The sequence below is a fragment of the Cupressus sempervirens genome, chromosome 11 (assembly GCF_028749045.1).
Source record: "Cupressus sempervirens isolate cs-2001-9-10 chromosome 11, ASM2874904v1, whole genome shotgun sequence".
In the NCBI taxonomy this organism is placed as follows: domain Eukaryota; kingdom Viridiplantae; phylum Streptophyta; class Pinopsida; order Cupressales; family Cupressaceae; genus Cupressus; species Cupressus sempervirens.
Genome location: NC_143128.1, coordinates 348926299 through 349214656, shown reverse-complemented (window position 1 = coordinate 349214656; position 288358 = coordinate 348926299). Strand labels below are relative to the sequence as shown.

The 288358-nt window shown below is 35.8% G+C and overlaps 1 protein-coding gene across 4 annotated transcripts; it reads left to right on the top strand.

The window, feature by feature from the left end:
- The first annotated feature begins 70518 nt into the window (after positions 1-70518).
- On the top strand, positions 70519-273230 carry LOC149529520 (cytochrome C oxidase subunit). Of its 4 annotated transcripts, none has more exons than XR_016358473.1 (8): positions 70620-71069; positions 75866-76344; positions 132067-132219; positions 156430-156522; positions 184894-184936; positions 269669-269738; positions 272332-272429; positions 272633-273230. XR_016358473.1 is itself a non-coding variant. In XM_089808775.1 (8 exons), exons 1-8 carry the CDS (start codon positions 70805-70807, stop codon positions 272846-272848), a joined length of 1413 nt encoding a protein of 470 aa, XP_089664901.1. In that variant the 5' UTR covers positions 70620-70804; the 3' UTR covers positions 272849-273230. The 4 variants fall into 4 exon arrangements, 3 of the variants coding, with proteins under 3 accessions (XP_089664902.1, XP_089664903.1, XP_089664901.1); XM_089808775.1 differs by having other exon boundaries at positions 272336-272429; XM_089808776.1 differs by lacking the exon at positions 184894-184936 and having other exon boundaries at positions 70519-71069.
- The last annotated feature ends 15128 nt before the right edge of the window (positions 273231-288358 follow it).

Genomic DNA, 288358 nt, shown 5'->3' with positions numbered 1-288358 from the left:
GACACTCACTTGTCAAAACCAATATGAGATCAAAAATCTCCCCCTTTGATATGAGTGTCAAAAACACTTGAATATACAATATTATCCTTAATCTTCACAAGCACTACATATCCATGACTCGGCTTATATACAAAATTTTGCATAACTTTGTATACCTCAAAATTTTATAACTCCCCTTGAGTTAATGTGTCTGATATATATTCAAAATATGTGCTCCCTTTGAATTCAATACATTGTATCTAATACTCTCTCATCTGATATGCTCTCCCTTAGCTAATATTTGTCCCTATTTGTTGTTTTTTCTCCAAAAATGTATATCTCCCCCAAAAAAATATTTCTTCTCTGTTGTGTTATCTCTACTCTATTGTGTTTTCCTTGTTGCTATGCTCTCCCTTTCTTATTTCTCCCTTTGTGTTCATACTCCTCCATATGATATTTCTCCCCCAAAAATATATCTTCCCCTATAGTACATTTGTCCCCCTTTTTGACACTTATGTCAAATGGGTTATACACTTATGGTGTGTTTTTCCAAAAAAGATTTATGGACCTCCATGATTATCCTTAAAGCTACATCCTAGTTGTCACATGCAACATTCAATGACTTAATTTGAATTACAAGCTTGGTAGCAAGGTGTACTAGGCCATCTAAGGTAGAAAGATTGTGGTCTTTCTTCAATAGAGTTTCAACATATCCTAGCTCCTTGTGCATTAACTCCATGTAGGGGGGTGAGGGTAGCCTGAATACTTGTCAGTTTGGCTCTAATATTAGCCTCATCTATTTTTAAGATAGCTAACTAACTTTAAGCCTGAAGCAATGTTCTAAAGTTCTTCTCACTCTAAGCTATATTTGTAGGTAGGCTTGCACCTGATGCAAATATTTTGCTTTCCAAGCTCAGAATATGACTCCTAGTCTCTTGGGTGAAGAGTGTAGGATTACATAGTTTGGTTTAAAATGAGAATATATTCTCAAGTGCCTTCTTCACATTCTCAACCTTTGTTGCCAAAGCAACTTGTTGTAGTGTTATTTCACTAGATATTTTTACCTTGCCTTGAAACTTCTTTTCAGACCATTCTAAAAGTTTTGCATTTGTATCAAGGTCTTCAATAGTGACCTTTTCTTCTATATCAGTCAATTATTCTATGAGTGGCTTGGTCTCTTCAGGAGTTGGCAGGCTAAATGCATCTAAAAAGATGTCCTTGATATCTTGAAGTGCTTGCTTCTACCTGTGTTCTCTCCTAAGCATTTCTTGATGATTTTTCCTTTGTAAGGCTTGTTGCAAAATGCCTATTTACTCCAATGTCATAGTATCATAGTCATACTTTGGAATAACAATTTCTTCATTAATGAAATGTCCCTTTTCTGATTTTTCATGATATTTCCAACCTCTAATCAGATCTTTAAAATCAAACAATTGCTATCACAAAGATCCACCAAATTCCTTAAGAAACCCCAAATCGGGTATGTTGAAAATAGTGCTAAAAGCTTCACAACTTCACAAATTATTAATGAATCTGAAAATGGAAATTTTTACAGAACTTTCAGCAGCATAAAAGCCTACAAATTGATATTTCCAGATCCGTATAGCCTTTACACAACAGCTCGAAAATGTAAGACCAAAACTATGCTCATCGGGCTCCCGAAATAGCACAAAATATGCTCGGAAACACCACAAGAACACTAATAATCTATCTCATAAGTTTAATCACGTCCCAATATATATATTCAGCTCTATTTTAACAGCTTAAAGTATAAAATACAGCAGCAACCAAAACTGATATGAAATACTCAACCGGAAACACCAAACTCTTACAAAAATACACCCGGAAACTCACAAATCTGCACTGTTCAGCACAAAGGCAAACTCTGTATGAGCATGCACATGGAATGGCTTCAAACTCCCGTCCTTAGCCTTCCTAGAAACCTGAAAACTCCCGTTCTTGGGTCTCCCTGGAAACCTGCAAACTCCCGTTCTTGGGTCTCCTTCTCCACAGGTTTGGCAGCCTCTGAAGAATAACAAAGAATGAGTGAAAATCAAGTCTGGAATCCCCCCAAAATGCCTCCAAACCTCTTTAAAAAGGGCATAACTGTAACTCACGTCCAAGAGAGGTTAATGAAACATATTTTAATAATAATTATCATTTATTAGTCCAACGGTTTCCAAAGATTAACTCCCTTTTTCCGAAACTTCACTTTCTTGGGCCTGCCTGTCTTAGCAAAGATTATTATTTTTTAATTATTTGAAAAGGGGACATGACAAGTCCTCCCCTCCCAAACATTGCTTGTCCTCAAGCAATGGCTGAACAATAAACCAATCAATCCTCCTGGATCCCAAATGTAGTCATGAACTATACTACTACCAATTAACACAGACTCCTGCAAGATCCTCTGCAATATGACCAAGAGGAATCCATAATCAAACTGGCAATTATAGCTCAACCAAACTCCAAAATCACCATTACCACAGTCAAAAATCCATGAGACACAAACTCTTAGAATATCAAAACCCAAGTAAAGTGGACTACCAACATAGTAAATACCATCAATGCATTCCACTGGCCTATATGGAATGTACAATCCAACTCTGCAACAATGGTGAATGCTCTCAAATGAAACTATACCAAGTATGGAGAATCCACACACTATACAACTCCTGCAGTCAACACAACTCTGTAGATCATTGGCCACTGTCTCATAACCATAACTCCCATGCACCCCTGATGGTGAAAAGCCATCACAAGATAAACAACAAGAAATGGAACCCAAACCAAATTTTCTTGCCATCAACTCCTCAGCATAAGGATCAATTGTTAACTGATGTACATACCTTGCAATATAATGTTGATTAAAAAAACCAACCTCAGTCAACAACTCACCATGAACAAGTGATACAACCCACTGTGACTGATCACTAGCTAAGTCAGGAGATGTCATAGCCAAAGGAGTAGAATCAATAACAACACTTGCTGAAGCATCACTCCAAAACTCCTGCTCTAAGTCATGTATTATCAAGCTATCAACTACAAAACCTGTCGCCATGTCGTGCCCATCACAACTCTCATCTCGAGGCATCAAACTATTCCATAATTGATGATAAACACTAGGAACCAAAGTACATCTCTGTATCATAATCTCATCAACATGGTCATCAAAGGTAAATTGATGAGCGTACCTCACAGTGTAATGCCGATAGAATGCGCCAATCTCAGTCAGTGGCTCAGACTGTAATCCAGATGAAACTAACTGCAATTGATCATCAACCATGTTGGAACTGACTACTACCTCCAAAGATATCACCAAGGGAGTAGTATTACTATCAGGAACCATGCCAACTGTCGACTCACCAACATCACACATGACCTTTGATACATCTCTAGTCTCTGTGCCTTCAGTACTAGAGGCCACCACCCTGTCAGGCATACAATAATCTGCTACAATACCCAACTCAACTAAACCTGACTCTAGTGGGAATGAACCTGATATGCCAATGTTAGTATCAAGGATGGATGCATCCCCATCTCCATTGTCTCTGACAATCTCAGTCATGGACATCCTCGAATCACCAAACACCATAGCTTGTGACTGTATAGAATCAGATAAAGACTGTAGTCGCTCTAACTCCATGGTCACCTTAGCCAAATGAAACTGTGACTCCTTGAAAGCCAACTGTGTACTCTCAAGAATCTCAAAAGTCACCTCAAGCTGCTCAGTAAGCTCACTCACCTCATCTTCCTTGGCCAACAATGCATCATATGTTGTACTACCCCACTCCATAAGATAATCTCTATCAGCTACCAACTGCATATAATTCTGTCTCAAAATCTGAATAGCCTCCCATAAAGAGTGGATCTCTGTCAAGGAAAGATAACTTCCTTCCTGCTCATCACTAGTAGGAGAACCCCATCCATAAACTGCTAATAATTGACGAGCAGCATCAAAATGTTGGCAAGTGATAGCAATGTCTCGGTCACTAACTCTCAACTGATTAGACACATGATGGCATTGGCTTGATTGTCTCCTACAAACCTCCTTTGATGCACTGTCTAAAGGAGTATCCTCAAAGTTACTAGTCTCTAGAGTATTACCATCCATGTCTTGTGAATCAACTCTAAAGCTCATATCAACATACAGAGTATCAAAATTTGTAGCACTGCTGTCCAACTCCTCTGTACCCAAAGAAACTAAGTCTTCAAAATTGCCCACTACATCCTCCTGGATGTCATCGATGCCAATATGATCCTGGGACTCATCTGTACACACTGCCAAATATGAAAGATCATCAACACATTCCAGCAAGTATGGTCGACTGGATATATGAACAAAGCCCAACACCGGTGTATAAAAACTAATACCAACATCAGACAAGATACTGGCACAAGAAAAGACAACACCGTGTAATCCGCTAATCAAATCCATGATAGCACCCAAACAAACACTGCGACCAAAAAGTGTTAAAGATCTCCAGTCAACTGAATCCCAAACACCAATATAACAATCTCGTGTCCATATCCGTAAACTAGAATCAACTGGTAACTCAAGCAAACTCCTCACCTGAGTAATATGACCAATACCAACTAACTCCACATACCTGTCATGATAAGGTAATGAAGTCACAATACTATCTTCACTCACCTTCAGCTGGCGGGATAAATCATGTGAAGTACTACCTGCCTCAACCTCATGTGATGAAGCATCTAACTGCGCCTGGTACTCTTTCTCAGCAAATTCATGAATGCTCAATGTCTGCTCATCTCTACTAGGTATCTCACCATCCTGCACAACAACATCCTCATAATCATCATCTGAACCCACTACACTGTAGTCACTGCCTGTTGTAACTATACCATCCTGAATACCTGTGGCATCACCCTTTGACAACCTGTAAACAATTGTCTCAATTTGAGTATCAAGTTGACTGTTACTATCAATCTGTGTAATATCCTTTCCCACCACCTCCTGTGGCAAAGTAGAATCTGAGACCACTACCTGGCTATCAGCTAGTTTCTCAAACTCCTCATGCAAGTTCTTGGGAATTGTGTCATCTGTCCTGTGAGAAAATCTGCCAAATAGAAATCCAGTCAACTTATCCACCTTAGCTGGGTCAGATAACATGTCATTTATACGGTGGTGCTCAACCAACTGTTTAGACATGTCATGGCTTATTTTCATAAGTTTATCTCGAATGTCTAAATAACCATCCTTTCTACTATTTTGACTCTGGCTATCAATTGTCCAAGATCGTTCCCTCTGAGACTCTGTACTATACCTGTCCATTCTGGATAAAGTAGAGTGTAACCCCAATAGGATATAACTTCTTCAAGCACCAAGAACTAACATGCAAATGATTAGAAGTAGCATGCAACCATAGATTTGGACATGCAACTGATTAGAAGCAACATGCAACCACCAAATTATGACATGCAAGATCTGGGTAGTTGTCAAAACTGACATGCAAACTTCTACAACCGCCAAATTCACCAAGAACTAATAGGAAAATGATTAGAAGTAGCATGAAACCATAGATTTGGACATGCAACTGATTAGAAGCAACATGCAACCACCAAATTATGACATGCAAGATCTGGGTAGTTGTCAAAACTGACATGGAAGATCTGGGTACTTGTCAAAACTGAAATGCAAACTTCTACAACCACCAAATTCACCAAGAACTAACATGAAAATGATTAGAAGTAGCATGCAACCATAAATTTTTACATGCAGCTGATTAGAAGCAACATGCAATCATAAATTATGACATGCAAGATTTGGGTAGTTCTCAAAACTGGAATGCAATATCTGGGTAGTTGTCAAAACTGACCTGCAACTTCTACAAACCCTCAGGCTGGCAAGATCATGGCTCTGATACCACTAAAATGTCCCTTTTCTGATTTTTCATGATATTTCCAACCTCTAATCAGATCTTTAAAATCAAACAATTGCTATCACAAAGATCCACCAAATTCCTTAAGAAACCCCAAATCGGGTATGTTGAAAATAGTGCTAAAAGCTTCACAACTTCACAAATTATTAATGAATCTGAAAATGGAAATTTTTACAGAACTTTCAGCAGCATAACAGCCTACAAATTGATATTTCCAGATCCGTATAGCCTTTACACAACAGCTCGAAAATGTAGGACCAAAACTATGCTCATCGGGCTCCCGAAATAGCACAAAATATGCTCGGAAACACCACAAGAACACTAATAATCTATCTCAGAAGTTTAATCACGTCCCAATATATATATTCAGCTCTATTTTAACAGCTTAAAGTATAAAATACAGCAGCAACCAAAACTGATATGAAATACTCAACCGGAAACACCAAACTCTTACAAAAATACACCCGGAAACTCACAAATCTGCACTGTTCAGCACAAAGGCAAACTCTGTATGAGCATGCACATGGAATGGCTTCAAACTCCCGTCCTTAGCCTTCCTAGAAACCTGCAAACTCCCATTCTTGGGTCTCCCTGGAAACCTGCAAACTCCCGTTCTTGGGTCTCCTTCTCCACAGGTTTGGCAGCCTCTGAAGAATAACAAAGAATGAGTGAAAATCAAGTCTGGAATCCCCCCAAAATGCCTCCAAACCTCTTTAAAAAGGGCATAACTGTAACTCACGTCCAAGAGAGGTTAATGAAACATATTTTAATAATAATTATCATTTATTAGTCCAACGGTTTCCAAAGATTAACTCCCTTTTTCCGAAACTTCACTTTCTTGGGCCTGCCTGTCTTAGCAAAGATTATTATTTTTTAATTATTTGAAAAGGGGACATGAAAATTAAGGCTTATGTCTCCATAATGAATTACCTTTTATACCTTTGATGATTTGGGGCTTGGCACTAAGATTTGCAATGGAATGGCTTCTATGCTTAGCCTTTGAAGATTTTGAGTAGAAGGAGTGGCAGATGTTGGTAAGGCTACTAGTGCTTGGATGGCCACTTGTTCCTTCACCTTTGGTGTTTGCTCACTCTCTTTAGGCTTGCCTTGGTCTATCACTATGACCTAGGTAGCAAATTTTTCCTATGTTGTAGGTACAAATGAAGCTATCTATCCTATGTTGACCTGTAGTTGTGTCTTCCTCTCCTACCTTCTTCTTAATTGTATCAATTTTAACACTCGTATCAACCTTGGTGGATGTGTCTGCTACTATTTGAATTAAAGGTTGTATATTGGTAACTAATGGGATTATTGAAGGTGGTTCTTGTAGATTCACCTTATCCCTTGTGATTTCAATCACTGCCTTTTGCAATTCTTCTACACTAACCAAAAATGGATTTTCACAAAGTTTAGCTTGAAGTGTAGACTAATCCAATATCTTCTTTAGATCTTCTACAATAAGTGGATTGATGTTCTAAGCTAATGCATCAAAAAAATCCTTAATAATTATAATTTCAATGGTTTTGTTTGTGTCATGGGGAGGACTAATGCTCGGCACTTATGTGTCTTGTATACTCTATTCATCTTGATGTTGCTCAGCGATTGCCTTATCATCCTTTTGGTTCTTTGTCTCTTCCCCAACTATATTATCTTTATCATCATCTTCCTTGTCATCATCCTTATCATCATGTTTACCCTCTGAAGGTTCAAATTCTCCTTGCTTCACTGTGGTTAAACCATAGATAAGTTTCCATATTTGAGTTGATTTCTTGACCACATCTTTAATGTTGTTTTGAAGAATGTTGAAGGTTCTATATTTAGGTGTGAACCTAACTTCATATTTCTTCACTAACTTAGCAATCTATCCCTTTGTCAACTCTGGCATTACTTGGGCTAAAGTTGTCTCCCTAATTTGTCTTTCCATATTTAGACAATAATGCCATTTTTTTCTCAACTAAGTCATATAGACTGTCAGGTATAGAGTTGGCAAATTCTAGTGGAGTATTCTTGAACTTTGACATCATGGCATATAATGCCTCTTCCACTTGGTGTTTCTCTTCCTTACTCAGCTTATCAAAATCAATATGTCTAAAACCTAATAAATCAACATTATTCTTGACATTTTCACACAAATTCTCAAGATCAGAGAGAGGCTTATGACTTACAACCTTGAATTATTCTTCATCTAATTCTATCTTTTCTTCATTTGAATTTGGTTGAGCCACATATTTCCTTCTCTATCTTTTCTACTCTTGTCCACCTTGCTCTATTTTCTTTGACTTTTCCTTGGCCTTTTGAGTAGTTTCTCATGTAGTGGCCCTTGTAGTAAGTATAGTAGGTTTTGGGTAGCTTGGTTTCACAATCTTCTTTGACTTTGCCACTGGTTGTGCCTTTCTCTTCCTTTTCTTTGACTCAGCAATAGTAGGTGCTTCCTCGGCTTCTTCTCCCTTGGCACCTACAGTCTCCTCTTCTTCCTTATCTTCTCCCATGCCTTGAGTTAGAGCTAGAGTTTCTTGAGCTTGTCTCTTTTCCTCCTCTTCATCCTCTTCTTCTTCTTCCTCTTCCTCCTTAGAAGCATCTCCAAGTTTTTCTTTTAACTTCTTAACCATCTTATCCTTTTTCTTGATTGTGGAGGTAGTTTCTAGTTCCATGGCAATCTTTGATTTCACCATCTCATAAGATCCAAAAATGTTTGTAGTCTTATCTACTTCTTTTGCAAGTAGGGTTGTTATGGTTGTTGAGGCTTCATCTACATTTACCTCATAACCTAAGGGTCTCAACCATCTTACCTATGGTGTGGAAACTTGCACAAATGTGTAGTCAATATCAACAAGAAAAAATACATCATTATAATGTTTCTCCACTAAGGAAACTAGAATCTTGAGTCTCTGCTTCATTGACTTCTTGAAATCTTCAAAGTAACTAGTCATTATAGTTTCAAATTTTTCCCTTAGTCATTCAATATACTCACTAATCTACACTACAATTGATCTATTTGTCTTCCATTCTATAGTATCAAATGAGGGGAATGTATTCTGTACATAAAAGAATATACAAACCAGCATATAACCAAACTTGCATTGTGCACTCTTGGTTTTCCTTATAGCTCCAAGGTTCTCCATAAGATGTTGTATTTGAAGTTCTGCTAGATCATATGTATGATCTTTCTTGAAAATTTTGTAACCAACATCCACAGCTATGTAGGTACACTATTCAATCTACTAGATTGATAGAATTTATGTGACATTACCCTCATAGCAAAGTTCAGCAATGGATCAGTGATGGTATCTATAGTCATACCTCTCTTATTCTAGACTGCTCCAGTATTCTTCTCGATTACTTCCTTGGAATCACTCCTTATTGTCTTTGGCTGATCTAGGGTTGGGTAGCCAGTAACCCTATGAATTATTCTCTTGGTTATTTTGATTGGTCCTCCTTCTAGCCACAAGGAACCATCATGAATTTGGTTTAGCATAAGATGTATCCACTCTATCTTAAATACATTCAAAAAATCTAGGGCCTCGTGTCAAACCCTTTTTCTCTATAATTTTGTATTCTTCCTTCAAAACACCATTTTCATACAATCTACTATATGCACCTCTTATCTCCATGTCTCCAATGCTTCCTATCTTACAATTGTAGCATTTCCTCACATCTTGCACCATTATCACATTTGGTGGGATCATTGACAATGTGCTAGAAGGGTCTTGTTTATAGGCAATGTTAGGAATGACTTTAAATACAAGTTGTTTAACCTCATTACTAACTAGCTGAACATTTAAAACTTCTTTCCCTTCAACATTTTCTAAACTAGATGCCATCTTGTCAAACTAGGGTTTATGAAAATTGAAACTGCATAGCTCAGCTTCTAATAATTACCTTATGAAATCTGATGCACTATCATAAAATTGTTGTTAAAATCTCTATAAGTGCTTTGAATGGGTTTCTAAATTGCCTTCTGCTCTACTCACTCTTTCTCAAATTTTAAATGTGAAAAAAATGAGCTCAAATCAATCATATACCCTTTGAAAATCTTGCATTAAATGCTAAGTGCTTACACAATTGTAAGCTTGGCAATAACCAATTTTGGGTTCACTAGGCATCCATTGATGTTTCCATTCATTGGTAGCTACTACAAGCTTGATGTCAACTAGGTAGTCTGGCAACTCAACATCAACTAACATTCCACTAGGCATACATAGGAAATGTTTCATATTCAGCAACAACATGAAAAAATTTAAAGATTTTTCTTGAACTTCTAATAACATCTTGCATCTTTATTCATGCTAATGTATTCTTTTTTAGTACTATCTCCTTTTTGGAATTGATGTATGATATAAACTTTAAATATCAGTCCCACATACCTCTTGTTGCCTAGTTTGATGAGGTGTGATCAACCTGACCCATTGGGTGAAGTGATCCCTTCTCCATTTGAAGTATTGTAAACATCTTTCTTTCTCCATGTCTTGTGCATCTCATCTCTAATGTGTTCAGCATCTACCTTGCCTTTACCTTTATCAAATTCACAACTTGGTGCCTTTGACCTAAGTGGACAATATTTACTGATGTGACCAGTCTTCAAACAGTTAAAATATGTAGTTTGACTCAACCACCTTTTGTAATTGCAACTAAAGTGTGTTCTAATAAAATTCTTAGGGATATGTCCATATTCTTGACAATAATGATAGCTATATCTTGTATTATAATCCCAATTGTAAGAGTTCCCATTGTTTCTCACCTTTGCCAACTTTTTTGATGACCACATGGATTTGGATCTACATTCAAAAGCTCTATGTCCATACTTCTAACAATTGTAGTAATATCCTTAAAATCTTTGAGTGTTCATGGTTCTGGTTTTGCATTCATGTGCCTGATGACCTTGCTTATTGCACTTATGACAATGATTCATGTTCTTAGGCTTGACACTTTGATTTGTAGTTTTTCTCCTGCACACATTAGCAATATTTTCTTACCAAAATTATAACAAGTAGGTTTGGAGTTCTTGTCTTTGATGTTCCTTTCTTCTACAACTTTGGATGATTCTCCTTCTTCAATGCTTGTGTAGCCCAATCCTGATGTATCATCGTTAGATCTAGAGGATCTTAATAATTACTCAAATTATTTGATGGCTTCATTTGGCTTGTTGAAACTTTCAGAAAATTCCTTTTCTCTCTTTAGTTCACTCTATAATTGTTCATTCTGCAACTTCAATGTAGTTATCTCAATGTCCTTGACATTTAGTTCATAATCGGCATTCATTATTTGACTTAGGGTATCCAATTGCATGTTGGAAATCTCGGTTAGCTTAGTTGACTTCTCTTCCAATCTGTTGGCTAGAATTATTTTGTCTTCTTCACTCATAGCTTTTTCTTCCATAACTTTCTTTTTTTGTTTCATCACTTCACATAGTAGTATAGCTTGCAATTCTTGTTCTAACTTGAGATTTCTGATTTCCTCAACTCAAACTCTATTCTTTTCCATTAGATCTTCAATTGCTACATCAAATTCATTGGAATTTCCATCTATAAATAGCTTGGTAATTTCTATCTCTTTGTATAACGTATCATTCTCTACAATAGAAAACTCTTTCCTTATCTTCAAGGATTTCTTTAGTTCCTCTCTTGCCTCATTCAGTTGATGTAGTATGAGATGTATTTCAATTTCTTGGTTCTCAATAGTTTTTCCCAACTTTTAGACTTCCATTTCAAGATCTTTCCTCAAAGTTGCAAAGCTTCTTTTTTAGAGAACAAAGCTCTAATACCAATTGTTGGAATTACAAGGGGAAAGAGTAAACTTTTGGAGGGGGGGGTGTGAATTAGTAGTTTACATTAGGACCCATAAAACTTTCAGCATTCATTCATCATATGCATTCAATAAGTAAACTAAAATAATCATGTAAAGCATATGCATCTAAGCCACATAACTATGTAATCATTTACACACATAACACCATATATGATTACCCAAAAACCCTCCAAGTGAGAAGGTAAAATTTGGGGTGGGGATGACACCCAAAAATCTTCACTACTGCAGTAATAAAGTGTATCCAATGAAGGTTACAATGATTTGACCATGAAACATTATCTACCCTATGAAAGGTCTACCCTATTAAAGGTTTACAAAGACTGTTAGGTCTCACCTTGTTAGAGAATTTCAACACCCTGTTAGAAGTGTGCTTGGTTACAAGACTTCAACTTACAACTAAGTAAGCACATTGTTAAAGGATTTCATACAGCCTATTAGGACTACTCTGTTAGGAAATTTAACTGAAATCACCTATTAAAATGTCTTAGCATAGATCCTATAATTGTCAATTGCTTTCCTGATAATAGATCACCTCTACATAATGTCTTCTTGATCCTTACTGATCAGATGTATCAATGTTGTATTTTTTTTTTATCCTTTGTTCAGCTCTAACTGATTCTGCAATTTGCTCTTTCCTCTAAGTCACCTTGAATGCTTTGCATCAAACTATCTTGTTCACTCCTTCAATTCCTTCATCCAACATTTACCCATCATCATCCATTAAGAGTTTAGGGCTTTTTCCTCCTTAAGAAGACTTAGGTGGCTTAGGGTTAGGTATGAATCTACAACTGAGATTCATCCATTTTGCCACTTAAACCTTCTCATTTTTTGATTGATTGCATGTAATTGCATAGGGAATCCAAATAGAGATTCATCGTTGTCTCCATAATATCAAAATATAATCTTAATTCAACTCAAAAATGGTTTACATAGTTGTTTGTGTCATTACAAACAAATATGTCAAAACTATGTCACTCGACATATGAAGTTTTTGATGCTCGGCATGAACTGATCTTTATACTATGACTTAGCATTTGCATTACTCAGAATCCACTATTTAATTGGCTCTTAAATCACTCAACATGGTCTATCTGCTTGGCACCTAAGTGACTCAGCACCTGAGTGACTCAACACTCATTGCAACTTGCCTTAGTCTAATATTTACATGTTGTGCTCAACACATATTACTAATTTGGCATGAACTAAGTAAATGAATTAAGTGGGTTGACACTCACTTGTCAAAACCAATCTAAGATCAATAGTCTCACCAATAAGGTTTGACATCAATGACAACATAACAATTGTTCCAATTGTAGTTTCCAACAATTGTATGAGGATTGTAATTACATGAGTTGGGAAAATGTTTACCAAATCAATCACAATGAACTTGGGTTATGCTTAGGAACATTAATGACAAGATACAACAAAGGTTTAAAGAGTATTTAATATTGAGGAAACTAATTCTTAACATGTAGAGAATGTGTAGATATTAAGTTGATTGATGATTATTTACAAACAGAGTAAGTTTCTAAATTGTGACCATAACTAATGAGTTTTATAGTGGATGAGTAAGTTTCCTAAGTTTCCAATAGAATTTCCTTAACACTTTACCTTCAATCTTATAAAATTCACTTAGAACAATCTTTTACTTATAGCTAACCCCAATTGTATCCTTAACCTATTGTTTCTTTCTTTTTATGATAAATGCATTCCTGTTTTTTGAGATAGTCACTATTTTGGTGGTAGTTTTCTTTTGAGTTTGAATGGCCTACCAATCTAAAATTAAATTTTGGTTTTGGTTGAGGATTAACCTTGCATAAAAATGGTATTGGCTAACTAGAGACCTCTCAATTCATTTTGGATTATCAATCAATCAATCACACAAATGGCTTCAAATAACTATAGGCCACCATAGACTTAATATTGTATTAAAATATACCAGGTTAGTTCAAGTTGGACATGCATATGTTTTGAGATTAAAAAGGAGCTAATTTTAGTTAAAGGCTTTTCATCTTAGTAGATGTCAAGACAAAATTCATTATTCATTTTCAAGGTTTTCTCTCTAATGTTAATGTGTATGTTGAAATGGTTATTAATGATAGATATAGAAAATACAACCAATTAAATAAAGATACAAGCATAGTATATTCCTATGAAGAAGGAGCATTCTAGATAATATGAGTGAACTAGATCAAAATAGGGATGTAGTTGCTAAATTGTGGTCTAACTTTCAAAGAGAAGGCAATGGAAAATGTTATTATCCCTGCAAATGTTATAAGGGATTAAACACTAGAAGACTCATAATTAAAATAACAAAGACATAGTGTAGGGATAGTGTTCACATTGAAGGGGAGTTTGATTACCATGCATTTGTCAGTTCTTTGTTATATTATTTTAATAATTAATATACATATGAGATCACTTGTTGATGAGATCATGATCATGGCTTGTTTATGTTTATCATTTTTGTATAGGTTAATCTCCCTAGGGAATAATGTGATATGAACCACCACATCCTAGGGAATATGGTTTTGGAAGTGGAGGAACATGGAGGTGTGAATATTGAAGCTAAAGATCATGACTCCAGAGAATTTGATGATCACACACCAAAAACACATTTGAAGATGATGGTACGAATACTTTCATCCATTACAGATTTGGTACTAACACAATTGATGATCATGATCATGATGATGTTAATATTGTCCATCACATGCCTCTTCTTGAGATGATCAACATGACCATTTACAAAGGATCCCAAACAACTCTTCTCTTAGTTGTATTGTTGTTGGTTAATTTGAATGTTATGAATGGTTTATCCAACATAACAATGTCATGTATGCTAAGGTTTTCATATATGTCATTATTGTCGATAAAGATAGAAACATATATCATTACTATTGTTTCTATTAAGTACTTATTCTTTTGTTGTAGATTGATAGGAAAGTTTTGTTGGAAATATAAGAGGAGTGAATTAGTCAGCACTAAAATAAATCCCAAATCCCTTAGATGTCAATACATAACATAAAATTCACTGAAAATATTGGTGCTTGGTAAATACATAGGCACTCGATTTATACTAGTAAATGTTGTAACTTGGCAAACACTAAAATAGCAACTGTAACTCAGAAAATGCTTAACATGTAAATCTTAAGATATTATCTATGATTAACCTTACTTAACTTAGTTTCATACACATAAAATAAATAGCATGAACACAAGTGACACCAAGATTTAATGTGGAAACCCAATTTGGAAAAAACCACCAATTGCAACTTTCACTCTTCTGAAGTGAACCCTGTTAAGAGCCAACCTTGTTAAAGATTACAAAACACACTATTAGGTGTAACCCTATTAGAGGATTTAATCACCATGTTAGGAGTAGCCTTGTTAGAGGTTTTTATACACTTCAATCTAGAAATGCCACCTTGTTAGAGGATTTACAAATAGTTGTTAAGTCAACTCTGTTAAGAGGTCTAGATCACTGCTACAATGGTTAGAGAGTAATAATGAGATGACCTGATTTCTAATGCAACTGAATTGCTGATTATAGATCTCGGTTTTGGCTTGTATACTTAATCCTTTCTAATTGAATGTATCTTTGTATCTCAATAAGGATAATCTTCTTATCCTTCTAATTCACTTCCTCTAAGCATCTTCAAATCTTATATTGCTTGCACACATTCAATCCTCAACTTGATTTAATATTTATATCTTACACATTGTCAAGTCAGCTTGAATACAACTTAGAATACTTAATATTCATCTCCTCCATTAGCTAGAACCAACAAACAAATCAATTGAACTCAATATGCCAAAACAAGAAAATCCTTCGTTAGTTGACCCTGCTTGGTAGACACTAACTCAGAAACAATTTTCATGTGTTAACCAAGTGAACTCAATTAACACTACATATTCACAAAGTTCCTTTGGTAACTAAGTGAGCTCAGTTAACATTGGTTCCATCCAACATTTCCTTCATTAACTAAGTGATCTTGGTTAACACTCAATCTTTTGTGAACTTCTCTTTGTCACCCGAGTGAACTCAATAGACACTGTCTTCTAAACTAGACAAACTCCAGAATGCTTGATAGACATAAGAAACTATCTTCAATGCCTGAGTGAGCTTGGCATATACTGAATAGTAAAGATATGACATTTTGTGTAACATCAAAGACAATACACAATTAACCAATTTTTTTCAATAAATTTGTGTTACCACCATCAAATATTCTACCTCGCTTGTACTGAGTATTATGTGCCACTATGAAAGATATTGGAATGAAGTATCAAGCAATATATGCTTTTCCCAATAATTATATTATTTACGATAAAGGATTGCCAAAAAAATCCCTAAATGTGATACGAGTAGATATCAACCAAATCAAATAACAAAAAAAGTGTCTCACAAGGTTCTTTGTTACATCCCCATTATTCCAAGTTTGCAATGATTATTCAAGTGTAATAGCTTGGCACAATTTATGGATTACCATTCATGCAATAGAAGCCAAGATGACATTATTCTAATGCCTATAGATGGTTTATAATTAAAGGACATGGAGAAAAAGTGACCACATTTTAAAGAAGAATTTTGAAATCTCAAGGTTTATTGGCGGTGGATGGTGTCAATCCATTTGGAGAGCTGAGATCTATTTAATTGGTGTGGCATTTTTAGTTATCAACAATAACCTTCCTCCATAGATGTCAATAAAGAGGGAGAACATTATGTTGACCATGATTTTTCTAGGTATTCTATCATTTAATAGTTATATACATGTAATTATAAGTATCATAGCAAAATGATCTCAATAATTCTACAATGTTGTTGTTGTTCTTTAACTAGGTAAGTACTAAGTTAAAGATATAAATGTATATATTGATCCTCTTATCAATGAGTTTGTAGGGTTATGGAATGGTGTCAATATGTATAACATCTCTAGAGTAATAGGATAAAGACAATTTCAATATCATGTAATGTGTGAATAGACAATACATGATGCCCTAGGGCTAACAATTTTTTGTAGTATGTTATGGTGAATTCAAGTTGCACATGATAATTCTAATTATTAAAATTAATATATTTAATCTATTTGTATCATTATCTTGTAGTTCTTCAAACAAAGGAAAAAATTGTATGTCCATTTATGGTCCAAAGATGAAAATCTTGTCATTCAAAAAAGTTTAGGAAAATGGTTGTTTGATGAGAACAGGCAATTCCTCCACATAAATCATAAGTATCAAACTACCAAAAAAAAATATTTTCAATTGGAAAGAAGAGATTACACAAAATCCATGAATAATGACACCTCACCTATAGAAGTTAGATTATAATAGAATTACTCATCAAAGTATTGTCGTTCCATGTAATTGTTTGTGTTTGAAATTTTTATATTTCTATTGTGTTTTTTTGCTAATTATGTAATTAATGATCATGAAGGTCATCAAGACATTACTGAACACCTTCCAAAGGGACTAAAATGTTATCCTAGATAATTTAGCATGCTTCCCTACAACAAACACTTACAAATTGTGCACTTGTTTGATACTATGCATATTGGAAAGAAAACAATAGAAACATTGTAGAAAATATTTGATGGAAGGTCTGACAAAGAAAAAAATATCAAAATTTGCAGTGACATTCATAAATCCAATAATGCACTAAAAAATTTCATTGAATCAAATAGAAATGATGATCAAATCAAAATGAGTTCCCTTCTTTGGTTATTAATGGAGCAACAAAGAGATTCCATAAAAGAAGTCATATGAAAAAATCAATTTCTGATAGGATTTATTGCAAACATAAATCTCATATCAAAGAAAGGTGAATTTGGGTTAGGGTTGAAAATTCATAATTGGCATACGTTCATCAAGGTAAGTCATGTTTTCTCTATTTACAATATATTTGTAAAATTGTGTGTACTTTTCATTATATTATATTCGAAAATAATGAAATCATCAATTTATGATTGTTGCAATACCTACTACCCCTATCTCTCCCTAAGAAATTTGATACTAACATTACAAAAAGTGATATGACCTTGGAGAATATATGAGGTAAGAAGTGATATCTATTCAATTTATTGTATATATTTATTATATTTACGATTTATTTAATTTTTTATGTAATATATCTCGTTGTCTCGTATTTATATTAATTTGTGTCTTGAATCTCTTATAGGTGGTTTTCATCTAAGGAAATCCATTAAAAATAAATTTAAAAATTGGAAGAGACTAATTCCTCGACTGGTTTGTGAAATGAAAAAGTGTCTACCTTCAACCTTTTTAATGCATAAGAACATTATCTCATACACCAAGTTGAGGAGATTGAATTGCATGGACCTATATAGACTAGGTCAATGTAGATGGTTGAGAGGCACTTGGAAATTTTGAAGGTTGTGTTTTGACAAGGAGAATGTCATGAGGGTTCTATGGTGGAGGGATATATGGTGTACTAGACTATGGTGTATGCTATTCAATATCTTCCTAATCTTGCAGCAAAGACCCATATAGATCGCATTTGGAATCCTAACCCCACTAAAAAAATTCAAGGGGAGTACTTGGTAAGGAAAGTTAGATTGAGGAAAGTGAGAGGTAATAAATTATACAATGTAATTGTAGCTAATTATTTCTTAATCTTCTAAAAAAATTACTTGTAAGTCATCTGCTTGTTTTTTTATACATTTTCTCAAGAGTGGGATGCATTATATTTGTATATTGCAAACAATCAAGACTAGATGATGGTATGGATTGAATGATGTCAACATTTTGGTCACACATTAACATGGGAAGGTGTGTCTTCATTGGTTAAAGAAGCTCACCGTAATGGAGATTCCAATGTTACACAAAGGAAAATAGATTTAGCAAATGATTTAAGAGATTTTTAGGTACATATAAACTTGTAAATCACCCACTTGTTTATCAAATCATGATGCAATAATTTTTAGATGTTTGACATATTAATGTAGGTGAAACACCACAAGGCTATGTTATTTTATGGTTATAAATCTCACATCAAAAATTTTGATAACACAAAGTAGACTTGTGATTCTAGGATAAGTTTAGGCTATCAAGTGGCTAATATTTCATCTAAAAATGACTTACATCCTCGAGAGTCTCAAAATTGATATTATGGCGTCGTGGATGATATAATTGATTTTGACTTTAACTCCTTCAAATTAGTTCTCTTTTTTGTCAAATGGTACAGGTTACAACTTAATCAAAATGATCGTAATAGAACTGCTATTGAACATGACAATGGATTTCCAATGATTAATACAAATTTGTTTGAACTAGTTAGGGATGAGCCCTATGTTCTTCCAAGTCAATGTGAGTAGGTATTTTACTTAGAGGTTCCACATAAATTGAGTTGGTCATTTATTATTAGAAATGATCAAAGAGGAAGGTTAAAAAAGTATAATTTGATAGAAGAATAAAATGATGTAGATGATGGTCAAGATTGAGAGGAAGTTGATCATGATGTTCTTAACACAATTTTTTTTGAAGAAGAAGATGAAGAGCTAGATGATGTGAATAATGTTGCACCTCCTAATCATGATGATGATGATGATGATGATGATGATGGTGATAGTGATGATGATGATGAAAATAATGATGATCATGATCATGATCATGAGTGTTGGAAACAATTCTTCAATTGTATGTTATCATTAATGTTACACAAATGTCAGTATTAATCGAGCAATAAAGAGTTTTCTAGTATTAGCCTTGCATATTTTAGTATTGACTAAGAAGTCAAGTAATGAAGAACTTTCAGTATTAACCAAGTAGTTAGTTAATGAAGGGTATCCTACTTGCAAGTATTAACTGAGTGGTTAGGCATCAAAGAATTCATAGTATTAACCAAGTGACATCATAATGTAATTGTCTAATAATTAATTGATACATAAGAAAGGTCAAGTTGTGAGGATTATATGTAGAAGTGGAAGATGAAATAAGATGGATATGTGAGCGAAGGAAAAGACAAAGCAAGATAGTGCAGAAGATAAACTACAAAGAACATCGAATCAGTAAGGATTCAGAGATCAAGCCAAAATAGAGATCTAAATGTGCAAAGGTAGTTTCTTCTTCAATTAAATCAAATTGTTGTTACCTTCTAACCATTGTAGTAATAAAGAAATCTCTACACATATTTGACTTAATAGTTATATTGTAAATCCTCTAACAAGGTGACATTTCAAGATTGAAGTGTTTGAAGACCTATAACCAAGTTACTCCTAATAGGGTGATCTAAATCCTCTAACAAGTTCATACTTAACACTATGTTTTGTAACCTTTAACAAGGTTGGCTCCTAATAGGGATCACTTTAGAAGAGTGAAAAATATTGTAACTAATTACAAGGTGGTTATCCCAAATTTGGTTTCCACATTAAATCTTGGTGTCATATATGGTCATGTTGTTTTCTTTATGCTTTATGTTTCTACAACTAAGTTACTAAAGGTTATAACAGATTAATAATCATAAGATTGCTTTGTTAACTGAGTGACAGTAATATTCTAGTGTAAACTTACTTGGACAATATTGAATGATTAGCGGAAAGTTTGATATGACATATAGGGATAGGAAATGGTTTTTTTTTTAACTAATTCAACCCTCCCCTCTCAGTTACACTCTTCAGTTCCAAAAACTAGTATCAATGCATTTGGTGCTTGTAGGAAAGGTTTGAAGGACCTAAGTTAAAGATCAAGATGTCATATAGAAGGGAGATTTTGAAACTTAACAAAGACAACTTTTCAACATGGCAGGAGTTGACGAAGCTACAACTATCAAGCATTGGAGATGTTGATCTATTCTACTTGGAAAAAAAAATGTGCCACCACCTAAGCCTATGAATCTGGAGTAGATGAAGAGGCAAAGGATCACAATATAATGATGATTGGCATAGCTTCTTCTCTCAATTATTCTAAATTTGATTGAATAAAAATGAAAGAAAGTGAGAAAATTATCCAATATAGTGAAAGAATCAAAGAAAATGTAAGTACAATGAAAGCTACAGGAGGATAAATAAATGATGAAATAGTGGTTAGTAAGGTACTAAGAACTCTTCTTCCTATTCATGAAATTATATTTTTAGCAATTCAATTGATGAGATACAATCCTAAAAATAAGATAGCCTTGGATGTACTTGTGGGAAGATTAACTACTTTTGAGTTGGATAAATTTGATAACTATGCTCCTACTTCTTGCAATCTTGAATCTGCATTCAAAGCCAAACTAACTCTTGGTAGAAAAGGAGGAAACTCAAAAATAAAACAAGTTGATAGTGATGAAGAAGATGATTAAAGACCTTGAAGTTATTGAAGCCCTACTTACAATAAGAGTATCAAAAGGGAAAGCAAAATTTTGAGGCAAAATCTCATTGATCTATTTCTTATGTGAAGAGGTTGGTCATATTGTTGCAAGATGTCCAAACAAAGAAGATAAAGATGAGAAAAGGAATAACAAGTTCAAAGGCAAAAAAGACTTCAAAAGTTACAAGGACTACAAAGACAAAGGTAAGAAATCTTGTTGCATTGCTAAAGATTTTGATAGTGATGATAATGAAGAAGACATAGTCTACATTGCTATTAAGGATGAATATGATAATGAGGAAAATGAAAAGATGACACTTATCTCTCATGTTAGAAAAAATGGTACATGGATCATAGATAGTGTTTGTTCCAATTACATGACTAGTGACAAAACTACGTTTGAACATTTAGAACACTATGATGGTGGAAGTGTTAGATTTGGAAACAATGAACCTTGTTATGTAAAAGGAAAATGAATCATAGCATTAACTATAGGAATCAAATGTGAAAATGACTATTGGGTTGAAGGATTAAGACATAATCTACTTAGTGTAGCACAACTGAACAATATAGGATATTAGGTAGAATTCATGAATGGAAAAGATAAAGTATTGGATGGAAGAGGAAACTTGGTTAGGACTGGCAATCAAAAAAAAGGTAATTTATTTTACTTGGATCTCACTAGAAGTACATTTTTGCTAGCTTACATAGATGAAAGTTGGCTATGACATAAAAGGATGTGTCATGCTAACTTTGATAACCTAGTTACCATAAGCAAGAATAAAAGAGTTAGAGGCATACCTTATTTGAAGAAACCTAAGATGAGCATGTGCAAACAATGTCAAATTGGAAAGATGAGTAAAAATGAATTTAAAAGTAAGTCCTACAATTATGAAGAAGTTTTGTTCATACATATCTTTGTGGGCCAATATGTATAGAAAGCTACTATGGAGACATATATTTCATTATGTTTGTTGATGATTATTCTAGAATGATGATTCTAATGTTTTTGAAAGATAAATCTAATACTTTTCAAAAGTTCAAATGATATTTGGCTAGAGTTGAGAAAGAAACAGGGAAGAAACTAAAATTCCTGAGATCACATAGAGGAGGAGAATTCATTTCAAATGAATTCAATGAGTTCTACAATGAAAGAGGAATCAAAAGACAAGCATTGAAACCTAGAACTCTAGAGAAAAATGGTATAGGACAAAGAAGGAAAAAATCCATCATGGAATGTGCAAGGACACTAATGATTGAGAAGAATGTTGCACAAAAATATTGGAGAGAAGCAATCAATACAATAGTTCATACACAAAACTGAGTTCAACTGAAGAAAGGTACAAACAAAACACTTTATGAATTATGGTATAATTTTTTTTTTTATCTTAGAGTATTTGGAAGCAAATTCTATATCTTGAAAGATCCAAGGAAAGGAAAGCTAGATGCAAAAAGTGATGAAGGCATATTCCTAGGTTACTCCAATAAAAGCAAGGCATACAAATGTTTGAATCTTACTACTCATAAAGTCATAGAAAGTGCACATGTAAAGATTAAAGAGTTTGTAGAAAGAATTGAAGAGAAGAGAAACAAGGAGCCTGAAGAATATTTTTAAAAAATTACTATGAGGAGGAATCTAAGACTTTACCTCAAATAGTTGAAGCCAATTAGTAGTAAATTGAACCTAAAAATTTACTCGTAGTACAACCTGAGTCACAAATAGTTCAACTTGAGTTGCAGCCATAGGTAGTACAACCTGAGTCATAAGAAGTACAACATGAGTCATAGTTAGAGGAACGTGAGTTACAACCAAATCAGCCAGAGGAGCTCGAGCAAAAGATAGAAGATCATGGAGAACCAAGTGTATGAAGCTTAGAGTTAAGAAAGAAAGACTCAAGACTTAAAAAATATGTCAGAAGACATCATGCACATGAACAAATAATTGGAGGAGAGATAGAAGGCATACTGAAAAGGAAAAAATTAAAAGGTACATGTTGGTTAGTGATTTTGAGCCTAGATCTATAAAAAGATGCATTAGAAAATGAAGGTTGGATAGAGGTAATGAATGAAGAAATTTAGCAAGTAGAAAATAATAAAACTAGATCTCTTATACCTAGACCTAAGGATAAGAATGTGAGTGGTACAAAAAGGATATTCAGAAATAAGTTGAATGAGAAAGGAGAAGCAAGAAGGAACAAGGCAAGGCGGGTATGAAAAGGTTATACTCAAGAAGAAGGTATTGACTATGTTTATGAAAAGGTTATACTCAAGAAGAAGGTATTGAGTATGGGGAAACATTTTCCCTTGTTGCAAGACTTGAAGGAGTCAGAATACTTCTAGCATATGCAGTACAAAAGGGATTCAAAGTATATTAGATGGATGTTAAATCAGCTTTCTTGAATGAAGTCCTAGAAGAAGAAGTCTACATTGAACATCTTGAAGGTTTCATTGATCCAAGCAAAAGAGGCATTGTATGTAAACTTCACAAAGCTTTATATGTACTGAAGCAACCTCCTAGAGTATGGTATAAAAGACTACATGGATATCTATTAAGCATTGGTTTTGAAAAGATAAATGATAATAGTAATTTTGTATATTAAGGAAGGACCACATGACAAGATATTTCTTGCAAAAATATTTGTAGATGATATCATATTTGGAGGACATGAGATGTTATCCAAATCATTTGTTGAAGAAATGAGGAAAGAATTTGAAATGTCTATGTTTGAAGAGACAAAACTCTTTGTTGGTCTTCAAGTTCATCAAATTAAGGATGACATATTCACCACTCAGTCAAAATACATCAAGGAAACATTGAAAGTATTTGGACTGGAAATTTCCAAACCACTTGGAATGCCTATGTCTATTTGACATAGACTCTCAAAGAATGATGATTCAAAGGAGGTAAACTAGATTAATATAGATTAATGATTGGGAAACTTTAGCATGTGGTACACACTAGACCTAATATTACATTGGAAGTTGGCATAGTTGCAATATTTTCCACTAATCCTAAAGAAAATCACATGATGGAAGTAAAAATAATTCTGAGGTATCTAAAAGGAATTAAAGAATATGGTTTATGGTATAAGAAAGGAGGAAATCTTGATTTGAGAGATTTTACTAATGTAGATTGGGAAGGAAGAATTAATGATAGAAAAAGCACTAGTGGAGGAGAATTCTTTCTTGGAAAGAGGTTATTATCTTGGACAAGCAAGAAGTAGAATTGTATTTCTCAATCTACAATAGAAGCAAAGTATGTTGTTGCAATAATCAATTATTCTAACATAATATGGATCAAGCAATTATTATCAGGAATGAAGGAAGAAATCAATGAACTAGTGCTTATCTATTTTGATAACACAAGTTCAATTAATATATCTAAAAACCTTGTGATGCACACAAAGACAAAACACTTTACAGTTAAATACCATTTCTTAAGGTAATTGGTTCAAGACAAAGAGGTGAGATTGTAATATGTGACACCAAGGATTAGATAGAAGATATATTTACTAAGGATATACCTAAGGAAACATTTATGTATCTAAGAAGTAAGTTAGGGGTTATTCCCCTATCTGATGCTCACCAAACAAAAATATAGTGAGGCATCAACCAAGTTCCATTGTAGATCTATCAAGTTCATGTAGATTATCACAATTCAGGTGTGAAATGCAGAGCATATTGCATATGAATCAGTACAATGGTACATAGTAACTTCAAAGTTTGTATCCTTTGTCATTTGATGTCAAAGAGGGAGAGTTTAGTGTCAAAGCCAAAGAGAGAGATTTTTGTATATTAGAAGAAAGATATTCAAATGAGAGAATGTCCAACAAAGAGGGAGAAAATTATAGAAGTTCACAATAGAGTGTTGACAATAGAAGAAACTAAGACAAATCCAAGTAGAATCTAAGAGGGAGTTGGTATGGATGAGAATCCAAATAAAACTAAGCATATTATTCAATTTCTCATACTTTTATTAGTTTATGTTGACATGTTGTATTGTCATCAATGCCAAAGAGGGAGTTATGATGATGACGATAATGATGATGATGATGACGATGATGATCATGAGGATGAGATGGATGAAGAAGATCAATGCCATGAATGAAATATATAGTTATGTGATCAATGCTTATGTTATTTAATATTGATTTCTTTATAGAAATGTACAATTATGTGATCAATTTTTAATCTGATTATGATGTGATGTACCTTTTAATGTTTTTAATGCATATGTGATGCTTATGGTGGATAAAATAAATCCCTACTTATTGTTGGTTTTGATTTAATGTTTATGTTTCGTATGATGTTGCCACCCTTGGTGGAAATAAGTAATGGACTATAGACATCATCAACCTAGCTTCTATTGGGATTCCTTTACAGAAAACATAAAGTAAGGGTAAGGAATACAAAATATATATAATGATTATAATGACCACACATTGTTCATGTTGTCTACTATGTAATTTTGAGTATATGTATCATGAAATTTCTAGTTAACTTAACATAATTGAATGACATATATAGGAACTCAAACCCCTTTCATGGGCATCCCACATAGTCTCATGAATCACCATGCATAACTCAATATACCCTATAGAGATTAATGTCTTTATCATTTGCAAAATATCTCTCATTTCTAGCTATCTCTCATTGCTAGCTATCTCTCTCATTTAATTGAGTGTAGGTACTAGTAAATAGGTATTTGTCAGGTGTGTCTTCCTTGACTGATGGAAATATAGGAACAAAAGAAGAAAGTGAGATATTTAGTAGATCTACATTAAGGAGATCAACTAGAGGTCAAAAGATTAGAAAGAAATTTAATAAATGCATGAAATACTTCCTTGCTCAAGGGGGCTCATGTTCTTATGACAATGAGAGAAAAGGTGACTCTGAGGTATCCTTTAGGTACCAACATCTACATAAGCAATGCGTCCCCAAGGTACTTCCTCTAATAAAAACTAAATTTTATGTCAGAGAGAGGATATATCACATTGCATCAGCGTTATTACGTGTTTTGGGCATATTTTCCATTGATGGCATAAAAGTATCTTACAAAAAAATTGTAGAATTGATGGAGTATTTTAGACCTCATTAAAATTATAGGAGTTGGATGTAGATTGTTAGATATAAAATGTGTAGGTATGCACTCCTAGTAAATTTATAATATAAAGACAATGAACAAAGTAAAATAGTAGCTATATACATTTATAGAAAGCCAAAAGCACCAAGTAATATTATACCTTTTTTATAAATAGTATTCACCTTTGTCAACTATTAAGCAACCAAATTACATATATGAGGCATGCTTGTATGTGCAATAAAATCAATACATGCAAGGGAAGAGTAACTTATCAATTAAAATTTGAATTGCATGGATACAAAAAAAGATACTATCATGGTCAAGGTGCTACATATTATGCATCATTTATATCATCCTCCAATCAATCACTCCAACACACCATTAAATTATTAATCCTTTTTGCTAACATTTCTACTAATAAATGTCACTCTCTTCCTAGTTGAAAACTATTAGTAATATTCAAGATAGTTTAGCATAATTAGCACTTATTTTTTTCATAGATAATTGGATTTTTTTATAGACTCATATTTTGGTATTAAATAGTAAAAAGAACTTGTTCATGATTTAAAATCTTTTAAAAATTAAAAATGAGTGATACAGAATTGTTGTATCATCTAATTATCTCTTCTTTTAATTGAAGCTCTCTAATAATTGTTTATTATTCAACATAATTTAGAATAACAACACATGTTTTAATATGTCTTACTAAATCTTTGTTGAAATAAATGTCAAAATTATGGATCAACAACATAGACGTGATAATGATGATTCTCATGACACTTCTTCTTCTTGAAAAGTAAAACTCATTGTAATTTTACAAATCAAATACAAGGAAAGTGTTGAACAGTGTTTTTTATAATGTTTTTTCTTCACCACTTTTTTGGAGTGATTTTAAATATAGCACTAATAATATTGTTGTCACAAACAAGTGTTGATTAGAGAAAGGGAAAGGAACATGTAGTCCCTGAGGAGAAGTCCTATGAGGAGGACCCATTCTCTATTGATTTCACTTCAGCCACTAATCTTATGGTTGTCCTTCAAAAGGTCATCCATAACATTTCAAAACAAATGAATTGATTAGTATGTATACACAATCCAACTCCCGAGTCACAAAGGAGAGGGATTGAATTGATGCACCTAGATAATAATTATATAGTAAGTATTAATGTAATTTTTAATTATAAAAAAAGTTCAATAATAGTTTTTATATTATACTCTTTTATTTATGCCATTAACTAAAAGACAAACATGATGTTTTTATAGGGTTTTATGACTAGTTATGTACCGTATGCTCCAGATGAGGGTGCTTCAGGTAGTTCAAGTACATCACATGTTCTATCCTCCATTTTTGTTTTGCTCAAAAATCTTTTATATTATGCTCTAACAATCTTATCCTTCAACACCTATTAATGATCCTATCGTGGCACCACTTGCGATGAGGAATAGAACACTAGATGTATTATCAACTGCAATGTTAGAAACACATAGCATGACCACAAATGATATTACTTCACCTATTACTATGTATATCCCTCTTTCTCTCTCTAATTTTTCATGTGCTTATTTCCCTTGAACTATTCTTTCTTGGGGGTATTTTGTAATATTGGATTCATTTTATGAAGCACGATATGCCACACATGATGTTAAGGAATTTCCTAGTGTTGGCTACAATTGTTCAATTATGTGTTTTCTTTGATGTTACACAAATGTCATATCAATTATCAGTTAGAGTCTACCGACCTCAGTTGGTCAGCAAGGTAAAGGACAGAGTCTACTAAGCTGAGAAGGTTAGCAAAGAAGGTTTACAGTATCTACCGAGCATTCTTAGACTTTACCTTGTGTAGACAATTGTTACCGAGCTTTCAAGGTTAGCAAAGGAAATTTAGTGTCTACCGAGCTTACTTGGTCATCAAAGGAAAATGTGGCACAGAATAGTCCTTACTGAACACTCATGGTTAGCGAAGGAAATTTAGTTATTACCGAGTTCACTTGGTAGCTAAAGGATTTCGCAGAATTTGCAGTGTTAACCAAGTTGAGATGGTTAACTCAAGAAATTTTTTATGAAGCAATGTTTACCAAGCAAGGTTGTCCAATGAAGGATTTCATTATTTTGAGAAATAAAGTTTATTTTTTTAGTATAATATTTGTATCCAACTAATGTATGGTTTATTGGTAAATGTAACTTGTGAATGTGCCCACTTGATAATCTAAATGGTATATATAAGAGGTCAAGTTGCAAATTGTAAGTGTGATGGATTTGATGTGATATGAATGTGAAGGAGGATTGATTATTGTGAGAGGTGAATCTTGAAGGATGATCAGAGATCATTGAGGAGTAGCAAAGCTATATTTGATCAAGGAGGATCTAATGGTGTAGAATAGAGATCTATAATTAGCAAATTCAATTGCATCTTATTTAGGTCAATTCATTGTTACTTTCTAACCATTGTAGCAGTGATTCCAAAATCTCTTAATAGAGTTGGTTTAGTAACCATTTTGTAAATCCTCTAACAAGGTGACAGTTCAGTTGAATTTTTCTAAAGACCTCTAGCAAGGCCACTCTTAACAGGGTGATTAAACTCTCTAATAGGGTCACACCTAACAGTGTGTTTTGTAACCTTTAATAGGGTTCGCTCCTAATAGGGCTCACTTTAGAAGAGTGAAAATTGGTAGCTAGTTACTTGGTGGTTTTTTCCATTTTGGATTTCCACATTAAATCTGGTGTCTCTTGTGTTCATGTTATTTACTTTTATATGCATGTTAATAATTGTAAATGCTTAAAGATCAGTAACAGGTTAATCTATCGAGTTAGAACATTTTTGGGTATGTTTACCAAGTGACAGTAGAAAGTAACTTGTTAACATCTAAGGGATATGTGAATTGTTTTTGTGGTAATTGATTCATCCCCCCTCTCAGCTACTCCATCTATAATTCCAACAATTGGTATTAGAGCTTTTGGTGCTTGCAGAAAATATTTCAAGGATCTAAGCTAAAGATCAGGATGTCTTACAAGAGGGAAATTCCAAGACTTAACAGGGACAACTTCTCAGCATGGCAAGTTTTGATGAGACTTCATCTAGCTTCTATTGGTGACACAAGGCTGAAGTACCTTGATGAAAAATATGTAGAATCTACTGGCACATTATCTATTAATGATATTGTTGAAAGACGACTCACAACAACATGATGATAGATATTGCTTCTACCCTAAGTTATGAAGAGTTTGATGATATCAAGGATTGCAAAACTACCTTTGAAATGTGGAACAAGCTAAAAGAGATCTATCGAGGTGATGATAATGTGAGAAGAGCCAAAGCAGAAAGTTTGAGAGGTCAATTTGATCAAATGAGGATGAGAGACGATGAAAACATTGCAAAATATGTTGAAAGAGTTAAAGCAAGTGTTAGTGCAATCAAAGCATCTGGAGGAGATATCAAGGAGGAAATAGTTATGAGTAAAGTTCTTACAACACTACTTCCCATTTATGCAATCAAAGTTTTTGCAATTCAAGAAAGAATATGTGAAGCAAATCATAAGATAAATTTAGAGGCCATAGTTGGAAGATTGACTGCATTCGAGCTAGATAACTATGATAATTATGTTCCAGCTACCAAGAATGTTGAATCAGCATTTGAAGCCAAGCTTTCACTCAAGGAGAAAGGCAAGAAGATAAAGGATTCTCAGTCAGGCAGTGATGAAGAACTAGAACAGAGTTCATACAGTGATCTTGAGGTGGTTAAAGCTCTGCTAGCAAGGAAATATTCAAGAGGCAAAGGGAAATACAAAGGTAAGGTTCCTCTAATCTATTTTTCTTGTGAACAAATTGGACATATTGCTACTAGGTGCCCAAATAAGCAGAACAAGGATGAGAAGAAATTTCACAAGTGCAATGGCAAGAAAGACTTCAAATCATTCAAGGACAAAGGTAAGAAAACATGTTTCATGGCTAAAAATTCTAATGATGCTAATGATGAAGAAGAAGATGAAATTGTTTACATTGTTGTAAAGGATGAGTCTGATAATGATGAGGAAATGGCACTTATTTCTCATGTGAGCAAAAATGATAAATGGACTATAGATAGTGGTTGTTCTCATCACATGACTGGTGATAAAAATAAGTTTGAATATTTTGAAGACTATAATGGTGGTAGTGTGAGGTTTGGTAACAATGAACCCTGTTGCATAAGAGGAAAACAAAGAATCTCACTAACCAAAGAACTTGTATGTGATAATGCATATTGGGTAGAAGGACTAAAACACAATCTATTAAGTGTGGCACAACTACTCAATAATGGATTCAAAGTGGAATCATGCATGGAAAAGCAAGACTGCTAGATGGCAAAGGAAAGCTAATTGGATCAGGCACTCAAACAAAAGGTAACTTGTTTTCTCTTGAACTTGGTGAATGTTCATGTTTTATTGCTCAAGTTGAAGAAAGTTGGTTATGACATAGGAGGTTGTGTCATGTGAACTTTGATAACTTGGTGAAAATAAGTAAATTGAGGAAAGTAAGAGGCATTCCTAACATAAAGAAACCTGAGGTTGGTCTATGCAAGAATTGTCAAATTGGCAAGATGGGAAAGACTAGTTTTAAAAGTAAAAACTATCAATCTGAAGAAGTTTTAGAAATTGTGCATACTAATTTATGTGGCCTATTGGAATTGAAAGTTATACTGGTGAAAATTTCTTCATTCTTTTTCTTGATGATTACTCAAGAATGATGATTGTCATGTACCTAAGAGAGAAATCATAAGCATTTGAGAAGTTCAAATGGTATTTGGCTAGAGTAGAGAAGGAAATAGGAAAAAGACTAAAATGCTTGAGGTCAGATAGAGGTGGTGAATTCATTTCACATGAGTTCAATAACTTTTGCATTGAAAGGGGAATCAAAAGGCGGGTTTCAGCACCTGGAACTCCAAAACAAAATGGTATAGTTGAAAGAAGGAAAAGATCTGTCATGGATTGTGCAAGAACCTTAATGATTGAAAAGAGCATTGCTATCAAATAATGGAAGGAAGCTATCAGCACTATAGTTCATACCTTGAACCGAGTATAGCTGAAGAAGGACTAATTCAAAATCCCCTATGAGTTATGGTATGGCTACAAACCAAATGTAAGTTACCTAAAAGTATTTGGAAGCAAATGTTACATTTTGAAAGAACCTAGAAAAGGTAAATTTGATGTGAAGGGTGATGAAGGAATATTTTTGGGATATTCTTGCAAAAGTAAAGCATATAGATGTTTGAATTTGTCTATTCACAAAGTCATAGAAAGTGCACATGTGAAAGTTGATGAGTTTGCAGAAAGAACTGAAGAAGAAAGCAAAAGGGAACCAGAAGACTACAATGGATTTATTTTTATTGAACTTGATACAGTGCCAGATACACCTGTCAATCAAGAATCTTCAACTCCCAATTCTTTAGTAACTGAGTTGCAAGAAGTTCAAACTGAGCTAATACCTACCGAGCTGCAAGGACCCAAGTTGCAAACAGAAGCTATTGAATCAACTGCTACCGAGCTCGAGCAACTAGAACTAGAAGTTGAAACACAAGAGGATGAAAATGCAAAGCATTCAAAAGGCAAGGAGCCTGTGCTAGCCAAGTATGTCAGGAGGCATCATGCACCACATCAGATCATTGGAGATAAATTTGAAGGAACTATGACAAGAAGTAAGTTGAAAGGCACTTGTTTACTTGCTGATTTTGAACCTAGAAATGTCAAAGATGCATTAGAAAATAAAAGTTGGATTGAAGCTATGAATGAAGAGATAGAGCAGATAGAGAGAAACAGAACCTGGACTCTTGTACCCAGGCCTAAAGACAAAAATGTGATTGGAACTAAGTGGGTATTTAGAAACAAGTTAAATGAAGATGGTAAGGTGTCAAGGAATAAAGCTAGACTAGAATGCAAAGGATACTCTCAAGAAGGAGGTGTAAACTATGGAGAGAATTTTGCTCCTATTGCAAGATTGGAAGGTGTTAGAACCTTACTTGCATATGCTACATACAAAGGATTCAAATTTTATCAGATGGATGTCAAGTCAACATTTCTCAATGATATACTAGATGAAGAGGTTTATATTGAACAATCTAAAGGTTTTGTCGATCCAAAGAAGAAGGATATGGTCTTCAAATTACATAAAGCATTGTATGGTCTAAAGCAAGCCCCTGGAGCATGGTATGAGAGACTACATAACTATCTTATTCAAATTGGTTTTCAAAGAACTAATGATAATAGTAACTTGTATATCAAGGAAGGACCAGATAATAAGATTGTTTTGGCAGAAATATTTTTAGACGATACTTTGTTCACAGGAAATGATGATCTTTGCAAAGAATTTTTAGAACAAATGAACAAGGAATTTGAAATGTCAATGTTTGGTGAGATCAAATTCTTTGTTGGTCTTCAAATTTAGCAGAATAAGAATGGCATCTACTTCACTCAATCTAAATACATCAAGGAGATACTAAAAAATTTTGGTATGGAAGACTACAAACTAGTGGGGACTCCTATGTGTACTGGATTGAAACTTACCAAGGATGTTGAATCAAAGGAAGTGGATCAGACATTGTATAGATCTATGATTGGAAAGTTGCAGTATGTAGTGCATACAAGACTAGACATTGCTCTTACAGTTGGTATTGTAGCAAGATTTTCAGCAAAACCAAAAGAAAATCACATGATGGCAATCAAAAGGATCATGAGATATTTGAAAGGAACTAAAGATTATGGATTATGGTATAAACTTGGAGAAAATCTGGATTTAAAAGTGTTCACTGACGTAGATTGGGTAGGAAACATTGATGATAGAAAGAGTACAAGTGGAGGAGCTTTCTATCTTGTAAAGAAGTTGGTTTCTTGGACAAGTAAAAAGAAAAATTGTACATCCTAGTCCACAGCAGAGGCAAAATATGTTGCAGCAGCAGTAAACTGTTCAAACATTGTTTGGTTCAAACAGTTATTGGAAGGTATGAAGGAAGAAATCAAAGAACTTGTTGTTATGTTTTGTGACAATACAAGTGCAATTAACATATCCAAGAACCTAGTGATGCATTCAAAAACCAAGCATATTGCTATAAAGTATCACTTTGTCAAAGAATTGGTGTAGGATAAGGAGATCAGATTGGAATATGTCCATACAAAGGAACAAATTGCTGACATATTCACAAAGCCTTTACCTAAGGCTGCATTCTTGTATCTAAGAGGTAAGTTAGGGGTCATTCCCCTATATGAAGCTCACTAAAATATAGTTTTAATGATGCATCAACAAGAACAAAATTGAAGATCTATCAGTTGATGTAGCAAAGTAATGAAGACATTGCATATGAATCAATACTTGAGGTACATTGAATTTCATTTGAGTTGTGTTTTCTTTGGCATGTGTTGTCAAAGAGGGAGAGTTTACTATCATATCTTCCTAAAATTTGCAAAAAAAAAAAGAGTTTATGCAAGAGGGAGAGATTACTATGAAAGAGGGAGATTACTGTATTTGAGGAGTTTTGTGGAATGAAATGTAAGAAGGTGAAGCATTCTGTCAGAGCAGACTTGTTTTCAAATTTCATTCTACTATGACATGTTGTGTTGCCATCAATGCCAAAGAGGGAGATTGTTAGATACAATTGTTGAATTGTGTATTGTCTTTGATGTTACACAAATGTCATATTAGTTATCAGTCAGAGTCTACTGAGCTCAGTTGGTCAGCAAGGCAAAGGACAAAGTCTACCTAGCTTAGAAGGTTAGCAAAGAAGGTTTACAGTATCTATTGAGCATTCTCAGACTTTACCTTGTGCAAATAGTTGTTACCGAGCTTTCAAGGTTAGCAAAGAAAATTCAATGTCTACCAAGCTTACTCGATCACCAAAGGAAAATATGGCAAAGAACAACCCTTACCGAGCACTCATGGTTAGCGCAAGAAATTTAGTTCTTACCGAGTTCACTCAGTAGCCAAAGGATTTCATAGAATTTGCAGTGTTAACCGAGTTGTGATGGTTAACTCAAGAAATTATTTTTGGAGCAGTGTTTACCGAGCAGGGTCGGCCAATGAAGGATTTCATTGTTTTGAGAAATAAACTTTATTTGTTTAGTATAATATTTGTAGCCAACTGATGTATGGTTTATTGGTAAATGTAACTTGTGAATGTGCCAACTTGATAATCTGAATGGTATATATAAGAGGTCAAGTTGTGAATTCTAAGTGTGATGGATTTGATGTGATATGAATGCGAAGGAGGATGGATTATTATGAGAAGTGAATTTTGAAGGATGATCAGAGATCATTGAGGAGCAGCAAAGCTATATTTGATCAAGAAGGATCTAATGGTGTAAAATAGAGATCTATAATCAGCAAATTAAATTGAATCTTATTCAATTCAATTCATTGTTACTTTCTAATCATTGTAGCAGTGATTCCAAAATCTCTTAATAGAGTTGGTTTAGCAACCATTTTGTAAATCCTCTAACAAGGTGACAGTTTAGTTGAATTGTTCTAAAGACCTTTAGCAAGGCCACTCTTAACAAGGTGATTAAATCCTCTAACAGGGTCACACCTAATGGTGTGTTTTGTAACCTTTAACAAGGTTGGCTCCTAGCAGGGCTCACTTTAGAAGAGTGAAAATTGGTAGCTAGTTACTTGGTGGTTTTTCCCATATTGGGTTTCCACATTAAATCTGGTGTCTCTTTTGTTCATGTTATTTACTTTTATATATATGTTAATAATTATGAATGTTTAAAGATCAGTAACAAGTTAATCTACCGAGTTACAGCATTTTTGTGTATGTTTACCGAGTGACAGCAGAAAGTAACTTGTTGACATCTAAGGGATTTGTGAATTTTTTTTGTAGTAACTGATTCACCCCCCTCTCAATTATTCCATCTATAATTCCAACACCTAGATGTACCCATATTTGATGTACAAAAATGATTGAGAGTTGTGTCTTTCTCATAAGCAATGAAGATGGACTTCCCTTGAGAGTTTCCTAACTTCTAAGTACTTTAAAGATTGGTCCTTTATTTCACTATGCAGTCTTATGATCATAATCTAATACAATAACCCCCTATGCAATCTCTTGCAATAACTAATGATCACATGATTATTTTGTAGGGAACAATGTTTTCGATGCAACACTTAGCGATGAGTTCTTGCATATATTTGGACCCACCATTTGTATAGGGTAGAACATTATATTTGATCTAAAACCCTAATCCACTATTTTGATTTCATGCCATCTCTAGAATAGTTTTTCTTTGATACATTTATGAATCCAACATTGTTTTTCCTTGTTAAAAGGTGGAATTCCCAATGTCCAAAGTTAAAAGAGGCTCTCATTGAGATTATGAAAAACTATTTTGGACCTCATGCATTTCAAAAATATAGGCTCCTTGAAAAAACAAGTCTATGTTTGAGGTATATTAGAAACCACTACAAAGCTACATTAGAAAAAACAAACCCTAATTGTGAGTGTCCCCCTTGCATTCTTGATTTAGAGTGGCAAAATCTTAAGTTGGATGGGGTGAAGAGAAGTCAAAGACTTAAAGGACATGAACCACCAGTTGGTGAAAGAAGGTATATAGTTAAGAATGTAATTATACATGTACTAATTACTCTTTGTATTTATATGATCTAACATATTTCAAACTTTTCATAGATTGTCAGACACATCAAAGACAACAAAGGCAAGAAAACAAAAGCATTGGAAACACAAGCTTGACTCTGGACATTACTCAAAATCTGTTGCATGAGTTGTAAGTATTAGTAAATGAAAAACCATATGAAAATATCTATAAATTGTAATCAATTTGGTTTTGATGAAAAAATACCAAAAAAATATGAATAAGTAAATAGTAAATGAAAAACCATATGCAAATATTTATAAATTGCAATCAATTTGGTTTTGATGAAAAAATGCAACAAAAATTCACAATGCCAAACACAAATGTAGGGTGTAGATTTCAAAAGAAAGCTCTTGGAAGAGGACAAGAAAATAGCCTTCAAACATGGCTATTGAGCCATGGCTAAAAGGTTACAAGCAATGAGTGGGCAAGTTTCTACTAATGGATCTATTGTGATAAATAAGCCAAATGATGTTTATTTAAAATTGAATACTTTAACAATTAGTGTATTTGATGTTAAGTTTCAACATAAAGCAAAACTATTTATTTTAAGTTAGCAAACAATGATAACAATGTGTGTGATATTGGAATGAAGCCTACCAATTTTGGTACACCACCTGAGCATGATGAAGTTGTTAGTTTGGATGTGCATCATAGTACTTGAGGTATACATTTTCTATTTGATTTTTTATATAATTATTACTAAAGTAAATGTCTTAAATTGAAATTGGTGTATGAATACAAATTTAATTATTTTGGGTGTTTGGACTAATGTAACATTATGTATTGCAGTTGCAGAGGATGTACATGTCGATGTTCATGATGACATACAGGTCGTGGTTCATAATGAGCACATTGAGGTTGAGGCTACTAGGCAAGATGATGTGTCTGGATCAAGTAATGAGCAACATGATTATGTTCTTTAAAGTACTGAAATACTTGTAATGATTATAATATTTTTTTAAAAAATCTAACCCTTTTATTTTCTATTATAGAGGACCCCCTTTTGCATCATGAGGAAAGGAATATGCATGCACAATTGAGATCACAAGCTAAGACGGAAAGAAGAATTATTGAGGTGGAAAGTGATAATATTTATGACATGGATGTTCCTCTTCAAGAATTTGGGAATTCCAAAAAATCAAAGAAAACAAAGAAATGATTCTCATTTATGACACTTAATTGATAATGACTAATTTTATGTCTTAATGAATTTCATTATATGCTAATAAATGTTCATGAATTATATAATGTGTTAATGAATATTGATGATTGTTGCATATTAATGAATCTTATGTTTTTTGGTTAAGTAAAAATAGGTTTTGAAGGACTCGGAACCTTTTACAGAGTATCAAATAGAAAAGCTAAGAAAGCCCACGAGGAACTATGTATCAACACCAAAGAATAATACAAACTATGACCAGTAACCTTAATATATCAAACAGGAAAAATAGAAAAATGAAAGCACTAGGACATCTATAAGGTCTTCAGTAAATTAGCAGCCTGATTTGTAAGGATATTCATGTTCATAATAGAGGCCTTCAGCTCATCAATTTCTTTGTCATCCATAACCTCTGTCTTCTTTGAGTTAGCCCTTATACATTTATTGGCACCTTGATCCTCTTTCATGTCCTTAAAACCTTGAATTCTCCCTTGTTCTAGTTTTTTGATGAGAATCTTAATGTTATCTGTTACAATCTTCAAAATGGAACAACTCTGGTCTGCAAGTTTTTTTACCACATCCTTAGTATTTTCAAGTATGTTTCCCATAACATCCATCTTTTTTTGCATATCCTTCATCATTTGTTCCATAGCTCTATTCTTTGATTCTAGAGGTGGGACTCTCTTCATTAAATTCTTGACTTCTTTCACATTTCAAGTAACATTTGAGAGTCTATCCAAATGCTAACCAAGACTCCTCTCACCTCTAGTAGTCCTACTTAGTTGATCAAAATCCCTTCTGATATCCTGCATTTGTTCCTTCATACTACTAATGTCTCTTTTCATCACACCCAGGTTTCTAAGGATTCCCTTAATATACCCCTGTTCATCTTGGGCCTTGCTTTGATTCAGGTTTTCCTCATCCATATCCATGGTATCTCTTTTAGTATCTACCTCCTTGATGCCTTTGTCCTTAGCCTTCCCTTGAGATAGTACTTTCTTACCTCTCAGCTCATCATTTATTAGAGGCTCATCATCTGAGGGAATATTCAAAACTCTATCAGTCTTCTTCACATTGGTTCTAGTAAAAATACTAGTTTTACCTTTGGTTTTCTTCCCTTTATCCTCCTCAAGATCCTCATCATATTCCCTCTCCATCTCATAATCCACCTCCTTACTCTTTCTTTTCTTAGAAAATGAACTCCTAGGTGAAAGGTTTTTCCTCTTCTTGTCAACCATATCATCTTCTTCCTCCTCTATTTGCTCTTCATAAACCTCATCCTAATCACTCCCCTCTGTATCACATTCCAAGGTTTTTCCACTTTTTAAGTTGTAAGAAGATTGATAATCAACACCATCAAACCATTATGGCAAGCATGTGTTGAAAACAATTGGTTAATTGTGTATTGTCTTTGATGTTATACAAAATGTCATATCTTTGCTACCTAGTGTATGTCTAGCTCACTCAGGTATTGAAGACGATTTCATGTGTCTGCTGAGCATTCCAGAGTTTGCTAAGTTCAGAAGGCAACATCTACTGAGTTCACTCAGGTGACAAAGAAATGTTCATAGAAGTTGAGTGTTAACTGAGCTTACTTGATTAATGAAGGAAATGTTGGATAAAACTAGTGCTAAACAAGCTCACTTGGTTACCAAAGGAACTTTGTGAAAATGAAATGTTAACTGAGTTCGCTTGGTTAACATAGGAAAATAGTTTCTAAGTTAGTATCTACTGAGTAGGGTTGGCTAATGAAGGATTTTCTTATTTTGGCATGTTGAGTTCAATATTTTTATTTATTGGTTCTAACTAACTAAGGAGATGAATATTAAGTATTCTAAAGTTGTATATTTGAAGATACTTAGAGGAAGCAAATTAGAAGGATAAGCAGAATATCCTTGTGGAGCTACAAAGATACATTCAATTAGAAAGGATCAAGTATATAAGCCAGAATTGAGATCTATAATCAGAAATTTAGTTGCATCAAAAATTATGTCATCTCATTATTATTCTCTAACCATTGTAGTAGTGATCTAAATCTCTTATCAGAGTTGGCTTAACAACTATTTGTAAATCCTCTAATAAGGTGGCATTTCTAGATTGAAGTGTTTAAAGACCTCTAACAAGGCCACTCCTAATAGGTTGATTAAATCCTCTAACAAGGTCACACCTAACAGTATGTTTTGTAACCTTTAATAGGGTTGGCTCCTAATAGGGCTCACTTCAAAAGAGTGAAAATCAGTAACTAATTGCAATTGGTGGTTTTTCCCAAACTGGGTTTCCACATTAAATATTGGTGTCACTTGTGCTCATGCTATTTATTTTATGTGTATGCAACTAATTTAAGTAAGGTTAATTATAGATAATATCTTAGGATTTGCATGTTAAGAATTTGTTGAGTTACAATTGCTATTTCAGTGCTTACCAAGTTACAATATTTACTAGTGTAAATCGAGTGCCTATGTGTTTATTGAGCATCAATATTTTTAGTGAAGTTTTGTGTTCTATGTTGACATCTAAGGGATTTGAGATTTATTTTAGTTGTAACTAATTCACCCCTCCCCTCTTTATTACTCCTCTTATATTTCCAACAATTGGTATCAGAGCTATTTGGTGCTTGCAGAGAAAGATTTCAAGGACCTAAGCTGAATATTAGGATGTCTTACAGGAGAGAGATTCCCAAGCTAAACAAATATAACTTCCAGGCATGGCAAGAACTTATGAAGCTACACTTGGAAACCATCAATGATTCAAGTTTGAAATACTTGTAAAATGCTTACAAGGCTCCTATTGGAACATTGACTTTGGAGGAGATTGCTAAAAAGAAAAATTGTAATATCATAATGATTGACATTGCATCAACTCTTAACTATGTTGAGTTTGATGAGGTCAAAGGATGTGCTACTTATCATGACATGTGGACCAAATTGAAGGATGTCTATGGAGGTGATGATAACATAAAAAGAGCCAAGGTAGAAATATTAAGAGGTTATTTTGATCAGATGAAAATGAGAGAGGATGAAAACATTACAGAATATGTTGAGAGAATCAAAGCCAGTGTTAGTGCTATCAAAGCCTCTTGAGGAACAATTGAAGACGTGATAGTGGTAAGAAAGGTACTCAGAACCCTTCTTCCTATCTATCCAATCAGAGTCTCTGCTATTCAAGAGATGAGTTGTGATCCAAATAATAAGATAACTTTGGATGCCCTAGTTGGAAGATTGACTGCATTTGAACTAGATAACTATGATAATTATACTCCTAGTTCTAGCAATCTTGAGTTTGCATTTGAAGCCAAGGTATCACTCAAGAAGAAACCTAAAAGGTCTAAAGGCAAAAAATCTGAAAGTGAAGAGGAAGATAGTTCTGACAATGATCTTGAAGCCATTGAAGCATTTCTTGCAAGAAGGTATCCAAAAGACAAAGGAAAGTATAAAGGTAAAATTCCTTTGATATGTTTCTCCTATGAAGAAGTTCGACACATTGTTGCAAGATGTCCAAATAGAGAAGGAAAAGATGAAAAGAACTATAACAAGTACAATGGCAAGAAGGATTTCAAGAATTTCAAGGACTACAAAGATAAAGGTAAGAAATCTTTGTTAGATTGTGGTGATTGATCAAGAAAGTACTGTACATACTTCATAAATTCTTTGGGAAAAAAATTTTGGGCCCCATTTTATCAAGATTTTGGGCTAACATGTAACTATTAATTATAACCCTAAAGTGGTAAAAATACTTGTATAAAAGAGCTTAGGGTTAGGGATTCTTTCATAAGTTGTGATATGAAATTGGTTCTTGCAGTGGTATTGAGCTATAAGGGATTACAGATTGTAATTAGGTGATAATCACTAGATCGTAATAATATCAGACTTGTTGTTTCGTGGGCGTAGCCCAAGGATTGGGTGAACCATGTTAAATCTTGGTGTCTTGTGTTCTTTTCTGTGTGATCTATTATTTTCTATTATTGGTTATATTTGCATGTAATTGTTATTTCTGTCTGTGGTTTAATCCTAACAAGTGGTGTCAGAGCCAGGTTATTTTTTTAGTTATCCTCTGTAGGAAAGTCTCATGGTTGAGTGAGAGCAATGGCAGATGAGGTTAAGCTGAGGGTTCATAGGTTTAATGGGAAAAACTTCTAGTTATGGAAGATGCAAATGGAAGACTATCTTTATCAGAAAGATTTATGGAAGCCATTAGAAGGAAAAGCCAATAATTAGGGATCTATGTCAAATGATGAATGAAATATTTTAGGATAGAAAAGCCCTCCACTTCAAACAAGGTATTTCTCATGAAGTGTTTATTTAATATGAAAATGGAAGAAGGTAGATCTATTGCAGATCATTTAAATGAGTTTAATACTATTACTAGTCAGTTATCTTCTGTGGGTATCAATTTTGAAGAAGAAATTAAGGCTCTCTTGATTTTGTGTTATTTGCCTGAAAGCTGGAATGGCTTGGTAATGGCTATGAGTAATTTTGTTCCTAGATTTAGTACCCTAAAATATAATGATGTGATCGTTGTTATTTTGAGTGAGGAAACTCATAGGAAATCCTCAGGTGGATCTACATCAAGAAGTGCTTTGAATGCACAAAGCAGGGGCAAAATGACTAAGAGAGGAAATATTCTAGAAATCATGGGAAATCAAGAGGAAAGTCAAAGGGGAGGAGGTCTCAATTAAGAGGACCGAACGATTGCTGGTACTATGGGAAGCTAGGGCACAAAAAAAAAGATTGTTGGAATCGAAAGAAAAATGAAGGAGATAAATTAGATGGAGATAAGGAGGCAAATGTGGTAAATAACAAATCTGAAGAGGATGCTTTTCTTTTATCTGTAAAAAGTGTTGATGATTCACGGGTTTTAGATTCTGGTGCTTCATTTCATGCTACACCTCATAGAGGTTATTTCATTGATTATGTCCAAGAGGATTTTGGGCTTGTTTATTTGGTGGATAATGAACCCTGTCAGATTGTTGGAAACGAAAAAATTAAGATTTAGTTGTAGAATGGGAATCATTGGCTACTACATGAGGTAAGACATTTTCCAAGGCTGAGTAGGAATTTAATTTCAGCATGGCAACTCGGTGATGAGGGTTGTGTAGTTACTATTAATGATAAAAATTGAAAGGTTTCAAAAGGTTCCCTTGTAGTAGCAAAAGCTGTGAAAGTAGGCACCTTATATCATTTTATAGGTCATATTATTCCTTCTACTTTAATTGTTTTAGAGAAAAATGAATGTTCAGGAACAATTGTTGTAGTTCAGCAGGAAGAACAAATAGTTGATGTAGATTCTAATATAGTGATGTGGCACAATAGACTTGGGCACATGAGTGAGAAAGGTATGAAAGTACTTCATTCAAAGAAAGTTTTACTAAGTCTAAAATGTGTTAATATGAATTTCTGTGAAAGTTGCGTGTATGAAAAACAAAAGAGAGTGAGTTTTGTAAAGACTGGGAAGGAAAACAAAAAGGAGAAATTAGAGCTTGTGCATAAAGATGTATGGGGACTGGCTCAAGTATCTTCCCTTGGAGACTCTCATTATTATGTTACATTTATTGATGATGCAACTAGAAAATTATGGGGTTATTTTCTTAGATAGAAATTTGATGTATTTCAAACTTTTAAGAAATGGAAATGCTTGGTTGAAAATGAGACTGGTAAGAAACTAAAATGTCTCAGATCTGATAATGGTGGTGAGTATTACAGTCATGAATTTGAAGATTATTGCTCCACTAATGGTATGTGTACATAGAAAATTATTTCAAGGACTCCACAAGAAAATGGAGTGGCTAAACGTATGAACAGAACTATAATGGAGCGCGCAAGGAGCATGAGGTTGCATGTTGGGTTGCCCTTACACATGTGGGCAGAGGCTATCAATATTGTTGTATATTTGATTAATAGAGGTCCCTCTGCTCCTTTTGGTTTTGGTATTCCAGAGGAAGCATGGGCTGGTAAGAAAGTGAGTTATTCTTTTCTCAAGACTTTTGGTTGTGAAGCTTTTGCTCACATAGATTCTGAAAATAGAACCAAGCTGGAAGTTAAGTCAAATAAATGTGTATTTTTTGGATATGGCATTAATAAATTTTGTTATAGGCTTTGGGATTTTGAAAATCATAAAATTGTAATAAGTAGGGATGTCATATTCAATGAGAAAGTGTTGTACAAAGATATGTTGTAGCAACATGAGAAGAAAGAAGATGATTATGTAGTGCTGAATGATACTCCAACAGTTGATGTTCTAGCCATTCCTCATGATATGCAACAATAGCAACAACAAATACCACACACACCAGTGAATGTTAGATGGCCAACAAGGCAAATTAGACCTCCACAAAGATTTTATCCCTCTTTGTATTCTATTTTACTTACTGATGCTGGTGAACCTGAAAGTTATGATGAAGTTGTATAGGTGGATACTAAGATTCAGTGGGAGTCTGCAATGAAAGATGAAATGGACTCTTTGCTAAAGAATAAGACATGGGATTTATGTAAGTTGCCTACAGGTAAAGAGGCTTTATAGAATAAGTAGGTTTACAGGTTGAAAGAAAAGGAAAGAGGTAAGAAAAGATTTAAAGCCAGGTTAGTTGTGAAAGGATTTGCACAGAAAAAAAGAATTGATTTTGATGAGATATTTTCTCCTGTTGTTAAGATGACTTCTATCCATACTATTTTAAGTCTTGTAGCTACTGAAGATTTGCATTTAGAGCAGCTTGATGTTAAAACAACCTTCCTTCATGGTGATTTGGATGAAGAGATGTATATGGCTTAGCCACGGGGATTTGAGGTCAAAGGTAAGGAGAACTTAGTGTGCAAATTGAAGAAAAGTTTATATGTCTTAAAGCAAGCACCTCAAAAATGGTATCTAAAATTTGACAATTTTATGCATGAGCATGGCTATAATAGGTGTCATTCAGATTATTATGTTTATTTTAATAGGTTGGATGATGATAGCTACATCATTTTATGTTTATATGTTGATGATATGCTTGTAGCTGGGTCTAACATGGATCATATTAAGGTGTTGAAATGCTAGTTAGCACATGCATTTGCTATGAAGGATTTGTGGGTAGCAAAACAAATCCTTGGTATGAAGATTTGCAGAGATAGGAAGAATAGAACATTGACACTATCTCAGGTTGATTATGTTGAGAAGGTGTTGCAATGTTTCTCTATGGAGAATGCTAAAGCTATCAGTACACCTTTACCTGGTCATTTGAAGTTGACTAAGGAGATGTTTCCTAAGACACAAGAAGAGGAGGATGAGATGTCCAAGGTACCCTATGCTTCAATTGTAGGAAGCTTGATGTATGCCATGGTATGCACTAGGCCAGATATTGCACATGTAGTGGGAGTTGTTAGCAGGTATATGAGTCATCTAGGAATTGAGCATTGGAATGCAGTCAAATGGATTCTCAAATATTTGAGAGGAACATCCAATAAGTGTCTACACTTTGGGAGCTCTACTACTAATTTACAGGGCTATGTTGACTCAGATTTGGTAGGGGATATTGATACCAGGCAGAGTACTATAGGTTATGTCTTTACTGTTGGTGGGGCAGCTATGAGTTGGGTTTCTAGGTTACAAAAAATTAATGCTCTATCCATTATAGAGGCAGAGTATGTTGTTGCTACAGAGGCAACCAAGGAGATGATATGGCTTTAGTTCTTCTTAGAAGAATTGGGACATCCTCAGAAGGATAATTATTTGTTTATAGAGAGGCAAAGTGTCATTCATCTTGCAAAGAATTCAACTCTGCATTCAAAGACCAAACACATATAATTGTGGTACCATTTCATTTAGTTAGTTTTGGAGGATGGACAATTAAAGCTAGAGAAGATACATACAAATGACAATCCAATGGATATGTTGACAAAGGTAGTAACGAGGGAGAAGCTGAACTCCTCTTCAGCTTCAATTGATCTTCTAGACTAAACATGAATAAAAAAACAACAGAGTCTAGGGTAGTTTGATCTAGTGGGAGCCTCATGGAGTAACAACATAGCTACAAATTAGTCTCCAAGTGGGATATTTTTGTTTAGTGTGGAGCCTAATCAGTCCCCAAGTGGGAGATTGTTAGATTGTGGTGACTGATCAGGAAAGTGTTGTACATACTTCATAAATTCTTTGGGGCAAAAAATAATTTCGGCCCTATTTTATTAGGATTTTGGGCTGACATGTAATTATTAATTATAACCCTAAAGTGGTAAAAATACTTGTCTAGAAGAGCTTAGGGTTAGGGATTGTTTCATAATTTGTGATGCAAAATTGGTTCTTGCAGCAGTATTGAGCTGTAAGGGATTATGGATTGTAATCAAGTCATAATCACTAGATCGTAATAATATCAGACCTGCTATTTGGTGGACGTAGCCCAGAGATTGGGTGAACCACGTTAAATCTTGGTGTCTTGTGTTCTTTTCTGTGTGATCTATTATTTTTTGTTATTGGTTATATTTGCATGTAATTATTATTTCTGTCTGTGGTTTAATCCTAACAATCTTGTTTTATGGCTAAAGATTTAGATAGTAGTGAAGATGATGAAATGGTTTATATTGTTGTAAAAGATAAATTTGATAATGAAGGAGATAAAATGGTACTTATCTCTCATGTTAGAAAAAATAATATAGAGATTATTGATAGTGGCTACTCACATCATATGATTGGTGACAAAACAAAGTTTGAACATATCAAACATTATAATGGTGGAAGTGTGAGATTTGGAAACAATGAACCATGTTGCATAAAGGAAAAAGGTTGTATCTAAGTAACCAATAAACTTAAATGTGATAATGCTTATTGGGTTGAAGGACTAAAGCATAATCTATTGAGTGTGGTATAGTTGAATAACATTAGATTCAAGGTAGAATTCATGAATGGTAAGGCCAGGCTATTGGATGGAAAAGGAAACCTGGTTGGGTTCATAAACCAAAAAAAGGTAACCTATTCTACCTAGATCTTAGTGAAAGTTCATATCTCATTGCTCAAGTAGAAGAAAGCTAGTTATGGCATCAAAGGCTATGTCATGTAAACTTTGATAATCTAATCAAGATAACAAAGAGCAAAAGAGTGAGGTATTCCTAGCTTGAGGAAACCTGATATAGGCCAATGCAAAAATTGTCAAATTGGTGAAATGGGCAAGACAAGTTTCAAAGAAAAAACTATCATTTTGAACAAGTCTTCCAGAGTTGGTTCATATAGACTTATGTGGACCTATTGGAATAGAGAGCTATAGTAGAGATAAGTATTTTATTCTTTTTATTGATGATTATTCTAGAATGATGACTATGATGTATCTAAAAGATAAGTCTGAAGCATTTCAAAAGTTTAAGTGGTACTTGGCAAAAGTAGAGAAAGAAACTAGAAAGAAGCCAAAGCATTTGAGGTTAGACAGAGGTGGTGAAGTCATTTCCAATAAATTCAATAAATTCTACATTGAAAGAGGAATTAAGAGACAAGTATCAACCCCTAGTACACCACAGCAAAATGGTATAGCTAAAAGAAGGAACATATTCATCATGGATTGTGCAAGAACTTTGATGACAGAAAAGAGTGTTGCAATCAAATACTGGAAGGAAGAAATCAGTACTATAGTGCATACATTGAATAGAGTACAACTAAAGAAAGACTTAAATCAAACTACTTATGTAGTATGGTATGGCTACAAACCTAATGTAAGTTACTTGAAAGTATTTGGTTAAAATGTTATATTCTAAATGCGTCTAAGAAAGGTAAATTTGATGTCAAAGGTGATGAAGGCATATTCCTAGGATACTCCTATAGAATTAAAGCATATAAATGTTTAAACTTATTAACTCATAAGATTATAGAAAGTGCACATGTAAAATTGATGAGTTTGCAGAAAAAAGTGAAGAAGAGAGCAGCAAAGAACTTGAGGATTATAGAAAGTTTGTCTACTATTAACTTAATACATTGCCAAATCCAATTGGAAGTTAGAAAACTTAACCTATTGAGTCCCCAAAATCTCCAAAAGCTATCGAGTTGCAACCAGTGCAACCCAAGTCATAGTCTGAAGGACTTGAGTCACGGTCAGAAGCTATCGAGTTGTTGTTAGAGAAAATCGAGTCTGATGGACCCAAGTCATAGATAATGGGACTTGAGCTTGATACAGAAGATCATGGAGAGGCTAGCGGAACAAGTTCTAAATCCAAAATACCTATGTTAGCAAGATATGTCAGAAGGCACCATGCACCTGATTAGATCATTGGAGACAAGTCAGATGGAACAATGACAAGAAACAAATTGCAAGATACATGTTTGCTTACTGAATTTGAACCTAAATTAGTGAAAGATGCTTTGGATAATGAAATTTGGATTGAAGCTATGAATGAAGAGATAGAAAAAATAAAGAGTAATAAGACTTGGACTCTTGTTCCTAGACCCAAGGATAAAAATGTAATTGGCACAAACTGGGTTTTCAAAAATAAGCTGAATGAAGATGGAGAAGTTTCCAGAAACAAAGCAAGGTTGGTATGCAAAGGTTATTCTCAAGAAGAAGGTATTGATTATGGTGAAATTTTTTCTCCTGTTGCAGGATTAGAAGGTGTTAGAACTTTACTTTCTTATGTTGCACATAAAGGATTTAAAGTTTATCAAATGGATGTGAAATCTGCATCTTTGAATGGAATTCTTGAAGAGGAAGTTTACATAAAATAACTAGAAGGTTTTATAGATCCTAGCAAAAGGGATATGATTTGTAAATTGCACGAAGCATTGTATGGTCTCAAGCAAGCTCCCAGAGCTTGGTATGAAAGGCTTCATAACTACTTGATAAGGATTGGTTTTCAAAGAATAAATGATAACAACAGCCTATATATCAAAGAAGGACCAGACAAGAAGATTGTATTGGTAGAAATATTTCTAGACGACACATTATTTACTAGAAATGATGACTTATGCAAAGTATTTTTAGAAGAAATGAGTAAAGAATTTGAGATGTCTATGTTTGGAGAAATAAAATTCTTTGTTGGATTATAGATTCAACAAAAGATGGTATCTACATTACTCAATCCAAATATATCAAGGAGTTACTAAAGAAGTTTGAAATGGAGGATTCAAGACCAATTGGAACACTTATGTCTACTAGACATAAGCTTTCCAAAAATGATTATTCCAAGGAGGTATATCAGACCACATATAGATCAATGATTGGAAAATTGCAATATGTAATGCATACAAGCCTTGATATTGCATTAGCAATTGGTATGGTGGCAAGATTCTCAGAAAATCCTAAAGAAAACCATATGATGGCAATCAAGAGAATCATTAGGTATCTAAAAGCTATTGAAGACTATGGATTATGGTACAAAAAAGGAGGCAATTTGGATTTGAAAGCATTCATAGATGCTGATTGGGTAAAAAATGTTGATGATAGGAAGAGCATCAATGATGGAGAAATCTTTCTTGATAAAAGACTAGTATCTTGGACAAGAAAGAATAAGAATTGTATTTCTCAATCTACAACAAAAGCAAAGTATGTGGCAGCAGTAATTAATTGCTCTAATGTTGTTTGGTTCAAACAACTGTCAGTAGTTATAAAGGTAGAGATCAAGGATCTAGTGGCTATCTTCTTTGATAACACCAGTGCAATAAATATATCAAAGAATCTTGTGATGCATACCAAAACTAGGCACATTGCTGTAAAATATCATTTTTTGAGAGAATTGATGCAAGATAAAGAGGTAAGATTGGAATATGTGAATACTAAAGAACAAATTACAGACATATTCACTAAGCCATTACCTGAAGATGCATTTTTGTATCTAAGAGGTAAGTTAGGGGTCATTCCCATATATAAAGCTCACTAAATAAAGATTAGGGATGCATCAGCCAGAGAATGTTGAAGATCAATAAAGTTGATGCAGTATTGAAAAGGGCATATTGCATATGAATTAGTACATGAGGTACACTGATATTCACTGAATATTGTTTTTGGCATGAAATGTCAAAGAGGGAGAGTTTGTTGTCATATGTCATATCGCATAAATTTCCTAAAGAGGGAGAGTATACATTTCACAAAAATTTTGTTTGAAGGTGATAGAGAAAGAAGATGAACTTGGTCTGATATCAAAAGAGAGTTTTCTATTAGAAGAAGATGTTGAAGGCATATTTTGTTGACAGAGCGAGAAACTAAAGGTAGAGAGAGTTCACACTGATAGAGGGAGTTCTCATAGATGAGAATCCAAATGAAATTAAGAATATGTTCCTTTATTCTTTCTCTAAAAATTTCATTGTATTATGACATGTTGTGTTGCCATTAATCCCAAAGAGGGAGATTATTGAAAAATTTTGGTTAATTGTGTATTGCCTTTGATGTTACACAAAATGTCATATCTTTACTAGTCAATGTATGTCAAGCTCACTCGGGCATTGAAGATAGTTTCATGTGTCTGCTAAGCCTTCCAAAGTTTTCCAAATTTGGAAGGCAGTATCTACCAAATTCACTTGGGTGACAAAGAGAAGTTCACAGAAGTTGATTGTTAACCGAGCTCACTTGGTTAATGAAGGAAAAGTTGGATGGAACTAGTGTTAACCAAGCTCACTTGGTTACCAAAAGAACTTTGTGAAAATGCAATATTAACTAAGTTCACTTGGTTAACATGGGAAAATTGCTTCTGAGTTAGTGTCTACCAAGAAGGGTCAGCTAACGAAGGATTTTCTTATTTTGGCATATTGAGCTCAATAATTTTGTTTGTTGGTTCTAGTCAACTAAGGAGATGAATATTAAGTATTCTAAAGTTTTATTCAAGCTGACTTGATAATGTGTATGATATAAATATAAGGTCAAATTGAGGATTGAATGTATGCAAGGCAATAAAAGATTTGAAGATGCTTAGAGGAAGAAAATTAGAAGGATAAGCAAAATATCCTTGTGGAGCTACAAAGATACATTTGATTAAAAAGGATCAAGTATACAAGCAAGAATTGAGATTTGTAATTAGTAATTCAGTTGCATAAAAAATCAGGTCATCTCATTGTTACTCTCTAACCATTGTAGCAGTGATCTAAATCTCTTAACAAAGTTGGCTTAACAACTATTTGTAAATCCTCTAACAAGGTGGCATTTCTAGATTGAAGTATCTAAAGACCTCTAACAAGGCCACTCCTAACAGGGTGATTAAATCCTCTAATAGGGTCATACCTAATAGTATATTTTGTAACCTTTAATAGGCTTGGCTCCTAATAGGGCTCACTTTAGAAGAGTGAAAATCAATAACTAGTTGCAATTGGTAGTTTTTCCCAAATTGAGTTTCCATGTTAAATCTTGGTGTCACTTTTGTTCATGCTATTTCTTTTATGTGTGTGAAACTAAGTTAAGTAAGGTTAATCATAGATGATATCTTAAGTTTTTTATGTTAAGCATTTATCGAGTTACAATTGCTATTTCACTACTTACCGAGTTACAACATTTACTAGTGTAAACCAAGTGCTTGTATGTTTACCGAGAATCAGTATTTTTAGTGAAGTTTTGTGTTTTGTGTTGACATCTAAGGGATTTGAGATTTATTTTAGTGGTAATTGATTCACCCCTCCCTCTCGTTTACTCCTTAGGGTCATTTTGGATAGCTAAAATGGTATTATCCACCAACTGCCATAGGTAGAAAGGGAAATTAATTCTAACCCTATGCCTAAATGATTTACTAGCATAAAGTGGTGCCCAAAAATATTTTTAAAATGACCATCAAGGGTTAGGTATTCAATCACAAAAAACATAATAAATCTCCATGGTCTCAAAATGGAATGAAGGCTAAAATAGGAATTGCCAATTTTGACCAACCTATTTCTTTCCTTGGTTGTCTCCACAAACTCATCAATAACACAATCAGACACCTTCTTATCTCTATAGATGTTGATCCCATCCATATCAAGACCGGTGACTTCAACTATAATGTCCTCTATGGTGTCCATTCTCTAGTTTTGCACCAAGATGCTTCCATTCTTCCATGTCTTGATAAACTGGTAGGTTATGGATGGATTATTGCCCTTTAACTTCTCCATGAAGCCCGTAAATTGAACCTATTCTAAATTATCCAAAAAAATTGTCTTCTTCTCCCATTCCTTGTAACTTGTGGGCTCAACCCTCTTTCTCTTACCACTTATATTCCTCAAACTGCAACAAATCCTAACTGTCTTAACAAGCCTAGATGAAGTGGAAATCTCTATGTTGAAATAACAACAAAGTTTTCTCTTATGCAAAAATACCCACAATCCATGTGGTAATGAATGAGTTCTCTCATCAAAGATAATCATAACCCACAACTCTCCATTCCTACACAAATCATAATTGTTCCTAAATGTTGTTTCCATCATTATTAAAAATATTTTCCATACTTCCAATCTTGTCATACTCTATCAAAGATAGCCCGTCAGTAGGGATGTTGTCACCATAATTCCATATTATCTTTGTATGGCTTTTGCATGCCACGTTCACAGCCAAGTCAGCCATTTTGTTGGTTTCTCTATAGTTATGAGCGATAACACATTCCACAAAGGAATTAATCAAATTAATAGCCTTGAAAATAATATTATGGATGATCCAAGAGGGGTTATTAACTTTATTAAGACAATTAATAATATTAAGGGAATCCCCTTCTAGTCAAATTTTCTCCAAATTCATGCTCTTGGAAAATAAAAGACCATAGAGAGCCACGCTAACTTCTGCAACATGATTGGTTTGATCTCCAATAAGAATAGCCATAACACTCAAACTATCCCCATTTTCATTTCAAATAACAATTTCATAACCTACTATCTCTGGGTTTCCCTTTGAGGCCCCATCAAAATTAATCTTATACCATCCCTATGGTGGACAATTCCACCTAGCCAAATTTCTAAGGTTACTATCACTTTGAGAATAGCTTATCCCTTCCAACTTTGAATCACTTTGGCTTCCAATTAGTCATCTTGAGGCTCTTGATCTTTCTCGGTTATCCTAATATCCTTAATCACCATATGCTTTACCTTATGAAAAATATGATTAGAAGAAGTCTCCTTACCCCTAAAAACCCTATCATTCCTTTCCTTCCAGACACCCCAACATAGATATGGAAGAATGAAATCCCATAAATTAATAATTTAAGTATAACAAGAAGGACACTTCCAGGCTAATAATAAGTCTTGAATATTAAGGGGGAGAACACATTCCACATCCAGAAGTCTATAGATCCTCTCCCATAACCTTATAATGTAAGACCATTTAATGGTCAAATGATTAACTGACTCTTTCTCTTCCTTGCAAAGATAACATCTGCTAACAAGACACATACCTTTCTTCATTAAATTATTAGTAGTAAGGATTTTATCCTACAATAAGATCCAAAAAAAAATGGTAACTTTGTGTGTCAGACTTTTGAACTAGGCTTTAGCCCAGCAAGGCACATGACAATCTTCAAAATTATTGCCATACAAAGATGAGACATAAAATGATCCATTAGGATTGAATTTCCATATTAAAGCATCCTCCTCATGAACTAAAAAGACAACATTCAAAATTTTGTTAAGGTCATTAAGAGCCTCATCCACTCTGGTAAGGTTCACCCATTTATTTTCTTCCCAATAATCAACAACACATCCCAAAATAGTCTTGCATTGATCCATATACCCATTCCACTTATGATCAGAACTCAAAGCATGATCAAGAATCCATATGTCATCCCAAAATTGAATAGTCCTACCATTTCCAACCTTCCATCTTACCCCTTTATTGATAATTTACTTATTTTTTAGTGCTTGCTTCCAAATCACAAAACCCCCTTGAGTATCCTCACTACCAAGGAAAAGATTGAAGCTTTGGTTCTCGCTGTTATATTTATCATTCCATATGTCTTTCCATTCTCCATCTTCATTATATAATCTCTAGATAAACTTAGCAAGTAAAAAAACATTCATGCTATTAATCTTTCTTAGACCCAACTCTCTTTTTTTTATGGGAATACAAACTTTATGCCAAGCAATCAAAGCTATTATTTTCTTCTTTTCCATACCAATCCATAAAAAAAATTATGAATTTTTTCAATGGCGAAAGCATACTTTCTAGGTATCTTAAAAACACTCAAATCATACATGGCCATGCTCTATAAAGTGGACTTTAGAACAATTATCTTACCAGCCTAGTTAAGGAGGGATCGTTTCCAACCAACAAACTTTGAGCAGATTTTATCAACCAAAGAACTCCACAAGGACTCAAGAGGGTCAAGACAAACAAGTGAACAAAGATATGACCCTGGAAGGCTACCAACCTCACATCCCATACTTCTTTTAATTTTGTTTTATTTATTCACATTAACATTAATGAAATAGATCAAGCTTTTGATCCAATTAATAATCTATCCTATAGCTTGCCCATAATCCTCAAGAGCCTTTTTAATATTCCTCACATTTTTTACTGAAGCTTATCCCATCACAATCAAATCATCCACAAATTGCTGATAAGAACAGGTTAAATCCTTAGAAGAAGGTATTAAACCTACAAATTCCCACATTTGAACCATTTTTTCCACAAATCTACCCCAACACTAAACCATGAGGATGAATAAAATAAGACATAACAGATCCCCTTGTCTTAAACCACAAGAGGCTCGGAAGAAAGGAGTCAAAGATCCATTAACAAGAAGAAAAAAGGTGGCAGAGGAAACCAACATATGCACCAACTCCAAAAATCTTTTATTGAACCTAAAAGCTTCTCGTCCACACTTTAAAAATTCCTAGTCCACCCTATCATATGCCTTGGATAAATCCAACTTTAATCAGAACCCTAATTTGTTGGATTTGGTGAGGGAGTGAATATTTTCATGCACTAAGATAATAGAATCCAATATCTTCCTACCTAGAACAAACCCATTCTACTGTCTTGAAATTAGATTAGGTAATAAAGACAAAATCCTGAGAGTAAGAACTTTAGAGACAATGTTATAAAAAGAATTGCAAAGACTGATTGGTCTAAATTGGTCCATACTACCAGTCCCCAACTTTTTGGGTATCAGAGCCAAAAAAGTACCATTCAACTCTTTAAGAAGTTTTCTAGAACCAAAGAACTCTGTAACTCCATTAAAAATGTCCTCTTGAATGATATGCCAATAGGTTTGAAAAAAGAGGAAAGGGAAACCATCTGGTCTAGGAGCCTTGTCTCCCTTAAAGAAAAAAAAAAACCTTAGTTATTTCATCATTAGAAGGGATGGAAGTGAGGTTTTTGTTTTGATCTTCTGATATGCTTTTTGGAATACACTTCAAAAACTCCTATTTTTCCTTATCTAGATTGTGTTCTCTCTCCAGCAAACCATGAACAAATCTCATGGCTTCCCTTTTGATATCCTCATCCTCATTAGTAACAAGACCATAAACTTTTAATTTAGAAATTTTATTAGTCATTTTATGCTTCAAAGTGGTCATATGGAAAAATTTAGTATTCTTATCCCCTTCTTTAATAAAAACTTTCCTAGACTACTACCTCTAGTATATCTCCTCCTTGGTAATAATATCATGCAACTTAATCAATTTCAAATCCTTACCCTTCCTAGAAACATTCGCATAACCCTCATACTGAATGCTATGCTAAATCTCTTTTAATTCCTCAAGAATCCTACTTTTGTTGTCAAAGATATTCCCAAAAGTTTCCCTGTTCCATCTTTTGATATTATCTTTAACATTTCTCAGTGTTTTAGCAACTTTGAACATAGTTTTTCCCTCAACTTGAATCCCCCACCAATCCTTAATAAGGTTTTCTAGCCCAGGATGTATAGTCCACATTTTTTCAAAGCAAAAAGGATAGTGCTTTTTAATGGTGACGGGGTCAACTAGAAGAAAAATGGGGTAATGATCGAAACCCACTCTCACATGAGCTAATAAGGAAAATTTATAACTTTGAAACCTATCATTACTAATAAGGGCTCTATCAAGCCTAACTTAAATGATATCCTTATCTGACCTTCTATTCATCCAAGTATAGTCAACACCTTGCAAATCCATGTCATGTAATAAATGACTATCAATAAATTCCATCAAATCCATTCTGCTATCCAAATTGGTCTAACTACCCCCCATCTTCTCATTCTCTCTCAGAGGTGTATTGAAAATGTTAGATTATGGTGACTGATCAGGAAAGTACTGTACATACTTCATAATTAGTGGGGTTCGGGGCATCGGCCCAATTTTTTTTTTTTGGTACTATTCGTAGATTCGCCATTCGTAGATTCACCACTAAAGTTATGGCTAATTTATGGCCGACATGTTATAACCCTAAAGCAATTTGATATTTTTATAAAAGGGCTTAGGGTTAGGGATTGTAATACAGTGTGATACGAAATTGCTTCTTGCGGCGGTATTGAGCTGTAAGGGATTACAGATTGTAATCAGGTTGTAATTACTGGATTGTAATAAGATCGAACTTGCTGTTTGGTGGACGTAGCCCAGGGATTGGGTGAACCACGTTAAATCTTGGTGCCTTGTGCTCATTTCTGTGTGATCTATTATTTTTTCGTTATTGGTTATATTTGCATGTAGTTTTTTATTTCTTCCTGTAGTTTTATCCTAACAAGTGGTGTAAGAGCCTAGTTATTTTTCAGTTATCCTCTGCAAGAAAGTTTCACAGTTGAGTGAGAGTATTACAGTTGAGTGGGAGCAATGGCAGATGAGGGTAAGCTGAGGGTTGATAGGTTTAATGGGCAGAACTTCCAGTTATGGAAGATGCAAATGGAAGACTATCTTTATCAGAAGGATTTATGGAAGTCGTTGGAAGGCAAAGCCAAGAATCAAGGAACTATGTCAGATGTTGAATGGGATCTTTTGGACAGAAAGGCACTTGGAAGCATTTGGTTATGTCTGGCACCATCGGTGGCATTTAATATTACAAAAGCAAAGATGATAGAAGACTTGATGAAAACCCTAGCGACACTGTATGAAAAGCCCTCCACTTCAAACAAGGTATTTCTCATGAAGCGTTTATTTAATATGAAAATGGCAGAAGGTGGATCTGTTGCAGATCATTTAAATGAGTTTAATACTATTAATAGCCAGTTATCTTCTGTGGGTATCAATTTTGATGAAGAAATTAGGGCTCTCTTGATTTTATGTTCTTTGCCTGAAAGCTGGAATGGCTTGGTAATGGCTGTGAGTAATTTTGTTCCTGGATCTAGTACCCTAAAATATGATGATGTGATCGGTGTTGTTTTGAGTGAGGAAACTCGTAGGAAATCTTTAGGTGGATCTACATCAGGAAGTGCTTTGAATGCACAAAGTAGGGGCAGAACGACTGAGAGAGGAAGTAACTCTGGAAATCATGGGAAATCAAGAGGAAAGTCAAAGGGGAAGAGGTCTCAATCAAGAGGACCAAACGACTGTTGGTACTGTGGCAAACCAGGTCATAAAAAGAAAGATTGCTAGAATCGAAAGAAAAATGAAGGAGATAAATCAGATGGAGACAAGGAGGCAAATGTGGTAAGTAACAAATCTGAAGAGGATGCTTTGCTTCTATCTTTAGAAAGTGTTGATGATTCATGGGTTTTAGATTCTGGTGCTTCATTTCATGCTACATCTCATAGAGGTTATTTCGTTGATTATGTCCAAGGGAATTTTGGGCTTGTTTATTTGGGGGATAATGAACCCTGTCAGATTGTTGGAAAGGAAAAAATTAAGATTAAGTTGTAGAATGGGAATCATTGGCTACTACATGAGGTAAGACATGTTCCAAGGCTGAGTAGGAATTTAATTTCAGCAGGGCAACTCGGTGATGAGGGTTGTGTAGTTACTTTTAATGATAAAAATTGGAAAGTTTCAAAAGGTTCCCTCGTAGTAGCAAAAGGTGTGAAAGTAGGCACCTTATATCTTTGTATAGGTCATATTGTTCCTTCTACTTTGATTGTTTCAGAGAAAAATGAATGTTCAGGAACAATTGCTGCAGTTGAGCAGGGAAAACAAATAGCTGCTGTAGATTCTGATACAGCACTGTGGCACAACAGACTTAGGCACATGAGTGAGAAAGGTATGAAAGTACTTCATTCAAAGAAAGTTTTACCAGGTCTAAAATGTGTTAATATCGATTTCTATGAAAGTTATGTGTATGGAAAACAAAAGAGAGTGAGTTTTGTAAAGACTAGGAAGGAAAACAAAAAGGAGAAATTAGAGCTTGTGCATACAGATGTATGGGGACCGACTCAGGTATCTTCCCTTTGTGGCTCTCATTATTATGTTACATTTATTGATGATGCAACTAGAAAAGTATGGGTTTATTTCCTTAGACAGAAATCTGATGTATTTCAAACTTTTAAGAAATGGAAATGCTTGGTTGAAAATGAGACTGGTAAGAAATTAAAATGTCTCAGATTTGATAATGGTGGTGAATATTGTAGTCATGAATTTGAAGATTATTGCTCCACTAATGGTATTCGTAGCAGAAAATTGTTCGAAGGACTCCATAGGAAAATGGAGTGGTTGAACACATGAACAAGACTATAATGGAGCACGCAAGGAGCATGAGGTTGCATGTTGGGTTGCCCTTACACATGTGGGTAGAGGCTATCAATACTACAGTATATTTGATTAATAGAGGTCCTTCTACTCCTTTGGGCTGTGGTATTCCAGAGGAGGCATGGACTGGTAAGAAGGTGAGTTATTCTTTTCTCAAGACCTTTGGTTGTGAAGCTTTTTCTCATATAGACTCTGAAAATAGAACCAAGCTAGAAGCTAGACCAAAGAAATGTGTCTTTGTTGGATATGGCATTAATGAATTTGGTTATAGGCTTTGGGATTTTGAAAATCATAAAATTGTAAGAAGTAGGGATGTCATATTCAATGAGAAAGTGTTGTACAAAGATCTATTGCAGCAACACAAGAAGAAAGAAGATGATTATGTAGTGTTGAATGATACTCCAAAAGCTAACATTCCAGCCATTCCTCATGATGTGCAACATCCACAACAACAAATACCACACACACCAGTGAATGTTAGATGGTCAACAAGGAAAATTAGACCTCCACAAAGATTTTCTCCCTCTTTGTATTCTATTTTACTTACTAATGCTGGTGAACCTGAAAGTTATGATGAAGTTGTGCAGGTGGATACTAAGATTCAGTGGGAGTCTGCAATGAAAGATGAAATGGACTCTTTTCTGAAGAATAAGACATGGGATTTGGGCAAATTGCCTGCAGGTAAAAAGGCTTTACAAAATAAGTGGGTTTACAAGTTGAAAGAAGAGGAAGGAGGTAAGAAAAGATTTAAAGCTAGGTTAGTTGTAAAAGGATTTGCACAGAAAAAGGGAATTGATTTTGATGATATATTTTCTCATGTTGTTAAAATGACTTCTATTTGTACTATTTTAAGTCTTGTGGCTACTAAAGATTTGCATTTAGAGCAGCTGGATGTTAAAACAGCCTTCCTTCATGGTGATTTGGATGAAGAAATATATATGGCTCAGCCACGGGGATTTGAGGTCAAAGGTAAGGAGAACTTAGTGTGCAAATTGAAGAAAAGTTTATATGGCTTGAAGCAAGCACCTCGACAATGGTATCTAAAATTTGACAAGTTTATGCATGAGCATGGCTATAATAGGTGTCATTTAGATTATTGTGTTTATTTTAAGAGGTTGTATGATGATAGCTACATTATTTTATATTTATATGTTGATGATATGCTTGTAGTTGGGTCTAACATGGATCATATTAAGGGGCTAAAATGCCAGTTAGCACATGCATTTGCTATGAAGGATTTGTGGGCAGCAAAACAAATCCTTGGTATGAAGATTTGTAGAGATAGGAAGAACATAACATTGCTGCTATCTCAGGCTGATTATGTTGAGAAGGCGTTGCAACGTTTCTCTATGGAGAATGCTAAAGTTGTCAGCACACCTTTACTTAGTCATTTGAAGTTGACTAAGGAGATGTGTCCTAAGACACAGGAAGAGGAGGATAAGATGTCCAAGGTACCCTATGCTTCAGCTATAGGAAGCTTGATGTATGCCATGGTATGCACTAGGCCAGATATTGCACATGCAATGGGAGTCGTTAGCAGGTATATGAGTCATCCAGGATTTGAGCATTGGAATGCAATCAAATGGATTCTCAGATATTTGAGAGGCACATCCAATAAGTGTTTACACTTTGGGGGCTCTACTACTGATTTACAGGGCTATGTTGACTCAGATTTGGCAGGGGATATTGATACCAGGCAGAGTACTACAGGTTATATCTTTACTATTGGTGGGGCAGCCGTGAGCTAGGTTTCTAGGTTATAGAAGATTAATGCTCTATCCACTATAGACGCAAAGTATGTTGTTGCTACAGAGGCAGCCAAGGAGATGATATGGCTTCAATTCTTCTTGTAAGAATTGGGACATCCTTAGAAGGATAATTATTTGTTCACAAATAGTCAGAGTGTCATTTATCTTGCCAAGAATTCAGCTCTGCATTCTAAGACCAAACACATACAGTTGCGGTACCATTTCATTCGGTCAGTTTTGGAGGATGGACAGTTAAAGCTAGAGAAGATACATACAAATGAAAATCCAACAGATATGTTGACAAAGGTTGTAACAAGGGAGAAGTTGAACTGCTCTTCAGCTTCAGTTGGTCTTTTAGACTGAACATGAATAAAAGAACATCAAAGTCCAGGGTGGTTTGATCCAGTTGGAGCCCCATGTGGTAGTGTATTGCTACAGGATCAGTCTCCAAGTGGGAGATTGTTGTATGTTGAGATAATGGGTGTTGCACACATTGCATAATATTATTATATTTTATTATTTTATTTTATCATGTAATGTTCCACCTAGATGGATGTGCAACATGTAAAGATTCCCATGGAATATTCTTGATGAGTTGTATTGTAACATTGTGATAATATTTCATGTAATTATTTAATATTGGGGAAAAGAATTAAATGCCCAATATTAAATGTGGGGTCAGTGTGTTAGGTAGCACATGGTTTTAGCACATGGTTTATGTAATACCACTTAGTGGTTTTGTGGGACTTGCTACTATATAAGTAGCCACAAGGGTAGTTGTTGTAGATTAAGAGTGACAAGAAGGGAAAAAAGGCAAGAGTCGAGCGGGACAAGGCTTGACAGTTTAGCCAAGGGAGCATTTGTGAAGGTTGGAAGCATGGCATGGGATGTGTGGATTCATGCTTGTTCTCATAGTTTGCTCGGTATAGCAATGGTATTTATGTTGAATAATACATGGTGATGGATGCTTTTGGAGGCTGGGTTTTTCCCTCAATGAGGGTTTCCCAGGGTATATCTTGTGTCACAATTTTGTGGGTATGTTGTCTATTCTCTTGCATGTGAATTTTAATTTCGTATTTATTTCAGATCTATTATGGGTTATGTGGAAATGGTTATATTCTTTCTTTATATCCAAGTTTCCTTACAAGGGAATTGTAATATAGTGTGATGCGAAATTGCTTCTTGCGGCAACATTGAGCTGTAAGGGATTACAGATTGTAATCAGGTTGTAATTACTGGATTGTAATAAGATCAGACTTGTTGTTTGGTGGGTGTAGCCCAGGGATTGGGTGAACCACGTTAAATCTTGGTGCCTTGTGTTCATTTCTGTGTGATCTATTATTTTTCTATTATTGGTTATATTTGCATGTAGTTTTTTATTTCTGTCCGTGGTTTTATCCTAACAGAAAACACCAATACTAACCAATTCTCATCCACAAAGCTCTTTCTCTAATTAGAAAGTTTAATCCAAAGAGCTTTCCTACCCTGTTTTGTATTAGGTGTATAAACATTAGTTTGCACCCATGAGGTGCCATCCTTAGCATTAGAAAATCTAATACTGATCATATTCCTATTCTATGATAAAAGTTCCCTGTGAATAATTTTATCATTCCATAAAATTGCTATACCCCCAAAGTCCCCATCACATTACCCCCTAAGATCTTGCCACTTTTGAACAAAAATAGACTTTCAACTTTATCCTTTAGAATCTTAGTTTCCTGTAGAAGAACTATATCTAGTTTATTATCTCTAATCATGACCCTAACCATATATTGCTTATGAGGATTATTTAATCCTCTAATATTCCATGAACTAATCTTCACTTCTTATGGAATGATTTTGAATCTAAGATAGTCCTTTGACTACTATTTTATATACTTTTGGTGGTCTCCAAAATTCTTTTTTGTTGATTTGTGGGTCTCCCTAATGAGAGACAAGTTTGACCAACATCCCCTGTTTTGATTCACTTCCCTGCTAAAGTAAGGGAATGACTAACATCCCCAAATTTGTTACTCCTTAGTTTCCTTGATTTATTACTCTTTCCTATTGGAGTAAGGGAATGGATAACATCCCTTGACTTGTTACTCCTTGTTTTCTTGTTAATCAAGAAATTTCTTTGTTCTTTTTAAAGTTGATCTCCTCCTTTTTCTTAGATCTAAATTTCTTCTTAGACTCCACATCTATCTAGTCTGCTCCAATAAATTCTTCCTCTTTCATCAAAGCTCTAGAAATATCTTTTGCATCCCTCCACTTAGGTGAGCTATCCTTATTGGTCCTTCCTTATGAGGTGAGCTCCTATTATCCTTGGTATTCTACTAAGAGCATTTAGAAAAACCTAGCCCTAGAATAATACATTCCTGTGCTTCTTGATAACCTGAATCTTTACTGTTAGCAATATTCTTGCTACAGTCACCCAATATTTCCACTTCTAAAATATCCTTAGCCTCTACCATTGCCATCTTTCTACTCTGACCATCATCATCAAAGTTATCCTTACTCTTTAAATTTTTAATGGAAATTTCTGCATCCTTTTCCAAGTTCTCATTCTCATTAATTTTACACAACTAAATAGTCTCCACCTAAGAATGGATATTATCCTCTTTAGTCCCCTTCACAACTTGGTTTTTTTCCATGACCTCAACATCCTTAGAGCCTTTTCAAACCCATTCTTTCTTTAAAAAAATCAAAATGTTGACCTTTGTAGGGCATTTCTTCACCCAATGGCCTAATTTTTTATAGTGGAAGCATGCAAAAGGGATGATTTTATGTTCAATCTTTTGATGCTAGACTCCTAATTTAGACTGGAGAGTAATAGCTTCCAGCATATCAACCCCTTGATTGACAACCACACAAATTCTTGCATAAATTAATATCCTTCTTAAAATTGCCATTGGGTCCATAAATAAGAGTTCTCTAAAGGTATTAGCAATTCCTTGGAAGATATCTTCAACCCAGAACTCAAGTGGCATTCCTAGAAGTTTGATCCAGACAAGGGCTTGCACCACTGATTAATCCTAAGAGTTTAGGTTAGGGGACCATTTTTGTAAAATCATTGTATGCTTACCCACAACCCATAGTCCACTACATAAAATGTCTCTTATATCTTCATAACAAGAGAAACAAAAGGATAAGCATCCTTTTGACAGTGCAACAATGTCAACCTATCCCTTCAAAGCCCATTTCCTCTTAACAAAGGCCCTAACAATCTCAATATTTGGTCTGACTCCCAAGAACCTCCCCACAAGGGTATGATCCATTCTAGAGCTATTCATATTTATGATTTAGTCCAAAATCTCCAAGATAAATGAACGTTGCTCAAAAAAAGAAACATTCTTGACCAGAGAAAAGGAAGATTTACCAACTGACTTGATGCCAAACAAGCTTGACCATTTTTTGGTAGGAATCTTCACTGCAAACATAGACCTGGGTCCTCCCCAGGGGCCCCACCTCCATCAGGTTCCTTCCTAATCTAACCTACATCCATAGTATTCTTCCCTTGACCTCCCTCTCCTGATGGGCCTGCACCAGTCCTGGTCCCATTTGAATTTTGAATTCCACCTTTCCTACTCACCACTCTAGAATCGCTCACTCTAGCTCCCATTGTAATCTCCTACATTTTGTATCTTCCTTCTTAATGAATCTTATGTGTTTATTTTTTATAACATTCATTAATCTTATGTGTTAATGAATGTTATCATGTGATAATTAATGAATGTTACATTTTATTAATGGATGAATGAATGAATGAATGATGTTAGATGTTTAAGGGGAATTTAGAGTGATGTTGAGGGGGGTGGAATGAGCTTCCACCTTCACATGGTTGGCCCTTTTTATTAGATAATATTAAATTATTCTCGAAACAAAGTAGAGCTCAATAAGGTTGTTCATTAGCTATTATCTCAAATGTACCTAAAATGTTGGCAATCTCATTATAAGAGGAAGAAATTTCGGTTTTATTTTGGTCATTCCATTCTTGAGTGTATTTATGATTTATTTGTTGGCTATACAAGAGGTCTTGTGTGAAATGCAACTGAGGGAAGACCACAAATTATGTTGTTTACAAAAAGGTGTAACCTCCTTTGTCATGTATGGCACAACTTTTTTGTTACTCTGTTAATATAAGCTTATGCATATAAAAAAAACTAAGTCCCTCCTAATACTATCCATAGACTATACTATGATCATAAATAATAACTAAGTCGAGGCTTGTTCATGCCCATCATGATCATGCAACATGCATTCCAAATAATCCTTTATCAATCTTACCCACAACCCCACAAACTCCTTTTCGTTCCCCTGTGATGTAATTTTGCATGCACGTGTTGTCAATAATGGTATAAAGTAAGTGAATGCAAAATTAGGTCACAAGGGAATAAAATGGAGTTTGTGGGGTTGTAGGTAAGACTGATAAAGTTTTTTCTTTTATTTTCTATTGCATGATCATATGATGAGCATGGACAAGTCTAGGCCTATTCATTGATAAATGTGATCCATCACAAATTTCAAAACATGATCCAATTATGCAAACAAATATGTCATTTCCACTACACTCAAATTAAAAGAAAGCTTAGGAGGAACAAAAATATTTAGAGCCTCAATTTCACCATCCCTAAGAGCTAATAGGGCTTTAATAATAGGAGAATCACATGAAAAATAGCTTTGAAGTACCACATAGGATGATGATGAGCTTTAACAATGAAGATATTAGGAACACTTGATAAAGTGTAGTGTTGCGGTTCTCATCTCAATACTACTTATATGTTTAGTGTTATTGATATTTTCCATTGTTGGAAAGTGTTGCCAAGATGATTGTTTAAGGGTTACTAGTTTTTAAGTAGAGAACATTGTATGAAATGAATTATTGGTATGGAAATAGAGAACATAAAAATCCTCTAGAGAGGGTTTGGATGTAATAATGGTGACTAATTGTATTGAGATTTGATTGAATTAAATTGGTTCTAGAACTCTTTGGTCTCTAAAGATTTGAGGAAGTGTGAATTTGTAGAGGATTTTATTACAAATTATATGAAATATTGGTTCACATTCCTCTACTATGGATAATTTGGTTTTGTGGATTGGAGGAAATTGTGTATGATCTATGTGCTTTGCATTACTATCTTTTCACATCCCTAATATTGAAACGAATATGGTTTGGGTTTACAACTGACTGATAGTTTTTTTCCTATCGAATATGGTCTAGGAAATGCTCCATATTTCTCCATTTTTATGTTTAATATGCTACAGTTTGTTTGAAGGACATGTTTGTTTAGTTTTTATTGTGTCTCAATTCAATTAATTAAAAGTTGATGTTGTTTTCAAGTTGTGATAGTGATGATGTATGAATATTTGGGTCTTCAAAATGAAGTGATTCAATTAGATATGTTGTGTTGATTTGATCCTAAAGTAAGAGGAAGAAGAAAGGATTTTGAGAGGCCCTTGGATGTTCAAGGAATGTCTTGATATGTATTGCATGTAGCTAGTTGATCTATTTGTTGACACATTGTGTATAGAATGTGCCTATCAAGGTAACTACTTTGGTCTAGATGATAGAAGCTGTTCTTCAACTTTTAATAGATGCATGGTTATCTTTTCATATCTTTAAGGTTGTGTTACATTATTTTTCGGGTCCTGGATTGGACCACCTTTGCCACAATTATGTTTTGGTGGCTAACTTGATAGGACTTAAAAATTCCCTTTACTTTGACTAGCCTAGTTGACATCTGCAATAAAGATGTTGGTACATATAAATAATCAAATTGATTATGAAAAGGTATATTAGAGTGTGTAGACCAAATAAAATAGTGAAATGTATAGAGTTATAGATTTATGTGACAAAAAATGGGTTTTGATGGCATTGTGGAGTTGGTCACTTAAGGTATAGATTCAAGGACAACTTTATATATAAAGATTTGTTGGAGGTTGTATGTTGAAGGCTTGTTCAACTTTAATCATATACTCATTTCCTTGCTCAGAGATGGTATCCTTCTTGAAATTTTTGTATCTTTTCAAGAGGCAATCTTTCTTAGTCTATAAGTCAATTTGTATCTTTCCCTAGGGAAATATGCCTTGGCCTATAAGTTTACATAGAAATGTACAACTTCCTTGACAATGGGCCTTTAACATTGTAATACTTGTTTCATATATAGTGAAATAACTCTCATAATTTGATTATTCCCTTCTTGTACAATGTTGATCATTCATCCATTGTTGTTGCTTTATAGTTTTGTACTTTCCATTCTACTATTGCATTTGTTCAACCTTTTATATATGATTTTCCCCAGACTTAGGATTTAGTAGAGCTAGAAAATCATTCCTATAGGATATGGAGATGGAAGAAGGTATGTTCATGACATATAGGAGTTTTTAATTAGATTTTTCTAGTGAAGATATCTATTTGTAATGCTAAATGTAATCTCTATGTACATTAATCAACATGTTGGAGTCTTTTTTACATGGTCAAGTGTACATTTAGCCTATACTTGTTTGTATGGTCCTCCACCATAATTCATCTTGTTGTATGGTTGTTGGTGAGTATATTCTATGTACGAAACATTGCAATCTCAATGTGAAGCTGATTCATATTTATATGCTTACTTTTCTACTTCTAGTTCACAGTGGTATAAGGTAGGCAAGAAGTAAAAAACTAGAAGTTCTTTTGCATTGGACACTTCAAAGGCATCAAGAAATGTATTGATAAGGGAGAAACTAGATAGTGTATATGAACATAAATGAATGCCCTAAAGTAAATGAAAGATAATGTGCAAGGTAGATGTTGTGATGATTTGTATGAGGATATGTTTGACATTAAGGTAATAAGAGAGACACATATAAACAAAAAATGTATCAATCAATGTAAATTAAAAACATGGAAGAGGTGTCAAACAAAAATATTTTAACTTGTTGAGAAATTGTGGATACACTGATCTCGTGTTTGACTAGAGTTCCACATCATAAGATTTCATGACTTTTGTTGAATCTTTGGAAAGGAAGAGGTAGCTTAATAATATAGGTAGTCACTTTTATGTATGCCCTTGACTATGGGCTAAATAAATCCTCAACTTCATGTGTTTAGGTCATGTATTGTTGCATTAAATAGACAAGATACTTATTTTCCTTTTCTAACAAAGGGATTCAAAAGATACATGTAGGATCACTATAATTTGCAAGGGACAAATGATTAAGTGATAAATTTTATTAATTTGACCTTAAGAATTAAGGTATAGGATAAGGTACCAATCATTAATTCAAAACTCAAAAAATGTTGACTTTGTCGATTAGCCTTTCTTGAGTGCTAAAAGGGAATTATGCTTCACCATTAATGACTAATGATGCTAGCTAGAGGGGGATCTTGGAGGGGCAACAAGATGAAGTTCAAAAATTAGATTATGTTACGAGATGAAATGCATGAAATTTCCATAGTCCTTGATAAATTATCTTGGTAGTTTCTAGATATAATTGTGTGATCAATATTTTTTATTAACGTTATGGATCATGATCCATGATCCATCATTAAGATGAGTAAGCTTGACAAGATAAAATGACATCTCATGGATCATGATGATGAAACTTTCTCTCTTTTCAAACTTAGTCATATTGATGATGGATCATGGAGCATGATCCAAAATGTTGATAGAAAAATTGATGTTACTATAATGGTATTAGGTTGTTGTCTTTTTGGGTATAAGAATATTGGAAAATGATTCATCTTTAGATGAAATGCCTTATGTTTATAAGCTTTACTTCCACATTCCATCTACAAGGGAACGTAATGGAGTTTGTGGGGGGTTGTAGGTAAGATCAATAAAGGATTATTTTGATTGCCTGCCGCATGATCATATGATGGGCATGAATAGGTCTAAGCTTAGTTATTATTTATGATCATAGTATAGTTTGCCTCTACACACTATATAGTAGTAATAGTACTAAATATACCATATTGTAGTGTACAGAGACTATATTATGATCATAAACAATAACTACACCTAGGTTTGTTCATGCCCATCATGGTCATGTAGCAGACAATCCAAATTGAATGCTATTTAAAAAAATCAAACCTAGCCATCACAATATTGACAACACATAAAAAATTTGAATGACATTTTCAACTATGATGTTATATGATCAACGACACCTTTGATGATTGGCTATTAGAAATTTCCAATGGCCAGTTGTTGGTCATACAACATTGTCGTAAAAAATGATGTTGCAAATTTAACTAGAGTGACAATGGGTGCCAAGAAATATGCTCGACTATTGTGATGCCTAGCCATTGCAAGATCGATGGATGATCAAATTTTGCAATGTTCTATTTGTCACACATTTTTGGCATCATTCCTATGTACAGTGATGACATTTGTCATCAAAAGTTCGATGACAAGACCAACCATTGAAATTTTTCTACGAAATGGATTTGACACCTCTCTGTGTTGGATGTGTGATGGCTAGGTGTCACAACATCGATAGATAGCCATCAGAAAGAGCCTCAAATGTACTAGTGTGACTTGGTTGTAATTATTCCAAAATGGTTCATGTGAGGTCACTGTGTACCTAGGCCATGTAATAAAGTCAAACCAAGATTTCTAGAAAGCTCTCAGAAAGTTATTTTCATATTTGTGATGGCAATTTTTCTATTTTTCTCTTGCACATAGAAGTAAAGGCTTTTATTAGTTTGTGGATGAGGGCTTGCCTTGGTCAAACCCTAGATTGAGGAATCAACCTTAAATTGAGAAGTGTAAATGTAAATGAATGAAACATGATAAATATAAATATTCTCACCTTGCTTGTAAAAACCCTTGTTAGTAAGGATTTTTCCTTGTTGTATGCTGTAGATGTTGAATCAGTATGTAAATGTAGACTACCTCCACAAGTTACAATGGATCTACCATAACCACATGATGGAGCCATGTACATAAGTGTGCATCAATAAAGAAGATGATGAATGCCTCAATGTAGATCTCCTCCCTTGATGGCCAAAAATATACTAGATCTTGAAGAGGAAATGGTCACAAAGAATCCTTCAATGCTTGATGAAATCTCTCTTGCTTGAATGGTTGAATGCCTTGAATAGTAGAACTCCTTGAATGAAAAGTTTGGATAAAGCTATCAAGGAAGTGTTAGGTCTCATGAAATAATATAGGTGTAAAATGAAGCCTCCAAGTCTTCTTATATACTAGTTTTGGGCGAGAAAATAATACAGGCTGACTGGAGAGCAAGAGTTAAAATATTGAAACCCTGAGGCTTTTTAGGCTCTGAGCCTTGCAATGCCTAGAGAAGAGGTCGACTTGGGTTGACCTCTCTAGACCAGGTCAATTTGGATCAACCTGTTCCTAGAGAAGGAGAAGGTGAGCCACACACAACGTAAAAGAAATGTAGAAAGTTTCGAGAATAAAGGGGAGAAAACAAGGGAACATGAGCACTAAGAGCAGATCCATCCATGGTCCAAGAAGTCATTATGAGATAGGTGCTAAAAGGTCTTAAAAGAAAAGTGCATCTATTTTAAGATGATACATAGAGAACTGGTTTTCCTCTTACAATATCTCTTTTCTACCCAAGAAAAACTTAAGAAAACTAGTCCATGACCTAAATTTGTATCACATTTATACTTACTAATCAAAACTTCCTCTATATTTTAATCAAGGTTTGCAAACTATAAGATTTTTTTATGGAGATATCCACCCAAGATTGAAAGGCCCAGTGGAAAAGTCAATAATAAGAGATAATTAACATGACAAGAATAAACTACAACCTCATTAGGAATGCAATATAATAGATCGAATAAATATTAGAAAGGAGGCCCCTTAGTTAAGTAGACCAAGGTAAGACGAACAAATGCATACGACTATGACAAATGACCCAATCTTATGATAATATACATAAAGTGACATCTTATCACCCTCCTAAGTGGAAAAGTGATATTATGACACATCCACTAAAGGTGGATCACTCTTCAAATGTGGAAAAGTATAAGTTTTACATGTCCATTAAAGGCGGATCATCCTCTGAGGTGGAAAGGTATTTGCGTAACATTTCCACTAAAGGTGGATTACCATCTAAAGGTGGCAAACTGATAGAGTGTTAAGCCTACCAAAGGTGAATATCCTACTTAAGTACAAAAGTGAGAGTGTGATAACACCGTCAAAAGTGGGAATGTTCCTATGTGATCCCTAAGTAAAATTAAGTATGTGTGTTTAGAACATAGGAGAGAGACTTACTAAGTACAACACTTAAATAAACCAATATAAACAAATGATGTAATTAACTACACTTGCCCCTATATTGGTAATTTTTTTTTATTTCTTCCATTAATCCAAACCATTGCAAATGATTAAGTCATAATTATCACATAATTCATGCAATTCTTCCCCAAAACAATTACTATTTTTTTAATCTTTGGAAGACCTTGATATTTTGATAATTCCTTTTGTAAGCTAAACAGAATTGCAACTCTCTTTATAATTTTTTTTTTCAATCTTCTCATCACCAATCCTATCATTGAAGTCTCCCACTAAGATGATTTTTCCTTGTTTAGAAAACTCACAAACATCCTTTTTTAGGTCTATAAAAGGGTTCTTGTTGTTTAACCCATTATTTTTGTAGGGTTTTTAGACTTGTGGATCAAAATAACATGTTGCAATTCTAATGTTACTTTCAAATTTTGAAAATCTGAACCAAATATACTGCTTATTTAAATCTTTTCTTTCTAATTAAATGATGCACTCCCTCTTTTCCACTCCACCACTGTGCCCTTTTCCACTCCTTGCTACCTTGTTCCAAGCCACTAATGTTGCATAACATTTAAACATAAGAACCTTGCATCCTTCATACTCATTATTTGTGTGAGAAATATTATGTCTTTGTCTTTTATTATAGGCCCAAATCCAAGCCCTCATGTCCAAAGAAGTCTGTACAATTCCAAAAAACTAAGCTCAAGGAGACTTGGCTAGTCCTTGGTTGTTATTTATTTTTCCACATAAGAGTCAAAGGTTGAATTTCCACCTTTGCTTGATCATATTGGCCTTGTTGTTTTACTATCTATTATAGAAGTTTTTGTTATTTCCTTTTTGTTAGGTTGCTACCCTACTATGAATTTTAAAATAAGTGATAATCACTTTTCCTGTACAACCATGCTCTCTTTGCCTTAATCTCTTGGTGCTTTTATCATTGCCACTTTCTCTCTTCTCTCAACACTTAAGTTCATCTATAAAGAAACATGAACCCTTCAAAAAATTTATTTTGCTTGAAAATTGGTGTCTATCATATATACTTGATATTTTATAGGTGTAGGCCTGTCATCTCATATTTTTCCATCTCTCAAAGCTTACAAGATTCATGCTTGCCACTATTTCTCTAATAAATCATTTATAAGATTGAAAGTAACACACATAAATAATTTTACTTCACAAAATTACATCACATAGATATATATATTATATTTTATGAAAACATTCTCTTAGCCATTACAATTATTTATGGACTTCAAAGTTAGCATGATAGACCTTGCTATGCCCACTCTCTTGTTTACAAGTAAAATCCCCTCTTCCATGCTAACGTCTATCCAACCATCAAATCTGAATCATGCCATCGGGGAAATTTTAACTAGCCTCCTCCCTCTTCTCTGGCTTGCCACAGTTCGCTCCAAGTCACCACACATTATCAACCTGGAATATTGAAAAACCCATTTAAATTCACGACTCCAGATCTCTAAGCAAAGAGCTCATTTGTTTTAAAAATAATTACAATGACATTGCTTTCACCTGTAACATTTGATATCAGTTTCCTGCGTTTTCATGGAGGTTCCCCTCTCCAGTGTGGCCAACCTCGTTCCATGCAAGCGAACTTTAGAACCCGGGCTCTACAGAAAGACCAATTTCCACCGCATGATTATAATAAAATGTCCCCCGCTGTAAAGCGCGCCTTTGAGAAAGCACGACTGTATAAAGAGAAGAAAGAGGAGGCTCTGCAGTCTGCTAAAAAGGAGGAACCTCAATCGCCTTCCTCTCAAGGTATGTCTAACCCTGAAGCTACATATTTTGCAGGTTTTTCCTGCTTCAATTGGAAAATTAACATTTTTAACGGATTTGTGTTCATGCCACTCATTTGAAGTGCAATGTTTTTCTTAATGATTATTTTGCCAAAATACTGTGTGGACAATAATTTAACACGTACGCAGTGATGAAAAGTTCAATTTTTTTACGAGAGCTCACAGAATCAAATACAAACAGATGTGATACAAGATCATTGAACTCCTGGTGATTTTCTAGCTTTCAATTCTGAGAAACGGTATTGCTAAGCAACGCTTTGCAATTATTTTTGATTTCTATTCTTATTAAAAAATGGAAGTGTAGGAGTAATATTATTTGGGAAGAGAACGGCTACTCTTTTTTGTAACATTTTGGAAACACGTTTTGTCATAATAGTTTAAATTGTTAATATTATTGAGGAAAAAAACCTACTTTTTTGTTTTGTAACATATTGAAAACAGGGGTGCTCATGCAAAGACTCTACACTCGTCACGTAAACTACCAAAAAAAGACTTGATAAATAAGTGGCTGCGTGGCTGTGTGATGTGAAATCATCATGTTATAATTTTCTTTTTGCTGGATAATAAAATAAGTGGATGTTTTTTCTCTGGTAGATATTGGGTGGACCAAGTTAAATTTCTGTATTATTGTATTTTTTTTCTTTCTTATTTTTGCATTATCTTAACATTGGCTATTGTTCATATCTGCCTAAACCCTAACAACTGGTATTAGAGCCGCCTATTTTATAGTGATTTGTTAGAAAATTTCAGATTTGAGTAGGGTCAATGACAGAGAAAGGTCAACTTAAGGTTGATAAGTTCAACAGCCAAAACTATCAACTATAGAAGATGCTAATGGAAGATTATCTATTCAGAAGGATCTTTACTTACCATTGGGTGAAAAGTAAAGAAGTCAACGACTGAAAAATAAGCATGAGAAGTTCTTGATAGGAAGGCACTTGGAACAATATGGTTGTGTCTGACATCAATGGTTTCTTAAATATTAATAAAAGAAACAACAAAGGCTCTAATGAAGGCATAGACGAACAATATGAGAAACCCTCGCCCTCAAATAAAGTATTTCTTATAAAACATTTATTTAAAATTTTAATATGAAGACAACAGAAGGTTGGTCTATTAGTGATCATTTGAATGAGTTTGACATGGTTACTAGTCAACTGGTTAAAGTAAATTTTGAAGACGAGGTTAGGGCTGTCACATACCAACTATACCATCCTAAATAAATAGGAAAATACAATTTCTCTCAAAAAGAAAGCAAATGAGCTTTAACATCCTAACTGAAATAATTACATTGCATTTCCTCTGAGCGTGAATAGAAATATCATAAACCAACCAAAAGTAGTTACCAACTACCTTCACATGAATCTTATAACCAATATATTTTGTTTCTCAAAAAGAAATTCAATAAGAAATGAAACATTAACTACCTTATGAAAGGAAACCAACATACTAATACTAAGGAACACAATAACATAATTAACTTACAAAGCAAAATACATAGAACTTGATCATGTTGGTTCAATCTGCTGTGCTTCTATAGCTTCTGACCATCACAGGAAGAAAGAGTATCATTAGGGTTTTTTACCACCCAACCTTGGAGCTTTTGATTATGTGAACTCAACTTCAATTTTCTTGCCATCTGAGACTTAGCATAGAACCCACAACTGTCTTAATCAATCAACCTAGGCTATCCTTGCCTACTAAGTGACCTTCCTAGCTAAACATTGCAGTGCGAGTTCTAGTGATTGATGATTGCTACTTGTAGCACAGTACCACCTCAGCCAAGGTTTTGAAGTACAAGCACAATCCTTGTGTAGTCAATGTCACCACCAAATTTGTATATTTGAGTCCTTTACACTCTTTAAGATCTTCAAAACCTATCCAGGACTTGTTCATTTCCAGCAGTTATGGTCCATTAACCTATGTGCAATGACTAATTGGTATTAGCAGAACTCATATGGTGTCCATGGATCATGACCAAGTTACCAACCCATCAATTCACTATTGTAATAAACATTAAACCATTGATTAACCTTAAACAATATTTTCTACCTCCCTAAAATAGAAGTGGAATCCTTCCAGTATTCCAGCTACACTTATAACTGACTAAGCTTGATCTAGAATAACAAGATGATTCAATGTTCTTATTGATTAACCAACCCCATAGAAAATAGTTTCTAAACAATGTTCAAGGTGATTTTGAACAGGTTTATTTAGGTGATGATGAACCATGTAAAACTATTGGAAAGGGAAGCATGCAGATAAAATTACAAATGGAAATCAATCGTTGTTGAAATAGGTGAGACATGTTCCTTATTTGAGAAGAAATTTAATATCAGCAAGAAAACTGGGAAATGAAGTTTGCAGAGTCACATTCATAGACAATTCATGGAAGGTTACTAAAGGCTTATTGATAATAGAAAAAAGGGGTAAAGGTAGGTACATTGTTTTTATGTACTTGTAATACTGATTATTCTATTTCCCTAGCTTCCACAAAAACAAATATTACTCTATGGCACAATTGATTTGGGCACATTAGTGAGAAGAGGATGAAGATTTCCCGTTCCCCAAAAGAGTTATTGCTAGGTTTGAAACAAGTTGATTTGGATTTTTGTGCAAACCATGTTTATGAAGAATAAAAGAGCCAAATTACTCAAATTTGGAAAGGAACACAATAATGAAAAGTTAGAGCTTTTCCACTTAGATGTATGGGGATCAACTTATGTATCATCTCTTGGTGGCTCATATTATTATGTTACTTTTATTGACAATGCAACTAGGAAAACTTGGGGTTTTTTTTTCATTCCCAAGAAAACTGATGTATTTGAAATTTTTAAGAAATGAAAATCTTTGGTTGAGAATGAGACGCAAAATACGTTGAAGTGTCTGAGACCAGATAATGGAGGTGAATACTGTAGCAGAGAGTCTGATAGTTATTGTTCATTCCATGGGATTTGTAGATAAAGGACAATTCCTAGAACACCATAAGAAAATCGTGTGTTTGAAAGGATAAATAGAACAACCATGGAGCGTGCAAGGAGCATGTGATTGCACACATGATTGTCCTTACAATTTTGGACAGATGTTGTTGATAGTGTTGTTTACTAAATAAATAAAGGGCCTTCAAGTTCCTTAAATGGTGGACAGGCAAAAAGGTAAACTACTCATTTCTGAAAACTTTTGGTTGGGAAACATTTATCCATATTGATATAGAAAATCGATCAAAGCCTGAGGCAAAATCCAAGAATTATACTTTCATTCGATATGGAGTTAATGATTTTTGTTATCATTTATGGGATCATGAGAATCAAAAAACCATTAGGAGTAGAGATGTCACGTTCAATGAAAAAGTAATATACAAGGATCAGATACATGAAAAGAAGCAAGAAAAGGAAAGAAATATAGCAATAAATATTTTGGATATCTAAGGTTTGCCTATTTTGGTCATGTTTCTCTTGTTAGGTCCCTCTGCTTCTTAGTTCTTCTTCTAGACTTAGTTGCAGATAAATTTTTTGCTGTTTGGTTATTGGTATCCTTTAGCACTCTCGAGTTGTTAACTTGTGCTTTTAAATTCCACTGAGTTTTTTCATTTGTGGACATGAATTTCATTCCTTTTTCTCTTGGATGTGGAAAATTAGAAGAACAAGGAATAAGACTGATTTTGAGGAGTTAAATGTGCTACTAGCAATAAGCAAGTGGAATTTTATGCGTGCAGAACAGTGTAAGAACTGCAGAAACCAACAGATTGATTTAAAATTTTAAAGATTAATTTTTTTCTTGGTTAATATTAATGCCAGTACAGTCGATTGAATTTCGTGGTTATAGTCTGTTTGTTGCTTTTTGTTTTCTTAGCACCTGTGCTAATAGATAGGCGACTCTGAATTTTTGTGTGCACACTTTCTCTTAATTATTTGATAAAATACACCTAATTTGTAAAGGGCCTTTTGGCCAATTTATAACCCTTAATTGGGAAGGCCTTTCATGTCAAGCAACACTTAATGACCGGAGAGGATGTAGGGTCAATTAATGTGCCTTTGGATTCTTTTGAATGGTTCTTAAGGTCAATCAACAATCTTTAGTTGAAAAGAACATTCATTTCAGTAATACCCCCTAACTTTGAAGGGCCTATGGGTCAAAAAGTTTCTTGTGGGAAAGGTCCCTGTGTTTGCTTAAGTTTGAAGGTTCTTAGGTCATGTCAGCCTTTGGAAAAATGTTGATCTGTGAGGCATTATTTTTATTTACTGGAGGCTGGTCAGGGGTGAAAATTTGGTAGGAGTTCTGATTTTTTTCGTATTTCAAAGGGATTGGTAAGGGACATGAAGGTGTGCTTGTCTAGAATAGGTTGTTGATTGTGATCCATGGTATACCATACTAGGCCTCCACGTTGTCCTGCTCCTGATCACAATGAATCATTTTTGTATAATCTTTGTATGTTGTGTTCATGCAGGTGCAGGGAAAGTGTTCCAACATCGCTCTTTTCTTCATTGTAAATTAAAATCCTTGATTTTTGACCTTTTTGCGGATAACAATAATTAATAAGCATGGTAGTTCATCATCTTGTCTCATATGGTTTGAACTTAGTTTCTTCAATTCATTTTATTACTTTTGTTCATTGATCCTACTGTGCTTTTATGAACTTTACTGTTTAGTGACTTGTTTCGTTTTCCTTTTTTCTTCGTTTATTTTTTGGTAAGTTCTCATGTCCTTATTTTGAATTCTTTATGGAATGATATTCCTCAATTTTCTTTCAAACTTTAGGAGACACAGCTTCTGACACATTTGATCAATCAAAGGCATATGGATGGAAGCAAGGTGAAAAGAGTCGCACAAAAGAAGACAATGCAGCAGACAAGGAGACTGAAAAGGATAATGCTAAGGAAAATAATATAGTGGAGGTGGAAATAATCACAAGAGATGGTGTTATCAAAAGGAAATACACACCACCTAGCCAGGCTTCTTCCAATATAAAAGATTACAGAAGGAAGGGAATTTCAAGCATAGATTTTGTTGGATTGGATTTTGCGGACAAGAAGCCCAAACGAGGGCTGCCTGCTGGCCTGAAACCTGTTTCTCAATCTCCTCCTTCCGGTTCCATGCCTGAAGTCGAACTTATTGTAGGAGATGTTTCAAAATTCGGAGTTACAGCACCAGAAAAAGATGATGATGCATCTGATTTTTACAAGCCCAAGGTTTCCACTTGGGGAATCTTTCCAAGACCTAAAAACATATCGAAAATGGTATTAAATCTAGTACTTGCCCTTCTGCATTTTTTTTGGTTCTAATATCTCAACATGTCTTTTCTCTTGAAATATAAATTGGAGCTATTATACAAGAATAGAATGTCATGCCCAAAACTACGAGGGCAAGAGCACAAATTTTTTTTTTTTTTTTTTTAGCTCTAAGTTTTTGAAATGATTGTGATTACTGTTTAAGTAAAGATTCTCTATGTCATCCCTGTTTTAAACTTTCGTGGAGGAATACATCGCCAGGATTTTGAAGTACTTAGTTATTAGATTGATATCAATGTTTACTTGATTCGTTATTACATTGCTTAAACAATCATGCGAAAATTATTTTAATAACAATCTAAAGAAAATTGGGTTTAGATTATTCGAATAACTTTAGCTAATTAGGACACTATTTAGACAAATTATCAAAGATACTATTAAATACCAATATTTCTTAAATCTCCAACTTAGCTTAATTTTTAACAAAAATTTAATCGAGTATAAATTAAATCTAAACTAAATTTAATAATAATTTCATACTAAACTAATTTATCTTAAACTAACTAACTAAATCTAAAATTGATCTAATCATTCATATATGAGTGTCTAATCTTTTAAATAGAACTTAACTTTACAAATTAAATAAAATTTAAAACTATCAAATAAAACATGAAATTAAACTAGCATTACTAAAGCAATATATATAAAATTTAATCAACATAACTTTAACAATCTACAATATAAACTAATTAAAACTAAATACTAGCACCACTTACTAAAATAAAACTTAATAATAATAAAACTAATAAACAAATTCACTAACATCCTAGTCAAATCTAACTTATTACTATCCTACACTCTACTCTACCCTAACCCTAACCATCCTACTAGGCCACTAGCTAAGTTGATTTGACCCCCCCCCCCCCTACACCTCTCCCTAGACCCCACGCAATTCCAAGCTATTACATCAAAGGGTACGTTGAAGTCATGGAGGAGGTAAATTTTTTTTTTTTTGCTATAGAATATATTTCTACTTGCAAACTTTATTACAAAACTTAAAGCTTAAGCCAACATCCAAAATTTATGTCATGTCATGACATGGCCCTCTCCTCACTTCTTCCCACGCAGCCCAAGGTAGAGGAAAACGCAACCCAAGAGGTGGGCACGTGAGCAGAGACAAGGAAAAAGGGAGTTAAAAAGGAGATGACAACCAACAAAATCATCTACCAACATAAATGTAACCTTCCCAAAACTGGCCGCTAGAAAATGGAGGAGGATGGGGATGGGACAGGGTGGCAGGATGACGTCACCCTCCCATCAAACCAACTTTGACTAAGACAAGACAAAAATACCTTTTTAAAACAAGCCTCAACTGACGTCCAAGGCCAAGGAGCAAGTAATAAACTCATAAAGTTTTATAGGTGGGGAAGATGCTAAAAAGGTAAGATAAGTATATATATATATATATTTGATTACTTTTGATATTTTAAACATTAATATCTATATTTTGTTTTATTTCGAATTTAAAAAAAAAGAATATTCTGGAGAATATTCTCTGTTGCAAGGAGGCATTTAAATTTTCTCCCATACAAAAGGCAGAGAGTTTTTACTCTCTTGAAGCACATTTTTGTTTGTCAAAAAAATTTCTAAGTATAGATTTCAAGCCATGTATATTTTTTTTTAAGGTGCATATTTTTTTTTTTAAAAGGCTTTAAACATTGGTACACAGTTTAAGGTATGTTAACACCATACTTAATATGAACTCCTATGTAACTTGCATTGCAACATATATAGACGTTAATTTTCTTCGTGAACATAATTATTATTGGATCATATAAGGAACATATAAATAACTTAAAAATTTTCTCAATCAAACTGAATCTACATCCATGATATAATTTTCGTTTTCAACATAGGAGTAAACTTGAAATTTTTACCAAATTAAACATCATCAATTCCATCCAAATTTTAAAATTCATCCATCTAGATTTAGAATTTACAATTAGATCACATGACAAGCAATTATACTCAACACCAATTTTATTGGCCAACCTGATTCAAAGGCTCAGCCGGGAAAGAATCGGGAAGAAAACCCGGCTTCGTTGCCATTTACAATAAGGGTTAAAATACAATTTACAATAGGATCTCAATCCCAAATTTCAACAATTAAATCAAATTTTCTTCATGATCATAATCAAGGAGTTTGTAATGTTTTCTGAATCTCATTTCAAGAACCAAGGAGGAAGCAGAATCTGATTAGGTGACCCAAAAGCATGAACAAGAACACTTCAAACACATGCATGTTCATACAAGGTTTTCACAAAAAGATCCACAATGAATCAACACTAGGGAAAGGTGGATTCTTCCAACAGGAGAAGTCAAGCACAACACCAATTCAGATGCCCAATCGGGGCTAATAACCAAGAACTTCCGTTCTTCCATTTAAACATGCCATACTCATACTAGGTTTGTGCTGACGGGTAGGGGCCCATAACACCCTACCCTTTATCCCTCTTCTCATCCTGAGAAGAGACTCTACACTGGTTGGAGTCCAACTAAACAGACCTTTCCCAAAATTGGTCACTTCTGCCCTCTCCAAGGGTGAGTAATACCAAAACACCCATGCAAGGAAAAACTCAAAAAAATTGCAACCATAACATGAAAGGAAAAACAACCAAAATAACATAGTTTTCAAATCCTCCCAACATACCCACAACCATACAACAGTGAAGCAACAACAAAGCAGCATGAGCATGAAACAAAACATAAAAACTGAATAAGGGAGATGAGAATTTCCTACCTTCACAAAGAGTTAATGGCAATGAACCAGTTTGAGTAGAGTATCCCTTTCCTTCCTTCAACCTTCAAGAATTCCTCTCTAAATGTAGAGATTGGGTAACAACCTCCACAAGTCCAAGAAGGGCCTCTAAATAGGCCTCCAACTCAACCACCCAAGGACTCAATAACTACCCCCACCCACTTGCAATTCTAGAAGCTCCTAACCCAACCTACACTATGGTTAAACCCTAAGTGGAGATGAGGTGAGGTAACTCAAGATAACCATTGTCAATTTTCGCACAAAGGCAAAAAGGGACTTTTTAAGTGACCTCAAAAGTCAATAAAAGGGGCTTAGGAGTTGGAAAAGACCCCTAATCCATACCCATACCCTTTGAGTATAATTATATCATGTTTTAAGCTTTAGGAAAGAGGTTTAGAGCCAAATAAAATCTAGGAATAAAATAGGTCCATCTAACTACTCTAACTTGCAGATGAAACACTAACTCGGATTAAGGGAAGACAAACCTCGATTAAGAACCTAATAGAAAACTGACACTAACTTAAACCAACTTGGTCCAAAGGTTAAACAATTAACCCTAAGCCGCATGCCGAAGAACATAATCAGTTTACGAGTGTCAAGTGACACTAAAAGAACATAATTACGAACATTAACATTAACTGAACAAAGAAGATACATACATACATCTCACAATACAAATACGTGAATTACAAACAACAAGGTTTTCAAAATTAGCACATAGAGATCAGTTCTGTCCCTCCGTAGGGTTTCTCGGCTAAATATCTGCACACTCATTGCACACATTAGTAGTCCCGTAAAATCACATGTACATAAATGTATACATATCAGAAATCTACATAAATTAAAACATACATCAATAAAGGTTTCTTCATCCTACATAATTCTTAACCATTTAAAATATCTTAAATCAAAGTCTCAATCTTTCATTTACTGATTTCATTAACATACATATACATGAAACATTAAATGACAATCATCAAATATATCTGAAAATAACATCACACAACACGAAATAATAAAGTATGTTCTAAGCATCAGATAATGTCTCGACATCTCGAGTCGTGAATATCAAAATAATAGTAATGTATCACTATGCTACGATGGGTCGGGGCGAGGCCTCACATAGAAATATAGAGGTGTCCATGATCTTTTCATTTCAGCGGTACCATTTGTGTGAAGCTTTTTTCTGAAGTATACTATTCAACGATGTATCTTCTGTTTTGTATGAACAGATAATTGCAGTGTAATTGTAATATTTTTACCATATCAATGATCCTTATTGTTAATTTTTAGCCTAGAAATAGAGATAAACAGCAATAGAAAAACATTAACAATACACAAAATACTCAATAAGGGAAAAAAACCCAGCCACAACAAAAAATGTCTTTTATTGATCATAAAAATATTCAAGTGCAAGGCTTCCCACTTGATTGATTTACAATAAACCAAGTAATCATATAAATAGATTGCAAAAGAGTCTTCATCTTTCACATGAAGGTCTCTTTGAGTCCTAAAAATAAGACCCCTCATATTTCCATACATTGACACTTCACATTTCCATACAAATGTCTCTTTCAGCTTAAAGTGACCATAACGGTCATAACAAACATATTTCCACTTTACAAGAGCAGAGATAAAGATATCTATTGCAGCTACAAACTTTAACACTTATGACTATGTCAATACATAAGAAACAAATAAGTGATTAGATTAATCAATTTATCATATGGAAGACCACCATTTTTGTATTATATGTGGGTGGTTTTAAACTAAGTTGCTGGTTTGGGTTCAGTTACAGGTTTGTCTATAGGTATGCATATAGTGGTTGTATAGCCATTCCCAACTAAATCTATGCAAAAAGAATGACTAGCCACCCCAGTCATAAATATTTATGTAACATTAAAAATACAGTAAATGCCATAATTTGTCTAAAGCAAGCAATCAAACACCTTGATATAAAAGCATTCACAAAATACCCGAGGATGAGTAGAGATTCAACAAACTAACCAATAAGGAACATTAGAGATGTGAAGGTAAGAGTCATATTGAGGGTTTCACTGACCAAGAATGTTAAGAATGGGAACACACCAATACATATGGGATTGCCAATCTGCATATAGAATAATGATAGTGATAAAGTTCAAGTTTATTGTGGTTGTTAGCGAAGGAAATAAAACTAACAAGATCCGCGAAAAAAAGTTAATAAAGTTCAAGTATTGTTATTTCAAATTCTAGTAATTATAACAAAATTTCTCTCATCGACATTGAAGGCCAACAACCATGGATGCTCAAAACTTGTGATTCAAATGGTCATAATATGGAAAGAAGGCCAAACCAAATATTGGAGTGAGAGAAAGTATATAAGGCTCTTTTAAATGAAGTGTGTCCACACTATATCTATGCAATAGTGAATTGGGAGGTGGCGGAGGGGGGCAACAAATTCAATCCAACTTTTTTTTCTCTAGATGGACGAGAAAGCTCTTATGCTGTTTTTCTAGTTAGGCAAAGAGGTAGTAAGTAATGTAATAACCCCAATAGGTTATAACTTCTTCAAACACCAAAAAATCTTTATACTTCAGTTATTTGACATATCGTCAAACACTTTGCAAGCAAGCTCTAATACCAATGTAATATCCTTTTACAAGGAACTAATATGCAAGTGCAATTCTTTTGGTATTATTAGTGCAAATACATGTAAACTAGATGCAAAACAATGACTACAGTAATGCCAAAATTTCAAAATTTAGATTCTGAATTATCACAGCAAAATCATATGCTGATGAAGTACAATGATAATAGTGATGCCTGAGAATGGAAATGAATCAAACACAGATACTGCAGCGCGGTATCGTGCATGTGTACTGTAGCAGTCAAAATCTTTCCTCCAATTAAGCACAAATAGAACTCCTAAATTGAAGCTCTCCTAAAAACCAAATTCAATGGATATTTCACCACCTCAAATAGTTGCAACACTGAAGAGTTGACGTTCTCCAATGGCTGATTGAAATCAATAAACTTAGTTTCTTCTCCCAACTTGATATCAAATGCAATTCACAAAATCGGATGATCAACAATGAAGCTCTCACCTCTATTTATACTTTTCCTTTACCCTTCTAGAAGGAAATAAAATATTTAATAATTGCATTCTCTAGAAGTTTCTCCCTTTCCAATAATTAATGTGCTTTTAGGAAATTAAATTGCTAGAAGTCTCCCCCTTCCAATAATTAATGCACTTGCTAGAAGCTTCTCTCTTACAATACAATAATTAATTGTGCTTCTAGAAAATTAAATTATTGGAAGCTTCCCCCTTCCAATAATTAATGCATTCTCTAATATATTAAATTAATTAAATATAAAGTCACTCTTTTTTTTTTTTGACTTTATAAGAAATTAATTTAATCAATTTCTCCTTATTTCTCCACTTAGCCTTCAGAGAACGTAAAGGCTAAGAACTCCACTGATATGCTAAAAAGATGGGGACATTACAGTCCGCCCTCCCTGAAATTGCTTGTCCTCAAGCAATTCACCACCTGGATCCCACAAAAAGAACTGCATAATGTCCCTGTCATCACTGAACAATCTCTGCAACATTTGCTCAAACTGAAACTATCGTACCAACTCAATATCATCATCAAGTGTTGTAGAAGTATAAGCCTCAAGTGGAAGCAAGCCAAGAGATTGATCAACCTTGCCTCCAAACTTCGTACAGGCTAAACTAACATCCCAACTATTTAGCACATGCGCTCTTGAATTGATGCATCATGAATAGGTCATGTACATGAGAATAAAAAATGAAGCTGTGAGCATTCCTCACCATGTACACCTCTGAAATCTCCTTTGTGAGCCCTGTTTGCAATCCCAATGCACTAGTAGGATAAAAAATACTATTAACAATGCTCATCTCAAGACTGGAATCAAGAGAGCTATCATCATCCAAGCCATAGAGTGGATTATCATATGACCAAGTGGCTTCCACTTCGAACAATGGATTGAGAATCATCTCAGGTTTCTCCTGAATCACTTTCTTCTTTCTCTTACTGTCCAGCCCTCTGATAGAATGCAAGCCTCCATCCGTAATACCCCTCAATACATGCCTCCTACCATCAACCTCAATAGACATTTCCCATCTTAGGTACATTTAGGGTAAATACTCCTAAGTCCTGGAGCCACTTCATTCCCAAAACTATGTCCATCTCTTCCATGTTGACCACATAAAAATCTGAATGTAACTCAGTTGTTCAATCTCAAGGTTAGATTAGCAACCTTTCTGGTGCATGCGAGAGTATAGCCATCTGCTCCTCGAACTCTGAATCCATCAAAATCCTCAACCTGAAGTCTGCATCGAGCTACAAAATTTCCATTAATAAAGTTGTGTCACACTAGTATCAAGCATTGCGATGCAACGCTGTCCATCAACTGTCCCTCTGAACCTGAATGTAGTCTCATCTTGAACATTGGCAATATATGCCATGGGAGCAGAAGTCTTCTCACCCTGATCAAGGTCTGAAGCAACCTGCTAATCAACTTCATCAAAGTCGGAGTCCTCAAAGTATGCCCACATGAAACAGTTTGCCTTGCCCTTAGGCCTCAAGGTGCAATCATGGTCCTTGTTATAAGACTCCTTGCACCAATAGCATAATTTTCTCTTCCTCAACTCTTCTCGTGTCTCCTCATCCATCATAGGTGCTGATTTCTTTTTTGTGTCTGATTGTTGAGGAGTCTCATTGCTTGTTGAAGGGATTTCCTTATGCAAGCTCTTGCTCTTTGGTGTTGCAAACTCTATGCTCCTAGCCTTCTTCATTGCTTCCTATAATGAGGGAGGATCGAAAGCTTTCAACCAACCCTTCAATGGCTCCATCAATCCATCCATGAATAAGACCACAAATCTTCTTTCACTGATGTTAGGAACCATGACCGATAACTATTGGAAGTCATACACATAAGCATCAAGGGAACCATGCTGTTTTAGTTTTGCCAATTCATGGAAACTCACCTCAAGATCTTTGACATCAAACCTTTCAATCAACCTATTGGTAAACTCCTCATATGTAGTGATAAGGTTGTGTCCAAGAGTGACTAACCCATGATACCACCACTTGTGAGCAACTCCTTCAAGATGTAGTGTGGCAAATCTTATGGCATCCTCTTCAGACATTGGTCTCAAAGAAAGATAATTATCAAGCTTTTGAACCCAAGACCTAGTTGTGCATTTGTTACTTCCATCATAGTAAGGCATGGAAATCTTACCAAGTGTTTGTTGATGGTCATTTCTTGGAGCATAGTGATCATTCCTTCCTCCTCTCCTATTTCTTTGCTTCATGAATTGATCAAATGTCCATATTTCTCTCATATTAGGAGGGAGAGTGGTATACTCCAAGTAGGCTTGTCTAGCTTCGTCTCCAAAAGAAACAGCTGGAGCAGCATGTGATTGTTCTTCTCTTGGTGTAAAGGTAGGAAAAAGAGGCCTAGAGGCTGATCCTCTAGTGTCTTCAGCGCGATGTATAGACCTTTCCTCATTATCTCCACTATGTTCAGCTGTGTTTTGATTTTGAGTGGTTTACTGATCCATTTTTGCTAATAAGCGTGACATCATATCAAGCATGGTATTAGATTTCCTTTCAGCTCTTGCATCCCTATTTTCTTCTTCTGCCATATTTTGAATTGTTTTACCGGTATCTCTTTCTCTTAATGCTTCTGAGAATGTATCCCCTTCAACCTGAGGATTCTGATATTGTTGTCTCCGTTGTTCCCTATTATAACATCTGATTTCTCTCTCACTCATTTGCTGTTTGACTGATCAGAGGATGGCAGGATGAAAGCTCTGATACCACTGTAATAACCCCAACAGGTTATAACTTCTTCAAACACCAAAAAATCTTTATACTTCAGTTGTTTGACATATCGTCAAACACTTTGCAAGCAAGCTCTAATACCAATGTAATATCCTCTTACAAGGAACTAATATGCAAGTGCAATTCTTTTGGTATTATTAGTGCAAATACATGGAAACTAGATGCAAAACAATGACTACAGTAATGCCAAAATTTAGATTCTGAACTATCATAGCAAAATCATATGCTAATGAAGTACAATGATAATAGTGATGCCCAAGAATGGAAATGAATCAAACACAGATACTGTAGTGTGGCATCGTGCATGTGTACTGTAGCAGTCAAAATCTTTCCTCCAATTAAGCACAAATAGAACTCCTGATTTGAAGCTCTCCTAAAAACCAAATTCAATGGATATTTCACCACTTCAAATAGTTGCAACTCTGAAGAGTTGACGTTCTCCAATGGCTGACTGAAATCAGAAACCTTAGTTTCTTCTCCCAACTTGATATCAAATGCAATTCACAAAATCGATGATCAACAATGAAGCTCACACCTCTATTTATACTTTTCCTTCACCGTTCTAGAAGGAAATAAAATATTTAATAATTGCATTCTCTAAAAGTTTCTTCCTTTCCAATAATTAATGTGCTTTTAGGAAATTAAATTGCTAGAAGTCTCCGCTTTCGAATAATTAATGCACTTGCTAGAAGCTTCTCTCTTACAATACAATAATTAATTGTGCTTCTAAAAAATTAAATTATTGGAAGCTTCCCCCTTCCAATAATTAATGCATTCTCTAATATATTAATTTTTTTTTTCTTTTCTTTGAGGGGTAAACGCTTTGACTTGGAGCTATGAACCAGTGAGGCCACAAACGGGGGACCTTATCCCCATTAGATTTGAATCTTGATGGCAAGGATAACAACTCAACAACTTAACCATCACAACATGCCACTATTGGCAAATATATTAAATTAATTAAATATAAAGTCACTTTTTTTAAAAAAAAAAACTTTATAATAAATTAATTTAATCAATTTCTCTTTATTTCTCCACTTAGCCTTCAGAGAACGTAAAGGCTAAGAACTCCATTGATATGCTAAAAAGATGGGGGCATTACAAGTAAGTTGTGGCATTATGTGTTTTCCAAGCACAGAAAATAATCTTGTATAATTAAAGGCTTCATGGAATGTAATGACCTTGCTCAAATCTGACTTTAAAATGCTGATTGAAGGCTTAAAGAATTTTGTCAAACACTTCACATGCAAGGGTCATATGACTGATATAACATTTCAGTTTGCTTTAATGACTCTTTTCTTCAATTAGCATCAATTAGAATGGTTACAAATAGACTCTAAATTGACTAAACAATGACCTAACATGAATATGCAACTTATTTTGACAATATTCAATGCATATATGTGATTGAAACTACTTGCAATATGCAGCTACAGCAACTAGTAATTATGACAAACACTTTGGATGCAACCTAAGATGACATTTATGCACTTACAGCCATTTGGTATGCATACTTATAATATTATTTATGCCAAAAAAGAGAACCTATAGCCAATTGACATTTTGACAAACAATTGGCATGCAAACTAATAAGTTGATTATGAATGGCAATAACATATTCAATTACAATAGTAGTTGACCAACAACTTATTTCTCCTTCTTTGTAATAAAATGTCTAGTACAATGATATTATGAATTGGTCAAGACTCTTGGCTTACAGTTGTTTGACAATAGTGCTAAATTTGATTTTTTGAGTATTCAATTATAGCAGCAATTAAAATGCCTATGATGACAATGCAAACTACTTAGTGAATGCAAGAAGAACCTAGTAATGATGACGCCCAATGTTGTTGATGAAAAAACAATAAAGATCCAATGTGATAGGCACCTTCCAAGCTCTAATCGAAATACTCAAGCTGCTGCCCCTGTTCTTGCCTGGCAAAAGTTCAGATAATTAATTGCAGCACTAAACGCCTTCCAATTTGCCCCTAAAACGATTGTCTCGACAACAGGAATTGAATGTAAGAATATCCAGAATGATATGTTGAGTAATGAGGAAAATATGAACAAAATGTGGTTCCAAGCCCTATCCTGAAATTCTGAAAATTGGATTAGACTTGTAGCAAAAACGAACCAGCAGCTATAAATCTTTCCTCCACCACAATTAAGCTTTCTAAAGATGTCCTACAATCAATCCATGACTGAAAATGAATAGTCCTCAAAAAAAGCCCTCCTATAATTTCGGGTCTATTGAAAGAAGCCTCCTAAAATTTCGGACCTGCTAAAAATGGCTTCCTATAATTTCGGACCTGCTAAAAACCACCTCCTATAATTTCGGCCCTGCTAAAAACGGCCTCCTATAATTTTCGCCTTGCTAAAAATGCCTCCTGAAATGCTGAAAATGACCTTAGGCCCAATGATGCCCTAGCTGAAGTGACTGTAGTATCACCTCCAAATGTGCAACTCTTGAAAGGATATTTCATCTCCTCAGTTATGCAAAATCCTTAGGAGACTCCGTTCTTAAAGAAGAAATGATAATCTGCAGACCAAGATGGTGCCACAAATGCTCAACGAGAAAGGTAGTGTAAACTTAAGTTATGGGATGTCCAAATGAGAGGCCAAGCACTCTATTTATTCACTTTTCTAAGAAGCCACTAGAATTTTTAGAAGTATTCATAAAATATTCTTATGAAATCCCTTTATAATGCACTTTTATATAAAAAGTAACTTTATAAAATAAAAAGTGCAACTCAACTCAAAATTATAACATTTTGCCCCACATAACACATAATAATAAAAATATAATAAATACCATCTCTCCAAGAGCAAATAAGACCATCCAATCCCCAAATAATCATCAGAATGACTCTCTCACCAAAACCATCTGCCTACGAGAGTCCATGATAGGCAAATCCGGCATGCTAAACGATGTGAGTCAAAATGGGGACATGACAGTCTGCCCTTCTTGAAATTGCCTGTCCCCAAGCAATGACTGAACAATAAACCAATCAACCCACCTGGATCCCAAATATAGTCATGTACTATACTGCTGTCAATCAATGCAAGCACTTGCAATATCCTCTGCAATATAACCAAGAAGAATCCATGAATGAAGCGTGAATCACTGCTCAACTGAACTTCAAATCCACTATTGCCATAGTCTGGAACCCACGAGACACAAACTCCCAAAATATCAGAACCCAAGTAGAGTGGACATCCCAAATTGCCAACACCGTAAATACCATCGACACATCCCATTGGCCTATGCAGAATGTACAATCCAACTCTGTCACAATGGTGGACACTCCCGAATGAAACTGTACCAAGTACGGAGAATCCACACACTGTACACCTACTGCAATCAACACAACTTTGCAAATCACTGGCCACTGTCTCATAACCATAACTCCCATGTGTCGCTGATGGTGAGTAGACATCACAAGATAAACAACAAGAAATAAAACCCAAACCAAGTCTGCCTGCTATCAACTCCTCAACACATGGATCAAATGCAAACTAGTGAACATACCCCACAGTATAATGCTGATCAAAAGAACCAGCCTTAGTCGACAGCTCGCCATGCACAGGTGATACAACCCACTGCAACTGATCACCAGCTAAGTCAGGAGATGACATAGCCAAAGGAGTAGAATCAATAACAACCACTGAAGCATCACTCCCAAACTCCTGCTCTAAGTCATGTACTATCAAGCTGTCAACCGCAGAACCTATCGCCATGTCATGACCATCACAACTCTCATCCCGTGGCGTCAAACTGTCCTATAACTAATGACAAGTACTAGGAACCAAAGTACATCTCCGTATCATCATCTCATCAACATGGTCATCAAAGGTAAATTGATGAGCATACCTCACAGTGTAATGCCGATAGAATGCGCCAATCTTAGTCAGTGGCTCAGACTGCAATCCAGATGAAACTAACTGCAACTGATCACTAACCAAGCTGGAACTGACTACTACCTCCGAAGATATTGCCAAGGGAGTAGTATCACTAGCAGGAACCATGCCAACTGCCGGCTTACGAATATCACACATGATCTCTGACTCAACATCCCTAGTCTCCATGCCATTAGTAGTAGAGGCCATCACCATGTCAGGCATATCACAACAATCTGCTCAGCACCCAACTCAATTGAACCTAACTCTAGTGGAAACGAACCCATTATGCCAATGCCGGTATCAAGGATGGATGCATTTCCATCTCCACTGTCTCTGACAATCTCGACGATGGACATCCTCGAATCACCAGACACCATAGCCTGTGACTATACAGAGTCTGGTAAAGACTGCAGTTGCTCTAACTCCATGGGCACCTCAACCAAATGAAATTGTGACTCCTCAAAAACCGTGTACTCTCAAGAATACCAGAAGTCACCTCGAGCTGCTGAGTAAGCTCACTCACCTCATCTTCCTTGGCCAATAATGCATCGTATGCTGTACTCCCCCACTCCATAATATAATCTCTGTCGGCTACCAACTGGATATAATTTTGTCTCAGAACCCCGATAGCCTCCCATAAAGAGTGGATCTCTGTCAAGAAAAGATAATTGCCTCCCCGCTCATCACTAGTAGGAGAACCCCATCCATAAACTGCTAACAACTAACAAGCAGCATCGAAATGCTGGCAAGTGATAGCAATGTCTCGCTCATTAACTCTCAGCTGACTAGTCACATGATGGCGCTGGCTAGACTGTCTCCTACAAACCTCCTCTGACGCACTATCCAAAGGAGTACCCTCAAAGTTACTGGTCTCTAGAGTATTACCATCCACATCCTACGAATCAACTCCAAAGCTCATATCAACATACGGAGTATCAAAAACTGTAGCACCATTGCTCAATTCCTTTGTACCAAAAGAAACTGCTAAGGAGACTAAGTCCTCAAAACTGACCACTGCATCCTCCTGGATGTCATCAATGCCAATATGATCCTGGGACTCATCTGTAAACACTGCCAAATATGAAAGATCATCAACACATTCCAACAAGAATGGTCGACTGAATCTATGAGCAAAGCCCAACACCGGTGTATAAGAACTAATACCAACATCGGACAATTTGCTGGTACAAGAAAGGACAACACCGTGCAATCTGCTAATCAAATCCATGATAGCACCCAAACAATCACTGCTACCAAAAAGTGATAAAGATCTCCAGTCAACTAAATCCCAAACGCCAATATAATAATCTCAATTCCATATCCGTAAACTAGAATCAGTTGGTAATTCAAACAAACTCCTTACCTGAGTAATATGACTAATACCAACTAACTCCACATAGTCGTCTGACACTGTCCCTGTATCTTGGATGTGAATGCAAGAGGAACTTACAACATTATCAACGACCACATATGATCTGCTTGCCGCAGGAAGCTGAGTATCAGGTGTGCAAGATGGTACTAAACTCAACTCCACACCATGCTCATTCCCATGTCTTTCCAAGTCTTGTAATGCCAATGGAGTATTCACCAAGGAAGCTCGAGTGTCCTCAAGTTCGTGAGAAAGCTTGTCAACTTCCTTCTCCTTCCTCCTCAATGCATCTGAATAGTCATTGGCAAGGCTAAGGAGATGGTCACGATCTGATAGAAGATGTAAATAACTCAACTTCATTGTTCCCATTCCTTCCCTAATCGCTTGTAAGTCAACACAAGAAGACTCTGCCTGAACTCCCTTATATCTGCCCTATAACTGAATCATCTGGATGTGATCCTCTATCATATCCCTCATCTTGTCATGATGAGATAATGAAGTCACAATATTGTCTTTGCTCACCTTCAGCTGGTTGGACAAATCATGCAAAGTGCTACCAGCCTCAACCTCATGTGACGAAGCATCCAAATGTGCCTGGTATTCCCTCTTAGCAAAGTCATGAATACTCAATGTCCGCTCATCTCTACCAGGTATCTCACCATCGTGCATAACAACATCCTCAAAATCATCGTCTGAACGCTCTACACTGTAGTCACTGCCTGTCGTAACTAAACCATCCTGAGTACCTGTGACATCACCCTCTGGCGACCTGTATACAACTGTCTCAACTTGAGTATCAAGTTGACCGTTACTATCAATTTGCGTAATATCCTTTACCACTACCTCCTGTGGCGGAGTAGAATTTGAGACCTCTACCTGGCTGTAAGCTAGTTTCTCGAACTCCTCATGCAAGTTCCTGGTAATTGAGTCATCTGCCCTATGAGAAGTTCTACCAAATAGAAATCCAATCAACTTATCCACCTTAGCTGGGTTGGACAACATGTCATTCATCATACAGTGGTGCTTAACCAACTGTTCAGAGACGTCATGACTTATTTTCCTAAGTTCATCTCAAATGTCTAAATAACCATCCTTTCTACTGTTCCGACTCTGGATCTTCCTACTTTGTCTATCAACTATCCAAGATCGTGTCCTCTGAGACTCTGTACTATACTTGTCCATTCTGGATAAAGTAGAGTGTTGATCACTCATACAAGACGACTCTTACCCAACAGGATGGCAAGAAAACCGCTATGATACCACTGTAATGACCTTGCTCAAATTTGACTTTAAAATGCTGATTGAAGGCTCAAAAAATTTTGTCAAACACTTCACATACAAGGGTCATATGACTGATATAACATTTCAGTTTGCTTTAATGACTCTTTTCTTCAATTGGCATCAATGAGAATGTTTACAGATGACTCTAAATTGACTAAACAATGACCTAACATGAATATGCAATTTATTTTGACAATATTCAATGCATATATGTGACTGAAACTACTTGCAATATGCAGCTACAGCAACTAGTAATTATGACAAACACTTTGGATGCAACCTAAGATGACATTTATGCACTTACAACCATTTGGTATGCATACTTATAACATTATTTATGCCAAAAAAGAGAACCTACAGCCAATTGACATTTTGATAAACAATTGGCATGCAAACTAATAAGTTGATCATGAATGGCAATAACATATTCAATTACAATAGTAGTTGACCAACAATTTATTTCTCTTTCTTTGCAATAAAATGTCTATTTCAATGATACTATGAATTGGTCAAGACTCTTGGCTTATAGTTGTTTGACAATAGTGCCAAATTTGATTTTCTGATTATTCACTTATAGCAGCAATTAAAATGTCTATGATGACAATGCAAACTACTTAGTGAATGCAAGAAGAACCTGGTAATGATGATGCCCAATTTTGTTGATGAAAAAACAATAAAAATCCAATGTGATAGGCACCTTCCAAGCTCTAATCGAAATACTCAAGCTGCTGCCCCTGTTCTTGCCTGGCAAAAGTTTATATAATTAATTGTAGCACCAAACGCCTTCCAATTTACCCCTAAAACGATTGTCTCAACAATAGGAATTGAATGCAACAATATCCAGAATGATATGCTGAGTAATGAGGAAAATATGAACAAAAATGTGGTTCCAAAGCCCTATCCTGAAATTCTGAAAATTGGATTAGACTTGTAGCAAAAACGAACCAGCAGCTATAAATCTTTCCTCCACCACAATTAAGCCTTCTAAAGATGTACTGCAATCAATCCATAACTGAAAATGAATAGTCCTCAAAAAATGCCCTCCTTCTATAATTTCGAGTCTGCTGAAAGAAGCCTCCTAAAATTTCAGATCTGCTAAAAATGGCTTCCTATAATTTCAAACCTGCTAAAAATGGCCTCTTATAATTCCGGCCCTGCTAAAAATGGCCTCCTATAATTTCGGCCCTACTAAAAACGACCTCCTATTATTCCGGCCCTGCTAAAAATGCCTCTTGAAATGCTGAAAGTGGCCTTAGGCCCAATGATGCCCTAGCTGAAGTGACTATAGTATCACCTCCAAATGTGCAACTCTTGAAAGGATATTTCACCTCCTCAGTTATGCAAAATCCTTAGGAGACTCCATTCTTAAAGAAGAAATGATAATCTGTAGACCAAGATGGTGCCACAAATGCTCAACGAGAAAGGTAGTGTAAACTTAAGTTATGGGATGTCCAAATGAGAGGCCAAGCACTCTATTTATTCACTTAACTAAGAAGCCACTAGAACTTCTAGAAGTATCCATAAAATATTCTTATGAATTCCCTTTATAATGCACTGTTATATAAAAAGTAACTTTATAAAATAAAAAGTGCAACTCAACTCAAAATTATAACATTTGGCCCTGCATAACACATAATAATAAAAATATAATAAATACCATCTCTCTAAAAGCAAATAAGAGCATCCAATCCCCAAATAATCATCATAATGACTCTCTCACCAAAACCATTTGCCTACGAGAGTCCATGATAGGCAAATCCGGCATGCTAAACGATATCAGCCAAAATGGGGACATGACATGGAATTGGAAGAGAGTTTGGCGAAAAAAATTTGGGAGGAACAATTATGAAATTGTGAGGCCTCGCCCCGACCCTCCGTAGCCCTAGTTGTTATTTTATCATTTTGATACTCACGACTCGAGATGTTGAGACATTATCAGATACTTGAACTTATCATATTATTTCATGTTGTGTGATGTTGTTTTCAGATATTGATGTCCGTCATTTAATGCTTTATGTATATGTATGTGATGAATTAAGTAAAATGTAGGATTAACACATTGATTTTGGGAATCTTTATGATTAAGGATATAAGTAGGATGCAAGAAACCCTGATTTATGTATGTTTCAATTTATGTAAATTTCTGATACATATATATGTACATGTGATTTTCGGGACTACTGATGTGTGCAATGAGTGTGCAGATATTTTAGTCGAGGAAACCGACGGAGGAACAGAATTGATCTCTATGTGCTAATTTTGGAAACCTTGTTGTTCGTAATTGAAGTATTGTATTGTGAGATGTATGTATGTATCTCTTTGTGTTCAGTAAATGTTAATGTTCGTAACTATGTTCTTTTAGTGTCGCTTGACACTCGTGAATTGTTTGTGCTCCTTAGCGTGCTAGTTAGGATTAGCTGTGTAACCCAGGGACCTTAGTTGGTTTAAGTTAGTGTCAGTTGCTAATTTGGTTCTTAATCGAGTTTAGTCATCCTTAATCCAGGTTAGTGCTTAATCTGCTTTGTTAGAGTTGTTAGTTGGTCCTAATTATTTCCTAGCCTTTGTTTTGCTCTAAACCTATTCCTAAGGCTTTAAAACATGGAATACTTATACCCAAGGGGTATGGGTATGGGTTGGGGGTCTTTTCCAACCCCTAAGCCCCTTTTGTTGACTTTGGAGATCACTCAAAAAGTCTCATTTTACCTTTGTGCGAAAATTGCAAGTGGTTATCTTGAGTTTCATTACCTCACCTCCACTTAGGGTTTAACCATGGTGTGGGTTGAGTTAAGAGTTTATAGAATTGCTAGTGGGTGGGAGAAGTTATTGATCCTTTTGGGTGGTTGAGTTTGAGGCTTATTTAAAGGCCTTTCTTGATCTAGTTGGGGTGGTTACCCAATCTCTACATTTAGAGAGGAATTCTTGAAGATTGAAGCAAGGAAAGGGAAGCTCTACTCAAACTTATTCATTTGCCATTACCTTTTGTGCAGGTAGGAATTGTCATCTCCCTTGTTTAGACTTCATTCTTGTTTCATGCTTATGCTACCTTGTTGTTGTTTGAATGTTTGTATGGTTGTGGGTATGTTGGGAAGATTTGAAAATCATGTTATTTTTTTGGATGTTTTCCTTTCATGTTTATGTTTGCAATTTTGAGATTTTTCTTGCATGGGTGTTTTGGTATTACTCACCTTTGGAGAGGGCAGAAGTGACCAATTTTGGGAAAGGTCTGTTTAGTCAGACTCCAACCAGTGTAGAGTCTCTTCTCAGGATGAGAAGAGGGAGAAAGGGTAGGGTGTTATGGGCCCCTACCTGTCAGCACAAACTTTGTATGATTATGGTATGTTGAAATGGAAGAACGGAAGTTCTTGGTATATAGCCTCGATTGGGCATCTGTTTGGTGTTGTGCTTGACTTCTCCTGGTTGGAAGAATCCACCTTTCCCTAGTGTTGATTCATTGTGAATCATATTGTGAAAACCTTGTATGAATACGCATGCTTGAATTGTTCTTCGTCATGCTTTTGGTCACTTGATCTGCTTCTGTTCCCTCCATGGTTCTTGAAATGTGTTGCAGAAATTGTTATGAATCCCTTGATGAGGGTCATGAAGAAAATCCATTGAAATTTGAGATTGAACTCCTATGTAATTTGTATCTCAAAACCTTGTTGTAATGGCAACGAAGCCGGGTTTTCTTCCTAGTTCTTTCCCGGCTGAGCCTTTGAATCAGGTTGGCCAATAAAATTGGTATTTGAGTATAATTGTTCTTCATGTGATTCAATCAAAATTTTAAATTAGATGGATGCATATCAGAAATAGGATGGAAAATAATGATGTTGTGCATTTTGGCAAAATTTCAAGTTTTCATATATGTGGAAAACGAAAATTCTATTATGAATGAAAGATTAGTTTTTGTGATTAAAGGAGTTAAATCAATCCTTGCTTTATTGATTAAAACGGATAATTCCAAATTTCTTGGTATATTAAGTTGTAACAAGTTCTTATAGATTTTCTTTGAAAGGAAAAATTTAATCCCCTCTTGGTAATATATCACTTAAAAATTTTATACTTGGAAAATTATTCACCTTAAAAAAAAAAATATATATATATATATATATATATATATATATATATATATATATATATCTATATATATATACATGCATTGCTTGTAATTCTACACTTAGATAAATTTTCAAAACAAGTTGTATCCAAGAGCCATATAGTCTCTGGAATTTGTATGGGGAAACAACTTAAATGCCACTTTCATTACAGAGAATATTCTTTTAAATATCCTCTTTTAAATCATTTGTAAAATCTTGTAAATTAAAATTAAAATTATAATGATAATAGAAATTGTGTATAGCATAATTTAAAATTAATATAATCTAAATACCCTTTCTTACCATAAAAACTTTATCTCATCAATGCTTACCTTCTGCCTTGGGCGTCATTTGGAAGGCAGGTTTAAAAAAAGAAATGTTTTAATTTTTATGCAAGTCAAGTTTCATCATATGTGATGACATCACCTGCCATGCCTTCCCTTTATGGATGCTGGTTTTGGTTTGTGTGTAGGTTCGTATAAGATTTAATTTTGTTTTCAACCCATCTTCCTCACCAATCACCTTTTAAGGGAGCTCTTGTTAGGTGGACTTGCTGTCCCATGTACTTGGGTCAGGTCTACTTGGGTCTGCGTGTTGCAGACCCTCGATTTGCGTGGGTGTGCTTGGGGATTCACCCAAGCCCTTCTTGGGTGAGAGGAGTGTAGGGTGGAGTGTAGGGTAGAATGTAGGTGGTGAGGAGTGGTTGGAAAGTAGGATAGTCTTAGGTTAGTGTAGGATATTTTAGATTTAGTTAGTTATTTATTTATTTGATTTTAGTTTCTTTATTAATATTTTCTAATAGTTAGTTTAAAATGTAATCTTAATTTGTTAAGTAATAAGTTGTGTTAGTTTAGGTTAGATGTTGTGTTATTTTAAAGTTAGTAGAAAATTAAGTTAGCTTACTATTATATTGTTTTAATGTAATATAGTTTAGATTTTAATTAGTTGGTATTTGTAGATATATGTATATTCTAGTTTAGTTTAGCTATAATATAGTTTTAATTTGGCATTAATAGAATGGTGATCTTATTAGAATTAAAAGGGTAAGTTTAATTTTGTTATAAATTGTGTATCGTGCTAAATTATAGGTTCTATCATCATTTAACTTATAGAACTATAATTCTCTTCTAATGTTTTCTTTTAACTAGTTTTAATGTATTATTGATTTATATTTAGTCAGTACGTATTAGATTTAGTTAGTTTTGTTCTTAGATTAATTTAGTTGTTTTTTATCAAATGTTAGATAATTTTCAATTAGTTTTAGATTAATAATTATTAGTTGAGATCAGTCTACATATTATGTTGATTAAAATCTGGATTAGTATTAATTATGTTAGTTTGGTAGTGTTTCTTTTTATATATGCATTCGTAATTAAATGGTTATATAGCTAAGTGTTAATCGATTAAGTTTTAAATCTGTTTAGTAAAGTAGCTTAATTTAAGGGTCATTGGTTAATTAAAACAAGTTTTTAAGTAGATTTTAATTGCTTAGATATTTGACCCAACAATCTCGTAGTCATCTACACTTTTAATTTAAACAATTTTAACTATGATGTTGTATAAGACATGTAAGAACATAAGTTACCATTATAAATCTTAGAACAACGTTTTAATAGCTTATCGATGTAATCGTCCTCATGTTATTATCCTTAGACGTAATGCAAAGAACCTGTACTTGAAATGTTATCTCAATCTTTTCTCTTAGAGCATTTTAATTAACATTTAAAAAAAAATAAAAATTTAATTGTGTTTTTGCCCTCGTATTTTGGGCATGACAGAAATGACACCTTGAAGAAACTAGGGAAGAAATCTAATGAAGAACACTTAAGGTAATTGAGGAAAGAATGGGCAAGAACAACATTTTTTGGTTTGACCATCATAGGGACGTAATCTTTGAATGAGGAGATTGGAATTAAGGTGGCAAAGATGGAAACTATTATCAAGTTAAGTGGTGGGGCAATTACCACTCAACTTTTCTTCTTCAAGATTCCTTGGGCCCATTTTGCATTTCTCATATCATTGAAGCAGGAGATATAAGAATGGTAGATCTGGGAATGTAGGAATTATCTCTAGCTGAATAGTTGGAGTTATTAGAGTGACTATTGCTATTTCAAAAATTAGATTATGTAATGTCCCCACTCCTTAGGACAAGATTACCTATAGAAATTATTAACAGTACATACTATTAAATTTGATTCTAATGATTTATATCTAAGAATACCATTATTTCTACACATCCTTAAAGATTCCTTCAATCAGGCTTTCTAACCCTCTGGGAGGATCCCGTGTGTCCTAAAGAACGGTCCTTGATTATTCAACCTTCTTCCTTGAAACTACCTTTCAAGTTTGGCTTCACAATCCTCTGTGAAGACCCTCTGTGCTCTATAGGATGACCCTCGATTAGTTTAGCCATCTCATTGAAAAGAGTATCATTTAATGTCTACTAGGTTTGTCTATTAAACATACTACAACTCTAATATCAAAGTCGACCATTATTCCTTATAATTCTTAAACTTAATAATCCAATCTAAATATATTTATTTCTATGATCTAATTTCTTACTACAACATAACATTTACTAATTATTAGAATTCCTAATTAAGCTCCTAATAATTCTTACACTTAAATTATATAACTAAATTAATAATAATAGTATTACTTTGTACTAGTATGGAATATCCCCAATAGATATTTACCTGACTCTTTCCCAAAATAATATTCAAAACATAAACTTATGAAGTTGCATTAAAAACCAATAATATAAAATTGTAGATTCTCATAAAATAGCTTGAAATATGCTATTGCATTATACATCAGCAATACAATAACCAACATTCAAAGTTCAACCTTAAACACAGATTTATAGTTAGATTGGAACACTAAGAAAGAATTTGTAAGCACACGCGAGACACTTGATGTGACATCTCCACGAATAATGGGTTTGCTTCCATTGTCTTCCATCATGAGGGTTTTCGTCCTCTCATTGGATGAAAGATGAAGCTTTCTGAATAACTCGCAAGAGAGAAATTGAAATTTGAATCATAAACTAAACATCTTGAATGAATGAGTCTCTTCTCCTTCTAATCCTTAAAGTTGTGACTCTTCGACTCCCTTCTCTTTTCATCTTATCCCTCCTTGTCACTTTTATCCCACTTCATAATATTAAATTGACCTTTTGTAAATTTAATTCACACTCTCATAGTCAATTTTAATATTATATGAATATGTCTTTAAATTTCCTAATGTCCCAAAAAGGGAAGATTACAAATCTTCCCTCTTCGAGATTGCTTGTCAGTACCAGGATTCCATATGAATCTGTAGGTAGCTCTGTAGCCCAATTTGAAGACAAATCTTGCCACACTGCGAAGAAAGGTGTCAAATTGCAACATCAACCAGATCCTTGGATCCCATGTTAATCTATGAGGTATTGCTGCATTTGTAGGTTGTACAATTCTGATCATAATTGCATCTAGTCTCAAAGTGTGTAGAACTACAACAAAATCCTCAAAATGCAATAGATACATACTGTCAATACCTGGATCCCAAACCCTGTTGTCATGACTAGCTGATATGATGAGGTAGAAATGTATCAAGGAGCTATGTATAACCTAGTAGATGGTGACGACCTGACCTAAATAGTTGATGTAAGAAACAAGCTGCTCAAAAGCTGAAAACAACACCATGGGCACATCAAATACCATACTGTCGTCATCAATCTGGAAAACCCCTAAGTACATAGGTGCTATGAGTAAGAATGAAGCTGAAAAACCATCCCCTATGATTGAAACACAACTTTCGTCAACACTCCACCAAGATCTATTCAATGGCTGATGTATGAAATCCATCCAACTCCTATATGGGTTGAAATCGGGAATCATATTTGGGCTGATCAAAGGACGAGTGACTGTAGTCAATTCTCCACACCAATCTTATGACCAAGATTCATTGCTAGGAATTGTATCTGGATCCAATATTCTGAAGTCAAGATCAACCTCTTCATGACAATCAAAAAGAGTTCCCTTGTTTATCTCAAAAAGGGATTATCGGATGTCCAATAAGCATCTACTTCAAACATGGGGTTGTCTACAAGGTGAATGTGATCTGAAATTTTGGTACTTGGTCTTTTGGGACAACCATCCAAGTCATAAGTTTGCTGAATGCTATCAAGTTCATTAATTACTTCTTGGAAAAACTCCTGCCTCTCTTTACCCTCATGCTCCCGAAGATGATTTATGATCCTAACCTGATTTTCTACTTTCTGAAGAGCAATCTGAGTATCATCCAATGCCTCATGAGCATACTTAAGCTCCGTGTTGAGCTCCATAATCTCATTCCTTCCTTTATTCAACTGATCAACATATATTCCAGCAACCTTGAGAATATAATCCCTATCAGAAAGCAAACATAAATAATCCGATTTCATAGATTCAAGTGCTGTTTTGACTACCTGCAAATCAACAACAAGCAAATCTCTTTTCAGTTCCTTTTGAACCTTCCTATGGAGATCCTCCACCATCTTGTGAGTGCTGTCATAACGTACCAAAGATGCCACAACTATGTCTTCACTAACCTTCAGCTGGTTCTTTAAGACATCCATCTCATTATTGTCATGTTGATACAACTCATCGTCTTGTAGTGTCATCTTGGACTATTCACTGAAGTTAATATCATGCATATAAGGAACATATGGTTCATAATACAAAGACTGCAACATGCTGTTACTTCGAATACAACCAACCTCATCAACATGTTTGTCAAGGCTAACCTCCAAATCACCAATGTAGAAACTTGTATGTTCTTTATCCATGGCTAAAATCATCTTATTTACATTTTTCCCCCTGCTGGTCTGAATTTCTATAGCCTCCTCTTCGTATTTATAATTCCCACAAATATGATTGGGGGTACTAGTGTCCTCACATGTCAAGCAAATGTGTTCTTGCCTTATACGAATTCCTTTAACTTGTAAACCCTTCAAGTTCTTCACTATCAGTTGCAAAACTTTCTCCAACACCACATCATTGTAGGCTGTTGTAAGAGATGCTATTCGCATAATCTCATTGAGACAAGAAGCAATCACAAGGCTAACCCGTTTATCTGGATGCTCCATAAACTTGGTCTGGACCAAGGTCACCATTGAAGGTTGTAAAGTCCAATTTAAGAGTCTACAAAATGCCTGCTCTACATTGGTCAAATAAGTTTCTATCTCTTCCAATTTGGAGAGAACATCATTTGAGGATTCCATGTGTTCTAGTTGCAACCCAAGGACGTATAACTAACCCATTCGTTTTTCTTTCTGCAAGTTTCTTAATTGAGGGCCATTGAAAGTATTGTTAAATTCCTTTGAAAAAACGCTGCCTTTCAGATCTTCCATTTTTCCCGAATCTGAACTCCACAATGCAGATTGCTAATCTTAGTTGCCTTGATGTTCCTGAACATCTAAGTTTTGTAGATTGACATTGGGTTATTTGTTTTTGCAACAATTTTTGAATAATTCGGAACTTGTCAATAAGCAACTGTCAATAGACTTAATTCTAGAGTGTTATCTATTCTATTCTTCGTAATATGAATTCTACAACTTAGAATCACAATGACATTTATGAAATCCCAACACTTGCTAATCACCCAAAATTACTTCATGGATTTTTTGAATACTGAATATCTTCAAAAGTTGGGGTAGATATAATCTGACTTAGATTATACAGAATAACACTTCTCTGTATGACATTGCAGACTTAAGTGATGACAAACCTATTCAATTTTTGCTAAATGATGTTATCCATGTGATTGTAGGTTGGGAGGTATTGTCATCAATGAGAAACTCCAACTAACTCTGTTGACACTACCTTCAATGATTTACTAAGAACCATGTCAATATTACATTCACTCAACACAAGTTATTGTCTCCTTAAAGAATATGATTTGCTAGAGATAATTTCTGAGTAGTTCTTTGTGGAGCTTGCACTCACTCAGCTATACTAATAACTATTGATGGCTCAGACTTTGAAGTCAAAATAGTTTGTAATCCCCTTCAACTCTCGTTGGTGCAGAGCATCGATTTGAAGGTAAAATCTATGGCTTCAACTGTTCTCAGCATAGAGACAACGAAGTCTTCACATGGAGGACAAGAATCTCGTGACTCAGTCAACTCGCAAATACTTTACATGAAAGTTACTATGTTACTGCAACAACCTTTATCAGGGATGTTTTCCACAACAAGAAGAAAGTATTATCTCGACTCTTGTTCCTAACGCCGAATTTGGTAACCAATTGTTTCCCCCAAAGGCTCACCTCTTTCAAAAGCAACCCATGCAGCCACAGATAAAGCAGAGATTCGACAAGGCTGTATACAAACAATATTGCACTTCACCCACGAGGTGATTCAAATTCATCTTCTAATATAAACTGAGGTATTTGAGTTATTTTGCCACAACCAGTTTCATCAGAAACAATCACAACTTGCGTTTATAAACCATAACCAGGCCCTACGTAGGATAATCAATAACAACAAATTTATTTGTATTGTGTTCAAACCTCACTCCATACTAATAATGCCTTCATCCGTTTGGGGATATCATTCAACACTCGATTCATCTATCCTTCAACATGGTCCTTATGGAAAGCAGAGATTCGAGAACTTTAATGTTTCCAAATAGAGAGCAAAGAATGTCCATTTGTAAAAATGCCCCAGACTATATTGAAATCGCAAGTGTGTATCAAAGCTTGTATTAAAAATTTATATTTCGACAATTTTAAAGTGGAAGACATGATATGTATTCCCTACGCATGAATATGTGTCTTTACTTGAGACATGTCATTCTATAGAGCCCAATTATTTTCAACCAACAATAGACAAAATTGATAAGTTTCTTTATCAGTTACTTTCCCACTCCTATTGACCCCCATGCGGTAGAGAAATGTTTGGAAAAGTGAATCGAGACTCCTTTTTTTAAACTTGTAATTATTCACCACTCAGTCTAAAAGACAATTGGGCACAAGAATTCTTTATAATTTGTAACGACAGTGACTATAACATTCTCTAGTTCCAATCAAATAATTCGGCAGCTTCAGATAATGAATATTCCCAAGATACTTATTTTTATTCCTGGCAGTTATGTTACTTTTTTCCTATAACTTTCTCAGAAACGACAAACATCGGATCAATGTAACGCCCAACATGTATTACCCATTCCGCATAACATGAAAGTTCACCTGTAAACTTTAACTCTGCATTGTGGTCTTCATGATATCCAACTCTGAAGATAATATCATCCGACGATAAATAGGAGATTCAACATCTCCAAATTCTCCTAAACTGCAATCTCACAACCCATGTCTTGACAAACTGTTGACATTCCTGGATATTCCAAATAAGGAGTCGGCTTCACTGTCGATAGATCTTGAATCTCTAATGTTCGCTCTCCTCTGGTGTCATGACAAACAATGATCTTTGTTTACAGAACAAGCTAATACTTCCAGTGCTAATAACCTTTAGGAGTATTAGCGGCTATTTCCTTCCAATGAAAAATTATTTTATTCATTCCTCAATGCTGCGTAGGTAAACAACATAGACCAACCGGCCATGGTAGGGCTAAGGGGCCTGTATGTTAATACTGAAAATGCTGAAAATCAAATGTTGTGGAAATAAAACTTTCAACGCCCAGACAAGAAGTATGAAACATCCACAATATTTGTGCTTCTTTAATATTCTGAAATACCATATTCAAAGTATTATGTATCTCCTGCAATAAACAATATCATACACATCAATAGAAAATTTTCAAATCAAGCATAGGTGCCAATTTTGCATGCAATAGTTTCCTCAAACAATCATGATTGATGCAAATATAAAGCGTAGGACTGCAAATGCTCCTTAGTTTCGTTCCCTTAAGAAAAAACAATTGTTCCTCCTGAATTGAACTTAGATGTGCAAATTTGATCCTTCATAAAATTGTCTCTATTATAACTTCACAGGCTGGCAGGCAAACCAGCTCTGATACCACTGAAATATACCCAATAGATATTTACTCGACTCTTTCCCAAAATAATATTCAAAACATAAACTTATGAAGTTGCATTAAAAACCAATAATATAAAACCATAGATTCTCATAAAATACCTTGAAATATGCTATTGCATTATACATCAGCAATGCAATAACCAACATTCAAAGTTCAACCTTAAACACAAATTTACAATCAAATTGGAACACTAAGAAAGAACTTGTAAGCACATGTGAGACACCTGATGTGACGTCTCTATGGACAATGGGTTTGCATTCATTGTCTCTTGGCACGAGGGTTTTCATCCTCCTGTTGGATGAAAGTTGAAGCTTTCCAAATAACTCTTGCAAGAGAGAAACTGAAATCTAAATCATAAACCAAACATCTTGAGTGAATGAGTCTCTTCTCCTTTTAATCCTCAAAGCTGTGACTTTTCGACTCCATTCCTGTCTTTTTGTCTTATCCCTCCTTGTCACTTTTAGCCCACTTCATAATATTAAATTGACCTTTTATAAATTTAATTCACACTCTCATAGTTAATTTTAATATAACATGAATGTCTTTAAATTTCCTAATGTCCGAAAAAGGGGACATTACATGTTAATAGTACCACTACAAAATAACTAAATACAATTATATAATCCTTACACTCACACATTCCTGAGTATAATTAATAAACATTACTATTACGATAATAGATAAATGTCTATTATTAGTTAATGGTAATCTATTTGTAATCTATTGTAAATATTAGAATGTTTCTAATATTTAGTTAGTTGTAGTTATCTGTTAGCTTTTTTAGCTTTTTTTTAGCTAGAATAGAATATTTCTATTCTTTAGGATCATTTCCTAAGGAAACATCGCATTATTCTTTTGTATATATGGATCTCTCGGTTTTTGTTAATAACAAACAAGTATTTTACCAATTATTTTGTAATATGGTATCAGAGCAAGGGTTTTTAATTTTTTTTCAAAAATAATAATTTCCTTTATGAAATTATCAGAAGCTATTTTCAAAATTATGTCTGGAATATTTGATTTGACCTAGGGTTTGTCTGGTTTTGTTTTCGAAGAACAAATCACGCCTATACACAACAAAGGCTGTTGTTTTTCCATGGTCATAATTTGAAGCAAACTCTTGCATTTTTTAAGACTTTTTTTACAGCCACATTTTTCTATCGTTTTTCTTCAAAGACGTGCTTGTAACACCACTTTTTGGTGTCATTTTCTTCATAATCTGTGACGTTTTGGCAGGAAACCATTCTTTGTAGAAGAAATCGATCATTTTCTGCAATTTTTTGCCTCCATTGCTGCCGACTAGGGTTTTCTTCGAAACCCTAATTTTTGGGCTTGGAATTTTTTTGGATACAAGATACTTGGTGGGTTTTTTGAGAGCTCAATTGGGTTGTCGTTAGATTTTTCTTGGTGCCTCGATTTTTGAGCTAGCGGATCTAGAAATTGACAACATATTCTTTCTGGGTTTTTTGAGCTCTTTTTTGAGTAACTTTCCAATTGTTTTGGGTCTTCTGTTTTTGGCCTCGAAGAACGCGCCTTCACAGATTTTCACATTTTTTCATTGAAAAACATGCCATGGCATCTCTGACAAACATTCTACTCGAGCACAACTCAAAATTCAATTGTCGAAATTATGGCACTTGGAAGTAGCGGATCATAGCAATATTTGAATATTGGAATACTGATCAAATTGTTCTGGGTGTTATGAAGTGTCTGACTGCTTGTGGTACCGATCAAGATACTTGGGATTTGAATAATCGAGAGGCAGTGATGCTTCTCAAATTATCCATGGCTGATGATCAGCTCTCTCAGATTCCACCCGGCAAGACAGCTGCCGAGATATGGGCACATCTCAAAGGTCTTCATGAGACTTTTGACAAAAGCAGAGCTTTCTTCTTGAAGAACACTCTATTTTTCTATTATCATTGAGGAAACCTCACTCCAGGCACATTTGAATAGGATTCAGGAAATCCATGATTAGTTGCTTGCAATTGGTCGCAAGATGGAGGAAGATGACATGTGGTTATCACTCTTCAGAGTTTACCAAAGTCCTATGAGCATTTTATCGAGACTCTCAACATTACGTTTTTTGGTGTTGGTCTGAAATTAATTGATCTCTGTACACTTCTGCTTGAGCAAGATCGGTGGAAACAACATTTCGGTAGCAGTTTTAGCGCCACCTCCACAGAGAAAGTCTTTGCTCCTAAATCTTTTCAAAAGGATAAAGGCAAGTTTCAGCAATCATCTCAGCATAAGTCTTCTGTTCCAATTTCAGATGGCTCCCAGAAGAACATTCAATACAACTATTGCCACAAGTTTGGTCACATAAAGGTTGAATGTCGGAAACACTTAGTTGCACGATCTAAGCAATTAGGTTTGCAACCCAAAACGAACAGTGTAGAGCACATTGAGCAGACGAAATCTGCCTTTTACGCCTTCATGGCTAAAAGACCTACAGATTATGTGAAGTTGTCTACCTGGTACATTGTGTTGGTTTCCAAAACCGTAGATTGGAATCCTACAAGCTGTTGGTGTTTGAAAACGTTGGAGGGTTTTCAATTATCCCACTGAGAAACTGACATATCTAGAGGCAGCTAACTCCCATTTTCAACATGCCATTTCTGACAACAGGCCAACTATAAGGCATGACCCTTCTTTTACTTCAGGCTCTTCTAAACCTAAGCGGGTAGACCTCATATTCAAATGATACTGTACCAGTGCAAAAACATATCCCTGAATCTATTAAGCAGATTTTACCCTTATTTCTCCTAATGACTCATGAAATGACACAGATCTATAGTAGCTAAATGCAAAGCTATGAATCTCATAAGCTGAGTGAGGGTTAAACATTTAGGTCCTTCAACATGAAAGGGAATAACACGTTTGATTAATAATGTTGATTTTCAGCAGAACCTCAGATATGCAACAGTAAGACCTAATGATCCTGTAAATTGATCAGTTCCTTAACCATTGGGAAAATCTATGAATCAAAAACACATATGGATATTTGATACCTATTTGTATCTTCAGATATCTGATCTATCTATTCAACTTGTAAATAGACATCAATGTTCAGCTTAAACCTCATTCTTACACGATATCCCCATCAGTAACCTCACAACCCTGTTGATTTCCCTGAAGCATTTACGTAACCATTTGAGTCACAGGCAACAATGAAATAACATACAGCCTTAAGGGACTGCAACTACAACCTAAGCTCTATGTTAAAGATTGTAAAACATTGAAAATTAGTTGATAAAGGAGACAAGATTCAACTGAAACTCAATCATCTACTGCTCTTTGCATTTATTTCCTTGAAATTAATACAATCATATGCATGAAAATGAAAACATGGATCAACCTAACAGATCTAAACTATTTGCATTAACCTTCTACAGTTGTTCATACAAGAGAAATTGCTGAAAAAATATGGTATCACAGTATGGGAATACATCAAAACTGGATCCAAAACCTGGTATCTCAGTAGTGACTGGTTTTTCTCCAAAGATTGGAACCCTTACAATGGATGAAAGATAGAAAGATATAGCAAGAAGTGAATTCCTGGATCTGTTATGCAACTGACATGTGTCCACTTGAAATTCAATCTTCTGCAACTGAAAAACCTCTCTCTTCTCTCTACCATTTTGATCTGATTTGGTTTCATCATTGCTTTGTAACTGATTTGCAAAATATTTCAGCTAAATGATGAAACCTTTATGCAACCAAAAATATTTGATATGCCACAAAAATGCTGATAAAAGTCCATTTAACCAACTTAAAAATGACCCCACTTGCATTTTCCCTGCCTTTTATGCATATTCAAGTCATTACCTTTTTAGAAATCACAACTGAACTCTGATACCTGAATTCGGTTGCAAGATAGGAACCTAAGACAAATCCTCCGGTAGCTTGAACCAGTGGCATTCTGTGCAAAAACTGACCTTAGAACCAGAAAGTTCGTCTTCTCACGATTCTGACGATATATAACATCGCATATTTCGCCTCTCAGAAACCTCCAGAATCACAGTTTGAAAAATGTCCCTTTGCCAGAAGGTTCAGGTCTGCAATTTTAAAATTTAAATTTTCAAAAATTTAAATTTGTTCTAAAGTTCAAACTTTAGAAAAAAGGCCTCTTTAAACTTAAAACTTTGGATGTGCCTTTTTTGAGAAAATATATTAAAATAAAAATATTTTCAAACATTTTATATGTTCCCTTGCCTTCAATCCGGGTCAACAAGCTTTGATCGACCTTTTGCCACGTGGCGGCCTCTGATTGGTCGACCTGCCACCTCATCACCACATGGCATTCACCCACTTGCCCGAATTTCTTAATCTCCGAGCAACTTCTTTTTGCGGGCAAGCGCCAGCCGTCGAATCTCGCCACGTGGCAAAATCTGACAGCTTCACTTTAGGCCACTGCAAACTTCCACGTTGCCACTTGTCACTTTACGATTTGCTCGACAGATGCCACGTGTCCCCTCGTAATTGGCTGCGGGGTCCACCTCATCTGCTAACAAGGCACGCCCTGTCACCCCCTGGCCCCTGACTGGATCGTTACTTTGGAATGCGTCCCGGGCCCACTGCCATGTGGCGCCCGGGCACATTCCCGCATTGCTTAAACTCCGCGCACTTTGTTAATGCAGGAATGCACGACCACAGGATGCACTACGTGGCACAATCTTGTGCGTTGGCGCCACATTGTCACATGCGGACCTTCGTTCAAAATTATTCCTCCTTAGTGGCTGCAGCTGAGCATCCACGTCCAAATCGACCACAGGTGCCCCACACATGCATTGCGACCTCTCAAAAGGCCATGTCTTGTAGACAACCTAATACACTTGCGCCTTTGTATTTAAACGTTAAAATAACAATATCAGAACACATGTGGGATAAAACCTTTGTTGTGGATGTTCTCTGCACTTAATTTTTTAACGCCATCTCTCTGTCTTGGACGTGGGTTTTGAATCCTTTGCCATTTTCGTTTGGAACCTGCGGCTTTCTCTCTTTGAAGCAGGCTTCCGTATTTTAACATGGTGTGGGATAGATTGGCGGCTCCACTCTGTTTGGCGTGATCCTCCTTACACTTTCGCAGTGGCTTCTTTCTTTTACTGGCGGATTCCTTGCAATGAGAAGGGCGTTCTCCATTTGTAAGAGGCGTGAGCTTTGCTTCAATGGCGTGAGCCCTGCTTCCTTTTGTTTGCTGGGCTCCCTTTTAATCAGTGTGTTGTGTTTTATGAAAACCCGTGGGCTCTTCCTTTATCGCGGTTTCCTCAAGCTGCATTTTTTTTTGTTTTGGCTTGATGCTGCAGGTGATCTCTTATACTTTCAATCGTTTCTTGACATGCTCCTTAATGCACTGGTCTCTACTTAATTCCTCATGCATAAGCCTCTTTCCCTGTTGCATTTTCAATGGTGTCTTTGACTACTAATCTTGTGTTTGTGGTCTTCTTATATTTACATGCCGCTGCCGTGGGCTTCAATTTGTGCCATTTGAACTTCTATTTCACTCATATTATGCTCTCCAACAAATTCTACCATGTAATTCAAGTCGAGAGTGCAGGTTTACAACAACCGAAAATATGTAAAAGAGTCTCCGGGGAGGATGTGCATCATAAGTAGAATACACAGCGTCCATCAAATTGAATTCCATACCCTCCTTTGTTTCACGTTTTCCTCCTTTGCTAATGGCGTGAGTCTTGTATACATGGAATCTTTCCTGTTTTTCAAACGCTGACCCCTTTTCTTTGTAGGCTGCGGCTTTGATTTTTTATGGTGTGCTTCGTCTCGGCTTCCCTGCTTTTTTTACTCTCAGGCCAATCTACTTTGCAAATAGTGCCTCCCTTGCCTCTTATCCAAGCCGTTTCCTTCTTCTGCGTTACAACACCTACGAGGAAGATGACAGAATTTAGATTCTTGACAACTCTTTCTTTGAGTCTCCTCAGATTTCACCATCTCCTCCTTCCTTCCAGCAAGAGATGGTTTGTGGCATTGACGACCTACGACCAAGCCTGCATTAATATATGGGACTTTGTTCTTATTAAGCCATGGTGTTCCCCTTTTAATCTGCGACATGGTCTTTTTCTTATCTTATGAAGTAAAGGCACCACTTTAAAACCATTAGGTAGCAAAGTATACAATTTTTTAACATCAGTAATGCTTTGGCAACATTGGGATAAAGAAAAGTCTAATCGCTGATATACTTCTTCTGGAAGGTGCAATGGTTGATGTTCCACATGAACCCGCATGAAACTTGAAGCACAATATCAGCAACTTCCTTTGGAAGTTCCTTTTCAATTGCTATGATGTCAAGATCTAATCTAGCCACACAATGTATGCAACGACTGAACAATTGATCATTTCCTACCTCACACCAAATTGCTCCTTATTCTTTTGACTTCTATCCAGTCAACTTCATTGTTGAGAAATGAACTGATCTGTCTAGATATTTAGTTACGCAACACTGAAGCTTGAGAATCCACTTGACCATATATGTTTCCTGCTCCTTTCTCTGAACTTTCTCTGAATGAGTTCCATCCACAACATCTGGACTACTTTTATCTGATGGAAACAGTCGGGCCCCAAATGGGTCCGGCTAAATTTTTTTTCGTTTCCGAACGATTGAATCCTCAAACTGGCCTGTTAACCTTTTAATATCCATTGGAATTGATTTCGATCATTAATTGATCATTAAAATCTCATTTTATCATTTTCTGCAAACTGTCACTTTTGTGCCAAGAGGTATATTGACTGGCGTTAAAAACTGACCCAAACACCTGACAGAGCTTTGAAAATTGGCACACTGATTCTTTGTTCCACACACTTGTACCCCGTTGAATCTCGTCTCATGATGAATTCGAGGTCAAAAGATATTCGCTGTCGAAGTTGCCTTCTCAGAATCACCTGCATGAAAACATGTCAGAAGGCAATAAACTGGGTTTAGATTTGGCTTTGAAAATTGGGTAAACTGATACTTGGGAAGATGAAAACTGGGACGTTAATTCTCTGTCATGAGGAGAGTATGGATCTGCAATTTGGGCTCACGACGAATAACTAGGCGCAAAATGGCAAGTGTTCAAAGTAGGCTACTTGGATTTGCTGACTGAAAAGAATGACAAGAAATCAATTTTTGCAAATGGATTTGACCTGGAAAAGTGTGCAAATGGATTCGTCATGACTTAAAAACTGACACACTTGAAGTATTTTTAGAGGACAACACAGGGGTACAATCCATTTGATCTTACCAATCATGGATCTCGAGTTATGACGTCCCGAATAGGGGTTCCGACAAATATGCAAATGCTGACACTAGTAAAAAGATAGAAATTGCATTTGGAATCACGTTTGAAAACTAATCAAATGGATTTGTCATAAGTTGAAACTTGAAACATAACAAGTCTCTGACGTCTACAATGCAACGCAAAAGGAATTTCAACATTTCAGTCAACTGGTCAAAAGTTATAGCTTGTCAAACAGGGCTTCCTAGAATTATGTGCAATGTGCATCAGCATGAAAATAGCAAATGACCAACTTTGAGGAATTCAAAACCTAGTCAAACGGACTTGAAACGAATCGAAATCTAAAACATAGGCTCTTAGGTATGGACACTAAACACTCCCAAAGTGGCAAATCACAAAATGTTTCTGGGTATGAGATATTCAGATGCAAACACAGCCTCCTGTCGCTGTTTGACACAGGGTTAAAATGCAGAATTCACACTAGCTCAAAACAGGACTTCGCCAAATGACTCGGAATCTCAAATTAACTTCATAGAACACTTAGACGCACTGAATGCAGGGTGTTAGAAACATTAAACACCTTAGGGGCCTCAAAGGTACAGCCGGGTACATATGCATTTATGGGGCTTGATTTGACTCAATTTCAGATGGACGCTCAAAATGAGAACGCAATTTTGAGCGCCAACACGAGCCTTGCTTGTTCAATGTTGGGATATCCAACTGGTTAAGGCCAACTTGATGGGATTGATCGACGCAATCCAAATCCCTTGTGCTTCCGGCTCAACAAAACTAAGGCGGGTGTACCTGATCCTGGACAACAACACTTAGATCCAAGACACTTATAGCAAATTGCTTAGAACGTGAATGTATTGGAAGTTTTCCTAACGACAAGAATTATAGAAAATATTTGTCAAAGATGCCATAACACATTTTTCAATGAAAAGTGTGAAAATCTGTGAAGGCACATACTTCAAGGCAAACAATTAGAAGACCTAGAAAAAGTGAAGAGTTACCTAGAAGAAAGCTCAAGAAACCGAGAAGGAATATGTTGTCGGATTTTGGACCCTTAGGCTCAAAAATTGAGGCACCCCAAAAAATGAAACACAGCTCAGTTGAGCTCTCAAAAACCCACCAAGAATCTATAGTCAGATTTCAAATCTGACAAAACACCTCGGAGGTTCAAACAAAACCCTAGCCGACTAGAGAGAAAAGAATGGTGGATTGGCTGCAAAATATTGCCAATAATGGTGTGGCGCGGGCATAAGGTCGAAATTGCACCTTACTAGACCCGAAAAATTGGAACAAACTGTCATCGTTTTTCCAAAACACCTATGAGTTTGACTAATGGCGGTCATTTTTTTCTAGCGAGTTGCAGAAGAATTACGTGGAAGAATAAGAAAAGCAATGCCTAGGAGGTCACGATTTCGCAGAACAAACAGATTGCAGTTGGCGCAAATCCTTCAGGTAAAAGTCGTAGGAAAATGACTGCAAATGCATCCAAAAAATGCAACCAAACAGCAGAAAAGATGATTTCAAGACTTGTGATTTGTAACAGGAAAGTCGTGATTTGCAATAGAAAATTTCTCTCAAATTTGCAGAGAAGACACAACAAGAAAATCGAGTTGGGTTTTGAAAGAAATTTGCATATTGGGTTTCTAACAAGCCCAAGTGGAATAACTAATTTCAAAAAAATTTAATGCAAATAATTTTAAAAAAGAAATTATACATTTTTCGATTTTGTTTTTAAAGTTTGCTTTAATACCATATTCCAGGAAGTAATTGGTAAAATACTTGATTGATATATTAATAGAGATCAATAGATCAATATATACAAATGAATAAAAGATGTTTCCTTAGGAAACAATCTTCAAAAATAGAAACGGGCACAAATATTCTCATCTGGCATACTATTCTTCTGTTGAGATTATGAGATCCGACACTTCTACTAGGTCTCGTTGTTGGTACGCCCAAGCCACCTCTTTGTTGGGTTCGATTGGTATTGAGATATAACGTCTTCCTCCTTACCAATTTTCACTAGATGCTCTTGCTCATCTTCTACCCTCACATCAGGAGTTGAATGAGCATGTTAGACAGGATATTTATAGACATACATTACCACTACCTGGAGTAATCCGCCTAGAGGTTTGCGACCTAAGATGGCCTTCTATGCTGAGCATTTTCTTGAGATTCAGGATGGTATTATTGTTTGCCCTACTTATCTCTATTGACACTGGAATCATGCCTTACGGTTATATTTAGGCTCTTTCAGAGTTGGTTCTCACCGCCTCAGGGCTCAGACTAATCACCATATGGATCGGGCTAATCGAATATGTCAATTGTGTACTTTAGTAGAGGTTGAGACTGAGATCCACTTCATTTTTCGATGTCCTCTTTACTATGAGACTAGAGGGAGATTTTACTACCTTTTCACAGACTGTTCTTCTCTTTAGATGTTCTTCAGCTATATTGATCAGCGGTGTCTTGCGCTTTATCTTTAGGAGGCCACCCACCTTCGGGAGAATACCCTGCAGTGTTTTATACCTCAAGGGCGTACTTCTGACCAGCTCATCACTGCCTTTTTCTCTCCCTTGTCTTCTCCATAGGGTTTGAAAAGGCCTTCTAGTACTTCTCATTCTAGATCAGTTAGACAACGCACTAGTCTCTCCAGGCAGCGATAGTCCTACAAGGGTTCTACATGACATTCTAAGACTATGGATCGTTCACGGGTTTACCCCTCTATTACTGATTTCTTTGTGACAAGGAAGGACCCTTAGTCCTTACCTTGTCTTCTCTCTTGTTTTGTTTATTGCTTTTGTTTCTTCTCAGTCACCGTTTGGGTGCGTCTACTTTGGCCAGCTCTTCTGTTTGTATGCTCAGTCCCATAAACCTTGTTGGTTTCTCGTGGACATTAATATTATTATCTTATTTTATTCTAGCTTACAAATAACTAACAATTAACTAAATATTAGAAGGATTTTAATATTTGTAGTAGATTACAATTGATAACTATTAAAACAAATAGAAACTATATATTATCGTAATAAGAACTTGTTGCGGTTGTTACACTTTGTGGGTGTTTTTGGATTTGAGAAAGATGGAGATATTCTCATTTTTCTAAAGCATTTGTCATCTTCTATATATTAGAAAAATACAAAAAGGTTATATTCTTGCAAGACAAAAACCAAAGAACTACATCAGTTTTTAGTGGAGCAGAGTTAGGACTTGTTGGGGTTTTTACACTTTGCAGGTGTTTTTGTATTTGAGATAAGATATGATAGATTATTAACGTCTAGCAAGAGACCACCAGAAGGGACTGAAAGTTGCAACAAAGAAACAACAAGCAACAGAAACACCAATTGGTGTCTAGGGAAATAATGAGCAACCAAAAGACAAAAGAAAGAAGAATAGCGAGAGACACCACTAGGTGGCTGGAAGCATATGAAAGCAGAAGCAGCCAACTAAGAGCTCCTAGCCATTCAGAAAGATGAAGATATTCTTATTTTTCTCATGTGTGTTTCTTGGTTTTGATGTGGTGCGAGTCTTTTTGGAGTATTGTTCAAGTTTGGAATTGACTAGATGCTTTTTCTCCATGTTGATGTGCATTTTCTGAGTAGTTGGGAATTGGACTTTTTCTACCATTACAGTGACCAGACTTGCTGTCATCTTGAGTATTATATTTGAGTATTCGTTTTTGCTAAATGATGCATTTTGACTGGTCATTTATCATCTTCAGTGAAGAATTGAAATAATTATGGTAGGGAAAGGTTTGGTTGTTTTTTGAGCATTGGAAAGCGTCTTTAACGGAGTTTAATACTGCTGTTCACAAACAAAGAGAGCCAGAGCAGATATGGAGCAGCAAGTGACATTTAATCAATGCAAATAATCACCTCGCTTAGTGCCGTTAACATTATTGATTAGATTTAATGATTTTTGAAAATAACTTCAGGTCTGATTTTTATACAGAAGTCTGATTTCAGTTGCTAATCATACCTCTTTTAATGTTGTTATTATCATACACGATGTGAAGAAAGGATTTCTTGTATAATGCTATGATATTTTCAAGGGTAATGTACCTACCTAAGTGGCAATAGTGACAAACCCCCACTTTATCTAGTTGCATTTTCCTTTTCTTATTATGCTAATGTACTGACTGAGTGGCTGTAGTGACAAAACCCCACTTCATCTAGTTTCTTATTGAGAGCGTTTCCATATGTGGTTTTATTATCATACATGTAATCTAAAGCTAACAATCAACAAGTTACTCTTCATTAGTTTATATCTTGCATCAGATATTTCAAAAAATCAGGGGTGGTTATTACACCGTGTGATGTCTCTGATATTATTAAATAAAATAATATATATATTATTAAATAAAATACTTTAATAATGTTTGGCCCGCACATTAATTTTATTATCTCTCAGGCCCTTCTGTTTTTATTTGTTTAGTGTTTTGCTGAGTTGGCATCATTTGTAATTATTCGGGACATTTCCTCAAAGCCATATATAAGGTTGAATTTGTTATAGTTGTAGGTATGCAATTTGGATTTTTATTATATATTGTGAACTCTAGTTGGAAGTCTAGTTGTTTTCCATTTCGGAGGTGAAAGACCCTCCCTATTTGGTATACATAGTTTCGGCGGGAGTAACTCCTCACCCTATATTGCTTTGTTCTCAGTTAGATACTTTGTAATCTGAAGTATTGTCATATTTGAATCTGAATTATTCTAGCGTCACTGGCATTTTGGTGACCATTTATATGGTGTCCATGTTTCCACTATCAATACCTTGGAAATTCATATGTTGTTTGTCATTGTATTTTGCAAACTCAACTATCTTCCATCTTTGTTTGGTAGGACAATGCATTACCATTCCAAAGACGAATATCACTTTGAAAGCGATTTTGTAATACTGTATGTGGACATCCAAAATTGATAGAGTACAGTACTGTACAACATACTATCATATGACAGTACTGGAGAGAAAGTGTCATACAAGAGTGAAGAGCTCCACTGCCTACTTCACATTGTACTAATTTATCATACAACCATCATCATTGTTTAGTACTCATCGTACGTTTTGAGATACTTGGACCTTGTGTGCACCCTATGGTCTTCAACCCCTATTCTATGACCTCCAAATTTGTTGCACGCCTATCCTACCTATTGTACATCCATTTCATTTGTTGTATGGCTTAAGACCAATCACTATACTGTCACCGGTATGCTGAACATTACTTGTAGTACTAACATTAAACTATGCGCTTTAGGAGAATAGCGATTTCGTTAGTGGTCGGGAACATTACAATGGTACTAGAGTCAATTCTGCTAGCTTGTTGGGTCATGGATGCATAAGGTGCTCAAAGTATACTTTAGAAGGGGAAACTGTTCTGCCAACAGAATGGGGGAACCCCATGACCCTTCTTCGAAAGTCATGGCACTATTAAGTGACCTAACCTGAAGTCAAGCTCATCTTAATGAAGCTATAGTTATAGGGGAACAATGACAAAAACTCATGGAAGATACTTTGCGGTAGATGGCATTGCGAAGAACAAATAGAGATCCCAATAGACAAAGTAATAATTCAGTGATTGGGAGATTAAATCCCTAATGCTCACACTTCTGACTGTAAATGTCGATATTTCCCTAGAAAACCAAAGCACCTTGTGTAGAACAAGAGCCCACTTTCCGGGGGTTGCAAGAGCAATTGAATCAAGGCTGGAGGAATGCAAATCTTGAGGGTGACATATTGTTCAGGGATTATGTTGAGCTCCGGATGAAATACTTTGGCAGTAAAGCTTGAGGCTAGTACAAGGATAATATAAAATGGAGGGTTGGCAAGATTAATTTGTCATCCTTTGATGGGATGAGAGAAACATTGACATGGGCTTGGGTACAGAAAGAAGATACCTACTTCCAACTTAACCCAATGCCTAAAGATTAGGCCATAAAATTTGCAACACTTCACCTAGGAGTTTCACATGAATGGTGACATCATGGAATGGTTAGTCTCGGCCATGATCAAGTGACTTCATTCACCAAGTTCACGAAGAAGCTAATTGACTGGTCTGACAGGAAGGATCTAGGCTTTGATTTCAACAAGTTGGCATAAATGAAGCGATCAGAATCATTTGACAGTTACATTACATAATTTTAGAGGTTTGTAATGTCCCCTTTTTGGGACATTAGAAAAAGTTAAAGGCATATTCATATAATACTAGAATTGAATTTGAGAGTGTGGACTCAAATTATAAAAGGTCAATTTAATATTATAAAGTGGGCTAAAACTGACAAGGAGAGATAAGATGAAAAGCCAAGAAGGGAGTTGAAGAGTCACTGCTGTGAGAATAAAAGGAGGAGAGACTCATTCATTTGACATGCTTGATTTATGATTCAGATTTCAGTTTCTCTCTTGCGAGAGTTATTTGGAAAGCTTCAGCTTTTAGCCAGTGTGAGGACGTAGCCCTTCGTGTGGGTAGAGAGTGGACACAAATCCATTGTCCGTGGAGACGTCACATCAGGTGTCTCACGTGTGCTTACAGGTTCTTCTCTTAGTGTTCCAGTTTGATTGTAAAATTGTGTTTAACATTGGATTTTGAATGCTGGTTATTGTATTGCTGTTGTATAATGCAATAACATATTTTAAGGAAATTTATGAGAGTTTATTGGTTTATACTGTTGGTTTGTAACACATTTTTCATATGCTTGAATCTTGAATATTATTCTGAGAAAGAACAGGTTAATATCTATTGGAGACTCTACTAGTTTCTATTGTTGTTTCGTCTTATCTCTGTCTATGTTTAAGTTCTGAATATATATGAAGAAAGAAATTAGGTCAATATCCAGTCGGGGATATTCAAATGGTATCAGCGCTGTGTATCCTGCCAGCTTGTGGGGTTTACATTGCAAAGTCTTGATAATTTCAGTTCCGAGAGTATTGAAGTTTTATGTGATATTAAGAATCAGTAAATTTCACAAAGGAAATATAAATATTTGTAGTCTTCGAATTTTTATTGGAAAATAAAGAAATTTCAGAAGTTCATTTTTGGACAGGCCAGAGTTTATATCACATTGATAAGTGAAAGATTAATATTTTACAAGGATAATTTGTTTTTTACACTGAGCTTACAGATATTTTTCAGAGACATGTGACTTCCAAACACAACATGCAGAGAATTTTCTGAGCAAATATCGAACTTGAAGTCTTAGTGGTCGTGGTGTCCTTTCATGGTGTGGATGCATTTATTATGAGCTACTCTTCAAATTCTCGGTGTGTGGAAAAGTAATAAGAAAATATTGAGTTATTCAGGTTTATATAATATTATCTGACAATCTTTATTTAGCAATGGGTTAATGTATGTAAGGTAAACATTTTATTTGACCGAGAAATATTACACTAGAACTTTCAAGTAAGGAATTATATAACTTGTGGAAGACATCTATAATTGGGCGATTAGGCAAATTATTGCGCTTGGTGTTGGCGACTCTTCAATACACAAGAATGTGAAGCAGAAGCATAACATACAAACTTTATAATGCACTTGCAAAACCGTGTTTCATTTGTGTGAATGGAGCAATGGTTCAGAATCCCTCGAAATGCAGTCTTGAACGGGCAGAAAGTGTGATGACTGTAGGTGCAACGGATTATAGGATGTTAGTGCGGAAATCTGCCAGGTAGTGAAGCAAATTGAATGAATTGAATGTCCCCTCTCAATTGCCGTGGGATTTCTTAATAAGGCGCTTCAAGATGCAGTTGGTGTTGGCTTTACTTCACTACAGGAAGTGGAAGCCACAGAGTTATGTCCCCCGATTATTATTTGGGAGGTAGAGTCTGAAGGTTAAATTCACGAGAAGATATAGTTGGTGCCACAAGGAGACTAGCAGAAGTCGTCTATACATGTTATTGTGTAGGATCTCTGATAGAAATATTGATAGAGATATAATTCCGACTTACCTTTCTTTTATGTAGAAGCTTAGATCTCCAGATTTGTCTTCAATGAATCAAGTGCTGATGATGTATTCAGAAATCTGCAGGCGGTACGATCTTGGGGACTGCAAGTATGTTTGGTGATTGATATTGCTTTCTTCACTGATGTGCATATTATATTTATATTCTACCAAAAGACATGTTCCCGCATGACTAATCAAAACTGTCTTAAACACCAACAGTAACTAATGTGCCTGTTCATTAACATGCCGGATACAATAAGCAAACTCGACAACTATGCACAACAAGTTATATGTAAGATAAATATGCACAACCCGATGATTAGTAATGATACTTAGAATATCGACAGTGATACTAAACCCGATCCTTGATCAATATGTTGAACTATAGCAGATGTCTTCAAAAATCAAAGAGTTTAATCTTTAAGATTACATCCCATATTTTATTCGATAGAAGCTATAAAACATTAACACTCCCTCTTAGCTAGGGAGGATAAACATACAATCATATATTACTTCAATAAAAAGAATATTGTTGATCAGAAGATATTCAACATTTTGATATCACAGTTGATATCACAAGTATTAGCCTCCCAAAATATCAACATCCGGTATTCACCAAGTACTCAATTAAGGTGTGATATCGCATTTGACATCACGAGTAACGATCTCCTAGAATATCATATAATATTCACCATTACTCAAAAAATAAGGTTTGATATCACATATGATATCAAGAGTATTGGCCTCCCAGAATATCAAAGATATTCACCAAATACTCTGACTAATGGCCTCCCAGAATGTTGAGATGCAAGACATTCACCATTTACTCAATTTTTTTGATCTCATAATACAAGTTATTGTAAGATCATCACCTTGTAATAACTTCTCCAAATACAAGTGACATTGTTTGGAAGTCGTCACTTCCTCATGATGTACACAGGGGTAGGCCCATCATTTATATATATAAGGATGTTTTCAACTCCCTCTGAATATCAATCATCAGAGCTCCTTATAAACTCCCTCTTTCTGTAATAACATTCTTAAAACAGAAAGGTCATGACACATAGCAGTAATGATTAAAAGTAAATACACATAGATAGCATAGTACAATAATTTGATATTCTAAGACTCCATTTTAGAAATTTTATCTTAGAAATTTTAACAAGCTTATTTTACATTTAAATGAATATATAAAGAAAACTCCCTCTTAATCCATTACTTCATACATGTTAAGGATATTCAAAGTTTCTTTAGAATGGACGTTTCTGTGGATCTGTATCAAAATCATTGACTTTGGTGAAAGCTGCTTGATGTTTCAATCTATTAGGGCATTTGAATGCTGAGTGACCATAGTTGTCGCATCTAAAGCATTGCATTTTCGAGTAATCAACATGTCTTCTTTTCCTTTTGAATTTAGGTTTCTTGTTTTTATCAACTTGGGCTGTGAGAGCTTGAATATCACCTCTAGTAGGAATATCACCATGAGATATTAACATGCCCTCCTCTTGTATGCAGTGATCCTTTAGTCGACCAAGTTTAGGAAGTTTTGATCAAGAACAAACCCCTTTTCTGAAATATTTCCATGATGATGGCAGACCCTTGAGAGCTATCATTGTTAATTCTTTTTCATTATAAATCTGGCCAATTTTGGAGAGTTGGTTTCTTAGTTCTGTTATCCTCATGAAATATGAGGCAACAAATTCTCTTGTTTTCATTTTAATGGTGGAGAGATTGTCTTTCAAGGTTATAATTCTCGTTGTATTGTTTATCTCAAACATTTCTTCAAGAGTTTTAAGCATTTCGTGTGCTGTGTCTAATTCAGAGATAGTAGGGAGGAGATGATACCTAACACCATCCACAATTAATTTCAAGGCTTTAGTGTTATCTTTTTCCCATTTAATCAATTCGTCATTCCCTTTTGGTTGGTCAAATTTTTCAATGAATTGCTTTAAGTCATTATCTTTTAAGGTTAACTTCATTCGTAATTTCCATGCTGCATAATTTGAATCATTGTCAAGTCTATCCTCCACTTTTATACCGCTCACCATTTTGAAGGAAACAAAACTTTGAATATTTTAGGGCACTTTAGTAAAATAAATCTAATTGGAATCATTTCTTAAACCTGCTTTGATACCATGTAAGTGCAGGATCTCTGATAGAAATATTGATAGAGATAATTCTGACTTACCTTTCTTTTATGTAGAAGTTCAGATCTCCAGATTTGTTTTCAATGAATCAAGTGCTGATGATGTATTTGGAAATCTGTAGGTGGTATGGACTGCAAGTATGTTCGATGATTGATATTGCTTTGTCCATTGATGTGCATATTATATTTATATTCTACCAAAAGACATGTTCCCGCATGACTAATCAAAACTGTCTTAAACACCGACAGTAACTAATGTGCCTCTTCATTAACATGCCCGATACAATAAGCAAACTCAACAACTATGCACAACAAGTTACATGTAAGATAAATATGCATAGCCTGATGATTAGTAATGATAATTGGAATATCGACAGTGATACTAAACCCGATCCCTGATTGGTATGTTGAACTATAGCAGATGTCTTCAACCTGATATGAATCGATAGAAATATATATAATCATAGAGTTTAATCTTTAAGATTACATCTCATATTTTATCCGACAGAAGCTATAGAACATTAACAATACATTTTACTCGACACGAGTTACACTAGCACATCATACGTGACTATTACGATGGAACTCAAATTGGGGTCGATAGCAAGCTCGTGTATTGGAGTGTAAACAAAAGGACCCATAAAGACAGTAGTGCCAGCTACAAACACATTCTAGTCATCAAAAACTTAGAGGGAAGATGAAATGACAACTTCGAATGCCATATTCAAGCTCTGAAGTCTTAGATGAGAATTGGGTTAAGTAACTTCAATTTTTTGAAATCGACAAATCGTCCTTAGTGGTGAATGCAGAGATGTCTAGGCCAATAATCTTGATTATTGGGAAATGCTGAGTCGGTTTCAAAAGAAATGATCATAATATAATGCCTTGAGCAGAGGTAACATGTTCTGCAAAGACGTTATATCATTCATGTTGTTCTAATCATCTTAGTTTGTTACTCAACGTGGAAGGCTACCTGGACAAAGATATAGACGTTAAGAAGAGGTCTACTATTGCTGCTGTTTTCAGTCCTAATGGGCATAGCCTGACCTCCACACATGGAGATCATATAGTATCATTGTCTGGTAGAACAATACCATCTATGAGGGGTGAAGATTATCAGTTTTGGTCAGGAATATTTGTAGGCTATTGCGGAAAAACCAACTTTTAGGAACTAAGAGTTTCTTTTTCCAGAAGAACACTATCTTTAGTACTAAAAGATGTGCTCAGGATCATTGGTTGCTTTAAAAGGTTTTCATTCACAGAGTTACATGATAATACTTTCAAATGACTGTGTAGCTGAAAAGTATTGGAGGTAGAATTACAGAAGTTGTTTGTTTCCTGGGTGAGTGACATCGTAGTTTCTAATTTATAGAAGCCATTGCATGGTTATTTGAATCTGTGAGGAGTTGATTATGCAATGGGATGAAGTCTTTCGAGAGTTCTGAGTTGACTAATATTGCAGTTAAATTTGTTCATGTTATTTAATAAGATTTGAGCTTATTTGAAAGTCCATATCTACTTCTCTGAGATTGATGAAGAAATCATTTCTAGATGGGTATGCATGATTTTTGGTTATCACTATGATTGGAGTTTAGATAGGAAAAAATTGCTTCAAACGGCACTGAGGACGTCCGAGCCTAGTGAAAGGATAACGTACACCTTGAGTAGTGGAGTTGATAATTACCAGCAAGAGCAGCAATTGCAATTGGAATCTTGTCATCAGTGTTGGAGGCATGTTGTCTTGTGATGACATGAAGGGGCAATGCTAGATGACAAGCTGGCTTCGAAAAGTGAAAGCAAACAAACATTGGAGGGGAGCTAGAAAACAGTTCGAATGGGAACCGTTGAAAGAAAAATCATTTTGACCATCGCGTTGCAGCGGGTAGCCAATTTTGCAGGGCAGCATAATTGAATTGAGAATCAAACACCAAAATTTTGTTGAGAACTGCTAATATAGAGGATTATGCACTGGGTATTTTTCCAAAGTTTTTTCTGTGAGCTAAGGTTGCAAACTACACCAATACTGGGAATAATTATTTGGAACCTGAGAAATATTTTGCTAATGCTGGAAATGGTCTAGTCTGCGAGGAAGGATTCAAGGTGTTGTAGATCTTTGAGAACGATAGCTTTCTTTGTTGAAATTATAACCAACACTAATGCAAATTGTTCACTAAAATAACAAAGAAAAATCACTAGAGGATATTCCATTGGTATCGAACTCAAATCTCGAGAACTTTTTGCGCAGACTGCATCTGAAGGCAATTAATAGAGAATCTAAACATTTGTTAGTCTAGTAGTATCTAGCCAGGGGGGGATATGAGGTTTGGATAAAATCAGGAAAGGTACTATGAAGCTACAAGAGCATTTAGCCCAGAATTTTGAATTTGATATAAGAGCAAAAATACTTGACAATTATAGAGTATAAAAAACTTCCTACCCGAGTTCAATATGACTTATTGTTCAGTGATTAAATGGATTTTCATCCAAAGCAGCAAAATAGGACTCATATGGCAAAAATGAAGTATTTGGAATTGGTTCAGGATCTCCTTGCAAAGGAGCAGTGCAAAAATGTGTATGGAGAATTTCCAACGGACCCAAGTCATCTAATAGAGGGTCTTGAAAAAAGAGAGCAGTCAACTACTATTGATTTGCAACCTTCTTAGGATCATGCAAAATGTTACACAGGGTGCAAGTTTTTACGTTGGTGATTTGGAGGTTAGCTTTGACAAGCAAGTTGATGAGGTCGGTTACACATGCGGTAATAGAAGGTTGGAATCTTTGTATGATGAACCATATATTTTTGATGCCCATGACATGAATTTAGAGGAATAACCTAAGATGACACTGCAAGACGATGAACCACTTCAACATGACAATAATGAAATGCATACCTTAAAGAACTTGCTGAAGGTTAGCGAAGACATGGTTGTGGCATCTTTGGTATGTTATGATAGCACTCACAAGATGGTTGAAGATCTCTACAGGAAGGCTCAAAGGGAAGTGGAAGGAGATTGGCCCGTTGCTGATTTGCAGGTGGTCAATACATAATGATAGCACTCACAAGATGGTTGAAGATCTCTACAGGAAGGCTCAAAGGGAAGTGGAAGGAGATTGGCCTGTTGCTGATTTGTAGGTGGTCAAAACAGCTCTTAAAACTAAGAAATCAGATAATTTATGTTTGCTTTCTAACAGGGATTATATTCTTAAGGTTGCTGAAATATATGCTGATAAGTCGAATAGAGAAAAGAATGAGATTAAGGAGCTCAACAGGGAGCTTAAGTATGCTCGTGAGGCATTGGATGATACTTAGTTTTCTCTTTAGGAAGCAGAAAATCAGATCAGGGTCACGAACCATTTTCGGGAACATGAGGGTAAAGAGAGGCAGGAGTTTTTCCAAGAAGTAATTGAGGAACTTGAAAGCATTCAGCAGACTTATGACTTGGACAATTGTCCCAAAAGACCAAGTACCAAAGTTTCAAATCACATTCAACTTATAGACAACCCCATGTTTGAAGTGGATGCTGATTGGACTTCCGATAATCCCCTTTTTGAGATAAATGAGGGAACTCCTTTTGATTGTCATGAAGACGATGATTATGATTTCAAAATATTGAATCGTGGTACAGTTCTTAGCAATAAATCTTGGTCATAGGATGGGAGTAGTGAATTGACTACTACTGCTTGTCATTGGATCAATCCAAATATGGTTTCCGATTTCATCCCATACAGGAGTTGGATGGATTTCCTACATCAACCATTGAATAGATCTTGGTGAAGTATTGATGAGAGCTATGTTTCAATCATAGCAAATAGCTTTTCGGCTTCGTACTTACTCATAACACCTATGTACCTGGGGGTTCTCTAGATTTATGACGACAGTATGGTTTTTGATGTGACCATGGTGTTAGTTTCAGTTTTTGAGCAGCTCGTTTCTTACATCATCTATTTAGGTCGGGTCGTCACCGTTTACTGGGTTATACATAGCCCCTTGATACATTTCTACCTCATCATATCAGCTGGTCATGACAACAAGGCTTGGGATCCAGGGGTTGACAGTATGTATCTATGGCTTGTTGAGGATTTCATTGTCGTTCTACTTAGTTTGAGACTGGATGTGAGGATGATCAAAGTTGTACAGTCTACAAGTGCAATGATATTTCATAGATTTGTATGGGATCCAGGGATCCGATTGATGGATGGGTTTGAGAATGACACCTTGCTTCACAGTGTGGCCGGATTTGTTTTCAGATTGGGGTACAGGGCTACATGCGAATTCATATGGGATCTTGGTACTAATTGCTTGAGGACAAGCAATTTCGAGGAGGAAAGATTTGTAATGACCCCTTTTTGGGACATTAGAAAAAGTTAAAGGCATTCATATAATACTAGAATTGACTTTGAGAGCGTGGACTCAAATTATAGAAGGTCAATTTAAAATTATAAAGTGGGTAAAAATGACAAGGAGAGATAAGACGAAAAGCCAGGACTGGAGTTGAAGAGCCACTGTTGTGAGAATAAAAGGAGAAGAGACTCATTTATTTGGCATGCTTGATTTATGATTTAGATTTCAGTTTTTCTCTTGCGAGAGTTATTCATAAAGCTTCAGCTTTCAGCTAGTGTGAGGACGTAGCCCCTCGCGTTGACAGATAGTGGATGCAAACCCATTGTCTGTGGAGACGTCACATCAGGTGTCTTACATGTGCTTACAGGTTCTTCACTTAGTGTTCCAATCTAACTATAAAACTATGTTTAAGATTGGATTTTGAATGTTGGTTATTGTATTGCTGTTATATAATGCAATAACACGTTTTAAGAAATTTTATGAGAGTTTACTGGTTTATACTGTTGGTTTGTAACACATTTTCATATGCTTGAATCCTGAATATTATTTTGAGAAAGAACGGGTTAATATTATTGAAGAATCCATTGGTTTCTATTGTTGTTTCGTAGTACATTTGTCTATGTTCAAGTTTTGAATATATATTGAAGAAAGAAATCGGGTCAATATCTGTTTGGGGATATTTCAAGGTTGTACGTGCTGGTAATAGATATCTTAGAGAGGTGATTGATTTTGTTGTTTGTAGATGGAATGTTTCAAGGTTTGGGTGAAGGGATTCAACCCCATCACGCTCATTGAAGCAATTAAGAAGGCATGTGACATGGCGACATCCTCTTCTTCGTCTAGGAGTTATTTACATCCCAAGCTACCCTTCGCTCTGAAGGAAAAAGATAAAAACCCATCCAAAGAAGCCATCTTTGGATGAGGCCACCAGGCAAGAGCTTAGGAGAATAAATCTTTGTTTTAACTGTAAGGAGCCATGGGATCCATGACACTGATGCCTAGGCAAAGGAAAAATCCATTACATTGAGGTGATGTTCGACAATAAGGAGTACGAGGAACCTAAAACTGAAGGAGAAGGTCAAGAAGCTTCCAAGAAGGTTAACATAAACTGTGCAGAGAGGATTGCCATGTTGGAATGATGAGGAGGCACCATCGCAACACTTTTTGGTACTTCGAGGTGCATTGTATCTAAGTATAGGGTACACTCTAGTTGCAACGAGTTGTGGTCATGCTTGATAGTGGGGTCACACTCAACTTCATCAACTCGTCACTTGTGAATTGAAAGGGTTTGTGTATGGAGGCACATGAAGGGTTCGAAGTCAAGATGGCAGGAGGAAACCTCTTGTCATGTACCCATTGGGTCTTGCAATTTAACATTACCATGAGGTTCCACACAATGACAAATGACTTATTTGTTTTACGTTTGGATGACATGGAGCTTATATTGGGCATACACTAGATGGAGACTCTGGATGAGTACATTCAGAGCTTCAAGAGGATGGAGTTTTCTATCGCAGTGGATGGGAAAAGGGTTTTGCTGAGAAGAATGTCAAATGGCGGCCTAAAGGAAATCTCAACACAATATTAGGAGGCTACCTTCAAACATGATGATTTTGTTTGGGCAACACATTGCTTGGTTTCCGTAGAGCCTATTCAGAGGAAGCCAACTCACTATCAAGATGAAAAGCTTTAGATAGTATTGGATACGTACAGTCTTCTCTTACATCCCACCGGGTATACCTTCGCACCATGGCTTTGAGCACACCATCAAGTTGGAAGGAGCCAAGCCCTTCATCGCCACACCCTACTGCCATCCTAAGAAGTTCAAGAATGAGATAGAGAAGACGATCCATGAACTCCTTGACAAAGGATGTATCAGGCCTAGTTCTAGCCCTTTTGTGCCATCAATAGTGCTATTAAAGAAGCATGGATCGCTCTGTATGTGTGTGGACTTCTCTGTGTTGAACAAGAAGACCATAAAAAATAGGTACCCCATCCCCATGATTGATGAGTTGTTGGATGAATTACATGGTACAACCTATATCTCCAAAATACATCTTCTATCAGGCTACCATTAGATCTGCATGAGGGAGCAAGACATGGAGAAGACAACCTTTCATTGCCATTGAGGACACTATGAGGTCTTGGTGATGCCGTTTGGGCTGACCATTGCCTTGATCACTTTGTAGTCCTCCATGAACCACATCCTCAACAAGAAGCTACGCAAGTTCTTGTTGGTGTTCTTTGATGACATACTCATTTACAATAAGATGTGGGAGGAACATTTGGGACATTTGGATGGAGTGCTAGGAATTATGGAGATATAAACATTGTTTGTCAAAAGGTCCAAATTTGAATTTGGAATGACAAAGGCATTGTACCTAGGACATATTGTCAATGCTCGAGGGGTTTAGGTACACCAAGAGAAGATTCAAGCCATTTTGGATTGGCTACCTCCCAAAACTCTATCGGTTCTACCTAGATTCTTTGGGTTGTGTAGTTACTACAGGAGGTCGATGAAGTGGTTCTCACAGCTTAGTGCACCACTGACAAATTTGACGGAGAAGGGATCTTTCCATTGGGATGAGCAAGCACAACACACCTTCGAAAAATTGAAGGAAGTCACGAGTACCTGTCCAGTTTTGGCACTCAGACTTTACTCGTCCCTTCATTCTGGAGTGCAACATGTTGGGAGAAGGCATTGGGGGAGCATTAATGCAAGACTGTCACCACATTGCATTCGAGAGTCTGAAGCTCTCAAGAGAAAATTGAGTTTACTCCATATACAACAAGAAGATGCTTGCCATTATGCATGCATTGCTGAAGTTTTGATAGTACCTCGTCAAAGCCAAGTTTTTTTGTGTGGTCAGACCACAACAACTTGACATATTTCTTGGAGCAGAGGGATCGAAACAAATGACAACAAAAGTGGATGAGAAAAATCCAAGCATTTGATTTTGACATTGAGTATGTAAAAGGCAAAAACAATGTTGTAGTCGATGCACTATCAAGAAGACCTTCCATATGCTCGTTGTCCTAGATTTCAATGGATTGTAAGGCATATGTGTTGGTTGAATGCTCTAAGAACATCTTTGCATGCTAGCTGATGGATGGTCAAGTGTGGGATGACAAGTACAAGGTGTTCAACTACATCATTTACTACAAGGGCAAAATCTATCCGGTACCTAAGTCCAAGGTGAAGAATAAAATTCTAAAAGAAATGCATAACTCACCCTTGGTTAGACACTTGGGATAATGACCTACCGACAAATCTGAGAAAGGTTTTTTTGGAAGGGCCTTAAGAATGACATAATGTAGTACATGTAGGAACATTCTACTTACAATAGATCAAATCTGAGCACATGTTTCCCATGGGTCTGCATTAGCCACTGCTAATCCTCAAGCATAATTGGGATAACATCTTGATGGATTAGATTACTAGGCTTCCCAAAGTGCAAGGAAAGGATTGCATCTTCATTGTAGTAGATTGTTGGACCAAGCATGCACATTTCTTTGCCATCTCCTTTGGATGCTAAGCAACTCAATTGACTGACTTGTTCTCCCATAAGGTATTCCTTCTATGGAACATACTAAGTAACAAGTACAGTCTTTTTATAGGCACCTTTTGGTTGGAGTTATTTTAGATGGTCAGTACGGAGTTGTCACCAAGCACAAGCTGTCACTTGGAGACGGATGGACAGATGAAGATTGTGAACAAATGACGAGAGAGGTATCTTAGGAAGTATGTTTCAACATAGTAGAAAACATGGGTTCATTGGCTACAACTAGAGAGCATTGTTAACAACGCCACCTATCACATGTCGATAGGTATGACACCCTTGAAAGCATTGTATGGTTATGAACCTTCATTATTTGTGGATTTGGTGCTGAGTGATAGCCATGCACCAAGGCCCGAAGAGTGTTTACAATAGAGTTTGGATATCTCACCTCAAGGATAACCTATAGAGGGCTCAAAACCAACAGAAGATGTATGCCGACCGATAGTGGATTGAGCAAAGTTTTGAGGTTGGCAATCTGGTATACCTTCGACTTCAATAGTATAGGCGATCCTCCTTGAAGGCTTGTGGTAAGGAGAAGTTGAGGTTGTGCTTCTACAAACCGTACAAAGTGGCTCAAAAGCTAGGTGAAGTTGCCTACGAATTGGAACTTCTTGAGGGGAGTCGGATTCAAAATGTATTTTGTGTGTTGTGTTTGAAGAAGGTTGTCCGACAATGTGTCACAATGTCGAACAAGTAGCCTCTCATTGACGAAGAAGGGAAACTAATTCTCGAGTCGATCAAGATCATTGACATAAGAAGAATAGGTTGAAGTCACATGCTATCAAGGAATTTCTTGTGGGGTGGAAGGATCTTCTAATCGAGGATGCCATCTTGGAAGGTGAAAAGATTTGGGATCATCCAAGCCTGCAATTGCTTGAGCACAAGCAAACCAATTTTTGGGCCAAAAGGACTGTGATGTCCCCGATATTATTAAATAAATAAATATAATAATGTTTGGCCCCAACGTTAATTTTATTATCTCGCGCCCTCTCATTTTTATTTGTTTAACATGTTGGTCAAGTTGGCATCATTTATAATCCTTCGAGATGTTTCCCCGAAACTGTATATAAGGTTGAGTCTGTTGTAGTTGTAGGTATACAATTTGGATTTTTATTTTCTATTGCAAAGTCCAGTTGGAAGTTTAGCTCTCTACTATTTCGGAGGGGAAAGATCCTTCCTATTTGGTATACGCAGTTTCAGTGGGAGTAACTTCTCACCCTATTCTGCTTTGTTCTCAGTTCAATACTTTGTAATCTGGAGTACTATCATTATTTGAATTTGAATTATTCTGTTGACCATCTATCTGGTGTCCATTCTTGCACTATCAGTCTCTTGGAAATTCATATATTGTTTGTCATTGTATTTTGTGAACTCAACTATCTTCCATCTTTGTTTGGGCATGAGAACACATTACCATTCCGAAGACAAATGTTATTCTGAAAGCAATTTGGCAACACCCTACGCAGACATCCAAAATTGACACAGTACAGTACCATATGACATACTGTCATATGACAATACAAAAGACAATGGAAAGTATCATACGACACTGAAGAAATCCACCTATGCTTCACATTGCTTTCATCTACCGTACAACTGTCATCATTTAGTACTCACCATACGGTTTGAGATACTTGAACCTTGTGTGCACCATACAGTCTTCAAGCCCTACTGTACGGCCTTCAAATTTTCCACACACTTGTCTCACCTGCTGTACATTCATTTCATCTGCTGTAAGGCTCAAGACCAATCATCTTACGGTCACTACTTTGCTGAACATCCCTACGGTACTAACATTAAACCATACGCTCAAGAGCACATGGATTTTGTCAGTGGTCAGGAATATTACAACACACCTTTTCAAAACTAACCATAAGACTGCTTGCATCTAAATGATGTACAGTTGTATGGTCCTCTAGTCATATGATTGACCATGCAAATCAGTTTCACAGCAACACAACTCTTATAAAATCATTTGCAGTAGCATGTTCCCTCTATATGGCCTTTAAAATTAAAATTAGCTGAGGGCATTGATTTGTGTGCAATTGAAGAACTCCACCATACAACCTATATTTGTTTTGGTGACAAAATCAACCAACTATTAAACTTTGTGGTCTAGAGATTGCGAAAACAACATTTGCCATACTTTGTCCCCTCCATATGCTTGGCAGAGTTGCAGACAATCATATGGCCTGCAGATTTGACCGCACACTATGCAACAACTGTCAAATGCTTCTAGTAGAAGCATAGTCTTATGCTATACAAAGTTTTCTTTCCATTGTAGAGTCCTTGAGAAGTGTGCAAAAGATTGAGTTTTTTTTCCTTTGTTGTCAGTTTCATTGTACATTCTGATAGTTTGGATGTTTGAAACCATATCAAACTATTAACACAATTCATAAAGTTGTACAACTATTGGCACATATGGTCACAGTGCCTTGCGCAAAATCCTAGGTGCAATAAGGAGTGTGTAAGCTATAAGTTTCGTTTTTTATTTCTGGCTGAAGAAAGAATTGCAGGTTTAAAACTGGCTGAGCAGGAGTATCAATATCACAAAGGTTTTTCTAATGTTGTTATGGCTGCAAAACTTTAAATCAAACAAGTGGCAGTGATATTTTATGACAAGTCCAAATGCCTGGATAACAGCTCTGGATAAAGTTGATATGTGTGTTTTGTTGTTCGTTAGGAATTTGAATTTTCTTTGAGTGGGATTATGTAGTTAGCATAATTAAAATTTATCATACTTTCTTAGTTCTTGCGTAGCCAAGTTATTTTTTGAGCTCATTATGGTTTTGGTTAGTTTGATAATAAATAACTGTAATTGGTTACAAATGGTCATGGTCTAACTGACAATTATTGGGTCCCCCAAATAAAGTGATGGGGAAAATGTGTCTGATTCATGAATGGTCTACCCCAATTTACATACATTGTAATTGAACACTACTCTCAATAAAGCATTTACTATGTTATTCGTATACGATAATCTGGTTTATAATATCACTTATAAATTATTTTATATGTAGCAATTGATAGTGCAACTAGATGGTAGTAAAAAACCATTTAATGTTATGTTTAAATCTCAATAATTAGATGCTTCATGATTTCATTTTTGTATAATTGTATCCATTTTACATATTAGGGATTATCTGACACTTCTGACTCATCCAACCATGCAGTATGGCGGTGGCAAGGTCATTCGGCCTGGGGATGTACTTGAAAGTAAAGAGGAGAAGGCAGCTCGTGAAGCTCGAACAAAGAAAATTATTGATGCTTATAAGGAGAAGATGGGTGAAAATGTAGATCCAAAAGTCAAGGCAAAGTGTGAAAAGGTAAAGGGACAAAATGTTATAACTTGACAAGAAGATTGTCTAGATTGTCAACCATTACACATTTCTTTGGTATATTAATAATTTTATCCACATGATTCCTCAAGAATGATTGTTGTTAGTGTCCACTCCCATTTAGCCTTTATTATATAAAGACCTCTAAAAACTTTAGATGGAAAGATTGGTATGGTTGAGAAACTTTTTTAGGTTAAAATTTCCATAAGCATGGTCTTATGGATGCCTATGCTGTTGTAGTTGACTGCCATGCCACATGGATTCAGTAGTTAACATTTATCATTTGAATATTTGTTTGAAAAATACTAATATTTACATTTAGGAAAGTATCATGCATCTTAAGTATGACCCATTATGTAAGAAGTTTATGTATGCATCTTTTGTATTACTCACATGAGGAGTTCATTTTCATTGTGTTGCTTTTCATACTTTCACACATCAGTGTGAACATGAAGGATATAAGATCCAACTCTTAGGAATATAATCATTTCCATAATATGGAAATTAGGAGCACAAGGTTACATTCTGATATAAAATGGAGCAATGAGCTTGCTGCTAAAGAAATAGTAAAATGAGTACTTCACCAGATCCAAAGCTTGCCGTGGTACAAGAAATCTCTGAACTATTCTACTAAGCAATAGTAATACAAATATGTGAGAACAAAATCATAATCCTATTTAAGCCAATAGAACATAATCATCAGTGAGACACAAGATGTCTAAAACTAGGATCATCTTCATTATGAGCATTTGTAAAGTCTGGTAATACTGAAATACTTGGAAATGTAAATCATGAAGAATCAGAGGGAACTGACTCAACAAAACAAGCATAATGTACATATTCTGGCTGACCACAACAGGTGTATCATTTGGCAACAAACTGTAAATTTTTTAGACAACCACCAATAATAAATGAAAATTAACATTAAGACACATACATTACTTAGCCAGTAATTACTCCAATATACATAATACCATATTTTTGTTTTATTTTTTGTTGTGATATTATTGAAAATATGCGATCTCTGTTCAGATGTATTCTCAATCTAAAATTGTTCTACATCCTTGCCAAAAATGCTCAAGAAATAGGATGAAGAGCAGATGTGTTAGTAACTTAATTGACATGGAGGCTGGAATTCTTGCAATATTGGAGAGAGCCTCAAAGACTATGGATATGACCACCAGTGGAGTAGATGACATTCTGGTGGTGGATGGTATAACGGATTTGGAACCAGCTTTTTTATGTGTTTCTTGGATGGAGGTTCAGGAGTGGCAGATCATTCTAATTTTCAGGACAGTGGTAATGGATACACACAAAGAACATTTTCAGTCTTTTAGCTACATTTCCATCAATTAAAAAAGCTTAGGAGGTAATGTGTTAGTGATTATTATTCGGACTAAAGTCTGTTAAATAAACATTTGTTTTTTGCAAAAACATGTTTCTAGAATTGGACTGAAAGCAAATACACAGATTAAATCAGGTGAATTGATGTGTGACAATGATTCCATGTCTCCACAAACAGGATATAATCAGTGTATTAAAAAAAAAATGGTTACAGAACAGGTTTCAATTGCCCATTTTTTTCCATTAAAATTTAACAATCTCTACCATATATCAATATTGATGCACTGAACTCAATTGGCTCACACTACTGAAAATATGATATCTCTTAATTCTATGGACACAATACTGGATATGCGCTGCTCACAGCTAATTAAGTTATCTAGCACAATATAAGTTTGGCAATAGAAATCTTGCAATTTATTTCATCAATTTTAAGCCATTACACATACACCATTCTCACATTACAATTTCAGTATATCAGTTAATAGCAAAATGGCAATCCTTACTTCAATTATTGCTTTTGCTAAGAGACCCTAATTGATAGTAAAATGCAGCTGAAATAATTTGCTAGAATGCCAACTGAACTTCTTTGCAATTTAAAAGACATTCCACGAGCTGCTGCTGCAACCTTATTAAAATAATTACAACTGAATTTAGAACCTCTGTGTTCCTTAGAGATGATGAGGCGATTTTGCAGCAGATACAGACTCCCAGCTATGCCAATAACAGCCAACCTTTAGGGGCAGTTTAAACCCTTAATCGCCCTCCAAATATCACCAGAATAACCACGTCCAAGGCAGCAGCTATGGTGTTTGAAATGCAGTGATCAGACCACCTATGGAAGAGGTGTTAACCAGCAGATCACACTTCTAATCAGAGTACTAATACATATATTAATGCCACCCAATGCCCAGTTTCCTATACAGCAAATTGGCACTTGATCTGTGATGCAAAAGCTAGCAAGTTCGGGCTGTATGGATGCCAGATTGCAAGTATTTCCAGTGTTAACAATCACACAGTCCCAGATGTTGGTATTTTAGCTTGATCTAACACACAGATTTGGCATCTTTAATGCAAGAAATGCTCACCAAATAAACTCCAAGATCAGATATAACTCAGTCATAACAATGGCTTCCAAGAAAGAGTGGAAAACCAGTAATGGAAGATACCACATCAATATCAGAAATTCAGATAACAAGTCCACTATACCTCAGTAATGGAAATGGAGTGACCACAACCTTCAACAGCCAAGAAAAATATAGTAGGAGAGATGGCCAATTGTATACCTCAACACAATTGCCAATGCAACTCAGAACAAAATCTCAGATTTGTATCTACAATACTTCAGCTGTAGGTCCAATGAAACAACTCAGAATTCAAACCCTTATACTTTAGCAAGGGTATCAAAATTCAGAACCAAAAAAAGCCACAAAGGCAACAAAAGAAAATGAATATCCAAGTGTGCTTTTTAGAATGAAATGAGCTCATATTTATAATGCTTTATTGATAAAAGTTTCTAAAAGAACTTAACTTCAAAAACTACGAAAGTTTCCCAAAATAAATCACCTTTTGAAACTTTCCAACACAACATCACTTGAAATATTTAATACTTGGCTTAGGCATATAAAAAATGGCCCCTTCTAATGATGACTCAACCCTCAACTTAAGTGAAATTATAAAGTTAAATTATAACTTTATAATAAGCCATTTAATGATTTAATAATAATTTAGCCACTAAAAATATAATGACTCCTGAAATACTCATCATTTAAATATGTTGTCTAAAATAGGAGTCACCCCTTTTATTTCTCCATGTAATCAAATACACTTTCCTAAAATATAAAGAGTCCATCTCAATCAACAAACAACTTACCACAAGTAGTAAGTACACAAATCTAAGCCCAAATGAAGTCCAATTTGAGCCAAATGAAGACCAGCTTGAAGCCTACTGAACTGTGGAGAAGACCCTCCCAAACCAAATCACTTCCTCTGAAAACTCTCTATCGATAATAATTAGCTCATGAGGATCACAATAATAGGCTAATCTCTGAAACTCCGATGCTGGCAAAAATAGGGACATTACAGTCCTTCCTCCCTAGGATTGCTTGCCTTCAAGCAATTAGACAACACAGTGTACTCCAACCGGTCCCAAATGAAGAAGTGTATGACATCTCTGTCGACACGGAACCAATTGCAAACCAACATTATTAGGACCAACCACATGTCCTGCAACATAGCACCCAAAACTTGTGCTAATGATGTAGAAATTTGAATGTCACCAAAAGGCAAGTCCATAGAAGATCTATGCATCCTCTTCTTCCCTATATCCACCCACATAATATGTATTGGACTAGAATCTTGATCATCACCAACAATTTTTGAAAAAGACGTAGCTATAGGAGAACCATATATACTCATGCCAATTGTATCAACAATAGGTGTAGCCACATCAAAATATGTGGATGCAAGAACATCACCAATTGTCGCAACAAAAAACTGAACCGAATATGTAGATGGTGAAAATTGGGTCCAACTCTACTCAAGTGAGTGATCAACATTAACTCCAAACAACAAATTATCATAAGATAATGATGCATCCATGTTGAACATAGGATTATCCACCAAGTGAGCCTCACCACAATGCTGATTTGAACTATAATACGACTCTTCCTCCAAATTACTCACCTCATCATCAATGACATGTATTATCATTATAACACACGTCGACAACCACATGCATATCAATAACATCTCCATAGATGGCTCAACCAACACAGAAGTGGCTACTGATATGACAGTATCCTTGCATGCTCCTACCTCCACTATCCCTGCATTGCCATCAAATGCACGATCTTGGGAACTCATGCCAATAATTGCATCGTCTGACTCAACCTGACATGAATTCTCACTAGACTCCATATTCATTGCGTCCAACTCATGTGGTGTCTCATTAGAAATGTCTCACATATCTGTAGCCACCATTGTATCATCACATATCACTCTTTGAAAAAGCGATATCATGCTGTGCTCAAATCTCGGATTTGAAATTAATTTGGTTGTCCATTTGTGATTTTGATTCAGCTCATTCACTAGCACAACTAACTGTTTCACAATACGCAATATCTCAGATTCTCCATCCCTATGTGGTGAAGTATGCTCTCTGCTGGTATATTGTCTACCCTGAATAAACCTCTTGTCTATCTCCATGGGTACTGAATACCAGTCACCAAATCAAATGCCGACACCCAATGAATAGAACATTGAACATAATAACAACTGAGCTGAAATACTTGTAGACTGGCAAGAAACTGCTCTAATACCACTGTAATGAACCCAATTGGCTCACACTATTGAAAATATGATATCTCTTAATTTTACGGACACAATACTAGATATGTGCTGCCCACAGCTAATTAAGTTATCTAGAACAATATATGTTCGGCAATAGAAATCTTGCAATTTATTTCATCAATTTTATGTCATTACACATACACTTTACTCACGTTCCAATTTTAGTATACTTGGTAATAGCAAAATAACAATCCTTACTTCAATTGTTGCTTTTGCTAGGACTCCCTAATTGATAGTAAAATGTAGCTGAAATAATTCGCTAGGATGCCAACTGAAGTTTTTTGCAAAAAAAAAAAACATTCCATGAGCTACTGCTGCAACCTTGCTGTTGTGAGGTTTTCACACATCGCCCCAAATCTTGGGGACCCCCCCTTTTTTTTTAATCGCCTCGGCAAATTTTGGATTGCCCAAATTTTGAGTCTTGAAAATTTCACGCCTTGGCACCTTCAAGACAAATGTGGGGAGGCTTAGCTTATTTTCACCCGGTTTCAACTTGATTTTCCAGAGCTATCAATTCTATCCCTAGGCCGAACAATTTTAAAAGTTAATTTCAACTTGGCAGGATAAAATTGTGAATTTTGTACTTAGACGATTTCTTTTGAAAATTTGGTTTTAATTGTGTAAATTTGTATGATTTTCAAAAGGGAAATTTTAATTAGACTTTAGTTTTTGGAAAATCTTTTTTTTTTGGTGAAAAAGGGGATTTAATCTTGTAGGATGAAGTTAAATTGCAAAATCGATTTTTGGTTCTAGATGCAATTTTATTTTATTTTTATTGGCATAGCAAAATCAATTTAGGTAGAAAGTTGCAAAAAATTGGCTTTAATTGGATTAATTTGCTTTGAAAACTTTTTTGTTTTTAATGAATTTGGTAATTTAATATTGAAAAATGGCTTTTGGTTAGCCAAAATCCAAATTTAATGACGTATTAATTACTAAACCCTCATTAAATGGAAATATTTAACACCCTCAAGGCACCATTTAATTTCGTTTTGCAATTTGGAGCTGACTGGCAAATTTAAAAGTGCAATTTTCTTTTGGCAAAATTAAAATTTTGAGCTAAGTACTTAATTATGGGCCATGACTTGGAGTTAATTTTTGTTTTTTTTCTCCTCCAGGACCAGGTCGGCCAGCTTAGAGGGAAAAGAAATTGGGAATAAAGGAGACCTCTTTCCCATTTCTTTTTCACAATTCATTCCTTCCTCTCCATGCTTGGGTGAATTTCCTTGGGAGCAGATTTAGATGCTTAGGCGATTTTTTTCTAAGGCAGATTCCTCTCCATTGTTGAGCGAATTTCTCTTGAGGAGCATATGTCAGGCCTTGGCGATTTTCCTTGTGGGCAGATTTTTGCAGATTTTTGGTGATTTGTTCTCCTTCTATGTGCTGCGATTTGTGCCCTAGATGACATTTTTGTGCAAATTGAGGACTTCCATGCTTGGGCGAATTAAGATAAGGGCAAAATTTTCCACTCTTGGCATTTTCTTGAGGCAGATCTGATTTTGTGACAGGGACAATTCATGGTGAAGGTCTGATTTTTCCCTATTTAGGACTGCATTTTTTTATATCAGACTTGGCGATTTTTTTAGGAGAAGGGATGCATATGAAAGCTTGATTTTTGTTTGATTGAGCAAGTGTTGGATAGTTTTAGAGGTTTAAATTTCTAATTTGCAAAGGGATTTGGAGTTCTTGAGGTCTTGTCGTAGGTTTTGAAAAGTCGCTGTAAGATTATCGGTTAAGGTGAATTTTCATCATCTAGAGTTGCAAGGGGTCCTTAAGCTAACATCCATCTTTCGTTCTAGTCTAAGGATTGCTCCTCTTGGTTCTTCTTGCCTTCTGGTCCACCACTCTACCATCCCGTGATAGGACGACGAGCATGGAGGATGGTAGTGCAAGTAAGAATCCCAAGTGGGCAAACACTAAGAAAGACAAAGAGGATAGGATGCCCAAAATTCCCTTCTTCTTGAAAATGAAGAGAATAACTGACACCAATATCAGTACAGTGGACATGATACGGATGAAGGACAGACTAAAGGAAGGACAATCCCCCTTGGCAAAAAGGATATACAAGAGCGGAATTGTACATGCGGTGACTTTTCCTCCCACATTGCCTTGTCCAGAATTGATTATGGAATGTGCATCCAAATTTGATCTAAACAGTAAATCCATCATTTTTGATGAAGGGAAGAGAGTGTTGGCCAACATTGGCGAACAAGCAATCGAAGAAACGTTCAACATTCCCCAATACAAGGGCATTACGGTTGTAATGATGGACCAAGCAACTAAATCATTTCAAGATAACCAAGAGGCCTATTACACGCATCTAAAGCAGAATTGGATACGCGAGGGAAAGAAAGGAGTTAACAGATCATTGAGGCTCACAATGGCAGATTTCAAACCAGAATATGGTGATCTCGTTCTTCTGCTCAGTCGGATCATGGGCCTAGCTCAAGGGATGCAATTTGAAAACTGGATGTACTTCTTTATTGATGAGATTGAGAAAGGGAAAAGAAGGTTTGATTGGGCCAACATCATAAGCGAGAACTTAGAACTGCAACTCAGAACCGTGCAAAACCAAAGGCAATTCTACATGGGCTCCTATCTGTTCTACCTAATTGCTAGATTGTACAAGAGTCCGAGACTTAGGGCCTTAGGAGAAGTTGGTAATGGACCGGGGCAATATTTGGTACATGAATGCTATCCGCAGCTTCATTTGCACAATAAAAAGGATTACAGGGTATTTTGTGATGCCTTCGCTATGAAGACAGTAAGGGTACTACAAGGGACACCTGCTAAGAGACTTTCATTGGACGCAGAAGCAAAGATAAAGAAATATGGGAGTTGGTTCATCCAATTTCCCCAGTTTACATACATTAGAGTGGCAGGAAGTATAGTTTGCCCTAAGAGGCTTCCAAGGTACCCACCCGACAAGGTAGTTTTGTTAGAATTGGCTAGGCAACTTGAGCACTATGATAGAATAATGAGGAATGAAGGGAAAACAGGCATTTCGTTCTCAATCGTAATTGGCAATGATAGTTGCCCAAATCGGGCCTCCTTTGAAGCCGCAGAGAAGGAATTGGAATGGTATCATCTAGGATGGTACAAAGCAAGGCAAGGATTCGATCCTAATGGTCTTATCAAGGTATCTCATGGAAATGAATTCAATCATGTTCCCACCATAGACGACTTTTGGGCCAACGCCAAAGATGACTTTCATGTGAGCAAGCTAGCTTTCTCAAGGCTGTCGGTGAACATGATGAGGGCTATTAGATGGATCAACTAGAGGATGATGGAAATGTGTTGAGAGAAGACTATGATACAGTAGAAGGAACAAAATTGAATCCAGTAGATTGGGATGACCATCAGGATCCTTCCTTGGAAGCAGTCACAAGGGTAGTGGATTTACATACCGAGTCGTGGTATAATGAAGGACTAAGGAAGCTACAAAGACAAAGAATTCCCCTTACCTATGAGATGATGAAACCAAAAGAGAGACAAGCAGAATCAGTCGAACAAAGGAATGAAGGAAATAGCCGGCAACAGGAAATGATTAGAAATAGCAAGAAGAAAGTTTTGGAGGTAGAGAAGGGCAAAGAACATCTAGAGCCTCCAGCCAAGAGATAGCATGCAGTGCCATCAAGAGAGAGTATAATTGAGGCTGGGAGCCAAGAGGTCAATTCAAATGATAAAGGGGCCGCAGTGGAGGTGAGCTCTGATTTGGAATGAAGTGGCTATAGTGAAAGCATCGAGTACTCCCCTCTCTCGGAGAACCAACAAGAAAAGGATATGGAAGAAACTAGTGGAGAAGAAGACGGACCAATCGACATCGAGGCAATAAGTCAGGAACCCGAGGCCGTTGGTGATGCTTTGTTGGTCGAACCAAATCCAGATTTGGAGAGATGCACTGCACCACTATGATTAAGACAAATGCTTATGCTAAGAGGCGAGGTGGTAATGGCCCATATAGCTGAGGACATCCAAGGGTTAATGGAAAAGGGTGATAGCGAGAATTGAAAACAAATGGCAAGAACGGTGGCAAGGGTAATCAGGAGCGACAATGATGGTCACCGAAAGGTTTAGATTGCTATTCCAACAGTCAACAAGGCAGTGAATGAGATTGTGGCCCAAGAATATGAGATAGTGGAACATAACTTGGGAAGGAATACAGATGATATGGAGTGTGAGGAGGTCCAGGAAGGTATAGCATCAATCAGAGAAAGGTTAAGGAAGGCAAATGAAAGGATAGTAAAGTTGGAGGTCGAGAACAAATATTGGAGAGATAGCCAACCCATCCAATAGCTGCACCAGGCAGCCCTTCCTCAAGATAGCGAGAGCAATTCAAAAGAGATATCAGCTCAGCTACACGAGGTCAGGGATTGGATCCATGATACAATCCAAGATGGGCGAAATTTCTTGCCTTCCTTCATCTCGACATTCCAATCATTAGTGGCCGTTAGAGACAAGTTCAGATTATTCAAAGAAGAGTGGAAAGGTTTCCTTCTCATCAGAGATTTGGCTATTCCTAGGCTATAGGCGTTCATTGGGCTACCAGAGGCATATTTGCAAAGGGCCAGGTTGGTTAATGAGAGAGGATTGAGTATAGTTGAATCTTGGTTTGTTGCATTAACTACCAGATTTAGAACACTTGAGGAAATACATAATGAGATTGCACGACACAGTTCAAGCGTCGACACTTCTATTACAACTATGATGAGCGACGTTGGGGTGGCACTTGATTTTGAGGATATTAGATAAGAGGATATCAATGAGACAGATTTTGGATTGAGGTTGGATGAGTTGGGAAAGGTTGCCATCAGGAAAAAGCATTTGGGCACCCTTTCCTCTCTCAATACTTTTATTGGATTCGCGAAAGAATATGAGAAGGATCACGAAAAGATACTTCAAGCAGCAAGCAGCATGGCGAAGCCAGCGGAACTCAAGGCGAAGCACACACTTTGTCCTCCTATGGAAGAAGTTAACGAAAGGCTAGCTAAGTTCATTGCCTTAGCTAAGAAAATGAAAGAAAAAGGAAGATTTATATTAGATCATTTGGTGTAAGCCCAAGTGGAAAATTTCCCCTTTCTTCTATAATAGGACAAGTGTCTATTTCTGATTGGCCACTATTTTGGTGCCTTCTCATTGGTTGCCACTTTTTGTACTTTTTTCATTGGTCCATTGACGAGGTGGCAGCTTCTCATTGGCCGATGGGGTGGCAACCCTAATTAGGGTTGAGGATCCAATCTGGATCGTTGATCTTGTTTTGATCTCCACTATCCGTTGTATTTTTGGCCCCTATAAAAGGCCATTTGCTCTCATTTGTAAAGTGTTGGAGAAATTGTTGCGAAGATAATACCAAAATTGCTCTCTTTTTCATTGTTGCGATTTGCATGTTGATTAAGAACATTGGGTATTATTGCATGTTTTCTATTTCCACATTGTTAGATTTTCTTTCAAGTTGTTTTAAGTTGGTTGCATTTGAGTTTGTTTAAGTGAAGTTAAAGTAGATGAATAGTTGTATGGTAGAATTGGTAAATGTTTGATAGGGATCAATACTAGGCCACTAGCATCCTAGCGGCTGGTTGGGAAGCTTTGTGTAGTAAACTAGTTTATTGTTCCTTTGAATCATTGCACTTGTGGAAGTGAGACCGCTAGTCAGCTCTCATTAGGTTCGATCCCGGCCGTTTGCTAACCTTCCATTCATAGGAGTAGGAGTAGAATAGTGAGCAGCTGGGTAGTCAAAGCTTAGAGAGGGAAGTTAGAAGGAGTAGATCAAGTATTAGAACACATCCATTCACCTTCCACCACCATCACTTTCCCATCAACATCACCATTGGCAGACACATCCTCCATCAACATTATCTGCCACCCACACATTTCACAAACCGAGCCACCATCACCTTCATCCCACCAAAGTCCAAGTCATCCTCAAAAGAATAGCGTAAGGCCGCCTACGTGATTATCAGCAAATCACATCGATAAAACTGAGTGAGTATACACAAGAGTAAGGAACATTGGAGTTATTCTCATATCTCATGAGCAATAACTTTTCAAGAGAGGAGTTGCATGTTTGATATCTTATATTGAATATTCAAATCCTAATATGTTATGTAAGTGATACAAAACTCGCATCAACACTTACTAAAATAATTACAACTGAATTTAGAACCTGTGTGTTCCTTAGAGATGATGAGACGATTTTGCAGCAGGTACAAACTCCTAGTCGTGCCAATAACAGTCAGCCTTTAGAGGTAGTTGAAACCCTTAATCGCCCTCCAAATATCACCAAAATAACCACGTCCAAGGCGGCGGCAATGGTGCTTGAAATGTAGTGATCAGACCACCTTTGGAAGAGGTGTTAACCAGCAGATCACACTCCCAATCAGAGTTCTAATACAGATATTAATGCCGCCCAATGCCTAGTTTCCCACACAACAAATTGGCACTTGATCTGTGATGCAAAATCAAGCAAGTTCGAGCTGTATGGATGCCTAGATTGCAAGTATTTCCAGTGCTAACAATCACACAGCCCCTCACATTGGTATTGCAGCTTGATCTAACACCAGATTTGGCATCTTTAATGCAAGAAATGTTCAAATGAACTCTAAGATCAAATATAACCCAATCATAACAATGGTTTTCCAAGCAACAACGAAAAAACAGTAATGGAAGGCACCACATCAATATCAGAAATTCAGATACCAAGTCCACTATACCTCAGCTATGGAAATGTAGTGACCATAACCTTCAACAATAGACTTCTCCTTAACCACAGAAAAATACAGTAGGAGAGATGGCCAATTTTATACCTCAACACAATGGCTAATGCAACTCAAAGCAAAATCTCAGATTTCTATCTACAATACTTCAATGGTAGATACAATGAAACAACTTAGAATTCAGACCCTTATACTTCAGCAAGGGCATCAAAATTCAGAACCAGAAAAAGCCACAAAGGAAACAAAAGAAAATGGATATCCAAGCGTGCTTTTTTGAGTGAAATGAACTCATATTTATAATGCTTTGTTGATAAAAGTTTTCAAAAGAACTCAACTTTGAAAACTGCGAAAGTTTCCCATAAGAACTTTCCTTTTGAAACTTTCCAACACAACATCACTTGAAATATTTAATACTTGGCTTAGGCATATAATAAACGGCCCCTTCCAATGATGACTCAACCCTCAACTTAAGTGAAATTATAACTTTATAATAAGCCATTTAATGATTTAATAATAATTTGGCCACTAAAAATATGATAATTCCTAAAATACTCATTATTTAAATATGTTGTCTGAAATAGGATTCACACCTATTATTTCTCCACGTAACCAAATGCACTTTCCAAAAATATAAAGGGTCCATCTCAATCAACAGCCAACTTACCACAGATAGGAAGTACACAAATCTAAGCTCAAATGAAGTTCAATCTGAGCCAAACAAAGACAAATCTGAAGCTTACTGAATTGTGGAGAAGACAATAACCTCCCAACCCAAGCCACTTCCTTAGAAGACCCTCTATCGAAAATAATTAGCCTACGAGGATCACAATAATAGGCTAATCCCTGAAACTCTGATGCTAGCAAAAAGGATGACATTACAGTCCTCTCTCCCCGATATTGCTTGTCCTCAAGCAATCCGGAAACATAGTGAACTCCAACTTCCAGTTGGATCCCAAATGAAGAAGTGTATGACATCCCTGTCGACATTTAACCAACTGCAAACCACCATCATCAGGACCAACCACATGTCTTGCAGCATAGGACCCAAAACTTGTGCTGATGATGTAGAAATCAGAATGTCTCTAGAAGGCAAGTCCATAGAAGATATATGCATCCTCTTCTTCCCTGTATCCACCCACATAATATATATTTGACTGGAATCTTGATCATCACCAACAATCCTTGGAAAAGACATAGCTATAGGAGAACCATATATACTCATGCCAATTGTATCAACAATAGGTGTAGCCACATCCAAATATGTTGACACAAGAACATCACCAACTGTTGTAACAAAAAATTGAATAGGGTTTGTAGATGGTGAAAATTGAGTCGAACTCCACTCAAGTGAGTGATCAACATCAACCCCAAACAACGGATTATCATAAGACAATGATGCATCCATGTCAAACATAGAATAATCAATGAAGTGAACCTCATCACAATGCTGATTTGAACTATAATATGACTCTTCTTCGACATTACTCTCCTCATCATCAATGACATGTGTCCTATCATCAGAACATACATCAACAATCGTATGCATATTGCTAAACTCCTCCATAGATGGCTCAACTAACATAGAAGTGGCTGCTGATATGAGAGTATCCTCGCATGCTCCTACCTCCACTATCTCTGCATCGACATCAAATGCATGATCTTGGGAACTCATGCCAATAGTTGCATCCTGTGACTCAACCTAACATGAATTTTCATAACACTCCATAATCACTGTGTCCAACTCGTGCAGTGTCTCATAAGAAATGTTTAGCACATTTGTAGCCACTATTGTATCACCACATTTTGTAATGTTCCAATCCCCATAGTGGAAGATGTGATTCCTCTGTATACCTAATTCCGTCTCCATCAGGTAGTTGGACGACGTTGTACGGGAGGGGTGGAGCGAGCTGAAGGCAGTGTACAGGCTAGAGGGAGCAATGACTAAGAGGCTGTTTGATTGTCTAAGAGGCTGTATGGTTATAGTAGAGAGGCCATATGATTGTGGGTTGAGGGGCCATACGTTGAGGGGAAAGAGGAGGACGTATGTTGATGCGTACGATGAGGGGGGAGAGGAGGCCGTATACTGATGGAGGTGAGTGTGTTGAAGAAGGCCTTATGATCCTTGTGGAGGGTAGTATGTTGTTCTTCAGATTCACCAATGCTAAGTCCCCCGGAATGAATAACAACTTTAAAGAGACACCATAATATATTGAGATAATCAGAGATAGATATATATGTTCCAGATCAAAATGGTGTTCCGGATTTGCTAGATCTAAAGCAAAGAAATACAATGGACGGAATAGGATGAGTGTTGATTCCCACCGAAACTACAAAGCCAAGTAGAGAAGATCTCTCACTTCCAAAATGACGAACAATACAAAACTCCAATAGGAATTCGCATACAATAAAATAATTGAAATCGCATACCAACTACTACCTACATGCCATGCTTAAATACCCTTTGGAGGAACTCTCGAGGGTTTACAAAGATAGCTAACGGCCATGCCTATAGAAACAATTGAATAAAATGGGTCCAAGATATACTAAATCAATCGGCCCATAAACAATGGTTTGATTAATTATTTATTTTACGATGGGAACATTACAATCCTGTCGTCCCAAAATTTGCTTGTCCTCAAGAAAATGCAATGCCGGATGTTGCAGAATGTGTTCACCTTCATAATTGGTGTCGTCCAATGACAAGCGTTTCCAGTGTACCAAGTATTCTCTCAGGGTACGGTTCCACAGGGTCTTCTCTCGTACATCAATGATCTTGGTCAGTTCTAACATGAGCTTCCCTTCTTCATTGAGCGGTGGAAGATCTATGGTTACTACAATGTTCTGTCCCACAACTTGCTTCAAGCATGAGACATGAAAGACGTTATGGATGAGGCTCCCTTCTGGAAATTCCAATTCATAGGCAACTTCACCGATGCGGCGAGCTATACGATAAGTACCATAAAAACGTGGCTTCAATTTTTCTTTCCCTTTTACCTTCAATGAGGATTTATTGTATGACTGGAGCTTGAGATAGACCAAGTCTCCCACTTCGAAACTTCTCTTGATCCAATGTCTGTCGGCGTAGATCTTTTGTTGATTCTACACCCTTTGTAAGTTCTCCTTCAAGAATCTCAGGATGTCTTGCCTTAACTGAAGCTAGCCCCTAGCTTTTGGTGTGTGGCTATCACCTAGTACCATGTCGATAAATGAAAGGGGTTCATACCCATATAGTGCTTTGAAGGGTGCCACCCCAATGGACATGTGATAAGTGGTATTGTAACATTATTCCTCTAGATGCATCCATTTGACCCATGCTTATTGTCGGGCCGAAACATAGTTCCAAAGGTAGCTTTCTAGCCACTTGTTCACAATCTTCATTTGTCCGTCTGTTTGAGGGTGGTAGCTAGTACTTGGCAACAATTCAGTTCTTGCCAACCGAAACAATTTTGTCCATAAAATACTAAGAAACCGACTATCCCTGTTACTAACAAAGTTTTGAGGTAACCCGTGCAGACGAAAAATTTCTCTGAAAAATAAGTCGACCACCTATGCAACCTGGAAATCTGAGGAGATGGCAAAGAAGTGTGCATACTTCGTCAGTCTATCAATTACCACAAACATACAATCCTTTCCATTTACTTTAGGAAGTCTGGTGATGAAGTCCATATAAATACTTTACCACTTCTATTATGGTATAGGCAAGGGTTGTAGTAACCCAACAGGTAAAGTGTGTTTGGATTTTTTTTGATGAAAGACAACACATTCCTGTATGTACTGCAATACATCTCCTTTAAGTCCCTTCCACAAAAACCTCTCCCTAAGCTGTCTATAGGTTTTGAGAAAATCCAGGTGTCCGGCCAAGGGTGAGGCATGTATTTCCTTCAGGATTTTTTGCTTCATTTTGGATTTAGGCACTAAGTATATCCGATCTTTATAGTAAATGATGTCATCCACCACCTTGTATCGGTCATCCTGAGTGTCGTTGTCCATTAGCTTACATGCAAATGTGTTTTTGAAACATTCTACCAATAGTGTGCTTTCTAGTAAGCTGAAATCTGAGACAGTGAGCAGATGGCGGGTTTTCTTCACCTCCGATTGCACATGGGAAGGAACCTTTCTTAGTTAGATTTGTTAATGGTGCGCTGTGTTGAGAGAAACCGTTTACAAACCTTCGGTAATAATTGCATAGTCCTAAGAATCCTCGCAACTTAGAGAGCGATTTTGGTGGGGGCCAATCTAGGATACCTTGAATGTTCTCTTGGTGGACCTCCACTCCATATTCATTGGCAATGTGCCCTAGGTATAATATTTTTATCATTTCGAATTCACACTTGGATTGTGTGGCGAACAAGAATCGAGCCTTCATGATCCCCATGACTTCATTCAAGTGTCTCAGGTGTTCTTCACAAGTTTTTCTGTAAATAAGAATACCAACAAGTACTTACGCAATTGTTTGTTGAAGATGTGATTCATGCAAGACTAAAAAGTAGCTGGTGCATTCGTAAATCCAAACGACATGACCAAGAACTCATAATGCCTACAGTGACAACAAAAAGCCATCTTCTCTACTTATTCTCGTATACGGATCTGATGATATCCGAAAAGGAGATCTATTTTAGAAAAATAAACTATACTATGTAGCTCATCCAACAATTCATCGATCCTGGCAACAGGGTATCAATTTTTTATTGTCTTCTTATTCAATGCACGGTAGTCCACACACATGCACATCGTTCCATCCTTCTTTTTTACCAATACTACTGATGATGCAAAAGTGCTAGAGCTGGGAGGATCCATCCTTTCTCGAGTAGCTCTTGAATTGTCTTCTCGATTTCATCTTTGAATTTTTTGGGATGGCGGTATGACGTGGTGATAACTGGTTTGGTGTCAGCTTCCAACTCGATGGTATGCTCGAACCCGCGATGGGGAGGTATGCTAGGAGGGATTTCTATAAAAACGTTATCATGGGTACTTAGATATTCTAAAGATCATCATTCCGGTGGGTTGTTTGTTGTCCTTTTATTGGTTCTGCCGAAACAAAACAATGTGCAGCCCATGCAATATCATCATGCCAAAAAATGGCTCCATCTACTATGTCGAAACTTTCTTCGGTCCCTCAATGGCCATCCCATGGAGAACAACCTTCTTTCAATCGACAACAAAAGTGAAGTCCATCCACTTGAGAGTCTGTGTATATACATCTAGTGTCTCCATCCACTATATGCCCATAATAACCTCCATATCATCCAGATTTACTATAAAGAAATGCTCTGTCACAATGTGATTAGCCATGGTGATACTCATTTAGGGAACAAGGTGCGTGCAGGGTAAAATTGTTCCTCCAACAACCTTGACCTGGAATCTTGCGTGTGTCTCTGTAGGTAGACCTTTTCTTTTCACCAAAGATGAGTTTATGAGGTTTAGAGTGGCTCCGCTATCGAGCATCACAATGACCCTTAATCCTTGAATGGTTCCCCGTACTTGGAATACCGTACATCTCAAACTCCCAGCCACGGTGATGGTTCCTCCATGCTATACCAATGCGGTGATTCTCTCTGTACAGTTCAAATTAACCATTTTGGAGTCCTCGTGGGGGTGACCGTCCTTTGTGGAAAGATTTTCGTAATCATATTCATCATCTAACACGACTTCGATTTAGTGTATTTTCCCTTTTCCGAAGCATCTATGCCCAGGTTCCCATGGCTCCTTACAATTGAAACATAATTTCTTCCTTCGGAGCTCTTGTCCAGTAGCTTCGTCCAACGAAGGCTTCTTCGGCAGAGGTTTGTTATCTTTGTCCCTTGGAAATACTGGCAGTTTGGAGTGGGAGTAACCTCGAGAGAATGATGTCGATGATGATGCCATGCTTCGTGCCTTTTTTATAGCCTCTGAAAAGGTGGCAAAATTGAAACCTTTTACCCAACCCCTCAGTGGTTCTGTTTGTTCGTCCATGAAGAGCACTATCCATCTCCTTTCGAAAATGTTCGTAACCAAAATAGGGAGTTTTTGAAATTCTGTGATGTATTGGTCGACCGATCCAGTTTGCCTCAATTGTGCCATCTCCTTGAAATTAAGTTCTGGATCTTTACCATCAAACCAATCTATCAATCTTTTAGTGAATTCTGCATAAGTATTTACTTGGTCATGCCCCAATATAATAGTGCCATGATGCCACCATCATGCGCCAATCCCTCCAAGTAGATTGCAACAAATTTAATTGTTTCTTCTTTTGGCATTGGATTAAGCTGGAAGTAAGTATCGGCCTTCATTACCCATGCTTGGGAAGATATGGATTCGGATCCGGTGACAAATTTACTTTACTCAACTTTCTTCTAAGATTCTCTGTAACGCCTTGCCAGGGAACTCAAAAGAAATTAACCTAAAGTTTTACTAAGTTTGCCAAACATTTTTTTTTTCAAAAGATTAAAACAAGAGATAACATACCAGAAGCACTCACCCTTATACATAAAAACAATCATAAACATATTACATCTCTTAAGGGTCCCATGACGTTGAATCACACACACACACATATATATAAGTTTCATTAATACTAAATCTGATACATAACAAATCCACATCATAGAATAGTCACAAGTACGAATCCAAATAAATAATATACAATTACATAAGATACCACATGGCATAACTAGAATGTATGATCATCCGTCGTACAAGTCACAGAGTATGAAAAGCTCAAAGAATATACATCATCTCATAAGATCTCCAGACAATCGAGTATAGTACAACATAATATAACCATCCAACAGAAACACAAGATCAAAATGAAAGGAACAACTACACAAGTACATCTAGCAACGACATCCAACTATCAGATCTCAATGGTATAAGAAACACTACCACCCTACCTTGTAGAACCTAAATGGCCCACTCCCACCGTGTTGAGGAGATAATCTCAAGTCCCGAACGGATAACAATTCACAAGTCATAACCAACATCTAGGTCCAGGAAATCCTGATAGCAATCTATCTCAAAGGTGCCAACACACAAGTAACATCTAATCCCAGAGGCAACAAAGACACGTAGGAAATCTACTATGTAAGTCATCGCATGAGCCAACTCTAAGGTTACCTTGGCAGCGTCTCTAGACTCTGGTCCCCTAGTGTCTCTATGTGGCATCAATATCTTTTCGTACAAACAAGACATACTAACGAAGCAAGGTCGCAACCAAGCATCCTCTCTACTCCCATCCTAGCCTGTACTAGCACTCAAGGCATGGGCGAGGAAAAACACTGACTCTTATTAATTCATTTTAAACCCATTTAATAAAATGTTATCACTTATTAAAACAACTTACAATGGGTTACCCAAGCAACCTCTTTAGGGCCCCGACTTCCATTGCAAGCCACTTCCCAACATATACAAATTACCTACCCTAAGCTCATGAAAAGTACAACTCATAAAATCACAATTTTCACCTCAGTCCTATAAGAGCAACTAGAAAGCACCTAAAGATAAACCACAATATTTACGTCAGTCTTATGCAAGCAATTGGAAAGCACCTATAGATAAATCACAATATTCACCTCAGTCCTATACAAGCAAATGGAAAGCACCAAAAGATAACAGATCGAAAACTCAAAGGTTATACCAGGAAAACCTCATTATTCACCTGAGTTCTATACAAGCAACTGGAAAGCACTAACAAATAACTGATCAAAACTCATCACAGAAATATGTGAATACATCACAATGGTCGGGTATAAAAGATCATATACATAACATAATCATAGAACAAAATCCTCCAAGCCTCTTGTAAACATCCTAACTGGTCAACACACTAAGTCAAACCCGAAACCAACACTAGTAAACCATACATCACATCAAGTATATAACAAATGCAGTTTTCGTAATTCATTTGGTTGAAAACATAGAAGTTCTGATTTACAAACAGGGTTCCGATTTTCCATTTCCAAAATGTCACAATTACTAAGGTTTTTGATTTAACAAAAGTAATACAATTTCCTTAGTATTAGAAATCATTTCTGTATAAAATAGAACCATCTAAACAAAAATTCGAATTTATTAAAAACAATCAATTTTCCCAATTGAATTACAATTATCAATTTACTTCATTAAAACATGTTAATAATAAAGTAATTAATAAAATATTAAATTAAAAACTAGTATTAAACCATTCATGTAATTAAATAGTATTATCATAATTTAATTATAATTATTAATTATAATATTTATTAACTTATTAATAACATAATATATTTATATTAAATTATTAATAATAATAAATATTTAAATTACATATTAAAATTAATAATATTATTTATTATACATATTAAACAAACTATATTATAAAAGTTAATTTAATAAAATTTAATAATATAAAAAAACCAAAATCCAAATCGGAATTGCATGTATGTTTAAGGCCCATCGACCGCTACAATAGCATCTTCGGCTGCTATTGCCAGCCTTGGCTGCCTTTGTAGCCAAGCTACGATGCAGCATGGGAATCAGGGAAGTTATGGCCCTTGATTCCCCTCTCTAATTATATTAAATATATATTTTTTTGTTTATGTAAAATAAAACAATACTCCCCCCTCCAAAACTTACCAAAAAAAGATTTTTAATTTCTATTTTATTATAAAAATTATCACAGTAATGATTTATTGTGGTAATTTATATATATATATATATATATATATATATATATATATACTTTAAACAAATTTTCAAGTAGATCTAATAGGAAAACAAATACAAACTATCAAATTTGTAAATTTAATTTATGGTATTCTTTTCCAAACCCTCATCCCAATTTTAATTTTTTTAAACAATCTGATTTCCAATAAGAATTTTCGATTGGTTTCTCTCACAAACAATTCAATAACGAAAATCAACTTTTCTAAAAGAAAGGTTTCAACCCAAATTAAATTCATAAAACAGATCCATACAAACACAAAGGAGACAAGAATTTCAAAGAGGAAAGTACTGTGAAAATCTCAACAAGATCCTATCTCAATCCAATGCTAACTAGACGAATGCTCGGAGCTCACAAGAAATTCCTGTCTTCTCGAAAAAATCCTCTTTCTCAAAATTGTCTCCTACAAACCTGTGTGTGGAGAAATGAGCTCTAATTTCTTAATAAAGAGCTTATTCTCTTTAGGGTTTCAGTTTTACAATCATGCGAACCCTTTTCTTTATTATTTTATTTTATTTTAATTTCATGTGCAAACTTTTAGCATAGTAATTAAAATAAACTTTATTAAATTTATTTTCTCTCTTTTATTAAATTACAAGATGTCTTTAATAATATATTTATTAATTTGACTAATAATATTGTTTAGAATTTATTATTAAAATGGAACTCCTAAATATTAAATTAAATAAATATAGTTATGCCAAAATTAGAACTTTTATTAAACATTTTAAATTTAATTCTTCTATTTAATTAATTTCTCAATTAATTAAATATAATTAAAAATTGATTTTTCTTTATAAAATTTTCGTTAAATTAAATCATTTAATATTCTCTTAATTTGATTTAATTATAACTAAAAATTACAACAGGCCCAAAAATCCAAATAAGAAAATCTATAATAAAGACAAAGTACTAAATCAAACTTAAGGGTCAAAATCTTGAATTCACGTCCCTTGACGAATTTGGAAGGGTAAATAATTCAGATACTTGGTACTATTTTCTAGGACAATTGGCTTAGGTTAGGATTTGGACTGAAGAACTATCTCCCCTCTTTACCATTGAGACACTACAATAGGGCATGCTCATCCTAGCAATTCAAGGAAGTCGATGCCCGATACCTACAATCTACATAAAAGTCGGGCATGTACATATACATATAAATATAAACTAAACAAGGAATGAGGGAGAGTGGTGCATTGTGTAGATCCCACCTAGTAGGTGACTACAACTCCCTCCCTCAACCACATCAGAAACGTCAAACATAAGGTAAAACATACATGTACACCATACACATGCAAGTATGGCGTAAGTATCCATAGAAACTGCATATAAACCATCCATCTAACTATCATCATGAGATAACTGAAAATCACTATATGAACATACATGTATCATCATTGAAAGAGTAATCATGAACACATGAAATAATTGAGTATCGAATAGCATCCAATCAAATCGGGTACCCAAGTACCACTAATCATCAAACATAACCATAAAGATGGCCTAAAAGAATTTGGCAAAATAATGTAAAAAGTAAACTAGGGGTAGGCATTACATTCTCGTTAACATATCTTCGGTTTCTGCCTTTGGAATATCGCATTCTCAATTCTGTGTAATCTTTGCAGGATATATCCTCTTCTAAGTTTGCATTCTCCCAGTCTTCTTCCAACTATTCTTGAATTTCCTCAAAGGTTGGGTGCCTTCTTCCATGTGGTACCTCTGTCCATGTAGGGAAAGTTGGCATGGAAGGTCAAGAGCATGTCGGATGAGAATTTGCCTTTCCCAAAACCGAAAGATAAGATTGTTTAATGGTCATCTTTTGTTAATTATGTAAATTAGGTAGATAAGATTGTTTCTATTGTCTTTTCTAGTTTCTTATTAAAAACTTTCTATTTTGTACCTATTGTACATTCTTTATAACGATCTTGTCGATCTATTGTTAATACAATCCATAATTTACCAATTACTTGTGTAATAATTATGACATTTATTTAATGCACTTATAAAGTCAATTGGCCCCACTTAATTAATAACTTTATAATAATTAATTATTAATGAAGAATCCTTCATTAATTATTAATACCTTGAACTTGAGCCAATAAAGATATTCCACATTATCAACTAATGAACCTTGCTAATACCAAGTCCAGGTCCACCGCAAAAAGTAGCAACATGGGCATAATTGACTTAATTTAAATAGTAAGTCCCTCATAGAGGAACGAGTCAGTCATTGTGCATAACATGAGTCTAAGTACCCTTGCCAGATATAGGAACTCCTCAACATTGACTTACTATAAATAGTAAGCTTTGAATAATTGCTCCGATCAATGATACCCAATCTCAATGCTACCACCAAGTTGTTAAGGTTCCCTACTAAAAATAGAAACCCTAACTTTCCTAAAGTAGACACTTACGATAAATATAAAGTGTGCCAAATGGATCGAAAGAAGATCAATCTTGAACGCCCTATTCTCTTAAGCAGCAATTTGCCTCAGCTTCTGCCAATTGAGGCTCTTTATCTCTTTGACTTAGCCTACGAGGACCACTAATAGGTTAATCCATATCACTAACCATGGTAGCTAAAATGGGGACATTACAAACTCTGTGACAGAGACAATAGGCTAATCCATATCACCAACCATGGTAGCTAAAATGGGTACATTACAAACTCTGTGACGGAGACCATCAATGACAAAGATTAGCAGAAGAAAATATATAACATACTAAAGAATTATTGTCACAACCCTCTTTATAGTTCACGTTTACAAATTGCATATGTTGAATTATTTCCTGGTGAGTATCTGAATACGTTGTTTAAGAAAGAAAAGACATTAGTAGATGAAATTATATAACATGCTAAAAGCATTACTGTCAACCCTCTTTATAGGTTCACATTTACAAATTGTATATATTGAATTGTTTCCTGGCAAGTGCATGAGTATGTTGTTTAAGCAAGAAAAGACATCACAAATCGTTGATTAAAATGCACATTTTAAATTTGATTCAATTTTCAAATTCAATTAGACAACATTAAAACTAGATTGTATTTTTCAGATGGAAATTGGACTTCTGATTTCATTCAATTTCTTATACTCGTAAAAAAACACTTTACAAATAGATATTTATAATATTGAACTAGATATTTAAATGATTATCAAATAATAAAAGTAATAAAACAATAGAAGTTATTAAAATAACCTTCTAGCAATATCAAAAAAATAAAAAGTAATATAATCGTTAATCTCCCAGCACAACTATAGCATCATTCCACCTGTAAATCTCTCAGCTCTTTGGAAGTGGATAAGATGGAGGTTTTTGCAGAAGTTATAATATGAAATATATTGGTTTTCCAAGAAACACTCAGCTCTCTGCTGGTTTAACTCATGCACCAATCGGCTTAGTAACATGCAAAGCTTTCCAAGCAGAACCAAAACTTAATTGAGCTTATCTGGCGGCAGCTCCTTCGTGGTTAAAATAAATCATCCAACATGCCAATGTCATTAACAATGGGACAAATGGATCCTCCTGAATATAATATAGATTTATCTCTAACATGGAACAGAAGGTAAATGAATTTCATCTCCACATCAGGCATCTCCTGGAACAACATGCATGTGCTCCCTGTGGGAATAAAAAAGGAAAATGCAGACATTCCTCCATTACACTGAGGACATGATGGAAGAAGCAAACACACCAGGAGGATTGATTCCTTGTCTTTACTCCATGAAAAATAATGAACAGTTGCTCTTTGTTTTTATAATTTCTCACTTGCACAGTATCTTCATGTGCGTTTTTGTATCTGGACCTTATCATACGTACATCGCCTTCACATGCTTTTATTGTAATTGACTCATTTGTAGCACCACATAATGGTATAGCTAATTGTCACTAGGTTGAGAAATGCAATGCTGTTTTATGATTTTTGTTCTACTTTCAGTTGAAAGATATAGTTTCCTGGTTATGTAAATCCTCATCATATCTTAATGTAATATCCATTTATATATAAAAAGATACAAGAGAGATTATCCTTGTATCAAAAAGGATTTGAGTATATCATAGCTTCTAAAGAAAATTTCAGACTTTATTTGTTTTTATGTTGGTATGACTTTGCAGGTACTTAAGGAAGGTAACGATTTAATGGAAGCTGGGAGGCTTCGGGATGCTATTGTTTACTATGAAAGGATAATGAATGAAATGGTCTTTAAGGTATACTTGTACTTCACAATTTCAAAGACTAATCAACTAATTAATTTTAATCAAATCTAAGATTTCTGTCCATGTCTTCTATTCAACATAATTTTCTCGATGACAATAATAAAGAAAAAACTGAATAAGAGATGAAATAATGCTGCGAATGGAAATTCTCAAGCAACTGAATTCAAAGTAAATGTAAACAAGCGAGTCAGAGTTGCATTAAGAAATCAGAAAGATCTATTATGGAAATGATATTGTCAATTTCAACTTTATTTATCGCCTCCAAGCTTTCCTTACAACATGATTGAAAATAATATTTTAAAGCTGTTTAGATTGTATATTTCTTTGCAGATTGTTGTAACTAGTCTGAAACTGGATGTGTCAAAGAAAATTTAATTGTAAAACTTTCATTTGTCTGTCCACTTTTTTGTCAAAAATTCAGAATGGTCAATTTTTGGTCAGGCTGTCGGTCATGTTGTCCAAGTCTACAATTTTAGTTGTTCAATTGAATTGTGAATTTTGTCATAGTCCAGAAATTATTTTTTGGTTAATTTCAATGTTTGGGATGTTTTCTGCTACTGCAAATTTAATTGTAAGGACGTTTTCCACTCAACTATTTGTTATACAGTTTGATTGGAAGTTGAATATACAGTTTCAGTTTCCAAGAGTGAAAGATTATTGTTGGGCATATAATGCTTAGCTTAAAATTAAGCACATGTATGGCATATCGTGGATTCACAATTCTTAACAAAGAATATGGAGAAATACACTTCAATTCTTAAATGTTCAAGCCTAGTAATAAGAATTGTTATATTTGATTAGACATCTTCCTTGAAACACATGATACTTCAATGAAGATTCCGCAGCTGTGCTTCCTTGTAAACAGACATCCGTTACACAGATAACATCAGCTTTTTGAGCTCGATCATGCCTGGGCATTGATTTGCCAACTATGAATTCGGAAAGACACCTTAGAAAATCCATTGCCAATCACTTGCACAAGTAAATGAAATGTTCCAACCTTTACTTACTATGCCATAGAAAAGGGACTGCACTCAACAGTTATTCCTCAGCATATGGGAAATAGAGATCATGACTAGTCTAGGAAACTCAACTCCAAGAAGACTCAGATCTAAGCAGGAAACTAGTGCTCATGAGAAAGACCCCGATAGTTCCTGAAGTTGCAAACAAATGCACTTTCATAGCTATCAGTTTTGTAAGTATAATCACACGTTTTATATATATATGTATTTTTATCTCCCCTTATAGTGGATTGGTTGTGCTTAAGTATGGAATGCCTATAATATGATCTGAATAATTTGTAATCCCTTTTATTTTATTTTTTCATACCATATCCCTCTCATATATATTTGTAAATTTCCTTTTATACCTTCTCATATGGAAGGAGGCGCATGTTCAAGACATTGCTTCTTATAATAACCAATTCCTCAATCAAGAATGCACCTAAATTATTAATTAGTCCTTGATGATAATTTGTCCATGCTGGCTAGAACTAATGACACTATGTTAATCGCTAACGAGCGTTAATCAATAGTCTTATATCTTTATTCGTATAATATTAATAACTGATTACTATATTACTATGTTCATTCATTAAAATATGGTAATATATTATACTAAATCATTTTGTATATTATACTCTTTCAATAATACATATTATATTCTTTCATTAGTATATTAACAATATAGTTAATCTAATAATAAATTATGTTAGAATTTGGTATTATTTATTTGTTCCTTTATTTTATTTTTATTATTATTATGAAATCTTATCTAGAAAGAGGACATCAAAATATCCCTAATGGAGTTTATCCCAACATTGTCCATTCAATCAGTTATTTTTGTCAAACTGTTTGGTTGAACAAACACTTGCAAAGTTTCCAAAGTTAATGGTGATTAGGATACTTTGCAACACACTATATTAGAAAATGACAATGAATGAAATATAACATTGTTTAGGGGGAAAATGCAAGCACTTAAATAAAATGTGTAAATATAAGACTTCCACTTCCACACTAACATTCAATACAAGAGAAAGAAAGGCTTCCAAACATAACTCTCAATATAACCGAAGTTAGATTAGCAAAGCCCCAAATGGAAGAAGGGATATCAATTCTAAAGACAAATTATATCAGGAAAGTACGCAAGTGAGTCCTCTTTCATGTAATGTTAATTTATTTTAAGATATGCAATGTAAATTTGAAATCGAACCAATTGATTTAATAACAAGAGTAACACAGATCTTGGTGCTAAATATACGTAGTCAACCCAATTCCAAAATAGAAATAGCTGCTGAAAGCTAAAATGAATGATAAAGTACTTACCTCGAAATGTTCAAGGGAATATACCTTTTTGCTCTAAAAATCGCGGATCTGAACCTGTGATTGAATTTCTGACTGCTATTTTATGATCACGACAGAAAACCTAGAAAACTCTATTTTTCTCAAACCTCCAGGAATAGGAGACTTGGTGGTAAAGTGTCCGGACAATTTACGAGAAGATGGACATGTCCCTAGGGCACAATAGTAAAGTCAACTCAACTTCTTTGGAAAGGTCTCGACCAAAAATTTCCAGATTTGCAATCACAATTCAGATATCTTGCTCCTGCACACAATGAAACTTTTTTTTTTTGTTTTCTAGGATGAGAGTTTTCCTTGGTCAAGCCCTAAATTGAGGAATCAACCTTTGAGATGTAAAGTACTAATAAAGGAAATACTAGCATCTAGTAGGATTGAATATATCAATGAAAGATAAAATTACCTTTGCAGATGCAATTGGATTTGATATGTGATTATGTATGCAAATGCAATAGCTTAAACTCAACATAACCAAAGGAAACCATAGAAGTTGGAACCTTGTGAAAGGGAATGTATGTGGCATGTCTTGAAGAAGAATGATTGTCTTGAATGATTTGGATGAAAGATCTCCTCCTTAGAAGCGAAGCTCCACTACCACCTTGAAGGAATAAGCTTGATGCAAGAAGGAAATGCTTGACCTTGATGAACTTGAAGATGCTTACTTGAAGTCTCATGTACGCTTTGTCTTGGTTTCTTGATGAATAGCTTATGGATTGATTGATGAAAGTGAAGAGCCCAAGCCTCCTTATATATTAGTTTTTGGGATTGGAAACAAAGTTGTCTAACCCGAGAGCTAAATTAAACTATTGAGAAACCTGAGACACTTCAGGCCCTGTAATTCAAAACCCTCGAGGAAGAGGTCGACCTGGGTTGTCCTCTTAAAGATTAGGTCGATCTTGGTTGACCTATTCCCGTTGAGGTCAAAAAATAAAGGTCCTTAAGGTCTCAGAGAAAGTGTAGAAAGAATCGAGAAACTCTAAAGATGTCGGAAGATATGACCAAAAAGGTGATAAAATATCACCTAAAGGACCATGCTAGAAGATGAGAGATGACCTAGAAATTTGGGAAAAATTGGGAAGAAGAGAGAGAGACCAAAACCACACCAAGGAGGGCTAAAATGTCTGAAATGAAGTGCTTCCATTTTAAGACAATAGTCTTAGTCCCCAATTTAGCATGACAGGAGTATGAGGCAAGTCGTATCTCGGTTAAGGAAGAAGGAGAAGAGATGAAGAGCCAAGTCACAACGAGATAGAACATCACCAGGATCAAGGACATAAGCCTACAAACCTAGGATCCTAATTGCATTTCCATGCATAAGAGCACAAAAACAAAGCGAATGAAACAAAACAAAAGAAAACAAAAACAAAAACAAAAGACTCAAAAGGGGTTAGTACTAAAGCCCAAATCAATTATCGAAAGGAACCTCAACTGAAGAAATGTCTCACCCACCAATATCATATTTAGAAGGCTATAACGAAGCATAAGAGATCACGAAGGAACCTATGCCTCATGATTCCATGCCACTAGCATTGAAGCATGAAGAGAGAGTGGTTATTTTGCCTAGTAAGGTTTGTGTGCCTTACTGTGAATCACATAAACAAAAAGAAAAAAAGGAGGAGCGAATGGACTAGCAGGTTTATGTGCTCGATAGTCAATCCTATGCATCTATTGACAACTTTTGTATGCATGTGTGTATGTGTCTCCGCTCATAGATCAATTCCTTGGTATCAACATTGAGTATAAATATGTCTGTGGATGGACAAGGGTGTGTGTGTGTGTTTCCCTACGATGGATAAGTATCACTAATACCTGTTAGGGAGTGACATGTTACAATATAAAAGTAAAAGTACATAAAAAAACTTACAAGGAGGGCGGATGCATGCCCCCTCCTTATGATGACTATGAAGCTATAGACATCATAAGGAAGAGAATCAAGGATAACTACTTCTAGTAACAATGAGATATCCTCTAACAACAATATATTCCACATACTTAACAAAGGGTGTTGACTCTTGTACCTAATAGAATAGCTAATTATGAAAGGATATGTCGCTTATTAGAAGAGACCCTTGAAAGGAAGTGATCTTGTTAGCAAGGCATCTACCTTCAAGAAGAGTGTCCAAACAAAGATAACAACTTCAAGGCAAAAGAAGGGAAGAAGAACAAGAATGCACCCATTCAATCCTCTGTGTCCAGGTGAAATAGGAATCCTTAAATGAAGTATGACAGACTTAAAAATGTAAAGTAAGGGGAAAGTGTTTATAATGAACATAGTTTTGCCAATAAAGCAGAGGTAATGATCAGGGACATACAACTATTATATATAAGAGAGTCATGATCAATACACAATAACATAAAGGAAAAGAATGCCACATGATAAACAAATGTCACTGTACTAAGGAAAGTCAGTCCTTAGACAAATAGAGAAAAAATGTATGAACAACTTGCCCCCCAAGCACAAGGCAAGAATGAGAAGTCCATGGCATATTATGAAACAAAATCTTGTAAGATATAAAAGACGGAACTATAAGAAACAAACAAAATCTGGCCATACACAACAAAACACGTTATATCAAACAAGATGTATCATAGAATAATGTAACACCATAGAGGAAAAGAAGGCAAGAAACATCATAGAATATGCAACTCCAAACAACATAATATGCTAGAAAAGATATCACATATGTAGTAAACTATAGATGATTATTAAATGACAAACATTAAAATCCAAGGCATGGAAAGAGATTGTTAGGCAACGAGAACCATGTCTTGCATGAAACAAAGCATTACATACCCAAAAATAAGAGTGTATCATAAAATAATGTTAAGCTATAGAGAAATGAAATAAGGAGATGAAAGGATACCGGGTTATACTTTAGTGAACATGAGAGGAACAACAAAGAGATAATGGATCCTTGAGAAAAATGAAAATGAATATTCAATAAATGCCTTAAGTGAAAGATCCTTTGTAACAAAGATGCACATACAAGCATAAGATTACACTTAGGATGTTAATCCTTACGTAACACAATAAATTCATGCAAGGGATAATATTGAATTATAAAAGAATGCAAGTTCATAAGATATATTGGATGTATTGGATAAGAAAAGAAGAGGACACATTATGCCTCCCTAAGTGGTTTCGATTTATACTAGACATGTAATTTCAAGAAAACATAAGATTCCACTTGGGATGTTAATCCGTTTGTAACACAATAAATGAATGCAAGAAAAGATGTTATTATATAAAAGAAAAATAAGTCAACAGAGGGAAAAAAAAGAATCCTACTATATAGATAGGAAATTGAAATAGGTCCCTTGCTCCCAAAGTGTGGAGACAAGGGAAAGGACTATTTTGTTACTCACAAAGTAGGACAATTAGCCCATAAAGAATAGGCTAGCAATGTCACATAGTGAGGAGAATCATAATAGGGATGTAGATGTATTATGTAGATAAGATGAGATAAATTATTAATGTCAAACTAGAGACCACAAATGGGCCTAAGGGACTGAAAGTACAAACAGTGGCCAGAAGGCAATAGAACAACCAAACACTGTCCGAGAAAAAGAAAACCAACAAAGAAAGAAGCAAAGAAAAAGAAACAACACCACAAAAGAGAGACCATGAAACCACGAAACAACTAGTAGTTCGCAGTCGTTGAAAAGTAGCTCAAAACCAAAGGATAATGGTCTATGTGCAGAGAAGTTTGAACCGGTTGTCAGAGAGAGGACCACTATCACTTATGGTGCATGTGTGTGTGATCTTTGTGCGGTCACACTGATCTAGTGTGAGTAACAGAGGACGCACTCCTAGACTGCTTGGTTCCTCTAGGAGAGGTAACCGGAGCGAAGAAGGAAGTGATAAGTTGATGAGGGGACACAAATCTAGAGGGGGATAACTTTTGTAGAGTCAGATTCCAAAGACAGAAAGCCTTTTAGAGATAGAGTGCAAGACATCACTAATCGACATACTTGAAGGAGGACATGGCCTACACTCTCTGAATAAACAATGGAACCTCCCTCGAATCTCGTAGTAGACTGAACAATAGAATAGGAAATGGATCTTAGTCTCCACCACACCCATGCCTCAACACTGACAAGTCCACTCTTCTCTATTGGTCTGGTGAGCTGTTTGGATATGGAGCCGAGGAGATCCAACTCTGAAAGAGCCTAATTGGATATTTAAGGCATGGGTCCACTACCAAGAAGAGTAGTAAGGTCGAACATTAATGCCATCCTGAATGTCATTATAGTGCTTCGCATAAAAGGCCATACATGGGCAGAGGCACCCCTGGTGGGTTGACCCAAGTCACGTAAATATACCTCCCGTAGATGTCCATTCTGGTAATCTCATTCAATTCCTATTAAGGGGGGTGGAGATGAGCGGGAGCGTCTAGGGAATACTGAAAGGGACGAAGGCAGTTAGTATCAATACCTACGAAGCTGAGGAGACTAGAAGCCTGAGCATACCAATATTGAGCACAACCAGTGGGGTCCAAGGCTGCAATCGAAGTTGAGGAACAGTTGGCCAAGTAAGAATAATGCTATCTGCCATCAATAGAATCCACAAAGCCCCCAAGTCTATGAAGTAACCACACCAAATCAAAGATCGTGCAAAGTCTAAACGGATGAGCATCGAACGTTTCCAAGATGACACTAGTAGGAGTAGCCGGTTGACATTGAATGAAGCGTCGAAGAAGAAGAGTATGAACCCTCTCCACCGAAGCCCAATCAATGGCCAACAGGGAGGGCCCCTAGACAATTGGGCCATAACGGACAGTAGGTCTAACTAGGTAGTCCAAGATAGACATCTTAGACGTGGTATCCTAGAAATGGTGTCTAAAGCACTGTCTCTCAAGAAAAGCAAGTGAACCTAGCCCCTTATCGACCCGCAGCGTCATGGCCAATCTCAAACTGAAGTGCGACCTAGAAAACTTGATGCCCAAATAAGCGTAGGTTGAGTCATTTTGATCTCGATCCCTTTGAAAAAGAAGTGAAGATGTGAGGTTTTCAAGTAGTTGAAAACCATAACCTGGGTCTTACCCAAGTTAATCAGCGGCAATCGAGAATCATAGAAGGAGGCCATGCCCTCCAAAAGACGTTGTAGCCCATTAGAGGAGGAGGACAGGAGCACAACGTCATCAACAAAGACGATGGAAATCAAGACATGAGGAAGATAACACCCATCCTCGAGAAGTGAGAAGCTCCTCAGATAAGTCTCATGCTCATCAATGTATATACCAAACAATGTAGGAGAAAGCGGGCAACCCTGCTTGATCCTAATAGAAGTATGAATGAAATTGGAGAAACCCAAAGGAGTCCTGACCCGACCAACAACACTCTCGTAATGTCTCATGATGGCCATGAGAAGAACCTTGAAAACCCCAATGTCTTTGAGTCGCTGAAACATTGTCGAGTGGGCGACAAAATCAAAGGCTTTGCGAAAGACCACAAAGTAGCAGGAGAATGATCATGAAAAGATACCATTTATCGTTGCAATTGATGTGGTGAGACATAATATAAGCAATGAATTGATTTAAATAACATGTTCAGGTCTTAGAGCAATGTATTGGCTAAACATGCAAATGGAAGAATTTTGTTGAAAAGAGAACCATTCAGTATCCCTACACTCATCAAATAAAGGTCTTTGATTTTCAAAGCCAAAGATGTTGGCTTTACTATAGAATGTGGGTGTGAAATATAAGGTTGTGCTACCTTGAATGTTTGGTAGGTCACCCATATGGTCAATGTGATTAGGATCCTGTTAGTTGCCCAAATTTTAAGCTTGGAATCTCTGTCTTCTCCTATGAGTTATATTGAAAACGTTGTGTGAAGAAATTTTGTGTAAGGCGGGTTTCAGATGAAGTCTCATGACAATAAACGCAATGATCAAGTACACAAGTTCAAGTGGTTCAAATGGTTCAAATGGAATGTTTCAAATGCTTCAACAGGTATGAAGGCTCAGTCTACATTTCAATTGGGTTTGTTGCTTCGATGTGGCAAACCAGATGTGTTCAAGGGATTGTTATTAGAATGTGCAAGGTTATGGTCGGAACCTCTGGTGCAGTATTTCAGAATTTCAGTGGTTCAGAGATTCAAGAGGTTCAATAAAGTTCATAATTAAAAAGGCAAACCCAATTTTTAAGTTCAAACTCATGGTTCAAATGCAGATTTCGAGGGGCAAATTCTTAAATTCATGGTTCACCATGCCAGACCTAGTTAGAGATCTTCAATTGCAAATTTCACTCGAAATATCCAAAAACTTCTTTCTCCCTTCTCGAGTCATTTTTAGCAGAGAATGGGATATAATGAGATTGGTGTTAGGATGGATATGGAATATTGCTTTAGATGGTCAGGTGTTGCCTAGTATGATAGTTGGTGATAAGGCCTTGTGCCCATCATCACCGAGGAGCCTCACATATGGGTGGGATTCACCGTGAAGTTCATGAAAAGAACATGCCTGCAAAATGCTTGACAGGATAAACTTAAGAGGAGTACCTCTTCACATAGGCAATGCATGCTAACTATTTGACTAAATGTCAAAGGAAGCGCATGATACACCCAAGAGTAGGGCTGAGATCTATGTACATTATGGCCATCATCAACTCGGACACAACCCGAGCCCGAGCCTGACTAAAGGTATGGACACAACCAATGGCCGACTCTCACATACTGACAATTCAAAGTCAAAAGAATCAGAAAACACTTGTTGATTCACGAGTTTAAAAGGAATGCATGCTCATGGCATCCATGGCTCATTGCAAAGAAGTAAAAAGCAGACCAGAACCCGGTGATAGAACCTAGAAATTGGAGCATCGACATCAAAGAATTGACCTAGGCTCTTTTGTTAATTGCTCTTGCATTCAGAATGTTTATATTATTTGAGTTTGTTTTCTCATAAACAACTAGTCGGGGCTAAGATATCACTAAGACAACTAGCCTTTTAATATATGTTGATGTGTCAAGAAATGACAGGTGGTCACAAATTCTAAAACACTCTTGTGACCAAACTGAAAGGGGGCATTGAAGATGTGAATCACCACTTCGTTTGATACCTGTCCAGATTCAGTTATGTCATACCCAACTTTAAAGATTATTTTCCCAAACTATAAGGGAGGAAGTTAATCCTTTCATAATATCCTTATCTAGATCATATAATGTTTTGAAGTTTATTTGAAGTAAAAACATTATCTATATGTTGAGGAACAAAGGGTAAAGGAAGGCATTTTTTTTCTTTTTCTTTCGAAAATCAGTTATCATAACTGATCAACCATCAATGGGAAAGATATAAATATGCCGACAGAAGAAAGAGGACGGGTTCCAACTTTCAGACCTTTTCTTTTCTGAGACTTTGTGCTAGAGAAGAGAGAGCCACTTTTGGTTCTTCTAATTCGTTGTGTTCCAGGGTTCCACTGTTTGGGCAGACTATGTGCTGCGTGAGAGGAATGCAGATTGTATGAAGGGGGCAGTTTTTTATTGTAATCAGAGATGCCTGCTTTTAATTTTGTTTTCTTTTCTAGTTTCTACAAGTATATTGATTGTCAGAAATGGTATTATTTTTGGGTTGAATGAGGATTCTATCATTTTGAACATTGTGTGCTTTAGATTGTTGTCATTCTTGGTTTAGGTGTGAATCAGTTCTGAGTAATGGAATTAAATTCTACTTCTGTATTCATTTATTGCAAAGACCGTTCCTGTTTGTTTAATCTTTGGTTTTTTTTTTGAGTGCATATATGGGTGTGAAGATTGTATGCTTCGATTGTTGTATGCTGAGTCTTTCCTTTCTATTTCAGTTGTAATAATTTGCCCCCTATCCAAGAATAATGTGGGTAGCCTTCACTTTTAGGTTAAAAGCGTTTCTTAAATCTTATTCATTGTATATCCAATCGAGGAGCTGTACCTTGTAAAATTCAGAGGGCACTTGCACTATTCAATGGCAAAGCGACCCAACTATTGATATCTTTTTGTGTCTTCATTTTTGGAAAAATAAGAGTTATTTTGATGATTTATTGTGTGAAGACAAATCTGTTTACCAACAGATTTTTGGCGACTCCGTTGGGGACGGAAATGAAGATCAGGATCTAAATATTTGTTTCCTCAGTTTTATGATTATCTCCGTGTGCAGGAGATTGGCAACTCTATGTAAAGACCATGCCTAATATGAAAGCCATGAGAAGGTCAAGGCCAAATCCTTCTCTCATGGAACTTTATCACATGGATGATAAAGTGTTGCGTGAATTCGTGGACAGCTACAAAGAAAGTGTTTCTTGAGCTGTAAGGAACAACATAAGCCTGGAAGAGGACTCCGCGTCTTGGTTGTTGTGGAAAAGTCTTTGTGTGAGATTTCATAAATTAAAAAACTTACAAGAATGTGTAAAAAGGGTGGTAAAGCTGAAAGAAGAATTGAAGGTTGATGATGAGAAACCTCCATTCGTAACCATCTCTCACATCTACTCAGTCTTTGATGATCAAATTCACCCCCAAGAAGCTTTGGATAAAGACGATAAAAGTTTGCCTGAAACTTTAGCATCTTTTGATATTGAAAATTCTGGAAATGGTGATAATTGTTTCACTTTGGAGCATTTTGATGGTGAAGAATTGCAGAGCAATGTTCAGTTTGAAGCTGAAAGTTTGGTCTACATTGAAAGTATAAATAAAGAGGATTCCCAAGGCATAAAGATTCATGACCAGCCCATGGAGGAATCTTTTCATTTTGGGGAATGTTGCAAGCGGAAGATACTTCTTGATCAAGTTTCTTTGCATGCTGAAAATCTTTTTGAAGAAAGAAATTATGAAGTGAACTTTCAGCTTATAGCTTCGCCTAATGAAGATTTTTATCCCATTTCAAGAGAGGAAGTTTCTTATACTGAGTTTGATCCTATGGTCATTGAAAGTAGTTTTGAAAAACCCTTGCTTTTAACTATATGTCATAAGGATAGTTCAGTTTGTAACCTACAGGAAGAAATTGTGAATTCTGATTGTTCCTTTGCATGCCAAAGCAAGAATGTGGTGGATATGACAGCATTAGAGAATCAATTGATGAATATCAATGGTGAAATTATTTGGAGCAGCATGAATGCATTATACTCTCCTACTGAACATATTGAGGACTTTGAAATTTGGGATAATCCTTTCTTCGTCCCTTGTGATCTGTGTGATAGTAATGAAGAAGAAATTTGTAATGGAATTTCCGGCAATATGAACATGCATCAGCAAAACAAGGAAGCTACAGCCAGTCCCGACCATGACAGCCAGTTTGAAGCTCCTTCAATGAATGATACATGGCTTCTTAAGCAACCGAGGATGACTTTGTGACTGATGTCCAAAAGACCATTGAGACGCATGGCGAAGACAACATATGTATGATCAGGGTAGATAATATCTCAAGCTTGATACCTTTGGTTTCCAAATGTAAAGATTTTGATGCTTCCTTTATTGAATACCATGCTATTCATAATGTGATAAATGATGAACCAGAATTTAAAGTTTGTGCATTCGATGAGAAGATTGAGTATGAGGTTTTCCTATTTGATCTCACCCCAACTCAAGAGAAGTGGTCTCAGCCCCACATGTAGGAGGCGTGCCATTTTAAAAGTGAAGTTGCCAATGAACTTATGGGAAACGTAAATACTTCTACCAAGCTCTTCCCCAATGCCTACCTCATCCATGGTTCTGCTTGTTGTTCCCAAGGGAAAGATGCGGCTGTTTGTGACACAAATTCCTCACTCAAAATGATGGTGAGCTATTGCAGCCTGAAATTTACAATGAGTCATAGTTGTTTGGATATCTCTATCATTTCACCAAGTTCCTGAGTGGGATTAATTAGAATTCTTACTACTTGAGGTTGCCAAACAAAAATGGTATGGAAATGCAACGTTCAAATGCAATAGGCTGACCTGAAAAGGCCCTTATTTTTCTTAGCCCGTTGGATTCACGTAAGTATTCCATGTTTTCAAGTGCCATGGTGGGTTCTTCCTGCCATTGTATATATTTGTAAGTATGCTCTTGTTTTGCAAGTTTTTGCGGTGCCTAGTTTAGTTTCCCTTGCGTAGTTTTGCTGCCGCTTTGTTGTTAGTTTAGGTGCTTCGGGTAGTTTTTTTTTCTTTCCATCTCGTTTTGTCATCCTGCTCTCCCTGCAAAAAACTCCTTTCTTGTCATGTGCATTGACTCTGCTGCCCAATGGACTAGGCATTGGTCTTTTGATCATAAGTACTAGATTCTTCATGTACTTTTTAGCACATGCTCCCTAGTCAGAGCCAATTTTAGTTGCCCAAATTTTAAGCTTGGAATCTCGGTCTTCTCCTATGATTTATATTGAAAATGTTGTGTGAAGACATTTTGTGTAAGGCGGGTTTCAAATGAAGTCTCATGACAATAACGCAACGATCAAGTACACAAGTTCAAGTGGTTCAAACGGTTCAAATGGTTCGACAAGTACGAAGGCTCAATCTACATTTCAATCAAGTTCATTGCTTCGATGTGGCACACTAGATGTGTTCAGGGGATTGTTATTAGAATGTGCAAGGTTATGGTCGGAACCTTAGGTGCAGTATTTCAAAATTTCAGTGGTTCAGAGATTCAAGAGGTTCAATAACATTTAGAATTAAAAAGGCAGATCCAACTTTTAAGTTCAAACTCATGGTTCAAATACAGATTTCAAGGTGCAAATTCTTAAAGTGATGGTTCACCATGCCAAACCCAGTTAGAGATCTTCAATTGCAAATTTCACTCGAAATATCCAAAAACTTCTTTCTCCCTTCCCGATTCATTTTTAGCAAAGAATGGGATATAATGAGATTGTTGTTATGGATGGATATGGAATATTGCTTTAGATGGTCAAGTGTTGCCTAGTATGATGGTGATAAGGCCGTGAGCCCATCATCACTGAGGAGCCTCACATATGGGCGGGATTCGCCATGAAGTTCATGAAAAGAACATGCCCGCAAAATGCTTGACAGGATAAACTTTAGAGAAGTACCTCTTCACATAGACAATGCATGCTCACTATTTGACTAAATGTCAGAGGAATCGCATGATACACCCGAGAGTAGGGATGGGATCTATGTACATTATGGCCATCATCAACTTGGAACAAAGACTCCAGATGTGTTCAAGTCCCACAGTCAGTGCTCATTAGAATTGAATTTGTTTAGACTGAGAGTTTCATGGTGATGAAATACACTTGAAGTTTGCGAATTCAAGATTGGAAATAAGGTATCGATGGTTTGCGTATCAACCTTCAAACCCATTGACACATGTCAAAGACAAACAATCGAATGGTCACATAGTCTTTTACAATACCCTTATATCGACTCTCACGCCTTTGCAAAATTCGGAGGATGTTCACTGAATGTTTAAAAGAATGTCTTAAGATGATGGGAGTGCATACAAGGTGTGCCAATGGTTTGACATAATGCCCGAACCATGAAAGAATGGTTTTACTGTATACCATTGGCGGTGTACATAAGATGAGACATGATTTTGGGATTCAATTCATAATGAATCTATTCCACCATCGAACCAAATTCTATCTAGTTCACGTCCCATCCCTTTTGTATGGGAATGAATAGTCAATATACAAAACTCGGGCAACACATGTAACACGTCTAATGGAGTGTTTGGAGTCTTTGACACAACAAAAAGAGTGTACATCCAACATTTGACACAGTGCTTGAAACGCAAACATGAGCTCGGGTACTTCCGGTTTGAAAGGCCATGAATACGAGGCAACCACACAAGAAGATATACGGTCATGTGTGAACCGTTTGATAGAATACAAATGGGCATATCTTCATTGCTGAAGCTTTTTGCATGCCTTCAAACACGAGAATCGATGCATTAGGAATTATGCAAATGATATTGCTATCATTTAAACATAGTATGAGACGCAACCCAAGTGAACATGTTAATTCTCACAGGTAGAATCTCGAACCCCATGCCATGGGCATCTACTTTGTCATAGATGCTGAGAGTAAGGGTAGTCCACCCGAGCCTGACTAAAGGTAGGGACACAACCAATGGCTGACTCTCACATACTGACAATTCGAAGTCAAAAGAATCAAAAAACACTTGTTGATTCACGAGTTTGAAAGGAATGCATGCTCATGGCATCCATGGCTCATTGCAAAGAAGTAAAAAGCAGACCAAAACCCGGTGATAGTACCTAGAAATTGGAGCATTGACATTAAAGAATTGACCCAAGCTCTCTTGTTAATTGCTCTTGCATTCAGAATGTTTATATTATTTGAGTTTGTTTTCTCATATACAACTAGTCGGGCCTGAGGTATTACTAAGACAACTAGCCTTTTAATATATTTTAATCTGTCAAGAAATGACAGGTGGTCACAAATTCTAAAACACTCTTGTGACCAAATCGAAAGGGGGCATTGAGAATGTAATTCGCCACTTCGATTGACACCTGTCTAGATTCAGTTATGTCATTCCCAACTTTAAAGATTAATTTCCCGAACTATAAGGGAGGAAGTTAATCCTTTCATAATATCCTTATCTCGATCATATAATGTTTTGAATTTTATTTGAGATAAAAACATTATCTATATGTTGAGGAACAAAGGGTAAAGGAAGGCATTTTTTTCTTTTTCCTTTCAACAATCAGTTATCATAACTGATCAACCATCAACGGGAAAGAGATAAATATGCCAATAAAAGAAAGAGGATGGGATCCAGCTTTCAGACCTTTTCTTTTTTGAGACTGTGCTAGGGAAGAGAGAGCCACTTTTGGTTCTTCTGATTCATTGTGTTCCAAGGTTCCACTATTTGGGCAGACTGTGTGTTGCGTGAGAGGAGGAATTTAGATTGTATGAAGGGGGCAGTTTTTGATTGTAATCAGAGATGCCTGTTTTTAATTTAGTTTTCTTTTCTAGTTTCTACAAGTATATTGATTGTTAGTAATATTCAGAAATAGTATTTGTTTGGGTTGAATGAAGATTCTATCATCTTGAACATTGTGTGCTTCAGATTGTTCTCATTATTGGTTTAGGTGTGAATCAGGACTAAGTAATGGAATTAAATTCTACTGCTGTATTCATTTATTACAGAGACCGATCCCGCTTGTTTAATCTTTCTCTTTCTTTCTGAGTGCATAAATGGGCATGAAGATTGTATGCTTCCATTGTTGTATGCTAAGTCGTTACTTTCTATTTCAGTTGTAATAATTTGCCCCCTATCCAAGAATAGTGCGGGTAGCCTTCACTTTCAAGTTAAAAGCGTTTCTTAAATCTTATTCATTGTATATCCAATCGTGGAGTTGTACCCTGTAAAATTCAGAGGGTGCTTGCACAATTCAATGGCAAAGCAACCCAACTGTTGTTATCTTTTTGTGTCTTCATTTTTGGGCAAATAAGAGTTATTTGTGAAGCAAATTTGTTTACCAACAGATCCTTAGGGACTAAAGTGAAGACAAATTTGTTTACCAACAGATCCTTAGGGACTAAAGTTGAATTTGTGAGAATGAGGTCATAATGATCAACAAGACCTAGTTTGTTTGGAGATGTGTCTTGAAAGGGACAAGAAGAAGTCACAAAAATCTGATCCTCTATTTCTAAGGTACTGTTAGGAGAAGGACAAATATAACCCGTGAAAGCCTCATCTATAGAAGAAATGTTAATGAAATGCATAGAAAAGGGTTGATCATTAGGAATAATAATCATGTTATCATCCAAGCGTATAAAATTTGCATCGTGAGGAAGGGAGCAATCCATGTTCTTATCCAAGTGTTCATCTGGAATAGTAGAATCATCCAAGGATGGAATAAAGCATACATTAGGGGAAGAATAATCATGACCCAAAAAAAAATCACGAGGGAGAGAGTAGTCAATATCCCAATCCAAGTGCCCATTTCAAGTAGTAGCACTATCAAGGTTAGGAACATCATGAGTTATTGAAGTTTGATCAACAACACCTTTGAAAAGATCACCCTATGGAGAAGAAATATTTTCATGAGAATTAATGAAGGGAAAAATTAAAGTGTCATCATATGCATGAAATGGAACATCTAGAAGATCATGAAGAAAACTCGAAATTAAAGATAACAACCCCATTGAAATGAAATGCAATGCGATCTAAGAATGTAGGATGCAATTTATTTTTGTATTTTCACAATGAATTCTCTATGCAAACAATGCAAAGAAGATAATGCAAAAGGAGATCTAACAAGACACAAAAAGAAGTAATAACTCCACAAAAATAAGAAAGGGGCACAAGTCGGGTTCACCAAAATATCTAGGAGTAAAATGGAAGCACTTGTATACGATGTGTAAATATAAAACTTCCACTTTCACACTAACATTTAATACAAGAGAAAGAAGGGCTTCTAAACACTACTCTCAATATAACCCAAGTTAGACTTGCAAAACCCCAAATGGGTGAAGGGATGCCAATTCTAAACCCAAATCATATCAGGAAAGTACACAAGAAAGTCCTCTTGCATGCAATGTTAATTGATTTTAAGATATGGAATGTAAATGTGAAATTGAACCGATTGTTTTAATAACAAGAGTAAGATAGATCTAGGTGCTAGATATATGCAATTAACCCAATTGAGAAATGGAAATAGGTCTATGCTAAAAGGTGAAATGAATGTTAAATTTTTTTACCTCGAAATGTGCAAGGGAATATACCTTCTCACTCCAAAAATCGCGGATCTGAACCTGTGACTGAATTTCTAACTATGAATCTACAATCACGACATAAAACCTTGTTTTTCGCAAACCTCTAGGAATAGGTCAACTTGACGGTGAAGTGTCCAAACAATTTACGGAAAGATGGACATGTTCTCCAGGCATAGTAGAAAAGTCAACCCAACTTTGTTGGAAAGTGCTTGGAAGGTAGTTCCTAGATCTGCAGCCATAATTTCGATAGCTTGCTCCTATACAGTGTAAAACTTGTTTTTTTGTTTTGTTGAATGAGCACTTGCCTTGGTCAAGCCCTAGATTAAGGAATCAACCTTGAAATTGAGATGTAAAATACTAATAAAGGAAATGTTAGCATGTAGGAGAATTGAATATATCAATGAAAGATACAATTACCTTTGTAGATGCAATTGGATTTGATATGTGATTATGCATGCAAATATAATAATAAACTTGACTCAAAGAAACCAAAGAGAAACCATAGAAGTCAAAACCTTATGGAAGGGAATGTATGTGACATGCCTTGAAGAAGAATGAATGATCTCAAATGATTTAGATGGAAGATCTCCTCCTTAGAAGCCAAACTCCACTATTACCTTGAAGGAATAAGCTTGATGCAAGAAGGAAATGCTTCATCTTGACAAATTCTTGATGATGCTTTCTTGAATTCACATGTATGTGTGTATGCTTTCTCTTGGTTGCTTGATGGATAACTTATGGATTAATGGATGTAATCGAAGAACCCAAGCCTCATATACTAGTTTTTGGGATTTGAAACAAAGCTATCTGACCCATGAGCTAAACTAAACAATTGAGAAACCCGAGACACTTCCAGACCTGTAATTCAAAAGTTAAAACCCTCGGGGAGGAGGTTGACTTGGGCTGTCCTCTTCAAGAATAGGTTGATCTTGGTCGACCTATTCTTGAGGAGGTCCAAAATTAGAGGTCGCCAAGCTCTCGGAGAAGTTGTAGAAAGAATTGGGAAATTTTAAAATTGCTGAATGATATGACTAAAATGGTGATAAAATAACACCTAAAGGACCATGCTAGAAGATGAGGGATGACCTAGAAATTTGGGAAAGATTGGGAAGAAGAGACACTAAAACCACACTAAGAAGGGCTAAAAGGTCTCAAAATGAAGTGCTTCCTATTGAAGATTGTAGCTGCGATAGAGTTCTTTATCTCCGATATTTATGAAATAGAAATATGACCGTTGTCTTTTTTATCTGAAGAAGATATTTGTAATAATATTCGAAATAATATTATATAAAGAGACATGTCATGCGTCATGCGAAGTAGCATCCAGATGGAAATATGAAGAGTTGTATATTCAAAAATCGACAAGATCATCAGTTGTGCAATGAGAAGTCTCTCTAATCTTTATATATATTGTATCAAGTGAAAAGTATTGTACATTCAAACATTTCATTATCAATAAAAGTGATATTTTCTTAGTGTGGCTTGGTGTTTCCCTTCAAGTGGAAGGGTTTGCGCAAGATAAAGTAGTTGTCTTTTTGCATCATTTTTATATTTCTCATATTTTTGTTTAGCAAATTATTTCTATGCAAAACTTTAACATGGTATTAGAACCAATTTAGTTACAATATATAAGAGAATGTTGAAGTTCTGATAATTGCAATAGAGTTATTCATTCTTGTGATGGTGTTTTTTACTCTTCATGCCTATTGTTGTGGGATGTCCTCTCTAAGTTTTTGGATCCTTCCTTGTCTATGGTCATTTCATGTAGGAAGAGTTTCTTATACCTTATGTTTGTGTTATATAAATTTCATTGTGCACATTCATAATGATATTTGGCAATATTGAAAGGTTTTCAATTGATTTGATATTTTATTCAAATATTTGATTTCTTTTCTATATGGGAAATGAAGTGCTTCATGTCCAAGTTGTGATTTGGTTTTCTGGTTATGATTCAAGACCTTTGCCAACATGTTATTCCCGTTTCTCTTATGTCTTGCAATTTCCACAATGTTCTCTCTCTTATCTTGGTTATTATTTTTATCATTTGTTATGTGTAACTGTAGATTTTTCATCTATTTTCTTGGCATTCTTCGAGAAGCTTAAGGCTAGAGAAAATATGATAGAGGGTAAGTTTTGTAGAATTATAAAGCAATATCAAACGCTTTTGCACTCATGATGCAGTTGTAATAACCTCAACAGGTTATAACTTCATCAAACACAAATTCTTCTCTAATTCACTTGTTTGACATTTCGTCAAACACTTCGCAAGCAAGAGATATATTGCATATCTAAATTCTAATTGCTTTCTAAATGCTAAACTTTAATAAATATGCTTGCAAAGAACACACCAAACATCTAACAATGAATATGCAAATGTTTTTGTATAACACTGATTACAAATAGGAAAAATATGCATCTACATCAATAAGTCATTAGGGCAACAAGTTCTGATATAAAACTCTGATATAAATCAGATTACAGCAGATTTTACAAACCCTACCAATGCCCTAAATATCTACTCTCAAACAATGCAAAATGTAGTAGATAAAAACCTGGAATTGCTCAAAAAATATGAATTTTCTTGTAGCAAATCACTATGGCGACGATACTGTAGTAGAGTCATTGTAGCGGGAATACTGTAATAGCGGTACTGTAGCAATATCCAACGTATTCCTTACTCCACAAATCTGGCCCTAGGCCACAAATTTGGCACAATGAAAAAACTGATTTGTCTTCTCCAACAGTCACAACCCTTTGGAAGATATTTCACGACCTCAGTTATGCAAATCAATGGGAGTGTTTGTTCCCAACGATCAATGTAGCAATTGCAAAAACCTTTGGCTCCACAAGTTATCCAGAAGAGTAGATGGCAACACATTCGATGCTCAACAATGAGGCGGCCCTCGTTATTTATTCTTTTCCTGCAATAGATGGACCTCCTTCTAGAAGAAATAAAATAATATTTAATTCCTCCTAGAAGATTCTTTTAATTTAGTCACTTTTAATTTAATTAATTAAATATAAAGTCACCTTTTAATTTTAATTTATTGAATGACTTTATAAGAAATTAATTTAATCAATTTCTCTTTATTACTTCACTTAGCCTTTGGAGAATGTAAAGGCTAAGAACTCCACTAAGAGGCTAAAAAGATGGGGACATTAGAGCAGTTAATGTCTTTGACTTCCACGTGCCTTTTGACTATTTTGCTCAGGGAAATTTGATTTTTGTTGGGTCCGTAAACCCCAAATTCTCTTCAAAGATGGCTATTCAATGTAGAGTGAATCAAGGATCAATTAGAGAAGGGAAGCGTGCATGCATGTATACTCTTCTAGAGTCCAATTTTTGCTTTGAAGGGTCTTTTGTATCTCAAGTCTGGGGCTCTGTGAATTTTGGTAATGACTTTAAATGGAGGTGGTCTGTCAATATTTATTGCTCCCAAGGAAGATATCATCCAGTTTGTTTTGCTATGTTTAGCAAAAGTTTTGTTTTGCCTTGGAGTTAATATGGTGGTAGGATTACTCTACTGACTTGCCTCTGCATCAACCTTTAAACCTTTCATCCAAGTTTATCCCTCCGTCTCCTTTGGGTCATGAAATAGTTGAGTGTTTTGCCAATGTGAGGATGACAGATTGGATTGTGGCATATTCTTTATCATCTAGCATCACTATCTTCTTTCATAACTACTTCAGAGATTGTGTGTTTTATGTTGCTTCTTTTTTCTTTGTCATTATGAATTATTGTAACGGACACCGACAAGAGTCCTATCTTGCTAGATGACGTTCTTTGTATCATGATTTCTTTCTTGGTTTGTCATTGTATGGGTTGGACTTTTTGAACATCTTAGAGTCTCGTTAGTAAGAATATCTTTAGTATTGTGTGACATACTCAGGCTAGCACAACTAGTAAAAAAGTATGCCAAGAATCTTATAGACCCGTCAAAGTGGAAAAGACGGTACAGAAATCGACTAACTCCCATAGTGAGAAAATCGAAGGTGGCTAAATTTAGGAAAGGTTGAGTTTCTACATTTATCGTTCTAGTTTCCGCCTTGGTAGAGGACATAATTTCAACAACGTGAACAATAGGAAATCTCCAAAAGGCTAGAAAACCCTGCACTACGAGAGGTTAAGTGTGTGTCTTTCGTAGTGGAATTGGATCTTCCAAAACTTAGTTGGGTCAAAGGAACAATTGCATATCCCATCACATCATATGAGCTCAGCGGATGTGACTGCTAATGGAGATGGGAAATTAGGATGGGCATGGGCACCACTTGTGAGGGATCACCTTCTTTGGGATGGCCACTCAACAGGTTTGACTCATCTAATTCTGGCTATTCCATTGCTCATGTGTTGCTCATAGGGGCCCGTGGTTTGATTATATGGGAGGAAAGTCAAGCTCTACAATGGCTTTTCAAAAGTTGAACTAATGAAGAAAGTTTTTCCAATCTGCTCAGGTATTACTTGCTTTGGATGCTCTTAGTTTTATAGATTTAATAATAATATTCTTCTACAAGGTAAGCTATTTTTAAAATGTTCTAGAAATACAAGTTCTTGGATATATATTCGGTAAAATGATAAAAATATGGTAACTATAGCTTTTGTACAAAGTTTTTGGTATTGAAAAGTAAGCAAATTTTGGAAGGCAGTACATTATTTGCATTCATTAAACTTTGATCTATGTTTGATCATGAAGCTTTGAAGATTTTGCAATGATGGGGGTTATTATTTTCAGAAACTTAATGAAAAGACTGTCGTTGGGTTGTTTCTCTTGAAATTATAGTATTTCTATTCTAATATACTTTTGCCTTCTTGAATTGGTATCATGTATGTTGGGCCTAAATGGAAGTCTATGCAAAAGAGATAAGTATTCTATTTTATATTGTTAGGAATAGTGTATGCTTATAGCATTGATCTCAGTTATAATTGATTTAATGAGTTATCACTCTCTTGGTTGCAGGGTGTAAGAAGCAGTGAGGATGTTGCTTTGATGATACCTATTCATAGGGAGATGTTTTAGTTTCAGAGGGAGGTTACATCAGATATCTTATTTTGGTGAACAAAGTTGTCCCTGCTAAGAGGGAGTCTCTTGAGAGATGATCTCAGTTGTTAATGCATTCTTCTTTGGGAGAATTTTGAGGTGAAAGCCCTTGGTCCACCCTCTACGCTGAGGCATGGTGGAAATAGGCAAAAGCCCTTGGATCTACCCTCTGCATTGAGGCAGGGTGGAAATGCATTCTTCTTTGGGAGAAGTTTGAGGTGAAAGCCTTTGGATCACCCTTTGCAAGTAGGCATGTTGAAGTCATGTGTGACTCCATGATTTTAATTTTATGTGCTTATAAAATAACTATGGTGAATTATGTTATGCTGAGGTAACATGGTTTAATGAATATCTATATGATGAAAAATAATCATTAACATCTTTGATTGCAGCTATGTGTGCTTGTCTTACTAAAGATCAATCTCTTGCTAAGAGGGAGTGTTGAAAATCTTAGCTGCGATAGAGATCTTTATGTCCAATTTTATATAATAGAAATATGACCATTATGACCGCCATGGTCATTTTCAATGGAAGAAGACATTTCTAATAATATTTGAAATAATATTATATAAAGAGACATTTGTCATGTGTCATGCATATGGAAATGAAGAGTTGTATATTTAGAAATTGAAGAGATCTTCAATTGTGCAATGAAGAGTCTCTTTATTCTTTATATATATATATAGTATCAATTGAAAGTCATTGTACATTCAAACATTTCGTTATCAATAAAAGTGATATTTTCTCGGTTGCTGGGTTTTCCTTTCAAGTGGAAGGCTTTTCCTAGGATAAAATCGTTGTCTTTTGGCGACATTTTTCTATTTTTCATATTGTTGTTTATCAAGTTATTTTTGGGTAAAACTTAAACGCTTCCATTTTAAGACCGTACAAACATTTGTGCAAATACTCTAACAACTGTGATCCTCAACAAGCATATTGTTCAGTAGATAGAAAGACTAGCAATTTTTGGAGTAGAGACAAGTAATCTTTTTACCATTATTAGCACCTACCAAACTACTATCAACTCTCAACAATTGATGATAAACCTGAACCATGTGATTCTACTTCACAAGTGATCACACACTCTAGGACGAGGATATTAATCCAAAGGAGGTATGCTTCTCGATGGAAAAACAAATGGAATATGAGCCCTATGTTGCATCCAAATGGAAAATATACTGCAACCCAAATGTTGACAAGGAATGAATAGAATTGTTGGTCACTTTCAAAGGATTTTGATGGCTAGAAATAGGACTGCCACCTAAATGAAGGATCTCAAAGATAGAACATGTTATTTTTGTAAAATAATGAATGTGTTATTAAACAGAGATCATAAATGATCTATATATACAAGTATACACAAGAATGTTTCTATAACGAACAAAGAGAGAGAAATAGAAACATTTTGAAGAGAGAAAGAAAAAGTTTCTATATTGAACATAGAGAGAATATGGAAACATAAAAGAAGAGTGACCATTAGAAATAGAAGTAAATCTACGAAAGAGAGAGAAACAAAATTAGAGAGATTTTACTCTCATACCCTCCCTTAATGGTCAATCTAACACCAAAACAAAAATTTGCAGGGGAATCTACTCTATATGTTCTACAATAATGGTTTGTGGTAGACCGTAGGATGAGTGTTAGTGCCCAAGACAAGCACCTCAAGCCGACGGTACTTGAAGATCGTCATCATTCTCTACTTCTAGGTGTTGTACTTCTTTCCATTGAATCGTTGACTGCTTTTTGAAGAGAAGATTGGTGAGAGATGCCATGACACATGGTTGATGCAAAAAAAGTGAATATCTGGAAAAAACAAAAGAAAAAAAAAAAAGCACGAACTTTGAGGCAAATTGATAGAAGACCCAAAAAAATGAAAGGACACCTAATTTACTAGCTCAAAATTGAGGTATAGAAAATGATGCACTTAGGAAAAATAGAGACGAACCCAATTGACATCTGCAAAAACCTTTCAGAATATACAAAAAGTTTTTTAAATTGGCACCGAAAAAGAGAGTTCCACAAGAAACCCTAGCATTTTTTTGTCAAAACAAAAAAAATGGCAGATTTGACTGTAAAAAATGGTGGAAACGAAACTGCTAGATGACAATCACAGATTGAGGGTTTATAACTCTAGATGCTGCCCTTTGCAGAAAATGTGCAGAAAAAAGGTCGAAAATGCCCAAACAGAAGGCCACAAAATTGCTGAAAAACAAGCCGCAAAAAACATCAATTGCAAGCCGCCCAAAAATGTTGAGCAAGTAGGGAAAAGGCAAATGACACGAGGAGCAAAAAACAGCTAACTAGAGAAAAAATATATAGAAACCCTTAGACAGATTTCAGAAAATATCCCTACAAACAAAATTTTTGACCAGGCCCAAGCAAAGAATGTTGAAAATCTTATGAGTGTAAATTACTAATGAAGAAATTCAAGATTTTCAAAACCTATTTTGAAAAACACCTCAGAAAATTTCAATGATGAAATTACTATTAAAAAAAAAAAGCTTTGATACCATATTATGGTAAAATAGTGAATGTGTTATTAGATCATAAATGATCTATATATACAAGTATGCACAAGAATGCTTCTATAAGTAACAAGATAAGATAAGATAAGATAATAATATTAATGTCCACAAAAAACCAAAACGGTTTATGGGACTGAGCATACAAACAGAAGAGCCAGCCAAAGCAGAAGCACCAAACAGTGGCTGAGAAGAAACAAAAGCAAGAGACAAATAGTAAAGAAGACAAGGTGAGGACTAAGGGTCCTTCCTTGCCACAAAGAAAACAGTAATAGAGAGGTACACCCGTGAACTATCCATAGCCTTAGAATGCCGTGAGGAACCACTATAGGACTGTCGCTGCCTGGAGAGACTGGTACAATGTCTGACTGATCTAGAATGAGAAGTATTAGAAGGCCTTTTCAAACCCCGTGGAGGAGACAAGGGAGAGAAAAAGGTGGTAATGAGCTGATTTGAAGTACGCTCCTGAGGAATAAAAGACTGCAGGGTAATCTCTCGAAGATTGGTGGACTCCTAAAGAAAAAGTGCAAGACACCGCTGATCAATATAGCTAAAGAACATTGAAAGAGAAGAATAGTCTTTGAAAAGGCAATAAAATCTCCCTCTGATCTCATAGTAATGAGGACAACGAAATGTGAAGTGGATCTCAGTCTCTACTTTCGCCAAAGTACATAACTGAGATAACCTATTAGTCTAATCCATATGGTGGTCAGTCTAAAACCTGAGGCGATGAGAACCGACTCTAAATGAGCCTAGAGAAAACCATAAGGCATGATTCCAGCGCAGATAGAGATAAACAGGGTGAACAACAATACCATCTTGAATCTCAAGAAAATGTTCAGCATAGAAGGCCATCTTAGGCCGTAGACCCCCCGAGGGATTACACCAAGTAGTGACAATGTACTGTCTATAGATATCCTGTAGGACATGTTCATTCAACTCCTGACATGAGGGGAGAAGATGAGCAAGAGCATCCAGTGAAAACTGATAAGAAGGAAGACAATCAATGTCAATCCTGATCGAACCCAACAAAGAGGTGGCCTAAGCGTACCAATATCGAGACCTAGCAAAAGTGTCAGATCTCGCAATATCCACCGAAGAACAGTATGCCAGATGAGAGTATCTATGTCGGTCACCACATGTCTCCATAAAACCACGAAGTCGAAGAAACCAAATCAAGTCAAAAATGACGGCAAGTTTGAGAGGATGAGCACCAAACTCAGCCAAGACAATGCTATGAGGGGTGAGTTTGTGACATCTAATGATACGTCGTAACAACGTCGTCTAAACTTGATCAATAGAAGCCCAATCAGAAGTAATAAGAGAAGGCCCCCAAACAACCTAACCATAGAGAACTGTCGGATGAACCAAGGAGTCGAAAAGGGACAATTTGGACAAAATATCCTAAAAATGATGTCTGAAGCATTGCTTCTCCAGAAGAGCTAGGGAACCCATACCCTTATTGACTCTAGACTAAATGGCAGGTCTCAAACTAAAACGTGGTCCCGAGAACTTCACACCAAGATACATATAAGAGGGAGTAATCTCAATCTCCTTTCCCTAAAAGAAGAAATGAAGATGTCAGGTCTTTAAACAATTAAAGACCATAACTTGTGTCTTAGACAGATTGACCACAAGCTGTCGCTGAACACAAAAAGAGGCCAAACCATCAAGGAGTCTCTGTAAGCTATCGGGAGAAGAAGCCAAAAGAACCACATCATCAACAAAGAGGAGAATGGAGATCAAGACCTGATAAAAAAATTTTGAAGAGAGAAAGAGAAAGTTTCCATATTGAATGGAGAGAGAATATGGAAACAGAGAAGAAGAGTGACCATTAGAAACAGAAGTAAATTTGCAAAAGAGAGAGAACCAAAATTAGAGAGATTTTACTCTAATACATGGATCCTAGCAACAATAGTATCTATCTTTGTAGCTATGCCAACTATAGTAGCTCTGATAGTTGCAAACTCTTCCCAACTGTGTCTCTCTTGTATTAGCTAATGTAAGTTGCAGATTTCTCCCTCCTAAAAATACCTTATAAATGATTCCTTGCACCCACGATTAAGTCCCAAATTAGCAATACATAGTTGGAGAGATCTCCATTTAATGAATGACCCTCTAAATTTTAAAGGTACAACTCCCTTTTATGATATAGTGGGGTTAGGTATGCATGTAACCAAAAAGCAGGAAAGGTAAACTAACATCCAGTCATAATAATGATGTAGAAGCAAAATGAAGTTATAGACAAGATAAAGGGAAAATAATGATACAAATCTCATTCTATCATGTGGCCCATATGTAATGTCCCTTATTTGGAGACATTAGAAATTAAATGACAACTTCATAAGATATTAAAATGAGTTCATTAGAGCTCAATGAAAATCAATAAAGTTAATTTATTTTATAATAGGGGAATAATAAAGAGACAGAGAAGAGGAATTCCAAGAGATAGGTAGTTGGAAATCAAAGGCTCAAAGGGATGCCCTTTTAAGGAACATAGAGAAGCTCATTTGGATTATGCTTGGTTTATTCGTTTTTGTAGGAGAGCTCTTGGAGCTTTGTTTTAGATTCAGTAACTTGAGGACGAAAACCGTTGGGATTTTTTTAGTGGATTGGACGGAATCCCAAATCCACTCTTGGGCTGGATTCGTGATGGAATTCATAGTTGGGTAAAATTATGAAAGGTATTTCATGTTTGTTTGGATAAAACATGGTTGAAATGATTTATCTATTTTGAGGGCAATATTCATCTCCATTTTCAAATATTATGTGTTTTCAAAAATAACTTTTCATGTGTAGAAATTAGTTTTCCATGCAAATTGTTTGCTTATATTTATGTGAGAAAAATTTGGACAAAATATCACAGTGAGATAATTTTGTGTTATTAGAGAAGGTGCATTCTGCTAGCCTCTGAAGGTTTTGTAGTGACAGGGACAATTTAAGTTTGAGAATTGACTATGAAAATAAAAGATTGATTATTTTATTCAAAGTATTGCCAGAGAAAAAAAATGTTTTTTAATATAGCAATGGCATGAGATTATCTAGGTCTGTTATTTTGGCTATCATTGGACAAATTTATGTTCACAGTTTTGGTACATAACATTTAGCAATGGTCTTGTGTATAATCTATTGTTGGCTGGAGATTATTTTGGTCCTAGCTTTATAGTTTCGACAATCTAGAATTTGCGAGGTTGAAGTGATTTGAGAAAATATAGAGTAAACTTGTCCTGAATAGTATATGTTTGGTGATACATTTCTGATTAACGTTATAACACTTGCCATGATGCTTATATATGTGTCGACAATATAGTCATTGGCACCAATCATCCACACTTTATATTAACTTGCCATGGGTTTTAAACCATTGTGGTTGCGTCAAATATGTTTGTGTTTTACTATAAAAGAATAAAGTTGAAGAGTGAGCGCAATATGTTGTAATGTCCCCAATTTTTAATAAAATATTTTAATTAGGTTAATAAATTAAATGGTCCTAAAAATTAAATAGTATAACAAGGACTTATTTAATTAATTGATTAAATTAATAAAGGGGCCCAACTTTTATTAATTATCCATAGGTATTTGTTGTGTTGTCATTCTTTGTAAATCCCCAAGAGATTTCTCTAAAGGTATATTTATGTGCAGCATATAGGAAGTTGTTAGTATGCAATTTGGATTATTTCTTTGTACTACAAATTCCTGTTGGAGTTTTGTATTGTTTGCCATTTCGGAAGTGGAAAAGCTTCCCTGCTTGGCTATTTCGGTTATGGTGGAATTAAACCCTAATCCTATTCTGATTCTTTGTATTACTTTGCTTCAGGTCTGGTACATCTGGAGCGCCTCTTTCTCTGCAAATATAATTGGTGAATATCTATGTTCAACATCTATTTGTGTTTAGCATATACCTTGTGCAATTGGTGTTCTAATATTATCTTATTTGTCATATAACGTTGGAATTCATTGTACTTTTGAGATAGTGGATTCAAATCTTGTACTACATCTTCTTTATTCCTATAAGTGATTTCTTTCCTTCCGTGTAGCCTTCATCTTCCTAGCAGGTGGCCTCCAGCTTCCTTTTGCGTAGCCTCTGACTTCCTTCTGTACAACCTCTGACTTTTTTTCGTGCGGCCTTCGACTCCCTTCCATGTGGCCTCTGGCTCCCTACCATGTACAACGTCTTTACTTGTTGGTCTTATAAATTGAAGGTACTTCTGTAGGCACCAAGTGATACAGGAATATTGAAATGGTATTAGAGCTAGTGATTCTGCCAGCTTGTTTGGAGAATTGAGAGTTTGGACTTGGATCACACTATGACACATAGTGATGCCATATGGTCTCTATTTTAGTTTCCAGCCGATAGGAAGGCACGCCTGTTGGTCAAATACTCCAAGAACACTTTTGCATGCAAACTAATGGATAGCGACATTCAGGACAACCAATAGAAGGTAGTCGATGACATCATCTACTATAATGACAATCCATCTGGTACCCGAGTCCAAGATGAAGGAAAGGATTCTGGAATAAGACACTTGCACAAATATCATTGAAGCAACACCTGATGATCAACTTGATGGAAATATGAGTTGTACTAGAGACCCTTTGAATAAGCAGGCTCTACTGGTAGTCGTTCAACTTCCTAGTGATGCAAACTTGACCAAGGATTGTTGCAAGAGAGATCTTTACAGTTGGTTGAATATGGAGTTTACCCTTTGGCTGGGACTGGGACGTACATTATTACCACCTCTTTGTGTGAGGTGGTCCACATAGAAACTATAAGTTGTACCTAAGCTTTGAGATTGTAGAAGAAATTTATGAGCATGATGATATGAACGCTTTGGATCTGATCATCGAGGCATCTCAATGGGATCCTAATGACTCTAGGCATGGCCATGTTTATAGCAGAGTGGTGCAGCGAAAGCTTGATGGATATTTACTTTTCTCACTTACATCCAAGTGCATGTATGCAATCATTATGTGGCATGAAAGCTTTAATAGATACAACTATCAGGGTGCGCGCTTGGTTTGGGATCCTGGAGCTACAGTGGCAAAACCGTTTGATGATGGATTGCTTGAGGGCAAGCAATCTTTGGGTGGCGAGGATTTGTAATGACCCCAATTTTTAGCAAAATATTTTAATTAGGTTAATTAATTAAGCGGTCCTAAAAATTAGATAATATCACAAGGACTTATTTAATTAATTGATTTGATTCATAAGGGGCCCAACTTTAATTAATTATCCATAGGTGTTTATCGAGTCGACATTCTTTGTAAACCCTCGGGAGTTTTCTCCAAAGGGTTATTTATGTGCGGCATGTAGGAAGTTGTTAGTATGCGATTTGGACTATTTCTTTGTATTGCAAAATCCTGATGGAGTTCTGTATTGATTGCCATTTTGGAAGTGGAAGACTTCCCCTACTTGACTATTTCAATTTCGGTGGGATTAAACCCTCCCCCTATTCCGATTCTCTATATTTCTTTGCTTCAAGTCTGGCACATCTTGAGCACCATCTTTGCTTGCGAATACAATTGGTGAATATCTATATTCAACATCTATGCTTGTTTGGCATATATCTAGTGCAATTGGTGTTATAATATTATCCTAAATGGCATATAACGTTGGAATTCGTTGTACTTTCCGGATAGCGGATTCAAACCCCGTACGACACCTTTATTTTTGTAAATGTTTCTTTCCTTTTGTGCGACCTTTGACTTCCTTCCGTACGGTCTCTAGCTTCCTACCATGCGGCCTCTAACTTCCTACCATGCGGCCTCCGACTTCCTTCCGTGTGGCCTTTTGCTCTCTACCAAGTACGACGTCTCAGTTGGTTGGTCTCATAAACTGAAGGTACTTCAGCAAGCACCAAGTGACACGGGAATATTAAACATGCTTGGCAAAAACGTTAAATATTTGTGAAAAGAATATTCTTGGAAAAGTACTATTATTATTATTTGGTAGAATCATTGTTCGAGAGAAATGTGATATTGTTAGCACCACAAGATGCTCTTGTTTTGTTGTGAAAAGACAAAGGTCAAATTGCATAAAAAAATTAATATTCCTGACTTTGGAAACGAAGTCACAAATGGGTCGAAAAACAAATAATATCACCTCTTAAATAATTGTTAAAACTATGGTTGCCAGAAAGAAAATGCTGCTGGCATACTTGAAGCAAGGAGAATGGTGTCGAGTAATCACATGAAATGTGTGGGAAAGGTATTAATATCTCTGCATTAATGGACATGGATTGTTGTATTAGAGTTTGCAAATGTGAATGCTTACACAGTTGGAAATATTCTCAGGTGTTATTTTATAACGACATTCTTGGGTGTAACCATTACAATATTGCCATTTAAAAAGGAATTCAAAAATTGCTATGCATGAAGAATCTTAGTCTTCTACATACACTAGTTTCACTTCTTGTAAATGCACAAATAACCATTTTCTAGATACTATCTGTCAGTCATGCTTTGTGTTAAAGCTCACGACATTGGGAGATAGCATAGACACGAGATTAAGCAGAAGCTAGAAGTCTGGGAATTAATATGGAGGGGAATTAATTGGTTAAGTGAATATATCACATGTTTATATTTATGGCTATGGCATTATTGTATGAGTGGAGTTCTAATACATTGTTGGATTCATTTTGTATTGTTGTCAAAACTTTTGCGCATTTCTCCTTGGTTCTTGAATGCAGTAAGCAATAGTATTGAACATTCAATGCATGAAGGAATGGACAAGAGTAACTAAGATGGGCACTACTCTATGAATTTGTATTTCTAACTTTTGGTCATTGAAATGGTAGACATTCCATTAATTGTGTAGAGCATAGATTAAAATATCACAGATATTTCTCTGATAAATTCACTTATCGCGAGAAGATCTGTTGCGTGAGAAGTTGGCATAACTTTCTGGTAGGAATATATTGCAGAAAATCTCCAAAATATCACAAAGAAACTAGCAAAATAATGACAATAACTTAATGTTTTATTGTGATTACCCAAAGACTTTTCACCCGCAGATGCATATACACAGCAGCGATCCAAAAAAGGGGGGCAAAACATAATATTTTTTACTACAAAAACAAGTTTGGAGGAGAGAAAGGGTAGACTACTTTGATATTGTGCTTTTATTTGTGTATAGTTTTACAAAGACATTTGCTACTTTTAGTTTTCTTTAGAGTTCAGACTATCAGACTATGGCTACCAGCCATCAACATTCCACATGAGGATGCGATCTTGTTACCTATTTGCATTTTATATATCTAGATCAGCTTGTTTGGTTTGTTTACTCATTTACTAACTCATTAGATGCATCCCTTGCTGAATTCTGAAAAAAAAAAAATTAAATTAAATTAAAGCAATTTTTTAAGTTCCTGATTCCCTACAAGTTTCCGACTTATCTCCGATATTTGCCAATATCCTTTTTTGACCTCAGTGATAAGTTGTCGATAATGACATTTTGAACTATGGTGTAGAAGTTGGATTTCATGGACAGACTTTGAAGGGTTCTTTTCTAAGCCATTTTCCTCAGGATGAGTATATACTAGATACTGTGTATGGTGAAGGCTAATTATCGAGAGAGCTTTTTCCATAGAACATGAAGTTGTTGAAACATCTCCACAAATATGGGAAACTGTATCTTTGTTGGTATAAGTGTTGTAATTTGCAAGCAACTAAGATGCTAACTTTGGTACCCATCGTCATGTTTTGTGAAGTTGTGGGAGGAAGAGTAGTTTGTAGAGAAGTTAAAGTAAGTTGTAAAGAAACAATACAATCGTTTCCTGTATATTATTGCCTTTCCACATCTTTCCTAACTTGAACATGGTCTATCTATCAGTGGATAGAGATTGCAGTTCTGTGCATCAAGATTGAAGAATCTTGCTAGCAAATTGGATGCAGGCCTTGGTAATTACTTGAAAAAATATATTTCCTCTTCTTCAAATCAATAAACAAGAAGCCCAAAAATAAAAGGAACAGAGTTTAGACTAAAGGAAGTCTGTAATACGTTTGACAGAATTGCTATGAGCCATAAATGATAACTTCTGGAAGTTCCTTTCATACAAGTTCTTTTTCAAATATCAATTTGTTAATCTGTGAAATTTTGATGAGATTTGAAATTAGAACTGGTAGTGGGATCTTACAATGAAATTTTGATGAGATTTGGAATCAGAACTGGTAGGGTGATTTGCAGAAGGTGTTGTCATTAGCCAAGAATAATCTGAAGCTCAATGCAGTTGGATTCATGTTGAGGATGCACAAACCCAATTGGAATATAATAACATTGACCGGAGCATTGGGTAGAAAGAATATTGTTTTTTGAGAAAGATAGCTCCCTGGGACTGCCCAGTTAATTGAAGACAACCTACTCACCGTGAACAAAAATTAGAGATTTATCAATATCGGTCTATTGGACACGTCGGTTGTTTATGTTTGAGAGAGAGAAAGTAGAAGTGTGCATTACAGCTTAGATTCTACCTACCAGCCTATTGGCGGATTTCAAAGTTGATTAGCCCCATATAGATTAAATGGCATTAGAACATAGTTTGGCCAAAGTTCTTTGTGATAGTTTTACCAAACTCATTTCAGAATCACAAATAATGAAAAGTGTTCTCATCATTTTGACTCAGTTAAAAGGATGTTTGACAACTGTAGAGAATGCACCTTCTGTTTTGTTGCAGATTGTTATCACCCCTATAGAAACTACTCTAAGTCAATGCAGGTGGTTAAAGCATATAAATGGTGAGATAAGGTTGTTGTTCACTACCTGTTTGATGGAGATAATAAGATTCTCAGCACCTCGAGAACCTTATGAGGATAACATAATGAAAGAGGATCTAAAATTAATAGTTGGCAGCTTCCAACATCATCGGGAGTCATCGTTTTTGTAGATGGATTTCCATGCTAAAAGCATTTGCAGAAATCACATTGAGTAATTTAATGCTTGACTTGGGATTGTATGATTTAACCCATACCATGTTCAATATTTCTTAGTCACCCTCAAGGAAGTAGACAATGAAGATATTATTGCAGCCATAAAGACTATTATAGTTAGGACAACTAATGAGAGTGATGCTCATTCCCATCCACTTCTATATATGTTGTTAGCTATTTCAAGGGGAGAACAAAATGTTTCTACAACTTCTTATGATTTGGTCAACATGGTGCTCAAACAATGTGTTCGGAAATTTGAGAAGATTAAAAAAGGATGTGCTGAAGAAGAACTAATTTCATTGGGAGTACACGTTGCAGGATTGTCCAGAAAGAGTAGGAACCAAATGAGGAAAGGGCAGATCTGTTTCACATATGAAAAGGCCTGGACACTTAAACACATCTGTGGAATTATTAAGGAAGAAGATTTGTTGCAACCAAACAATGATAAGGACAGAGATACAGATGTAGCCTTGATTCATGAGGAGAAAGATGAAACAAACACACTTTGGCATGCTGAAAGCAATCGAGATGATGATTTCAAACCAGCCAAGGATGATATTATGGATGAAGAATCAGTAGCTACAAGTGAGAGGTTTACTTAACTCTTAATTGGTAATTTGCAGATTACTATTGACAAAACTAGTGAAGAGGAGAACTCCTATGATGAATCCATATATGATCATGACTTAATCCCATTATTACTTCATGAAGAGTGCATGACATCAGCTATAGAAACAATTGAGTGTGATTGTGATAATGCTCTTGTAATTGAGAACAAATCAGAAAACTTAATATTTGACAACCCATGTTCCCTAGATGAATTTGAACTTAAACCTATAGCATTGTAAGGTTTGAAGGACAAATTACTTGCCACAAAGGAGAGTGTTGTACACTTATCCATTAATTTTATTGATTGATGGAAATGATAACCAAATTGACCATGTCGCTCATAGCAGACTTATCTTAGTCACTTATATGAATATTGCCATCATTTCTATAATTACGAGTTTAAATCTCTTATCTAATTGTTTATCTACTAGTTGTTCCTCCCTTCCAGAATGGGTATATTAATCCTAGAAGACTTTGGGGAAATGTTTTAAATCAATAGAAGATAAATAAAATTCAAGAGTTGGTGTCAACATTCAAACAAACTAAATGAAATAGTTAATCAATTCATTGTAGAACATAGAAACACTCAAAAGAGATTGGCTGAATTGTTGGACACACTAACACAAGTAAACAATAATAACCACTATAATAGCAACAAAGGAGACAATGGAAATCAATCCATCAACAATCTATCTTTAAATAGGTGTATGCCTACAAGTTTGAGGCCAACAATACCAACATTCCTGCCTAGAGTAGAACATCAAGAAGGCAATTAATCCACATTCTTTTTTTTTTACAACATCAATTTTGACAAGATTGGATAAATGGAGGATTACAACATGATATGCCTTTAAGTGACGACATAGATTTAAGAATGAAATGTTTTCTTAAGGAATGTAGAAATCATCACCTTGACCTAAAGAGCAAAATTGGGAAGCATGGGCACTTGAATAAGATATGAATGATTTCGATTCGAAAATTGCATTGAGTGTTTCACACACACACTCATCAATCCAAAAATCATGTGTCATTGAAAACCTTGAGAGTTGTTACACCAAAGGAAGAAAGTGTAAACCTTTTAACAGCTGCAAATCATGAAGCTGTAGAAAATGTTAAACCAATAAATAATCATCAAGCATTACAAGAAGCAGAAAAGAAGAATATTGTCATTAGGCATTTTAAGGAGCGAGGATGTGATAATCCCAACTGGTTATGGCTCTAGCAAACATCAACTTCCTTTATAAATTAGAGATTCAACATTTAATCAAGACACTTAGCTAGCAACATTAATGACTCCAAGTGTTAATTTCAGCAATTCCAAATTTCCACAAATAATTTTTAAAACTCAGGCAGTTTTCTGAATAATTCTATTGATCAAATTGCAAGGTAGGATTTGCAAATTATTGACTACACCACAATTTCTGATGACAAACAATCTCTGAATTTATTTGCAAATATTTAATAATTCCAGTTCAAATTCTCTGTCCAAGACAACCAGTACTTGCAAATTGGATTGATTAATGTAAATTAGTGCCCGAAAGTAAATACAAACAAATTCAAATGGCATACGAAGAACCTGTTTTTTTGACTAAATTGTATTCTCAAATGGCCCAGCCACAATACACAACTCCAGAATTAACTACGCTGGTTGTAGGTTTCTGTAACTTAATTACAGAGCTTCCAAGTTGATTGCAGTCCACTCACAAACTCCTGAAACAGATTGCAAGTTATTCCTTTGGCTATGTTAGCTCCTGTGATATATTTCAGTCTCCCAAGAGTGCCATGGCAGACCCTAAATACAGATCGCAGGGTAAAAATAGGAAACGTGCGCCTATGAAAAATGACACAGGGCTTCTGATGTTGGACGCTGGCTGACTTGCAATGATTGCAGGCCACAAACAACTCCCCACGTTGCCTTCAATGATGCACAACAACCTTATTGTAAACACAGATGTCCTCCACGCTCAAGATGCAGGTAGGATAATAATCGCAGAGGCTTAATAATTCTACCCAAATATTGATTGATTCTTCAACAATTGATGGCTTCTCAGTAGCAGTAGGAAACAAAAGAGTAGCAATAACAAATTACTATACTGCATCAGTAATTTGCAGCTCAAATCCCCAATGCAATTTCTCAGCTCCAAAACCCTTAGCAAGAAAGTCTTTTTCAAAAGCAACAGGATTTACAGAAATGGAAGATGCAATACTCAAAAATTGATCCACAATACTTTAGTTGTGGAATCAATGCACAACTCATAACCAAAACCTTTATACTTCAGCAAGGGCACAAAAATTCATAACTCCAGAAGTGTCACAAAGACAACAAAAGGAAAATAATGTTCAATTGGATGCCTTTGCTTTCACAATGAGCCCATATTTATAATCTCCAATAACCACTTGTTTCCCAAATGGAACTCCACTCAAGAAGCTTCACCAACACAACATTAATTAGAAGCTTTCATTAGATTTTTTTAATAAATAACAATTCCTTGCCCTTTTGTATTTAATACTTGACTTGGCTTACAACTAATTAAATAAATGGCCCCTTCCAATGATGACTCAACCCTTAACTTAAGTGAAATTATAACTTAATAATAAGCCATTTAATGTTTCAATAATAATTTGGCTACTAAAAATATAATAACTCCCAAAATACTCTATCATTTAAATGTCTTCTGAAATAGGAGTCACACCTATTGTTTCTCCATGTCACCAAACACACTTTCCCAAAATAGAAAGGCTGCATTTGAATCAACATCAGAGTTACCACAAATAGTAAGTACAAAAAACTAAGCTCAAACAAAGTTCAAGCTGAGCCAAACGAAGACCAACCTATGACTGAATTGTGGAGAAGACAAGACCCTCCCAAGCCAAGCCACTGTCTCAGACTACCCTTCTATCCACAATAATTAGCCTATGAGGATCACAATAATAGGATAATCCATCAAACCCTGATGCTAGCAGAAAACGGGGACATTACAGTCCTCCCTTCTCGAGATTGCTTGTTCTCAAGCAATCTGACAACACAATGAACTCCAACCTCCACCTGGATCCCAAATGAAGAAGTACGTGACACTCCTGTCAACATTGAACCAACTGCATACCACTAACATCATTAGGACCAACAACATAACCTGTAGCATAGCACTCAGAACTTGTATTGATGATGTAGGAGTTAGGATATCACTAGAAGACAACTCCATAGGAAATCTCAACATACTCGTCTTCCCGGTCACTATCCACTTAATATATGTTGGACTAGATCTAATGTTCCCACTTCTCAATTAGGTTTGAATGATGTAACCTGCAATCATTTGTTAGTATGATATTGAAAACTACATGTAAACATGTTAGCAATATTGGATTTAAGTAAATACTAGTCTGAATACTACCCAAGCTACCCCTTCCTAATCCTTCGGAAGAAACTCTTCTTAGATCACCTAACCCTCTAGTGAGAATTTGCTTCCCGATTAGCTAATCATCATATAAAGAGCATCCTCCTAAGGCATCTTTCGGGATCTCTGATTAATTACTTGGTAGAGATCCCACCTCTACCAAATCTCATCTCTGACATATGCATATGTTTGACCACTACAATATATATTGTCTCTAAGAGATTCTTTACAAATCTTTCTCTGGGTTCCCACACTGAAACTCATCATTCATATAGAATGCCCTCAAAGCCCTAAGTTCTCTTCAAGAGAAACTTGACATTCTAGTGAATGCCCTCTACTAGGTTATCATTTGGTCTCTATGAGAAACTGTCAAGTTCTCATCTTATTCATAGGATTACCAATCTTTGATTAGTAACCTCTTTATTATATAATTGAAGTTCTGAAATCCAAATATTGAATACCTCTAGCAATCTCTAAATAGTAGTTATATCTCTGGATTTCTTGTTCACTGCCACTACTATTATCAGTCTGCACAAACCGGTACAACATTATGTTGCTTCCACTTATTTCCTTTAAAAGAACTGGCTTTTATCAGGCTATATGATTTGATAGTCTTGTTGTAGGCTTGGACGTTGCCTTTCCCCATCCAGGTAGGTGGCCAACGTAGCTGTATATATTAAGATTGTGAATGTTTGGATTAAGCCTGGTGACACTTATATAGAGTTATCGTTACTTCACTTTAACCGGGTTGCTTGTGCAATCTCTAATCTCTTGAATTTCCTTGCTCTTGTGATCCACATTGGAAGAGTCTGATGGCTTGATGTCCATGCTAAGGAAGAAGGGCCCAATTAAGTTGATGGTCGCTTCTTATGTACTCCCCACTCCACATCGTGCTCTATTCTTTATCTTCCTATTGATCGACATTTTGTGTCCTGGTGGACTGGCTTTTTATTTTGACACAATATATTCGTGCGATGGTATTCTAAGCAACCGAGTCCCTTAAGAAACACTTCCTTCTAAACATATATCCTTTTCTATTCGATGCCTTCGTTCTTCCATGTATCAGTGATAGTGATTCTAATCGCAAATGACTTCCTTATGTGTTTGCTCGATGATACTAGTGGCAATGAAGTTTTGATGACTGGGCAATGTTAGATGTGTTGATTTCTTCCCTAGTATTGATGTGGCTTTAGAGGTGATAGTACTGTCATATATGCAATGATTTGTCTACGGCCTGGATTCTCCTTATACAAGACAAGTGCCTTCGATATCTGGTTGTCTGCCTTATATATGTTTTAATCCATATCTTCCTCTCCTCCTTGAAGAGATGATACAGATACCATCTTATACGTGAGTGAAGAGTTGTTTGGAATGGGTTACATCCCTTTGACCAGTTATCATTTGTAAGTTGTAATCGATGTTATATAGATGATTACTTAGAGAGGGGTTCTTTAATCAATTATTATTAGTCCCTGCCTTATATAAGGCAGGGAACTAATGTTCCCATTAGCCCCCAAATTCTCACCGGCATTAATTTTTGCACGGAAAAACTAATGTCGTATATGAAACTTTGTAAGGTTCGATTTTTTAAATCAATTATGGCTCTTTAAGTTTGATTTTCTGATTGGATGGACAGGAATTTCCTAGGGTTTATATGAATTTTTGTGGCTAAAAAAATCGTAAAATTTGAAGGAGTAATAAATGAGTCTCATTTATTATTAGTTAGGTGCTACCTGTCATCTACTGCAGCTTCATTTAGTGGACGATTATTCTTTTTATGGTGACAATAAATCAGTTCGCACATTGTGACTAATTTCACTTGTTCCAACTTTTTATTATTATTATTTTAAATACAGTCATCCACAGAAAGAATGAGAAATGTAAAATATTTTTTTTTATGAGACACAATATAACATTCAAAAAATAATTATTACATAAATCTATAAATCAATAATATATGAAATTAAGTATCTATTTGTAATAAATTATGAATAAAAATTTATTTATAAAAATTCTAAATTTAAATATAATTGATATATATATATATATATAAGTAGATTAGAAATTTAAAAGGATTATTTAACTATCATATCATAATTTATATATCTATAATATTTGTATATACAAACATAATTTCTTTGATTAACATTAATTTTTTAACCTTTTATAAATTTTAAATTTTAAGACATTATTATGATTTGAAGCTTAATATAAATACTATTGACATTTTTTTTCACTTATAAATAATATAATATTGATATTGTATTAATAATATTATTATTTTATAAATATAATATTTACCAATATTTATATATATAATCAGAACTACAAGCAAATCTCTAGCAAATCTCTATTCTATTACATGCAAAGGCAGGGACTCTAGCTCTCCAAGAGCTCTTGTTTTTAATCAAACTCTCTTTCTTATAAGTTGATAACTCTTATTATTTTTATTATTATTATTTCTTCTCAATTATCCAAAATAAAATCTAATATTTATATACATATTTCATATTACAAATGTAAAGCAATTTTATTTAAATAATATTATATAACTATTTAAGTTAACTTCTAATTAAAATAGTTTTTACTCAATTTCTAATAAATGTTGACTCTTATGATTTCTATAGATTCACGAAGTGATATATATATATATATATATATATATATATATAATATATACATTTTGACCGTTCGTGATTAGGGGGATATTACACTGGAATCTTGATGATCAACCCCCACAAAACATGTAGCTATAGGGGAACCTGGTGCAACAAGGGGTTCTTTGCAGGTGTCAACAAATACACTCATCCCAATAATACCTATAACTGCAATGGATGTAACTACATCCTCATCAGAATATGTGGCTACAGGAACATCAACCACTGTGGCTATAGGAAACTAAACCATGTCTGCAAATGCTGAAAACTAAGCCCAACTCCACTCAGGTAATTTACCAACATCAATCTCAAAAAGGGAATTGTCGTAAGGCAATGTTGCATCCATGTTGAACTATACCATGTCTGCAAATGCTGAAAACTAAGCCCAACTCCACTCAGGTAAGTTACCAACATCAATCTCAAAAAGGGAATTGTCGTAAGGCAATGTTGCATCCATGTTGAACATAGGATTGTCCGCAAAGTGAACATCAACACTGTGTTGATTAGTAGCATATCATAACTCTGTCTTTACATCACTCACCTCATCAATAACATGTGTACTATCTTCAGAATACACATCTACAACCGCATGCATTCCGCCAAACTCCTCGGTAGATGGCTCAATTGACACAGAAGTGACTGCTGATATGATACTATCCTCGCATGCAACTACCTCCACTATCACTACATCACCATCAAACAAACAATCCTGGGGGCTCATGTCAACAATTGTATCATCTCACTCAACTTGACACGAGTTCCCATCATACACCATATCCATAGTGTCCAACTCATGCAGTGTCTCATAAGAAATGTGCCACACATCTGTAGCCACCACTGTGTCATCACATTTCACTCTTCGAAAAAGTGATATCACGCTCTGCTCAAATCTCGGATTTGACATTAGTTGGATCATTTGTTTGTGATTTTGATTCAACTCATTTACCTATACATTCAACTATTTTAGAATACCAGACTGTATCAAAGGTTTGCCATCCCTAGGCGGTGAAGTACACCCTTTGTGGGTATAATGTCTACCCGAAATGAATCCCCTGTCACTATTTATAACTACTGAATGCCAAATTAAATATAACGCTATCAACTCCTGTACAAATCACTAATCAAATAATTCTAAGCCCAATTCCTGCAGGCTGCCAGGAAACCTGGCTCTGATACCACTATAATAACCCCAACTGGTTATGGCTTTAATAAACATCAACTTCCTTTATAAATCACAATTTGGCTTCTAAACAAACACTTGGCAAGAAACATTAATGACTCCAACTATTAATTTCAGCATTTGCAAATTTCCACATTCAGATAATTTTAAAAAGTCAGGCAATTTTATGAACAATTCTAATGATCAAATTGCAAGGTAGGATTTGTAAATTATTTACTACACCACATAACAACGAGATATTGAATTTCTGATCACAAACAATCTCTGAATTTATTTGCAAATATTTAATAATTCTAGTTCTAATTTTGTATCCAAAATAGCTAATACTTGCAAATTGGATTAATTAATGTAAATTAGTGCCTGAAAGTAAATACAAGCAAATTCAAATGGCATATGAGGAACCTGTTTCTTTGACTGAAATGTATTTTCAAATGGCCCAGCCATAATGCTCAACTCCAAAATTAATTACGTTGGTTGTAGGCTTCTCTAACTTAATTGCAAATCTTCCAAGTTGATTGCAGCCCACTCACAAAATCCTGAAATAGATCGCAAGTTATTCCGTTGGCTATGTTAGCTCTTGTGTGTAAGAATTTGGTATAGCTCTGATACTATGTAAGAATTTGTGTAAGGCAATAATTCAACACCAAGATAAAGAAGCTTAGTAGATAGCACAAGAGAGACAAATAGTGATCAAATGAGAATGGATAGCAGAAGATTGGATATCGGATAATTGGATATGAGATGAATACACACCGGTAGTGCCTTGTATATAAATGCAACTAGAATGACTAGGAGTCAGCAAAGAGATAAACATCACAACTAAGCATATCTCCACCAAGAGTGGATTATCCTCCATTGAGCACAAGAGTTTGTGTAATGATGACAGGATAAGTTTACATAGGTGTATCTCATAAAGAGATGTTGTAGACACCATGTGCTCTAATAAGTTGCTAACTCCTATGTTGTCAACAAGACAACTCATGTGTCTATGCATATTCCTAAGAGTCTACATGAAAACTAATATAAAAATGCATTATCCTAAGTAAACTTAAGTAAAGTGTAATAATAATTAATTATTTACACTAACACCCCCCTTAAGTGCAACTTAGGGGAATGCACTTAAGCTTACAAAGCTAAATGCAAGATGCAATATGGGTCCCGACTACTTGGCCATGTTAGGTACCCATGTAGAAATGCAATGCTCTACATATAATGTGATGCAATGCAATCTCTCTGAAAACGGAGAAAGAGGGAAAACCTCATTGGAAAAACCTCCTCCAAAAAGAGAGATGATGAAATACAAGATGCATGCAAGCATGGAGTAGTCAAGACTCCCCTAGTACGACATACATCATGCATGTACAAGCATATATCCCCCATAAGTAAAATTACATGATGGTATCCCCCCATATTGAATAATCTCCTCCAAGGATGTCATGAAGACAAAAAGGTATCCAATGCCTACAAACAACATTTCTCCCTTTAGGAAGAAGATACACCAAGTATAGGTGCAAGTATACTTCCCATTGTGGATAGGAAGATGGATGAGGAATCCATATGTAGTATGCTATGGATATTGCCTCTGAAGTCTACTCATATGTTGACAAGTCCTTGATGAATGTAGATGCCACAAGTCAATTTGGTGGATGCTCAAAAGAAGGTGGCAAACAACATAACATGTCCATGTATGAAAGTGACTCAAACTCCAAAGTCAAGGAATCATCCTTATAGGAAGATATGGGAAGAGAAGCAATGTAGCCTCCCCTAAATGATGAATGCACACCCATGAATGAAGCTTCTTGATGACTGAAGAAGCAGCACCATGAAACTGAATGATGTTCCTCCTTCTAGGAAGAAGTGGTGCCATAGTTGTAGTAGAGAATGCTCTCCAACTAATAGGAAGAATCCTCAAAAGATATGATGTCTGAGGAAACAAGAATACAATCTCCAAAGACTGATATGTCTCCTTTGAAGTAAAATAGTCCTACTCCAACTGCTGAAAAGAAGTGTCCACAATCATGTCAGTCTCAAAAGAAAGATCAAGTGATTGAGGGTCAGAGTGTTCCCTCGCAACAAGTGAAGAAGAATTCTCCTCAACAAAGAGAAGATGGATGTCATCAATAATGTCTCCCACATCTTCAATCTAAGACTCCACAAAGAACACTGCAATGTCTGGAAGGAAGTCATCCCATGAAGCTACAATAGGAAGACATGGTGTTTCCTGCTGCACTGAATCAGGAGCATCTGTGGCTGGAATTGGATCAGTAGAAGCAATAGGAGCATCACAAGGTATGATCTCAACTGGACTTGTAGGTACGACAACTGGAGAAACTGGAGGCAGAATGTCCTCTGGTAATGGAGGGACTTGTGGATCTCCATATGCTTCCCAAAGACACATCCAAACGTCATGAGGACTACTTGCCTTACTAAGAGGACCAAAAGATTCCTTACTCATACTGTTATACATAAAGCGAAGAAGAAGAGAAAGATGTCCTTAATTAGTATTAGGTGGAAGTATCTTCGAATATAAATAAGGAAACACTTCCTTATGTTCTCTTAGATGATCAACCATCAAAGCACTCCATTTCTGATAGTTCCTTTTTGTCAATTTGAATCTTAAACCAAAGTGACACTTTTGACATGACTCCATGAGATCAAATAATGTATGCACCCTCAAAATGCAAAAAAATCAAAGAAACCCCCCCCTAATGCATGATTTGGCACTTTATATTTAGTGCGATTACAATGGCCACTTGCCAATTTAGGGCCTAAGTGGACTTCTGATTTTGATGGTTACAACAACAAATATGAAGCTATATTGAACTCAACAAGATAAGACACAAGACCTCTCAAGGATCTAATTAATTACAAGTGCCAATAGATTAAAATGAGACCAAAAATTTGAAAGTACTAGGTCTACTCAAAATTACTCCAAAGTAATACCAGATCTGGGAAATAGACAAAAAATATGCACTCTAAAAAAAAATAGCACTTGAATATGTGTATAGATGAGCCCGAACTAAGCCTCTGAAGTTGTAAAAATTGGGATTGGCAATTTTCAAAAAAATTAAGGAACAAAGATCACAAACAGCCTGCACCAATGTGTAGATCATGAAATTCTACCCCAAAACAAAAAAAATTGCTCGAAAAAAGGAGTCTGCATAAGGGAGATATCGCTGTTTGAAAATCACCTCTGTAATTGTTTTTCCTGAATCGCTATCGTCACATCTCCAAAAATCTATTGACTCTAAATTTCACCTCAGATGTTCGATTTTGATGAAACAAAAGTTGATTTGGGGGTTTTCTGACTAACCTTCTGAATGTGATATTTGATTTGCACCAGCAAGTTGCAAAAAAAATCTCTACAATGGCTATGCAATGAAACTCCTATGGCTCTGATACCATGTAAGAATTTTCCTAAGGTAATAATTCAACACCAAGATCAAGAAACTTAGTAGATAGCACAAGAGAGACAAATAGTGATCAAATGAGAATTGATATCAGATAATTGAATATGAGATGAATACACACTAGAAGTGCCTTGTATATAAAGGCAACTAGAATGACTAGGAGTCAGCAAAGAGATAAAAATCACAACTAAGCACATGTCCACCAAAAGTGGATTATCATCCATTGAGCACTGGAGTTTGTGCGATGATGAGAGGATAAGTTTATATAGGTGTATCTCATAAGAAGATGTTGTAGACACCATGTGCTCTAATAAGTTGCTAACTCCTGTGTTGTCAACAAGACAACTCATTTGTCTATGCATATTCCTAAGTGTCTAGATGACAACTAATATGAAAATGCATTATCCTAAGTAAACTTAAGTAAAGTGTAATAATAATTAATTATTTACACTAACATTGTATATATTTCAGTCACCCAACTCCCAAGAGTGCCACGACGAACCCTAAATACAGATCGCAGGGTAAATAGAGGAAATGTGGGCCTAAGAAAATGATTCGAGGCTTATGATGTTGGACACAAGCTGGCTTGCAATGATTACAGGCCACAAACAACTCCCCACATCGCCTCCAATGATGCACAACAACCTTAATGTAAACACAGATGTCCTTCGGGCTCACGACGCAGGGAGAATAATAATCACATCAGCATAATAATTCTACGCAAATACTGATTGGTTCTTCAACAATCAATGGCTTCTCAATAGCAGTAGGAAACAAAAGAGTAGCAATAGCAAATTATTATACCACATCAATAATTTGCAGCTCAAATCCCCAATGCAATTCTCAGCTCCAAAACCCTTAGCAACAAAGTCTTCTTCCAACGCCATAGGATTTATAGAAATGGGAGATGCAATACTTAGAAATTGATCCACAATAGTTCAGCTATGGAATTAATGCACACCTCAAAACCAAAACCCTTCTACTTCAATAACGGCACAAAAATTCAAAACTTCAAAAGTGTCACAAAGACAACAAAAAGAAAATAATATTCAATCGGAAACATTTCCTTTCATAATGAGTCCATATTTATAATCTCCAAAAACCACTTGTTTCCCAAACGAATCTCAACTCAAGAAGCTTTGCCAACACAACAATAATTAGAAGCTTCAATTAGATTCTTTTAATGAATAACAATTCATTTCCCTTTTGTATTTAATACTTGACTTGGCTTACAACTAATTAAATAAATGACCTCTTCCAATGATGACTCAACCCTTAAGTGAAATTATAAAGTTTAATTATGACTTTATAATAAGTGGTTTAGTGATTTAATAATAATTTGGCTACCAAAAATATTATAACTCCCAAAATACTCATCATTTAAATATGTCATCTGAAATAGGAGTCACACCTATTATTTCTCCATGTGACCAAATACACTTTCCAAAACTAGAAAGGGTCCACCTCAATCAACACCCAACTTACCACAAATAGTAAGTACACAAAACTAAGCCCAAGCAAAGTCCAATCTGAGCCAAACGAAGACCAACCTGTAACTTACTGAATTGTGGAGAAGACAAGACCTTCCCAAGCCAAGCCACTGCCTTAGAAGTCCCTCTATCCACAATAACTAGAATTACGAGGATCACAAGAATAATAGGCTAATCCCTCAAAACTTGATGCTAACAAAAATGGGGACATTACAAAGGAGAGGAAATAGTTTTTAATACTTGTAAAGGGATAGAGCCAGTTGATTTTTCATTTATTTCTTCTATTACAAATAAATGGAGTAAATGGATTCATAAGGATTATGAGTTTACCCATGCTCCATCTCAAGGATCGCTATAGAGGACAACTTATCTCATAATAGAATTGATAATTCTCCTTCACCTCTTGAAGACCACACGACATCCCCTAACAAATCAATCATTGTGGATGAGAAGAGTAACATTTCTAATGATAGTGAATCAAAAGTTACATAGTGTGTCCAATATAATTACCTTGAGGACAAAAAGATGATAGTGAAAGATAAGATACCGAAAATAGTAAGCAAAGATGGATCATATTCTAGATGCCATGAGGTCCTATATTTATATAAAGAGGAGGATAAGTTGGTTGAAGTTCTAAGACTACCCAAGTAAAAAAAGGTGTAGCAATGAGACACTACAAAGAACAAGAGGACAAAGGAGAAAATGATATTATTAAAGAATCAAACAACCAGATGAGCCCTATGACTTGAACCATTATCCTCATAAATCAAAAAATGAAAGTTGGGAAAAAGATAGGTTCGATTTTGGAAACAAGGTTAAGTTTTAGATTGTTAGAAATCTTGTTTGCGATGGAAGCTAATGTGACCTATGATCATCCTTTTTCGAATCAAACAACAAAGCTACTCCAGAATCATGTAATGGGATCGAAGACAATCACAAAACTGGGGACTGAGGTGAATTTTCCATCAATAAAGCCTTGAGTCATTTTGAGCTTTCAAGACAATTCCTAGTGGTGTTATCATTTTTGTATGAGTGTAATTCACGACAAGTACATGAGTGGGATTCACTCCAAAATCAAATATCAGATGCTTAAAGGGTGTATGACTATGCATATACTTTCTTTGAGGTTACACGTTGACAGATGTTACCCTGTCTAATGCCATCAGATTGTGTTCAAATCGATTTTAAGCTAGTGATAGTGTGGAGGCAATTAATAGTCAGAGTTCTCCAAGTACAATTCAGATTTTCACCTCCACAATGAACACTGATTCCTACCAACAATCTATGGTATTGCTACACCTTCGTTCCTGTAACTGTATGATGATGACAATAGATTGGGGCCTAAGTTCCTAGACTCGGACTCGGCAAGGCTGAATTGACTCGTGACTTGGCTACAACTCGGCAATGACTCCACAAAATGAAAAAATCCTATAAAAAATATATGTATGTATGTATGTATGTATATCAAATTCCATGACCCAGGCCAAGTCATAAAAACATGGCAAGGTTTGCTCAGCTTGGTGACTTGGACTACTTGCACAACTCACTGAGAGTCATGGAACTCTAGTTGGAGCAACTTGTACTTTCCTCGACATATTGAGGGGCTATATTAAGATTTTCTTTCGGTGGCTAAGAAAATCTATTTTGTTGTTACTCAAGAATGAGTCTAACAATGATATCTATTGCTGGTCCTTCATGCATTCATGTTGGGGTCTAGATAATAAATGTTTCTCGAGACTTCAAGGGAGACAAATGCCATTTAAGTATGGGAATCAGAGTATTGAAATCAGAATGGCATTGTATCAGTCTGACATTTCATTTCCAAAACCATCAACTTATGATGATCTTTTAAAGCCTAATTATATTCTGTTAAGGTTGAAGCTTTTTTGAGGATTGTCACCAAAGGAGAATAAGCAACATCAGATTGCTCATCTTATTGGTGGTCATAAAAAGATCACTCTTATGTATATTAAACCCAACTACATTTTGAGTAGATGGTATTGTCACATCCTAATTTTTGACCTAATTTAAATATAGCCATTGAGATTCACATGAAGTCAATTGAAAGTTCAATTGGTTATAATCTTGTGAAATGATAAGATGGTTAGTCCTTATAATTTCATGTGAAGATAACATGCTAGTTGATTATTTATCATGAATTCATGGAATTGGAAAAGCAGCTAGCCGTTAGGATTATTTATCACTTGTTAAGATAATGTGATTTAATTGCAGAGAATTTCCTTGCAAGAAACACGTCGAAGGGGTGGAAGCATTGTTAGAAAAGAATTAGGCTTAGGAGCATCACCATCACTGAGCAGATGGGTCGAGGACCTAGTGACTTGAAATAGGATACATATGTGGGACCCACATAAGCTATTTAAATAAATAATTTGAGAAACATAAAATAATTGAGTCAAAATATAAATTGTACTTCAAAGGATGTTTAATGATCTTTTGCCATATTATTATAATAAATATATCTATATACGTACATATAGATATAAAAATGAAATGGCACCATTATATTATAAAAATTTAATAAGTGATGTCACACCATTAATATATTTACATGTACATATATAAATATAAGATTATAATAATATTCGAATTATAATCTTCCAACTCTATTTCTTTACATTTTAATATTCTTGCTTTTAACTAATTAACACTTGGCATGATAAATCAATTTAGTACTTGGTATTCAAATTGACATATGTTATATAACTGGAGGAAGCCAAGAAGGCACGACCTTCCTTTAACTTAAGCCATGTATGAAGTTCGGCATTTATTATTTATTTATGCTCAATTGCCTTTGCATTTAGACTGAACCTTGAATGTATTTCCGCACATCTCAACCATCTTCATACTACTATGTTCCTTTGTTATCATTTTACCATCAGCCTTCCAATACCTACTACGTGACTTGTCCCTCTAATATCTTTAACATTTGAGCCCACATAATCCTGTGAGTCGAAGTTCACTATATTGACTTCCAGTTTATGCTCCCAACTGTCATAGAAATTCAGCCGTGAGGACTTAGAGCTTGGAGAAGTCTGCATTGAAACGTCTGCAGCAAAAGAGGAATAGCTTCCAATTCAGATTTGCAGGGGATTCGAGCATATTCCGAGTTTACATTGGGTCATGTTATGACATTACCATATTATTTTATTACTTTCCAAAGTAGCACCTAACTGGCTAAGCACTTGACCTCTGCATGCATGTAGAGTGATTACTTTGCTGATGCACAAGCGCCTGCCCCTACTATTGAAAGGGGCCAGGGCAGTGGGTTATCTCTATAGTTCCCACCCACGCCCCCATAGAATTGTAGGGGGATAAGTAGGAATGATCTGCATAGCTAGGCGTCTAAGATATTTATCATTTCAGATTTATTTTCAAGAATCATTATGAGATGCTACTTATTCAATATCCTTATTATCAGTCCTTTTTCCTTAAACTTTCATAATAAATTAGATACAACTCCTATGGAAGTGTGTTTCCAAATGCATTAAAGTTTGGAATGAAATATACTATCCAATGATATTTTCCAAATAGTCTCAGGAACATAATCTTCTGGTCACAGTTATGATAAGCATACTAAGTAGCAAATCTATGCCTAGAGCAGATTTCAGCAATTATCAATATTTATCATGATGATATCTTATTTGATATCTTGTTTGAATTTACAGATTGAACTTCTTAAATTAGCCTTCTTCATGGCAGGTGATAACCAAGTAACCATAGTATGGATCCTTATGCCAATGGATATTAAAATTAAACAATCAATTCTGAAATCTTTAAAGAATATAATCTCTCAAATCACAAATTGTGATAAGCTGGAATATATGTTAATAATGAAACAGTTGAGAATCAACAAAAAGAACCGGTTGTTCTGAGAATTTCGAACACCTGGGACTCATCGACTATGTAGCCAAGGAAATGGAGATGAGAGAAAGAAATCTGTGATAACATGAAACAAAATCAGATGTGACATAACAATGTTTATCATTTTTAGTTTAAATTGTTTAATAACTCATGAATGATCCTGTTAATTGTATCCTTCTGCTGTCAAATTGAATGGTGTGTTCAAATACCAGGATTCTTAGTAGATGACAAATGTTGCAACTCCAATTCTAGGTAGGGAGGGTCTTTCTTGTTAGAGATTGTGTGGGGATAAGTTAAGGTCCGAGGTTGGGGTGTTAAGCCCCTAACAATGTTTCACCTCTCCCCAAGTTGTCAGACGTACAACAAACAAAGATAGGCTATACATTCAATTAGTTACCAGAAACAAGTATTTTACTTTTATGATGTATATGTAAGACAAGTAAGATAAATTGAGTTTTATCATCATTACAGTTATTTTACGTTTAGGTGCAAGAGAAAGATTTATCTGATGGATTGTTATATCAATCTTTCATTTATATGAATAATAAATATGAGCATATCTTCTAATCTTATGTTATTGCAATCAGAAGGGAAGGAATGATACAGTGGTATCTAAAGCCTTAATTGATTCAGTGGTATCTGAAGCCCTAAATGATACAGTGGTATCTAAAGCCCTAATTGATTTAGTGGTATCTAAAGCCCTAAATGATACAGTGGTATCTAAAGCCCTAATTGATTCAATGGTATCTGATAAAGCCCTAATTGATTCAATGGTATCTAAAGCCCGAATTGATATAGTGGTATTTGCCTTAAATGATCTAGTGGTAATTGAAGCCCTAAGTGATATAGTGGTATTTAATGGTAATCATCATTTGATTTCAATATAGCGGTATTGGATAGTAGTTGTTATTGATACAATTATAGTGGTATTTGTGGACTAATCTAGGTGGTTGTAGAAGCATCCCTAGAATGATTTCTTGGTTCAAATTCCATGGTATGTGGATTTTAATTTCTACAGTAAATTCATTGATGGTGTTTTAAGTTCTTAGTTAAAATTTTTTGTTTAACTGATTTTAATCATAAATCTCTTTCATATGAACGAAATTGATTTAACTGTCTTGCTATGAAAATGAAGTAATATCTATATTTTCTTTGAGTATGTTGTTAATTAAGACCTGGGAAAACAGGTTGTTACATATGGTATCAGAGCATTGGATTCAATGCTGAACCTTGGGCCCAATACAGTTTTTGAGAAACTGAAAATGTAATGTTGTAAAAGATTTATTTTACATAATTGGATATTACAATCAAACTGGAAAAACACACTGGGAAATCATCCAAAATAGCCGGGAAGGGCTGAGATGATTTGAAATGGACAAATGTATGAACTGCAAAATCATAAAGATGAACAGAATTAAGAAGATGAAATGATTGGCAAGTCGAGTGGTGGTGATCAGGTCGTTGAGCCCATCGGGAAATCCTTGGCCAAGATAGTTTATAGGCATATGTGTCATCTAATGATCACTTGATGTCCGTAACGTCAGTTATATAAGTATAACTGAATGGGCACTCAAAACACCCGTATGCTCGGATGGATGGATTGAAGAACATCCCAAGCCCAATCCTGAGGTAGGGAGGGTCATTCTAATATGTTAGAATGTGTGGGGATAAGTATGGTCCAAGGTTGGGAGGTTAAGCCTATGTCAATGCTTTTCCTCTCACCAATGCCGAGGCTTGAACAATCCAAAACAACTTTTATAATCTTGATAAAGTGTTATCTAAATCCTGATGATGGCTAAATATTATCTTTTCAGTTGAATGTTCCCAGCATTTACTTTATGCAATTATATTTCTGTTCTTATGAAATGGTAGAAATAAATTATCTATTTTGAACTTGAACTGAAGGAAAACAAAATCGTGAACCATGATCCTTTCTGATGTTGATTAAACGACAAAGATCATTTTGTGCTCCAGTATGGAGTAAACACACTTGCATAATTGAAACTATCAATGCTTGTTTACATATGTAAACTTTTGTTTGACTTGAGTTTTTCCTTGAAACATTACACTGACGAAATGGGCATGAAAGCCTAGGTCACACGAATGGAAAAGATAAACTTCCAGATATTTGCGGGTGAATGATGAACTACTTGATAAGAATCTTATGAATTGTTTCAGATGCTTATGATCTTGATTAGATGTATGATGATCTTGCACAGTGTATCATGTTTTTACCCTTTGACACACTGCTATACATGAATAATGCACATGCGATGTTGACTTTATATACTGAGCTATTGTATATTGTTTTGGAGATGAAGTGTATATTCTATTATAAGATGATTATTCTAATGAAATGTTATTGTGATAAAATGGGCATGAAGGCCGAGGTTACATAAATGGAAAAACATGGATTTATTAATCTTTTTCAGGTGATCTGTAAGTTTGCAAGGATGATCTATCCATTAATAAGTGCCTTATGCCAAATGGTATGTATAAGTGATTTAAATTATGATTAAGATCTAGAACTTGCTAGTTGAAGAATTCCAATTTTGAATACTTATCTTACTCTCAGTTATTGAACCCTGAAAATTCTCTTAAATGAAGATATTAGTATGGAATCAAACTAATGATATGGTGAGTGTCTACATGAGTATGACAAGAATATGAAATAGAATCAACTCAATTGATGCTAAGATGACCACAAGTACGGTAAAGTAAACTTAGGTGAATGTGTTTAATTTTATGATATCATGCAAGTATCTTTCTAGAAACATTGAAGTAAAAATGGTTCTTGAGTTTTGAGTATGATTTAGATTTTGATCCAATTTTGAAAGGAAATGATATCACAATGCCATAATATACATCTTGTATTTGGAATATTCTTTTAGTGTTTAATTTGCAGAGATCATTGAGGACGATGAAACATAAAGGGGAATGGTATGTTATATTCCAATTTTAAATACTCCTTTATAATGTTCATTACAATTTCAATTTCGAGGACAATGAAACACAAGGGGAATGGTATGTTACATCCCAATTTTTGACCTAATTTAAATATAGCCGTTGAGGTTCACATGAAATCAATAGATAGTTAAATTGGTTATAATCTTGTGAAATGATAAGATGGTTAGTCCTTATAATTACATGTGAAGATAACATGCTAGTTGATTATTCACGAATTCATGGAATTGGAAAAGCAGCTAGCCATTATGATTATTTATAACTTGTTAAGATAATATGATTTAATTACGGAGAATTTCCTTGCAGGAAACATGTCGACGGGGTGGAAGCATTGTTAGAAAAGAAGTAGGCTCACGAGCATCACCACCACTGGGCAGATGGGTTGAGGACCTAGCGACTTGAAACATGATACATCTGTGGGATCCACATGAGCTATTTAAATAAATAATTTAAGAAACATAAAATAATTGAGTTAAAATATAAATTGTTTTACCATATTATTATAATAGATATATCTATATACGTACATATAGATATAAAAATGAAATGACAACATTATATTATAAAAATTTAATAAGTGATGTCACCCTATTAATATATTTACATGTACATATATAAATATAAGATAATAATAATATTCGAATTATAATCTTCCAACTCTATTTCTTTCCATTTTAATATTCTTGCTTTTAACCGATTAACACTTGGCATGATAAATCGATTTAGTACTTGGTATTCGAATTGACATATGTTATATAACCAGCGGAAGCCAAGAAGACACGACCTTCCTTTAACTTAAGGCGTGCATGAAGTTCAACATTTATTATTTATTTATGTTCGATTGCCTTTGCATTCAGATTGAAACTTGAATGTGTTTTTGCACATCTCAACCATCTTCATACTACTGTGTTCCTTTGTTATCATTTTACCATCAGCCTTCCAATACCTACTGTGTTCCTTGTCCCTCTAATATCTTTAACATTCGAGCCCACATAATCTCGTGAGTCAAAGTTCACTATATTTATTTCCAATTTATGCTCCCAACTGTCATAGAAATTCAGCCGTGAGGACTCAAACCTTGGAGAAGTCTGCATTGAAACATCTGCAGCAAAAGAGGAATAGTTTCCAATTCGGATTTGTAGGGGATTCGAGCATATTCTGAGTTTACATCATGACATGTTATGACATTACCATATTATTTTATTACTTTCCAAAGCAGCCAATTAGGTGTCTAAGATATTTATCATTTCATATTTATTTTTAAGAATCATTATGAGATGCTACTTATTCAATGTCCTTATTATCAGTCCTTTTTCCTTAAACTTTCATAATAAATTAGATACAACCCCTATGGAAGTGTATTTCCAAATGCATTAAAGTCTAGAATGAAATATACTATCCAATGATTTTTTCCAAATAGTCTTAGGAACATAATCTTCTGGTCACATTTGCGATAAGCATACTAAGTAGCGAATCTATGCATAGAGCGGATTTCGGCATGTTTCAATATTTATCATGATGATATCTTGTTTAAATTTACAGATTGAACTTCTTAAATTAGCCTTCTTCATGGCAGGTGATAACCAAGTAACCATAGTATGGATCCTTATGCCAATGGATATTAAAATTAAACAATCAATTTTGAAATCTTTAAAGAATATAATCTCTCAAATCACAGATTGTGATAAGCTAGAATATATGTTAATTATGAAACATTTGAGAATCAACAGAAAGAACCGGTTGTTCTAAGAATTCCGAACACCTGGGACTCACTCGGTTGTGTAGCCAAGGAAATGACTGATGAGGTGAGAGAAAGGAATCTGTGATAACATGAAACAAAATCAGAAATGACATAACAATATTTATCATTTTTAGTGTGAATTGTTTAATAGCTCATGCATGATCCTATTAATTGTATCCTCCTACTGTCAAGTTGAATGGTGTGTTTAAATACCAGAATGCTCAGTAGATGACAAATGTTCCAAGTCCAATTCTTGGTAGGGAGGGCCTTTCTTGTTAGAGATTGTGGGGGGATAAGTTAAGGTCCAAGGTTGGGGTGTTAAGCCCCTAACAATGTTCCACCTCTCCCCAAGTTGTTGGATATACAACACACAAAGATAAGCTATACATTCAATTGGTTACCGAAAATAGGTATTTTTTCTTTTATGATGTATATGCAAGACAGGTAAAATAAATTGAGTTTTATCATCATTACAGTTATTTTACATTTAGTTGCGAGAGAAAGATTTATTTGATGGATTGTTATATCAATCCTTCATTTATATGAATAATAAATATGAGCATATCTTCTAATCTTATGTTATTGCCACAGTTAAGCAATCGGAAGGAAATGAATGATATAGTGGTATTTGAAGCCCTAATTGATTAAATGGTATTTGAAGCCCTAAATGATACAGTGGTATCTGAAGCCCTAATTGATCCAGTGGTATCTGAAGGCCGAATTGATATAGTGGTATCTGATGCCCTAAATGATCCAATGGCAACTGAAGCCCTAAGTAATACAGTGGTATCTGAAGCCCTAAATGATCCAATGATAATTGATGCCCTAATTGATATAGTGGTATGTGATGCCCTAATTTTATATAGTGGTGTTTAATGGTAATCGTCATTTGATTTTGATATAGTGGTATTTGTGGACTAACCTGGGTGGTTGCAGAAGCATCCCTACAATGATTTCTTGGTTCAAATTCCATAGTATGTGGATTTTAATTTCTATAGTAAATTCATTGATGGTGTTTTAAGTTCTTAGTTAAGAAATTTTGTTTAACTGATTTTAATCGTCAATCTCTTTCATACGAACGAAACTGATTTAACTGTCTTCCTATGAAAATGAAGTAATATTTGTGTTTTCTTTGAGTATGTTAGTTGTTAATTAAGACCCAGGAAAACTGGTTGTTACAGGTATTACAAACATTGTGGTCTGGGAATTATTTTGGTAAACATATATCATGTCAACAGATTGTTTCATAGTTTGACAAGGATTTATACATTTGTGAGTTCGATGACAACAATGTGAAGCAAAGAATAAGTGCTTGAATGCTTTGGGAGACTAGTATCATCATGAAGATTGTTTGTGGGCAGGCAATTTCAAGGAGGGGAGAATGTGATGTCCCCATCCTTTGTATAACATCAATCTAGCCTTAAGCATATGTATGATCAAGGTGTAGCAGACATTGAACACTTCCATGTAATTATCAAGTAGATTTAGAAATTGCACATGACAATAGAAGTTCAAGTAGTTAGTTTTATATGTTCCATTAATAAAAGCTAGTGATGTTAGTTCCAACATAAAGATCTTATTAAGTTTCTTATTTATAAGACTTCATGATTGACCGTTCTAGCATCTTCTAGTAAAAGTGTAGACAATAAGATGGGTGTTCACATAAAAGAACAAGTAATCAGTTACTACTCGTCCATTTACATGAGCAGAGTTTTCAGATCTTAAGTCACCAAGCAACAGATATTGGACAATAAGGTTATTCAATGTATCAATGAACATTTGATTACATAAATATCAAGCATGATACGGACCCAACTATTTGCACTAGCAATATCTTTATTGATTGAGGTTCCAATGACAAATCTATACTCAAGCATATCCAAAGTATGATCTAGGTCTTGAGTCAAAATGATATCAAGCAAGATGATATTTTTGGCTGCCAACCTTATCAACATGTAGATCATGATATTACCATCGATTACATCAAAACAGATCGTCAATGTAATAAACGACAACTTCATATTTTGACATGTCCATAAGACAACATCCCGCATAACAGTCATGAAGTTTATTCCACCGATACTTCCAAGACAAACATGGTATTGACAATATAACCCCCAAGGAAGTAGGATTCCATCTAGCGATGCAATCAGCAAAACATATCGATGTCATCATCTCCAAAAATGGAAAAATAATGTATAATTTTCATGTTTACAATAAGCAACATGAATACTTAGCAAACAATCCATCACGATATCAAGACTAGCAAATGCAAATATTGCCGCCAAAGAAAGGATTATAAATAGAGGCTAAATAATAATTGACTAGTTATCCAAAGGGGTGTGAAGAAGAGTCTTATAGTAAGGTTACGTTCTAGACTTACCACTACTCCGTTCCTAGCATTGATATTAAATAGCATCAATAATCACTTGAAAACATGTTCATCAAACATTTCTATTTCTTATTTTCAAAAATGGAAAAATAATGTATAATATTCATGTTTACAATAAGCAAGACGAATACTTAGCAAACAATCCATCACGATATCACGCCTAGCAAATACAACTATTGCTGCCAAAGAAAGGATTATAAATAGAGGCTAAATAATAATTGACTAGTTATCCAAAGGGGTGTGAAGAAGTCTTATAGTAAGGTTACGTTCTAGACTCACCACTTCTCCGTTCCTAGCATTGATATTAAATAGCATCAATAATCATTTGAAAACATGTTCATCAAACATTTCTATTTCTTATTTTCACATCCACATTTGGATTTCTCAAATAGAGAAGCAGCCTTTTTTCGGCATTGGATGCACATTTTCAAAGATATTAGTCAGAAACAGTTCCAAGAGAATGTTGCCACTATATCAATTATATTAGACAAGCGATCAAGATCAGATCAACTAATAGAAGTATAATTTGCATACAAAATAAGGAAGATATCAGGAATAGTGTTATACTCTTAGATCTATATCAAATGTCCTTTGCCTATTGTTGGAAGCATGAATGCTGATGATACTTCTATGGGGGAGTATTGTAGAAACATGATTAGATCATTATCATAATGATATATTACATTCATGACTATGTTTGTCATTGATGTCAACATAGCAGTTTTCTGTGGTATTTGACAGAAGAAGAGGGGTAAAGATCAAGTTGGAACGAACAGATAGTTGAGCATTTTCACTAAGCGAGGTTAAAGGGAGATTATACTAAGTGTCTAGTATATGCAGCTAACCTCGGAAGCATAAGATATTAAGTCTATAAGAAGTTATGCAAGTTTCGGTGAAGATTGTTCTGAGATAGAGTTTACAGAAGCATGTTCTAGTAAACTTGTTATATCTCTTAGCAGAGTTGTTATTCTAAGAAGCCGAAGTTAAAGATGTGAAGAAGACATGTTGGAGATGACGTGGCTAAGCTTGCTCGTCATAATGTTACACGTACGGAAATTTATTTAAGTTACAAGGCGAAAGATTAATGTTATCGCTAAGTGTAACGTGTTTTTAATGAGGTCCTATAATAATTAATTGAGAAAGTGTAACAACCAACTTAGGGAATTGTTTTATGGATTCGGTATAAAGGAAGGGATTTTCCTTTATCATGAATGGGATGTGAATGATTGCAAGAAGCACGAAGAGCAAAATGCGAAGATAAGCAGAGCATAGAAAAGGTGAAGAAAACTTCAATTGCCGAGGTTTTATTATGAGATCTGAAGTTTGATATTTGGATCCAAGGTTCGTGACCTGGTCTACAAGGTCTAACAGTGATTGGTCCGGTTGACAGGACAGAGGAAAGAAGTTAAAGTACACTATAGACAATTATTCTGCAAGGAATAGTTGAAAGATCAGTTGGACAATGAGTTCAGTGGTCTTGCCCCAGAAGCTGTTTTGATAGCAGGTCCTTCTGCCTTCCACAACTCTAACAGGGTTGGCACAACTCCTAATAGGGTTGGAATCTCCTAACAAGGATTCAAAGTCTCCTAACAGGAACTCATATGTACTAAATCTTGTAATAGACTTCTAACAGGGTCCTTCCTCTAACAAGGAACATTTATATTAGTACATCATCTTGTAGGCATCATTCCCACCGGGGTTTTCCCTTTGATCAAGGGTTTCCCTAGTTAACATATCTAGTGTAATTGTGTATGTGCATTTTAGTATGGTTGCTATTTACTTTGATTGAATGGTTAAGATTATTTAAGGTTGATAATTATTGGATAATTGATTCACCCACCCCCTCCCCTCTCAGTTATCTTGGTGGACTATTGTTTCTAACATATATCTAGTGGTATCAGATTGAAACCAAAGATAACTTGCACAAAGTCATATCAGACATAACAACCATTAAGTCATTGGGACAAAAATCTAGTAAGCAATTGGTAGATCAAGAGAAGATTGTGTATATTTCCACTGATATCAGAGATAGAAACTTATCATTATATATTTGTTTTGATATACTTGGTCTTGCAAACATAAATCATACTATCTTAAAAAAAATTACATTGAATATATTTTGAGTCCATATATTGATATTGATATAATCTCTTAACTTGTATGTCCTAAGAGAGGATAAGTCTTAATCAATATTCATCTTATACATCAGATTATATCACATTCATTTAATAAGGAAATCATCATCATTGGACAATAGTGTTGTTAATATATATCTTGCATAAAATTAGGAAGTCTTTTGCAGTTGAAGTGACAAGTAAATAACCCCAAGCTCTTAAGAGATCAAATAAAGGGGACATTATAATTGGTGTGTGGGGGAGGGTGAGGGGGCAGGACTAATATACAAATTGAGTTGATATTAAGATCTTCAAGGAAAAATTTCCAATATAACATATTTGTGAACACCCCATGAAAGGTAAACCAATTTTTGCAAAGTTAAATGTTGCAATCAATATGTAATGGCATGTGAGATATAGAGGTGGCATGGGAGGTTGTGCTATGGGGAACAGTCTTGCCCCAAGTCTCAAAAACATCTGCATACATGGCATGCAATATTTTTTGGAAGGGGCGAACACATACTCATGAAAAAGTGATTGATTTGGAACTTTTTTTTTCTTGAGTACCCTTAATATCCCCTATAGAGGGGGATGGCATCAAGATGTCTTTACTTTTGATTGGTGGTGGGTGGGTGCCAATAGAAAGCTTCATCACCATCCACGAATCTCAAGGACATCACCAAAATGACACCCTTTGGTAGGGTGGAAATTGGTTCCGATGAACGCTAGTTGAAACATCCTATATTGTATAAGTCTTCTTGATACTCTCTCTACGCCCATGCAACTAATATTCTAGTCTCTAATGTGATAAATATAGTTTTTGCCTGAAGATAAAAGAGCAATTGTAAGTGTCTATCTAAAGGGAGAGGAATTGTATGTGTATAATTGCGAAGGTTATATCGACATTATTATCATGACATATTTTTTAATGTTTTTCTTTTCTTTCTTCATGTGTTTGCTTTATCTTTTGCTTAGTATTTTGAATATGAATTAATCCTCTACCAACCTTGATAAAAACCAAATGTAATAGCAAGTTTGAGGAAAATGTAGAATTTGAATCATCAATTAGATAAGTACAAAAAATGATCATACACATGCAATGCTACTTCTATGGGTGTCTTATATTTTATGGTGACCTCCCACTGTAATGTCCCCTTTTGCCTAGTGCATCAATAGATAATGCTGCTAACCTTTTTTTTTGATAGGTAACATTTTGATTTTGTATTAATATTAAAAAGAGGAATTACAAATATTGCCACATGTAAAGTTTGGCCAAAGTCCTTACAAACTGATATCTACCCAACCCCAAGGCCATACATATACGTTTGAACAAAAAACCGGGCATTAACACCCTGCCATAAACACTAACCGCCTAAACTGACTTAACCACCAAAAAGTAAACATTTAGGTGCCCAATGAGCTTACATTGTCCACCTCCACCAGCCTCCTGTGGCTAATCTTTGAACCAACGAGCCACCTCCTCCCATGTGAAGGTTGGAGTGGATCGATCATCCGACACAAACCTCGACCTCGGCATCCCATGCGCAATGGCATCTTGGCGATGCTTGTTGCTACTTGCTCCCACATCTTCTATCAAGGAAACATCTACCCACATGCCTTTTGCCGTGGATTCTCTCCCTTCTAATTCTTCCTCACAATTTGATGTCATAGGGGTTGTCCTGGAGCTAATACACTCTTGCGCGGTGTTGCCTTCTTGAATCCACGCTTATCCTTAGCTGACACCCAAATCCTCACTTGTAGGAAGTCCACTATCTTCCTCCGCCCTTTCTCTGCCTTGGGGACGTGCACCTCTTTTGGGCTTGCTGAAGACCAGACGACTAGGGATTATACAAAATTGTCCCCACCTCCATTCAATCTCCCTGGCTCTTGTCCCATCTCTAAGCCCACACCCAATACAAGGCATTCCACAATCTCTTCCAACCCCTGCAGCCATTGTGGGTCGACACAAGCTACCACAACCCAACATACTTCCTCCTTGGATTCGCCCACCATCAGTGCCAGCACCACGAAAAATGAAGCCACCTACAAATTTGAGTGTCGCTTCCAGTAAGAGTCCAGGTACTCCACACCGTACATCTGTTGTATGCCCTCCAAAAATTTCGGATCATCAAACATGAAAATGTTCTCCAGGTGCTGAACTGTAATCTTTCCTTCATAAGTTTGTGTCTGGTTCTCTGATCCCAGCGCAAAATTCAGCTCCATTTTCGTCTCCCTTGTTTAAAACTGTGCAGATTGCCTTGTCTTTCCTCCTTAAATTCACTTGCTTCGAATAATCTGGAAGCAAGCTCACACCGGGGTGCCAATAAATTATTTCAAACTCTGACATGCGCTGGAGATTGTGATCTCATTAATGTCGTAATTTCATGAATGCCATCGGAGGGATGGAATCATGATGAAAGTTGTACTCCCTAAATGATCAGCAAGAGCGCTTTTTCGGCCTCTTCATTGTAACTTCCTCTCTTTAATCTAATTCGAGAAGTCTAAGGTCTTCATATATTTCATTCTAGATCCCCAAAGCTGCATTCACGCCCAAATTGGCTAGCTTGTCCACCACCCTATTTGCTTGTCGGTGAACATGAGAAACCTTAAAATCTTCAAACTCCATTAACAAACATCTGATCTGCTGAATGTATTTGTCAAGTTGTCATGCTTCCAACTTCCCTTTCTTAATTCCATTAACAAGATGGACTCTTCGGATACCCAATTTAGCCCCTAATACTAGAGCCTCTTTTGCCATAACACATTCTACCACATTATTCGTCCCATCACTCGGTGGTTTGGCCACAAAAGCAAGAGTGCTTCCCTTATGGTCTCTCACTACACAACCACACCCAGAGACCCCCGGGTTTCCCTGTCAAAGTTTATTTTAACCCATCCTTCCTTTGGTGGTGTCCAACATACCTTATCCCTTTTTAGATTAGGATTAACCCTACCAAGCCCATTAACGGGTCCTAATGCGCACATATTTTATTCCTATAGGCTCAGCCAAAGAATAATCACAGGAATAAATTAATAATTAAATCTGTGGAAAAGCTAATGTCACAATTCTATCATATTTACTTATTCATAATGATTAATGATGGGGTCATTTTAAATGAGGACTCCATATCTATTAGGCAATACTTCAAGGTGAATATTAAATTAATGGCTTAGCCTAAACCAATGCTTGGGGCAAATTTATTAAGGAGGCGGCTAAGCATGGGGGAATGGAATATTGTAAACCAATTCAAATAAAAGGGCGGATGACATATTTAATGAGCAACAAGTTAATAATAAAAATTTATATGCCTTCTATAGAAGAGAAAAATCGAAAGGGATAAGGAAATATGAAAGGGAAATTGATGGCTTTTGGAGGCTTATACGGAGTTCAATGGAAATGATTTACTCAATTCTTTGGTTGATCAATTTCCTCTATGCATGTCTCTAAGGAAAGCCTCCCAAGACACAAACCCTATGCAAGATCTCTTCTACATGCAATCCAAGACGTCTCATAAGAAGTTATATATCAATCAAGGCCTTCAATTTACAGATGACACCATTAGGAAGAGGCATTGGGATATATGAGAAACTGTTTGAAGCAAACAAGAAGTTTATAATATCTAAAGCATTATGCCATCACTTGGAATCAAATTGCACTACTTAGAAGGAAATCACAGAACATAACAAAGAAGTCACACCCAACAATAGGAAATGATACAGGCAGCCAATCTGGTTTCTGTCATTGATTCTTGCAGTCCTATGATGTAAGGATTAATAGCTTTATAATCTGTTATTTAACATTTCAAAAGTTCTCTGTATATTTGACTTGCCATGAACAATAAATTAGAATTTCTATTGGATCTTACCCAGCTTTATGCTATAATCAAGTTCTTGCAAATAATAAATTATAAATGATTTTAATAAATAGTTCAAAGTTTTACACTTTGTGATGAATTTGCTTTCATTACAGATAAATTCATGAATTATATTTCCTTTAAGAAATTTCTAGTTAGATTATTGCAGTGGTATCAAAGCCACAAATCATTCCACCTTGTGAGGGTTTCAATTGCATGTCATAATTAGAAGTTGCATGTCAGGATATATGATTGCATGTGGTTCAGATGATAATTATCAGTAGCAATAGTGCGCTTGCGTGTGTGTATATATATATATTGTTAAATTGTAAGATCAGTTTTCTGCAAATGAAATAACACTGCCATTATATTGGTGTGTTCCAACTGAAGATTTGAAAGAAATATAAATATCCTTAGAAGAGACATGTGTCTTTGATAATTTATAAATTAAGCATTAATTAAAAATATTAATATAACATAACTATATATATATATATATATATATATATTAGTGGTTGTCTAATTTATGATCAACCACTGACCATAGAGGGATTATCTCTAGGTCAATTCAATCCAACAGAAGCTACAATCTTAACACTCCCTCTTAGCTAGGGAGAATTGCTATAGAACACATTATGCTCTCAAGCATATAGAGATATCATCTCAATGTGATATTCTTGAATGACATATGAAAGGATATCAGAATATATTCATCAAAACAAATGTTATCTCTTAATATCATCTGAAACATGACTTAACAAGGAATATCAACCATATGATATTTATCAATCTCATTCTTGTGGTATGGGCACTAGCATCAAATCCATGATGCCTACCAAGAGAATATGTTATATGCTAGTAGGATATGAGTTATCTAATTTCCAACACTCGAGGACAACAACTTAATGTAGTATATCAAATAACAAGTAATCAAGATGTCATTAACATTATCACAACAGCTATCATGACTTCCGGCACAATCTGGGACAACAACTTAATGCAGTCTATCATGATACATTCGTTATCATGATTTTCAGCACTCTGAGACAACAACTTAATGTAGTCTATCATGATAACAAGTCAAACTATTGGTATGATCATCACCTTACAATAGAGACCTCACACATAAATCAATGAAAGATCGTCACCTTTCATGACATAATCCACATATGCAAAATAGTAACTCACATGATATCCACCATAAACCATGTCAGAGGGTGGATCCACCATAGCTGCTCCTAGAGGGTGGAACAAGGCTTTTCACCTCAAACTTGGCTCTTACAGAGAAGAATGCAATACAAGGAATTTCACCTAAAACTTTTTGTGGAGAAGAACTCATTAACAAGGAATTGTACCTCAAAATTCTCCCTCTGAACAAAAGATTCTAGGAAGTCAAATCCTCTAGTTGCTCCCTTAGGAGCTCTCTTTGTTCAAGGATGCATGTTATAACCTGTTAGATTCCCTTTGAATCTTATATTAATCTTCCGACTTTTTGGTGAGAAGTCGTCACTCCTTATGATGTACATAGGGCTAGGCCCATCAAAATCATGCAGTCACACACATGTATTTTTAGACTCCCTCTAAATATCAACCTTTTGAGCTCCTCATATAAGGCTGTCTTTGATGAAGTATCATACTTCCTCTTGATATGAAAGGATACTCATAATCCCAATCATCAAAGATAGTCTCTCTTTATCCAGCCAGATCATCAGATGACTAATGAATCTAGATCACTTTTGATGCTACTGTCATACGATTGAGTCTGTACAATATTTGGTAGCATGTGTAAGGTACCAACTTCCTTTTCCTGCAAGACCAGCCCTACACATAAAGGAAAAGATCAAGACAAATAACTCTTATAGTACGAATACAATTAAGAGAGAGTATAGTAAATAGATACATGTAATACTCAAAGCTAATGAATACTTATTTGCGCATCCTTGATACAAGTTGCTTTAATGAAGGTCCATATCCATCAAGTCAAAAAATGCCTCTATATAATCATTTGTTAAACAATGGAAATGAAACATTGGTTATTATTCCGCCCCCCGCCCCCCACAATGTAGTGCTCCTAGTCTTATATCGTTTCACAACTTTGCATCACATCAAATATAGAAATCTTCTTTATGATCTTCTTCTTCAACTGCATCTCAATCTCCTCATTATTTTGGAGACTAAATATCCCTCCTAATGTAACCTATTTCTTTCCTCCTGCCAAATATTAGCTCCCTCTAATGCTCTAATTTAGTCCTTTCATTCAATAAAAAATCGAAATACCATTTCCTCGTGTTGCTAAAGGAATGTCTTCTTTAATTCATCACTAAGATATCATTTGAAAACATTATTGTCTCTTCATCATTATTGAAAAAGTATCCTTTAGTGGTAAATGTTAGTCATTTGACAACTACCATTAAGATTCTCTTGATTTTATTTCTTACAAACATATGACTTCCTCAGTCAACCTTTAGTTATAGTGAATTATGTGCTATCACTTTTATATTGATATTCAATTCTTAAGACTCAACATCAAAGATAGAGACCCATGTCCTCGGTATGGTAAGTAGAGAGGTTGAGAGTTACCCACTTAACTTTAACCAAAAGTTAAGTCAATCGAACAAAGCAAATTCATTGATACTGAATGACTCTCTAGAGCTTCGTGATATAATGAAATTTACTCTTCAAGTAAAATCTATTTTCTATATTCATTTTGGGCCATGCCTTTAGATGGTGTTTAGATTTCCAAATGATATAAGACTTAAAACTTATAATCCGTAAAAATTTAGGTAGAAGCAATTTGTTTGTTGCAAATATCAACTTCCTTTATAATGTTCCTTAAATCATTCGTAAAATTCCAATCTTTATACCTACTTTGCTTGAGTCGGTCTTAGTATCACACTTTCTCCAACTATTACTCCATCATCCATCTGTAACCATTTCCTTCATCAATCTTAGTATCACATTTTCTCCAACTATTACTCCATTATCCATCTGTAACCATTTCCTTCCTTCATCATACTCTCAACTATTGTCTATATCCATTATCACAGATCATTATGATACCATTTAGCATTGACCTCCACATTTGCTAAGAGTAAATCGGTATCTCGCCAGTAATCATCCTCTCTCAATATGGCGAAGTTGGTATTATTACTTGTTTTAGATAATCCGGAAATGTGGTTGGTATCTTCCTAGGGCTATTCCCCTTCTCTTTATTTGTCCTGGATGGTTCATCATTCATATGATCTTATTCTATTATTGTTTTGACTAATATTATGGAGTCGTTATTAGTACCCGCAAAACACTTATTGACTACCATCTCTATTTCCATCAATTATTGTACATATGGACATTGTCTTATAATTCTTTATTGATATCTATTTTTCTCCTTTGTTTGATCCCCTATAATATCTTACTTCTGCTCCATGCTCTCAAGTGGCAACCCAATTCACGTAATCAATCGGAAATACCGGTCATTGATTTTTGCCATTGATATTGCCTCGTTTTTTGTCTGCATTATCAAACTCAAATATTGGTCATCATAGTATAGATAATGCATGATAGTGCTCCCTATTATTGGAACTATTGCAAGCATTGGTGGTTGTTTGAGTTACATTGTCAAAGACATCATCAGTTGTATGTTTAATCTGAGCGCCAAGGAGAGTTGCCAATCTCTAGAGAAGAGAATGTTCTACATTCGAATCTCAAATCTGCAATTCCGGTTTAGTCTCCACTTCAACTCATCTCTACAATCTTTTGAATCATTTCTTACTTCATAAGAAATCGCCATGAATATGTGATAATTGCTTCTCCTCCATTCTCCCATCTCCTTGCGATTGGCTAAAGTGTTTCCTAGTGGTTTGAGTGTTTAGCATTTAATTCTTAATATCCTTGCATACTCATGCCTATTTTCTCCTCTGTTGAACTCCTCACATGGCTTGAATTCAAATTGTCAATGCCTGAAGTGGATGGTGTATCCTGTTCCTTTAGCCGTCTCTCTCTGTGTTCCTTGTACTCTTACTTTCATCCCCTAGCATCTTTTCTTTGTCCCATATGATATGTATATTGTCCTCTGCAATGTAGGTATTACCCTCTACGATATCTGTAAAATGTTTACTATAGATGTTGTCGTGTAGGGTTACTATTCCATATTAATTCAATGCTTATGATCGCTCACTTTGTATTTTATCTTTAATACGATATATATTGTTTGTTCAATCTAATTTAATCGCTTCTCCTTTCTATGTGTCATCATGCGTATTTAGATTTGTTTATTGGTTACTTTATTATCCTTGTCTTGTATACTCCCAATTACATCTCTTTGATATTGACTTGGATTTAACAATATGACTGACGTGGAATGTTTTGTTATTGTTATTTGCCATGAACCCCTCCTCCAAATCATTTCTATTGTAGCTATTCGTGTATTTCTTCAAAATTATGGTTGACTTTTTTTATGGTAAGGGGTGATTGCTCAATACGTGACACTGAGTGCCTTTGTGATATTGTGGATTCCAAACATTTTATAGCCTCTGCATATGCTTTATATTATTCAATGTTGCACCAATAATAATTATCTTTGTATCATGATCTATTCAATCTTTAATGTATTCAAACCAAACTGCTCTTGACACGATTAATTTTGTAAAAGGAAATCTCCAATGGTATCCTTTTTAGAGTTCCAAAAATTGTGAGTAACCCAATTTATCATGCTTGCACCAAGCAAGTTAAAGTTCATCATTACTACATTTACAGTCTGGTGCTCTGATACCATGTTAAGTTGTAGGATCATTTTTCTGCAAATGTAATAACATTGCCATTATATTGGTGTGTTCCAATTGCAGATTTGAAAGAAATATAAATATCCATAGAAGAGACATGTCTCTTTGATAATATATAAATTAATCATTGCTAAACAATATATATATATATATATATATATATATATATATATATATATATATATATATATATATATATATAAGTAGATATATATTAGTACTTGTCTAATTTATGATCAACCAATGACCATAGAGGGATTATCTCTAGGTTAATTTAATCTGACAGAAGCTACAACCTTAACATATATAATTGTAATATTCCACTTCCAAACAAATGAAAAACCAATATAGTGCTCAAGGCAGTTCCTTTGGGAATTCAAGAGAACATAGGTTTGGAAAGAACAGGTGAAAGAATAGCAGAAAGCTCATCCAGAGATTTAAATTATTAGCTTGATGACTTTCTCGACCACTTTGGGCCAACACCAATAATAGGTGCTACAACAATTTTAGGATCAGACATTTACAGCTATGTGATGTTCTGGTGCCCTACGTATCCTTTAAAAACGATCTTACGTTCCTTACTAGCAAAAATCACCCAATGGGGTTAATGCAGAAGTTGTATGGACTGCTAGGTAGTAGTACAGACAGGAGGGGATGTTGTACAGTTACCAAAGAGGATAGAGGTTGTACGATTCAGGATGTACGGTGTGGCAAAGGGGGCAAAGATGTTTGTGTGTCGTACGGTAGTGAGTATGATGAGCGGAATGGGTCGTACAATGTAGTGTTGGTCATACAGTACTATGAACTAATCATACGGTATCTAGGAATGGTTGTACGATATGCAACGAATGGTCATATAGATAGTGTAGGGATTCTGTATGGTAGGAGATGAGGGTGTTTACACACAGGACCGTACGATAAGGGAAAATAGAGCCGTACGAATGGAAATACAAGGCCGTATGGATGGGTAAGGCTGTTATACAGAGAGATGTGCTTCGTGTTGTGGGGTAGGGATGGAAAAGCTCAGCCCTGCAACCAACAAACTTACAGATGAAATAGGCCAAACAAGAGATTGAACACAAATAATCCTTCAATTAATATTTGCCACAAGATGGTGCTCCGATTTGCTAGATCCGAGCAAAGTGTTACAGGCGATGAAATAGGGTGAGGGTTGAATCCCACTGAAATTGGAAAGCCGAGTAGGGAAGATCTTTCACTTTCGAAATGGCGAACAATAGAGAATCCCAATGGGAATTTGCAGTACAATGAAATAATCTAAATTGCATACCAACAACTACCTACAAGCCATGCTTAAATACCTATCAGGGAAACCTTTTCGAGGGTGTACAAAGACAGTCGGCAACAACATCTACCTATGGAAAAAAATAAAAATGGGTCTGAGATATATTAAATCAATTGCCCCATTAACAATGTTTGATTAGTAATTTATTTTATGACGGGAACATTACAGTCCTCTCGTCCCAAATGCAATGCCGGATGTTGTAGAATGTGCTCGCCTTCCCATGTCGCATCATCCAACAACAAGTGTTTCCAACATACCAAATATTCCTTTACTATGTGGTTCTATAGGGTCTTCTCGCAAACTTTGATAATCTTGGTCGATTCCAATATGAGCTTCCCTTCTTCATTGAGCAGCAAAAGGTCTACAACTACCCTGATGTTCCGTGCCATAGCTTTCTAAGGTAGGAGACATGAAAAACGTTATGAATACGGCTCTCCTCTGGAAGTTGTAGCTCATAGGCAACTTCTCCAATGCGGCGAACTACACGATAAGGGCCATAAAATCGTGGCTTCAGTTTTTCTTTCCCCTTTTCCTTCAATGAGGACTATCGGTATGGCTGAAGTCTGAGATAGACCAAGTCACCCACTTTGAAACTTATCTTAATTTGATGTTTGTCAGTGTACATTTTTTGAAGTCTGAGATAGACCAAGTCACCCACTTCGAAACTTCTCTCAATGTGCTCGCCTTCCCACGTCGCATCGTCCAATAGCAAGTGTTTCCAACGTCCCAAATATTCCTTTACTATGTGGTTCTATAGGGTCTTCTCGCAAACTTTGATAATCTTGGTCGGTTCCAATATGAGCTTCCCTTCTTCGTTGAGCGGCAAAAGGTCTACAACTACCGTGATGTTTCGTGCCATAGCTTTCTAAGGTAGGAGACATGAAAAATGTTATGAATACGGAGATTCTAGCTCATAGGCGACTTCTCCGATGCGGCAAACTACACGATAAGGGCCATAAAATCGTGGCTTCAGTTTTTCTTTCCCCTTTTTCTTCAATGAGGACTATCGGTATGGCTAAAGCCTGAGATAGACCAAGTCACCCACTTTGAAACTTCTCTCAATTTGATGTTTGTTAGTGTACATTTTTTGTTGATTATGTGCCCTTTGTAAGTTTTCCTTTAAGCATCTCAGGATCCCTCGCCCTTGGTGTGCGACTGTCACTTAGTACTGTGTCGATGAATGAAAGGGGTTCATACCCATATAGTGCCTTGAAGGGTGCCATTTTGATGGACATGTGGTAGGTGGTATTGTAACAGTATTCTCCGAGGTGCATCCATTTGACCCATGCCCGTTGTTGTGTCGAAACATAGTTCTGAAGGTAGCCTTCCAACCACTTGTTCACAATCTCCATCTGTTCGTCTGTTTGAGGGTAGTAACTAATATTTGGCGACAATTCTATTCCTGCCAACCAAAACAGTTCTATCTAGAAGATATTGATAAATCGTCCATCTTGATCACTAACAATATTTCGGGGTAACCCGTGTAGACAAAAGATTTCTTTGAAAAATAGATCAGCTACCTATGTGGCTTGAAAGTATGAGGGAATGGCAAAGAAATGTGCATACTTCGTCAATGTGTCAACTACCACAAAGATATAGTCCTTCTCGTTCACCTTAGGGAGTCCAGTAATGAAGTCCATCAAGATACTTTCTCACTTTTGTTCTGGTATAGGGAGAGGTTGTAGTAATCCGGCGGGTAGAGTATGTTCGAACTTGTTTTGTTGGTAGACCGCACACTCTCTTACATATAGCAATATGTCTCCTTTAAGACGTTTCCATCAAAAGCTCTCCTCGAGCTATCTGTGAGTTTTGAGAAAGCCTAGGTGCCCAGCCAAGGGTGAGTTGTGTACCTCCTTCATGATTTTATGCTTCAGTTTGGATTCAGGCACTAAGTATATCCGATTCTTATAGTAAATGATGTCATTCACCACTTTGCACTGATCATCCTGAGTGTAGCCATCCATTGGCTCACAGGCAAATGTGTTTTTGCAATATTCCACCAACAAATTTGCTTTCTAGTTGGTTGAAATCTGTGTTAGTAAGCAGATAGTGGGTTTCCTAGACAAAGCATCTGCAACCACATTGTTCTTTCCCTTCACATATTCAATGTCACAGTTAAAAGTCTGAACCTTGCTTACTCATTTTTGTTGCCTTTCGTTCAAGTCCCGTTGCTCCAGAAAGTATCTCAAGCTATTATGATCAGTACGGACGACAAACTTTGCACCCACCAAATATTGTCAAAACTTGGTTAGTGCATGAATGATGGCCAACATCTCTTTGTCATAAATGGAATATAGACTCTTTGCTTGTGTAAGTTTCTGACTCTTGTAGGCTATGGGGTGTCGATCTTGCATCGTTATCGTGCCAATGCCTTCTCTGGATGTGTCACACTCTAGAATAAATGGTCGAGTGAAGTCAGGTAAGGCAAGTACGAGACAAGTGCTCATTGCTTCTTTCAACTTATCAAAAGTGAGTTGTGCCCTTTCTTGTTAGATCTGTTAACGGGGTGTTGAGTTGAGATAATCCTTTTACAAACCTTCAGTAATAACTGTACAGTCCAAAAAACCCTCACAACTCAAAGAGTGATTTTGGGGGAGGCCAATCAAGGAGAGTCTGAATCTTCTCTTGATGAGCCTAAACTCCATATTTACTGACAACGTGCCCCAGGTACAGGATTTCTTTCATACCGAATTCACACTTGGATCATTTGGCAAACAAAGACTGATCCTTAGGACTTCACCCAGATGCTTCAGGTGCTCTTCGCATGTCTTGCTATAAATAAGGACATCATCAAAGAATACCAGTAAATACTTACACAATTGCTTGTTAAAGATGCGATTCATGCATGATTGGAATGTAGCGGGCGCATTCATTAATCCGAACGGCATGACTAGGAACTCATAGTGCCCACAGTGACAACGAAAGATCGTCTTCTTCCCTCATGCAGATTTGATGGTATTCAGAATGGAGCTATTTTTGAAAAATAAATCACACCATGTAATTCATCCAACAACTCATTGATTCTGGGAATAGGATATCTATTTTTTATCGTCTTTTTGTTTAGCACACGGTAGTCTACACACATGCACATCGTCCTATCCTTTTTTTAACCAATACTACTGATGATGCAAAAGGGCTAGAACTGGGACGGATCCATCCTTTCTCAAGCAGTTTCTAAATTGTCTTTTCAATCTCATCTTTGAATTTCTTGGGATTGCAGTAGGGTGTGGTTATGATCGGTTTGGCGCCTGCTTTCAGCTCGATAGTATGTTCAAACCCACGATGGAGAGGTATGCTAGGAGGAATGTCCATAAAAACTTCATCATGAGCACTCAGGATATTTTGAAGATTGTCATCCTAGTGAGGTATCCATTGTCCATTTACGGGTTCTGCCGAACAAAACAATGTGCAACCCAAGCAATGTCCTCATGCCAAAAAATTGCCTCCATCCAATGTGTTGAAACTTCCTTCGGTCCCTCATTGGCCATTCCGCGGAGAACAACCTTCTTCCCATTGACAACAAAAGTGAAGTCCACATCACCATGACCCTTTGTCCTTGAAGGGTTCCCCATACACGAAACACCATGCACCTCGGACTCCCAGCTAAGGCAGTAGTTCCTTCACATTGTACCAATGTTGCAATTCTCTTCGTACGATTCAATCTAACCATTTTGGTATCCTCTTAGGGATGGTTATCTTTAGAGGGTAGATCTTCCTATTCGTCCTCATCATCGGACACGACTTCAATGTAGTCAATTTTTCCTTTCCCAAGGCATCTGTGCCCAGGTTCCCATAGTCCCTTGCAGTTGAAACATAGGTTCTTCCTTCGGAGCTCCTCTCTAGTAGCTTCGTCCAATGACATCTTCTTTGGCAGAGGTTTATTATCTATGTCCCTTAGAAACACCGATAGTTTAGAATGTGATTACCCTCGAGAGGATGATGTCGATGATGATGCCATACTCCAAGCCTTCTCAATGGCCTCCGACAAGGTGGCAGGATTGAACCCTTTCACCCAACCCTTTAGTGGTTCTATCAGTCCATCCATGGAAAACACCATTTGTCTTCTTTCGGAAACGTTCGTGACCAACACAGAGTTTCTGAAATTTCGTAATGTACTGGTCAACCGATCAAGTTTGCTTCAGTTGTGCCAATTCTTTGAAATTAAGTTCTAGATCTTTACCATCAAATCGATCTATCAATCTCTTAGTGAATTCCGCATAGGTATTTATTTGGTCATGCCCCAGTGTGATGGTGTCATAATGCCACCATTCATGCGCTACACCCTCCAAGTGTAATGCTGCAAATTTAATTGTGTCTTCTTCTAGCATAGGATGAAGCTGGAAGTAAGTATCGGCCTTCATTACCCACACTTGCGCAGATATGGATCCAACTCGTCAAATGGAGACAAATTTACTTTACTCAACTTCCTTCTGAGATCATCATTAAAATATCCTCAGATTCCGCCTCCCGAATATCTCATTCTCAGATCTGTGTAGTCTTTGTAGGATATATCTTCCTCAAAATTCGCATTCTTCCAATCTTCTCTCAACTGTTCTTGAACTTCCTCAAAGGTTGGCTGCTTCCGTCCGTGTGGTGCCTTTGTCCTTGGGGGAAAAGACGACATGGAAGGTCGTGAGCATGCTAGATGAGGATTTCCTTTACCCGACGCCGAGCTTGCACTATGACCATTTTGTTCACCGGATATTTTACTGTCTGCCAATTTCTTGAGAGTTTCTTCCATGAGTCGATGAGTATCATTGCCTAATTCCTCGCAAGTTCTCTTAGCAGTGCTACGAGTTCGGCAGCCGTGGGTTTTGGTTCTGCTGCTATTCTATCAGCCAAATGGTATCTTCTTCTCTTTTGGCTATCAACTCTCATTCACTATCCACAAGCTGGCAGGATTAAAAGCTCTGATACCATTGTGATGTTCTCATGCCCTACGTCTCCTCTAAAAATGATCTTCCATCCGTTGCTGGCAAAAATCACCCGATGGGGTTATTGTAGAAGCTATACGGACTGTTGGGTAGCAGTAAGGACAGGAGGGGATGTTTTATGGTTACTAAAGAGGATGGAGGTCATATGGTTCAGAATGTACAATGTGACAAAGGGGGCAAAGATGTTTGTGCGCCGTACAGTAGTGAGTATGATGAGCAGAATGGGTCGTACAATGCATTGTTGGTCGTACGGATGGTGTAGGGAGGTTGTACGGTAGGAGATGGGGGTGTGTACAGACAAGGCCATACGGTGAGGGAAAATAGAGCCGTACAAATGGAAATGCAAGGTTGTACAGATGGAGAGACAGGTCGTACGGATGGGTAAGGTTGTGATACAGAGAGATGTGCTTCATGCTGTGGGGTACGGATGGAAAAGCTCAGTCATGCAACTTACAGATGAAATAAGCCAAACAAGAGATTGAACACAAATAATCCTTCAATTAATATTTGCCACAAGATGGTACTCCGATTTGCCAAATTCAAGCGAAGTATTACAGGCGATGGAATAGGGTGAGGGTTGAATCCCATTGAACCCGAAAAGCCAAGTAGGAAAGATCTTTCACTTCCGAAATGGAAAACAACAGAGAATCCCAACGGGAATTCATGGTACCAAAAAATAATCTAAATTGCATTCCAACAACTACCTACAAGCTATGCTTAAATACCCGTCGGGGAAACCTTTCCGAGGGTGTAGAATGATAGCTAGCGGCAACATCTACCTATGGAAACAAAATAAAAATGGGTCCGAGATATATTAAATCAATCGGCCCATGAACAATGTTTGATTAATAATTTATTTTATGACGGGAACATTACAAGCTATGGGTCAATTAAGAATGGATCGCACCAAGTCAAATAGCAAACACAATAGAAGCAATGCCAGCCATGAAAATCAAGATAGGACAACTTCTAATGCATAGCAAGTTTGAGGAAAATGTAGAATCTGAATCATTAATTAGATAAGTATAAAAAATGTCAAAAAACTAAAAACTGATCATACTTGTGCAAAATGCTACTTCTATGTATGTCTTATATTATTGTGTGACCTCCCACTATAAAGCCCCCTTTTGCTGGGCATGTTAGTAGATAATAGTGCCAAACTATTTTAATCCTATAGGCTAAGGCAAAGAATAATCTTGGCAATAAATTAATAATTAAATATGTGGAAAAGCTTAAGTCACAATTCTATCATATATACTTATTCACAATGATTAATGATGGGGCCATTTTAAGTGAGGACTTCATATCTACTAGCCAATACTTCAAGGTGAATATTAAATTAATGCCTAAGCCTAAACCAATGCTATTAATGAATTTATTTAGGAGGCCGCTAAGCATGGTGGAGTGACATATTGTAAACCAATACAAATAAAAGAGTGGATGACATATTAAATGAGCAACAAGTTAATAATTATAATTTATATGCCTTTAGGATAAGAGTAAAATCAAAAGGGATAAGGAAATATTACAGGGAAATTGATGGATTTTTGGAGGCTTATAAGGAGTTCAATGGAAATGATTTACTCATTCTTTGGTTGATCAATTTTCTCTCTGCATGTTTTTCTAAGGAAAGCCTCCCAGGACACAAACCCTATACAAGATCTCTTTTGGATGCAACACAAGAAGTCTCATAAGAAGTTATACATTGATCAATGCCTTCAATTTACAGATGATCAATTAGAAACCGTTTGAAGCAAGCAAGAAGTTTATAATACGCCAAACACAGTCTGAAGCATCACGCCACCACTTAAAATCAAATTGCAATACTGAGGAGGAAATCACAGAACATAACAAAGAAGTCACATCCAACAATAGGCAATGATACAGGTAGCCAATCTGGTTTTCTGTCATTGATTCTTGCAGTCCTATGATGTAAGGATTAATAGTCTAATAATCTGGTATTTAACATCTCAAAAATTCTCTGTATCCTCCAATTGCCACGAACAATAAATTATAACTTCTATCAGATCTTTGCCAGCTTTATACTGATCAAGCTCTTGCAAATAAAAAACTCAAAGATTTTGGTATAAAATTGAAAGTTTTACGCTTTGTGATGAATTTACTTTTGTTAGAGATAAATTCATGAATTCTTGTATTTTCTACAAGAAATTGCTAGTCAGATTATTGCAGTGATATCAGAGCCATAAATCTTTCAACCTTATGAGGGTTTCAGTTGCATATCATGTTAAATGATTGCGTATGATTCAGATGATACTTTTCAGTAGCAATAGTGCATGTGTTTGTATTATATTTATATATATATTAGCAATGTGTAATATTCTACTTCCTAACAAATGAAAGACTAATTTAGTGCTTGAGACAGTTTCTTTGGGAATTTCAAGAGAACACAGGTTTGAAAAGAATGGGTGAAAGGATAGCAGAAATTCCATCCAGAGATTTAATTAATCAGCTTAATAACTTTCATGAGCACTTTTGCCCAACAACAATAACAAATGTTACAACAATTTTAGGATCAGATGATTACAGCTATGGGTTAATTGAGAATGGATCGCACCAAGTCAAGTAGTCAACACAATAGAAGCAATGCCAAGCATGGAAATCAAAGTAGAACAACTTCTAATGCTTATTGGATTGAAAATACAAGGTCTGTTTGACCAGTATGTCCTACATTTTTTACTGAAGCAAACTGAAAGAGAAACAATTCCAAAGGTAGATGAAGAAGAAACAGAAATAATACTTGATGTCATGGTGGCCTATGATGAACACAAGAGCCTCCCAGCTGACGTGAGACACTTTATGAAATTAAATATTTTTATGAATCAGTGGAAAGGAAAGGCTAGGTACAGTATGGAAAGGCAAGATAGGAGGCCTAGAGGGCAAGTTAGGCAAGAGACAACAGGTGGAATATAAGGATGCATGAAACTAAGTTTCTCTACCGACTCTAGATTGAAGCAGAATACATAAATTAGATACATTCTTAGCTCTCAAACCCATGGAGGAAAATAAGGCTATACAGTTTACTACGATGCATCCGGAGGGGGTGGTGTATGACTAGTGGCAACATGGATTATCATCCCAAGATCATGCCATGATACACTACTTCGAAGAATTTGTTAATAAGTTGATTTTGATTTTTTACAGGAAAGATATAGAGGTTTACTATAGGAATTGGCTCAACTCAAATAGGTGCAAAACATGGAGTCATGTATTAACGAGTTCTAAAAAAATCAATTTCAGTCATGTTCTAGATATGTCACAAAGAATGCACAATGCTATTTGTTGAAGGTTTGAGTGATAGACTGAAAGGATTGGTCAAGGCTAATAGGCCTAAGACCTTGGATGAAGCCATTGGGTTGTCTCTTGACCTACTTCTTAGCCACACAAGAACTTGAAGAACAAGAAATAAGATTAGAAGGCTCCTAATCAGCCCAAGTTTCATGTCCCCTCTTTTAGCTCTATCTAGTAGGACGTGGGAGTTAGCCTATTAGGGAGTCTCGTAGGATGGCAGTGTTGTTTAGAGACTCAGTCAGGGTATACAGTGTTCGGATCTAGAGTTTCAGATAGTAGGAGGGCAGATGAGAGCAGTTCCTTAATTGTAGGAGGAGTTTCCTACATTTTAGGAGGTGGAGATGGGTTATAGTCTTGAGTCTCTACAAGATCATTCTATGGTTTCAGTTTCAGGAGATTCGGAGACGTTCCTATTTTTTAGGGGTATCCCTATTTTTGAGAGATGAGACTGTCAGTTATTTTAGATTATTCGACATCAGTCACAGGAGGTGACAAGTTCAGTTTCACCTTGTAGAGGTGCTTTGGCTATCAGCTCGCTATTTGGGAAATATTTTAATATATTTAAATATTGTCCTAAGTTAGCATCTTAATAATTTAAATAAGGCTAAGCTATAGCCATTTTGGAGTAATAAGGGGTTTTTTGGCCTCATCTAGGTGAATATCCCTTGGTGTAATAGCTCATTAGAAAGGTCTTGAACTTTTCTAAATATTTCTCTTTTGACTCAGAGCATTTTGGTGAACGGATTTCTTTCTATAGGTAAAAAGGTCATTTTCTAGATACTTGACCACTTTAAAAATGAGAAATATATTATTTTATAACCCAATGCAACATGGGGACACTTTTAGGGTTCGAACTAAGTTTGGTGGGTTATAAGGAGGTAAAGACAAAGTTTGAAGGCATAATTGATATATTACTTCTTGGATTTGTGTTTTGGGCTTTGATTGAGCTTTCAACATTTGGGACGCCAAACCGACTTGCTTTGCCTGTTTGGGACGTAACCCCCAAAACAGTGGTCTGGATTCTTGCAGTCATAAGCATCTTGGAGATTGTGCATTATTTCTTTTGGGGAACGCAATATCGAGTCAGAGTTTTAGCTGGGGTTTGGGTAGCACTTCGCAGCTGTACGGCCGCACCTAGCAGCCATCTACTTTTCCATATACAACATTTGAGAGCTGGATTCTGATTGTAGCTTCCTTCTGGGCTCATATTTCACCTTCATGCCTTCAGGCTAGATTTATTCTTGGTTGTAATCATCTGGATATTTTTCATCTGGTCATATATTAGGCGTATATTCAAAAAAATCTGCTTGAAGCGACTTTGCTGTAAATGTATTTGGAATACGTTCTCAGAACTGGTTCATGTTATTGTACTTCTGTTATTACTTACTGAAAAATCATCAAAAACATAAAACAATCAAACCCTTCTACAACTTCTGTCTAGCTCTGCAAGAAAATTTTAATAAACAGGGAAAACAAATTTAAAAATATAAAATTACAGCAGATCAGTGGAAGAGATCCATCAGGGATCTTTCACCAAGGCCACATCTTCAAAGGTAGAAAAAGAATAGAAGAAGATATCCTTGTTTTTCTTGCAAAAAACATTGGGAGCCAGGACATAGGTGTCTTGGTAAGGGTAAGGTGTATTTTATTGAGGTGATAATGATGATGATAGTGAGCATGATGACAAGGCACAAGATATTCTTGCATCCTTATCTGGTGGTTATAGAGATCATGTTTTTGTACTAAAAGGGATTGTTAAAGTACAGAGTTGTGTAGGGTGGAAAACAATGCTACACATAACTTTATTGATGAGGACTTTCATGGTTAGAATCATTTTGGGGAATGGATCCAAAATCAGTTGCACAAGAAAAATAACAAGGTTGGGCATACAAGTAGATGATTATACCTTTGATGATGAGTACTATGTTGTTGGTATTGGTGGGACCTATACCGTCCTAAAATGAAAGTTCTTCATTTTGACACATTTTAGCCCTCCTTAAGAGTGGTTTTTGCTCTCTCTCTCTCTCTCTCTCTCTCTCTCATTTCCAGGACATCTCTCATTTTCTGACATGGCCCTTTAGGTACTATTTTACCATCTTTTTGGTCATATCTTGTAACAATTTCAATATTTCTTGAATTCTTTTCATACCTTGGATTTGAGTGTTTATCATTTAAATAATCATCTATAGCATCATTCTATTTCTATCATCTGCTTCATATGTGATATCTTTTCTAGCATATATGTGACACATTATGTTGTTTGGCTTTGCATATCCTAGGATGTGTTTCATCTTCTCTCTATCTATGGTGTTGCATTATTCTATAATACTTCTTGTTTGATATAGGGTGTTTTTTTTTGTGCAAGGCTAGATTATGGTTGTTTCTTACAATTCGTCTTTATATCTTAACAAGATTTTGTTTATCACTTTGTAATCTGCCACAAGTCTTCTCTTTTAGTTTCTTGCTTGTCTACTTGGGCGACAAGGTAGCTTGTATATTCTTTCTCTTTCTCTAAGGATTGACTTTCCCTAGTACAATGGCATTTGTTTATCATGTGACATTCTTTTCCAACAATGAATTGTTGTCTTGGTTAGGACTCTCTCTTATGTACAAGAGGTGTATGTCTTTGATCATCACCTCTTCTTTATTTGCAAAACTATGTTCATTATAAACATTTTTCCCTACTATGTGCTTTAAAGTTTGTCATCCTTCATTCAAAGATCCCTATTTTTTCCTAGACACAAGGGGTTGAATAGATGCATTCTTGTTCTCCTCCCCCTCTTTTGTCTTGAAGTTGTTATCTATGTTCAAACACTCCTCTTGAAGGTAGATGTCTTGCTAGCAAGATCTCTTCCTTTCAAGGGTCTCTTCTCATAATTGACATACCTTTCATAATTATCTATTTTCTTGGCTTACAAGGGCCAATGCTCTTCGCTAAGTTTTTGGTATACATTATCACATAAAGGATATCTTCTTGTTGCTAGAAATAGTTATCCTGGATTCTCTTCTTTATGATGTCTATAGCTACAAAGTCATCATAAGGAGGGGGGCATACACATGCCCTCGTACTATAGTTTACTTTTTATGCACTTTTACATTTACGTTGCAATATGCCACTCCCTAATGGGTATAAGTGACACTTCTTCATCCTAGGGAAACACATTTGCATACACACATATATCTCTAAGGATAGCAGACCTTTGTCCATCCATAGAGAGCACAAACATATTTACACGTTGTGGTAATACCAAGGAATTGATCCACTAGTGTACACACATAATGCATGTATGCAAATGCTGCCAACGAACACACAAGATTGACTATCAGGCACACAAATCTGCTAGACCATTTGATCCCGCTTTTTTGTTTTTGTTTTATTTGTGATTCACAGGAAGGCACACAAACCTAGTTGGGCAAGATAATCTCTCTCTCTCTCTCTCTCTCTCTCTCTCTCTCTCTCTCTAGTTTTTAGCGCAGCGCTGGCAGGTTCTCCAGCAACAGCATCACAGCGAGGAATAGAATAAACCAGGGCCCGCAGATAAAGTCGGAGCAGGGCCCGCAGTGCCAAATCGGTGTAGAAAGTCAAAAGGGAGATAAAAATTCATGCGGGTTTCACGTCTCAGTGAAATCAGGGCTCAGATCTCAGGGGAGAGTCGAACCTTGGACCGGTGTTGACGGATTTACCTTGTCAACAGTGATTTAACCTTTGTCTGCCGGAGACTATTTTATGATAAAAAGTGAAGGTGGAGCGTGCAGCAGCCAAGGTAGGGCCGGCAACAGCGGCAATCAGTGCAGGGGCAAATTTGGTTTGGTCAGCAGTTTTGGCAACCAGTGGGCCCAGTCATCCAGTGCTAAAGGCTTTGCTATTACTAGTGGGTCCATATTTGCGGGCTTCCAAAGGTAGATCCCAGGTACGCCTTTTCCCTTATTCTTACCTCTTACATTTCGGTCTACACCTGTTCAGGCTTCCTGTATTACTTCTCCTGGCTTTGGTAAATTTACAACGGTAAAACTACATAAAGAATCTATATCAAGGCACCAGTGGGTACGATATGGTCCCCATGGATGGAACAAACGAGGAAATCATAGAAACACCTGCAGAGAATACACTTGTACAAGGATCATTGATTGATCAACCAAAGATAATAGAGGCACAGCGAGAACTAGGTGGGTCCACCTTGCAAAACACAGGATCTGTCAGTAACAGGGTGGCAAAGAATTTGATAGTTAGGGCACCTGTAACAGCAGAACAACAAACTAATCTGGGAGAAGCTACGAAACACAATGACATCTCTAGTAACAGTGGCTTGGTCCTGACATACAGGGATAGTTTAATGCACAGCAATATCATCAAGTGGAATCAAGGGAGCTTCCTCATTCTTCCAGGATCCTCAGCCGGACACGCGAGTTCATTCAATCTTGGAGGGACAAATGGTAATTTACCCACAAACACTTTGAGCTTCTCAGAAGCCAGTGGAACACCCATAGGAGGAAACTACACCTATGTGAATGCCAAGCAATATAAAAGAATAATTAGGCGGAGAAAGATACGAAAGTTTAAAAATGCAAAAAGAGGGAAGTTAGCAGCTTTACTTCCGAAACCGATTCCACATACCTCAGACAACTCAAGGGAGGGAGAAATAAATCTGAGGTCGACTAAAATCTCTGAAACAATTAAGCGGTTTGATAATATCAGAGATATTAACGATAAAGAGAAGACAAATAATTCTCAGGTGATAGACACAGTGGAAGATGGGCTGCCAAATAATTACAGCCCCACAAGGACACCTATGACGTGGTATCCAGACATCTTTGTGAACGATTTGGTAGCTATGAAAGAAAGTGTGTGGGCACTTGAAGAGAGGAGCCAGATAGAAAGTATCACAATGAAAAGAGTTACTAAGGATAACTGGAAATTGGCAGCAGAGGTCAAGTCACTTAGAGAACAAATTCAAAAATTGCAATTTAATATGGAAAAAGGAGAGTATGAATTAATATTGTTAAAGAAAGAAGTAGGAGAAAAGAGGACAGCAGCAAGTACTACGGGAGAAGGAGAGGCTACAGAAGGAGATAAAAATCCGCAAATGAAAAATATACAAGATGCCATGGCCAATATGGAAATAAAAGAGAATCAACTCAAAGAACAAATTGAAGAAGTTAGATCATGGGCTAACATAGTAAAGGGACCAGTAAACACTCCTATTGACAACATAGAAAAGCAAGTTCGAAGACAGATTAGAGAGGAAAAAGAAAGAAATGAGAAAGCAGCAAATATCGTCATCAAAGGGCTAAGAGACTATGGAGAACAGGAGAAAACAACGGATTTAGTTAAAGACTTCTTTAAAGACCAATTAGACTGGCATGAAACAATGATACAAGCAAAAAGAATCGGAAAATGGATTAAAGGAGGCAAAGACAGACATGTTAGAGTGACAATGAGGAATACAGGAGATAAAAACAACATTTTCAGCAAGAGGAAGTTTCTTAGAGGCACACACATATATCTCGATGATGACCTCACCGTAACTCAGCAAGAAGAAAGGAGGTAGGAATGGGAAAAAGTGAAAACAGCAAGAGATAACGGCAAGTGGGCGTGGCTACAAAATGGCAAAGCCCAAATCAGCGACAAAATCACACGCAATAAATAGGAACTCGGGCCCACCCAGGAACATTTAACTATAGTTAGCTGGAACTGTAGAGGTTATCCTTGGAGAAGAGGACCTGGGTTAGGGCCGATAGCTAAAGATAATGACATCATTATGCTTATCGAGACGCATGAGCATGATGGATGTAGGGTTCCAGATTTTGAAGGGTATAAGAAGGTATCACTGTGGAATGAGAAGATAGATAATGGTAAGGGGAATGGAGGCATTACCATTCTAATAAAAGAAACTTGGAGTAGATTTGTAAACTTAGAGAAAGAAGATGTAAACAAGCAATATATTTGGATTAAAATAACAGAGAATCGGATTTCTACAAGGGTGGTTGTTTGTTACTTCGCCCCAAAAGGCTCAAAAATGTATAAAAAGCATAGATTGGATCGAGAAGACCCATTCGCTGCACTCAAAAAAGACATAGCAGCCTTTGGCTCTCTAGGGGAAATAATGATAATAGGGGATTTCAATGCTAGAACAACAAACAACCAAACTCTCAATCTTAAGGAGAGTTACAATGAAAGCAGAGACCCAATTTGGCTTGAAGAAAAAGGGACGCAAAAATGGGAAAGATCTTCACAGGATAGCATGGGAAAGATTAATCATTTTGGTGCAGAATTACTAGGTTTATGCTGCCTATATAAGATGGTCATATGTAATGGTTTGGAAAAGTGGCCTAAATCAAGTGGAATCACATGCAAAAGATACAATGGACAAAGTGTTGTTGACTATGTAATATGCTCGCAAGAATATGTTGCAAAGATAATTAACTTTGAGATAGAGGACTGCCCCATGGAGCTAAAATCTGATCATAACCCCATCTTGATAAGGGTGGTCACTCACTTTAAAGATCAACATATTGTTCCAAAACCTTTACAAAAGAGGAAGATGATTCCGATTGGCAAAGTTTTAATGACACAAGAAAACCATGCTACCTTCCAAAACTCTCTTTTGCGGCTGTCTAGGTTTCCAAGAAACCATCCTGAGTCTGATAAACATCATTTCATGGACAAGGATAATCTTGTTCTTACTATCATTAAAGCACTGGAGGAGTGTGAAAGATCTAGGGCCAGAAGAGAAGCCAAGAACACTTTTCCGGCCAATCCGTGGTTTGATGAGGAATGCAAAACAGCAAAAAGAAATTGGAAAAAGAACATAAATAAAGAAAGTAGAAAGGAGTATGATCAGTTGATTAAAAAGAAGAAAGGAGAGTTTGTAAACAAGAGAAGAATCGAGTTGATTAGTGTAATGTCCCCTCTTTAGTTCGACATGGCATTGATCATGGATTTGCCTATTCCAAACTCTCGTAGGCAAATGGTGTGGAGAGAGAGTCAATTCTGCAGATTAGATGGTCATATCTTGCTCTTGAAGAAGTGTTAAGAGGTTATATTTTATTATTATGTGTTATTGGGGCCTACATGTTATAATTTTAAGTTGAGTTGCACTTTTTATTTTATAAAATTACTTTATTATAAAAAGTGCATTATAAGATTTTATAAAGGATGTTTCTAGAAGTTCTAGCAACTTCTTAGAAAAGTGAATAAATAGAGGGCTAGGCCTCTCATTTGGACATGCTTGGATTTGAGATTTCTTCTACTTCTTCCATTGTGGAGCAAATTTGTAGCCTCTTGGGTCTGCAAATTATTATTTGATCTTTGGGAACGAATCATTTCCTTGGATTGGCGACTTTGAGGGTGTGAAATATCATCTGAATTGTTGCATTTGAGGAGTTGGTAATGCAGCCATCTCATTTGGACATCATTGAGATTCAGTTATAAGGGTTTACTTTGGTTGGAATAAGGGTTTCAGTTGTGCCCTAGCATTTGTGGATTGATTAACAGGATTTGAAGACACAGTTGTGCATTATTTTCAGACTGCCAGTCCAGGGTTTGGACCCACATTTTTGCTCATAACTCCTAATTGGCTTGACGGATGAATTTCATATTTTAGGGGGTTATTCAGCAACCCTAGGCGCCCAGATTTATTGCTTTTGGAGTGACAAAAAACGCTGCAATATTTTTATCTAGCAGCCGTACCAGGCCGTACCTGTACGGCCCTGTCAGTTGGGCAGCAGCAGCAATTTTGTGAGTCGGTTTGGGGCAGATTGTGAGGTCTTCGTGTGGCATTAATCTAGCATTCATATCCGGCAAAATTGGTGCTATTCCAGGTGCACAAAATATTGATTGCCAAAATATTGCATGTTAAGGATTAGAACAGTCAGCACTGTCATTGCATAAATAGTTATTTTCAGTCATTAATAACTGTTGTAAAAGTTTTGTCATTTGCATTCCAAATCTGAACTGGGTTATTGTTCATGTCATAACATTGCATTGTCAAAGAGCTTGATGTATTAGAAGTGCATAGTTGTGACAGTCTCTCATTGTAATCAGTTCTATTTGCTGTCATAAAATCAGAATTGCATTGGACTTCATATTTGAGTTTCATATTATCATCTATCTCTTAGATTGGTAGTGTTATAATCTGGAATTGTTGTTCATACATTATTGGCATCATATATTGAGGTTTCGTTGTACAACAATTAGTAATATTGCAGCCTTATTCGGTTACATGCCAACTGTTTGACAAAATTCCTAAGTCCAGTTTGAGGGTTTCAGTGGCCTTTATAGTAAGGGTCTTTACAATTAATCTTGGTAAAAACAACCCCAGAAAGTTTTGGAAAGAACTTCAGCAGAGAAAAACTCAGATAGAGAACAACATAATAGGAACCAAATGACTGGAATATGCCAAGACTCTCTACGAGTGTGATCTAGGAGAACGTAGAACCATGGAAACAGAGACTATAGGGGAGCTATTCAGCGAAAAGGATATTATCCAAGGCATAAGGAGGTTAGCTGCCGGTAAAGCACAAGATATAGATGGGCTTCAAGCTGAATACTTAAAATGGGGTGCTGAAACCCTCACACCACACATCACTAAAATTTTCAACAGTGTCAATAGAGAAGGTTTCCTTGTAAAATGGACAACAAGTGTGGTGATCCCACTCCATAAAAGTGGAGATATAAATAATCCTTCTAATTACCGAACCATCATGATCAATCCACTATTTGGCAAGTTATTTGGCAGCTTGGTAGAACAAAAAATCAGCAACTGGGCTGAAACGGAAGGCAAACGTGCAATAGGGCACGCAAGCTTTAGACCAAAAAACTCTACTATAGATCATGGCATCACTCTTAGACACTTGATTGAGAAAGTTTGGGACACTCCGGGGAACGAGGCTTTTTGTTGTTTCGTGGACTTTAAAAAAGCATTCGACACGGTGCCACGTAATAAATTATGGGATAGAATGGAAGAGTTGGAAGTTCCTAAAGAACTTAGGTCAGTGGTTTACAGATTATATGAGTAGGTCAAAGCTAAAATCAGAACGACAGAAGGGCTATCAGAAAATTTTGACAGCAACATCGGGGTTAAGCAAGGGTGTCCGCTATCTCCAACATTGTTCGGGCTCTATATTGACAAGTTAGAAGAGTGGATAAACAAGACCAATGGTGAGGGGGTGCAGCTGGCCCACTTTGTGATAAGATTGCTCTTATATGCAGATGATTTCATAATTCTTGCTAGAACAGCTAAAGGTTTGAAAGAGCACTTGACAGCACTAGAAATTTTTTGTCATGAAGTAGGAATGCAAGTTAACACTAGCAAAACCAAAATTATGATCTTCTCGTTGAAGAAGAATAGGAGCATACAAGACGAGTTTCTATTTGAAAATAGACCACTTGAGATTGTGGAAGAGTACAAATACTTGGGCATCGATTTTCATAACAAACTCAATTGGGATACTTGCAGATAAAAAAGGATCCAAGGGGGCTGGAAGGCGTTATACTCTTTACAAAACAAGTGTAGGAACGCAGAATTATGGGATTGGACGACCATGAAAACTCTTTTTGGTTTGCTGGTCACTCTGGTTATTCTATACGGATGTGAAGTGTGGGGAGGTAGTATGTCCGAACAGAAATGGTGGCAAGTAGAAAGAATTCAAAAACACTTCATCACATGCAATCTTAAAGTCAAGACCACAGTTCCGTATGAGATCCTTTTGGCGGAGGTGGGTTCCTTTCCATTAGAAGCCGTTGCTTTGGTCCGGATGATAAGCTACTTAAAGAAAACCCAAGGGCTGGAAACACATCGTTGGCCCAAGTTGATCATAGAGGAAAAACTTGTGAGGCGGAAAAGCACATGGATGAAGCAAAATGACAAATGGATGCGAAAATGGGATATCAACATCCAAACTTGCCCGGATAACATTATAGAAATAAAAAAGTTTGTCAATGAAAAATTTCGCAATATTCTGTGGACAAGACGCATAGGGCGGAAAAAATTAATTACATTAAAGAATTTAATCCCACTTCTAGTCATGATGAAAAGGCCTATATAAGAGCACCTATTAACTGGAAAGCAAAAATGTTGATGGCACAACTTCGAACTAGTTCACATCAGTTGCGATGTGAAACTGGTCGGTGGCAAGTTCCAAAGGAAGAGTGGGCAGACTTTATTTTGTAATATGGGAATAGTTGAGACAGAGCAGCACTTTGTCAAAGACTGCCTGGCTTACAATGACATCAGATCTGGTTATACAAAAATACTACAGAACAAGGACTTCAACTATTTATTCGAGGAAGATCAAGTGAAGAGAGCAGCGGATTTGATTACCAAACTTCAAAGAAGGAGAGACAAGTTAACCAAAACTTTACAACTGACTAGTTCCGCTCCTGACTCGGGAGGGTGATTGCATGGGTCCCATAGACTACTTTAGTCTCGTGGACGTCATTAAAATCTATCTTATCATATCATAGTAGGATAGAAACATGAGGGATATCATCCTTTGTGGTGCTCTTGTCTTTCCTATGTGATCTCTTATGCTTTGTAATGGCCTTTCAAATATGATATTAGGAGGTGAGATGTTTTTTTAGCTGAGGTCTCTTTCACTAATTCATTTGGGTTTTAATAATAACCCCTTTGTGTCTTTTGATTTTTGTTTTGCTTTCTTTTTCCTTTGTTCTCTTTTACTTTGTTTTTGTGCTCTTATGCATGGGAATGGAGTTAGGATCCTAGGTTTGGGGGCTTATGTCTTTGGACTTGGCAATGTTCTATCTCATTGTGGCATTGTCTCTTTATCTATTCTTCCTTTACCGAGAATATGACTTGCTTCATACTCCCACTAAACAAGGGGTTAAATGCACTATCTTAAAATGAAAGCACTTCATTTTGAGACCTTTTAGCCCTCCTTAGTGTGGTTTTTATTCTCTCTCTTCTTCCAATCTTGCTCAAATTTGTAGGTCATCTCATTTTTCAGCATGGCCCTTTAAGTGCTATTTTATCACCTTTTTGGATAACTTCTTCCACTACTGAATGAGCACGTGAGATTTGACATCTACAGATGGCACATTATCACAACTTGGAGTAACCCTTTGGGGGGCTCTATCCAAGGATGACCTTCTATACCAAACACTTCATTGATCTCTAGGACAGGGTCATTATGCGCCCTTGGTACCCTAGTCGTCGTTGGACTCATGACCTTCGCATCTCATAGGCTTTGTATCTAGACTAACCACTTGCTTGAAAAAGAGGATAGGATTTGCTGCCTCTATCTCCTTGGGGAGGTGAAGACTAAGACCTATTTTATTATTCGTTGTTCCATCTACTATGAGATCAGAAGGAGGTTCCGCTACTTGTTCAGGGAGTGCAGGTCCCTATCATAATTTTTTAGATACACTGACCAGCAGTGTCTTGCACTTTATCTTCAAGAGACTTTGTGGCTTCAGGATCACACTCTACATCTTCAGTTCCCATCGAGACAAACTTCAGATGAGCTCATCAACTCCTACTTCACACCCGTGTCTCTTGCACGAGGAATGAAGCGGTTTCTTTGCCCTATTTTAAGTCACACTAGATGTGTGAGGCCTCGCAAAGAACACACTTAGTAGCATTGTGCCACTTCCAACAAATCCCAGAGATGTCTGTCCTTGGCACCTTCTCGCCCTAGACTATACCCTTTAGTTTTGGACTACTTGTTTGTGAGGAGTATTTAGTTTCTTTTCTTGTTTTGTTCCTCTATTATTTTGCTTTATTGTTCTTTTTGTAGACACCATTTGATGATCCCCTTACTGGTGTTAGCCCTATTTTACTGTTTATAGTCCCTTGGACCCTTGTTGGTCTCTTGTTGGATATTAATAAATTTATCTTATCTTATCTGGTCATATCTTCTGATAGTTTCAGTATTTCTTGAATCTTTCTACACTTTCCCCTAGACCTCGATGTCCCCTTTCTCAGGAATACCCTCAAGTATTGGTCGACCAGGTTGACCCATACCCAAAGGGATTTAGGTCTTGAGGTCTGAAGTGTCTCAGTGTTTAAATTGTTTGGTTTTTTCTCCCGTGTTGGCCTGCTTTTTTTTAATACCGAAAACTAGTATAAAAGGAGACTTTGACATTTCATTTTTATCCATCAAGCTATCTATCCACACACATGAGTAAGTAGTCACACAGGCATAAGACTTAAAGCAAGCATTTTCAAACATCCACATAAAGCACTCTTCAAGAATTCATCCAAGATCTAGCATTTCCTTCTTGCATCAAGCTTCTTCCTTTAAGCTAGTAGTGGAGTTTGGCTTCTAAGGAGGAGATCTTCCATTCATCCATTCAAGTTCTTCCATTCTTCATCAAGGCGTATCACAAATATTTCCATTCATGAGGTTTTGACTTCCATGGTTTCCTTTCGATTTCTTTGAGTGAAGGCTATTACCTTTGCATACTTGATTACATATTAAATTCAATTGCATATACAAAGGTAATTGTACTTTCCATTGATATATTCAATCCTACTATATGCTAGCATTTCCTTTATCATTATTATCATTTCAATTTCAAGCTTTATTCATCAATATAAGGCTTGACCAAGGCAAACCCTCATCCAACAAAACAAAACCCATTTTTCTTGTGTAGGAGTAGGTTATCGGAATTGTAAATTCAGATCCGGAAACTATTAGTAGAGGGCTTAAAGAAAAATATGGGTTGACTTTTTTATAGTGCTTTGGGAAAATGTCCATCATTCCGTAAACCTACCAACAGACTTTCTTTTGGTCAACCAGTACCTAGAGATCTAGGCTTTTTGGAGCTTCCTAGGTTTTTTGTTCTGATCGCAATTCTACAATCAAAATCTCAATCACAGTTTCAGATTGAGTAGAAAAGCATTTTCCTTTGTATATTTCAAGGTCAGATTTTCACCCTTCTTTTTATCTCTTAGCCTAGACTTATTTCCATATTTCATTTTGGCTGATTGCATAGACTTTTTCCCTATATCTATTATATCTTTGTCATTTAATCAATTGGTTCAATTTACATTCACATTGCATATCTAAAGTTAATGAACATTGCATGAAGGATGACTTGCTTGTGTACTTGCTTAGTATAATATGGGTTTATTATTAGTGTCCCTTCATCCTATTTAAGTTTTACTAATCTAACTTGAGTTATATTGAGAGTTATGTTTGGAAGCCCCTCTCTCTTGTATTAAATGAAGGCTACCACAAATTGTGTTGAAGGCTAACAAAAATGATAACCTAGAGATTGTGGCAGCCAAGTGTATGCAAGTGTACCTTGATGATGAAAATACCATTGGGAGGCATGAAAATAAATCAGATATCCCAATTATGGCAGCAATAACTTATCTCCTTATACTCATGATATGGTAGCCTTGGCATATGGTGCTAACGATGATATAAAAACTTTAGGTGTTGATAACTTGTGGTTAGCAATGGGATTTAATAAAAGAATACATTCAAATTGTTCATTCATAGTGTTGGCTAAATATTTTGTCAATAGTCAAAGACGTACTATTTACAAAATGGGATATTCAGACACAATCTATGAGAAATATTCTCTCCGCTCAACATAGGGGAGGCACCCTTCTTATTGCGACTAACTCAACTGAAACTTAACAAGAAACTTCAAATTTAATCTAAAATTGGGTGTTTCACATATCACTTCCTCTTTCTTCATGAAGGATTTCACTTTCATAAAAACGTACTCTGTGAATTGATGACCTTTACAATTTCACCTATAAGTTCTAGTTGGAGCAATAATACTAATGAACTCAAAATTAACCAAAGGACTAATTGTTAAGCGTACTAGTTATCTATAGACTAAGGAATATATATAAGCCCACAGACTTGTACACTATCCTGAAAATGTTTTAAACTATGAAGCAACAATATGATAAGCACAAAGACTTGAACACGTGAAACTTCATTTCTACTTCTAAAACAACTATGAACCACAGCTCAAAGTCTATAAAATCAGATTCAAGACTCTTTATAACAGCACAAAGAATTCCACGAGTCTCCTCAACTCAAAGGTTGAAGATACTCGCTTTTTATTCACTCAAAAATCAACTTGCACAAATTAAAAGAAAAGTTTGAACTTGCACAATTTCACCAGAGTATTCTTGCAATGCATAGAGATAAAAATCTTCAATGAGTCCTCTTGTATTTATAGGAGAAAGACTATAAGAAAAACATGGAAAACTAACTACCTAGGATTGACTTATTCCACACTACAGTCCTCCATAATGTGGTTACATGTTGCAAGATGTGTAATTGCAAATTTTTACTTTAAATGTACCACTATGTATTTAATTGCAATTTTATGCTTTACATGTAACTTGTCAAAACTGAAAACAAAAATGCATGTCTTAAATTATAGAAAGCAATGAAATTTTTTATTTGAGTGCTTGAAAGCACTTTTCACTCTTCTTCATCCTGCACAATGAAAACCTGAAACCTGTGAATACTCTCTTGGATTCCATCCAGATTTGGCACAATGGTGTTCTTTGCAACAACAGTTGTCTTGAGGATTGTATCTGAACATCTAGAAATTATAGCATCGCTCTCAAGAATAGTTTGAAGAAGATTGAGTGATGTTTGATAATCTGAAAGCTTGTGAATTGAAGTCAGCGTCAAGTGCTCTGCCTCAAGCTCCAGGTGAACCATTAGCAAGAATTCTGAGACTTCAGTATCTTCTGCCATTACCTCTTGGTTGTCACTTACTAATTTGTATGATATCTTCATAAATTGGATTTTGATCTCCTGCCCTTTTCCAATACATGTTTTTATGTCCACCTTCAAATCTGTAAGTAGGCCCTCAATGACTTGACATCTATTCAACAACAGCTGTTTAGCTTTAATGTAGTTTCCTTGAGAAGGTATTACCCCGTTCTTGCACGAGATCTCTAAGTCTTATCCAAGTGATTCCAAGTTTTGATTGAAAGTCTCTAAAACTCTATTCAGCTGGGACACCACCATTCTTGCATATGTGAGTACCTGGAGTGCTATCTTTATCAACTTTGTCCCCTGTGCCATCATCTGTTCTACCCATGTGTTAATGGTTGTAACCATTTCTCCAGCCTTGTCAACTTGTGTAACAGACTCCTCTGCAATAGAGGATGCTAATGGATCAACATGTTCTGAAACTCTAGCAATCTTTCGAATTACTACCATGAGTAAGTCATTTTGTTCCTCCAACTGGTTTTTCTTCTTTTAAGCTCATCTGACTCTTGTGCTAGTAGTGCAACAGAATCTTGAGCATCATTGATTAGACCAGCATGTGTCTGTTTGCTCAAATCTATCCTGGTGATCTTGAAATCAGCTAGCTGTATCTCATCATGAGACTTCTTTGTAAGGGGTTCCACTATCTCCACATATTTGGTTCTGTTTTTGTCCATCCAAACCCTTGAAATTGTCTTGGCTCTTTTGGCACCCTTGATCTTAATTTGTTTCAATTGCCCAAAGTCAAAGTCATTTGGCAAGACTTCCTGTTTCTTTCTCTTAGGAGCAGCAGCACTAAGCCAAGGAGGAAGTTCAGATAATGCAACAATAGGCTCTTCAACTGCGGCCTGTGATGAGCTAGGTTGAGAACATACTGTGGTAGAAACAATAGTTGTTGTTTCAGTTTGGACAGCAGTAGGGGTAGTTCTGGTAGCGACATTAGACATTGATTCTGCCATGAACTCGTCAAAATTGCTAAGTGTAGAATATCCTTCCACAAAAGGAATTGTGGGTGAACACGAATGAGAACCATAGGAGAAAACACTAGCCATGTTTTCACAAGGCATATCCTGAATAGTTCAGTAGCTTGAGAAGATGCAAGAGATATTGCAGGAGTTAGGACTGTTGAGAATGAGTCAATATCAACCAGATACATCTGCAAGAATGAATTCCTGTGTAGTTGTAGTCTCAACAAGGGTAGGTCGTGTGTCTGGAGCCTTGAGAAGTACCTGTACTTACTCTTCTTGCTGATCATCTTCTATTTCCTGAATCACCACCTATTCCTTTTCCTTTGATTTGAACTTCAACTTTACTGTGTTTCCTGAGGAGGAAGCATTATCTTTGTTCGTACCTTTTACCTCTGATTTCTGGCCCATAGGTCCAATTGTATCATCATTTGTCCCTAACTTAAATCTTCTCATCTTAATACCACAACGCTTGAGCCAAGCATGGGTATTAGCCAATTGTAATTGAGGAACCATTTCAACAATGGGGCCTTGACTTCATAGATGTAATCAATCCATCTTCAAGTAAAGGACATACATGTGTCCTTACAACAACGGATTACTTCACCAAATGGGTGGAGGCAATACCAACAAAGCATGCTACATCTGAGGTGGTATGCAACTTCTTGAAGGAGAATATTATCTCACATTTTGGTGTTCCCCATAAGATTGTCACTGATAGTGATAATACAGGAGCATTTTCATCACATGGCATAACACAGTTTTGTTATGATTATGGGATCACTTTAGCTCAATCATCTGATTATTACCCTCAAGGTAATGGTCAAGCTGAATACAACAACAAGAACTTGGTTGTAATTATCAGGAAGTTGGTGGATGAAAATCAAAGATCATGACACAAGGCATTGTATGATGCCTTGTGGGCTGATCAAATCACACCCAGGCGAGCAATTGGCATGTCACCTTTCCAATTGTTGTATGCATTGAATGCTGAAATACCTATCACTTTAGAACTTCCTGCTTTAAAGTTAGCCAAGGCAATTGAAGATGATACTTTTGAAAGTGCCTTGGACAAAAGAATCATGTTCTTCTCTGCATTGGAGGAACAACGTACCCAAGTGGTAGACCACATTGCAAAACATCAAAAGCAACTGAACGTCCTTTTTGATAAGAAAGCAAAGCAAAGAGAGTTTTAAGTTGGTGATCGTGCTCTTCTTTGGGATAAATGAAGAGAACCAAAAGGCACGCATGGTAAATTTGATACTCTTTGGTGTGGTCCTTTCACGATTCACCAGATCAATGGGGAGAACAGTTTCTTGCTAGCATATCAAGATAGAACACCATTTGCGCTGCCCTATAACGGCAACATTTGAAGCATTATTTTGAATAAGCTCCAGATAAGTACCATTGTACATACAAAGTCCAAGTCTTTGAGTCTTTTTTTTAATCTCTTTTTGTGTCTTTGATGTTTTAATCGCCTGACTCTATAGCCCAATGGAATGGAAGAAGATACTTAGAGAATTGGATTCTACATCTCTTATCATTTCCAAGGATGAACAAGAGATTTTCCCTAGTTAGAGCCATCTATTGTTGTAGATTTCGTTTTCTTTTTTTAATTTACGTTAACTATGTAGAAATTTAATTATAATTTTGATTAAATTTTTAATGGTTTTGAACTCTAGGTAGTTTTTGTAAATAAATAATTTTATTTATTTATTTACCAGGTTTTAGTTGTTTAATATTTCCTTTTATTTTTTGTCTTAAATAATATATTAACAATATATTATAAAAAATTTCAATTTGTGTGCCCTTTTATACATAATTAAAATATATGAAATGTTAATTTAAAATCTTGAAATGTATTAAAAGAAAGAGGAACTTTTTAAGCACATTACATATGCATTTACATGCAATATATAATGATAAGGCTTTAAAAATTCCCAAAATTGACAAAATTGGTGGTCTTACTTAACATTACATATATTTTAACATGTCAAACGAAATGCAAGTGCAAAGTCATTAAAGTCCCGATGCTTTTAGGTGGTCGGACCTTTTGTTTAATACTACAATGAAATGATATTTGCAAAGCTATATTGAAGTCCCAATGAAACTTTCAAATAGTCGGGCCTTTTCATTAACATTGCATATGGAAGCAATGCCAAGTTTTTTGCAGAAAACTTTTAGTCTAAACTCCAGTTCCAATTGCCAGCGAGCTTCAAAACTCCCAGTAGCAATTGGAAAGGTGACATGCAAATTGCTTGCTTGGGTGTGATTTGATCAGCCCACCAGGGATCATGGGAAATTTGATACTCTTTGTCGTGGTCTGAAATATCCCTAACCAGATATTTACTAAATTTCTCTTTCAACAATATATTCAGAACTAAAAATTTGTAGATGTATTCCAATACAATCGAATCCAGTACAAAATCCCACAAATGTTTAACCAGCTTCTTCTTCATTATAATATTCAAACTCAAATATAGGCAAATGGAATACAATACGATGATTAAACCAGAAGATTCTCCACAAGTTAATAACCAGTTCCTTTCAGAATAATATTCAGGATTTCAAGCATATAGAAACGCATTTTAGACCCACAATGGTAAAACCAAAAAACTTCCATACAACTTCATAAACACATTATTGCATTATACAACAGCAACACAATAACCAACACAAAAACCCAATCTTAAATACAGATTAACAGTCAGATTGGAATACTAGAATAAGAACCTATAAGCGCGAATGGAACACCTGAACTAATGTCTCCCGAGACAATGGGTTTGTGTCCACTGTCTGCCAGCACGAGGGGCTACATCCTCAAACTAGCTAAAAGTTGAAGCTTTCTGAAAACTCTCACAAGAGAGAAAACTGAATTGAATCATAAATCAAGCATGCCCAGCAATGAGCCTCTTTCCCCTTTTAATACACAAACTAAGACTCTTTGACTCCCCTCTGGCTTTCGTCCTATTCCCTTGTGACTCTTCAACTTCCCTCTGGCATTTCATCTTATTCCTCCTTGGCCTTTTGCCCTCTTTATAACAGTAAATTGACCTTTTAATAATTTGAGTTTACGTCTCAGAGTCAATTTAACATTATATAAAATAAGATTTCAATATCTCTAATGTCCCAAAAAGGGGACATTACATATCTCCCCTCCTTAAAATGCTTGTCCTCAAGCAATCTGTACTAGGGTCCCATACAAGTTTGCAGGTAGGCCAGTAGTCTAAACTAAATACAATTCCAACCACACTGCGAAGCAAGATGTCACTCTACAATCTATCTCTCAACCAGATCCCTGGACCCCATATAACTCTCTGAAAAAACTCTGCACGTATAAACTGAACAACTCTGATCATCACTAATACCACTAAACCCAAACTCAAACTGAGAAAAATTACAAGGTCCTCAACAAGCCATAAATACATATGATCAATACCTAGATGTAATGTCCCTAGTTGAGAACTTCCATAAATTATTCTAAATTCTCAATAAGGACTTAATTACTTATATTTTTCCTTCCACCTAGTTGATTGATAATAAATATAGATCTGTTAACTCCCATAATTAAATCCTTGTCCTTATAAAGTTTCTATCCCTTCTTTCTATGTCCATATCTATGTGTATTCCACTCCTTGAAAATACATATAAATTTTTTAGTATTTCAGAACTACATCATGGTTCCTCCACTCATATTTGATGTGATTGAATGGTTCCTTCATTTCATATTTGTTGGAGGATTATTATTAATATCATTATCATTTGATTATTGTATTTTAATAATACTAATATTATTATTTTAATAATAATAATTCTATATTAAGGATATATGTGTACTTCTATGTCAACAATATAAAATGAATTACAATCAAGATATTAACTTAGCCTATATTGGTCCTTAATATAATAATAATTTCTATTATATATATAACCTTTTTTTTAATAATACATCATTAGTAAGTTGTATCATTATTTTATTCTTAATAATAATATTATTTATTATTATGCTTATTATATTATAATTTATTAATGATACTATATTATGTTATTTATATTACAATTTATTTTATTATTGTTTATTAATTGGAAGAAAAATAGCTGACATGACACTGGATCCCAAACCTTGTTGTCATAACTAACCGATATGATAAGATAGAAATGTATCAATGAACTATGCATAATCCAGTAGATGATGACAACCCGACCTAAATAGATGATGTAATAAACAAGTCGCTCAAAAACTAAGTGTAACACCCTGGGTGCAACATATACCAAACTGTCATCTTCAATCTAGAGAATCTCTGAGTACATTGGTACTATGAATAAGAATGAAGTTGAAAGAGTATTCCCTATGATCAACACATAACTCTCCTCAAAACTACACCAAAAACTATCTAAAGGCTGATGTAAATAATCCAACCAACTCCTATATGATGTGAAATCAATAACCCAATGTGGATTGATCCTATAATGCACAACCGTAGTCAAATCACCACTTCCATCCTGTGACCCATATTCCTTGCTAGGAATTGTACCAAGATTCCACATCCTGAAATCATAATCATCTCGTTGTAATGTTCCCGAATAGTTTCGGAGATGCTCCCATGTTGCGTGGTCACAACCTGTGTTGCGTGGCCACTTTCCCGAACAGTTTCAGAGATGCTCCCGATGATTTCTGCTCTGGTACCACTGTAAAGTTTCGAAGGCAAACTCGGCCCGAAGGGGATCTCTGCCCGAAGGCGGCAATCTCGGCCCGAAGGGAATCTCGACCCCAAGGCAATCTCGGCCCGAAGTGGATCTTGACCCGAAGGCAATCTCGGCCCAAAGGGAAACTTGGCCCGAAGGGGATCTCGACTTGAAGGCAATCTGGGCCCGAAGGCTCTGATACCACTGTAATGTTCCTGTCCACCTTTGAGATAAACAAACAATGAAATAATGGTGTTGCCTTATAGGAGAATGATCGTACGCATGAATAGGCAATCCATACTATGCTAAGGGAGTGTTTCGATGGCTGTATGGATAGTATTTGGACAAGCCGTACAGTTGATTCAGCAGGCCCATACGGAGGACATCAGAGGGCCATACGGTGAGTTCAAGCAGGATTGTACGGACTATTTCAAAGGGCCATACAGTGAGTTCAAGTAGGATTGTACAGACTATTTCATAGGGTCATACGATGAGTATGAGCCGGTTGTACGAATGATTGTAGACAGTCGTGCGGTGCTGGTTGAGCCGTGTAGTATTTGGTGGTTGGAGCTGATGAGATGTGGTACGAATGAAATCGGGTGAATGAATTCAATACAATCAATATTAAACTTGATCGCCTTTGCCAGAGATATCAATAAAACTAGTACACGTATAGAATAAGAATTACCAACTGATATAGATGTAAATATTTGCAAACAATGATGGCACTCCAATTTGCCAGATGTGAGCCGAGTAATACACAGGCAGAATAGGGTGAGGGTTGATTCCCACCGAAACTGCAAGAGCCAAATAGGGAAGATCTTTCACTTCCGAAATGGCGAATAACAGAGAATCCCAACAAGAATTTGCAGTACATAGAAAATAATCCAAAAGCATACCTACTACTACCTACAAGCCGTGCTTAAATACCCTTCGGATAAACATCCCAAGGGTTTACAAAAATAGCCGATGGCCAACACCTACGGAACAATTAAATAAAAAATAGGTCCGATATATACTAAATCAATCGGAACCCCTAAATACAAACATTAATAACTTGGGCCCAAATTAATTAAAATTGGGAACATTACAAATCCTCACCGCCCAAAAATTGCTTGTCCTCAAGCAATTCGCAACTCCAGGATCCCAAACCGTGCGCTAACACGGATAGCCATATCTGCTGGAAACTCCATGTTTCTTCAAGATCACATGAGCATGATTGAATTCAACTGAGGTTAGTAGACCGCCATCAAGATTCCGATGCACCACTCTGATATAAACGTTGTCGTATCCTGAGTCATCGGGATCCCAAGGATGCCAATCATAACATATATCAATGTCATCATGTTCATCAATTTCTTCAGGTATGGTCATACACACAGATGCCAATGTTGGTACAAACCCGCTAATTCTAGCTGTAGATAAAACCTTGGTGGCACACATAACCCTGGTTGAAACCTTGACGATGGATAGAGCCTCGGCAATGAGCAATGTCTCAACGATTGTAGCTACACTGGCAGACACACAATGATGACATGGATGACCACGACGACGACGACGAGCACAAGCTCAACGACGGACACAGACTCAGTGTTGGTGAGAGACACAAACTTGGTGTCGGTGATAGGCACAGACTCAACATCAGTGACGAACATAAACTCGACGATGGACACAAACTCGGCATCGGTAATAGACACAACGATGGTGACAAACGCAATGACGACGATGAATAGAATGATGGTAATGATGGTGATGGATACAACGACGACAACGAATGCAAACTTGACGACGGTGATGAACACAACAACAAAGACAAACATGACGGTGGCAGACATAACGGTGACTAACATAAACTCGACGACGATGACGGACACAACAACGTTGACAGACATGATGACGACGGACATGGCAATAGACTTTGCAACAAACATGGTGACGATGATAGACATGGCAAGGGCCATGATGACGATGACGAAAACAAACACAACTATGGTGACTGATAGAACCACAATGACGAACATACAACCTTGGTGATGGACATGATGATGGACATAGCTTCGGTGAAAGACACAGTTTCGGCAACAACCTTGGTGACCGGCATAACTTGATCTGTACATGTCTTCACAAGATCCATGCGAGCAACTTCTTCAGTTTTTCGATGTTCTCGCCTAGTTGGTGTAGAAGAAAGTTTTAGCAATTCCTCTTGGAGCGGACTTGTAATAATGTCTTCCTGCTGGTGTAATGCATCATCCTTATTGCTGCCATCTATTTTCTCCCACTTGTGCAAATGAGATTTTAATTTTTCTTCACAATGCTCGAAAATATGACTTCACAAGGCTCAAAAATATGACTGACCAATTTACATGTGGCTATAGAGGGGACACATTCAAGATTACGAACAGCTCATGACATATATGTGATGGGTTGGGATATTTCATCCATCTCCTCAATGCACAAGATCATAAGACTCTCCATAGTAATTGGAATCTTAGTATCATTATCTTCCTTGATGGTGACCAAGAAGTGATGAAACATATCATGGACCAAATTTTGCAATTTGAGATCTAAGAGAAGATTACTTACTTTGACATTTGCACAATTCTCCAATATTGTAGATCTCCTACCAAAAGGGTCACTACTGAAGTCATCAAGACTCTGAAAGCTGTCAACTATCAATTGCAATATCTCTATCATGGTGTTATCATCATATGGTGCTTTAGGAGCTGAAATTCTCAAGACCTCGTTGAGACATGTTGCAACAACCAATCTTTTATCCTTGTCATGGTGTCTCAAAAGCCTAGGTTGACTAAGGTATCCTTAATCAGCGAGAGGATTCTCTGTATAAATCTTGAAGGTAATTGGTCCACCTAACACAAACATACTTCCAATATATCTAATGGAAGATCAGCACCCTCACTGAGCTCTTTGCCAATCCTTTGTAGTGCCTTCAACCACCACTCTCCATCACTGTTTGGGGCCATAGTGTGATCCAAGTACCAAAATCTCTCAATCATCCCAGCAAGCTGGCAAGATCACTAGCTCTAATACCACTGTAATGTTCCCGAAAGTTTCAAAAAAATTTCCGAACGGTTTCAAAGATGCTCCCGTGCTGCGCGGTCACAGCCCGTGCTATCTGGCCACTTTCTCGAATGGTTTCGGAGATGCTCCCGATGATTGCTAGTCTGATACAACTGTAAAGTTTCGAAGGCAAACTCGGCCCGAAGGGGATCTCAACCGGAAGGCAATCTCGGCCCGAAGGGGATCTCAACCCGAAGGCAATCTCGGCCCAAAGGGGAACTCGACCCAAAGGCAATCTTGGCTCGAAGGGGATCTCGGCCCGAAGGCAATCTCGACCCAAAGGGAATCTCAACTTAAAGGGGATCTCAACCTGAAGGAGATCTCGACCCAAAGGCAATCTCAACCCGAAGTGGATCTCGACCAAAAGGCAATCTCGGCCCAAAGGGAAACTCGGCCCGAAGGGGATCTTGACCCGAAGGGAAACTTGGCCTGAAGGGGATCTTGACCCAAAGGCAATCTTGGGCCAAAGGGGATCTCGACCCAAAGGCAATCTCGGCCCTAAGGGAATCTTAGCCCGAAGGGGATCTCGACCTGAAGGGGATCTTGGCCCGAAGGCTCTGATACCACTGTAATGTTCCTGTCCACCTCTGAGATAAACAAACAATGAAATAATGGTGTTGCCTTATAGGAGAACAATTGTACGCGTGAATAGGCAGCCCGTACTGTGCTAAGGGAGTGATTCGATGGCTGTACGGATGGTATTTGGACAAGCCGTATGGTTGATTCAACAGGTCCGTACGGAGGACATTAGAGGGTCATACAGTGAGTTCAAGCAGGATTGTACGGACTACTTTAGAGGGTCATACGGTGAGTTCAAGCAGGATTGTACAGACTATTTTAGAGGGTTGTACAGTGAGTATGAGCCGGTTGTACGGATGATTGCAGAGAGCCATACGGTGCTAGTTGAGCCGTGTAGTATTTGGTGGCTGGAGCCGATGAGATATGGTACGAATGAAATCGAGTGAATGAATTCAATACAATCAATATTTAACTTGATTGCCTTTGCCAGAGATATCAATAAAACCAATACACGTATAGAATAAGTTACCGATTGATATAGATGTAAATATTTGCAAACAATGATGGCTCTCTAATTTGCCAGATTTGAGCCGAGTAATACACAGGCGGAATAAGGTAAGGGTTGATTCCCATCGAAACCGCAAGAGCCAAATAGGGAAGATCTTTCACTTCCGAAATGGCGAACAACAAAGAATCCAAATAGGAATTCGCAGTACATAGAAAATAATCCAAAAGACTACCTGCAAGCCATGCTTAAATACCCTTCAGATAAACATCCCGAGGGTATACAAAAATAGCCGACGGCCAACACCTACGGAACAATTAAATAAAAAATAGGTCCGAGATATACTAAATCAATTGGAACCCCTAAATACAAACATTAATAACTTGGGCCCAAATTAATTAAAATTGGGAACATTACACTCATTAATGATAATCAAAAGGAGAGTCCTCATTTACCTCAAACAGGGGATCATTGGAAATCCAATCAACATCAACTTCAAACACAGGGTTATCAATAAGCTGAAAGTGATTTGAAACTTTGGTACTTGATCACTTGGGACACTCATCCAAAGCATACGTCTAGTAAATGCTATCAAGTTCATCAAGTACCTCTAGGAAAAATTCTTGCCTCATTTTATCCTCCTACTCTTGAGAGTGTTTCGTGATCCTAATCTGATTTTCTGCTTCCTGAAGGGAAATCCGAGCATCATTAAATGCCTTCTGTGTTTCCTTAAGCTCTCTATTGAGCTCCTTAATCTCATTCCTCTCTTTATTCAGCTGATCAACATGTGTTTCAGCAACCTTAAGAATGTTTTCCCTGTCAGAAAGCAAATACAAATATTATGATTTCATAATCTCAAAAGCTGTTTTGATCACCTGCAAATCAGCAATAAGCCAATCTCCTTCCACTCCCTTTGAGCCATCCAGTAGAGATCTTCAACCTTTTTGTGAGAGTTGTCATAACATACCAAAGATGCCACAACCATGTCATTAGTAACCTTCAACTGATTCTTTAAGGTATGCATTTCATTATCATCCTGTTGAAGTGGTTCATCATCTTTTAGTGTCATCTTAGATTGTTCCTCTAAATTCATGTCAGGGTTATCAGAAATATAAGGTTCACCATAAAATTCCAATTTGCTATTACCTTGCATGCAACCGACTTGATCAACCTGCTTGTCAACACTAACCTCCATTTCACCAACATAGAAACTTGCACCCTATGTGACATCTTCTACATGGTTGCTAGAAAGCTATAAAGCAATGGTAGTTGGCTGCTCTTCTTTTTCCAGAACCTCTATACGATGATCTTGATCTGTTGGATATTCTTCATGCACAATTTTGCCTTGGACCCTTGCAAGAAAATTTTGAACCAAATCCAAATATTTCCTTTTTGCCTTATCAGTCTTATTTTGTTGTTCTAGATAAAAAACGAATGATAAATCATTCTAAATTTAGGTAGGAAGTTCTTTATACTCTTCAAAAATGTCGAGTATCTTAGCTCTTACATCAGATTCAGAGTTCTAAGCTAACTTCATAGTATTTTTCATGATTTTATCCAAGGCCTTTACTTACCGAATTAGCAAGATGGATGCTCAATTCAACCTGATTTATGCTCAATTTAACTTCCTTGTGTTACAATAGAAATAAGGTCCCTCATTTGTATCATGTACTTATTTAGCATGCCCACAGTGTAGAACTTCCTCTAGGCTGAAAGTATCTTGACAACGGGAATCACAAATCAGACTATGTGCTGAAACCACTGTGCCCTATAGACTTATACTGCTTTCTTATGACACTTTTGATACTTTAGGCGGAATTTTTTCTCACGACAGTGACTTCTCCCGTTACTTCCTAACTTCTAGACTTTCACTCTTCCCTGGTATTGTCAAAGTGGTTAAAGGTTTGTGAATACAAGTTCCTTCAAATGCATTCTTCAAACAAGCCGAACATATGAATGGATGAATTCAAAATATTGAAGTTTACAACCTGTATAACTCAATATGAATTCCAAGGAATTGATTAGGAGCTGATCCTTCTATAAACAAATCCATTTGGTATCAGCTTGTAGCCTTGTCGTAATGATGTCCAACAACCATGGCTATGTTTTCCATTGGTATAGATTCCTATGCTAATATTTAAAAATCCTAAATGCCAATTCCGTGAGTTGTCTTCAAGCCATCCCACAAAACAAATTTACTCCTCTTTGTTAAATGGTGTGGAAGCCTATTTAATGCCTACTAATCTCCTTTGTCTTTTTGCAGAGATGAGACTTGTATTTGATAGGCCAAAGTATCCCTGTGGTTTCCTTTGATTAATCTTCATAGCTCGTATATTCACTTTTGTCTAATAATATGAGAGTTTAATAAGATCTGTTGTATGTGTCAATCCTGGCTTGTGAAATTGACCAATTATTTCTTACTTGAAGACTTTGAACTTCTTATTCTTTAACACATACCTCTCCGTTTCTGCACCCAACCTTGCTAATATCTAACAACTCAATCAGATTTTATTCTCTGTAATATAGCCGATATACTCTAGCTCAAATATTTTGCTCAAGCATAAATCTCCAACAATTTTGACCAACGTGACAATCTGCTAGGAAAGTAACGCACACAATTTTCATGCGACTGTTACTTCCAAATGTTTGACGATTCCTATCCCCAATCAACCGAAGATGTGTGCTCTTAACATGTGTTCAATGGATGCATTGACACAAAATTTCCTTCATCAGTTATGCACAACTCTCATGATATCGTGATTGTTCAACTTCACCCTCAAATAGCTTAGGAAATACAAATAATGTCTCTTTCAATCTGGAGTTTAACGCTACTACACCTTATAATCTCTGCTTTGATCGGACGAAGCTAAGTGTATTACTCTCATGACCTTTTAAGCTTCTTGAATTAAGCTTTGTTTCCGGAGGGATGCGTGAGTCTTCTATGTTTTCAGAGGGATGCGTGAGTCTTCTAGGCACTGATGACTGGATGTACGTGCAGGAGAGAATTTCTTGTCTGTCGCCGAGGATATGTTTACTGGTGATTTGTTGGCACCTATGTAATAGTTTAGAGCTCCCACAACTCCTTGCAATCTCCCACAACTTCTTGCAACCTGATGTTATCGTACCACACCGGCTGGTATAGCACTTGGAGCAACTCAAAATAATATCCTTGTAATCTCAGATGGGTCTTATAATGGCCAAAGTGAACTCCCTAATTACCTTCAGCCGCGCATGACCTGGAAAGCATAGTTTGTAGTGAAATATTTTTGTGGCCCTGTGACTGTTGTTGTCTACCCTTCAACTTTACCAATTCTTTAAAGAATGGTTTATTATCTAGCTAATGATTTTCATCTTCCTTGGCACCAAAGTGGTCCAATAAACTTAAATATTTTCTCAAAAACAAACATTTTAAGGAAAGTAATTCTTGGTTGACTCTTATGCACTATGAATTTCAAAACTTAGTAGACGCTTCTATACCCACATGACTAAGTTGTCGCTTGCACGGTGAACGGATCAATGCATGTCTTTTCTGTAATCTCTATAGTTTTTATCAAACAAAATGGACCCACCGCCAATCAAAGGCTCAGATATATTATTCTTCAAGACACATTTTCAAGTTGGGCTTTTCGTATGCAACATATCATCTATCCCACAAATAATAATATTTATCAAGCTCGATAACAATTAAAACATTCATGGCAAATGAATGCAAACCATGTGAGGAATACCAAAAGGTAGGCTGTCCAAACTCATTATTTACTCTTGGCAGCCAATACATCACAAATGCCAGGTTGTTGATGCGAGTTTTGTATCACTTACATAACATATTAGGATTTGAATATTCAATATGGGATATCAAACATGCAACTCCTCTCTTGAAAAGTTATTACTCATGAAGACATAAGCAATAGCTCCAATGTTCCTTACACCGTTGGATACTCGCTCAGTTTTATCGATGTGATTTACTAGTAATCACGTAGGCGGCCTTACGCTATTCATTCGAGGATGACTTGAACTTTGGTGTAATGATGGAGATGATGATGGGTTTGTGAAATATGCGAGTGGCAGATAATGTTGATGGTGGTGGTGATGAAGGATGTGTCTGCCAGGGATGATGTTGATGGGAAAGCGATAGTTATGGGAGGTGAATGGATGTGCTCTAATACTTAACTTACTCCTCTAACTTGCTTCTCTAAGCTTTGACTACCCAGCTACTTACTATTCTACTCCTACTCCTATGAATGGAAGGTTAGCAAGTGGACGGGGATCGAACCTAATGAGAGTTGACCAGCGGCCTCACTTCCACAGGTGCAATGATTCAAAAGAATAATAAACTAGCTTACCACACAAAGCTTCCCAACCAGCCGCTAGGATGCTAGTGGTCTAGTATTGATCCCTATCAAACATTTACCAATGCTACCATACAACTATCCATCTACTTCACTCCTATTAGCAACTTGAAATGAAACCAACTTTAACAACTTGAAAGGAAATCTAACTAAGTGGGAGTAGAAAACATGCAATAATACCCAATGTTCTTAATCAACATGCAAATCGCAACAATGAAAAAGAGAGCAATTTTGGTATTATCTTCGCAACAATTTCTCCAACCACTTTACAAATGAGAGCAAATGGCCTTTTATAGGGGCCAGAAATACAACGGACGGTGGAGATCACAACAAGATCAATGATTCAGATTGGATCCTCAAAACCCTAATTAGGGTTGCCACCCCATCGGCCAATGAGAAGCTGCCACCTCATCAATGGACCAATGAAAAAAGTGCAAAAAGTGGCAACCAATGAGAAGGCACCAAAATGGTGGCCAATCAAAAATAGACACTTGTCCTATTCTAGAAGAAAGGGAAATTGCCACTTGGGCTTACATCAAATGATATTCTAATATAAATCTTCCCTTTTCTTTCATCTTCTTAGCTAAGGCAATGAACTTAGCTAGCCTTTCGTTAACTTCTTCGACAGGAGGACAAGGTGTGTGCTTCGTCCAGAATTCTGCTGACTTCGCCACGCCACTTGCTGCTTGTAGTATCCTTTCATGATCCTTCTCATATTCTTTCTCAAATCCAATAAAAGCATTGAGAGAGGAAAGGGTGCCCAAATGCTTCTTCCTGATGGCAACCTTTCCCAGCTCATTCAATCTCGATCCAAAATCTGTCTCATTGATATCCTCTTTGCCAAGGGGGATTGTCCTTCCTTCAGTCTTTCCCTCATCCGTATCATGTCCACTATATCGACATTGGTGTTGGTTATTCTCTTCATTTTCAAGAAGGGAGTTTTGGGCATCATATCCTCTTTGTCTTTCTTAGTGTTTGCCTGCTTGGGATTCTTACTTGCACTAACATCCTCCATGCTCGTCACCCTGTTACGGTAGAGTGGTGGACCAGAAGGCAAGAAGAACCAAGAGGAGCAATCCTTAGACTAGAACGAAAGAAGGATGTCAGCTTAAGGACCCCTTGCAACTCTAAATGATTTGAAATTACCTCTACCTATAGCCAAGGGGGATTGTCCTTCCTTTAGTTTGTCCTTCATCCGTATCATGTCCATTGTAGTGATATTGGTGTCAGTTATTCTCTTAGTTTTCGAGAAGAAGGGAGCTCTGGGCATCATATCTTCTTTGTCTTTCTTAGTGTTTGCCCGCTTGGGATTCTTACTTGCACTAACATCCTCCATGCTCGTCGCCCTATTACGGGATGGTAGAGTGGTAGACCAGAAGGCAAGTAGAACCAAGAGGAGCAATCCTTAGACTAGAACGAAAGAAGGATGTCAGCTTAAGGACCCCTTGCAACTCTAGATGATGAAAATTCACCTTAACCAATAATCTTACAATGACTTTTCGGAATTAGGACTTGACCTTAAGAACTTCAAATCCCTTGCAAATCAGAAATTTATCATGCAATTCACCTCCAAATAAAATTACCCAACCTAAGGCAAAAATCGCAGCCTCTTGAAAAAATCAGAATTTTATCTTCCACAAATTTCGGCTCCCACAAATTTCGCCAAGCAAGAAGAGTGCAGATCTACTCTTGCAAAATCACCAACACCTTGAGAAGGAGAAGTGAGAAGTGAGGAAGAAATGGGAGAGAGGCCTCCTCTTATACCCAACTTTCTTCTTGGACCCTAGGAGAAAGAAAAACAAATAATTAATGCAAAATTATGGCCCACAATTAAATACTTAACCAAAATTAATTTTGCCATGATGAAAATTAACTTTCTAAATTGCCAATTAGTTCTAAATTGCAAAAAGAAATTAAATAATGCCTTGAGGGTGTTAAATGCTTCCATTTAATGAGGATTTAGTAATTAATACGTCATTAAAATTGTATTTTGGCTAACCAAAAGCCATTTTTCAATATTAAATTACCAATTTCATTAAAGGCAAAAAGTTTTCAAGACAATTTTAATCTATTAAAACCAATTTTTTGCAATTTCTCTCCAAATCGATTTTGCTATGCCAATAAAAAAAATTTTGACAAAAATAAAACCACTTCTAGAGTCTAAAATCGATTTTGCAATTTTATTTCACCATCACAAAAATTAATCTTTTCACCAAAAATAATCAAGATTTTCCAAAAGACCAAATTTAACAAAATTTTCATTTTTTGAAAATTATCCAAATTTACACAATTATATCCAAATTTTCAAAAGAAAATGTCTAAGTGCAAAATTTACAATTTTATCCTGCCAAGTTGGAATTCACTTTGAAGTTTGTTCGGCCTAAGGATAGAATTGGTGGCTCTGGAAAATCAACTTGAAACTGGGTGAAAATAAATCTAACCTTTCTCCCACTGGCTCGAAAGTGTCCAAGGCTCAAAATTTTCAAAAAATCAAAATTGTTGGACAATCCAAAAATTTGCCGAGGCGATAAAAAAAAAAGGAGGGTCCCCAAAATTTTTGGGGCGATGGTGTGAAAACCTCACAACACAGAGCCTCTCAGATTTTTATTTCCCCTCAAGCAACGCTTTCAAAAACTTCCGCAGCCTATAAGCACATACGATATCTTTTGACAATATATCAAGGAAGCCGTACATACCTATTCATGCATACAAAATCTTATTTAACATACATCTGCTGGTATCTAACAATCTACTTTTCTCTTGTTTCTAATACAATTTCCAACGAGAGACTGATTTGCCCAAATTTTTGAATGCACTACTCAGCTAGTACATTGATAACCCTTCTTAGATTTCTGACCAAAAACTTCACAATTGATATTCTTTGTAAAACCTCACAGGCTGACAGGAAAGTCAGCTCTGATACCACTGAAATATCCCTAATTGGATATTTACTAAATTTCTCTTTAAACAATATATTCAGAACTAAAACTTTGTAGATGTATTCCAGCACAATCGAATCCAGTACAAAATCCCACAGATGTTTAACCAGCTTCTTCTTAATTATAAGATTCAAACTCAGATATAGGCAAATGGAATACAATACGATGATTAAACTAGAAGATTCTCCACAAGTTAATAACCAGTTCCTTTCAGAATATTATTCAGGATTTCAGGCATATAGAAACACATTACAAACCCACAATGATAAAACTATAAAACTTGCATACAACTCCATAAACATGTTATTGCATTATACAATAGCAACACAATAACCAGCACAAAAACCCAATCTTAAATACAAATTAACAATCAAATTGGAATACTAGAATAAGAACCTGTAAGCACGAATGAAACACCTTAACTAATGTCTCGCGGGACAATGGGTTTGCGTCCACTATCTGCCAGCACTAGGGGCTACGTTCTCAAACTAGTTGAAAGCTGAAGCTTTTTGAAAACTCTCACAAGATAGAAAACTGAACTGAATCATAAATCAAGCATGCCCAGCAATGAGCCTCTTTCCCCTTTTAATACACAAACTAAGACTCTTCGACTCCCCTTTGGCTTTCGTCCTATTCCCTTGTGACTCTTCAACTTCCCTTTAGCATTTTGTCTTATTCCTTCTTGACCTTTTTCCCTCTTTATAACAGCAAATTGACCTTTTAATAATCTGAGTCTACGTCTCAGAGTCAATTTTAACATTATATAAAATTAGACTTCAATATATTTAATGTCCCAAAAAGGGTACATTACATGGTCCCTTCATGATTTACCAAATCAATGGGGAGAAAAGTTTCTTGCTAGCATATCAAGATGGAACACCATTTGCGCTGCCCTATAGCGGACAACATTTGAAGCATTATTTTGAATAAGCTCCAGATAGGTACGATTGTACATAAAAAGTCCTAGGTCTTTGAGTCTTTTTTCTAAATTTTTTTGTGTCTTTGTTGTTTTAGTTGCATGACTCTATAGCCCAATGGAATTGAAGAAGGCACTTAGAGAATTGGATTCTATATCTCTTGTCATTTCCAAGGATGGCCAAGAGATTTTCCCTAGCAGAGTCGCCAAAAACTACTGAGAAATTATTTAGCCAACACATAGAAAAAAAATTGCACCATCAGTTGATATCTAAGTATATGGAACTCATGTGGGATCATATTGATCACTGTTCTTCAAGGGAAGAGTCTATAAATGTTGTTATTGGCTTGTAGCTAGGTAATGATATTTGGGATGATGGTTTGTTTACATGGACAACCAGTGTTTGGTCAAATTTGGGAGACTTGATGAAATACTACTTTTTCACCTCATATGATAGGTTTAACATTTTAGTGTGGGATCTGGGTATTGATTTGTTGGATGCATTGTCATGCATGCACCCTATTGAGTTGCTTCATGATTTGTGGTGTTTGGAAATTTATATTAGAGTGGAATAGTGGATTGTTTTGTAATTGCTATAGGAACAACAATCTCGAGAAGGGAGGGTTGTAATATCCCCTTATACTTAGCGTGTCAATAGAAAGTAATGTCAGCCTATTTTATTCCCATATGTGAAGGCAAAAAATAATCATGAGAATAAATTAATAATTACATATGTAGAAAAGCTAAAGTCACAACTCAATTGTATTTAAATATTCACAATGATTAATGATACGGCCATTTTGAGTGAGGACTTATTTCTACTAGGCAATACTTCAAGGTGAATATTAAATTAATGCTTAAGGCTAAACCAATGCTAGGGGCAAATTTATGAAGGTGGTAGATAAGCACAGGAGAATGAAATAGTATAAATCATGATAAATAAAAGGATGGATGGTATATGTTATGAGCGGCAAGTTAGAAATGATAATTTATATGACTTTCATAGAAGGGAAAAATCAAAAGTGAAAATACAATATTAAAGGAAAATCGATGCTTTTTTGGAGGCTTATATGGAATTTGATGGAAACAATTTTTTCATTCTTTGGGTCATCAGAATTTATCTCTGCATGTTTTTCTAAGGAAAGCCTCATGTAACACAACCCTAGGTAGAATCTCTTTTGGATGCAACCATAGAAGTCTGAAAAGAACTTTTACAGTGATCAAGGCCTTCAATTTACAGATGGTGACATAAGCTAGTGGCAAATTTCATAAGGAAGAGGCGCTGGGATATATAAGAAATCGTCTGAAGGAGACAAGTTCGTAAGATTACCAACCACAATCTGAACCAATACCAACCACGATCTGAAGCTTCACAGCAGCTCTTGGAATGAAATCAAAATACTCAAAATCCAATCGCAGCACATAATAAAGGAGTCACACCCAACAATAGGCAATGATACAAGCAGCCAATCCTTTTGCCATCCATTCTTACAATCCTATGATTTAAGGTTTGATAGCTTTATAATCTGGTATGCAACATCTCAAAAATATTAACCACATTTTCTCCTGCAACCTGGAATTCCCAAATTCGGTTTGTCCAAAAATCTGATCATTGTCACTTTCTCTCAAAAGTTTGTCACAGGGCCAAAAATTCACGAGGAAATCTTGTAGAGGGACTCAAGTGGATCTTTGGTGAATTCTAAAAACTTCCATTTTCAGCGTAGGAACCCAAACAGACTTTCACTAAATTTTGGGCGAAGTTGATCAACAAACACCTTTTCATTGACTTTTCCATTTCTAAAATGGTTTTTTGCAAAATTAGGTCTATTCGACCCTCCAACCCTAAAAGTGACTACTAAAAAGATCAAAAAGGTTGTTTCATGTCATTTGTGCATGAAATTATTCGTTGCTGTATATATATTTCAAAAAGACATTCTTGTGCAAACAAATCTAAAATGAATCTGAACCCAACCTACAAAAAAGTTTAGATGAATTTCAAATCCAAATCAAACCAACATCTTAGCAAAAATTCTTTGTATCTTCTAATTGTTGTGAAAAATAAATTAGAATTTCTATCAGGTCTGGCTTTATACTATATTTGAGCTCTTGCAAATAAGAAAGTTTCAATCATTTTGGCATAAGGTTCAAAGATTTATGCTTTGTGAATTTGGTTTTATTAGAGGTAAATTCATGAAATTCTTGTATTTCTTTTAAGAAATTGCTAGTTAAATTATTTCACCACCCACCACTCACCACTCAGTTCTACTAGTCTAAGAACTTAGAAAATGAAAACTGCCAAACTACACTATTGCATTAAAACTTGTTAGGATTGAGTTTTACATCTTACTTTTCTTTCACTAGCTAATACTTGCAGGAAAAAATATTTTTCTTTGTCATTTATTAATGTTGGATTAGATGTAGTATTTAACATTACCTATTGTATCAATAGAAATCTAATTCACCTAATGAGGAGCATATGACAATACTTTGTTCTCAATAGGAATTATTGTGTCAAAGAAATATAATGTTATGTTTCCCTTGACAACATGCTATTCTTCTCCCATTTATTTAATTAATTGATGGTTTTTTCTCATGAGAAGATAGGACCAACATGATGTATATCCCTCGGAAATTATTTGGCACCTAAACATTATATGGATGTTGAAGAAGACTAGGAATATCTTATTCTTGGTAGTTATGCTACAAACAATTTTAATAGAAAACATTTATGATGTGACATGGTATGATTAAATTTAATATTATATTCCTAGTTTTCCTAGGAGTTCTGTTACATCAGCCACATCATTTTTTATACATATTGGTCATAAATTGTTCCAAGCTATGTTAACCATACACTTGCTATTTAATATTCCAATAAAAAAATGAAATTCTGCATTTGATATCTTATACTCGCAATGATAGGAACGAATTAAAGATATATATGATTCTTTGGGTAATTTTATCCATGGTTACTAATCTCACACAGATCACATGCAGAGTGAACTACATGGTCTTGCGGCTTTGCAGTGGTCAATTTGTTTGGATTCTCTCAATAGGTGATATTCTCGTCTCAAACATTTGAGCATCCATGCTTGTTTTTTCAATTGCATGTAACTATCTTGTTTGTTTGAAGTCATTTGATCTAGCCATGCAAGTTATTACAATTTATTTAAATGGTCATGTAAAAAAGTGTATGCTTACACTTGCATGTAACAAATAAGGTGGTTAGGTGTAGGTCATTAAATAAACTTTTTTAAATTGTTACAGCTCATTAGTGAACTCGCTGTACTATCATTAATAGTTGTAACATTTATGCATTCAATGTATCATTAATTTCTAAATTGATATAATGTTTCTTTCTCCTTGAGGAGCAAGCCTTTTCCCCTCTTGTAAGTTCCTTGTTCATACTAATATTGTATTACTGCCATTGTTTTGATTTTTGGAGGAAGTTGGAAGGTCATTGTAGGTCATTTGTAAAGGTCATGATTGCAAGTCAAAGTCACATGGTTGTAGCTAGGGCATGACATGACGAGGAAATCAAACATCATAAACTGTGGAGGAAAAAAATCGTGACAAAAGGCATTAGGTCACAAAGATATGGCAAAACCCTAGTTGCAAGGTGAAGCAAAAAGTTTTTTTTTTTACTTCAAATTGTACAAGAAATTGAGGGTCTTTGTTTTAGATACAAACAAACAAAAATGTTCTAGTTTTTCTATCAAAATCCATTGCATTGTTTTCTTTTTATACATTATGTGTACAAAGGGTTCTTTTACACGAGGTGTGGGTAAAGGGCGCAATTCAAGTCCAAAAATTGGCATTTATTGCTAAAATTTTGGAGCATGTGAATTGAGTGTCAAAAGTTTTCTGTAGACACAAGTGTGCGTGTTTTTGTAATTGTGGCTAGGGAACAATTTTGTTGTAGTTGCAAAGAACATTTTTGGCTGTATTTGTTTTGCCTATAATGTTTTTTTTGGGGACATTTTTTCAAAAGGGAAGATTTTTTGGTTTTCAAAGTAAATTCGAGCTTGACGAAATTTGCATTAAGATATTAGGACAAATTCTTTTCTAGGTTAAATAAAGAGTTTTCCAAGTGTTTTTTAGAAATATTTATTTTAGGGGGTTAACTAAGTAAATGGCTACTATTCAAACCCTAGGATTGCCCAAGTCACATAAATTAATGGAAAAAAATATTGTATTTGGAGTTAAAGATAATGATGGTTGTTGACTATGAATTGTATGAAGAAATTGTCCTAGGGATAAACTTGTGTGGTGAACAATCAATGGATGAGGAAGATATGCTAGTTCTAATTGTCAATAGCTCGCTACTTTCTTGTGTGACTTTTTCTAATATGCAGCCCTGTTTGTGGTCTTCTTTTGTGTGTGTGCTATTATTGTGTTTTGAATTGTTTTGGCAATATAAATAATGACAACAATTGTGCAGATAAAAAGATAATATTGTAGCATTTTAACAAAATCAGAAAATGAACAATTCTCAAATAAAACTGCTGAAAATCCATGTAAAAATGGGCAGACAAGGAGAAGGAAAACCAAAACAATGGAGGTTGGAAATGCTCGAAGGTAGAACATGCCAGTTTGACAAGTGAACAATCATGCCTTCCACAAAGAAGAAATCTACTAAATCTTTTTTGTCAGTTTTGCCATCAGAGAATTGCAGCCCCATGACAAGAATCATATCGTCCGTCCAAGGAGAAAAGTAAATTGGCAACATGATTGGTCTAGTTGTATAAAAGTTCCTAAAAAGCACGAAACTTGTAACCTAACTCACACACGATAGTTATGGGTTGCGGAAACTTGAAAAGACCAAACATGCTATTTGTAATTGTGTTCACAATCTGGTTTCTAACCTTTGCTCGTGGGATTTATTTGAAATGGGTGCCTTTGAAAGATGCAAATATGGTTATGTAATTGCTAAAATCAAACTTGAAATTGTAATAATGAAGAAAATATAATGCCAATCGATTCTGTGATGTGTGAAAAGCAAATAAGATACTAATAATCAGTTGATAAAGGCAACATTTTAGTACTATCTTTTTTTGCGTTATAATTTCAGTCTATGAAGTGGAAAACCTTACCAGATACGTATAATTATGATACTCAAATATCAAATGAGTGTGACTGAAAGTTATTCTTTTTATTGTTAAAAATATATGAAGGAAAACTAGCGCGCTTAGATTAGTTTGTAGCAAATATTTGGCATAACTGAACATTGAGCTTTGAAAAGTACAGTTTCAAGGAGCTGTTTGGAAGGTCAGTCGTGCCCAGATATGGCTTATTTGAAGTTTGAACTATATACGAATACTTGGCCCTCATATCTGATCATACAGCACTTTTGCAACTGTCACATATGTCATAAACAATCAACAAGAAAAGCATGTAAAAACAATGATTCACTAAAATTGTTTTCGTTTCTTCACTACCTCTTGTCTTCTAAGAAGTCCATTGTTATCCTCATTAATAAAAGTGATTGAAATAAGAACTTAAACCAGAAACCAAACACTTTATTTGCATCTTGAGTATCTTAAATGTGCATACTGCATACATTGTACATATCAAGTTTTCTTAATCTACAAATGACAATAAATTTGTATATTTAAGTTACTGTAAATGAAAGCTATGGATCCATGTTAGGTAGATCTGGTGAGGCTCGTGTAATGTATGAGAAGCTGACTTCGCACCCAAATCTTCCCGTGAGAAAGAAAGCTAAGCAATTAATTTTTGGTTTCCAGGTATGAAACGGTTTCTGTTTTTTAATTTAAAGAATTTCTGTACTATCAATCATATTGTCAACCCATTTCGTTATTTTTTGCTCTATATTTACTGACAAAGAAATAATATAAGAAGATTAGGCATCAAAATCAAAGTGTTTCATCCAAATCCTTTGCGACCTAGATGCCTCACGAAATCTATTTTTTAATTGAAATGAGTGCAGGCCATGAAAATGATGAAGGTTTCAGGCTCTTACTCTTTGGATACGAGTGATTATCAAAAATATTTTGAAGCATTTACGCAGGGATACAACACTACTTATAAACCGATGGAAGAGGGGAAAATAGAAGACACAATGGGACAATTGTTGCCATACGTTCTCTTTCTGCTCTCTCCCATTGCTCTAGTGTTTACAGCTGCTGCATTCAAGGGCCTTTGAAAGCCATCTGACAGAGGACCTGAGCTGAGGGTTTAGTGTAGATATCTGTGGTGAAACTAAATAGATGGAGCTAATTTGAGGCAATATCAATGAATGACAGCAGTTACTTTTGTACATAGAACTCAAATAAGGTCAACCCTACATATTTTCTCGAAATCCAGAAACTTTTCACATATCAGGTAGATTTCAAGAATTGCTTTTGCAGACTTGCATTATAATTGATAGAAAGAACGTATATACAGTCGCCCTGATATGTACTAGATAAAAATTTCCATCGATCTAGCTTCTGTAATTTTAGTGGATGGCCCTAATTTCTGGACTAATAGTTCTGTCTTTCATTTAAACCGTTTCAGTGCTTCAAGCAACATTTTTTTTATTAGCATACTGAGCGTCCATGATTTCTTAATTGGTGATTAAAAGGTATACGTGTCAACAAATCACAAGCTGAATTTTTTAAACGAGGTGATTATTTATCTTTGTTAAAGTTTTGAAATGTAAAATTGTTTATAATATATCTCTATATAACTAACTAATTTTAAACATTGGTTTGACCATTAATCTAGTTTTTGAATTTCAACCTTGTGTGTCCTGATTTTAGGAGATTGTATAGGGTTTGGGATTTTTATTTATTTTTCTTAACTACGTTACACCTTAGTTAGATGTTTAGATATTTGTAATTTTTTTGGGAGGAAAATTATTTTTATTAATTATTTTCATTTTATTTTAATTCATGTCTTTTCTTATTAATTTAGCTTAATTAATTGTTATTTTCACTTTTAACTTTTTCTTTTTTGGTTTATATTATCTCTATTTTTTATTCATTTTTAAATTTAAGTTCTGATTTTTTTAATTGATTTAGGTTTATAGGTATTTTTTTATAAAAAAAAAAAAGAGTTTAGTTTTTCACTTTATTTTTTTAATTTTATTTTATCGTTAAAATGTTTTTGGTAATATTTTATTAATTTTAGAGTTCACATTATTTGTTACCCCGTTCGAAGTGTGCCCTGCAAGCACAAGGGGAAAGCATGAGAAAGAAAACCCCCACTCTGGTCTGAGATGTTAGCATCTTGACTACCTCATAATATATTTGCCTTTGTTTTTAAACAAAGGACTTCGAGAAGCCATACCTTCCCTTACATATTGTATCTCTTGCTTTTATCCATGCTTAATATTTGTGAAAATTACATTAGCTTGGAAATTCATCTCCTTTCTTTTATTGAAATGTTTTATGAGATGCACCTTTCAATTCCTCATTGTAGCTTTAATTTATCTCACTCGTCATACCTTTGTGAAAGTTGATATGAAGTTTGAGACTCCAAAAACTTTTGAACCCACAATTTACTTTTAGTTAAGATCCTTGTTAGTAGATATTTCCAAAACAAATGATATAAACTTTATGTTTTGCTTATCATCACAAGGTTAGTTTCTCTTCATTGTCCTCTGTTTATAATGAATTATTAAAAAAAGTGAAGTTATACCTATATGATTGTCTAAATTAGCCATTTACTAAAGACTCTTAGTCCTAAAGGCATCAAGATTGTTGATCTTGATTAGGGAGAAAACCAACATAAAAGTAATTCTAGATGTTGAAGGGCGACATATTCAAATAACAATTAGTTACATTCTATTATTGTTTTAATTTATTCAAATAAAAACTAGAAGAGGCAACGGATTCAAGTCTAAAAGGATTAGAAACTATACTGTCTAAGATAATAAGGAATTAAATATCAAATTACATTAGAGAAGTAAAATAGAAATAATAATGATAACATACTAGATATTATCATAGAATGCTTCTTGACAAAATAAGCCTAATTTCATATAAATTCATGAAGGGCCACACCATCCTTGCCAACTCACAACCAAAAACACAACAATATGGAGACAAAGAGAACATAAAATGCTTCGCAAAGCATGCTCTTATTATACTTGAAAATCTTTATAATATTCTCCAAATGAGAGAACTCCAAACTCTCTTTAAGAGAGCTTGAAAATCCTTACAATATTCTCCAAATGAGAGAACTCCAAACTCTTACAATATAAGAGAGCTTCCACACTAAGAGCTTATACTTGAAGAGCTTCCACTTGAAGAGATTACACTCGAAGAGCTTGATTACAAATTTTCATAAGCCTTGCTTAAATAGGCACTTCCCACCCAAGACATTACAAACACTATGGGATAAAAGGTAAATACAACTACCTTAAAACAAATATTAAATTCCCACCCAAATAAAACTAAACACTATCATGTGGCCCAATTAGAAAATTACATTTCTTTTTTGGATCACAACAAATATGAAATGCATGATTTAAGGAACTTTCCACAAACTTCTAGAATTCTACCTACACACCTCAATAAATGGAATCACAAACATTTTTCTTATTTTTCTATATACACCACCTATGCACTTTGAAAATAGAAATTCTCTTTTCTCCTTTTTTCCTATTTTTATTTTTTATTTATTTTTCTTTCTATTTTTGTCACTTTCTCTCTCCATTTTTTTTGTTTTTTTTTGTTTTTTAGATTTTGATCACACCCCCCTTTTTGTGATGCAAGATGCTCCTACATCAGAAATATTTACCCATACCTTTTGATCTACTTCAAATTTGAGGACTTTATTTATATGAAGTACTAGTGATTAACTGTTGATAAGATTCATCTAAGAGTTGATGAGGTTTTATGCTCTAGTTAGCTAGTTTATGTGTCTAATAGCCATTACAAGTAGCTTGTTGTGGTTTGATGCGTTAGTTTCCTCTTAATACTGAACAAAATATTAGCAAAGGTTGGATAAAAGCTTGTAACATTAAATTTAGTTAATGAAAATAATCAAGAAGGAAGATGTCTAAAAGCCTATACCAAAAGGTATTGCAGAATCCTAAGTGGGTGGCAAAGGTTAAGATGATAGAAAACCTTTTTATCTAAGATCAAAAGTATTACTATTTGAATTTATATGAAGTTTGCAACAATAAAAATAATGCTATCTAATGTTTTGTGCTTCTTAGAATGTATTGCTTCCACTTGAGTGAGGGTTTAAAGTATTGACTATCCTAATAGTTTCTTAAGAAGAGATGCTCACCATCAACCCCTTGATTAGCTAATCCATGTGTTTCTTTGTTCCCTTCTTAGTAAATGTGTTTAATTCGTGTTTCTTCAAGTTTTGATTACGTAAAAGAAAGTTTGAAGGGGACCCCAAACCCCAAACAAAAAGGAACTAAAGACAAAAATTGGTTTTACAGGGACTAGCAACCCAAAGTATCAAAGACAAATTGTTTCTTCAAGTTTGTCGAGTAACTTTAGTGCATATTTCAAATTTGAGTTAAGTATCCACTTAGGGGTACTTGTTTTCCTTAAAGCATTTAGTATTATTTGTGAATCTCCTTCAATAATAAGCTTGCTAATGCCCAATTTTGTGCTAAGATTTGAACCTTCAGTCGAAACCTCTAGTTTAGCTATGTTATTTGAAGTCTCCCCTATGGGCTTGGTACGTTTAATAATCCATGATCCTTTATCTAAATAAGTGATGCATCCTATCCTTGCTACTCCTTGATTGTCTCTTGAAGCTGCATCAAGATTTAGTTTTGCCCAGCCTACCGGAGGGGCTTCCCATATGCAATTAGTCCTTGCTTGTTTGTTTGTTTTGGTATATATCATTGGAGGGTTTATTAGTTTGAACCGATTTCTACACATGTTTGTGTCCCAATTTGTGAAGGACCCTTCTTTAAGCAAGTTCTTGAGATTATTGTTTTCATCTTCTATTACACCAGCTTTCACTTTACTCAGGAAGGAGGTGATATCCATTTTTTCATTAGTAAAGATTCTTTTGTTTCTTTCCTTCCATATTTCCCATAGGAGAATGGAAGGAGAAATTTTCCATAAGTTGTAAGCCTTAGAATATCCATGTTTGGGCTTGCTTTTTAAGAGATTCCATAGATTATTAGGAATGTTGTTTGCTAACTAAGTTGTTGGCATAACCACAACCAACATTTATTAGTAAAGGGACATTGAAAATAGGTGCTCAGTCGATTCATAATCATTTTACATAGTGAACATCTCGATGGCCCCTCGAAACCCATCTTATTTAATCTGTCTGCTCTGCAAATTCTCTTTTGCAAGGTTGCCCACAGAAAGATACATGCCTTGTGGAGGCACGTAGAGTCCCAACATAGATTGAGGGGAGTATCTACCTTTTCCCATGGGTGAGTTTAAAATCATTTCATATCCCCTTTTAACATTATATATCCCATTCTTTGAAGCACCCCAAATTAATTTGTCCCTCTCTTTATGGTTGACTTGTCTTTGTTTGAGAAATTGCCTTAGTCACATCTAATGATTTTCATTTTCATCCTTTATATTGTTCTTTGTTAATTATTTCTATATAATCATTCACTTTATGTCCCCATATGTTAGTTAGTGTAGCTTTGATATTAGCAGGAAGGTTGAAGCTATTCAAAGAAGGAAGCCCATCCCATGAATCTTCCTAAAATAACCTTGACCAATGTCCCATGTAAGATTATTTGATATCAAAAGCTGACATAGCTTCATAAAGTTCTAGGTTCTGATTCCTTTAGGTGGATTTCTAGTACGCAACAAAGTTAAAGAATTTGAACTATTTAGATATTTATGATATAGAATCTTTAGCCCATTTGATATCATGTTCTTGATACATTCAACATATGAGTTTAGTTCTCAGAGCTTCATTTTGCCAGCTCAATTTTTTTAATTCCAAACTCTCCATATTATTTAGGTCTAGATATTTTATCCCATTTGATCATCGCTTGTTTATTCTTTTCTCCTATTCCTTGACAGAAAAAGTACTAAAGTTGTTTTTGTCTAGATTTCTTTTAACTCATTTAGGGAGTGGTAAATTGACATCTAATATGTTGGGATTTTTTTTTTAACTTTAAATATTGATTTTTACTTTTTATAATTTATTTAGCCAATCGAATATTTGTGGGAAGAGAGTTGCTATTTTTTCCCTCTTATTAATTTTCCTTAATAGATTTCTTGGTGGAGATTTTTTTAAATAATTTTTTATTAAATATATGATAAATTAAATATAAATAAATAATATTTTTTAAATGTTCTTTTATTTAAATTAAAAATTACTAATAATTTAATTTATTCATATAAGAAAATATTTTTAAAATATAATTTTATTCTCAAGCACCTATTGGCTTATCGTTGCAAGCACAAAAGCATGCACTGCTAGTATGAAATTGTTTTTATTCAATGTGTTATGTTTTAATTGGAATTTGGATTTGTGATGAGAAATACATTATGATGTTATGGATAATATTTTGATTTCTTGGGCTTAGATATATATCATGATAACATGTGCTTAGTTGAAATAAAACGAAGGAAAAATTATTTCTGCAACAAGTAGAGGTACTTAGCTCATCCACAATAGTAGGCACACACACAATTATATTTGTTAATGCTTGATCAAAATAGTTCTGTAATTACTTATAATGCAATTTGAAATGGTTGTTTTTTCTTTTTTGGCTCAATAAACGACCATAGCCTTGATAAATAATATTAATTGAAATTTAAATGTACAAAGCATCCTTCGTTCTGACAGGCACTGGAAGGAAAGAATGGGGCAAGAAAACCTCCACTCTTGCCCAAGACCGAAGTCCTATATTATACATAGGTAAAAGGGGCATACCCCAGTTTGTTACATCTTTATCCGATACACAATTACATCAATGTGTCTTAGTCCTGAGTTATACACTGACAAAAGGCTTATTTCACATTAATAAATCTTTATCAGAGACACAATTACATCAAAATGCCTTTAGATGAATCTCTATGTTTCTTTGTGATAATAACTTCATAGACTTGATCAGAGAGCATCACAAGAAAACTAGCAAGAGTGTTAGGGGTTAGTGAAAATTTACATCTAATTAATCTAAGAAGGAATCTGGGGGGAGCTACTAATAAATAGCAGATATGAAGGCGAGAAACAAAGGGATCAAAATTATGTATAGTAATCATAATTCTAAATCGTATAATCCAAGCTGATAATGAGTTCCAAATTCATTGTTTAATGTGAGAAACCAAAATCCATGCAAAGAAACGTGAATTATAAGTCTAATTTAGGGAATATAATACCTACAAATATCAAGTTTAACAGAAAAATCAAGATGAAATGTCGTCAATAGGCTGAAACAACCTATTCAATCTTTCTTGTTTAATTGGGCCACAGGAAGCCATCGTATGATTTTCACGGGCATGATAAAGGCAAATATTGGTATCCATGGGAGTCCTAAAGAAACAAGATACAGACTTGACCTAAAATACAAATTTTAGACTATGTTGAAGGGTTCCAAATTCTACGAATAAATAACCAAAGGAGAAAGATCTAGAAGCTTTAATCATAACGATGTCATCCTTAGGTATGTCGGAATAACTCACGAGTTAAAATTCAAGTACCATTTGACACGAGTGAGAGATTTTCTCAAATCGGTTGCAGGGTTCGATAAATGATAAAAGATTACCCCTTCGAAGTAATGTTCTTGTGATTAAAGCCACTTTCTTCAATGTTTTATGAGTTTCTATTATATGTTAAGGAATTAAGTTCGTCGGTACCTAAATTAGCTAAGATATCGACCTCCTTATTGCCTTCTCTGAATATATGCAAAAATCTTACTTCATCAAATTTGGATAGCAATTCGATTATGGTTTCAAGTTTGGAATTTAATATCCAATTAGGGGTTTCTCCTTTCCTAAGGACATTCAAAACTATCTAGGAATCCCCTTCAATTATATTTTTTTTTATTTTAAGTTCTATACATAATTTGATTTCTTCTTCCACGACTTCTAGTTCTGCAATGTTATTTGACACCATTTCCAATGATTTGGATCTTTTTATTAACCAGTTGCCTTTGTCATCTCTTATAATACATCGTATACCTGCCTTTCCTAGGTTTCCTCTCGAAGCCCCATCAAAATTTAATTTCATCCATCTAGATGGAGGAGGTTCCCATTTACATGTTTGTCTAGCTAGCTTGTTATTCTTTTTATAATAAAGAGGGGGGTTAATAAGAGAAGGTCATAGTTTTTTGATCTTTGCATCCCAATCAGAAAATGATCCTTCTTCTCTAGGTCTTTTCCTGAGGTCACTATTCATAACTTCTGAGATAGCCGCTTCTATTTTTTCAAAAAATGCTTGCTCTGGGAGACTTTGATTTTGAAAAATGCGACGATTTCTTTCCTTCCAAATTTCCCAGGTTATAATTGCTAGGGAGATGTTCCATAATTTTCCATATACCTTGTTTGGAGTCCCTTTTGGCCAACCCAACAAATGACTTATCCAACTTTCTACTAAAGGGGCAGTCCAATTTAATTTGCTTTGTAGCCACTTCCAACATTTCTGAAAAAAGTTGCATTCATAAAGGAGGTGATCTGCATTTTCTTCTTCTTCCTTACATAATATATATCTTGAAGGGCCTTTAATGCCCTTTTTTTTAATTCTATCTCCTGTCAATATTCTCTTTTGCATAGCTACCTTGAGGAACATACCTGCTTTAGGAAGTCCTGATGGGTCCCAACATAGATTGATTGGAAGGTTGTTAGCTTCCCATCTTTGTGAGTTCGTAATCCTTCTATATCCTTCTTTAACTTTATACATCCCATCCTTTGATGCAACCCAAATTAGTTTATCCTTCCTGTTCTTAACTTGTATTGGTTGATTTTTGAAGGTACTTTCAAGCTTTTCTTTATCTACTCGATTAATACCCATATTAGAGAAGGATTTCCATGTTCATATCTTACCTTTGTCAGAATTGACTTCTTCTAGATAGTCTTTTACCTTTGTTCCCCAATGTGTTTTGAGATAGGCTATGGTTTCTGGCATTAAATTTGAATGGATCAGAGGAGGGTATCCATTCCAGGAGTCCTCCCAGAACAGAGCTTTGTCCCCTTTCCCTATGTCCCAAGTGAGATATTTAGTAATTAGATTTCTACAATTAACAAGAAAATTCCATCGTGCTAAGCCTTTAGGAGGGTTTTTAACTCTGAATAAAGAAGTATTATCCGTGGGGTTGTGATATTTGTTGAATAAAATTCTAGCCCATTTCCTATCCCTTTCTTGTTACATTCTCCAAACCTGTTTGGCCCCAAGAGCTTCGTTCTGCCATTCTAGATTTTTGATTCCTAATCCCCTAACATTCTTAGGTTTACAAATTTTACTCCAGTTGATTAAGTTTGCTTTCTTCTTATCCTCCAATCCTTTCCAAAAGAAGTCTCGCAATTTCTTTTCCATTTTTTGATTAATATTTTGAGGTAAATGTGAGTGAGATAGTTGATATGTAGGTATTGCAGCTAAAACTAATTTGATCTTAGTAGCTCTTCCAACCTTTGCTAACCATCTTCCTTTCCATGATTCTGTTTGTTTGTCTATTTTCCCTGAGAATTTGCTCCCATCCAGGGTTTGATTTATTGCATTTGTCAAGATGAATTCCTAGGTACTTGAATGGCAATTAGCCCTTTGTGAGCCCCAATTTGTTACATATTTGACTTTCTATGTCTTCAGTTGTGTTTAAGAAGAAGATTTCTGATTTTTCAGTGTTTATCTTTTGCCCTGAAGCTTTAGTATAAGTGTCCAAGATATGTTGAAATTGGACAGCTTCGTTTAAGGAGCTAATTCCTGCTAGAATTGTGTCGTTAGCAAATTGTTGATGGGTTGTATTCTCTACTTCTTTAGTAACTTTGATACCTTTGATATTATTTTCAGCTTGCGCTGCTTTGATTGCTCTTCCAAACATTTCTGCCATGATGATGAATAGGAATGGGGAGATTGGGTCTCCTTGTCTAATACTTCTTGAGATATTAAAGAATCCTTACGGGGTGCCATTAATGAGAAGCAAAATTTTGGGAGTAGCAATGCATTGATAGATAATATTAATCCATTGTTTAAAGAAGCCAAAGGCCTCCATGGTTTTACAAAAGAATCTCCAGTCTACTTTATTGTATGCTTTTTTGATATCTAGTTTAACTAACATGCTTGCTTCTTTGTTTTTAATTGTTGAATGTATCATTTCCTGGATGATGGGGATAGCATCTAAAGTGGATCTACTAGGGACACAGCCCGTTTGTTCTTCCGAAATAATCTTTGGAAGAAGTCTCTTAAGATGGTTCGCTAAAATTTTAGAGAATATCTTGTAAATGGTGTTACATAGTGTGATAGGTCTATAATCCCCAGGCATTAAACTATCCTTTTTTTTAGTTATAAGAGTGATAAAGGTATGATTGCTTTCTATTAAAATAGATCCTCCATTTTGGGAAGCTTCCAAGGCTTTCCATAATTCTTCTCCTAGAATATCCCAGCATTGCTAGAAGAAGAAGGCTTGAAAGCCATCTGGACCTGGGGACTTATTAGGGTTAATATTAAAGAGTGCTGATTTGACCTCCTGAAGAGTAAAGTGTTCATTAAGGATTCTGTTATCCTCTACAGAGATTAGCTTAGGTATGTTTTTAAGCATCTCCTCTTGTGCTATTCTATTTGATGAATCATAATTATTGAGCGTATCATTGAAATGTTGGACAAAGATATCAGCTATTTCTACTGGATTTTCAGTTAGCTCCCCCTCTAGATTCTTAATCTTAGATATATTAATAAAGCTTCTATTATGAACAGTGCTATTGTGAAAAAATTTAGTATTATGATCCCCTTCTAATAGCCATTTTTCTCTGGATTTTTGCCTCCAAAGTTATCTCTTCTTTAGTTAAGATTTCTTCATATTTTAGTGTATATTCTTTTTCAAGAAGATAAGCTTCATTATCCATACCTTTCTTAACAATTTCTTTGTTCAAGTTACTTATCTTTTCTTCAATATCAAGTTTCTCTTTAAAGATATTTTTAAAGTGATATTTATTCCATTTTTTAAAAAAATCTTTGATGCTTTTTAATTTAGATACAAAGCAAAATATTTTTGATCCTTGAAACTGCTCCTCTTGCCACCATTCTGTGATCTGATCCATGAATGCTTTATCCATAAACCACATTTTTTCACATTTAAAAGGATTCCTGGTAGGCTTAAACTGCTCTTTGATTTCTAGTTTCACTAGATAGTGGTCAGAACCTACCATTGTTAGAACTTCTGCATTTATATTCTTATCTGTGCTAATAACCCCTTGTAGTAAAAATCTATCTAACCGTTTTACAATGTAACAAAATCCTTTTCTTCTATTATTCCAAGTATAGATTCCATTCTTTGTGGAGATATCCATGAGGGAGTCCTTTTGTATCCAGTTTTTGAAATCTTCCATAGCTCTGCTTGTTGGATTATTACCTCCATATTTTTCTTCTTTACTTGATACCACATTGAAGTCACCTCCTAGGATGAATGTTTCTTGGGGCATTGAATTGATAAAAGTGCTAATTTCATTCCATACTTCTAATCTGTCTGTTGTTTGGGTAGGTCCATACACATTAATTAGGATTACCCGCAGGTTTGTTTTTATGCTAATTATTCTCACTCCCATCCAATTGGTTTGGTTGGTGAGCACTTCAGCATTTATTTTTCGAGGATTCCATATTATTTCGAGACCTCTTGAAGCTCCTTGTGATTGCTAAAATACTAATTTCCACCTTCCCAATTTTTGATTGAGTTTTGTTCCTTCTTCTTTACTAAGTTTAGTTTCTTGTAATCATGAAATATCAGATTCCAATAAAGTAAGATTACGCTTTAGCAAGCATTTTTTGCTAGGGGCATTTAGGCCCCGAGCGTTCCAAGCTGTGATTTTCATTGTTCCTTGGGAAGGCTCTTCCCCTTCCCACTTTGTAAAATTTTAAAGATTTTAGTTTGTTCCTTTACCTGTCATGTTGCCTCTCTAAGTTCTTTTAGTGATTTCCTTCCACGTTTCTGCTTTGATTTCCCACAGTTGGGAGATTTCAATCCTCTCTGATTCACTGATATGCCTATTTTTTCAAGATTTTGTTCTTTTATTACTTTTTCTGCTATTGTTGAATCCTCTCTTTCTTGAAACTCTTCTGATATAATTTCTTTGATCATTAATCTATTGATTTCGATTTCCTTGCTTTTTGAGATTATCATAGTATCCTCACATTCTTTGATATTATTATCTTCTTCTGGGTTGTTCAGAGATTCTATCTCCATTATTTTAACACATAGAGCCTGTGGTTGTTCCATTGGCAACCTTCTCTCTTCAGATTTTGATGCTCTCTTTTCCATGGCTGATTCAAACACATCCTGTCCATTATCGGGAGTTTGCCAGAATTTATAGCTTTTCTTTTTCCTTTTTTTCCTGATTGTTATGTTGCTCCACTGAGCTGAGTTTGCTAGTGGAATGCTGACTTCTTCCTCATTATTTTCCTTTTGTGAGTCTTTTCCTTGTAAGATATCTATGGGTTGTTCCTCTTCTTCTCCTGATTTTTGGTCCTTTTTCATGGTTATTATTTTTCTAGTCGGTTCTTCAATTTGTTCCTGACTCAATTCCTTCCTTTGTTCCCTATAGATGCCAGATGTTTCCCCTATTTCTGTCACTTTTATTCTTTTCCCTTTATGTTCCTTGTGGATTTCTTCCACTAGTATGCTTTGATCTATTAGATCATTTTGTATAAGGAGGGTTTCATAAAGAAGCTTATTTAATTTTTTAACATTGGATTCCATATCTTCTATATTCTCCATTTCCAGCTAACAGTCTTTGTCATGTCCCCATTTTTGGTGACAGTTCGATTTAATTAATTTAATTAATCTGGTTGTCTAAAATAATGAATATTTTAAGGACGACTAATTAATTATTTTAATTAATTAAATAAATATTAAAAGATAACTTTATATTTAATAAAGTGACTTGGATTATAAAAATATTTAATAAAGTCACTTGAGGGATAAGATCAAAAATGTTCTAGAAGTCTCTGGAGAGGATGGAGAGAAAAGAATAAATAGGCACCCCGGGGCTCCATTCGAATCAAGCAGTTGTTTATTTCTCTCTTGTTATCAGATTGTGATTCAATCACAGGTGCATTGTGGAACCTAGGGTTTTCGCAATTGTCACAACTGGCCATTGAGAACGATAACTCTCAATAGGTATGCAATTTTGAGGGTGTGAAATATCACCTGAATTATTGCAGATTAGAGGTGACATTCAGTCATTTCATCGGGGCGGTAATCTGTGGTTTATAGCCAAAAATTGTGAAGGATCATTCTCAGAATTGATATTCGAAGATTCAAGATATTGCCAGGGTTGAAGTTCATCATTTTTTCCAGGATCTGTTGGCAAGAGGAGTAAGGTGACTTCATCAGCATTCTATATAGAAGGTTGCAGTGTGAACAGATCTGGGAACGAGTTTTAGAGCCATCCTTCCAACAGCACTTTCGTATATCGTTAGGACCGAAATCTGGGCCGAAGGCAAATTGCAAAGATCACTTAACTCGGTGGATCTAAACTTAACCGTCGGGCTCCAATCGCAAGTTGAACTTGCTCATAATATCCGGTGTTGGCGATAAACTGATGAGGGCGGATTTAACTGGATCCATCGGCTCTGAATGTTCAAATAAGCAGGCCCGACGGATTGAAGACCAAGATGGAAGCTAGGCGATGATAGAGTTGAGGAAGCAACCGAGTTTGAAGAATATCGAGGGGTAGCTTATGAATTTTCAAAGCGGAAATCACCATTAACGGATTGGAAAGCATATCTCAACCACACTCCATAGTTACTCACGACTCAAGGCACGGGGATTAGTATTAGGCGGATCATATTAACTGGCCCACAATATCCTGCGGTTTGCAAATAATAGTGATTCATACCAAGTCCTTGGCGATCATTCATGGCGAAACGCTTCATAGCTATACCAAGGCGGTCGGGTGTATTGTAAGACAGTATCAACAGCTCACGATTCTCGGCAGACATTCGTTGTGTGTCTTTATTCAGCAGTCTTTTGCAATCGCAAGTCTTACATAGTATCTATGGCGAATCTATACAAATTCTTTGATCGCAATTAGGCAATGATATACTGTCCACACGGGCTTAGATCAGAATCACTTAACAAAAGAGTGAACGCACATCAGAGACCTGGCAGAATATAAATTGTAGATCGGGTTGCTCGAACGTCTACATCGGCTAGTATTGGCTCCAACACGGGAGAAATTGCACTCCGATTGGGCAGAAGAGTGGTAGCAAATCGGCGGCATCAGTTTCCAAATAGGGTATATATGAAATAATGCACAATGATGATTAGGTCTCCTGTGAGCAAGCCCTGAGAGCGGAAGCACTTAGCAAAGACTGTGATCTGTAGTCGACAGAGGAAATGCAGGAGACCAGTTAAGTATTTGAAGACTCAAATAAGTAAGATTATAGCAAAATACATTTGTAAATTGTAAATCTTTGCAAGTTTAATTTAGCAACTACAGTTGGCATCAAGAGTGTTAACAAGTTGTCGTAGTTCAGTCGGTATAATTAGTAGCTCTTTCAAACATGATTCGGACCTTGCTAACTATTTGACGAAATGACCGAACCCTTGAAGCTTTAAGTTTTGGTGTTTGAGAAGCAATAACCTGTCAGGGTTATTTCAGTCTTTGCATCCTTTGAATTTTTTTAGAGAATGCATATAATTTATATTCTTCATCCAATCATTCTCTCCCCATTCATTCATTTCTTCTTGAATTGAATCTTTACTGATTTTTGGCTGCTTTGTATTTGGATTGTTGACTCCTTCCTCTACCATCAGATTTCCTTTGATGGTATTCGATTCACTAATTGCCTCATCTTCCCATTCTTTTGTTTTGCTTTTGCATCTTTTTAAGGTTATAGTATCTTTAATATTGTTTTTGATATTTGATTTGGTAAAATTTGGATTTATTATCTTATTGATTTCTCCAGAATATTCGTTAAAAGTTAAATTATAGATGGATCTGTTAGTTATAATTTTTCTACTTACTAAGTTGTTTAGCTCTGATTTTACCAGAACCCTAATAGTATTTTCTTTATTTATGTTATCTTCAAACCCAATTACTATTCCTAAGGAATTTCCAATTTTCTTAATAGTATTTTCCTCCATTAATTCTGATGGAATTTTTGAGCATTCTAACCATTTGATTGATTCTGTGCTTTTAATATGATTTTTGTTAAAATTAGGTTTCCATGTTAGGAAATTAATGTGATGCCCTTTGTAAAATAATTTATCTGATTTCATAATTTCCTTTTTATCTTTAGCATTTCTACATAGAATAAACCAAAATTGCACTGCAAAGGAGGTAATGTTACTTACCTTATCACCCTATTTTTTAGCTATGATGCGTACCAGTTTAGAGCTTTTTCTTGAAGGGCCATTCCAGTGCATGTAGATGCCCTTTTCCATGTAGTCCTTCCATTTCCCTTCACTATATGAATTGCTGACAATGATTTCTTCATAGTCTCTGTTTTTAATTGGAGATCTTTGTTTAAAATTCCCTATTGCCTTTTCCTTAATTGTTTGATCATTCTTTCTATCTGGCTAAATATAAATTGCTTTCCCTCGGAGTGGAGGTGCTATCTACAGATGTATGACACATTTCTCCTTAGGATGGTCAGATGTGTTAGCAGATTTAGGCAGACTTTTTAATGCTAACCCCAGAGGAATGATGTTCACCTCCGATACAATTTTTGGCAGTAACACTTGCTTTTCCTGATGAAGATTTTTGCACTTATTGGAACTAGGGTTTTGATCAAAGACTAAGGCGTACTTTGTTTTGCTAAAGAATTCCTTTTTTCATTGCATACTTTTTTGTTCTTGCCGATATTGGCTTTTTTTTTCTTTCTTTGCACCATTTGCCAACCTTCTTCTCTTTCATTGATTTTCTTCTTTCAAATTTCTTCATTTCGAATTTCATGATGTCTGACTAGGGTTTTGAAGTTGCCTTTGTCGCAACCATGGGAGTGATTATGGTCAGATTTCTGCAAGGATAGGGCTTCATATATGTTGCTCGTTTTCAGAGGATGTTGGGGTTTCCTTTGCTGTTGGAGTGCCGAAAGTCTTAAATTTGGATGATTTGAATAAGTTCGTCCTTTTGTTTTTTTTTTTGCGCCATTTTGCATAGCAGAGCGCAATAATATTTGAAATGGTTGTTTTGTTGTTCATAAAAAAGTAATTTTTTTTTCTAATTAGATAAGTAGAGTATTATTTCCCTAGATCAAAAAAAATAGAGTATTATTTTATTTTATTATTGTTGTTGAATTCTCAATAAAAGAGCTAATGATGTTATTTATTGAGTGGAATAATAATTTAAATTTTTTAAATAAATATGAGTTACATCCTCTTATGAGTAAATAAATAATTTAAATAAATGGATAAGTAGATAATAAAATAATTGAATATGTTTTTCAATTTTATTTGTATTAGTAGAGAAAAATAATATTAAATGAGTGTTATTTTTATATTTTTATTATGAAATTTTATTTTATTTTAAATCGGTAAATGATAAAAGCCTATATTATATTTAAATGTTAAAAAAGAAGGTTACAATGTTCTCTATTCAAACAGGCACTGGTAGGAAAGAATGAAGCA

Excerpts from the sequence above, each read along its gene's own strand:
- LOC149529520 (XM_089808775.1), top strand. The coding sequence starts at position 70,805 with ATGACATTGCTTTCACCTGTAACATTTGATATCAGTTTCCTGCGTTTT. Across the intron at positions 76,345-132,066 it reads CTAAAAACATATCGAAAATG|TATGGCGGTGGCAAGGTCAT; the intron begins GTATTAAATCTA and ends CCAACCATGCAG. Across the intron at positions 156,523-184,893 it reads TGAATGAAATGGTCTTTAAG|GTCTGGTACATCTGGAGCGC; the intron begins GTATACTTGTAC and ends ACTTTGCTTCAG.